Raw genomic sequence first — 201,980 nt, forward strand, 5'->3', positions numbered from 1 at the left:
TACAGTAGAGCCCGCAGAACCGCATTGTGATTCAGAATTACTGTTAAAAAACAACAAGAAACCGCAGTACTGCAAGGAGTTAACCAAAGCTCCTGCTCCCTTCTCCACCCTGGCAGGACTTGGTCCCGCTCGGAGGTGCGAGCTCAGCTGGAGGAGAGGGCTGGGGCTTAGGAAATATCAGCTTCTGCCTGCTAGGATCAGCCCAGAGCCCGTATTGTGGGAGCGAAATGTCCCTGGGGGGCCAGGCGGGTCCCCTGCCACCATCCCTCAGGAAAAGGACATCTCCAGAAGGGCAATACCAGCAGAAATACCTCGCCTGACTTCAGTTCCTGAGTTTGAAATGAAATTTCAGCCTCTCTTCAGTTCCCGTTTGTGCAAAATTAAAATAGCAATGAGATGTCCCGCTCCGTCAGTCACTTTTGGGGCCGTTGGCTCAGGCCGGCCCTGTGTGGGTCATTATTTCCCCGGCACGTCCCCGGCGCCCGGCAGGCAGCTGCAGGCTGTCCCCGCGGCTCGGAGCTGGGGACGCGCTTCCAAGCCGCTCCTGCAAACACAACTCATCAACCGCCAGGTGACAAGCGGGCGCTGCACATGGGCTTTTCAGAAGGTTTAGGTGCAAGTTTCCCCACCAAAGCCCCCGGCAGAGCGTCCCCGGTGGGCGCTGCCCGCTCACAGGGTGCCGGTAAGGGGGACAAGGCGGGGACCAAGGCCCCAAAAGTGACTGACGGAGCGGGACATCTCATTGCTATTTTAATTTTGCACAAACGGGAACTGAAGATAGGCTGAAATTTCATTTCAAACTCAGGAACTGAAGTCAGGCGAGGTATTTCTGCTGGTATTGCCCTTCTGGAGATGTCCTTTTCCTGAGGGATGGTGGCAGGGGACCCGCCTGGCCCCCCAGGGACACTTCGCTCCCACAATACGGGCTCTGGGCTGATCCTAGCAGGCAGAAGCTGATACTTCCTCCCTGGACCCCCCGAGTCGCCATGGCGAGATCCGGCTGTGCCAAACTCAACCTTGCACCTTCCCATCCTGTTTTCAGACCGAGATCACGGGCTGCGCTAATGAGCATCACTCTTTCATGTGCTCCCTAGCTGTTAATTACTCCTCTCCCGCGTTGGGCACCCCACCGTTAATTAAGGTGCTTTTTTGCAGCAGTACATCCCCGCGCTGCCTGGCCGGACCCTCCCTGCACCCGCGAGGCTCGGCCATGTCTCTTTGCGGTTTGGGGAGGACCCGGCCATGCCCAGCACCCAGCAGGATGGGTGCCCGGCCACCTTGGGAAGAGGCACTGCAGCCTGAAATGGGAATAATTACCGGCTTTGGTAAAGGAAATAAATTCCCAATCACGAGCAGAAGTCGGGAAGGGGCCCAAAGGGCTTTACTGAGGCCAACCAACCTGTTTCCCACAGTGGAAACATCCCTGGCTTTTTTACCCTTTACCCTGGAGCTACCACTAAATATTTTGGGTTGTTATTTCTTTGTTGGGAAACAAGGCAGGAAAAAAAAAAGAGAGAGAGAAATCACCAGGGTTTTTAAAAGTGATATAAAAATGGAGTTGTTAAAGCAATATTTCTTTGTTTCCACTAAACCTTTTCTTTTTTAACAAGGACATAAATGAGCCCCCCTGGGTGGCTTTAGGAGCTGGGTGGGGACAGGTGGCCCCGGGGTGGCCAGGGCTGCGGGACAGTGATGCTGAGGTCCAGAGCAGCCAAAATTAATGGGACAGAACGCTAAGGGCACAGGGGGCCCGGCTGTAGCGCTGTCCCCGCCACCCAGGGATCCCATCAGCATCGGGCTGAACAAGCCCATCTCTTGCTAAATGGAAAACCAGGAGATCTTGGATGGGAAGAGACACTTATTTATCCTTTCACTAGACGGCCTAATGAATAATTTCATGTTTGCAAAAGCTCATTTTGAAATTTGAAGACAAGAGATATATTGCCAAGACGGCTTGGGAGACTGCAACATTAATTTTGTGCTGAAAGATTTACTTAAAAATTAGATTTTACAATTTTAATGCCTCCATTCTTTTCTTTAAATAAGCTGTGAAATGCAGTTAATTAGACTTAAACCCTAGAAGCTTAGACATTTGGGCTGCAGCATAAGCTACAAAAGAAAACGATCTTTTTCACTTGCAAATTAAATCTGAATTCCTGACGTGGCTAAACCTCCCTGTGCCCTTATGGAGCCCAATAACAGCTGCCGGGGGGCTGGGAGCAGGATGGGGTGACCCCAGCAAACCCAGGGGTCCCCAGCTGCAGGCAGGGAAGGGGATGCTCCAGCAGCCCAAGCCCAGTAAAACCCATTCAGCCCAACGCAATCACATCTGCCGCCGCCGCAGCTCCCCTGGGACGTGCCGTTTGTCTGCCCAGAGCCGCTCGCTATGCCGAGGGCACTAATTAATTTTCCAGGAGATGAGGTGGTGGCAAAGCCAGCGGTAAATTCAGCGCCGGCAGCTCACGGGCAGGGGAGGCCCCGGGTCCCGAGGGGCTCACAGCTCCGCCCGCCGCGGGATCGACCCCGTTCCCATCCCTGCACCGGGACGTGTCCCCAAAGCCAGCGCCGAAGCACCGTCCTGGCTCCAGAGAGCCGCAGCTTTGTTCGCGCTGGACTGCCTCGGTGCGAGATTTTCATTTTAATCCCTCAGAAACACTTCATTATTCTGATATTTCCCATTCTTCGCTGAGACAAGATTTGTATTTTTATGTGAAAAAAATCTTCACGAACTGAAAAAAAAAAAAAATGTACCTTCATCCAAAACACCTAATATCAGCACTGTTACTGAGAAGAACCTCGGCCCATGGGGGATCCCCAGCAGCCGGTGGCACCCGCTCCCCATCCCAGCGTGGGGGGAGCCGCGCTCGCAGCCAGGCAGCCACACAATGCGCTCGCTCCTGCTTCCAGCATGTTTCTTTCCTGCAACCACGTCTGCTTTGCATCCTGTCCCACCAAAGATACATTATATATATATATATCTATCTACAGGAGAGACCCGGTGAATTCCCACCGGCACAGAGATGCAAAGGTCCTGTTAAGGAAAGGGGGTGACGGCGCCAGGGCGGTGATGCAGTGGGCGTCTTGGCAGCTTTGGCTGTTTCAGATCAGTCCTGCCCGTGTTTAACCAGGAGCCGGCTCTGGAGAGGCACAGCGGATACATTGGGAATAGCCTCAAATAAAAAAAAGGCATCTCGGGGCCCTGGGGGAAATCCATTAAAACAGAAATTATGAATGGTGTTAAACTGCAGAAGACAAAACGATGTCTGTGTTTAGATGCTGAATTTACAGTAAATACCAAGTTCTCCCTGTGGCTGCTGTTGCATGTATTCATATTATTTGAACACATCATAGCGCCTGCATTCAAAGGGGGTTCCAACAGCAGCGATAAATCTTGTCCAGGTGCCTCCAAGGAGGGGCTGCTGCAGCCGCGAGGGCTCCCAGCCCTGCCCCAAGGCTTGGGGACAGCTCCAGGCTTGGGGACAACTCTTCTCTGTGCCCTGGACAGGAGGCCCTTCGGTCCCAGCACCTCCCACCCACACAAAAGCCACATTTCTCCCTGTTTCTCCGCCTTGCCAGAGACGACAAAACCCATATTGCAATAAGCGCCTGGCTCCGAGCGTGTCCAGGCCGTGTGTCAGCATCGCTTTGCGATACCGGTGGCATAAGGATCTCAAGATAATAGGAGCCTCTTCATCTTCAATGGAGCTGGATGGGAGCAATTGAATGTCTGCGGAAGATTACGAGCAGTTATGGATATTGCTTGTCATGTTGCCATCAGCAGCCGCCGTGTTCAGTCGGCTGGGCGCCGGCACTGCCGGAATGGCTAATGCCAGAAATGTTTACTGTGGCCAGCACGGGGTGGCCGCAGCCCTGGGGACCGCGGGGCAGCTCCGTGCGGGGAGGACGATACCTGCCAGCCCAGACACCCGAAACACCGCCCCAAAACCAGCCAGGCAGCCCTGCCTCAAGGATGGGGCTGGATAAACTACCCGCGAAGCCGCCTGCGCCCGCGCAGGGACGGTTAACCAATTAATGCCCTTGGTTCCGAGCCAGGGAACAACTGGTTAATTACCGCGCTGTCCTTGCCGCAATGTTAGGAGGTAAACACAGGGTTACGCGCCATCTGGCTCCCAAACCCAAATGGTTAACCAGGAATATTCATTTTGTTCCTATTAAGTATAATTAACCACTAATTTGTAGGAGCCTTTTATTTCTATATAATTACAGGATATTTAACAAATGAGCTAGAGAAGGGTGGAAACGGTGGGGGGACGGGGCTGGGTGCTGCTGTGCAGATGGGAGAGCTGGATGGAGAGAGATGCTGGTGGCACAGGGACCCACGTCCCTACGGCAGAGCCAGGAATCACTGCACAAGGGAGCCTGTGTCCCTTGGCACAGAGCAAGGTCCCGAAGAGGAACGAGGTGGCTGTATCCCGGTGACACCAGAGAGCTGGGAGCAGAGAGTGCAAAAGGCCGGGGAACACTCAGCAGACCAGAAAACCCATACGGGTGCATTAACCACTCTGTATCGCACCTTCCTCACACCACATCTGGTGCGAACACAAAACCGAGGCTCAGCATCCCCCCCTGCTCCCCGCATGGCCCCAGGAGGAGGAAGGGGAGGAGGAGGAATGGACAAGACCCACCGTTTGTTATTCCCGGGGCTGGCTGAGAGCCCACAGAGGAACCACTTCTTGTCACGGTGTCATGACTTACACCGAGCCCAGGTGGTATCGCCCTCGCCAAGGACAAATCCCACGCCCCTCTCACGATCCTCTGTGGAGCTGTTCCCTCACCTCAGGCCATCTAAGCCTGTTAATATTTATGAAGCTCAGTTCCTGAGATTGCAAGATAATCTTTCCCTAATTTACAGCCCTGATTTCCCCCTTGAAGAGCCCAGCTATTTATTTACCTATTTATTTATCACCTCTCTCCCTCCCTTCCTTGCTGCACCAGCTGCCTGTGCTGCCGTGGGAAGGGGCCCCACTGCCTAACGCTGCAGCACGAGCAGTCAGCAAGGAGCACAACTGCACAGATAGACACGGTGTCCTGCATCCTGCACCCCAGCTCTGCCCAGCGCGGTGGGTGCAGGACCAGGACACCGCACTGTGAGCTCCGCTCAACATCGAGCAGCTGCTGCCACCCGCAAGTCCCCGGCCAGCGCCGTGGCAGAGGCGAGAGCAGCTCGCCGTCTCTTAGGAAACCGGCTGAATGAGCTTTGGAGACTTCCCGTGCAAATCCTGCTCACGCTGCGCTCCGGAGCTGACTTGGGAAACCATGTTTGACATATGTCTCGCCTGGTCACTTAAGTCATCGCTCTCTGGGCTTCATCTTTCTCCAGGGGACTGCGGCAGAGCCATGGCATCTCCCTCGATTTGTCTGGGCATCTTTGCTAAAGATGCTAAAGCTTTGGTTTACTCACTGGGCATTCACTCATCTGCCCTGTCCAGTTCCCCTGAGTAAGGGCAACCCCGCCCTGTTTCAATCACAAGTCCTGAATTATCCAAAGTAGCAAAGAATAGGTGTTTTCCATGCGTCCTCATCCCCACAGCGTCACACACAGCTCCCAGCCTTGATCTGGAGCAACACCTCAGCTGTGGGCAGAGCCACTGTCCCGCCTGCACCACGGGGAGCTGCTCGCCATACCCGCACAGCAGTTATTAAATACATAACTGAAGCACCTTTAGCCAATCAGTGTTTTAAAGGAAAAAAATCAAGGGGATAATTGCTTAATTTAAAGTGATTTATCCCACTAAGTAACTCTTTACCCTTGGCCTTTTTTAGGTGTTCAAGTGTATTTTTCATTAATGCTGCATAATAAAATAATTGCAGACATAGGGCAGAATTAGTCTATTTTTTTGTGTTTTTTTTTTTTTTCCCCCCGAACATTGTACTGCAGAAAAGCACGTGTATTGCGTGTATTTTCTGCCCTTTCTGCCACAAGGCAGCCGGGCGGCTCGGTGCAGGCAGCGGGGCAGAGGTGGGGACGGGGATGAAGATGCTGCGGGCGGGAACCAGCCCCGGTCCAGCCGCGGACCCGAGCACCCGCCCGGCGCAGCTGCGGGGGCTCCGGCGGTGCCACACGGACGGGACGGTGTCCCAGCCCGCGGGGGCTCTGCCGGTGCCGCCCCGCCGAGATCCCCGCCGCTCCGCAGCGCCGGGCGCACGGCGGGGCCCGAGCTCCCCCTCCCGGCTCCCGGGCAGGCTGCTCGGGGAGGGGCTCGGCTGGGCCCGGGGGAGCCGGGGGCCGCTGTCCCACGCTGCTCCCCCCGCCCGAGCCCTCCCGGAGCATCCCACTGCAGCAGCATCTCAGCCACCCCTCCCCGGCAGCTGGGACCACAGGACCGCGCTGCAGCAGCGTCACAACCCAAAGACACTCAGATGTATTCTGGAAATGCTCAAGCGTTCGGTGATTTGGATAATTTTTTCACCCACACCACCTTGGCCAAAGCAAATTGGCCAAAAATTCAGGCTCAACCATTTGGCAGCGCTGGCCCTTCCCAGCATCAGCAGGGAGCTAATTTGCCAGGTGTCGGGAAAAACACTCAGTCTCCTATACCTTCAGTCATCAGCTGCTTTCAAAGGTACACCTCACCCCATCCCTGCTTTCTCATAATTTATTGTGGGGAAAGCTGCCCAGCTGCATCTCCATGTGATTTTTGCAGAAGGACAGCAAGTTGCAGTTGCGCATCCCGCAGAAGAAAAAACCTGTGGCTCTGATTTTTCCAGTAAAGACAAAGAGGAGGAGCAGGCAGGTGCTCCATGGAGACAGCCTCTCCAGAGTGCTTCACGCATGCATGGAATTTAATAGAGCTGTTTGTTTTCCAGGTACAGCCTCTGCCACTGTCAGGCGGCATTTGAGGGACCGGTGTTGAGCCTGACCCAGCAAATCTCTCCTTTATTGTCAGCCCCGTATTTGTTCTCATGAACTAATTTGGGGAAAGGAGAGATCCTGGCAGAAGGGCGGGAGCGGGGAGGGATGAAGTCCCAGCAGAGCGCAGCTGGTGACAACCCGAGATGCCCCATTCCTGCCCTGGCAAACAGCAGTGCCGGCGAGGCCAAAGCCGAGATGCACTGGCATCTCAAGAAAGGAGCAACCTCCCCGCAAAACATCCCTCCTCCTCCTCACAGCCACCGCTGGGGCCTTGGAGTGCTTTAGATTTATATATTTGCCTTCCAGATTGCCCCGTCTCACCTTGAGAAGGCAACAAAAGCTTTCAGCATCAATTTCCAGGGAGCTGGCGCGGAGGGGGCAGGCACGGGGAGCCGTATTTCTCGGGGAGCAGCTCCCAGAACCATCTCTGCATACCCTTGCTGCTAAGGTCATGTTGCAGCTGTAGATGTACTCCGGAACAACAATTACTCTAGATAAGAAAAAATCTAACTGGATAAAGGGACAGCTAATCAGGAGACTACAAGCCCCCGAATTGCTCAAGGAATCCATATTGATCTGAACAAGATATCAAATGTAAAATAAAGGATTTTGCTCACTCCACAGGCTGCTCCAGCCCCTGCAGCCTGGCACGGGCCCAGCGAGCAGAGGAGCTGCCAGCCCACAGCTCCTCTCCTGCAAGATAAAGCCCCCGCTGCCCCTTCAAAGGCAGAAGCTGCTTTTTCAGCATTTGCTCACGAAAAGCGCTTCCTGATTCCCATCTCTTCATAAGTTCCTGCACAGGGCAAGAGAAACAGCCGGACTTTCCCTCTGGAAAGCGGAGCCCTGAGACCAGCAGCCCTGCTGCAGCCAGTGCCCCTGGCGTGTGCCGGTGTCCCCGGCGTGTGCCGCACCCCAGCGAAGATTCCTTCCTTCATCCCCTGCCCTCCAGCCCTGTAAATTGCAAGAATGAGTCTCCCTCTGTCTTTCTACCACCCTCCCATCTCTTCACTTATTTAAAGAGCTCTGGCAACGGATCGCCTCCCTGCTCGTTTCATGCCTGCTCTCTACCTTGAACCACGAGCGCTTTGATAGATGGATGGAGAGCTTTGGCTGGCTTCGACGACTCGCCCGTACACAGTGATGAAATACGAGGCTGTAATTCCTCCCATCACAGCAGATATACTCCCTCCAGCAAGAGCATCCATCCCCCTCACCCCAAACCAGAATATAGATGTATGAAGGGCCGGGCTGGCGCTCTGCCCCGCGCCAGCATAGATCAGGGACCAGCGTGCTGACACCAATACACAAGCACCAGCGAAGGGAACTTGGGCCTCAATAGCCACAGCTAATGCTCCATGGAGCAGAGCTGCTCTTGCCTGGCAGTTCCCCCTCTCGTCCCTGCCGGGGCCGTGCGGCAAGACACCAAATCAGCCCGGACTGTTTCCCAGGGATGCTGGGCTGGCCCAGCTGATGCTCTGTGCCCTGCACGGGCTGTGACCTTTCCATCTGTGCCCCAGTCAGCATCCCTGACAGTCCCTGCTGGTTTTGGGGAGGCTGCTCATCGCCTCCTCACTCGCAGGGGTGTGTCACTGGATCCATCCTGCTCCAGCACAGCCCCTTGGTGGGAGCACAGCCCCGGGGAGCCTCTCCCAGCCCCCCGCCGCAGCCAGCCCCTGCCCAAAGCCGGGGAGCAGCTGGGGACCCTGTTCTGGGACTGCAGAGCGGGACGGGGCTGAGGAACAAGGCTGGTGGCCTCCCCAGCCCTGCGGAGAGCAGCCCGGCAGCCCTGAGTTATGTTTCTGCACCACATCCATTCGGTATGGGAGTTGGTTTATGCTAAACAAACACTGCTTGATTATTAAAAGCATATTTATCGAGGCTTAGCAGCTCTGGTAGGAGAGCCGCGGCTGGAACTCGTGCCAGCAAGGCGAGCGCTCCTCACCGCAGAGCTGCCCGTGTCCCTCCGGAGCAGCACACGGAGCCACCAACGCCAGCAACCTGCGGCTGGAGCCAGCGCAGAAAATCCAGCGTTTCCCTCCTTCCCTGCACTGTTTGCACCCAGCAAGGAGGCAGCGAGGGACGGGGCAGCCGCTCGGAGCACCAGCACCCTTCGATGGGCACCACGGACCTGGCCGTGCAGGGAGTCACCTTTGTCTCCAACATTTCTGCTGCAAGAGAGGACTCAATGGCGGCTGGGAGCGCTCCTTCCTTCGCCACTTAAACCCAGCCTTCCCCGCCAGGCTCTGCTCGGCCTCTGCCCTCTCCTGCTTTGGGCTGGCGACCGGAGGGAGGGGGCGCGGGAAGCCCCCCGGTTGGGCGCTGCCCTCCCGGCTCCGCAGGAAAGCATCTCTCTCCCACTTGTGTTTTGACGTTGCTATGGTGATTGCCGAGCGATAAATCTTGATTATTATTGCCCGGCGCTTTCAGCCACAAAAGCAACCTTTCCCCAGCCGCCGGGGTGCCTTTGTTCCCTCTCCCTGCCCGCTCCCAGTTTTTCCGTGCCAAGCCTCCCTCGGCCAGGCACCCGCCCCAGGCATTTGGGAGCATTGTGGGGCATCGCAACCTGTGCCCCTCGCAGCACCCGCGCCTGGGAGAGGTGGTTTCCCCAGTATCGCATCATGTCCCAGCTCCGGATCAGTAAATCCACCCCAGACCCACACAAGCATCCCCAGATCACTTCTGCGCTGTTTGCCCAGCTGCAATTGAAGCCTCTCAACCAGAACACCACGAGGAGCTGGGGGACCAACGGGCAGCTATCGGCTGTCCCTTGGTACCTGTGCACAGGTGACCCCCAGCCTGTCCCCCCCCCCCCAGCCTCCAAACCGGCACCAGAGGTGTGAGCGTTGGACCCCCCGAGCGCACCCCCCCTGTTCCAGAGCGAGCTGCGCTGTCCCTCCTGGACAGATGTCATTTGCAATGTATATTCTAGGCTGCACTTTCATCTCGGTCCCTTTCGTATTTTGCCAGAATATTTCTCTGTGTAATTTCACCCAGGGGGAAACAGGCGTCTGAAATTCTGCTTTTAAAATTCCCTTTCCTCTGCATCCCCAGCTCTCTCCCATGCTGGCTCCACGCTCCGAGCCGGCACAGCCGCAACTGGCGGTAAATCTATAAGCCAGCTCCCGGCCCCTTTGAAGTGCAACCGGCGCTGCTTGGATTCCCTGACTTTTCGCTCCTTTTATCTTTCCTCCTATTTCACTTGTGGATATTCAGATCCGCAGATTACATTTGTCTTCCAAAATTGCTTTCTCAGTTGGTAGCTCCTTCCTCAGCTCGCTCTTGCAGGGTTTGTTCAGCCGCTTCTGCAAACCTGCCTGTTCCTGCTGGCTCCGTGCTGTGGTGCCAGCGAGCCCCGGGCGGTGCGGTCACCTCCCGCCCTGTCCCGCACAGCCCGGGGACCCCATCCCGCACCCCCCACGCAGGGACTGGCTCTGCCGAGCCGGAGCACCCAGGGAAGCCGCAGCGACAACCAGCCCAGCGCTCCCATCCATTTATCAAAGCTCCAGCAGTTCCTCTTTCAGGGTGAGCAAAACAATAAAACACATTGAGCATAGAAAGCGGCATCCAGAACACTGTATTAAATGCACAGAAAAAAAATAAAGTAGAGACCTGTTGGCTCATGCCACCTCTTGTTCTATATCAAATGCCTCGGTCCCAGACTAATGGTGTTATGTAGACTGTTATATTGGTTCTTTGCTTTACGGCACTGTACATCCACCCCTAATGCTGGAGATTTATTCTCCTCCACTCAGCAATTACTTGGCACATTGTCCTCAAGTGCCGCTCGCTGCATCGCACCGCTGTGCCCGCTGCCAGCCCGCCGGCTGTGCCGAGGCTCGCCGTGCCGCTGCACAGGCACCGACCGTGCCACAGCCTGCGGGAGAGGCAGGATCAGCTCCTGATCCCACCAGCTCCCCAAGGCACCCTGGGCCAGCAGCTCCCGCCTCGTCCCTCCATCCCCTGCTGCATCAAATCCTCCTTTGTGCAGCAATCGCAGCTCTGCGGGGAGAAGCACCACACAAAACCCAGGGGGTCCCTTGCCGGGGGTCCCTTGCCCGGGGTCCCAGCCCAGACCCCAGGGGGAAAACAGGGAGGGGGAATCTGCGTTTGAGAACCCACTAAAATCCAGCCCCAGAAGGAATTCGCTGCTTTTCCTGAAATGGGAATTGAAGTCTGGCACTGGCGCATCCGCCCCTGCGTCCCCCTGCGCCACGCGCTGCAGCGGAGCGGAGCCACACTGGTGCCAAAACCGGGTTTAGCATCTGCAGGATTATCAGCAGGTGTGCCAGGATGTTGTGCTACAGGATGGTAAATCGGTTCCTTCCTCAGCATCTGACTCGACCGAAGGCCTCGTTTAAACATTTATCACAGGGCACGGCGCACAATCCTCACAAACGGAGGCGTTACCGGGCTGGGGAGCTGCCACGCCGCACAGAGCACCGGGAGTGTTTTGTCACCCTGGTATTGTGTCGCACCTGTGACTGCTGTTCGCTCAGGAGGTGTAATGATCCTTTTTAAATAGCGCTACTATCGTTAAAGTTTTATATAAACCTTCCCAAAGAAGGGGAAGGGGGAGAACAGTCTTTGAAACCAGCTCACAAAGGGATGTTGGAGGGAGAAGGAGGCTTTGTGTGGCATCCCCTGCCTGCCCGGTGCGCTGCTCCAGCGGTTCTGCCTGCTCCGAAAGCGTCCCCTCAGCCCTTTAACCACGTTCCTGCTCCAAGCTCCACGCAGCTGCCAAGTGGTTTTTTTTTCTGAGCATCCTCACCAGAAGCTGTTCTTTGGGCACTCGTTTCAGCGGAGGCTGGAAACATCAGAAGCAGAAGATTAAATTGCAGATCTGCAGCGCGGTGCTGGCTGCCGCCTCGGGCAACATGTTGGGCTGCTTGGCGGGATTAGCCGAAGCTCTCGAAGCTGCAGAGCCCGAGCCAAATGCTGGGCTCTGCGTGCGGTGCGCTCGGGCGCCGTGCCGGGCTGCATGCTGGGGAGCGCTGGGGTGCGAGCTGCCCGGGGAAAGCGGGGGGCTGAACCCCACTTTGTGCAGGGAAGGGCTGCAGAGCAGGGGGAGCAGGTTTGGGCATCCCCCCGGTTTGACTGGCAGTCAGGTACGGGCAGGGTCCAGGCTGCACTGTGTCTGCGGGCAGGTCTGGGCAGAGGAGCTGCCCGTGCCACGGGGGGTGTCCCTGTCCCCCCGCGCAGACAGGGAGGGACAGCACGGAGCAGCTTGGCCCAAGCCTGGCGCGCTAGGAAGGGCTGTCAGCAGGGCTGTGGCGGGGCAGGCAGCACCTCATCCCCACAGACAGGACTGACAAACATCCCCATGGTGGCACACGCTGCTGCCCGGGCTGGAACAGAAATTACAGGCTCTTAAGTGCAGGAGGAGGGATTTACGATCCAGAGCTATTAGCATTTGGCACAAGTTCCCCGCAGCACATCACCCGGGCACCAAAGCTGGAGAGATTTACGGGAGGTCAGGGCTGGGGGGGGACACACGCGTAATCCCTAATAGCACCGCACTAATTCTCCGCAGGCAGCAAGGGCTGCAAGCAGCGCGATGGACTCGGAGATAAGCAGATTATCTTGTCCTGCCTCACAGAGGACTGCCGACCCCTGACTCGCTGAGCCCCAGATTAAGGCTGAATTACCCTCCAGCAAGGGGGTTTCGCGGTGGAGGACAGCGGGTCCTGCAAAGCAGACAGAGTTTCTCCCGCCAGCCCATTTTGGGGAGATGCATCATGCCCAGCAGCCTGAGAGAGGACAGGGACCATGCACTGATCCTCGCTGCCAGCATTCGCGTACCCCAGGAGCGAGCACATTGCAAAAATCCGGACAGACAGACGCAAAAAGACAGGGAAGTTAGAAGAACTACAAGACCTGTCCTCAAACAAAAAGAATCAGCCCGCTCAGTCAGAGGCTGCTGAATTAGGTGTGATAACACCCGCTCACTCCGGGCAGCCTGCGACTCGTTTAGGAGTGATACATCATTATCGACCCAGGGAGACAGAACCACATGAAGCGGCGAGATGAGGAGACCATGAAAACATGGCACAAGTTGCTGTTGGTTGTGGGGGCCGCGCAGCCCCGCAGCACCCCGGGAAGAGCAGCAGCAGCGAACAAACCCGAACTGGTGACGGAACACTCGAGGGGCGCCCAGACAGCCCGGGAGAGCCGGCGGAGCGGGGGCACGTGTCGCGCTGTGTGCCGAGCAGCTGCCCGTGCTACGGATCAAAGCTGCGGCAGCTCGCTCGCTTCGGGTATTTGCTCAGCACCGAATTGTGAGCAGATTCAGCCACTCCGATTGTAAAGCCTGCAACAATAAAGTTATCCTCAAAGAGCGACTTTCAACTCCCTCGGATTTTGCCTTTTTTTTTTTTTTTCCCCTTTGCTTTTTACCATTCACAAAAGATTGCAGATAACAATTGGAGGGATGAGGACTGTGTGCACCCAGCAAGGAGAAGCAGAGCTCTGACCCTGCACCCCCTGCTCCTGCGCTGGGTCCCCCCGACTCACCAAGGGCCTTTATTTCATTGAGCTCTTCCTTCTGCCCACCTGGGGCTGAGCTGGAGGAGGAAAACACCAGGCAGAGAAAAACCCAGGAGGTTTCTCAGCACTGCTGAGCACGTTAGTTGCAGAGGGAGAGATGTTTATTTATTTAAGCATGTGACAATCCAAGTCAGCCTTATCTGACCAGAACACTTTGTCGATCAGACTGAGGCAGCGGAGTCATCTCGGCGGAGCACGGGCAAGCGCCGGCGGACCCGCCGCACTGTTCAGAGACAAGGAATCACCTCGGAGTTCAAAGACTGGGGAAGGAGATAGTCACCTTGGAAACCAGAGCCGTGCCACGGCATTGCCAGCAGGCTGGCCAGTCCCGGGAGGACGCTGGTCAGTCCCGGGGGGTGACAGCCGAGCATCCCACCCAAACCGCAGGCAGGCAGAGGGAAGCGTCTCCCCAGCTCGGGGCGCCCACTTTGATCTCGGTGACGTCCCTCCTTTGTCACCATCGCGGGGAGGGAAGGAGCTCACACAGCTGGGTGGTGTCCCCAGGTACATTCCCATCGCCCTCTCCTTTTCCATTAGGCAGATCCATCACCCAGTTTCATGCACAAAGTGTCTGTTACAGGTATTTTGCTCCAGTGCCACGGGCTGACATGCCCACATGCTCAGAGATTTGAGCAATGTTATAAATGGGGTTTTGCAGCCCTCGCCTGCCTGTAATCACAGACCAGGGGGATGGTAAATGTCCAAGCCAAGCAAATGCCAGGCACACCTGTGAGCTGCATCAGAGCAACCTGGACCAGGCGAAAAATCAGCGTATCGCTGGTGAAAGCACAATTTCCCTCGGCTGCCCAATGACGTTACGCTGGGGCAACTTGGAGCCGGAACATTCAAAGTTATCTTTCTTTCCCACAGTAACAGAAAGCGCAACGCAGAGATGAAAGTATTTACAAGGCCAGAAAAACCTGCCTGTGGTGCCTTTGTAAAGCCTTGCTGGTGGCCGAGGAGGCGAGAACACGTCTCTTAAAGCCGGTGGCAATGCCACCCCTGCGGGGTGACAGCGGCCCTGGCTGGCACCGCAGGGTGACAGCCGTTCCCACAAGCCCGTCCCCTTGCTCTTCCCCAGCAAGCCGATCAAAATCGTCTGCTGGCACTGAGCCGGAATGCTGCTGCTTTTCTATATACACACACAAACACACATATATACGTATTTATAAAAATCCCAACTTGGAATTGATGGTGCCTGGTATGAAGCAGTTTGTCACCTGTGCTTTTATGATTACAGCGACTAAGGGGAAAAAGATGTCCTTTCAGATAAGCATTGAAAGGGGGGAAAAAAAGAAGATTTCAAAGGGTCTTTGTTCTCTTGAAGTGCTCTGGCTCCCCAAAGCCAGGAGATTTCTCAGAGGAGGGGGAGGAGATAGGATTTAAAAACAAAATGCGTCCTCATTTTCAAACTGTTTCATATTAGCAGTCATCAATTATGGAATTTGCCTTGATTAACGTTTCAGGCCATTATATCACCCTCGATGTTTATAATTGGATCCTAAATTAGGATTAATTCTCCAGGAAAAGGTTCTGAACTAAACAGGTGATTTCTCTCTCCGGAGCTCCAGCAATGTCCTCATTACTAAAATAATCATTGACTTTGTAGCGTTGATACGGAGAGATGAAAGGCCCCAAGGTGCCTGTCGGGGCCGGCCCAGGCCGGGATGGGACCAGGGATGCTCTGGCAGCCACTCCATCCCTGCTCCAGGTCCCCCCGCCAGGTGCCCTTCCACAACGAGACACTGAGCTATTGTTATTTATTAAACAGTCCGCGTGTTTCTTAATAGACATTTCATTAGCAACGTTAGGTATAGATAGTCAGTGGCCCAGAACCTACAAGTAATTATGTTTAATTATTATGCCTGTATGTTTGGAATAACGATAGCTCCCAAGCACCAAGATTAAGGAGCAAGAATCAATTGGAACAGGAGCTTTTTTTTTTTTGCCTTAACAGTTCCCCTCTATTCTTAATTGGTTTCCACATTTCTCAGCCATCAGTAGAAGCCAGCAAGAGCCACGGCAACACATCCCGCTGGGGCAGAGCCCCTTCCCTGGGGATTTGCCCTCTAGGCAGGGAGTTGCCGGGATGTACCCGCGCAAAGCGGCTCAGCGGCTGCTTTACTGTGTATTCAGAGTGCAGTTTGGGACCCCGGCCTAGGAGCAGGTGCCCAGAACGGGCAGGTCGCTGCATTTCCCCCCACACGCTCCTCTTGTGCCAGGGAAGGGGATGCTGAGCCCCCCAGCCCTGCAAGGGCACCCGCCTTCCCCCGCGCCTCCCCAGCTGCACCAGCCGGGAGCCTGCAGGAATGAGAGCGTTCGGGAAGGAAAACACAGCTACAGAGAGACAATGTTGAATGTAAATATCAGTTAAATATGCATTGCCATATGCTGGCACCTTCGCGGTCTGTTAGGAGGCAAGGCGAGCCAGTGAGAAGCTGCAGGAGCAAAGAGCTGGAGCTCACAAGAGCCCCCGGTTCTTCCCTGGCAGCCCCAGCCCGCGCCGGAGCCATCGCCCGGGTCACAACCGGGGCTGCCAAACTACCCGTGCAGGCGATTCCAGCCCAAAATGTCTCATTCTCACTGGAGGTTCAGAGGAGAGCAGGCAGCAAGGTGGCTCAGGGTGCAGGGATTACACAAAACGGAGAAAAGAACCCAACCCAAACCCTTCACATCGCAAACCTTCCTTCACCAACTGCCCCACACCTACAAAACCCCTCTCGAACCCACCCAGCATCCCTGAGTACGGGTCCAGACTGACAGTACCACCGGCCTTGGAACACAATTATCTGCTTGCTTAAATTCCAGCACATCTCCAAGTGCTTTGGTTAATTGGAAAAGTATTAAACGTGGGTTTATGAAAGTTAAATGTACTTAAATTCTTCGCTGGGCTGTGTGGGAGGGGTGAGGGCAGAGCCGGGAGGTGTGAGGACAGACTGACAAACAGAGCCTGTGGAGTGGATGCTTGGTGGCTGCGTTGTAAGGACGTGCCCTTATGTCCCCAGCCAAATCTCTGCCTGCAGGACCCACATCCCACCCCGCGAGCGTCCTCCGACACCACACGGCCGGACCAAAGGTGCTGCTGCCATCGGCCTCGGCGGCTCGTGTCTTTGCATTGTGAAAACACTTTATCAGGTTACACAAATAAACCTTGCCTGACTCGATCTTGAGTGAAGGGCTTTTAACAGGTGATGCTGAGCAGAGAGAGGAAAGAAAAATAATAATAGACTGCAGCAGCAGCAGCTTTACTCCTTTCTCTGTCTCCCCAGAGAGGGTCATCCTTGGAGAAGCTGTTCCAGGAAAGCAAATTGACACAGGCAATTACCGGGATGGCCAAAGAAGCCGGGTCCAGCGAGTCCCTGCAGTTCCGTAGCCAGGGGCAGACATCACAGAAATACAGACACGCATTTGCAGGGACCGTGCTCTGCTGTCCGCACTCTCAGCCCTGTCTGTCACCGCCGCGACAGCCCGGGGTCGATGGGCACCTGGAGACAAGCACTGGCCATCACACCACTCCACTCCACTCGGCTGTTCTGCAGCCCTGAGAGATGGATGGGTGCACAGGGACATCACCGCATGGAGCGCTCCCTTGCGCCACAGGGACAGTACTCCCTGTGCTCCCTGCTCCAAAAGCAGCACCAAGCGCAGGAGAGCTGTACCTGCATCTGCCAGGGCAGCAGGCGCAGCCCCGCACCCTTTGCCAGGCACCTGAACCCTCCTCGGGGGGCACAGATCCAACCACGTCCCTCGCCCGTGCTGGCACAAGGTACGTTCACACCAACGACGGCACTTCTGGCCGAGAAACGGGGCTTTTCTGGCTGCGGGGAGCTGCAGCGTTTGACCTCGCTTTGTTCTGCTTCTCTTTGCAAGTCTCTGCAGATTTTGGCCACTGTCCAGTTTCTCCAGCCATTTTTCAACCCTCCTGTTCCTGAGGAGGCTCAGGACAGCCCGGCGGCAGCTCTGCAGAAATAACCCTGGCACCGAGCTTGGGGGGACCGGCAGCAGCCCCCGGCAGGCGAGGGGCGCCCGTCCCACCCTGGTGCGTCCTCCTCGCAAATCTTTTGGCAGCAACGCGGCCAACTCTAATTGCAATTTCCATTCTGGTGGCTGCGCTCTGCAGGCAAAATAGGTTCTGTCTATACAATGAGTCACTCCTGAATATCAATCTACACAGGGTAAAATGGAGACAATAGCTGCTTACATGCACAGTGAGTTAATTATGAGCATCTGCTATTAATCTTGCTATCAGACTGCTAATTGCTCCTTCTCCTCCACAAAGGCATGCTGAGGTGAAGCGGCTCAGCCGCCCTTCCCCAAACTCAGATGGGTTCCCCGAAGGGGCTTTGGGCTGGGAAAGCGTTTGGGCAGGGGTGGATGGCACAGGGTAGAAACCACCCCGAAGGGTGCCAGAGCCACTGGGAGGGGGTGGCAGGTCCCCGAGGCAGCCGCCTCCATGGGGACCCGCCAGCCAGGGAGACGGAGCCTTTCGGGGGGGCTGGCGCGCAGGAGAGATGTCGAGTTGCACTCTCGCAGGTGAGGACTTGACATCTCGCGTGTAATGAGGAAAGAAAATGCATCAGGAGCGTTTGGGGGAGCTGACAGCAGATCAGAAGCGCCTCCTTCTCCCACAGATTTGTTTTGTCAAGCCGTCGCTGGGGAGCGGAGGGAGGCTCTGGCAGACGCGGGGGCACTGGCAGGCGGCACAGCCCGGCCCTTTGATCCGGCCGGGGCTCAGCTACCGCTTCCGACAAACCGCGGTGATTGCGGAACGGGAGAGCAGCCAGTGCACCACAATTAGCTGCCTGGCGAGGGAAGGGCCGCTGGTCATCTCATTAACGAGCTGCCTGGATTCCCCAAAGCCCAGAATAGTGCTGCTGGGGAAGGTGATGGAGCATCAGCAGACGGGGGTCACTGGCCCCCACTCTTGGGGTCCCCCACATTTGGCGGTTGGGCAGGGAGGCAGCCCAGGCCACTCTGAGCCTTGACAAGGCTTTTCTGCCAAGGAAGGGGCTGGGGAGGCTCCAACAACAGCTCTTGGAAAGGAGCACTGAGGACCTCATCAGCATGTGAATAAAAGGGAGATTAAATCTGAGTCCTGAATATATGTAGGAAATGTTTGCTGCCGTGTTCTGCAAAGCCCAAGAGGAAAAGCAAGCCCCAAACAGTTTCCTCCTGCACGTCCCCATCCCCACGGCTGCTGGATCAGTGCCCTCTGGTCCCCACGCCAGGCTGAGCCCCCGGCCCGGACCCACCTCACCATGCAGAGCTCCGCTGGAGCCAGTGGGCAGCGCCACGAAATAAGGGGAATTTAGGATATTTGAAGACACTTGGAAATCTTCCGTATCGATTTCCCCTCCTCAGTAATTAGATGTAGCGATTAGAGCCTCCTTTCCAGCGCCTCGCGCGGCTGCTTTGCAGGGAGCTCCCGGCAGCACTGACACGGGGATGCCAGCGCAGCCTCATCCACATGCACGGCAAACCGCCCAGCTGCACGACCGCAGAAACCTCCTTCCAAATCTGGCATCGGCATTGATATACATAATATATAACAAGCATGTTTATCAGACGCTAACACATCGCAGCTGCTGTTAAACCAGCGCACAAGCCTTGAACTGCATGGAAACTTCATGTATTATTTAAAGTACTTTCCCCGTGAATCCTGTCAAAGCAAAACCAGCTCCTGCGCCCACGAGGACAGCGGCCGGGGCACCGCGGTGATGCCTCTGTGATAACACCTGCTGTGATGCTGCCCTGGGCTCCATGCAAGGGGTTTTACGGGGGCCAGCAGGCGCAGGACATGGAGGCGTCCCCGGAAAGACCATCTCAAGTTGCTGCTGCCTTGTCCACTGAGTGAAAATGCAGCGCTCGCCCTCCCTCCCGCAGGCAGGACATCCCCCGCCTGCCTCCAGAAACGAGGGTTCCGCACCAGCCCCTGGGCTGCAGCAGCACCGGGCACCATTTATGCCGGCTCACACAGCAGCCAGGGCAGCCTTGCTTGCCCACAGCCAGCAGAATGTGGAGATTATGCTCTAATGAGCAGATGATGCGTGTTTCAGTACGCAGAGCAAGAAAGGCGATGGAGATTTACGGCGGGTAAGCAGGACACACAACTCCAGCCACTGGCCGGCCCCAGCTCCCCAGCGGGACAGGCTGCTGTGGGTATGAGGTCCCAGCGCTCTGTCCCATCGCCCTTTCCCTGGACACCGCACGCGCTGCTCCCCAGATCGCAGGGCTGGAGCAGCCCTGGACCCGCCAGCTCAGCAGGGGAGCAAGAGACAAATGCTTTAATATGTGCTAAGCCCAGGCTCCGGCTTCAACACTTACTTTTTTCTTCTTCCTTCTCAATATTTCATACCGCTCCAGATAAGAATGAATACGATACCATTATTAAAATCTTCCTCTATATTGTGTGCAGAGGTCGATGTGGTTTGCCCTGCTATCTGCATTTTTAAAGGTATTTCAAATACAGGGTTTCTTTTTCACAGGGAAAATAAAATAGACCCGCGTGCCAAGCGGGAATAATCCATCCTCAGCTGCAGTGAGACAGAGGCTGCTGCCAGGCCGGGCAGGAGGAGGATCGCGGGGGGGGAGGATTGCCGCTCCGGATCGCGGGGGGGGGAGGATCGCCGCTCCGGATCGCGGGGGGGGGAGGATCGCCGCTCCGGATCGCGGGGGGGGGGAGGATCGCCGCTCCGGATCGCCGCTCCGGATCGCGGGGGGGGAGGATCGCCGCTCCGGATCGCGGGGGCGGGGGGAGGATCGCCGCTCCGGATCGCGGGGGGGGGAGGATCGCCGCTCCGGACCGCGGCGGGGGGAGGATCGCCGCTCTGCCAGGCTGCAGCTCAGCCCCTCCACTTTGCTTTCCCACCCGCCGATGGGAGCGACTGCTGCTCCAGCTCCGAGCACCGTGGCTCGTTGTGCCGCTGCCCTCGGGACGGGACGCGGGCGCCCGAGCCCGGCTCCCTCCAGCCCGCCTGGCTCTTTATTTCCCATTCGGCAGACAGCCTGGGAGAAGCAGTCGAAGGACTTTTTTTTTTTATGTTTGGGAAAAGAAAAACTGCCATAAATTTATTTACTTAAAGGATTTCTCACCAGAAAACAGCCCCTCGAGACTCCCATTTTCCGAGAGTGAATCTCTCACCTAATCACAAAGTGCTGCTATTTACTGTATCTGCTATCAAGGCAGGCAGTCTCTGTCCCACCTTTCCTAACATCTATTTACCAAATCCATTTGCAAGTCTAAAATTTAATCAGCCAGGTTTCATCTTAGAGGCATTAACATTCAAATGGGACTCACTCCCAGAGACGGAGTAAACTGAGGATTCGGGGGGAGCTGGCACATTAATAACGGGCACCTGTGAGCTGGGCAGCTCTGGAGTTGGGCATGCAGCGAGTTAGTCCCAGTTTAGGCAGCGAGTTAGTCCCAGCTTAGGCAGCGAGTTACTCCCAGCTTATGCAGAGAGTTAGACCCCAGTTAACCCCAATAAACCCCCCCAAACTCCAAGGAAACACAACTCGAGGGGAATAAAGAGGAATTATTCCCAAGCACCTCGCTGCGTGGCGCACGCCTCATGGGAGGGATTCATTAGCTAATGCTCATAAAGCGTGTTTTATGGCTGCCCTTCTCAGCGAAATGGATGCGAGGTCTGCACTTGACCTCAGTGGGAACAGGAGACAGCCGATGACAGGAGCCAACAGTATTTTATACAAACCACATTAACAGGCCCTATAAAGCACCCGGGCTGCCTGTGAGACAGACAGAGGTTGTCTTAACTCAGAGAAACATACAGATAATGGGAAGCAAAAATCAGCAGCTTCATCACAACCATGAGAACCGTGTCTTTTGCAGAATTTCATGGGATTTTGGTGTACGGGCAGGTGCACCAGCGAGCATCCCTCCCCGGGGACCACAAGGACAAATAATGAGTTTCAGACTGGCCAGACTTCTCCCTTTCACACCAGTCCTCATTTTGCCAACCCCTCAGCAATCCAGGAGAGGAAGGATTGGGCCAGGATGGCCTGTGTGCCACCAGGGATCCCAGATCATGAACCTGGGTCCGCAAGCAGGGATGCTCCATCCAGCCCAGCTGGGTACCGGCTCAGCAACAGCCTCTCCTCTGGAAATAACCTTTGCTGTGCTTTATTACAAGCCATAAAGAGAAAGAAAGAGAGTGTGAGTGAAGAAAGGAGAGAGCCATTATGTGTCTCACTGTGATAGCCTGCAATGCTTTCGACTCCAATAAATAAATAACGGAAGAACTATTCCCCCGGGTCCCTCTGACATCCCTAATTGATATCGCTAGGGATCTTCCATGAAGCAAACAGGAATCTAATCTACCGCCTCGTGCAGGTAAATGGAAGCAGCGGGGTGGCTGCAGCTCCAGCTCCTCACGGGGACACAGCTAATGGGACTGGGGACCGATTATGGGCAGCCTGATACCCAAATAACCAACGGGACCAGGGGCAGAGCGAGGAGCATGCAAAGCCCCAGGAAAAGTACCATTTTCCAGAGATTCCCCAGCAGAAGGGCAGGAAGAGCTGCTCTGGAGAGGTGGGGTAAGGCACTGGACTTTTCCGGCTGTGCCCCCCAGCAAGCACGGGGCTGTGCCGCAGCTCACTCCCGTCTGGCATGCTGTCCTGCAATGAGAGCTGCCCTCAGCGGCCACCTCCCTGTTTAATTAACTCCCTCCTGGTGTAGGTAATGGAGCTCCCGAGCTCTTAAACAAAGATTTAATCAGCTTTGGCTCTGTGCTCACAGGACCCAGCTCCCATCATTAGATTGGTGTGAAATCCAGGGCACGGCCAGCCCGTGACAGCATCATCCTCCCTGTTAAGAGCTTCCAGTGTCCCCGGCCCCGGCCGGACCGGCACCTGGGCCCCCGGACTCTGCGCAGCAGAGACTCACCCGGGTCATTGATTTTTAGCATCATGCAAATGGAGGCGGCGGGGAGCTGGCAGCTCCAGTGCATTATTATTTAGGATGGATAAACTCTTAGCCCAGGTTCACAGCACCTCGCCGAGGCCAAGGGAGAGTTTCTGATTTATCGTGATTGTTTTTGGTCCTGCGGAGGAAGCACAGCAGAAAGCGGAGGGGAGGGGGAGCGGGGGAAACCGCTTCCATCAGCGGGCCCTGGCGGAGCAGGAGCCGCGTCCCCTGCTCCCCTCCAAAGGCAGGGTCTGTGACCTCCATCAGTGGCTTTGCAGGGAGCAAACACCAGCAGAGCCGGGCACAGAGGGAACGCCTGACAAATCGCCACTGCAGCACAGACAACAGCGCACAGCCCTGCAAACCCCGACCCTGCACCCAGACACCCCTCACCGAGCACCAACACCGGGCTGCAGGATGGGCAAGTCACCTCCTTGGGACAGCGAATGAGCCAGGGATCTCTGGGCAGAAAGCAGATATCCTGAGCCCCCCCAGCCCCCCGGCAGCGCCTTCCCGACCCGCAGCGAATTGCAGATAGATTGGCTCCTGGTAAACGGCAATAGCTTTGCAGAATGCCATCTTAATAAGTGCATCTCCCAGCCAGGGGTGAGAGCAGCAGCTGAAGCGCCGGCGTGGATGTCAAGTTACAAATGAGACATCCAACTGCTTCATTTATTAGAGGGAATCAATTCGACTTTTCATATTCGCCGGGAGTTTCAGGCAGGAAGGACCCCATCAGCAGCCGGCACTCAACCCTCCGCTCCAGCTCCATGCGGCGCACGGGGGGACATGAAGGGAATGAAAAATCTCTGCCTGCAGAGCATCGCTGGAAAACACTGGGGCCGTTCTCCATGGTGGGCAGGGGAACAAGGAGGAGGACACGCGAACACCCGGGCCCTATCCTCCCCATCACCCGGCTCTGCTGGGGCAACTCCAGGGAACCACAGCCAGAAGATGGGCTGTTTCCATAGAGCACCATTAGCATATGTGTCCCAGAGCAGCAAATGGCACACTGAAAACATAGTACTGAATACTGGAAAATACAAAAACCACAGAAACACCACAAATTCCTTCTCCAGCAAGCACAGCTGGCAGGCCAGCCACCGAGCCAGCGGCAGCGCAGCACCCACGTATTGCGAGGGAGCCCGTGTCTGCCTCTGCACGGCAGCAGCTCTGTCTGCCAGCGCAGGCAGCTGGTGCACGTCCTGCTTCCACAGCCTCCTTGGGCTAAACGGGAGAGGGGAGAGGGGGGAGAGGGGCGCCCGCTGCCTCTGCACCGGGGAGCTCCAGCTCTGCCCTTTACAGAAGTTAACGGGTTGTGCATGTGCACGCGGTTTAGTGCGCCAAGAGCTGTAATTGCCACTGTACAAAAATATTACAGGTCACTGGAAGCAATTTAATGATAATAAAAAAAATTTTTTAATAAAAACAGGAAATTAAGCAGCTGCCATCCTTGATTTTCAGGCTTCTTTATCATGCAAAAAAACTCCTGTTCATTTCCCCACAGACAATTAACGTATCCACAACTGCAACACCAAGCCCTCCTCATCCTCGCCCGCACCCTGGGGTTGCAGGCATGGGGACAAGGACGGCTGAGCAATGGTCCTGGGCACTGCACTGCGGTGAGGTGACAAGGAGGGACAGCTGCTCCCACTTTCTTTTTCCTTTCTCACACACATCTGTCTGTTAATTAACAAACAAATCAAGCCTGTCTTGCCAATTAAGAAAAGGTAGCGAGTGTCAGGCTCCTTGCAGGATGCCTGTCCCCGCTTCAGCACGCTGACAATGTTTGTCACCAGATGTGCAGCAGCCACCTCCATCCAGCCCAGCGCCCAGCACCCCAGGGCTGCTGGGGACAAACAGCTGGAGGGAAAACAGCAGGAAAACTGCAGAGCCCCAAAATCCCCCAGCACAGCTCGATACCCAAATGTCACCAGCACCGCAAGGGAAGGGACGCAGCCAGGGCTTGGGGGCCAGGAGCATGGCCCCATCAGTTTCTGTCACCACCGAGGCCACACCGAGTGGCACCAGGAAAGGTCCCCGTGCCAGGGAGCAGTGCCACGTCTCACCTAACACGCTGGCCATTAGGATGTGTCACATCCTCTCTGTGACACTTGTGACATGAGAGGGGAAGAAAAAACGCAGAGCTAAATTAATCCTGATGACAACGATAATAACACGATCAGGAAATGGCACAAAATGAATCTGTTCCAATGACAGCGCTGCCGGCCCCGAGGTCTTCGGGAGGCTGAAGAGCACAGTGCTGGGCACGCAGGGAGCAGCTCCGCAGCCCACGTGCTGTGGGGACAGAGGGTCCGGGTGGCAAAGACCCCTCCTGTGTCAGCCAGGGACACGTGGATTCTCGCGGACAAAGAGGGCTCGAAATCACCCGCAAAGCTGCAGCACAACCCTGGCTTTGCGCCACATTCGTGTGCCAGACCCCATTTCTCACCCCTTCCTCCAACATCCCGTGCCCAGATCGGCACAATGTGGGGTGCGGCCTGGCCCAAACGGACGCAGGGCAGGGTTTGGGGGCACCGCTGGGTTTTCCAGCCCCGCCAAGGGCAGCGGGGCCAGGTCACAAGCTGGCAGTGTGTGCAGAGCCGGGTGGGACACACACACTGGCCCCACCAGTGCTATAATACTTTCCAGACTAGTAGTCTGGCAATCTTTCACCCCTTTTCAGTCTCTTCAAACGCTAATTAATCTCCGCAACCCGTGCTTGCCCAGCTCTTTGTCTCACATGGTTTACCCGAAGTGCTTGGCCCGTCCCTTTGCCCAGCTAACTGCAGCCGGATGAGTTTTAGCGAATTGCTTTTATTCACAATTGCTCAGTGAACCTCTACGGGAACTTCTCGCTGTTCAGAGGTATTTCCTCCACTGCGGTTGCCCTTTGTTGTGCCTCACTAAGGGCCCTGGGGCTGGCTCCCCCAGACAAGCAGCTGCTGGGACAGGCAGCAGCCTCGGGGTGGGGAGGCGGCTGGAAACCCCCCCATGCCACGCATGGGAGCCAAGGGGTGACTTCTTACGGGCAGGAATAAACCTACACAAACCCCTAGAGCACAAAAATCAGCAGTCGCCGCTGCTACTAAGCAGAAATGTGGCTTGGCGCCTTATCCGTCTGCAGATGCCGATGTCCCTGGGATGGATGGAGAAGCCATGGACCGGGCAGCAGCACCTCTGGCACCGAGGGTGGCAGCACCCAAACGGGAGAGCTGGCACTGCCACCTCTGCCACAGGCCAGGGATACAGCCATGCCACCAGCAAAGCCTGCGGCAGGAACCACAGCTTTGCGCCCTCCTGCTCCAGCAGCCTGAGCAGCCTCAGCGCAGTCCCGGGGCCACGCAGGGACTGTCAGGGCTCAGCAATGGCGACACTCTTATTATACATGGCCTCAAAGCCCATTCAATGCACTGGAAGATGAATTATGTTTCATTTATATCAAAGAAGCAATCTCAGAGCCCATTTGTGATCAAATTTGCTGTCAGAGAAACTTTGCTTTATCTCATTACATCTGATATCTCTTGGCTTCTTGTCCTTGAGACTATTAAAGTTTAATGTCAAATTCGAGATGAAATGCAATCGTTGCTGTATCATCTCATCAGGACCTGGTGCACCCCGTCCATCCTCACGGTCCTGACAACTCATTACACTGGGGCAGCTGGGGGAGAGGAGGAGGATGAGGACGAGGGGAGGAAGGCTTCCTCCCACAGGCTGGAACGCGGGTGCGAAGGAGGGTCAGCCTGGCTTTGTTCTTGCTCCTCGCCAGGCTGCCCAGCTCTGCCAGGTACCCTGAGCACCTTCACAAAGCGATGGGGGCTGCGGGGCAAGGGGAATTAGCAATGGAATCGGCACAACCCATCACCCACCATGCTGGGCACCGCCGAGCTACATACCTGGGTAATCCGGTCCTGAAAACCAGCAAACGCGTCACGCTTTGGTCCTCTGGAGAGCAAACTGGGCCCCCAGCACAGCGAGGAATTTAAAATTCGGAGCCAGGCTGGGAAACTGAGCCCTCCGAGGTGAAACATTCTTTCTGGATCATTTAGTCTCCTCTCAACCCTGTTTCCTGCACAGACTAAACACCTTTGATGATGGGGTTTAGTGGGCTCCCGGGAGGCTTTCCCAGAGCTGCCCTGTGCAGCCTTCCAGATACCCTGTGCAGAAGGGTCTGCCGGGTCCAGATTAAAGCCTGAGCCACAAAAGTGTTCAAAGCTGAACGCACTGCAACTTTTCAGCTCTCCGGGAAAAGCCTCGTAGATACGGCTCTTCCCACCTCCCCAAACACGGGCAGATGGGTTTCTACCAACCCCAAGAGGAAGAGGAGGGCAGCAGAGCACGATGTTCACAAACACAGCAGAGCACGATGTTCACAAACACAGCACCCACCCTGCCTGCGAGGGGGGACGGTGCGGGGAGCGAACGGCAATTCCCCATCTCCCCCAGGGCACAGCTCCAGTTGCCCGGCAGGGCGAGGACCGGAGAAGATCCCACGTTTCCCTGGGAAATCTGCCCCTGAGAAGCGGTTATTATCCATTGCAGGAGAAAAAAGGAAAAAGTCATGAACAGAAACTTTCCGACAGAGTCGCTGGCACAATCCCTCTGCAATCTCAAAGGCCACTGCAAAGCGGGGAGAAGCGGGGAGACGTGGCGGGGCGAGTTCTCCAGATACCCTCTCGTTTGCAGGTGCCCAACCTCCGACTCTCCGGCTGGGACTTTCAAAGCAGCCGAGGGACGCGGAGGCACAATTCCTGCCTCATTGCAAAAGTCTCAAGGAGTTCAGTCTCTCCACATTAACAAAGAAAAGGTGATGGGGTGACTTGATCAAAGTCTTTAAATACCTACACAGAGAACAAAAGAAATTGATAATAGAGGGCTCTTCAGTCTAACAACAAAGGTGGAAAAAGCCCAGTGGCTGGAAGCAGAGCCAGCCAAATGCAGCCCAGACATCAGGCGTCAGCTTTGCAGCCAGGGTAATTAAACACGGGAAACTTTGCAAAAGGAGCCTCGGTGCCCGGAAAGCCAAACAAACTGGGGCGTTTGGGTAAGAAATGCCCCCGCGAAAGGAAAAGCAGGTCAGGGAGCTTCTTGTTACACAGAATGGATAAGCGGAGCAGTTGCTCCCCGGCTGTGTAATTGATGGGAAAAGCTATTCCTTGCAAGAGAAGGGAAGGCTGACTGCATCCCCTGGGTGAATAAATCTGGACATCCCTGCCCACAGATGATGGAAACCGTGCTAAAAGCCAAGGCAGCCGGGCCCAGGGGCTGCATGGCTGGAAGCGCCCCCAGGTTGTGAATCAGCCCCGATAGCCCCGCACTCCCTCGGTTTCCAGGCTTTGCAGCAGCTCCCGGCAAAGCCAGGCTTTGCCTTTCCAGAGGCAGCTTGCAGCGTGGCCTGGCTGCATTGGCGTCAGCAATTTCACAGACAGACACAAGTGATCCAGCCCATGGGAGGCAATCCCCCCAGGGACCCGCCGCAGCAGCAGCTCCATATACCGCTGCCACACCAGATTTTAAGAGCTGGATCCCCAGTAAGCCCAGTCCCACAGCAGCCCTGCTGTCCCCCGGGATTACGGCATAGCCGGCACTGGGGCAGGAGCTGCCAGGGATCAGCACAAACTCCTTTCTTCAAAGCACCAAGCGGCTTTTCCAACCTGGGCTAAACCCCTGCCATCAATAGCCGCTAAACACATCATCATCCACACTTGAAAGAATCAACAGCAGCCTTCATTAGGGCGCCCAGGCAGGGGCCGGGGCTTTGCTTTTGTGCTTTGCTGGTTTTAATGGGTTAGTTATGGCACTTTCAAAACGAATGAACTCCCAGCCCAAAACCCCCAGCTCAATTGTCAGTTATTGCTGGCAGTTTATCAGCATTAACTGATTACGCTCAGGATGATGGATTCCCCTGCCCGCCACTGGTGCGCGGCAGAGGAAAAACCTCCTTTCTGGGTTTTCTCTGTCACCAGCTGTAATTGCCGCCTCTAATTCCCCCCAGCCACTCCCCCCACCGCAACCTCCAGCAGCAGCTTTTGTTTTCATCCTCTCCCAATCACAGATAAATAATAATAATAAAATAAAATTCAAACGAGAGGGAAGCTCAGCCCCGGCAGAATTTAACTGATGATCATTACACTTCGGAATCTAAACTCTTTTAATTTCATTGTGTTTCAGGGAGATGAATTATGAAATTACGGCTGGTCAATTATAGATTGTGCCTTTGCTTTGTATGCCTTTCGGTTCCTTCCTCACCTCCAAACACCCGGCTCTTTGCTTCGAGTGGAGGGTCGGTAGAAAAGGGGAAACGCTGCCCTTTGTTTTCTCTGGAACATCTTCCGTCCATAGGGGAAAGGCAAACTCATCCCACGCACCAGCTCTGCCCCTCACTGGAAGCAAAACCTGCACCGCACACACCCTGGTGCAATTTCCGAAATAAAAACCAACCACCGACAACTGCTGCAGCACAACCGGCGTTGGAGGGGCCTTGCAGCGACCGAGCACAAAGTTATCACAAAGTACCTTCCAGGGGGCTGTTACAGAGCTGCCCTCCTCTTTGGGGCTTTTTGTGTGGTTTTTGTTTTGGTTTAGTTTGGGGTTTGGTTTGTTTCTTTCCCTAGGGCTGAATGGGAAAATAAAGCCTTTTGCAAAACATTGCTTGAAGAAAACTATGTGCCACCAGCAGAGCCTTGCCAAATAAATAAATAAGCGAAAAAGTGATAAATTCTGGCTGTCTTAAAAAGACAGGCCAGCACTGCTTATCAGCCAGGATTTGACCAGATAGCTGCTCCAGGAAACAGACACCGGTCTTTCTGTAATAAATGGAAGCAATAAAGCCCAAGTGGCTCCGCTGAGCTGAATTAAGCGCCACGAGCAGAGCTGGTGGAGCCGTTCCCCGCCAAGGGGTGTGGGGGTGCAGGGGTCCGGTGCCCCCAGCACTGCCCAGCCTCACCGCAGAGGATGCTGCTGCACAAGTGTCACCCCCAGAGCCATCGTCACCTGCCGGGGCTGCTCCTGCCACCCCGACACCTCAGCAGAGAGCAGATAAACACCCCGGGAGCGCCTTTTCCTTAAAGACCTGTCTATTTAACACAATTTCCATCACAAGCGCCTGCTTTGCATTTCTTCTGGCTTTATTAAAACTGATTTTCTATTTGCACTATACAAGCTGATCTGATTACATTTCCATTTTTCCCCTGAAGAGAAGGGTCTCGCTCTCCTCAGACAAAACGGAGCTCGGCCCCCCCGCCCCTGCTCAAGGGCCCTTGTGCCGGGGCCGGGCATGCGGACGAGCACGGCTGGGCGCTGGAGCTGCGCTCCGCAGCATCCCGCAGCCGTTTCCATGGGGACACGGAGCCAGCGGCTGCACAGACCTGATCCTGATCCTGCTCCCACCCGTGCAAATATCGGCCGGGAGCCGCCGCACTGGATTTGCCTTGCGGCACAACAGAGAGGGGGGATCTGCCCAGGAGCCTACAGCAAGCCATGGGATCCTATGATTAAAAAGCAACAAGGAGTTTTAATTTTTGATAAAGTTTTCTTTTTTTTTTTTTTTAATTAGGAAGCATCCATTAACATCCCTGCCATCTACAAGGCTTGATAATTCCTCCCTATCTTGCCCTCTCACTCCACCACCAACCTTGTGGGAAGCCATTACCAGGAAGACACTTTGAAGTACCAACTTTATTAAGATTGATTCCGCCTGCCTCCAGTTTTGACAAGTCCAAAGCAAACACACAAGGCCACGGGGAGATTTGGTAATAATTACCATCTTTAATGACTACTAAAACATCAATTGCTCTTGTTCAATTAGTATCACAGATCCAGGCATGGCAAATTTCGTAGCACAAAATAAGCTGAAAATTGATTTCTGAACGCTTAATGCGGATCCCAAATTGCTAACCTGATAAGGGGGCGACGGCAGAACGAGCTCACCGTCGGGAGGGACCGCGCGCCGATGCGATTGCTTCGGCGGAAGATTAATAACTTGGAGGCCTACGTCTTGTACATCAAGGAGGAGTTACTCGTTAGAGAGAGCGCATGTTACCAAGGACAGATGCAATTAGAGAAGAAGTGGCAGTGGAAGGCTGGCACCTGTTCGGATGCCATGGCTGGGGAGGGCAGGGGCTCCCAGCCACCCCGCCAGCCGAGCTGCTGAGAAAAGCGTGGAAAACCCTTGCAGGACGCTCAGAGCCCCGCGCCCACCATAAAGAGAGAGGGCAGAGGGTTCCAGTGAGGAAGAGGATGAGAAGGGGCCGGTTTCCTCCCCTCCACGCCGAGCTGCTGAGCTCCTAACCCGCGATGGGCAGAGGCATTTGCATAATGAGGCGTAGAAGGGACGTTTAGCTCATGTATTTTTTAGAAGGTTTACCTGTAATTTTATTTAGCTTAAGAAGGGCCTGTCACTCAGAGCTGGCTGGTCATTTATACAAACATTTCAATTGTGCCTGCACGAAGCTGTTGCCAGGACTTAAGTGGCTTCTCCCACCAGCCCCGAATACTAATGGGAACGGCACCGAGACGCGAGGGACGAGCCCGCTGTCACACGCGGGCCAGCCAGGCTCCTCGCTGCTGCTCACACTGTGATTCTGAGCAGAAAAATCCACCTTTTGAGCAGAGGTTTTCTGTCTTTAGCCTCCTGAGCACCCTCTGTACTGGGGAAATACCGAGACTAAAGCACCAACGGCCTGCGAAGCCCACGGGCTGGCAAGCGGGAGGCAATTCGCACCAGCTGGGACGCGGCACAGCATCCCTACCCAGCTGGTTGCCCTCAGCAGCAGAGCCCTGCAGCAACCCCTGGCAGAGCAGGAGCGAACAACATCTTCCCAAAAGCTGCTCGTGGCCCAGCACCACCCAGCACCCCAAAGACAGGGCTTGCTCTCTCCAAACCCTTGTGACGAGCGACAGAGGAACAACTGGAAAGACACAAAGAGGGAGCAGGTGCCTCTTTACTGGGCGCATTTCTCCTCTCTTTCATCAGCTCTTCCTTCCACCTTCCCTCCCACACGGCCTCACCTCCCACACCTGCCCGCAGCTTCAAAGGCGAAGCTCAGCGCAGGTGCTGAAAGCCAGAAATGCAGCGTGTGCTTTTGTCTGTGCCACAGGTGGCTCGAGAGACCTTTCCCGCAGCATCCTTGGTCCCACACAACACAGCCCTTCTTTTTCCTCCCTGGAAACCTCTCGAGCATCGAGCCACTGACTCCAAGGAAGTTTCTCAGCACCACACTGCTCGCCAGCATCCCCAAACCATCCGCGCACCCACGAGGCAGCGGAGACCAAACACACCAGCCAGGCAACGACTGGTGCAGGCTCACAGCACCTGAGGCTGCTCGGGCACAGACACAGCCCTGGGTATTTCTCAACCTGGAACTCACAGGGACACTTTGCAGCGCAGAGACCAGCAGCCCACGCTCAGGGCTGTGCCACCCTCACTGCCAAAACACACATTTCTATTTTGGTACCAAACCCCCGCACACCGGGATGCGACTTGCCTGGGGTTTCCTGCGGCATCTCCTCCCATCACAGCAGCTCACACCCATCCTGCAGCCTTGAATTGGAAGGGGGCCACCCCTATTTGAAGGCTCTTGATTTGCCCAATTATCCCCTGGCTGCTAATGAGCAGGGCCTGGCTCAGGTGGGCAGCTCTGACCTGCTAGCTTTGCCCTGTCTGACGGAATCACAGCACGGGCACACCAAAGTTGGGGAGAGGGCTCCAAACTAATCAGCACACGCACAGCCGCTCATTACTGTTATTACTACCGTGTTATTAATTTCCCCACCTCTCGTCTGCAGCTTTCCAGTCGCTTCATTTCAATCTGCGTTAGCACCGGGAGATGGAAATTCAACCCCAGCGTTCCCCCTGGAGTCGCGCGGCCCGTTCCCTCCTCCTCCTCCCGCTCCATCGTGCCCAGCGCCCGGTCCCGCTGCACCGCGGGCTCCCGGCAGCCCCGGCTCGGAGCGGCAGCTCTGCCTCCCCCCAGAAACCGGGGCTTTGCCGACACCCTCAGCACCCGGTGGGAGATGTCCCCGGTACAGGAACCGGCTCAGGGCAGCAGCCAAGCAGGGAAAAAGGAAACAGCGGCTGAGATGTATTTGTTGGGAGTCATTAGCTACTCTCTGCGATCAATCTATTACCATAAACTTAAGCTTCCATATTCTTTCATTTTAAATGAATTTTCACATCGTATTTCCAAATGAGCTCTGCCTCCAGTCAGCTCCCATTTATCTAATAATGCTATGCAAATATTTTGTTATATTTCAATGAAATATGTCGAAAACTATTACCCAGCGCATTATCTCGGCATCAGCAGGGAGGCTGCGTCCCCGCGGCGGGCAGGCTGTCGCTCCCCCCGGGAGGTCGCACCCCTGCCCCGGTGTGAAGGTGACCGGTGACAGGCAGCGCTGCCCGCGCGGGCGGGGGCTCCCCAAGACGCGCTGCACCCCCCGGCCTCGCACGGGACGCTGCTCGGCTGGGGGCCCAGGGGCTGCAGCCCTCCCCTTGGCTTTCCCTGCCGCAGGGAGAGCAGACGTTTAGCAGCCAGCTTCGTGGACACAAATCCATTTATCGAATCTATACCCATGTGCACTCGCTAAGATCCATCATCCCCTCCCTTCCCTGGCCACCAAAGCCCCAGGCCCCGCGCAGCAGCAGCGGGGAAGGGGGATCCCAGGCTGGGATCCTCCTCCGGCCGCGTGGCCAGCGGATCACCGCAGCGCTGGACCACGTTCCCCCTGGGAACCGCCGACCTGGGCTGGAACTGCAAGTTCTCTTTCCCTTCCCACCCCGCGGACCGATTTCTGGGAGCGGGGCAGCTTTTCAGCATCTCGCAAGGCAAAGGGCCGAGACATCTGTATAAATAACCCGCCTTTGATTTCCAGCAGGGACTGCTGTGCTGCCGGTGCGATATCGCTTCGCTTCTCCTCTCTCCCCTCAACTTGTTATTGCGAAAGGACGCGATGTGCCACCCCCCGCACGCACAGCCCCCTCTCCTGATCTCAGAACCTGCCTTTATAGATTTTTTTTTTAAAAGCACTTTTATATTTTTAATTGGTATTCTGCAAACTCACAGCCTTCCCTAAGGAGCCAGGATGTTTGTCTTCAAAAAGCCCTTTTTTTTCCCGAGAACTTTTTTCAAGTACAAATTTTCCTGGCAGGGATGAATGAGCTGCCGGGTGCCCCACACGACCCTCCCCAGAGCGATACCCCGGCCCGTGCCCCCCGCCCCAGGCAGACCTGTGGGCTCTGGGGGTCGGACCCCAGCCCTGCGCTGCCCGGCCAGCAGCCGCAGCCCCCCCTGCTCCCCCTCTGCTGCACCGCCACCAAATTAAATAACTGCAACTCCCTTTTTATTTGCCACTTGACAGTAACGTATTGCAAAAGCAGCCGGTTTTGACATCCTAATATTCAGGCTTGTATCCCTTGGGATAAACACGTCATCTGTTATCTGAGCAAATGATTTGTGCCGGGACAGGAGGGAGCAGGGAAGTGGAGCAGACAGGCAGAGCGGAGGGTGCTGCCCAGCACACGCCTGCACCCGCGGCCGTGCGCGTGGCTTTTCCTGGGCGTGCTTCTTTTTAGACCTCAAAGCCAGCTCTATTCGCTCACCATCGCTTCCCATGAAAAGGTTTGCAGGGCTTAGGCTGTACCAAAAAAATCCATTGATTATTTTGCTATATGTTTAAGGAATAAAAGCAGTGGGGCTTTCACAGCAATCCTTTGAGCAAGCGAAACGCAGCTGTGGCTCATGGCGGAGTGCAGAGCAAATGTGGGCTGTTTCCTTTCCCCAACCCCGCTCTCCTGCTCTTGCTCCACAGAGGAAACAGATTGTTGGATGTTATTTAATCAAAGGCAGGAGCTGATTCCCGACTATCCGCCCTCCCGCTGCCTCTGACAGCCCTGTCCCAGGTGGCACACCGGGGCCGGTGACGCGCTGGGACTGGTGGCACACCGGGACGTCCCCCACCGGGGTCTCGGCCTCTCGCCCTTCCCCGTCGGGCGCTGCTTTCACAGGGAGGGAATTTTACAAGCTGTTTGCTGTTAAAACCCACGAGGTCGGAAGGAAGAGGCTTGGCACCCATGAATATTCTGTAGGAGGAGACGGATTAGTGTCTAGGATGCATCTGAAGGGATTTGCCAGGGAATTATTTATGGTGGTAACAAGTAAGCACTCATTTAGCTTATATTATACATTATACAAACAAGGCATCAAGCCCTGGAAGTTGAGGCAGTAATGCCACTCTAAATTAAATTCATCAGTGCCTTAATTAAGATCTATATTTAGTTCTTAATTAAGGGGAGTGGAGCTGGGGTGAGACGCTGTGCAGGGAGCGATCCTGTGCAGCTCCGCGGGTTTGTGGAGCTGCTTCCCACCACGGCGCCGGGAACTTCGGGAGGAAAAGGCGAACTTGGCAACAAGGGGAACCCGAAAGCAGCCGAGGCCGCGGCCGCCTTCTCCTGCCGCCCCTGCACCCGCTCCGGCAGTGGCCACAGCGCAGCTTTGATCCCGGAAATCAAAACCCCCGTCTGATGGGTGGCTGGATGTTATGCTAATCCGGGTTGATTGAGCTGAGATAATTACACTTCCTCCAGGTTTCCTGGGAGTTTGGAATAAATATTGATGTGCAGCTGTCCCCCCGCTCAGGTACGCGGGGTGGAGAGCTCTGTCCCAGCTCTGGGCTTGCCTGGCGCCACCGGACGGGCAGGGACCAGGACTGGGACCAGGACTGGCGGGTGGGGGACACTGGTACCCGCTGGTGTCCCTCCTGCTGCACAAATAGAGTCCAGGGTCCCTTTTGAGGGGCGGCTGTGGCCAGGAGCCTCCGGCAAGGGGCCACCTGAGCCAACTCGGGAGCGAAAGGGATGCGAGAAAACAAGCTAATCAAATTATACATTCCTGAGAAGCATTTATAAGCTCTGTGCATTCCTTAATCTTAATTAGAAATCTTAGCGGCTCCTGCCGGCTCTGTAATCAACGTTTGAACGCAGCTGACCCCCTCCGCGCTCACCTTGAGAGTCTGGAGCAGGTATTTGATGAGGGAGCCGGGGACCGAGCCGGCTTCGCCGCGCTCCTCGTGCCGGGGAAGCCTGGGCGTGCGGAGCCGAGATCAGAGCCGAGCCACGGGGTGGTGACGAGTGTCACGGCTGAGCTCTAATTAAACAGCCTGCGCTGACAATTCCGAGAGCCCCTAATAATCTCACTCGTTTGGCTCAATAACATCCCTATTTGCAAATAAACAGGATTTCCTCACGCTCCCTGCGAGGGCAGGTGCAGGCGCTGCGTGCTCGGGGAGCAGCACAGCTTTGGGGAGATCGGCGCGGTTTTTGGCAGCGGCAGCGCAGGACACAGCGGTGCAACCAGCACACAGGCCCTCTGCAAACACCGGCACCTGCGCGGTTATTAATGAGCGCTGCCTCTTCAGCAGCGGCCAGTATCAACAGCAAAGCGTTTGCTTACTGCGGATTCCAGCTCGAGCTGAGCAAATTTGGAGAGGGATCACCAAACAGGGCGCTGGCTGCCCGGGGTGGCGAGCACAGAGGCGGCACGTCCCGCATCCCCGGCAGACACCGCGGCTGGCGTCACCGGGGGGGAAACCCGGCTCCAGGCATCAGCTGGGGGGTTGTGCTGTCACCGGGGGGGTTTGTGCTGTCACCGGGGGGGTCTGTGCTGTCGCCGGGGGGTGTTTGTGCTGTCACCGGGGGGGTCTGTGCTGTCACCGGGGGGTGTTTGTGCTGTCACCGGGGGGGTTTGTGCTGTCACCGGGGGGTTTGGATGGCTCCCAGGGCTCTGTGCTCTGCCAGCCCTCCCCACCCGCAGCCGTGTGCTTCCCAGCCCGCCCCCCACACAGCCTGTGTATGTGTACATATATCTATACGTGCAACAGGCAGCCTTTACAGTAAACATAAACAGAAAGCTGCTCTCCATTTCGTGCATGGAGGAAGCGCTTTCCGCCTGCCGGCGCCTTGCCAGATGGGGCAGGAGCACCAGCAGGGATGAGAGCAAAGCTGGGGCAGCCCAGGGGGTTACTGGTTTCACGGGGAGGTGGCGCTGGGAAGGGCTGGTCTGACTCCACAGCAGCGCTGAGGTCCGGGTGACGCTGTGCTGTGGCAGCTCAGGCCTTGGCTGCTGCCGGAATTTCCACCGTTTCTTTGAAGCCTGGGAGTAAACAAAGCCTTGGTAACAAATGAGAGAACCGCCAGCCTGGGTGCTACTTGTGTAATTTGCAGTTATTTAATAACCTCTTTGTGACTTTAAGCAAGGCAGCCAAAAATCCTTCCCTCCGAGGGGGAAACTACAGGGCACTGCAGCCCGGGCACCGCCATGCATAACCGCTAATAAGCAATAAAGGCAGAGCTGTAGCAATAATTAAAGCTCCCGACGGCGGACTCCCACGTCCGCGGCGCTAACGACTGCAGCCGCCCCGCGGCACCCGCCCCTGCCAAGCCCCCCGCTCACCCCGGCCGGCTCTCCTGTTTATTTTATTTTGCTTTATTTACCTTGGAAACAAGCCCTCGCAGTTGCAACCTGTTCCACGAATGGGATCTGTTGGAAGCTCGTGGCTCAGCCGGCGGTGGGCGAGCGGTACCCGGTGCGGTGACAGCCTCCCGGTCTCTGCAGAGTCCCCAGGGGGAGGGAAAGGCAGGATGAGTTGTTGGCATCTTTGCTTCTGGTCACGATAAAAATAAATAAATAAGGGGGGAGAAGAATCCCTGTGAACATGAGTAATGGCCCAGGAATGAGCAACGTGAGATAAAACTGAATAATAACATGTCAAAAACTACACGATGTGGGTTTTTATTCCCCAGTGGAGTTTCCTTCCTGCTAATCCATCACTGTAGAAGATGCAAGATTACTGCTTTCAGGAAAAACTCCAGGAGATAAATGTGAGTAAATTAGGGTTTATTATATTATTTAGGACAGTATTATTTCAAAAATTCCTTTATTAAATTGTTTCTGCCCTCGGCTGGGCAGCAGCCCTCCCCGCAGCATCCCCCGGTGCCAGGCGGTGAGCGCGGAGGGGACAGCAGCGGTGACAGCCCCGGCTGAGCCACCGTGTCCCGTCAGCCGGGATGGATTCACGGGGTCTGCATCGTCCTGCCCAGCTCCCAGCCGTGTCCCCGTGGGGTCACAGCCCCCGGGCACGACGCACCACCCAACCAGCTGGCGCTGCACCGAGGTGTGGGCGCTTTTCTGCGAATTGCAGCAGAGTTAGTCACATCGATGACGACAGGCTTGTCCTGCTGAGTGGAGCGGGCAGGAATACTCCATCGCGCGCATCTTGGCTGAAAGTCATCCTATGGGAACCCATGTGAGATGTCAGCACTGCAAACACCATCAGCAAAGGGCGCATGTCTTACAGGACTGCTTCACATTTATTATCCACCTCCAGCAGCTAGCACAGAAAAACGTCTCGAGATGAAAAAATAGATCTCTTTGGTTCACCTTCCCAAAGGCTGGGAAACCTCACAGCTGAAGTTTACAAACAGTTACGATTGCTTGTGATGACAAAACAAAATCATTACGTTTTGCCTTCATGTGGGTCTTCCCTAATGCGAGAACTAACATATGAAGTGCATGCCAACAGTACAGCTCAGTTCAACAAACAAACTTGACACCTTCTGTAGAGCATTTCGAGGGGTGTGACGTGAGCCCCGCGGCCCCTGGGGGTCCCTGCGCCCGGCCCTGCCCGCAGTCCCCGCCACACGCTCCCCACAGCCGCGCTCCCCCGGCACAGCCGTGCCACCAGCCTGCGCCGCCAGGGCGGCGGCCTCGCCACCCTCGTTAGCTCCCCCGCCTAACGAGGCCGGAGCTGACAGAGGAGGATTACCCGCTCCCAGGAAGCCGGCGTGATTGTATTTGCTCCCAAACCTGGGCCGATTTAGTTGTCGGTGTGCATCATTAATCTTCTTCTACAATCCCTTCCCCATCTGCTCCCACTTTTTAATGAACTGCCGCTTGCCACACTCAATAAAATCAGCGCTTCGCGAGGACCGCGGCACGAGGGGGAAGCGAGGGGCGGCGCGGGGAGGGAGGGGATGGCGGTAAAGAGATGCACTTGGCTTTGGGAAGATGCCGTCTCATCTACATGGACAAACGAGTCGCAACATCCCTCCCCGAGACGCTGTGGGCTGCCTTGCCCCCGAGCAAGTTACTAATAACCACATCAGACCGCGCCGAACGCCAGCCTTACAACGCAAAACGTCAGCCCAAGTTTGATCCCAGCTACCCTGTTTTACACAATTATTTTCAGTGCATGAATACTGCAGGCGGCACCGAGATTGTAGTTTTGCAGCTTGCCGGCAGCTCGGGGGATTCATCCGATATCAGGCTATTACCTTCTGATTACTTTCCTTGGCAGCCAACCCGTTCGGAGCTGGCAAATAAACAATAGGGATGAGTGTGATGGGGAGCTTAGCTTTCAAATTACACTTTTCAATCATTTGTCACACCAAAGGTATAATGAGTGTTTAATACAAAATTCAAAGGGCTGCGGGGCTGGGGCTGGAGGGGCTGTAGGTACGTGGAGGACGCTGAGTTTGGGCGGAACTGGGAACATTCGTGTCCATCTCTGCAGCTTTCCCTTAGTGCATGTGGGCAGCTGAACCGGGCAGGACCTGCCGCAGGAGCCCCGTGTCCGTGGGCCACGCTGGGAAGGAGCCAGAAACCCCCCCGGGCACCACCCATGCAGAAGGACATAGCGAGTACCATCCCAGGGACATCCCTGGTGATGGGAGGGCCGGTGCGGGACACAGAGCCACCCCCCGCGCTAATCCTTGAGCATTTGTTGCCTTAATGTTACTTGCTATCAGATCATCTCACATTAATGTGGATCTAATGTAGAAATCCATACGAGCTCCAGAGTCATTCGGTATTAATTAAATGCCGCTGTTATTACTGGGATTGCTTTGTGTTTATGGCTCTCTGCAATTAGCAGAGGAGTGGCTCTGCAGCTGCAGGGAGCATCCCTGAGCGGAGCATCCCCAGGCTGAGCATCCCTGAGCGGAGCATCCCCGGGCTGAGCATCCCTGAGCAGAGCATCCCCAGGCTGAGCATCCCTGAGCGGAGCATCCCCAGACTGAGCATCCCTGAGCGGAGCATCCCCGGGCTGAGCATCCCCGGGCTGAGCATCCCCGGGCTGAGCATCCCCGGGCAGCTCATTCCATGAGGGCAACAGGCGAGTGCAGCCCCAGCCCAGCCCTTCCAGCAGCCACCTCTTGCCCTGGACAAAGTTTCCTGCCGCAGGAGAAGAGGGTTTCGGAGGCAGGAGGATGCTGCTGCAGTCTCAGCATCCTCCCCCAGGATGTTTCAGGCCTGTCTTGTTCTCGAGGCTCGCAGTCCCTCTGCCCACATGTCAGGTGAGAGAGAGAAGAATGGAAATCACTCTGTAAAGTTCACAACCTGTCACTCCGGCTTTCAGAAATACAAGCAAAAATGGCAAAGCAGTAGGGGGAAAATCCATTTCTTCCGAGATGATATTTCCCTGGAACATGTCCTGTTGATTTACAGTAAGGGAAAGGCGAGTGTGTTTGTCTGAGATAGGGGAATCAGATCTGTCTAAACTCTCCTCTACTCCACACTCCCCCCTTCAAAAGAGCTTTTAGAAAAAGAAACGCCTTGAGAGAGAAATCTCTGCTGCTGGAAGCCCTTCCCCTTGTGAACGTGCCCCCTGAGGACCAGCGGGGGGGGACAGAGCCAGTGTCACCCCTGTAGTGGAGATGGGACCCGGCTCTTCCTGGGGGGGCTGTTTCGGGCAGGATGCTGTGATCCCCAAAGGCCCTGGACCATGCTCAGGACCACGGCGTCCCGCTGCAGGGCTGGGTTGGCCACTCAGGGGACAAAGAAGGAGCCTTTCTTTCCAAAGGGATGAAAGGACTTTGCAGTGGCCTCTCTTGCTCCTGCAGCTCCCAGGGGACCAACACAGCTGTGGGACATGCAGACAACCCTGCCCATGTCCTCAGTGCTCCCTGGCCCCGCTCCAGCACCCTCGCTGCAGGGAGAAGGGGCTGGGAGCCCCGCTCGCCCCCCAGCACGGCTGTGCCACCGCCTGGGCGTGGGAGATGCCACCGGTCCCGACCCACGGGAGCCAGGCCGTGATCCGAGTCCCTGCCGTGACCGCGGGGCACCGAGCAGCCCGGGGCTCTGATCAGAAACAATTAATCACGGCAGCGACCTGCCAGCTGGCCCCACAGCCCAGGGCAAGCGGCTGCGCCGGTGCAGCACTGCCATCTCCCGTCCACGCCGCCTTGGGGACAGGCCACGGTGCCCACGGCACCCCCAGCACCCCACAGCATCCCCACAGCACCCCACGGCATCCCCACAGCACCCCACAGCATCCCCACAGCATCCCCACAGCACCCCACAGCACCCCACAGCATCCCCACAGCATCCCCACAGCACCCCCAGCACCCCACAGCACCCCACAGCATCCCCACAGCATCCCCACAGCACCCCACAGCATCCCCACAGCATCCCCACAGCACCCCCAGCACCCCACAGCACCCCACAGCATCCCCACAGCATCCCCACAGCATCCCCACAGCACCCCACAGCATCCCCACAGCATCCCCACAGCATCCCACGGCATCCCCACAGCACCCCACGGCCCCTGGGCCAGGGGGTCCCCACCACCCCCTGGGTCCCCACGGAGCATCCCCATGTCCGCCCCCCCAGCAAGGCTTTGGTGGCCGGTGCTGCCCCCCCGGGCAGCCACCGCTGTCACCTGGCACAGAAAGGGGAAACGGCAACGCAGCTCTCAATTAGCAAAATAAACCAGAGAAAAATAAACTCCTCGTCAAAAAGAAAAGGGGGAAAACTGCAGAGTGTGACCTATAAACATCTGCTCATCTTCCCCTCCAGTTATTGCAGAGAGAGAAGCCAAAGATATTTCAGGCTTCTCATACATCTGCAAAGGGGTTTTGGGTCTGTGTTGTTGTTTGTTATGTTTTTTTTATTTTCTCTTCTCATCTCCGATCGCTTTTCAGGCAGTAACAACTGAAAGGCCCCATGGAAAAGATCAGAGTGTTAAATCTCCCCGTCGTTATTTCCAGGTAATGTCCCTAAGTCCTCGCCTGAAGGGGTGCACAGGTCTGGCACTGTCCCAGCACCGGCAAGTGTCACAGGGAGCGAAGTGGAGAAGAGACGTTGATGCAGGGGAGAAGGAAAAAGATGAGATGTGAAACAGCGGAGAGTGAGGCTAAAAGCTGTGACGAGGCTGCAGCGGCCTCCAGCTGCCACGCCACAGCCAGGGCTGGCTGGCTGTCTGTCTGTCCGGGGAAGTGCTGCTGCTGTTCTATCTGATAAATCCCGACTGGCACCACGGGCCATTTCCCCAGAGCAACGTCCGCAGGTCCCCCAGAACCTGCGCCGACTGCTCCTTCTCTTGCATTTCCCCACCCTGTCCCGCTCGCTTGTTGTTCTTTCCATTTGGCACAAACCCCTTTGCACAAGCCTCCAGACTCTCTCCTGCCTGGCCGCAAACCCCGTCACCTCCAGGGGCAGGCTCACCTCCAGGGGCGGCTTTGGGGACAGCCACGCATCCCCTGCCCAGCTCTGAGGGACCCCAACCACGCCAGGCTCTGCGAGGGACACCCGGGCTAATGTAGGGTATCAAGCAGCCCGCAATTAGCTCTTGATCTTAATTACACACATTACTGATGAGCTCATCAACTTAATCTAATTAGTCTGCAGAGCTCAATTGCCTGTCCCTTTTCCTTAAATAACGTGCCGTGTAAGCCTATTATTATTATCCCTTTTGGTACGACCTGCTCGCTCGCACGGTTTGTCAGCCTGGCCATGTGCACCGGGGCACAGTCACCTGCCGCTGCCTCCCCCATGTCCCCAGGGACGACGTCCCAGGTGGTGGCCGGCACAGCCGGGGTCCCGGAGCCCCTGCCGCAGCCATCGGCGCTGCCAGGAACCCGTCCTCGCCCTCTCCTGGGCAGGAATCAATGAAATCCCCTAAAAGCTCATAACTCAGAGGTAATTATAAGAAGCATCAATTACCCAGTGTTGCCAGGGCTTCATGAATTCAATTAATTTGCATAGTGATCGATTCAGGCGGGTCCTCTCCGGGTCCCTGGAGGAACTCAGGACATTGTTCTGCACGCTATTGATTTTCCAATGTAAAACCGAAGCGCGCTCTCCTCTTATTCAGAGCTGCTCATTCAGCCATATTAACTTCCAGATCATTTATTTTTGTATGTCTTTCAACTCTGTTTGTTGCTATCACACAAATGCAGAGTATTACATTGTAGAGAATAATTGAATCAATACAGTCATGGTACTCTGGGTCTCCCAGGCTGGAGGAGCGCGAGCTGGCAGGAGCCCGCGCAGCCTGAGAGGGGTTTTTTTAACCTTTCCAGTTATTAAAAAGCTCGTTTGGCTACATATTAAGTTTCTGCACCGTGTGGCTCTTATTGTTTTGCTGCACGGGAGCGGGAGACGCTGTGATAAGTACGCGGAGAGGCTGCTTGGCTCTCCCCTGCATCCTCAGGGGAGATGCTGCCGCCGGGGACGGCCGCTCTGCCAGCAGGGTGGTCCCTCAGCCTTCCTCCCGCTCCGTCCTTCCTCACCCCACCGGCCTCCAGCATCCTCCCCATCATTCTCAGTTGCAGGCAACCACAGGCAAAGAAGGGACGGTGAGAGAGGAAGAAGCCCCTTCAGCTGAAAAGCCAGTGCACAAAGAAAGCATCCTCCTTCAGCTTGCGCTGGCTCTGAAAAGAGCCGGGTTTTAATTCTGCTTCCCCTCCCACTGCGATATTAGACAGCTAAATAGCCGCGCGGCTGTTTCCTTCAGATAACCGGTTGCCAATGAGCACCCTAATTGTCCCCGGCCCCTCTCCGCCACCACATCGCGCAGGTCATTTACCGCCTGGTGCACGCGGCTGAACACAAATCCATTCTCCAAGGGAAATTTCTATTCTTATCTGGGCTCTGCAAGAGGGTCGCAAGCGGCCCCTGTTAATTGAAGCTTTGATGCTGGTTGGAGGAGGCCCCTGATCAGCTCCGCAAAGCGCTGTGACGCGGCACCGCGGCCGCACCGGGGAGGGCGCCCAAATAATGGAGCCAGGGTGCACGGAAACATGGCCTTGACCACGAAGGGTGACGAGCAGGGTGCCCCAGGCACCCAGCCCTCCCACGGGGCTGGCGGCCAGGCCAGGTGCCAACCCACAGCACCGGCGCTTCCCGAGGATAAAGGGGCTTCTAAGCGCTCTGGCTCGTCTTCTGCAATATCCTCCGGCAAACCAAGCATCCCCTTCTTGGGATGTTTTCAATCTGTTTTATGTTGATTTTAATTAAAGAATTTGAAACTGAGCAAACAGTTGGTAGCAGGTGGCCATACGAGTGTGAAATAACCAAACTGCTTTATCTGCCACAAAACTCTGCCAGTAAATTCCTCCAAATTAATCCCAGCCTCCGAAGGGCTGCCGGTTCCGGCTGAAACGCCGCGCAAGGCGGGCTCTGCCATCCTCCAAATATTTGCCTTCGTCCCAGCGCCAGGAGCAGATGTGCCGGGAGTAGGATGTGTGGCAGCTCCGGCTCCAGCTCAGCTCTGCTCACACCTCCTGCTCCTCAAGGGCACGAAGGTGGATTTCCTGCTGGGAAAAATTGCACCCCAGAGCCCAGCTGCACCCTGTAACACCACCAGCGTCAACCCTAATGGACAAGGAAGCCATCCCCATCCTCATCCTCACCCTCGTTCTGTAGCGCCGTGCATCCCGCCCAAGCATCCTTGCTCCCGTAACCTTGACGGCACCGAGGCAGCAAAGGGCCTTTCCCAGGTAACGGGCCCTGCATATTGATGGTCCCCGGGGGAGGCAGCAGTGAAGCGCAGATGCCCACAGGCTTTTCTTCTTGCAAGCTGCGCTGGAGGTAGCTGGGGGAGAAGAAAAGCCGGGAGAAGAAACGCACACACACGCGCTCCTCTTCATCTCGCCCTCCTGCCCTCTGCCAGAAACCTCATCAGCATCTTTAAGAGACCACGTTTGGCCGCCCGGGAATGCCACCGGCTGAAGGTGAGGAGGGGCTGCCGGCTCCGGGGGTGCCCCGGGCCCTGTCCCCTCCCTGGCCCTGGGGCACCGGGGGACCTGGTGCCCTCGCACCGTGCCCATGAGGTCCCAGGTGCTCTGCAATCCCCCACACTGGGACCATCACCACCGCTGACAAACAGCTCTGCTGCCGGGAAGCAGCGATTTGCACCGTGTCCCTGCTGGGCCGCAGGGGACGGGCGCAGGTGGGGACGGCTCGCCCGGCGCTGCGGGATGCAGCTCTCGCCCCATCCCAGCCATGGAGCCACCGCACAGGAGGCGATCAGCCCCTGCCCTGCTCCCTTTGGCAGGACGGCCCGTTGTCCGGCGGCTCCTTCGCTCCCCGCCGTGTTCAGAGCATGTTGAACATCCAGTTTCTCCTGCTCGCCCTCCCCAGTGACCCGGCGCTGGGAAATGGGGCCACGCTCCTGGTCAGCCAGCGCCCACACCAGCACAGCTACCCCGCTAATTACAAGATGTTCCGCTTTCCTGGGATTACCGGCGGTTTTTCTTCTCTTCCCCTCAATAAATATGGATGCGCAGCTGCTGCTAGAAAGAATCAACAACAACCAACCCGGGCAGGCTGGGAGCCCCGGCACGCGGTCCCAGCGCCGCCTCTGGCCGCGATCCCAGCAGGTTGGACCCTGGGGGTGGATCGGGAGTTTTCTCCCCAAATACCAGGCTCAGGTGTCTGTGAAAACAAAACAATACTAGCAAACACACTGGGAAGGATGTGGTATTTAACAGAAAATTAGGCAGCACACCCTCTCCTGCAGCCTCGCCCTGAAGTCTGGAAGGAGGTTTTGAGACAAAGCAGCTTCAGCACCTTCCATCAGCAGAGTTCCTCATCCTGGTGTCTCCTCCCAGCCTTTGAGGGATCTGCTCCACTCTGTATATTCATCTCCTAATCACTGAATTAATTTCCATCTCAGCTACAGCACATTCAGAGCCTATTAGTAAATCACGTCGTAGCTCCTTAGCAACTTTTGTTATAAGATTCCTGTTAGATCGCGTTTCAAACCGACGGAGATGGAGCAGCTACTATCTTAATAACTTCAAGATTCGAGGCGCTGCGGGGGGCCGGGAGTGCTCCCCGCACACCCCTCGGCACGGCCGCGGCGGGGACCCCGCGCCGGCTCCTCCAGCTCATCACCGTGAGATGCAACGTGCAGCCACAGCTGCAGGCGAGGCGGGCGCCGGCTCAGCCGGACGGGACGCTCCCGCCGCCTCCCAGAGCCCTCCCGGCGGGCAGGGGGCGGCCGGCAGCCCCCGCCCGGGGGGCCCCGGGGCCGGGCCGGGCTGCAGGGGGACGAGAAGCCCCTCGCTCCTCCCGTCTGCTCACACGAGCCACGCGAAGGGTGAGTTATGGCGTGGCTGGATGCGCCCGTATTCTGATAAGGAAGAATAATAACTTGTCAAAGATATATATGATATGTGTTTTCTTTCCAGACAGAATATATATTGGGATAATTCATCAACTCGCCTGGCACCGGCCAGAAGAGAGAGTGAAGAGAAGAAGAATCCCAATAAAAAGGAGCCAAGGAGGCAGAAAATCCCCTCGGCGCTGGGTGTCCCCTGCACGCCGTGCAGCCACCAAGTCCTCGCCACAGGCACGGGCGTGTGCCCACAGAACCGGCCACGTTCCCCTCTCCTGAGCTCGGGGATTAGAAATAAAGCTTCTCGTCAATTCATTAGTGATTGCTTTGTCTGGCAGATAAACGTGCTGGTAAACAGAAGGCATTGCGAGGCAGAGCAGCTCTGAGTGGGCACAGGGGAAAGAGGAGAAGGGCTGTCACCCACCCGCTGCTCCAGCGAGTCCTGTCCCCGCAGTGTCCCCTCCCTCGGCGCCTCTTTGCCAGCAGAGGGTCCCCAAACGCTGCTCCGAGCCAGCACCAAGTGAGCGCGAGAGCTCCAAGGAGGGGGCTGAAGGTGGCACATCCAAACCCAGGGCGCGCGGGAAGGCGCGGAAGGGCTTTCAAAAACGGTTTCTCAACAGACAAGCCAAAATGCCTTAGCAGTCGAGGACTGTGATTTACCTGCGACTTTTTAATCCTTGAGTTGTGGTTGAACAGATTAAAGTGTCAGCTTTGATCCGTGCGTTTGGATGGAAACAGAAATATCGCCGTCCGGGCTGCATCCCCAGGAGGGTGGAGGCTCCAAAGGGACGCGCTGGGCTGCGGGACGCGTGTCCCTGCGCGGGATGTGCCACCGGGACCAGAACTGCCACCCGCAGCCATGCGGGACGTCGCCGTGCGCCACCGTGATGCCAGCCAACACCGGCACCGAAACAATAACAGAGATCAACGTTCCGGGTGGTTTTATGATGCAGAAATATGCAGCGTAATTCAATTTTCAGCAAGGGAAACAAGCGAATCTCTGCTGGCTCCCCTCTCGTTTTTCCCCCCTCTTTCCCGCCCTCATTTGATATCACTCCATGTGGCAACATCAAAACGATCTTTGAATATTTTAGCTCCTGTAAAATATTTATGTTATAAGGCAAAGAAGGAAATCGGTGGCTTCCGAGCCATGTAAACATATGCTGTGCGACAGCTGGATCCCCGGCAGCGCCCGCCAGGTGAGGGATTCCAAACCCTCATTCCAAACACACCGGGAAGCGCGAGGGGAGGGCCAGGACCTGCCCCCGCCAGACCAGGCGGCGCTGCCCCCAGCCCACGGGAGATTCGTTGAGGGCCGCCGTTAAAATGTCACCCAGAAAATTAGTAAGTTAAGGTAAACCACTTCCACGCGTCGAAAGCAAAGGCAATCAGTCCCAGGCATGTCCCCCTAGGAAATTATGTGGAGTAATTAATCAAAAAGCTAATGAGAAATGTGTTTTCTCTCCCAGCCTTACACCACATCATATTCTTATTAGCCAAGGTTATTACAATAGTAATCATGCATGCTCCGAGTTCAAATTGGGTTTTTTTGCTCCACTGCCACCAATTTAGAAACCCATTAATGGGAAAGATAAACCCCGATACGCAGACGGGCCCTTTGCGTGTGAAAATCGCCGCTCACAACCTGCACCCCACCGACGTCTGTTCCCTGTCACCCCATCATGGGCCAGCTGGGCCACCGCGGGGCCACCACCGCGATGGCCACAATGGTCACCGCCGAGGCCGCCATCCCCGCGGGAATCGCTGCTCCAGCAGCACAAGCCTGGGAGCCGCGGGGCGCCCACCCTTGGCAAACCTGCCCTGTTGATGGGGATGCCGGGGTGGGATCTGGGTCTGTCCGTAGGTCCGTAGGTCTGGCTGTCCGCGGGTGATCTGCTCAGCCCACCGAGCAGCCACCCGCCAATGTTCCCAGCACTAAAGTGCACAGTCAGCAGCCCGGCGGAGGGAAAGCATCGCTGCTTGATGTTCAGCGTTAAATAATTCAGCCCCCCGCGGAGAGACCAGGGGAGAAGAATGAGTCTGACAAAAAACATAAAGATTTTCTATGCTGTGTTAAAAATGCATTGACCTGATTAGCTGGCAGGAGGGATGAGCCGCGGCGGAGCAGAGTGGGAAACGCGCAGAGCGGAGGGGACCTCGGCGGCAAGCGCTCCCGCTGCCCAGGACGCCTCCTCCACCTTTTGTGCAAATTCTGCTTTTCTCAGGGTGCGTCGGAGGCCTCGCTGCCGCCGGGGAGCCAGTGCCACCTCTCCAGGATGTTCGGCAGCTCCAGCTTTGGCGTGGGGATTAACGAGAAGCGGTGGCGCTGGAGCGGAGCGTCAGAAGCCCAAGACAGGGCCCGGGGGGCTTTGCACAGGCACCCCGGACCCGCAAACACCGACACCCCGCGGGACGCAGCGCTCGGGGTGCAGCCGGAGCCAGGAACCGGCCGCTCGGCACCTCGCTCTAGCCGCCAGATACCGCATCTAAAACATGTTTATTTCCACCCAGGCTGCCTTTTAATTTGATTATTTATCTCCCATTTAGCCTTTGACAGATCAAAGGCTCAGCGGAGGGGAAGGGGAGCCAGGCTGCGCATGGAAATGAGCCTCGATACATAATTAATTAACATAAAACAGTTTCATTAGGAGATGGTGTTATACGGCTGTTTGTCTTAAAAATGGAAGCTGTGCGGAGAGCGGAGGCAACCTGACCCGCCAGGGCGGCCGCGCTCCCTTAATGGTGCGCAAAGGCTCCTACTCTTGATTATTAATCTGGTTTTAATTCTATTAAGAGATGGCCAGGAGAAAGAGTATCAATTTTAGATTAACAAGGTTATTAGCACTTAATTATGTGAGGTGTCTTTGTAATTGAAAAGAGGAAGCACCATAAATATCCCCCACCCCTGAGCTCCTGGGGGTTCGCGGGTGGCTCTTTATTCACTGGGCTGCAGAACCATAAATATTAAATATCTTCTGAAAAAAATTACGAGGCAGAGAGAGGATGCCCTCTGGATATTCCAGCGCCGAATGTTCCTGCATTTACAAATATTCATTAACTGGGATCCGCGAAGTTATTTCCACCAAGACTCAGAGAACGAGCAAGAGAGAGAGAGAGGTTATTTAAAAAAAAATAGAGTCTAGAGTAAATATTATTAGTAATTTTTATCTCTGCATGTCCCTAATTATTCCATAATTGGGAAAGTGCACATGTGCATATACAATCACTAACCTGTCAGTCCCGGGGATGTTCGTTCCTGGCTCCGCTGCGGGACGGAGCCACCAGGTAAAGGCGCTTTGCCCCAAAACGCGACAGGGCCGCCCGTTCGGGGACCTGCTGCTCCCAGGACGGAATTCAATCACAGCTCTCGGGCTCTTTTTAATTAAAAAATAACGGGAGGTCTCAGCGGGCAAGCGGCACAGTAACACGGCGCTTGCCAGAACCCGCTTTGCTGGAGCTGTTAAAGGAACCACGAGCCAGGCGGCAGCAGGAGCCGCGTCCATCCCTGGCAGGACAGACGGACAGGACGGACGGACATGACAGACGGCGCGGCTGCCAAGTCTGGACACCCTTGGCCACTTCCCTGCGGCCGAGTGTCCCAGCCGCAGGCAGGGGCTGCGGTGTCACACACCGGGAACCAGGCTCTTCATCGCAACTACACACATTACGGTAAGCTCATCAACAAAAATCTAATTATTATGTGTGAGGCCAAGCTTAATTGCTTGTCCTTGACATGAATAATGCACCATGTAAGCCTATTAGCCAGTGTAAGCCTATTATTATTATTAGCATCGTGCTCACTGTCAAAAGTATAAAACAGTCGAACAGGGGGAAAAAATATAATGTTGTGCAATTAGCAGCAAAACGGCAGACAACCGAACTCGTTAATTGTTGGAGGGAACCAGCTCTGCCCGTCGCTGCCCAGTGCCCGTTTGGGGCTGGGGGGGGTTCCTGCCCTCGGCCGAAACTCTCGACTGCCCCCCAAACGCTGCATCCAGTGCTAATTAAATCTCGCTAATGAGAAAATCAGGATGCAGGAGGCGGCGGAGCAGCGCTGCTCCCGCGCACACGCTCCTCCCGGACTTATCGCTAGTCACAGGATGTTTACAATAATTTTTAATTTGTGCAATTATTAATCGTTTTTCTATCTGCCCAATTTGCATAATAATTACTCCGCTCGGTGTTTGAATGACAGTGTTTTAAATTAAATTAAGATTTTAATATTAATTTTTTGGGGTTAAAGCTGATCAGAGTTGCTGCTCAGTGTCAGGACTGGGCCCACTACCCCTCCAGAAACACCGATAAAGGGACACGCGTCCCAACGTCACCTGCTTTGGGGCTGTGACTCCCCATGCAAGGGGAGCTCAGGGACTGCACCGCAGTTCTTACATCTCCAGAGCTCTTGGAGAACTGGCAGCAAAAATGGGGATGTGGCAAGCGTAACTGCACTCAGCCAGGGGACAAAAATAAACCACCATAAACTCGGGACCTCAGTGACAGAGGGGGACAGTTCAACTGCAAACAGGCCCAGCTGCAGCAGATGTTCTATCCCACTCTTTGACCAGCAGCTTGTCCATTATTTACCCATCTCATCCCTGCCTTGGAAAAAACACCAGCACGCAACGTCGGGTAAAAAAGCAAGATGTTATTTACATGTGTACACAGAGGCTCCAGGGCTGGTAGAAACACAACACGGGGAACAACAAACAGACCAACCCAAAGTGAGCATGAGCACGGGGTGATGCGGGCGCTGTCACATGCGGCACCGCGGGCTGGTGTCCCGGCCTCTCACAGGACAGGGCCAGGGTGACACGGGGCAGCTGCTTGTCCAGGCAGGGTCAGGACAGCCCGAGTGTCCCCAGCGTCACTGCACGTGGGCACGAGAACGTCACAGCAGCCCTATGAGTGCACTGAGAAGGACACCAGGGGATGTGGCACCGGCCGAGATGAGTCGGCTCACATACAGGATTTGCAGGGTACAGCTGCGCTCCGGAAGAACTGAAACGGAGCAGGAACCACAACCGGGCTCTGAACTGCCAGGTGAGCTCAGCTCTGCAGCGACAGAGCACTCAGCGCACCTTCACCAGCTGGAAAAACCTGAGATTCATGACACCTGAGGACTTGTGAACCGCCCTCAGAGGACAAAGCATTTGGCATAAAACGGTGAAGCACATAGTTACTGCGGTTCGTTAGAAGACAAGTGAGCAGACTGGCAGCCACGGTCGGGGAGCGGCAGAGCGAGGCAGCGCTGCAGGCAGCGGCCCCCAGTCCCCTCCACGCTGCACCAAGCAGTGCCAAGTTCGTCCTCTCTGGCCGACAGAAGATCCTCCTTTGGCAGCTCCCCTCCAAACTCAGACTTGCCACTCAGAAAATGGTCCTGAGATGCTGCTGGTCACGGTGCCGGCAGAGCCAGCCGCTCCTCGCAGCTCTGGCAGCCTGCGGCTCCATCTCTACATGTCCTCCACGCTCCACTTGTAGGCCAGCTCCTGAACCGCCCGCTTGTTGGCCATCCTGGCAAAGCGCTGTTGCTCAAACCCGTTGGACCTGCACACAACACCGAGAACACCGTGGGCTGCTGCGCGGGAGCTTTGCAGGAGCAAGGAAGCTTTTTAGAGACACAATGGGTTTTCCGCGGCTCTTGCTGCAGCTCAGTTTCCACCTCTATTGGTGGGTGGCAGCCGTTGGCATCTCTACAGCTCCTCACAGCCTTGCTCCATTCTGTCCCAAACACGCCGGCATTCACCACACATTCATAACTCGACACATCAAACCTCACCCCGCTAGCACTCCCACTCCTCTGCTCACCGGGAACCTCACCGCTGTCTCTCACCCATTTTTACTGTTATCGTACCACATCGCCGCAGCAGAGACACGCACCTGTCCACACCGTCCCAGCGGTGCCCGGGCCAGATGTTAAATCTGTTGAGCGGAGGTGCTGGTCCATTGTACCGCGGCTTTTCTAGGAACAGAAAGAGCAACACAGTCCTTTACTACTTCATGTGGTCATCTTGGCACCAGCATGAGAGACACACAGACACACTTAAACCGGAGCCTCGTGGTTCTTCAGTCACTGGACACTGCTCTCCAGTAACAGTTACTGGTAACAAGCCAGTAACAGCAAATCCTGCGGCTACAGCGATTCCAGACGAGGAGGCCATTTGGATTAAGCTGCCCTAGCAGCCTCTGCCTCTGTACCGAACAGCAGCCGCACTGCTACGGCCCAAAACCACACACTGCGTCACCCCACAGCCAAACCTTTCTTCTCCTTGCCGGCTCGGGCCTTCCTCTTCTTGATCAACGCGGCCATGGGGTCTCCTTCGCGCTCTTGTTCCCGCAGCATCCGATCCAGATCCTGGTCGTCAATGTACCGGGCCAGCGGCTTCTGCATCTCCTTTATCGCGTCTTCCACGTTCTGCTGCTGCTGCCTCTCCTGCGCCAGCCTGAAAACACACACAAGGAGTTTCACTGCCAAGCCAAGCAACCATTTACTGTCACGTGCGGATTTGCAGGACAGATCAGAGCCCTGAGCTTCTGCTGTGCGTGCAGCACACGAGCAGATCACCAGGGAATCTGAGACACGCGGAACACAAGGGAGCGGGGAGGGCCTCACCCTTTTCCCCATCTGGCGTACTGCTCGTCTCTCTCGGACGTGGCTTCAGCTTTCTGCTGCTGCTCCAGCCACTCCCGCTCCAGGTCCCTCTTGCGCCCGGACTTGTCTCGGTAGATGGTCTTGGAGTATCGGGATTCCTCTGGAGGGGGGACACACCGCAAGTCACGCATTTTGGAACACTCTGCAGTCTCCAGGCAATTCAATAACTGTGTCTCATTTTAATGCTTTTCTCCCTTTACTTGTTCTAGCCTCTGAAAGTGCTTGTCATGCAAAAGCAGACAGGATCACAGCTCTCGCTCTGAGCTGCTGCCCCCAGCCCGCTCGTCCCAGGAGCTCTTTCAGTACCAACCTGCTTCCTCAGGCTGGCAGCTGGGGCAGCTGGAGAAAAAGCCTCTCGCCCTCCCCATGATTTCACCGGCATTGCTTTGAAATTGTCTTTTAGAAATGTCATATTTGAGGTTCAGGAACCCCATGCAAGGAACCACCAGCAGGTCTGGCTGCTGCTCCGCAGCGATGTCCTGCAGCTGTGCCCTCACATCTGACAGCGCATCGGAGAGCAGGGAAAGCTGCTGCTGCTCGGGCAGCATTTCCACCCTACCTTCCAGGAGCTTGGTACTGCTCTCCTGGCTCCGCAGCTCCTGCTGCTCCCGCTGCAGCACCTCGGCTGACACCAGCCCAGCTCTGACCGCAGAAAACGCCACATTTGCCTGCAAATCAAACCAAAATCTCATTTACTGCTAGCTGAGGGCTGTCCAGTGACCCAGAGGAACAAGGTGATGGCTTGAAGCCAAGAGAGATGTGTCAGCACAGCCAACCCCGCCACAAAGCCACTGTGCTGGCATCCCCACAAACAACTCTAGAAACAAAACTCCTCCCTCATGCCCCCTCACACCTTTTCTTATTTCAAGTGGAGGGTCTGGCACAGCTGTGTGCACGAGGTACACAAAATTCCTACTCTCCGGTTTCTAAGCCATTTTACAGTTTTCTATCAACGGGAATGAATCTTCAGCTGAAGCGGAAAGATGAACCGTTTACCTTCTTGTGAGAGCCCTGAGCATCATGCTGGCGATGAGGCGAGACGTCACGGGGGCTCCTGGAACGGTGCTGCTCCTTCCTCTGAGGCGACGGCACCTCCCGGAGCCTTTTCGTGGCTGGGGAAGCCCCTGCAGCAAAGACATGTACGAACTGAAAATCAAAGACGTCGACAGGATTGGTCCCACAGGACTAAACATGGTGCTGCACAAGGGGAACTCCTAGGAAATCAAGAGCTTAAGAGACGACGAGCTGTACAGAAGAGACAAGTATGTGACAAGAGTCTGTGAACTCTCTGCCTCTGAACGTGTCCTGCCCTGAGACAGAGTTTAAACTCCACTCTCCTTTTGGACCTGTTTAAGCCTCACTCAGCTGCCTCTTTGGTTAAGTCTAGTCCAGCCGATGAAAAAACAGGATTACAAGAACTTGTTGTACCAACAGAAACACCACTCTCTCCGCTGCCAGCCCATGCTTGCCTCTCAGTGTGCACAGCAACAGAGCACACAGCAAAGCACAGAGAGAACAAACCCTTCCGCACGCTCACCTCTGGCTCTGCTCGGCTTCTTCAGGCTGGGTGACCCACTCCTCTTCCTCCGAGGCGGTGAGAGGTCAGAGTCGGAATCGTGCCTCTTCTTCCTTGGAGGAGACAGCTCTGGCGTCACCGGACGCGTGTGTCGTGACGAGGACTTGTCGGAGAAGCCACGCCCGGGGGGAGATCGTTCCTCCTGGACTCGCCCCGAAGGGGGCTTGGCCGAGGGTCTGCAGCCCCTTCTCCCTGGCGCTGGGCTGAGTCTCCTCGGGGACAGCTCAGGGGTGTCATGACGCTGTCGCCTGGGGGGGGACGGGTCAGGGGTGTCATGACGCTGTCGTCTGGGTGGGGACAGGTCAGGAGTATCGTGACGCTGTCGCCTGGGTGGGGACAGGTCAGGAGTGTCGTGACGCTGTCGTCTGGGTGGGGACAGGTCAGGAGTGTCGTGACGCTGTCGCCTGGCGGGTGACAGATCAGGGGTGTCGTGACGCTGTCGCCTGGGGGGTGACGGGTCAGGGGTGTCGTGACGCTGTCGCCTGGGGGGTGACGGGTCAGGGGTGTCGTGACGCTGTCGCCTGGGGGGTGACGGGTCAGGGGTGTCGTGACGCTGTCGCCTGGGGGGTGACAGGTCAGGAGTATCGTGACGCTGTCGCCTGGGGGGTGACGGGTCAGGGGTGTCGTGACGCTGTCGCCTAGGGGGTGACGGGTCAGGGGTGTCGTGACGCTGTCGCCTGGGTGGTGATGGATCAGGAGTATCATGACGCTGTTGCCTGGGAGGGAAGGAGAAGGGGAAAGCAAGAGTTAGATTATTCGTTTTGCTGCCTCCAGACTGGAAACAAAACCCAAGTGGGACCTTAACACTTGTAGTAAGGGTTGAGGACGAAAAAAACCTTTCAGAATGCCAGTTCATACTTGATTCTGCACCTCCATGTAGCAAGCGCCATCACTAAGCCATAGACTTCCTAACGCAAACCCTAGAAACCCCTCGAGGCAACTGGGACGGCAGGAAAGCTGTAACGGCCAAGTCTCCAGGGACCCTCACGACACTCAGGCTACAACACCCATTTCGTGCCCTCGTATCGTCGTCTTCCCACAAGCAAATGCCCCCCGCACTCTCTCAGGGTGCCTGGACGCTGTGCAACCATGGAATGTCCCACAGATGCTTCCAGAGATGAATGTTCTGACATCACCATCCTCACCACGTTCCATCACTCACTGCCCAGCTGCAGGGCAGCTGTTGGCATACGCTGCAGATTCCAGCGCTCTCTGCCCGCTCCCCACACAGGGGTTATTCAGCTGTGGAAATCAAACCCTGGCCTGTGCCCACTCCCCACGTTTCACAGCAAAGCATTTAGGAACTGCACAGCGAGGCAGACGACGGCAGAAAACAGAGTTAACAGACAGAAGAACTCCCAGTTGGAGTCCTGTACCTCGCAGCAGGTTGGGCGGGTGCTGAAACATCCGAACTTTGGGCGTCTTCACCCTGGTCTAAAGAAAAACAATTATGAAGTCACCACCAGCAGGGTTCCCCACAGCTTGTCTCTTCAGCATTTCTTTTCTAGCTAGTGTTATTTTTAATTTGCGATGCCATTGTTCATAGCAGGTGAACGTTCAGTGAGAGGGTGGAAAGCTCTGCTCTCACCTCCCAAAAGCTTCCATTTAGCATTTCTTCGGAATTCCTCCATGAGCTTCACTGCATCGGGACGCTCATCAATAAATTCTGCCACCTGAAGACAGAAACCCGGAGTAAACCCCAGAGTAAACCCCACAGCTTTACAGAAAAGGAAACAAAGGATTTCTACCCTCTAATACACATAATTGAGTGTAATCACACTGACGGATGAGCACGGCTTAGACACGTTCCCTCGGGCAGGTGTCAAAGCACCTTCCCAAACCTTCACCCTGCACTGATCTCTTTGCCGCCCGGGTTTCCAGCCCGTGCCGCAGCGCCCGGCAGTCCCGGTCCCCTCGGCCTCGTCTCCAGCGGCTGCTTTAGAGCCGCAGGAACCGCAGTCCCGGCCCCGCCACAGGCCGGCCTGACCAGCTCACCACGGGCATGTCCCCCTCGTCCTCCTCCTCCTCGTTCTCCTGCGCGGCGGCGATGCTGCTCCAGCTCACATCGTCATCCACGATCCGCATCCTGGCGGGGCGAGAGGGGCGTCAGGAACGGCGGATTCCTGCCCGGGGAGCCCGGCGGGTGTCCGGACAGGGATGGGGTCGGGGGGGCACGGGGGTCGGGGGGGCACGGGGGTCGGGGACAGGCCCAGGCCCAGGCCCAGAGCCGCGCTCCAGGAGTGCCGGGCCCGCCGCCGAGGGCCGCGTCCGGCGCAAACCGCGTCTCCCCGCAACTCACCCGGCTCTGCCCGCGCCGCCCGGCGGTCTCTTCGTGCGGCGGCGGCGGGGCCGGGCGGGCGCGGGGCCGGGCGCGCCGCTCAGGTAGCGCCGCAGGTACTCGGCCTTGCTGAGCCCCCCCGCCGCCATGCTTCCCCGCCGGAAGTGATGCACACAGCGCCGGTGGGCGGGGCCGCCGCGGTGGGCGGGGCCGCCGCGGTGGGCGGGGCCGCCGCGGTGGGCGGGGCCGCCGCGGTGGGCGGGGCCGCCGCGGTGGGCGGGGCCGCCGCGGTGGGCGGGGCCGCCGCGGTGGGCGGGGCCGCCGCGGTGGGCGGGGCCGCCGCGGTGGGCGGGGCCGCCGCGGTGGGCGGGGCCGCCGCGGTGGGCGGGGCCGCCGCGGTGGGCGGGGCCGCCGCGGTGGGCGGGGCCGCCGCGGTGGGCGGGGCAACGCCTTGTGTGGGTGGAGCGAGGGGCGGAGTCTCGCCGGTGGACGGGGAGTTGCGTGTGGGCGGGGCGAGGGGCGGAGTCTCGCAAGTGGACGGGGAGATGTGTGTGGGCGGGGCGAGGGGCGGAGTCCCGCAGGTGGGCGGGGCCTGCAGCACACGGACACGGTGGCTCCATCACCAGCTTTATTGGGACCCGCAGCCCCGACGCCCCCGCACCCCGGGCCGGGGGGACGCAGCCCTGGTCCCACACCCGTCCTGGTCCCTGCGGCCACCAGGGGAAAGGCTCCAGCTGCTACCGGCCCCCAGCCTCTTCCTCATAGCCCTCGGTCTTCATGTCGTTGAGCCCCAGCTCGTCGTTCTGCTGGAACGTGCGCTCGTAGCGCTCCACCCGCAGCTCCGGGTCCTGCTCCGGGGCGAACACGTTCTGCGGGGACACGGAGCCCGTGTCACAGCCCTGCTCCCCGGGGCAGCACAGACCCCACAACGGGAAGGGGCTCCAGACCAGATCCACCCCCAGCTCCCCCAGAGCACCCGGGGAGCTCACGTTGCTCCCAGCCCCTTCCCACAAACAGTCTCCCCTCCCTAGGCAGACCCTGCCCACCACACAGCGCAGGGGGCTCAGCTCCGGGCACCACTGTACCTGCAGGTAGCTGTTCCCCGCAGGGTCATCCATGATGAAGTGAGCCGTCCTCTGTCCCTCGATGATCTGCACAAACAGAGCGGTCAGGCTCCTTCTGATCCCTCAGCACTCCCAGCCCCCAGACACTCGCAGCACAGTCCTTCTAACATTTTCCTGCACTGAAAACCCCGAGCGCACTTGCCTCCTGCAGCTTCCTGATGAATTCCTGCAGCTTCTCGGTTCTGCTGGGCGCAGAGCTGTCCCCTAGCGTGAAGGGGTTCCGCTCCACCTGCCAGAGCGGAGCCAATGAAGGGGGACCCAGGTGTCCGGGAGAAGGGAGCCAGGCGTCCGGAATTGGGGACCCAGGCGTCTGAAACTGGGGACCCAGGCGTCTGGAAGAAGGGGACCCAGGCATCCGGAAGAAGGGGACCCAGCCCCGCAGCGACACCTCCAAGCTCCCCCGGGCCACTCACCAGGTCCCGCACATCCTTCAGCAGCCCCTCCAGTGTGGTGAACTTGCCTCCCAGCGCTCCCATCCCCAGCTCGAACTCCAGCTCGGGGATCTCCACGCTGCACGTCTCCGACTGCAGGGACAGAAAGGCAGCCCGTGAGGGACCTGCCGGGGGAGGATGGGGCGAGTTTGAAGGTCTCTGTACCTTCAGGACGTCCCGCGTCATGTCGGACGGGTCTGTGATCCGCAGGGTGATCCTGGTGCCCTGTGGCTCAATCGCTCCTCCAGACTTCACCTGGAACAGCCGCAGTCAGCTCCCCATGCTGGGACGCTCCCATCACACCGCCCGGGCCCAGAAGCCGGGCAGCTCTTCTACGGCCGCGACACTGCCCAAAAATGCAGCGTCCCTCCCCAAAGAGCCACTCCGTGAAGCGTCTGTGAGAAACACCCACCCAGCAAAGCACAGAGCAGCACTCCCCCTCCCTGCTGCCCAGCTCACCTCGTTTGTCCTGTGCCCGCAGGACTCGCAGTTGGTGGCCATGATAATCACCTCCTTGAAGTGCGGGATCTCTGGGGCACGCGGTCAAGGAGAACCCAGCGCAAGGAAGGTCTCGAAGTGGGAGCGTGCGCCCTGTCCCCCGCCCCGGCCCTTCGCCAGGCACTGCAGGAGCTCACTGGCAATCGCTGAGCAGCGCTGGGGCAGGTTTGTACCCAGACAGGCTCTGCCAGGACTAATTTATCCATTTGTAACAGGTGCAGCAAGAGGAGACCTGGGTGTGCACAGAGCGACTCCCACCCCGCAGACCCCGCTCTGAGGATACGCACAAGCTTCATGTTGGTGTGAGCGGGTGCGTTGCACTCGGGGCAGTTGGTGTTGAACTGCAGCACCTATGTTGTGTGACAGGCACAGCGAGGATTGGGACATCCCGTCAGTCCATCCCGGCGCCGGAGCCGCCCGGGTGCCGCGGATCACCCACCTCACTGTGCAGATCATCTGCGGGCTCAGCCGGCTCCTCCAGCTCCTCTCCCTGCGAGCGGGGACGCCAGGAGCAGCATTAACCCCTGTGCCTCAATTCGGGCCTCCCAGAGGGCGAGGGGACGGAGAACATGAACAGACTCCGGCCCAGAAGCCCAGTACCTGCAGCCCCAGCGCAGCTGCCTGCTGGGGGCTCCTCCGGTAGCGGGTGACCACGAGCGCGTCGTCACGCTGCGGTGCGCGAGGGTTCTCCACAAAGCTGTTCCCTGAGGGGTCGTCGATGACCTGCAGACAGCGGGGCCTGAGCAGCCATTCCCTCCGCACACAGGGGCTGCGCTGCGGTTCTACTCACCAAGGTGAAGGGCAACTGCACTTCCTTCAGCTTCCTCAGCTTCCCGATGAACTCCTCAATTTTCCACGCCACCCCTTCATCTGTCGCCTGCGTAGAGGACATGTGTGTGACAGACAGTGCAGGCAGCCAGCGCTGAGGACTGTGCTGCCACCAGAGAGCCCGTAACACTTCCATGAGCAGCGTGCAAGGCACACGGGCAGAAGGGAACAGAATGAGCATTTGCCGAGCTGGTATCCCCAAGGAGCCGCCCCCGTCACAGCTTCTCACCCTGCGGACGGGCTGGTCCTGCTCCAGGCCCGCGATGGCTCTGTCGATTATCCCTTCGACGGTGGTGAGAACTGGGGAAGGAAAGCAAGCACTGATGGTGCCGTTAACGGCAGCGCCGCGGTACCGCCCACCCCCCAACCCTGCCAGCCCCTGAACATTGGCCTGTGGAGCAGCTTTGAGTCCCTGGACAGGCGGCCAAGTTCTCCCCACGCACCCACCCAGGGCACAGCCCTTCACCCACCTCCCCTCTGGGTGAAGGGTGGGATCTCGAAGTCCAGCTCGGGAATTGTGGCTGTGGCACAGTCAGTCTTCACTACCTGCCTGTCCATGTCCTGGCACGACATGAATTCCACATGAATTCCACACGCAGCCCCCGCCAGCGGCAGCTCCCACGGCCTCTGCGCTTGTGCAGGAGAGCGCCAGGAGCACACACACCCGGGGCTTTGGATGGTCACTACCAAACAAATAACGCTGTTTCTCAAGCAGCCCCAAAGACAAACAGTTCATTGCTCGAGCAGGTTGTGAGGGCAGAGCCGCACAGGGCAGAACTGGCACAGGGCAGAGCTGGCACAGGGCTGTCCCGCTCACCTGCCGGGAGGTGACGGCCAGCGCGTACCGCACGCCCTGCTCCTGCACCCGGCCCGCAGACTGGATCTCCGTGTTGGACCAGGAGCAGCTGTCGCAGGAGAAGGAGCTGACGATGATCTCCTTGAAGAACGGGATCCTGGTGAGCAGCAGCCGCGTCACCCCCTGCACAGCAGCGAGGGCAATGGTGGGAACCGGCTCCCCGGGCCCGGGGTGCTGCGGCGGCCCCGGGCGGGTCCGTGTCCCCCAACCACCCCCGGCGGGTCCCTCCCGGCCCCGCAGGCCCGTGCACCGGGCCCGCCCGCCCCGCCGGCGCCCCCTCACGTTTTGGAAGCAGTTCATGCACAGCGACTCGATCTCGGCCGGGCGCTGCTCCCCGTCCTCGGCGCTGAGGGGCCGGAACAGGGACTCCCGGGCCCCCCGGGCCCCCCCGGCCGCCTCCGCCGGCTCCACCGCGCCCAGCGCAGACATCTTGGGGCGGCTCCGCGCCTGCGCGGTCACGTGGCGGAGCGGTCACGTGGGGGAGTGGTCACGTGAGGCGGCGGGCCCGGGCCAACATGGCGGCGCCCGTGTGGCGGTGTCCCGGCCCGGCCCCTCAGCCGCCCCGCCCGGCCGGGCCGAGCCGCGGCTCCTCCGGCGGCGGCGGCGGCTCCTCCGGCGGCGGCGGTTCCCCCGGGAGTTTCAGCCGCATCCCCTCGGCGTCGCGGTGCAGGGCGCGGGCGAACGCCCGGACGTGGCGGAGCGTGTCCCCGCGGATCCGCTGCACGCCCCGCTGCGCCTCCCGCGCCAGCCCCGAGCCGAGCGGCCCCCGGTTGGGCGGGACAGCGGGCGAGCCGGGCGCGCAGCCGCTGCAGGCCGTGCTGGATGCGCTGCCGCAGGTCCCGGGCGCGGCGGAACCGCTGCGGGCTGTGCGGGACCGCGCTCCGCCGCAGCTCCTCCGCGCCGGGTCCCCCCGACAGCCGCTCGGCGTGGGGCTGGGAAGCGCCCTGCAGCTGCTCGGGGTGCACGGCCGGCTTGGCGGCGTGGGGAGCCGTGCAGCGCCGCGGGCCGCCCGCGCCCGCCCGCAGCGCCCCGGTGAGCGGCTGCAGCCGGGAGCGCAGCTCCTGCAGCTCCTGCCCGAGCCGCCGCTGCGCCTCGCCCGCGGAGGGGACCAGCGCGACCCGCAGGCTCTGCAGCTCCCGGCGGAGCAGCCGGCGCAGCCCGGCCGGGTCCCGCTGCAGCCGCGGCGGCAGCTGCTGCAGGAAATCCCCCACGGGGCCGGCGCCGTCCTGGGCGTTCTCCTTCGGGTTTCTGCACAAAACAGCACGTGGACTTACCGACCCCCCCAAATACCTCTAACAGACCCATAATAAAAGCCACAAGAGTCATTCCCAGGAGCGTGCCTGTCCCCGGAGGAAGGGCAATGGGCCGGTGTGTGTCGGTGCGTGCGGAGGGGCCGGGGTGGCGGCCCGGGACAGGGTTTGGACTCACACGCTGTCCCTGCCCGCCCTGCCGCCCTTGTCCCCTGTGGCCTGGCTCAGGTGCTCCCCGGAGCCGCTCCGTGCGGGCTGGGCCGGCAGCGCTTGGGGGGCGGCCACGGTGCTGCCCGCCCCGCCCTGCGCCCCCCTGCCCCAGCTCCTCCGCCCGTCACCCACCCGCCGGGGTGCCCAGGAGGGCTCTGCCCTCCCAGTAAACACGACGTGGAGATGACGGGGTGGGCGCTCCTGCCCCGCTGCCCCTTCACCTGCCCCCGCGGGGCTGCCCGGCCCCCCAGCATCGCCTGGGCTGGGAGCAGAGCGGCGGGACGGGATGGGGACAGGGACAGGGACACGGGCTGTGGCTCCTGCCGTACGGCCGTGCAGCCCAAATGGGGCTGTGGGGAGCCCGCGATGGGGCTGGGGTGCCAGCTGTGCAGATCAGAGCACAGACCCCCACGGGGGCTGCAAACTGCCCACCGGGCTGCTGAACCCCCCGTTTTGGTGTGTTCCCTCTGCAAGGTGCCTTTCCTCGGGATAAAACGTGGAACGGGCTCAGCTCAGGCCTCGCGAGCAGCACAGGCTGCTGACTCCGGGCTTTTAGCTCGGGAGAGCGCTGCAATGTTTGCCCTGACAAATGTTTGCTCGGACCCAGCAAACAGGGACCCCCTGGGACCCACATCCCCCCGGTGGGGCCGGGCTGATGGGTAGAGTCCGGGGCAGCGCAGGGTTGAAGTCTGAGCAGTCACTGGGGTGCAAAGTCTGCTCCGCTCCCTCACCCTGCAGACACATGTGGCTGCTCCAGCATACCCAGCGCCCACCCTCGGGCCCCAGCAGCGTGGGAGCCCACGGAGCAGCTCGGGGCTCTTGCTGTGCCCACAGCGCCGTCCTCTCTCCCCCCTGAGCTGGGGACACGGGGCCTCTCCCCGCCCAGTCCCAGCCCCACTGCACTGACCGCTGGTCCCAGTGCCGTGGGGATGCTGGGCCATACGTGGGGCTGTGGGCTCACTGGGCTGTGACTGCCCCTGTACCGGTGACCCCCACCCGCCACCTCTGCCCCCAGGTCCCAAATTTGGGGGCTTCGCTCTCCCCTGGGAGCAGCTGGACCTGGTGCCCCCAGTTCCTGGTGCCGGATGGCGGATGCTGGAGGGGACACAGACACAACCAGCACGTGCATCTGAAGGGACCAGTTTATTTCTGCCACGGGCAGTGGCCATGGGCGCTGGGGGACAGACGGGCACCCCGCGGCACTTGGGGACTCAGTTCTCGGGCGGCGGGGCGGTGCTGAGGAAGGCGGCCACCTTGTCCCGCACCTCCCTCTCCAGCAGTTCCAGGTGATCCTCCACGCCGGCAGTGCCCGAGTCCAGCTTGGCCCGCATCTCCTCCAGCCGCCGCACCAGCTGCTGCCCGAAGCTCTCTCCGACGGGCGCCGCACGCTGCCGGAACGCCTCCAGCGTCTGCGCCACGCTGTCCTCCAGCCGCTGGGCCAGCGGGCCGAGCCGCTGCCGCAGCCCCTCGCTGTCAGCCACCTGCTGCAGCTCCTGGGCCAGCGGGCTGAGCTGGGCACGCAGCTCCTCGGCACTGCTGGCCAGGCGGGCACGCAGCTCCTGTGCCGCCCGCTCCGTCTGCGCCGTCAGGCTCTGCAGCTGCCGCTCCAGCCCGTCCTGTGCGTCCTGCGCGTAGGGGCCGAGCCCCCGCCGCAGCTCCGCCACGCTCTGCGCCACCTGTGCCTGCAGCTCATCGGCCACGGGCGCCAGCCGCTCCTTCAGGGCCTCCACGCCGCCATCGATCTGCGCCTGCAGCCGCTCGGCCTGGGCGCGCAGCGCGGCCTGGGCGCCCTCGGCGTTGTCCTGCAGCGCGTCCCTCAGCTCGGCCGCGTAGGGCTCCAGCACCCGCCGCAGCTCCCCGGCGCTGCGGTCCACGCGCTCCCGCAGCTCCTCGGCGTAGGGGCTCATCTTGGCCTGCAGCTGGCGGATGTTGGAGCCGATCTGCTGGTGCACCTCGTCGGCGTAGGGCGCCAGCCGGGCACGCAGCTCCTGCAGCTCACGGCGGATCTGCTCCTTCAGGCGCTGCGAGTCCTGCACCAACCGCGCCTGCAGCTCCGTGGCGAAGGGCACCAGCCGCCGCTGCAGGTCCTCGGCGTAGGTGTTGACACTGCGCAGGTTGCTCTCCAGGAGGGTGCTGGGGACAGAGGGGACGTCAGAGCCCCTGCCCTGCCCATGCCGTGTCCCCAAAGCCCGCCGCCCCACTCACTTGAGCTGCTTGGTGAGCTCGCTCTGCTGCAGCTGGTCCACCGTGTCCTTGGCATTGCTGCCCAGCTCGGTGAAATACTTCCAGAGCACGCTGGCCACCTCGTCCGGGTTGACGTCAGCCCGTGCCCCTGCAAGAGGACACCGGGGTCAGCGCTGGCACGGCCGTGCGGGGGACACCAGGTCCCCATCCCTGCTGGGGACCCGCACGTCACTCACCTGAGACTGCAAGGAGCACCAGGACGAGGGCGGCCGCCTTGGGCGCCATGCTGAGCGCGGGGATGCCTGCAGAGCACAGAGAGGTTGGGAGGGAGCCCTGGGGGCTGCGTCCCCTGGAGCTGGGGGTGATGCAGCCACCTGCTGTCCCCAGCGCAGCTGCTCACCTGTGCTGCCGCTGGGTGCCGGCACCTGAAGTGCCGGGAGAGCTCGGCTGCTATTTATGCAGCCGAGCAGCCTCGGTGGATTCCACGCAAGCCTGTGACAGCAGCGCCGGGCTTGGACTTTAGCAAGGTTGCGACGTGGAAGCGCCTGACATGTGCGCAACCCTGAGATCACCCGTGTCCCTCCTGTCACCCACAGCCCTGACATCACCCGTGTCCCTACTGTCACCCACAGCCCCGGTGTCACCCACAGCCCCGGTGTCACCCGCAGCCCTGCCAGCTCCCGGCATGCTGCCAGTGGCCCAGGCAGAGTGGGGATGGGGGGACACACGGGCACCCTGGGGTGAGCCCGTCCTGCGGGCAGGGACCCTGGGGCAGAAGGGACGGTGTGGGGCAGCCCCCAGCTCCGCACCCTGTGGGATGCAACGATGGCCGCAGCAGTGTGCAGTCCCCAGGATGGGTGGTGTGGCATGGACAGGGTCTGGGGAACGCTGCGATGGGCACATGGGGACACGTCAGAGTGTGTACGTGCAGGACAGCATCGCCCCCTCCAAGAATCTCCTTCGGGAACAGCCAGGGCCCTGCAGGCAGGGGGTGCTGCACCGTCCTGGTGCCACCCGCCTGTGGTGGCCATGGGGACCCTGCGTGTCCCTGCCCAGCCCACCCGCGCCCCGTGGACCCGCTGCGGGTGACGTGTCACCGCGGGGCGAAGGGCAGGGCAGGGAGCAGCAGGCGATGCCAAGGTCCAAGAGCCCTCGCGATGCCCCATGGCCAGAGGGGACAGCCCGGCCACCCCCTTCCAGGTGGCATCGAGTCCAGTGCCACTGGATGTCCCCATCCCCTCATGCTGCCCGTGCCCACACCAGCCCTGTGCCCGCTCCCCGTCCCCCCATCACCGGGACACCCCAAAGCCAGCTTAGGCAGGCGACAAGTTCCAAATGCTTTATTCCAGCCAGGACAGTTTTGCCAAGAAAACAACTGGAAACGGAGTTTATCCAAGTTATTTAGCACTCTGACACCACGATAAAACACGGGTTCAGGTACCCGCTGAGGATATTACTGTTATTGTGTGACCACAACAGAATAAAGAGCACCCACAGCACACGTTCACTCACAAACACCAGAACAAGGGGCTGGTCCCACGCCAGGGCACCCAGCAGAAAACAGCCGCTCGCACGGGGAGGGCAAGGGCTTGCTCAGGAAATGCCCAAAGGAAAACCACTCACCGAGGTGCAGGAGAGGGCTCTCCGGCCCGGGAAGGCTCCTCGGACGGGTCCCAGTGTAACGGGGGGCTCGCTCACAGCCCCCCGCTCCCAGACCAAGGGGGTTCAGCGGGGTCCCGTTCACAGCCTGCTCGGGTCTGGCCGTGGCCATGTCGAGCTGGGCAGGAGCTTCCCAGCTCCTCTGGGCACCTCCTTGTCTATTGACTGGGGTCCTGTCCCTCCTGTCCCCCCAGCCGAGGAGCCACCGTGGGGGGGACGGGACTGTCACTGTCGCCACCTTGGCACCAACCCGGGTGTGTGTGAGGACAGGGACAGCGGTGTGGACACAAAAAAGGTGATAAAGAGCCACCAGCTGCCCCATCGGCAGCTCCAGATCTCATCGGGGGATGTGCAACTGTCTCCTCCTCCCGGTCCCCCTGTCCCCCCTGCCCAGACCCCCCCCCGCCAGCATCCACTGCAAAGACCGAGAGCTCCAATAACTTAAGTCAGGTTTATTCGACAAAAGGCAGGCAAAGCGGAGACCAACGCCGGTTCGGGGAGGGGAGGCAGCAGGAGAGCAGCAGGGGGGTCCCCAGGGAGGCCCCCCCGGGGCTGCCCTGGCCCGGAGCTCCCGCAGCTCGTCCCCAGAGCCCCCGGGGGGCTGCGGGAGGGGGCCGGGGCTGTCCCTGGCCGGCCGGCCGGCGGCTCAGGCCACGCTCTTCTGGAAGTCGTCCAGGAGGGCGATGATGCGGGTCTTGAGGCTCTCGGCGTAGGGCGCCAGGCGCTCCTTGAAGTCCTGCGCCAGCGGGGTCAGCTTCTCGCGCAGGTTGCCCAGGTGCTCCACCACCTTGGCCTGGTACTCGGCGGCCTGCGGGATGCCCTTCTCACGGATCTCCTCCAGCTTCTGGCTCAGCTTCTGGCGCAGCTCCTCGCTGTAGGGCGCCAGGTTCTTGCGCAGCTCCTCCACGTGCCCGCGCAGCCGGTCCCGCGCCTCCTCAGCCACCGGTGTCAGCCGCTCCTGCACCAGCTCCACCTTCTGCTTGGTGATGTCCTTCAGCTCCTGCGCCAGCGGCACCAGGCGCTGCCGGTACTGCTCCAGCTCCTCCGTCCACTTGGCCGAGAACTGGTCCAGGAAGGGCCGGATCTTCTCCTTCACCTCCTCCAGGTCCTTGCTCAGCTCCTGGCGCAGGCTCTCTGTGTCCTTCAGCCACATCTCCCGCACCTCCTTGTAGTAGGGGGTCACGTCCTCGCGCAGCTTGGCCACGGCGGCAGACAGCGTGTCCAGGTTGTCGGCGAGCTTCAGGCTGCGGGGAGGGCAGGGGGGTCACGCACGGCGCCCAGAACCCCCCGCTGGCCCCGCCACGCGCCCCCCCACTTACTCCAGCTGTTTGCCCACAGCAGAGGACTCGAACTGGGCGATGGCGTCCTTGCCGCTGGCCTTCACCGTCTCCAGGTACACGTCCACCATGTCCCGGAGCCGGTCCAGGGGCGCCTGGGGCTCATCTTGCTGCCAGAAGGAGCGGGCCTGGGTGCCTGCGGGGAGAGCCGGGTGCTCGGGACAGATGGACGGTGGGACAGCGCTGGGGACAGCCCCGGCTCTGCTGTCCTCCCCGGGGACCTGCCCGGCTCGGGAGGGACCCGGGAGCCGCTTGTCTGCAGCTGGACTCGCACAGCGCTTTGCAAGGCAGACGCTTCAGCAGCCGCGCATGGGGCCAGGCTGCCCCATGCCGGGGGGTTTCAGCCACTGCCGCCCCGGCCCCAACCGCAGCCCCGTTCGGACGTACCCGTCAGGCAGAGCAGGGCGAGGGCCACCACCACGGCTCTCATCTTGGCGCTGAACCTGGGGGCAGAGCGAGAGAGTTGGGTGGGGGGATGCAGAAGCAGAGCCCCCCGCCCCAGCATGAGGGGTCCCCGTGGCGCTGGAGGCTGCAGGACAGCTGCCGCCCCCCTGCCCGTGCCACCGTGTCCCGGCGGTGCTGCGGGAGCTGCTGGAGCAGCCCGGGCTCTCACCAGCTCTGTCCTGTCGCTGCCGTGCTGCTGCTCGTCCCGTCTGAGCCGCAGCGTCCCCGCCGCTGCTATTTATGCCGGAGTGGGCAGTTCCCGGTGAGATAAGCCAGCGCTGCAGCCCAAGAACCCGCTCCCCAGCGCGGCCCATGTGGTGCGGAGGGTTCAAGGATCGGGCGCGTGGGCCAGCGCGAGGCGCGGTGCTTGGCAGGCCCACGGGGCTCCCGGTGGGACACGGCTCGCAGGCCAAGGAGCCTGTTTACGCCGCCGCTGACCCAGATTCCTGCTGGCCGGGGCCCCTCGGCAGCCCCTGGGGATTGGCTGCCAGCCCAGGGACAAGGTTTATACCCACAGGGATTTGGCCCAACGTGCCCAGACCCCTCGTCCTCCGCTCACCGGCACTCTGCTGCTCCCAGCACCCCCTTTTCCCACCGCGCCCCCACATGCTCACATCAGCCGTCCCTCGAAGGCTCAGCTGGAGCAGAGCCCAGCCCGGCTCAGCACCCAAACTCTCTCAGCCCAAAGCCAAACCAAAGCGGCACCAGCCCAGGGACCTGCAGGAACCAGCACACGGGGCTGAGCCTGGTGGGTCAGGGGGGTCTCCAGCCTCACGTGTCACCCCTGGGAAAACCCGGCTTTGGGAGGACATCCTGGGTTTGATCTGCGGCACCGCAGTTCCATGCCCGCAGAGGGACGGGGAAGGCTGCGGCAGACCCAGCAGAGCTCCGGCGCCACAGCAAACCCCACGGAGCTGGCGCAAGGACACGCGGCTGCGGAGCTGCTGCACCTTGAGCTTTCAGCCCCGGCGCCACGGGGCTGCTCCGCTGGCCTTGAGCAACCAGGCAAACAGAAGGCGAGGGAAGATCAGCATCATGGTTTTATTTGTCATGATCCCACTGTCCAACTAATTGACTAGTTGCAAGTGACCCACAAAAAAATGGACTGAAGATTTACCGAAACTTTTTTTTTTAGTCCAACATAAATGAGGAAGAAAAAAATACTTCTGACATTTCCAAAAAACAGAAATAATAGCAAAGTATATTAATATACATTCAACATATACTGCGCGTATTGATTACTACAATACAAAGCCATGATAAAAAAGTGTGGTACTGCGAATGGCACAGTCAAGCGAGTCCCTGCTGTTTCAGATGCTGCTGTGGGGCGGCCGTTGACTCTCCCAGAAATACAGTGTCATGTAAACAAAAGGAAAACAAAGCGAGGGGCCGGAGCGAGAGCCTTGCCGCGCCCCCCGCGCCCCATTTCCCTCCCGCCGCTTTGGGGAGCGGCAGCATCGTCCCCCGGGGCGGGGAAGCTGGGAGGAGGCAGCGGTGAGGGTGGCAAAGTCACCTCTGCCGTGCTGGTTTCACGCGTCCTTCTGTGCAAATTCAGGAGGGCTGGGTGTGTTTTCCTTTTTTTTGTTGTTGTTTTTTATTAAAAAAAAAAAATTCCAGAAAAGTGTCAATAAGGAGAAGTGGAGCTACAGGTTGAAGTCCCAAAGGCAATGGTGAGCCCAGGTGCTCCCGAACCCTGGCGGGGGCTGCGCTCTGCCCCCCAAGGAGAGCGTGGAAAGAAGGACACGGAGGAGATCTAGAGGGCTGAACTGTATACAGGAGATACCACTGTCGCCACTGGCACGAGAGAGAAAACCAGTCACAAGTACAATGTCATTAAAAGAAATAAAATACTTTGAACAAAAGGTGCAAGTCACAATTCATATAGAACAGAATCTAGTTAAAAATTTCTCTCAAACAGAAATTCCTTTTGCCTTTTATTAATAACAATAATAATAAAACAACATTTACCAAAAAAACAATTCCTACATGATCAGAAGGAGAAGCCAAGAAAACAAAGGAAAAAAAAAAAATCTGTCTTCCCTACATGAAGCCAGGAAAAATGAACCCCAGGTGGGATGGGGGGAGGAGGGGACCCCTCTGCACAGAGAGGGGCCAGAAGCAGACAGAGATGAGACAGAAGCGTATTGCACCAGGGCGGGGGCTCCCTCGCCCCCCAGCACAGGGGGCTCAGGAGCGGGGACAGCGCGGCCTTGGCAGCGACTCCGGGTCCCCCCGCAGCCCCGGCCCCGCTCGCTCCAAACCACACGCTGCTTGGGCTCCGGGAATCCTCTGCCCACCTGCAGGACTCGGGGGCTCCGTTTATTTCGGTGGTAGCTGGACTTACAGGCAAATGTGGCAAAACCGAAAGGAACGGAAGGAACAGCACACTGGATGAACGGATGCTGAGGAAAGGGGCCATGGTATTCCAGTTAGTCAGAAATACTACGGCAATTTGGCGCAATGCTGCTAGATACTGTTGGTTTAAAATGGACCTTTTCGTTTCAAAGCTGTACAGAAAACCTGCAAGAGAGGAGAAGCGGAGGCGTTAGGAGACGCTGGGGAACGGCCGTTCTGCTTTCACAGCTCTCCACTGTGGAACGCACAAGCTGCGGCTCCAGAGGGACAGCTCAGAGCTGACAGCGTTTCCCCAGGAGCAAGGGGACAGGGACACACCAAAGTCTCTGGGTCAGCGTGGAGCAACCCTGGGCATGCAGCTGGGAAGAGAAGACACCGATACTCACTCCCTGGGGTTACACCCCGGCCTGCTCCATCCCAAAGGGCACCTCTGGGTGCTTGTAGCTCAGCAGGACGTCCGTAATACACGTGGCTGGGTAGCAGGAGGTGTTGAGATGCTGGCTGCCATCGCCGAGGTTGGGGTGCTCTTGACGTTCCAAACTCTCCCCGCACTCTGCAAGGTCACAGAACAGCATCACAGTTTGCACAGGGAGAACGTGGGAGTCACAGCTGCCACGTGGGGACCGGCCCAGCAGGGTCTAAAGGGCCCAAAGAGTCACATCGCAGGGGGAGCTGCCCCACGTTTCTACAGGAAGCCCGAATCCCCCACGCCCCGCGCCAGGTGTCGGCAGGTCCTCACCCTCGCTGTCCCTGTCGCGCAGCTGCTGGCTGGCCATGAGCGACGACTGGCTGAGGACGGCGTCGGACATCCGAGCAGAGCTCAGTGCTTTTCCTGCCATTAAACTCATTCCAGGCAAGTTATCTAACTGCACCTGCAGAGACAGCGGGACACGCATCGAGGGGAGGCTCAGGACAGGGCACCCCGCTGCTCCCCAGCAGGCAGTTGGCAGCTTCTGCAAGCCTGCAGCGAGGAGCTGAAGTACAAGGGAAAACTGTACATGAGCTACATGCAGCCAGCGTCCCCTCAGCACAGTCCGAGTCCCTTCCAGAGCTACGCTGCACTAACCAGCAAACAGCCCTTCGCTGCAGCACACAGCAGGATTTTGGCAGGACAGTTCCCCACGGCCCAAAACACAGGGGAAGCAGAGCAGCTGCTCACTGCTCTTGGTCAAGGTCTGAGCTCGTTAAAGCTCCTTTAGCAGCGCTGCAGAGCCAAAACCTGGGCTTAGTGTGTGCAAAGCCTCCCGTGGCCCAGCCAGGCCAGGGGCAGCCCCAGCTGTTTCAGCAGAAGGACCGTGCAGGAAGAAGACGAGACGCTGCAGCACAGCCCTGGGCTAAGCCTGGAGCCGAGGGGCACTCTGTGCAGGTCTCTACTAAGTGTTCTCAGTGTTACACTAACTTGATGTGCTGAGTGAAGTGTCCCCACGGCTCTTCACTGCCAGCAGCCCCACAGAGCAGGACGCTGCCGGTCTTGCGTGACACCCCGCACATCCCCCGCACACATCAAGGTTGCTCTGCGCTCCCTGCGCCCCGCCAGGCAGAGGGTCTGCAAACCTACGTAGGCATCGTCGCTGTTCTGGATGGTGTGGTGTCTCTGCAGCGTGCGGGGCCGTGGGTGCTCGCTGGAGGCGGGTCGCACAGGGTAGCCCAGCCCGTTGCGGTCAGGCACCTGCATGGCTTGGCTGGGGGAACTCCTGTCCATGCAGTTCCCTACGATGGACTCTTGAAAACCAGACAAGACAAAGGCCACATTAGTACAAGGAACCTGCAGCTCTTGGCACCATGCAGCACCGCAGAGCTGTGGGTCTGAGACGCGATGCTGCTCTGGGAAGGGACACAGCACTCAGGCAGGAGTGTCCCTCCAGCACCAACGACCCCAAAAGATCTCCGTGCCAGCTGCCTCCGGTCGTGGCTACAAAAGCAGCCTGAAAGCAGAGGGCCAGGAGCAGTGCAGCAGGGGAACCAGAGCTCTCCGACCACCTCCCTCCAGCCCCAGCTCGCCCCGCGCTGCCCACAGCGTTTCACAAGAGCGCAGGGAGCAGCCTCTCCCCAGCCTCCACCACGGGACGTTCCAGCAGGGCCCCTTGGCAATTGCAAGCAACTTAATCTTGCTGGAGGAGTTGGCCAGGATGTTCGCTTTTATCAGATGACTTCTCCCTGCCCTCCTACAATCTGGCTGTAGGAGTGCACGAGTGTTCTGCCTGGCAAAGTCCATCTGCACCGCAAGCTCTTCTGACTGGGGGTAAAGGCTACATTCCAGTGCAGCAAAACCTCCCGTCATCAAGTACACAATGTTTTGAATAAAGTCCTGAGCTATGGAGAAGCCTATCACTGGGCCCGATGCACGTCAACAGCTCGCTCCCGGCAAGTCATCCCGCAGAGCACAAACACGCAGACGTGGCCACCAGCGCTAGGGAGGTGCCCCGAGGTGACACGGCTGCAGGGACATCCCCGGGGCTTGGGGCATCAGGAAGCGACCCCCTGCTGCGCCGGGACTCTGTAGCTCCTGTGAAACGCCAGAAGGATGCTCCCCACAGAGCCCTGGCCGTAAAGTCAGCAGGATGGGAACGAGCCCCTGTCCCCGCAGCAGTCGGTCCCCAAGCAGGGCTCGCACAGCGGCCCGGCTGCCCTTCCTCCCGCAGACATGGGCAGGAGCCTCCCCCAGCTTTGCACAACCGCAGGGTTACATGCGGTTAACAGCCGCTTTCCCGGCAGCACGAGGAGGAAAACATGAGGTCAGCGGTGCCACCCACACTCTGCCGGACGCCGCTCCAGCTGGGGGAACGGTGATCAGGCCGCAGCTCCTCCAGCTCCATGCGGCTCCTGTCCTCGTCCCAAGCCTGCTCCGGCAGCAGAGCCTCTTGCCCCACATCCATGGGGACGGGGTCCCTTCTGTGGGGCGCAGCATGTGGCGCTGGCACCGCGGCAGGACACCGCCACCAGCTCGGCTCCACCAGCGCCCGGGCCAGGCCGCTTTCCCACGGGCAGCGTTCCCAGCCCCGCTTGGAGCAGAACTGGAGCAGAGCTGCTCAAAGGCGGTTTAGTCACAGCCTAGACACAGATTGGGTCCGCACTCTCACGGCCTCCAGCAGATGCTCAAGAGACGAGCCAGGACTTCTGATCAGGGCCACCGCAGTCCCTTGGAAAGCACAAATACTCCCCAGCCACTGCAAAGTTACACCCGCTCTAGGGAAAACACGTGGTGAGCTGGGGCAGAAGATGCGATGCTCCCTGTCTCAAGAGAAGCTGCTGCCTCCTGACACAGTTTCGGGCAATCCTGGGAAAGGCAGGGACGTGGCTGAGCAGGCCCAGCCACCAGTAGCACCACTGGGGCCACGCGGGGCCAGGACAGGCCACCCCTTGGCACCAGGGCAGTGGCACATATGAGCGAGACGCCAGCGCGCTCGTGGCTCGTACAGCGAGGTGTTGCAGCATTTGGTTCTGATTCCACACATTATCGCAGCCAGGAGGAAGGCAGTGTAAGCAGTTTACTACCTGAGGCCCCCAAACAGCCCTGTCAGAGGGCTTACGCAATACTATTTGTAAACATTTACTTGTTTTTACTCGTTTACGAAGTCTTGTGGTCTAAAGTCCTTTTCCCTTGTGTAACCGGTTCTAGCAGCACCAGTACAGGGTCAGAAATTTGTCTTCTGACTTCGTCAGATCCTGTTGTTCACCTAACAGTCTATGATATTAAGACGCAAACTCTCGTTTTGGTGCAAAACGCACCGCCAGAGTTTCCAAACTCTGCCTAAGCTGAGGCCATTCTTCCCTTTTGTGCTTCAAGCAAGGCAATGAAATGGAGGTCTGACGGCAAACGCATCAGTAACCAACGTCTAAGAGCAGCTGGGAGAAGCCGTGCCCTGTCCCTCCCCTGTTCTGGGGGCACGGCTTAGCCAAGGAGCCCATTCCAAGCCGGTCCTTTCCCAACAAAGCCGCTGTGTCCCCAGACAAAGCCGTGCTGGGACACCGCTCCTCTGCACCAGGGCCAAGCTGGTGGCTCCAGAGCAGCAGAACGCGGTGCTGCCGTGAATACTGATGCGCTCAGCTCAGTCTGGGCAGCCTCTCTTCAAACCCTCCTTGCGAGGGGCTAGGACGGTGTTTTTCCTCCTGTAAAGCCTGTAATTACAGCTCAGGCAGGAATTTCCCTCTCCTGCAGCGCAGCGCTGCCCACGCAGCCACTGAGGAGCAAAGGCGCAACTGCTTCCAAGCAGCAGGAAAGGTCTGCAGAGGCTCATGGCAAGTTTAAACTCGGTGTCCTCAGAACCAGCCCCTCCCAGCTGAAACTGGGTCTTGCTGCTGCTTCCCAAAGCGCCAGAGGAGCTGCTGCAAGGTGACCTTAGCCACAAAACATTTGCCACTGCTCACACTGTGCCTGTTTGTGGAAGCTTCAGCAACACCTGGACTTCAGGGTCTGTTTTTAATAGAAGGAACACACTGCTGCAGATAGAGGTATGGCAGAACCCCACTGTGGCTAGCCCGTTGTTTACAGGGGAGGGGGAACATCACAAGAATAAACACAAGAGCAGCACTCGGCGCCGGCAGCACGCTGGCCCTGGGCTTCACCTGCCTGCACAAGTAGGTCAGGCTCCAAAGAGAAGCAGCCAGTCGGGCTCCCTTCTTATTTAACGCTGTTTATTAGCCAGACTCTGCCTGCAATTTCCTCAAAGCCACAAAAGCCCAGAAGAATCCAGGTAATCCATGCTATGCGAAACACGTCAGGGAACCCTGGCGGTGCCGGACAGCGTCCTGCGCGGGAGGGCAGGGGCCGGCAGCCGGCACGGGGAGCAGCGGCGACGCGGGCAGAGCAGCCTTACCTCTGCTGGGCACCTTATTCCTGCTGAATCCAGCAGCGGGCTGATGTCTGTACTGCTGCGGCCCCAGCTCCTGCACGGGATTAGCAGTTCCTAGCAAGGAGGAGTCGGGGTCCCCGTGCCCTCCTGCGCTGACGAGCAGAGGGGAGTCGTGGCCACCTTTGGTCAACATGTTTGAGCTCTTAGTGTCTGGAAAGCTGTCCCTGGCCCCCTCGCAGGCGCAGTCCTCCTCCATGCTCTCCGAGTGGAACAGGGCCGGCTGGTGCGCATAGCCGTGCGGCGCCACGGGCGCAGGGACCTGCTGCAGACATTCCTGCACCCGCATTTTTAAGAGGTGCTGGGGGCTGTTCTGTGGGTGGTAGGCGTCAGCACTCTGATAAGGCAAAGACAAGGACTGGCGCTCCGAAAGGTTCTGGCCCACGCTGGTGCCCATGTTCCCAGCATCCCCTTGACTCATGTGCCTGAACAACTCTTGGAATTCTTGCTGCTGCTGCCGCCGTTTGATGAGCTGTGCAAATTCTGCCTGGGGCAGCCGCATGTCCGTGTGCCCTGTGAGCGAGTGCCGGGGGGAGAGCAGTCCTTGGAGGATGTGCGGTACCTGCTGGTGTCGGCTGTACTCGGGGGGTGTTGGGGACAACAGTGCTTGCTGTAGTGCCGATGCGGTGTAGTGCTGCTGCTGCTGATGTGCGTTCTGCGGGAAGCTGGGATACTGGTCGAGCTGCGGGACTTTGAGAGCTTGCTGAGCCGGAGGGAACGCGACTCCTCCTGACGGGCTGTAGTTGCTGGGGGAAACGCGAGGCTGCTCTGGGAATAGGTGGGGGTGTAAGTGCACCTGGTCGTAGTTGGCGGGGGGATACCTGTTCACGTTCAGACTGTGAAGAACAGGAAAGAACAAGTGAGTGTGCCATGGCGGCTCAGCGCGCCGGGCTGCCTTCTCCACTCCGGAGGTGAGCAGAGCTGCTCCTGGGCAGGAGCCGCCCCCAGCCTGGTGAAGAACACAGCTCCCGGCCGCTCCACCATCCCAGCTGCGGGGCCTCACCTGTGCGACTCAGCACTGTCGGCGCTGAGCTGCTTGGACAGCTGGCGGTGGCCGTAGCTGAGCGAGGCCATGAGGCTGGCGCGGTGCTGCAGCTGGAGCTGGCCGGCGCCGGGGCTGAGCGGCACGGCCCGCGCGTGCGAGGACAGGCCCTGCGTGGCCCCCGGCAGCAGGCTGCCGCTCACCATGTCGCCGGGCTCCTGCACCTGGATGGTGACCTGCTGGGGCTGCGGCTGCTGCTGCAGGGCCAGGCACGTCAGCCCCATGGCCGGGGGCGGGGAGCAGTTACCAGACTGCGGGAAGATGGTGCTGTGGGACGGCATCCCTTGGAACTGGGACTGGGAGGTGGCACCTACGAGCAACAAAGACTCTCAGCACCCGCGCCAGGGCCCGGGAGCGAGATCTGCCCCCCTGCTGGGCCATACTGGGAGTCCCAGTATGGGTGTGCGGGTGGCTAGGAGAGCTCCTCCCGACCGCTCCATCACGCTGTGCCAGCGTGCAAAGGTCACGGCTGCAGCCCCTCGCACAGAAACAGAAAGCTGAGTTGACAGTGATCTGCAAAAGCCTGAGAATATCAGCCCTTCCTCCCCACCCCCGGGAGTGATAAGTAAGGATCTCATGACAAGAAACCCAACAGCACATTCCAGCTGGCAGCTCCTCGCGAGCTCTCGGTAACACCAGCCCTTGCTGCCAGATGGAGAATCCTGCACATCAGCAGCAAACCGCACGAGGACCAGGCCATGGCGGGGGAACTGGAGCCCCAGCACCCCCCCGCTGGTTTCCCAAGGTCTTACCATGGGGCTGGAGCACGCTGCTGCTCACGGGGGGCGGGCTGCTGTTGGGCTGCCTGAACAGATGGTTATTGGGGTGGTTCGGGGGCGGGCTGGACGGCTGGATCCGTAACCTGCACCAGGAAACATGCACCTTCTCGTCACGCCCACTCCTCATTCAGATGCCCTTTCAGCTGTGAGAGCTGACGCCAAACGCTGTGTTTCTCTTGTTTTAAGTAAAGGCCCACAGAGCCCTTGTTTGGGATCCCCAGCTTTCCACAGCCTGGCTTCTCTTCCAAGAGCCACCTGATTGCCCAAGTCACACAGGTTCTGAGCACAAACGGGTGGTTACACCAGACACGTGGGACAGGGACAGCGCAGGCTCAGCTCCTGCCTGCCTCTGGCCACCAAGAAACCTCCCTTTGTCCTGCCAGAACTCAGCTGCCTCATGTGGCAGTCAGGCTGCTGCAGCCCAGGACCGTCACCCAACCAGAGCCTGGAAAGGCGCGAGAAGTCCAGCAGCAACCCCGAGTACAAAGCCGGAGAGAAACTGGCTACCAAAGGCAATGCATTTTCAAGGCGGTCAGAAGACAGAACTGTCACTCGTGTTCAAAGCGGATTTGTGCCTTTGAATGGTGTTTCTCTGCTTCTGAAAGACCTTCAGACAGAAGGCAGCTAAAAGGACCACGCACGTTCACCTGAGAACTGGCTGTGCCCATTTTAACTCCACTTCAAACCCAGCCCCGGACTCCCCAGAGTGTGTTAGCTCATCCCTGGGCTCGACTAAGCGTAAAACCCATTCCCCAGAGCTCTCCTGCAGCAGTTTCTGTACCTCTGAAGCTGGTGAGTGAGCAGAGCCGGCTGGTTTTCACATGGAGCTTGCAAGGGTGGAGAAGGCTGGGGTGGCCGGATACAGTCCTGAACCAGGCACCGGAAAACAACAAGTGTTTGCAATCAGTAACATCTCAGCTGGGAACTTTAGAAAACATTGATTAGTGAAGGAGGATGTATCCAGATTCACCCAAGGGTCAGGCCCTGCCACAGCTCTGCAAACATCACTGCTCACGTCCTTCAGGCTCGCTTCTCCCTGCAGCAACCCCAGCAACCCGCCCACCCTCCTCGATCCCTGGGGCCCGCGCAGCAGCTGCATGCAGCGGAGAAAACATGGCTGCGGCTTCCAGTACCTGAATCTGCTGATGAAGAATCTGGTGGTGTTGCTCCTGCTGGTACAACATGTGCTGCTGCTGCGTCTTCTCCAGCGTTCTCTCATCCATGTGCCCACCATACATCTTCTGAAGCTGCTCGCACTCCTGCAATGAGTCCAGCGCACCCTCTGAGTGACCTTTTCCTGCATGGCACAGCTGCTGTACGAAAAGGCAGCCTAGCCAGCCAGTCAAGAAAGCCTCATCCATTTCATTTGACAGAATCAGGTGTGGAATAACATGGCTAGCCCAAGCCTTGGACAACAGAACAGAAACAGGTGCACACGACACCAAGATGGTACCATCACGTTCCCTTAAAAATGCAAGCGCAGAGCCCTAGTAAGGAAAGGAGCATCTTGTGTATCTACCGTGCTGCGAGGTGAAGCTCCCCCCTCCTAGGGCTGAATCCTACTAAAGCCATTGCTAAGACATGTGCTGGCTGTGCAGGGAATAGCATACAGTGTACCGCAAACTGCAGGGGGAGGGCTCAGCACATGGCGGCTCCCCAGAAAAGGGGGGACCCCCCAGGTGAACAGCACATGTGTTTATGGCACGCTCAGCAGGGCTGCTGCAGACACTGAGTGGAACAGCTGCCGGGCTGGACCATCATTGAGTGTCCTCAGCCATTACCAGTAAAGATTTGGCCTTTTGCTTCCTGCAGCACAAGGCTGAGACGCTAAAGAGCCCTTACAGAGGCTGTGCTGGGGCTCCCAGCGCTGTCCTTTACCTGCTGGAGCTGTTTGATGCTGCTGTTATTGCCCATCTTCTCCAGGTGGGCTTTGAAAGCCTGAATGCTGGCAGCACCATCAGAGAAGCGCCGGACCGGGGAGAAGCGTTCGGTGGGGAGATGCAGCGTGTTGGAGTCCTTGTAAATAGAACTGAACACATGAGGAAGTGGGTTAGTGATGCTAAAAACCAAACTCCAGTACAGAGACATGTAATTTACAGCAGCCATGCCAAGTTCTACCTGCCCACTCACCCAGAATAAACCATATTTCAGGTCAAGAAATAAAGTGCCATAACCACCGTGAACTGGAACCAGGATTACCAAGTATCCTGGGTGCCTGGGCAGATAAGTGTGTTTTCAGGTTGGAGAGGACTCAGCCACAAACCAGATTCCAAATGGGAGCAACCCATTGTCCATCCATGCAGAGGCACCTATCCCTCAGATGGGAAAGGTTTACAGAAACCATCCAGCACCTTAAAAATCTAAACTACACCTCTTCAGTAGCCACTTCTGAGCCCTCTGGCTCCCCAGGGCCCCCAGCTACAGCTGATGCCTGTGGAAAACCAGAGGGGCACATGGAGACAGGAGCTGACATGTTCTGCAGCCCCTGAGGAGGAAGCGGGGGCAGCATCCATGCTAGGGGATGCACTGAATTAAAAAGAGGGCAGAAACCTAAGTGTGCAGAGTCAGGGAAAGCTTTCTAATGCAGGAACCAAGCTGCCACTTCACACCCAGTCTCCCAGTTGCCTGGATGCTTGGCGCTGGGCAACCGAATGGCTACATTTGAAAAGCAGCCGCAGCCAGTATCACAGCAACTGCGCCCAAGGGGCCGCGAGCACTTTCCCTGCACAATGAGGTTTCTTCTTCACCATCAGAGGGAGCCAGATTTTTTGTCAGGAGCTGTTTTCTCCCAAAGCTGGGTCTCCCCATTATCCAAGGCAAGCACTATGCTCCTGCCCAACCATGAGATGCCTCGTGTACCATCACGAGAAATCTGGTTTCTCTGAGCGCCCAAAGGTTCTTGTGGAAACACAGCCCCTAGAAGCCGGGACACAGCATTCAATGGTGCAGGCTGTAGCTGTGGGCCTGGCGACACCGCCGCCGCGCTGGCCCCGACCCCAGGAGGAGCCCGTCTGGCTGCACGCTGCAGTGGCGCTGAACCGCGGCACTGCCAGTGGCTGCTCCCAACTCTGTGCCAAAGCCTGTTCCGTGAGGCCAAACAACTTCTAGGGAGGCTCTGCCTCAGAAAGTGCGTGACACTGGGCTGTTCCCAGCACGCTGGGTTCAGTTCTTGTCACTGCATCTGCCTTAGCAGGATGTACTTCAGTTTGTATAGATCTCACACAACTTTCGTCCAAGACAGAGTTGCGCCCCTGCCTTGCCATGCCATCCCATCCATTATCCTGACCCATTGGATCTCCTGCCATATTGATGGAAAACAGGAGCTACTGATAAAATTACGCTGAGGCTCCCAAACCCGTGTGGCCAGGGCAGAACAACTGTCCTGCCTTGTACAGTTGTACTTCAATTCTGCTTTGAGATGTTAAGTTGTCGTGACCAAAACCAGGTGCTACGTAGGAAGGTGGCTTAAAATATGTGAACTGCTAAAATAAACCCTCATGCCCTTCAATAACTGAGGTCTCTTTATGTGGTGACACAAGACTGCTGATGGTTTCTGTGCTATATGTGCCTTGGACACACCACAGACAACCTGTTTAGGCTACAGTCAGATGAAGTTTCTGTGATTTTGCAGTTAAAACATGGAAGGAGCAGATACTGCCCTGTTCAGGATGCAACAAAACAGGCTCAGGATGCCAAAGCCAAGAGGCAGAGGTGACACCAATGATTTACAGGGCGTGTTTTAACAATCTCGGACAAAAGCTGTTCCTGCAGTGCGAGTGACAAAATCTGTTCCTGCAGTGCAAGTGCCCCGGCTTACCTTTCCATTTGAAGCAATCCTTAAAGCGGGACACAGCACATTCTGGTGGTTTTGCAAGCTGCGCTCCTCCTCCCATCCAGCTTTTCTGTGACCCTAGAAATCTTTCCCCTGCTTGTCCCACCCCCAAGCACCTCGGGAGGGAGTAACCTGAGGGCAGAGAGGTGCTTATCGGGCTTGCTTGCCGCAGTTCCAGCGTGGCACTAGCACCAGCTCTCTGCTCAGAGTTCACCTGTCTCTGCTGATTACATCAGTGCTCAGCTCAGCAGGTATCTGGCCACAATAAAAAGCGATTTTTCAGGCTTGCCAGTGCGAGCTGGCTGAGCGTCCAGCCTGGCAGGCGAGCGCCTCCTCTGCAGCTGAGCCCCGAACTCCCCAGTTTGCAGCTGGTTTGCACCCTCAGCTCCGAGAGCTTCAGAGCACAGGTTTTAAGCTCCCTCTGTGGCATTAGCGTCTCCGGTTTGCTGCTGGGCCAAGGACTCCGTGTCAAATTAACACTTCTCGCCATCAGGAGTGCCCACCCGCACATTTTGAGAGTGTTTAGATCCAATCTGCATCAGTTCCCTCCTTCCCAGACACAGATTCTCTTCCCAGCCCAGCTTCCTTTGTCCATGGCATTCCCATCAGGGGGTCAGATCAGAAATGAAATGACTCTTGAGGAGCTTTGCAAAGAGACTTTGCAGTCAAAACACACAACTCTGGTGCAGAACAGTGAGGTTTTGAAGCTCTGGTGTAGAAGACTCTGGGTGCAGCCTTTTGCTTGCATCTGCCCCCAACAATGTTATGCAGAAAATCTGCTACCTACCACTAGCTTGACACCTACCATCACAACGGAGAAAAGCTTTTCTCTAGAATGAATCGCTTATTCCCACCCAGCCACTCTGACAAGTCACCTCCAGGCACAGCAAGGGGCCCGGAGGGGCCGAGCCAGCCAGTTCCTGCCCCGCGGTGCCCGTGTTTGTAGGCAGGGAGCCCGCGCCAGCGCAGAGCTCCCGTATCCCGGACCCTGCGGGTCTGCTGTGTCCCGCTGCCTCCTCCTCGCCCCTCTCTGCCAAGCGGGATGTCCTCAGTGCTCTGTTCCAGGCGGCACCTGAGCAGGTTTCCTGGCGCCAAGCTGCCCGAAAGGCCGGTGCCATTACTCACCGGTGCTGATCGGGTACCAGGTGTGGAGCCCAAGCCCGGGGTCGGAAGGACTGCTGTCCTAGCTGCCTCTGCAAGTCTGGAGGGATTTCAGCTGTAGGGTTGGTCATTGCCAGAGTGTGCCTTTTTGACCTATTTGCCAAGTATCTGCAACAAGCAGGAGCACATTTTATAAGAGACTGATGGGAGTACTCCAGAAACATGGAGCATTAAGCTAATCCCTAGCAAACGGGAAGGAAGAACGCCTGCTGCAGTGCTCAGAACCAGCCGGAGAGAAGCACGCCACGGACACGCTGCCCGTGCCTGTCACATCACTGGCTCCACAGCGCCCAGGGGACAAGGACGGTGTCAGCTGCTTGTGTGCCACCGCCAGCCTCCCAAGGGAAGAGGAGCCACTTGCTCTTCCCAATCAGAAAGCCCCATTTCATGGCAAACGCTGGTATATCCCTTGGGGAACACCCGGGTGAGTTCCTGCCCTCAGCATGGGTTCACTCCTCTCCAGTAGCTCTGCCTCCCTCTGCCACGGCCCCACGGGCCAGTCTACTGCCTGCATGGGGCCAAGAGACGGGACACAGATAACCCCGGCGAGAGCGGGGCAGAAACGGGCGCAGGGCAGCGCTGCCGCTCAGCTGCAGCCTCCAGGATGCCCTTTGTACCCAGTGCTACCCGGGAACGTCCCAGCTCCAGCCGTGAGCAGCTTGTCACAGCAGGGCAGGGAGTGCCAGGGCCACCCTGGCAGCAATGAGGGGTGGGCAGAGCCTCCGGCTGCCCACAGAGCGGGAGGAAGAGCGTGAGGAAGGGCGCTGGACTGCGCAGGGCCGTGCGAGCCCGGTCCCAGTGCGCCATCTAGTCCCTGCTCCACGGGGAGCCAGAGATGCGATGGCGAAACCAGCAAGGGAAACAGCCAGAGGGTCCTTCCTCTGGAGCCAGAGCCAGCAGCTCAGACTAAAGCAGCCTCTGCTCTGCAACTAGGAGGCTGCAGTTCTGCTGCAAACCCTCTCAAGACTCGGGGAGCGCGCAGGGGGGCAGAACTGGGAGCCCCTGCTTCAGCAAGGATGTGAGGACGGGCCGCGCAGCTCTGAGAGCCGCTGCCCTGAACAGGCCATTCCTGTGCAGCAGAGCAGCTGGGGACCAGGGCCAGAGCAGATAAGGAGCCCAGCACCAAGCCAGGACGGCTGGGCTGGCACTGGATCGGCTCAAGGCCAGGCAGCATGAATGCCCGCTGGCAAACTCAACCGCTGCTGCCCTGTGAACCAGCAGCGAGGAGGCAGCTGTGGTAACTGTGACAAAGATCACCCAGCCAGCAACACCAGGGCTCCTAGCGGGGAACTCTCAGTGTCCCCCTTCTCCCTGCAGCTGGTGACACAGAGAAGAGCAGCAAGCAATGCAGTCCTTGCCTTCTCCAAAGCCAGCCTCCCTCTGCCACCTGCGGAAGCCACCTAAGCAGAAGAGAGCAAGTTAACAGAAGGAAGAGCGCTCAGTATCGTGGTAACTTGCCAAAGTCAGTGCCATTAGCTGTTTAAGAAGCATTTGGTGAGAGCAGGGAAAGCTTCCCAAAGAGCTTTACAGCTGTGGTTTGCTAACATCATTTTATTTCAGACCTCCAGGGAACAATCCAATCATGAGCTCTAACAGTGTTTCAGGTGGAAGAAAGTTCCCCAAAGCTCAGAGGAGATGTGACTGTTCCCTGGAGCAGAGCAAAGACTATGCACTGTTTCCAAGGTCAGATTAAGAAGGGCAGAAAGTGCTCGCTGGTGGCTGCATACAGCATGTTCGGAGCAGTGTTCTCAGAAGCTAAATATTTACATCTGTCCCTGATGTTAGTGCTATTTACCCTTCTCCTCTGGTGACTACTGACATGTTGCAACATAAGGGGGTGGAGAGCAACACACCACCTGGATGGGGCTTTTTCTGGGCCATGCGCTGGAAGAACAACACGTGGTATGAAAGGACCAAGGGCAGCGCTGTAGAGAGCAGTGGAGCGACCTGCAGTGAAGAACTAGGCAGAAAACACAAGATGTGCTCTGCACCAGCTCTGGCAGGGCTGGGAGCAGCTTGGGCTTTCTGCTGAGCTCAGGCAGGCAAGAGGAGCCTGAGCGCACACGCTGCACAGTCTGTCACTGCACACACCCACCGTTCAAATCCCCCTCTCCAGAGTGCGGAGAGGAGAGCTGGCCAGGGAGGACAACCTGCCCCAGCATCCATCCTCCTCCCAAACCCCTGGGGAAACGCTGCCTTACCCAACGTACACACTGGGGGAATCCAGACAGCTTTGCAAGTCTGAGGTGTAAGGAGGAGCACTCCATAACCAAACCCACCATGTGTAGTGCACCAGCTGGTTAGCAGAGAAGAAACTACACAAAAGCTACTAAGAAAGTGTTAGCAAGGACACGGTTAGTGTTTTCCATGGACTGAGAAAGTACAAGCATATTCTACCCACTTTCCAGAACATGTTTGGAGCAAAGAGGACAGAAGTTTCCAGCCTGATATCTAACGATTCTTCCCTTATTGGAGCAGATTATCGTAAGGCCTCCTGCTAAAATTAGAAGCTAAAGACACCCCTATTCCCAGCAATCTCACTTTAAGGCATCAGAGTTGGATGTTTACTGCACGTCTTGATATAAAAGCTGCATCGACACCCAAGGCCACAGACGAGATCTTCCTACCCCATCGCCCAGCAGGGAGGGTGAATCACTTAGCACTCAGTCTGCAGGTTAGTGTGGGTTGCATGCTGGTGCACACTAAGCAAAGGAATTTAGCAGTTTCAGAGTTTCTGGAGAAGCTGCTGCTCAAACAGCTAACCATGTCAGCTCTGTAAGCACCCGGTAGCATCAGAGGAGTAATTGCCGACAGTAATCAACACCCACAAGAGCAGCAATGTGCCTTCACTGTAATCAATGCTGACGTTGCTCGCGTTTTAGTTCGGCCGTGGAACACCACAGAATGAGCCTCTTGCAGGGTAACAAGGGCAAACATGAACAGACTGGGGGTTACCTCTGCACAGCCTCCTGATCCGGCTCCCCGTCCGAGCTCTCCTCATCCACAGGGGTGACGGCCGGGACAGCCTGCAGAGAGGGGGGACGCGTGGGTTCGGAAGGCAGTCAGCATGGCCCATCTGCACCGGACACCCCACCTTCCCAAACAGGGACACCCGCCAGCCCTGCAGCCCCAGGGACCCCGGCCCACACGCCTCCCTCAAACACGACGGCCTGAACAAGGTTGCTGCTCCTTTGAGTGCTACCAGGAAAATTCACTGATACAGATGCATCAGGGAAGGCAGAATGCATGTGACTACTGAAGATGGACATTTTAGTTTTCTCTATTAGATCAAAGGAGAAGAAAAGCAACCATTTAACAAGAGTTCTCCGCCACGTGGTCAGTTCCAGAGACGAACACCATCTCAGCTGCCAGCTCCAGGACACAGCGACTCTCCCACAAGTGGACAGAGCAGCAGCCGCTGCTCCAGCACGGAGGAACCTTGGAAAGCAAGCGGGCACACTCCCCGCAGCGCTCCCAGAGCGCAACACTGAGCCCACAGCACCCGCTGCCACCCGGGGCAGCCGCCTCTGCCTGCGGGAGGAGATATTTATAAGCGCAGCACCAACTCTCCTCTTGCCTTTTGCTACTTACTGGCGTCATGGTGACGAGTGGCGAGGGCCCCCGAGGCCGCTTGAGCAGCTGCTGTGCATGCAGCTGGATGTTGGCTCCGCCGTCCGACGCCCTGCGGCCCAGCGGGCCCATGCCGTTCAGCAGCTGCAGCGTGGGGGGCTGCAGCAGGGACTGCTCCTGGAACACACAGCCCTGTCACCAACCCGCACACCAGCACGAGGTGTAGAAGCCGCCTGGGCTTCAGGAGAGATGAGGGATGAACCGCCAGCCACGGTGGGGCACAGAGAGGCAGTGTCAGGGATAAATGCGGGTTTAACTCCATTTTCCTGCACCTGGGTTTAGCTGCCAGGCAGGCTGCGACCTGAAGCTCCAACGCCAGGCAGCACAGCCCTGTTTCTCCCCAGCCAGATAATTAATTTCACATTGCAGTTTTCCTTCATTCATCAGCTTTTCAAGCGACCAACCAGAATCACACCCAAGAGGGACAGCAAGAGGGTAAACCTTGAAGCTTATGGAGTCCGGGAAAGTGGCAAATGGAGCAAGCGAGTGTGAGCACACACCCCACATGTGCTGTGGGGCACGGCCCACAGCGGGGACACAGCCACCGCTCCGTACCTTGTACTCCAGCTGCCCCGTGGGCTGCAGGTTCTGCCTCGGCAGCACATTCTGCATGAAGTTCACATTCGGGGTCACCTGCAGGAATGGAGCCTGAGGAGTGACACGGGGGAAGCCGGGCAGGAGCTTCTGCAGGTCTTCCATGACTTCCGTCCTGTGCAATCACATTGATATAAACAGGTTAATTAGTGATGTTGTGACAAGAACCACCCATGGGCCCAGTGCACTCAGCTTCCCTTCACAAAAAGGCTTCTATTGCTCTGGAAAATGGTCACAGCGAAGCAGAATCCAACACTAACCGTGGGTCAGCTACTCCAACCGTGTGCCTTCTCATTGAGAGGTAACGGACCAGAGCTTCAGGTGATGGCTCTTCCCCTTCATCACTGTCCAAGTTCATCGTTCCGTCAGTCTGGGCAGGCAAAACATTGGAGATGTGGAAATACCATGTGAGGATCAAGCACAAGGCTCCATTGTGAGCCTGTGAAAGGAACTGGTGGGGTTCATCACAGGGACTGCCTCACCTCCACAATTTGGTTTTCAGGGTTGATGAGCTGGACTTGTGGCACGTTGATGCTCATGGTATTGCCCGTCTGTTCTGTCTGCTGAGCAGAGAGATCCAGATCAGCAGACATGAAGGCAGCATCTCTTACAGCCCCTCTACCCTAACAGCAGCATGCAGAACTGACCACCTGGGAATCGGGAGGTCATCCTGGAACCAGTGGAGATCTGCTTATTCTGAATTCTCAAGGGGCTGTTTCATTTCCCTTCCCCCCTTACTGAGCAGGCAGAGTCAGCATCTCTTCTGCTTCCTTTGTGACCCAGCCTGTCTTCAAGCAAACATTCATTTTTTGCACAGCAGCACGAATTGAGGAAGCAGCATCACGCAGCAGTCCCTGTATGTGAACTCCCGCTCTCCAGCAGTAACCTTCACAGTAAATTCTACTCTGTCACTAGGCTAACGCAAGACTTCATCTGAAGGGGATTTGCCAAACCACAGCCAGTTAAACTGTTCCTAATTCTGGCAGCCTAAATACACGTGAAGTTCTCAGATAAGGAATTTTTTTACACCCCTGCCAGGAGGAGGACACCCACAAGCAAGGACTGGCCAAACACTGCGCAAGCAGGACGGACCTGGATGTTAGTGGAGGCGGGGAAGGTCATGGTCCGGGGTACGCTTGGCGACGCTGCAATGCGCAGGTTCTTGTGTCTCTTCAGACGCTCGCAGAGCAGGCTGTAGATTGCACTGTAGTGATCGTAAGCATCGGCTCTTAACGACTGCGAGAGAAAAAGGGAGAAGCGGTCAGTTCCTTTTGCCAAGCACTAAAACACAGTGCTACCAGAGGCCACGAGCAAACACAGCCACGTGTTCTGCACCACGAGGCAGGACACGAGTGTCAGCCCTGTGTCCCACCTGAATTGTGCGCTCCTTGTCCAGCCCCATATCCGCCATGGCCAGCAGCACATCCTCGTTCAGCGGCTCCATCTGCCTCTCGCTCTTCAGGTGCTGACACTCTGCTATCAGCTGGAGGAGCAGGCACAGACTCAGCGCTGCTGTTCCCAAAGGAACGCACGAGTCACAGCGCTCCAAAGAACCAAAGCACCAGGCTCTGGCTGCGCACTGCTGCGAGCTCTGAAGGCTGACAGCACACCAATTCAAAACCTAGTGCTTGGGCCCTCAGCAGCAAGGGACAGACACAGAAACAGTTGAAGATGAGGGGCACGGCAGAAAGCAATGCCAGGAGACACAGGAAGCAGAAAGGCAGCACATCAGCACTTGGAATGAGAGCTCTCGAACAGGCAAAACAAGCGTGGCAGCGCTACGTGCCCGGAGCCTGAGTGTGGCAGGCACCAAGCAGCCCCCCCAGCCCAGCTCCCTCCTGCTCACCCTGTCGAACTCCGCGTCTGCCTCCCCCAGCTTCATCCACTTGTGCTTGCAGATCTGCTCCATGGAGAGACGCTTGCTGGGGTCCAGGACCAGCATGTGCCGGATCAGATGTTCACACTCTGCAAGGGAAAAGCGAGCTGAGCAACTCGCAGGGAGGGACCCGCTGCCACCCAAGCCAGCCTCGCACTGCCATGTGCTTCTCAGCCAAAACATTGCTTCTCCCTCTGCGCTTCACAACCATTCAGTCCCCGCTGTGCCGCACAAGTTTGGTGTCCCCAGGCTAGAAGGAAGGGAGCCACCCAGGCCTCGGTGCCGTTTAGCAGAGCCCCTGGGTGGCACGCTGTCATCCTGTCCCTCCCACCCTGCTGCTAACAGCCGGGGGACACAACTTTGGGGGGCTGAAAGGAAAAGCATGCTCTCAACACTCGCCACTCAGTTACAGCTCGTTGTGAAGGACTTGTTCAGTGTATCACACGTGTGCTGTCACCACGGGGGCTCCCCCCTGCTGGGCTGGGATCTGCGCTCGCTGCGAAGCACCACACGATTTTAATGAGCGTTTTCTGCAGCACAGAGCCTGTGCCGCAAGCGAGGCGGCGGGCAAGGAGGCTGGCAGCAGGGAAACTGCGCCAGCCCAAGGAAATCAGTCCTTCAGAGCAGGCACCCAAGAATCTACACGTGACTTCTTCTTAGGTGAAGTTGGTTTTATTTGAGAATTCATCACACCTCTCAAAACCAAGATTTGTTACTCAAGTATTCAGAAGCGTTTTTGCAGAAACAGAAGACCTCATCTCTGATGGGGCTATTGCTGGAAATCCATGCACCACAACGCTGTAAAAAGCTTCTTGTCTAACGGAAGTTCAGTGAAAGCCTCTATATTCCTCAATTGCTATGCCATTTTTAGCTTTCACATTTCCTAAAATTTAAAACCAGTATGTTTGCTGACATTTTGCTGTAGTTCGCATAGTTATATACATGAAAGCTGAAAATTTGAGTAAGAGTATTATGGTTTCTAAATTCTAGATTCAGGTCTCATTTTAGCTTACATTACAAAGCACCATCCAGCAGATAAGCTCCCTGGCACACAAACCAGCTGCTAGGCTGTAATTTCAGCGCTGCAGAGGGTCTGTGAGCATAGGGGCACCCAGCACCCGCCCAGGGCCCGCCTTACCTGTGGACATGAAGAAGGGAATGCGGAACTTCCCGCTGAGCACCCGCGCGCGCAGATTCTGCAGCGTGCTCCCGTCGAAGGGCAGGGCGCCGCACACCAGCACGTACAGCACCACGCCGAGGCTCTGCGGCAAACACACGCATCAGCAGCCGCGCCGCCACTGCGGCACACGCTTTTAAATGGAATAAAACAAAGCAGGCAACGCAAACCCCATGGGAACGGACCTTGGAGGGGACTGTCCCCAGTCCCTGCACCAATGTTCTCCCTGCAAAACTCTCAGTGACCAAACCTGCGTTTCCTCTTCCAGCCCTGCCAGATCAAGTACTCTGCCATTCCACAGCAGTGAACTGAACCGTGATTTCAGGAAACTAAATTAAAACACATCTCTGGGCAATAGAATAATATTTTTGGCACCATGCCTCCCAATAAAGAAAACATGTGACATAGTAACCAGACTAAAAGTTTATAAGCATCTCTTCAAAAAACATTTTGTGCCGTATCAGAGGCTTTTCTCCGAGACACATACTAAGTATTCAGGAAGCAAAGCCAAAGAAACAGACCAAAAATGAGATACAAGCGAGATAGAAAGAGGTTCATCGCATACCCAAATATCAACCTTGGGCCCATCGTACTCCTTTCCTTCAAAGAGCTCTGGAGCAGCATAGGGAGGACTCCCACACCACGTTTTCAGCAGCTGACCAGGCGTGAAGATGTTACTGAACCCAAAATCTGAAAGAACAAAGAATTGATTAGAGGAACACAAAATTTTGATTTTCCAGAAAGCCCTATGTGAGCTGGAGACTTTAGTTACAGTGGGCAGCTCTACAAACCAAGTCAAATCATCTGCCCACAGCAAATAATAAATCCTGAAAGAGAAGTTAAAAGAAAGGTCTTGACCTCACAGGCAGTCAACCATCAGCTTACGTGGGCACTAATGGCATTCTGTGCTAATTAACCTGCCAGCCCAGCACACAGCTGGGGCTCGTGCTGGAAGGAGCGAAGAAACCCCTTTGCAGGGGCAAAATCCTCTGTGCGGAGACGGGTTATGCTGGGGAGGAGCAGCCGGTGCTGGAGCACAGCCCACGCTGCTCGGAGCCGAGCTCCACGCAGAGCACAGAGGTGCGAGTGCTCTGCAGCAGCATCACAGGAACAAAACAAGGCACTTTAACACCCTTTGGGTTCTTACTCTTGGAAATGAAGTATCTAAACTTCCCAAACACAGCACAGTCAGCCTTTGGAGGGCTGTTTCAGGGAAACAGCACACAGCTGCACCGTTGTCTTTTCCACCTCTGTAAGCTTTTGAGCTGTTCTGTCTCACATTTGAAGTGGGATGTTTAACAGGTGCCTCAATTACGGCTACCAGACCAAGCAAGAACTACAGCACTAAGTGTATTTCCATCTCCTACCAACAAAGCATTTGTAGTCAAGTTTAGATGCAAACTCAGACTGTACCAGAACACACCCAGTCCAAGGAGACATATAAATCCAAATCCCCTGGGAGCAACCAGGTCTTGTTCCACAAGCAGATGCAGAGGGAAAAGGGCATGTTTGAAGAGCAAAGCAAAAGTTGTGATGATGTGATACAGGGAAAATCTCTAAAAGCAACATCTCTGTGCTACAAACAAGTGGCCCCAGAGCAGAGCTGCACGGAGAAGGTGCGAGAGCCAGCAGCTCCTGCAAGCAAAGCAGCCCATGGATGGGATTCCTCTTGGAAACCAGGGCCCAGGAATGCCCGGGTATCCAGCAATTATCTCAACTCCTGGCTGAACCCTCGCACTGGGGGCACAAGTGAACACAGTGCCAGAAGCTACTGACTCAGCCTTTGAGAAGGTACACGAGGGAAAAGCATCCATGGGAAAAACGAGAGCTGAGGCCACAGCGTTTGTATCTTACCCTTTATGGAAAAATAGTGTAGGTGCCATCAATCCAAAAAACTCCAAAGAGCAGGCTTGTGGTCACCATGGAGTACGAACAGCAGCAGTAACCCCCCAGACGGAGGCACTGCCATGCCAGGTTTGAAGTACATAACTAATGCTGAGTACAGGATGCAAAGCTGCAAACGGAGGTCAGCAGCAACGCGCTAGAAAATCTGCCTGGTCAGAGTCAGGAAAACTCCAAAAGCAGATAAAAACCCACAAGATCGACCAAGCAGAGCCTTCAGAAGACAGCGGGGATGGATCTGGAGCAGAGGTTTGCACAGGACACGGTTCAGGGCTTTGGCAGCGCAGGGTTAGCTGAGCTCCCCGTGTGGCTTTGAGCATTTCTATAGGACTGACTCTGGGAGGGCTGCTGTGAAAGGGACCAGTCACTATCACTGCTTTTGTTGCTCTTGAAACAATGGAAGAACTGGTGTCAAGTTGTAATTTATAAGTTACAGGGACAAAAGTTAATACTTGGAAAATCCTATACCATAAATCAGCTTTTCCAGGCTACTTTTCAAATCACCACTACATATCCCTGCCAAGGAAAACACCGCCCGCACCGGGTGGGAACTATCTGCGACAGTCCATTCTGGGAGCAGAGATTGGGAAGGAAAATACTTTCCAGCTCTCTTAGATTAAAAAAAAAAGTTTCCACAGTTTTCAGACATTCACCAAGCTTGTCAGCATGCTCATGTGGGCATTTTTGTAGGAAATCCAGCTGTATTGCAGCTTTTACCTGGGTCAGTTTTTAACTTTCTGTTCGGCACCCTGCAGCCCTACACACCCACACTGGGTTTTAGCCCGTGAACACCAGATGGCCTCAAATCATTAGTGAGTCTGTTTGCATCAGACAGACACCAGAACGTGCTGCTCACAAAGAGCTCCCAACAGCCTCTCTGGACGGGCCTGGCTGAACACGAGCCCCCCACACCCCGTCACTGCTTCAAACTGCTCCGTGTCTGGAGGAACTTTCAAAAGGCCCTTCGCTCCCTTCTGTTCCTTCCCCATTCCCTCCTCAAAGTGAGGATGACAGAAACCTAAGAAATTACCCATTGTTTTACTACAAATCAAACATTAAACTCTAACACCTACAGATGGTACATGGAGAATAGTAACATCAGGAACAGGACTGATTCCTCTCTCCAAGGGGGTATCAAGCTAGAAGAGTATTCCCCAACTCCCAGTATTAACATTGCTCACAGACTGAAAACCTTCATAGCCCTAAGCACTTTTTCTTACATCAAGTTACAAACCCTTGTAAAAGCTGACGAGCTCTCCAAGGAAGTCTGTTAAGAGAAGGGGCAAAGTGCCTTCCAGAACCACTGTGCTATACAGCATGCTTGAGCAGAATTAAACGGTAAGTATGAACTCTTCCAATTCAAAAGCCCATGAAATGAGATGACCAGGGTGGTGTTAAATCCTCTTGTTTCAATCGGCTGCTACATAATCCCTCACAGCTAAATAAAGTCCAGCCTAGCGGGTGCAGCACCAAGCTCAGCAGCCAAGGCTCAGCCTCGTGTACCAGAGGGTCACAGACATGCAGGTGCAAGGAAGGACAGTTATTAGCAAAACCCCCACTGCCCAGCAAAACACCGTGACCAGACCGCAAGGGCCTGTTTATTGAGTAACCTGGGCTCCTGACCCTGCAGGGAATGAAATACCCAGCACTCCGGGGCTACTCCTGCTCAGTCAAGCCGCAGTGAACGATTCTAGCAGTGCCGCTTCCCTCCACTGCTCTGCCGTCAACCCTGGCAGCCTCATTCTCCCTTCTTTCTCTCTCATCTACTCTGACCTGCTTCCAACAAGTCCTAAACTGGCGGCAGGACTCAAACAAGGCCAATCTTTAACGTGAAGTCTCATCCATTATCTAGTGCACTGGAACACTGCAGTGTGTATAGCTCCATAGCTGCCTACAAAGCCAAACCAGCTTTTTTTATTTTGCACTACTTGCAGGGAGATCTAAGTCTCCTGGCTACAAGCTGGCAGTTGCAGCTCTGGGCAGCAGGCCACCCAGAGATCCAGAGATCCAAGGCTTCCTCTAGCTGCACGGTGCTTCCTTCCCTCTGAAGGCCGGGAAGCAGCCGGTGCCTGCGGTTATTGACTCGAGCAGCCGCCTTCCCTTCCTCCCACCCGCGCTCAGCTCACCTGCGATTTTGATGTTGAGGTTGGCATCCAGCAGGAGGTTTTCTGCCTTCAGATCTCTGTGGACTATATTCCGGCAGTGACAAAAGTTGACGGCAGCTACTATTTGCTTGAACTTTCTGCGGGCTTCCTTCTCGGCCATACGCCCGTGGGCCACCAAGTGATCTGCGAGGGACGAAGCGAAGGACAAAGCGGTTATTGGCACAGAGAGCACGAGCCACACGGGCTTCTCGCCGTGGTGCTGACCTTCAAAGAGTGCCGGGCAAAAAGAGAAAAAAGTGGCTCATTTCACTCCATAAGCTCTTTTAAACCAGCTAGCTTGACAGAGGTATCTGTTCTTGAAAATCATACAAATAAATCACTTCTGAAGGTTTCTCATCAGGTGGTTGTATTTTTCCCAGTCACCCATTAATTAAAATACCTGTGACATAATTGACTTGCAGTAAATACTAATTACTAAGATCCATCAAAGCCGTTCTGCTGGCTTCTGACTGCACAGCAACCTACTTCTGCGTCTGACTACTCATGTTGTGCAACAGAGCAAGTTGTTTTTCCGAGAACTTGTCAATTAAGTTTTATTCATCGGATAAACTTAATTCCATGAGCAAAACGGAACCAGACCAGAGAAGAAAACCCATCGCCAAATCCAATATGACCCTTAATTGACTTACTAGGAAAAGCACAATTTACTCTCTCCAACAGCCCCGTTACCTCTCATTAAGTCATTTGCATGGTCATAAATTTGTGAGTGTACGGAGCAGGGACCGTGCGGAGCAGAGTGAAGCGAGGGCCTGCTCCGTGTCAGCATTGCACGGATGGACAGACGGCAGCTCCGCTCCCACACAGCTCAAGGTCACTCACGTCTTTTGTTCCGCCTGAACGCAGGAGTGCGGCCGCCCCAGCCAGTGCTCTTAAAGCACAAGGCTCCCATCTCCCAACCGTTCTGAAAAATATCTTCAAGATTCTCCTGCGGGCAGGAAATCCAATCCAGCTACAGCAGCAGGTGTATTTCTGCCAGGCTCTCCTAGGTACATCTGCCCAAACCTGCTGCCCCTTTTATTAGTCCATCCTGCTCAGGCTGTGAAAAAGAAACCTCTTTACATTAGGCGTGAAATTTCCCTTTTCATGAAGAAATGTGCGCGGAGGCCGGTCCCCGAACCCTGCATGTAGGCACGGCGCTCAGAGCCACTGACATTTCTGTGTGAGCTCCAGAGGAAGGAGAGAAACAATGAAGCTACAGAATACTTCACATACCACCAAGGGCAACTGTGTGCCAAAATTAACCATCGCGAGCTTAGTCCATGTGAACCTCTTGTGCGAGGGGTCTGTGCACTGACCCCAGGCTGGGCTGTGAACCTCTCGTGCGAGGGGTCTGTGCACCGACCCCAGGCTGGGCTGTGAACCCCTCGTGCGAGAGGAGCTGGGGAGGCGGGCAGTGTTGATCTTTTGAGTTATTTCCAGATGAAGGAATGCACGATTTCATTTCACAGTCCCTAAAAACATCAGTCACTGTTCTCTGTGCTTATATGAAGCACCTGGTGCTGCTCTCTGCATTAAAAAGTAGAGAAATCCTACACCAAAGAAAAAGCATCCTCAGCATCCTCTTGTTCAGAGACAGGACTGAGGCACAAGTTTCCACTCTTTGCCTCTAGACAGGCTCCTTGCGCTTTTAAAGTGCTTTCTGCCTGGAAAGCAAACACTGCCCAAGCTTCACGTCTCTTCCATGTGGCAGACTGAGTCCAGCTTCAGCATTTTGGTGATTTTGCGATCTGAGCAGCAGCCAGGCCGCCTGCAGACTGGTACCAGAACGCTCAGGACACGCCAGCAGGAGATGGGGAGACAGGGCAGAGACAGCAGACGAGCCAACCACATTAACCAGATGAGAACTTCGTCAAGTTTTCTGAGAATTTTTGTTAATCAACCAAGTACCCATGTTCTTGTCAACAAGGACTGCAGATTATTTACAGTATTCATAGTAAACAGCTGAAATCAAAACAGACTTTTAGCCTATATTCTGTTTGACGTCAAAAAAGGACACTTGAGAAGCCTGGACCAAAGAGCGCCCTGTGTCTAAAAGGAGACATCATTTGTTCGTCATGTCGAACCAGCAACCCAAGCACATGCAAATCACGCATGGGAACAAAACCAACAATTTACATTTCACTGCTTAAGCCCACGGCAAGAGTGAATCTCCCCCACGATCCCCACACGCTGCTCCACAAACACGGAGTTATGGGATGCTCCCAGCACCAGGAACTGAGGACACTCAATTCCAGCCCATTCCTGGCGGCACCGATAAGCGGGTGTAAAGCTGAGCCGGTGAGCCCAGGACAAGAGGAGCATCCGCCGCTGAGCCACCGAAACTGCGTCCATTTACACAAACCCACGTTCTTCCAACCAAACTTCCATCTGATGTCACTGCCTGGGTGATATTTACAAGTCGTATGGTACAGTTCAAACCTCTGAAAGTCTTTTTAAAGCACTGAAGGAAACAGATTTACTTCTAACAAAACTGCACTTCACAGGGGTGTGATGCTGTGACTCGGATTATGTGGGGCACTCAGCTTCACACCAAGTGTTTGGCATCCAGCAAACCATGGTTACCGGCCCCCATCCCTTTCACATGAAAACCTGGGTCATGCAGATGTTGAGGCAATTGAGAAAGAGATAAAAGACTCAGCAGGAGCGTGTTGAATGCCCAGCACCAGACACGGTGACGGCCCTGCCCCACGCACCCAGCACCAACCCTGCAGCAAGGGCAGTGATCCCCAACGAGCCTCCCAGAATGGGGCTGGACAGACGGACACACAGACAAAGTTGCACCCTTAGGAACGGGTAAGCAAAGCCAACCTGCGCTGCGGGACTGGCTCTCAACAGCACGAGGACAGGAGATGCTAACGACGCAAGGAAACCTTCCCAAATGGGTTGCTGCTTCCTCCCCGAAAATTGCTTCCGCTGTTAGAACAAAGTCTTAATGGCTCCTCAGGAAACTCTAATGACAAAAAAGCTGAGAGTCGTGTTTCCCCCTCTGCTCTAATGCTGTGGGTGCGCGGGGCCTCACTGCAGCACCTGAAAACACCCAGAACAGGCGAGCAGGGATGCAGCTTGGGTCTCAAAAATGGCAGGGCTATGGCAGAGCTGGCTGCTCCCAGCCATGAGGAGGGTGAAACGCCGGGCAGCGTCATGGAAATTAGCCATGCTAATGAGCTGAAGTCACTACAGCACAAAACATTTCAGACAGCAATTAGATTTGCACTTCCACGCATGTAGAAGGCTATTTTTGTAACCAAGAGAATTCATTCCAAGTTTGTATATAAGCTTGCGCATAGTTCTGGATTTAAAAAAAAAAAAAGATGAGCCCATCTCTGCCAAATTCAACAGAAGAGGCGGAAAAAGTAAAAAGTGATTTATACTTCTCTGCAGCCAGCCACACACAAGCAAACTACCACACACTCAAGTGATTCTGCTGCAGTTGCAGCTCACTGCATGAGGCAGGATGAACCCCGCAGGCCTGCGGAGCGGGCGGTGACTCGTGTTGGGGACACAAGGGGAAGGCTCGGCTGGAGGAGCCCAGGTTTGGCAGCAGGTGACCCACAGTAGCAAACACCAGCAACTGGCGCTTCCTGCAGCCGGCACCTCCTGCAGCCACCTCCTCAGAGAATCCAGCGGCAGGGACCATGCAGAGCAGGAGGCGTCACAACCAGCTACGAAGGTACTGAGGAGCTGCTATGAGATGAGATTCACTGGAAACCCTCATTTCTCAGCTGAAGTTGCCTTATTTTCCTTTCCTTCCTTCACTAAAAGCCTTACCTTTTATTACAACTCCGCCTCAATTCCAGCAGTGACTGGCTCTGACAGCAACAGTCAATGTTCTGCAATGGCTTGATGGGACAAAAAGGAGAGCATTTCCATTTTCCTGGCAGGCTGCATGCAACTGTCCTCACAAGGTGCTGCCTCAAGAGGATTTCAGCCAACTCACTCCCAGCATGAAGGATTTTGCCCCTTTTCTGATGTTTGTGTTGGCCAAGCTACTAAAGACCAGTCCTGCGAAATTCTGACTCCATCATCTGGCACAAAATTCCAGTGTGTAAGTAAATCTCTATTTCTACAAGCTTTCTTATTGGTCATGGCAATAAAACAAACAAATTAATAAATCAGTCAACAGTTCTTGCAATTGTGCACAGAAGCTTTTTTTTTCCTTTAAAGAATAGCGTATGTGGTCAAGAAAGCTCAGCCAAAACATTGTTAGCAGACAATGGAGTTTAACATGGATGTAAATCACACATGCTAAGACGACAGCAGATATCAAGGAGATAAGAATGTACACGGGTTTTGAGAACCACAGGACTGCCTGTTTCTTTGAAAGCCACTAACAAACACCAACATTTCCGCTATCGTCAACAAGTTTCACGTCACTTGCTGGGAAGCAAAATATTCAGCACCACTTTAAAATGCAACTGGATGACTATTGCCGGCATCTTTAATCCCAAAGGCAGCATAAAAGAGGAGCAGCACCGCCTGTCAGTGAAACTGAAGGAACACAGAGGTTATGAAAGTGATTTTTCCATCAAGTTGGTATCCTTTATTTCTTTACCCTGCTTGTCAATGGAAAGTTTTCAGGCTGAAGGGCATCTCTCAGCTGAAACGGGAGAGCGCGGCAGCTATTTTCAGTTTACTGTAGTTGACAAAGTGCATTATCTGATTAAAGAAGGCAATAAATGTACTCACCAAATATTTCCCCTCCACTGGCGTACTCTGTCACGAGATAAATCATTCTCTCCGTCTCCATAACCTGCACACAAGGACAGCAAAGTGACAGATAAGGAGACTGCCATGTGCAAAAAGAAATTAACTACAAAAACATTCCTCCTGTAGCACGCAGAAGTGCTTTCATCAAACCCAAACCATGACTTCCCCATGTCTTATGGAGCTGTGCGAAGGAATGGAGAATCCAACAGGCAGCGTTAGCCTGAGCACAGCACGCACTGCCCCTCGTTGCCCTGCCCTTCAGGGTTTGCTCCCCGATCAGCTCTTGTTCCAGCAGCCTGGGAGACGTTCCAGGCTGCTGCAACCCAACCGGTTCACCTTTCGAATCAGCCGGGCACTGAAAGAACCAAGACGACTTTGCCAAGGGAGCTGAATCAATAACTGACTGGCCAATGACTCAAGATGTACCAGAAATAAAGCAGAGCTTGGGCTTCGCTTTGGGGACGCCACACGTTCCAGCCAGGTTAGAGCCCATTTTTAGCAGCTCAACACACATTTTTAGGAGAAGAAAAGCATAGGCAAGGTGCTGGATGCTAAAGAGCAGCCTCAGCTGCACTGTTAATGCTGAGTAGTGGGTGGGTGATGATGAACAATCGCACCGAGCAGACAAAACCCAGGCAATGAAGCCGGCAGGTCTGGTAAGGGTGGCTCCGAGAGCTGTTTTGGGACTGGGGGATGGTTTCTGACCCACCCTCAGGTAAGGAGACACTTGGGGCGCTCCCCAAACTTGGTGCTGTGGATTGACCAGGCTCCCCAGCTCTGCCGATGGAAACGCAGCCGTGTTGGCTCCCAGGCCAGGGTTTGGAAATACCCTGCAAACACATGGACTTGACTTTTGTTTTGGCTTTTCTGTTTCAAAGACATGTGAAAGTTGATGTTTTGACACGAAATGGACAAATTTCTCAACATAGATGCCAGGTACCCAGAGCCTGCCATTGCTTGTTCTTACTCAGACTTAGGACTCAAACATGTAGACTTCATATTTTTAAAAAACACGTGCCTGATCCATACAATGCAGCTGCTTAAGCAGATGGATTGCTATGATTCTGAGTGTTAAGCCAGGAATATAACAAAGATGAACCTCGGTTCTGCTCAGTCGTCACAGGGCAAGATCCACAGCTGCCCCTTCACGTGACACTACAGAGTCAGAAAACCCTCAGGACATTTCTAGGTGCATTTATGTTTCCAGATAGAATCTCTTACATTATAAAGCATTATCAAGATAGATGCTTTCTCCTTTTTCATTTACACATCTAAGTTTTGTAAGCTCAAGGAAACATGATTTTTAAACTCAGATTTCTGATGAAAAGCTCTGAATTTCCAGCTCTAGGTTTCAGTAGTTTTTTTATCTAAAAATAAATGCCACTGAAAGTACCCAGAGAGAATGGGCAGGTGAGACACGCTCCACAGTTGGTACTCTTTTCTCACCTTAGCAAAGCCAAGCCACAAGTGTCACCTTCTCAGTATCATATCAAAAGCTTTAGATGGAATACAACAGGTTGAAAAACAGGTTTTTGGCTCAAAAAAACCCCAAGCTTTAAGGAGTCAGTTTGTAAAGAAGCGTTCCCAAAGCACCTTAATAAAAATGCCGCAATTCTGCCATGTCTGCTGTGAGCATCTCACACTTGGCGGTTTGGCCGGAATAGCTAAACGTTAACCTCCGTCACTTGGAGTCGGTTTTAACTCCTTGTAGTCCAACTAATTATGCATCTGTATCGAGCACGGATGAGAAGCAGACTGGGCTTGAACCGGCACGAGCTGGTTCTGGGGAACAGCAACTTTGTGGAGGGTTCCTGCAACTTCTCCCTTAAAACGCACTCATGAACATTGCGGTACAAATGAAACAACCCCAGCATATTTCCCCAGCATTTCAACTTTTTAACATTGCTGCCACCCGAGTCTGGCAGCTGCAAACAGGAGATCACACCCCCAAATTATCTGTTCTATGTGGTGGTGCAGTCAGAGGGGCACCACCCGATACGTGTGCAAAAGGCAACAGCCGTGGATTCAATTCAAAAATTCAAAGCCGTGGCTTTGTTTGTACAGTAAAAACGACAAAGCCCAAAAATAACGTTTAGAAGCAGGTCTGCCGCTGCTATCAATCAGCTCCCAGGCAAGCAGAGCACGAGAACCTGAAGAAGTAGTATTACTGTGCAGTGTGAAGCTGCAGTGCGCAGGGACAGAAAAGCCACTGCAGAGTTCCTACCTGGTACAACCTGATGATGTGTGGGTGGCAAAGCATCTTCATGATCTGAACTTCTCTAAATATCTTCTTCAGGTTCTCTTCATCCAGCTGCGTCTTATCAATTATCTTTATAGCAACCTAGGAGAAGGGGAAAACAAAACACAGGTTATCGAACCAATTCCATATTAGGAAAAGCATTTCTTAAAATGAATACTGTACATAAGACCCTGCTGTGCTGAACAGTGCAGACACGGATCTCAGCACCCAGCTTTGTGGTGTCCTGTCAAACAGGGATAGAAATGCAGAGGGTTCAACCGTCTAGCAGTTGAGGTATTTATTTATCTGTTTTACAAGAGAAGTGGCCTCTAACGCTACACTTAGTTGAAACAAGTCTAAGTGATCCAGTCGGTCGCTCCCCAGCCTCGACAGCTTCCTCGCTTCTCTTCCCTCCGCCTTCCCCAGCAGCTCTTTAGGGCACAGACAGTAGAGCCAGCAGATTCCAAACGGGGAGACATTTCTGTGCTAACAAGTACCTCCCCTCACGTCCACTGTAATAAAGGAATTTGTTTCATCTGCACACAGATAGTAAGGAAAGGAACTTTTCCCAGGTTTAGCAGGGGAGAGGAGGCAACCATGCATGTGATACCCTGCCACACAAAGAGCTGAGCAGAACGGCTGCTCCTCCTGGCAGAGGAACACTCGCACTGCTGCCTCCAGCTGCAGCGAGCGAACACCTCCCCGCGCACGCCAGGGCAGCCGGCGTGGGACAGGGGCTCGGTCAACAGCCACCGCAGGTTTTGTGGCTCAGGGACACCCTCTCCCCAGGGAAAGAACCGCTCTGACAAAGCTCCTGGTTGCCTCGCTCAAGCGCAGTTTACACAGGTTGTGTCTGGGCAGACTGCAGAAGCAAAGGCAGGGAAGGGCACGCAAAGCAGCAGTGCGGTAAGAACGCCAACCACGCACAACCGGAAAGATTTGACGGGGGAGCCCAGAGCCCAATTACACAAATGCTTGTAACAGACACCAGCGCTCACTGGGGACGAGGACAAGTGCTCCGCACAGAGACGTGCCATGTCCACGGACAAAACCACAGCGGCACGCCACACGTCCTCTTCCAGTGCCAAACCCCATGTGTGATGCTGAACGCTGCTCGAACAGAGCGCTGCTGCTCAGGGAAAACAAACCAACACACAAAGGATCTTCAGGAACTTGAAGGGAACAATCTGAAGCGCATGAAAATTAAGCTTCGTGTTCTATGATAAAATCCTTGCCAGGGGAATAAGTGCCCTGCACGTCAGCAGAACACAGCAGAGCCCCAAGAAGGCACCAAGTACAAGAAGCTGTTTCTTTCATTGGAAACCTTTAACTCAGGGTTCAGGAACACCGCCAGACTGCTCAGTCACCGAGCGCGGCACTGCCAGGCACCGGCACCGCCAGACTGCCCAGTCACTGAGCACGGCACTGCCAGGCACCGGCACCGCCAGACTGCCCAGTCACCGAGCGCGGCACTGCCAGGCACCGGCACCGCCAGACTACCCAGTCACCGAGCGCAGCACCGCCAGGCACCGGCACCGCCAGGCACCGGCACCACGGGCTGCAGCAGGAGAGCGACCCGGTGGAACGGCAGGAGGGACACAAAGGATCTCCCCTGCAAGAATGAGCTTTGGTAACGCTTAAATCAAAATATATAAAAAAACTAAGAGAAGCTTCCTCAAAGAGCGAAGCCAAGATGTCTACCAAGAGACATGAGTCATTTTCAGGCACAAATATGTAAATGAAAATCCACAGATCTGGAGTATTCCTGAGCTCCTTACCTCCCAGCTCTATATTCGCTCTAAGGAAATCTCATTTCCCAGCTTCGTTATACGGCTTGAGTTGACGATCTTGGCCGAGTTCAAGGTACATAGAGCAGTTGATTGAATACAGCTCGGCCAGCAGGGCCAGACAGAACGGAACTGAATTGCTCTTTTTTTGTGGATGGCGTGGGCAGGGTGAAGCGGGCAGCCGTCCCTCCTGCCCCACACTTGTCGCCCTGTCACCTGTCACCTTGCTGCGCCGCGTGCTCGACATGTGGACCCCCAAACCTCCCCCAGGAGACACAGTTCTTTCCCAGAGGGCAGGAGCATTTAAAGCCTTTCCAGAGAGCCTGACCGGGTTTCTCCACCCCTGCGTTTCCCAGCTGGCTCATGTTCTCCCTTCCCTTGAAAAGATGATTCAAGGTTTCAGCAGGAAAAAAGGCTGAAGTGCTCTGGTCACAGCAGCCAGGCTGCAAAAAAGAATCACTTGCAGGTAGTGAAACACTAAAAAAAAAAAAAAAGTCCAGACCCAAAATGAAGTGCATTCCCTCATGTTTAGAAACATCACAAAATAGAGAGGAGGGAGCAAGACTAAGTCTCATTAAATAAAGCACAAATTCAGCTACAAGTAGAAGTGGAAGAAAACCATGATCTAACTTCTAAAACAATGAAATAGTATAAAAAAAGGAGTCTGAAAAATTAACCGTTCTTTTATTAAAAGTTAATGAAGCTTACAGGCAGTAGAATATACACCAAGCCTGGAGCACACATGCTGCTACCAATTAGCAAAATGTTCCCTCCATTTCTAATAATTTCATTTTTTGCTTCTTGGATCCAAGCAAAACTTGTAGTAATTTGAGGAAGAAGTAGTTATTTGGAAGAGAAGTGAGGCTGGCGATGAACTGCGGGGTGCACAGGCCGGCAGGGACGGACGGGACGGGACAGGCACCCTGCTCGGGAGAATCACACAGGGCAAAGGTGGGAGCGAGGGTCTGTCTGCAGCGGGGAGGAGGCACAAACACTCAACATTTCCTTTTTCTGCTCTGCAGTGAACAAAGGGAAAGGTAAAGTCCCTGTCCTGCGCTAACATCTATTACTTCATGCCGCACATTCGCTTGGATCTAAATATAACTATAATTAAACTACAATTAAGGCTTCCTGCACAGATGATCATTCTGTAAAGCAACAACTTCTTCCATTTCAGTTCCGCTGTTTCTCTAGCTGCCCAAGGTAAAGATAAGGAAACCCCACACTTTTGGGATGTGACCTTGGGATCAGTCTCATCAGCAATGTTATAAAAGTGGAATTATGCCAGTAAGCGTTCCCTTAAGTCAGCAACTGATCTCCTCAATGGAACAAAAGCCAACAGATGGCACCAATAAATCGACCACATTGAAAACAAAATCAACATGTTTATTTAGGAGAAACACATTTCCTAGAATTGTTCAAGAGGAGTCCTCTTGCTCTCATTCCTGGTGGAAAACCCTCCGTAACCACGGCTGTGTGGATTAAGCACAGCCAGCGGGGTCCAAACCACTCCCGTAAGCACATACTGATGCTGCACGGCACCTTCAGGAGAGCTCCGGTAGCAGAGACCACAATTGGGACAGGGAAAAAAAATGAAATAAAGCAGGGCAGGCTCAGCCCAGGTTGAGCGCACAACACAGCCCAGGGTACGGTCACCCGTGGTGTTGGACACCACGTACGTGCAGAGGACACACGGACCAGCTGCCTCAAAGGCACTTCGCTGCCACACAGACCCGTCCGCGACAAAACCAAACGGTGAAGACCCGGCTGCTGTGGTGGAGGTTGTGTCAGTTTGACAGGTGTCACTCGGCAGTGACGCTGTTTCTGGATGGACAGTCAGACGGCAGAGGTGTGTGTTTGCCAGGCAAGCTGTCATCATCACCAGTCTGCCTGGGGGTTTAGGGGCACTAAAAGTGATCTCTCTTGATTAAGTAGGCAAGTGTACGGCTTTTAGTCATAAGAAAATGCTTGACAAAAAAGAGGCACTAAGTGACATTCTAGATACCCAGACAATCGCTTGTTAGTGAACCAGCGAGACTCCTGCTGACAAGCTCAGAGGCTTCTCCTCAGAGTTAACCAGCAGAATTCACCTGACTAAACATGATGTAGCAGATAAAACCAGGCCCTTTGGCGGCAAGATTGGCAGCTTTTGGAGGGGGCACTAATGCAAACGTTGGCAGGCACTAAGGGCAGGAAACCGTGGACCAAGATGCACATGAAAAAGCTGCATTTGCTCAGGAAGGAAGTTCTCACCTCGTCCACATCCATCTTCAGAATCAATGCAGCGACTGTTTCTTGCACAAGGTGAACAAAATACCAATGGTGTTTTGAGAAAAGTCAATAGGTGCAGGTCCTCTTGGCCTGCTGCACTGTTAATACGGTGCCTGTGTGAACGCTGCACCCTGCTCTGAGCTCTCCTTGTTCCCTGGGGAGCAGAACTGGGATTTCAATGACAGAAGCACAGAAACCGCATTCACGCCTACAGCTCTGCACACCAGGTAAAGCCCGTTAAGGAAGGGGCATTTCAGTGCAGGTCCAAGAGCTGACAGACATGTTGAAGGCGCTGCAGCCCCGCGCACCCCGGGCTCTCGGTGCCTTTGCCCGCGCTGCCCCCACAACACCCACTGCTCCTTTTCCAGCCTCTTGCCAACACCACCCTGGCAGCTGCAGCTTCTCTTTCCAAAAGAAACTCTCAAACGCACACGAGGTGAACGTCCCTGCCTGGAACATGCTGCCTCACAGCACAAGCCTCCAAGGGCTACTTCATCCCCAGTGCAAATCTCCTTTTTCCTGCTCCAAGAGATGCACAGGGGGACAGGTACACTCCCGCGTGTTTGGCCACAGCACATGAGAAGTGACGTTCTGCAAGCAGCAAGCCAGCTTGAGCACGTTCCTAAGACTGGCTTCCAGGAATTGTGTTGTCCTCCACTTGCCACAGTTACCCCGCCACACAGCTCACAGCGGTGCAGCCCTGCAGAGCTTCTCCTAATTCTTTCATCACCTAGGGTAACAGCAGGAAACAATACAGCAAAGAGAACTTGAGTCTCCGGCTGCCGCACACACTAGTTCAGCTGCACCACCAGCTGCAGAACAGCATTAGGGCTGCAGAGAAAGGCAAAGGAAACGCAGCTGGAGACACCAAGCAGATAAACAAACCAGTTCAGCACGCGAAGAGCCTGCTTTTGCAAACTGGAGGTGCTGCAATTCTTCAGCTGGCAGTGGGGATGCAGCATCGTCCCCGACTGCAGACACACACTGGGGAGACGGGCCGCGGCGCTTTGCGCTGGCTGGCTGCAGGAGCTCCCTGCGCTGGACAGGATCACCGCAGCACACCCAGACCGGCGGCTGCTGGGGGGCACAAGGCTCAGCACCTCCCCAGGGCTCGGCCATCCGCAGCTTACCACAGGAATCCCTTCAGTCGTGGCACATCCACCTCAGGTTTTATCCTTCTTACAGGCCGATTGCCAGAAGCTTTTCTAAGTCCTGGTCAGATGCTGGATCTCCCAGTCCCAGGCACTACGGCCTCTTCTTCCTCAGCGAGGGGATGACAACACTGGATTGAACCAAAGGCAGAGCAGAGCCTAGCAAGGCACAGCAAACCAATTTGAACAAGAGCTATATTCACACAATTCCTGTCTCTTCTAAATTCCACCAGGCTGACATTGTCCCATGTTTGCATTACAGCTGACCTCTTCATCCCTTTATTTAGCGCCCAGTTACAAGAGGAGAAAAACCCTCCAGCTCCATGGCTTCAACTGACATTTGTGCCATTAATTTGTTTTTAGTTCAGAAGCCTTATAAAATGACTATGATGCTTAACAATGCAAGTTGAACTTCGCAAGAGGCAGAACCGTGACTTGGAGGCGGTATGGAGAGTTACCTATTTCCCCAGTCAAGGAAAAACAGCCAACCAGACCCACAAATGCCAGTGTACAGCGATGGCCGGGACTACTACACTGAAACATGTCCACACATTCATCCACAGACAGGAGGCATGAAAAACTGAATGCCTGGTTATGTGGTTTAACTGAACTCCTTCATACCTTGACGGTAAGTGCAGAATATCAAAGAACACGAATGAAAAGTTAGCTTAAGCCTAAGAGAAAAAGCCCCTCCTAGCTCTGTCAGACCCCAGTGCCAGCTCTTCGGTGACATCTTTACATCTTGTTTCTGCCTCAGGACCTTTGATCTAATGAGACTCCTTCCACTGCAGAGATCGAGGTTTCCCGAAGCGCTGCACGCTTTAATACTCTCACAAAACCCAAGCTGCAAATTAGGCCACTATCTGGTCAAATCTAACTTGAGCTGCAGGTGTAAAACACATTATACATACAGACACTTGATGGGAAAGCAGCTGCTGCTTGTCTCATTAGCAGTGGCCCTGCGTTAATTATAGGGGATCTATCCAGGCAATGCAAATGCTGTGTGGGTTCGGGGGGTGAAGGAAGGAAAACGCAGCAAGGAACATGGTTGTGTTCAGCCCTGCGAGCTGCTGACACTCGGCCGTGCCACCTCCACGGGTTCTATGCAAATCAAAAGCAAGCTTGACACCTAACTGCACAAAGCCTGCACTTGCTACTTAAAACCGGTTTTTGAATGAGCTCAGTTAGACTAGTGCAGAACCTTATGGAGGTACACGTAAATGGATGTAAACGGGTTAAGGAGCAATGTGAAGAAGCAGACCCTGGTCACATAATATAATGCGTTGTGTAGAGGAGGCTCAGATCCCATCACCCCGGTCAGCGGATGCGGGCACAGCGTTTCTGCCCAGGCCTGACCAGACACAGGATTACGCTCTGGCTTGCTCGGCGGGCAGCCAACAAGTGGATCGAAACCTGGGAGGACGCACGCCCATCTGGGTTCCCTTTCACTACAGCTTACCCGCCATCCCGGGCACTGCCTTCATGGCATTTTCTTAATCACCCTCCACCCAGAACGTAATGAAGCAGCTGAATATTTGTCTAAAAGCACATAACAGCAAGGTCAGGCCATGAGGACACAACACTGACCTCATTCTAAATCAAGGGGAATGGAGGAAAGGTCGCGGAAGATCAGATGACAGAGGATGCTCTCGCCTTTGTCCGTCATGAATTCATTCATGGTACCAGCCTGACATGTCAGACACCTGCAGTGATCCCGACATACTGCAGCAGGCCACAACAATACCGGGGAATTACAACACTTCTGAGAAAAGCTGCTTGATACCAATGTCTCTGAAAAGCCCAGGGAAGGAATAAGAAAGTCAAATCCATCCGGAGAGGTGTGTTGGATCACCTTCAGCTAAAGCCACCGCTGTTCTGTGGGTGCTCCCACCCATGCACACCAGCCGGTTCCCTCTGCACCCCACAGCCCCTCCAGCGCAGGGGAGCACGGAGCCCAGCACCGCAGCCCACGCGTTCAACACAAACCAGATTCGGCTTACCAACACCTTTCACACCCGTCTGTCAATACTGTGACAGGAGACCTTAGTTGTGCTTGGCCACCGGTCACACATTGGGCTCCTGACATCTCAAGATTGCCATTTTCAGATCTGAAGTGGCTGTCAAAGAGCAAGTGTTGTGAAAACAAAACGGCCCATCAGTGTCTGATCAAAGCTTTATCAACACACATCACACCCAAGTGAGAGCATCTCGCAACAGCCCAGCGCAAACTCTTCAGTTGCCATGGATTTCTTGCTGCTTTGCACAGAACCAAGCGATGGCTGAAGCAGCACACACGCTGACTGATACATGCAGCTCTTGCTTTTGCACTACCACCTGCGTGTACCCCAGCGAGCCCATTTTCACACTGCTAATGGTCCTGCCCACAGCCCGCGGAGCTGGAGATCGCACGAGGCTGTTACCGGCTCTGCCGTGGAGCAGCCAGACTCCCGCACCAAGTTGCTTAGCAGCAGCTCGGAGTTTTGGAAATGTAGTGGCAGGCAGGAAGCAATCTGTCACAGCACGCTACACATCCATAGTGCCGTACGCAGCAAACTGCAGTGCGCGCTGCAACGCAGACACCGTGAGAGGGGACAAGCAGCGAGAGGCACCGTCTGCTGCCAGGGCTGTCGGGAAACACCCGGCTCAAGTGTCAACAAGAGGCTTCACAAAACCGCAAGGATATTGGGATGCGCAGAGCCGCAGGGAGCCCCTGCACCGCCTTCTGACGCGTTTCCCCAGGCTCCTGAAGGGTTAAAGCACAGGACTTCTGGAAGATATTAAGCAGCGATGTCTTGGCTTCCCTTCTGCAACCAGCACTAACCTCCAGAGGAATCCGTCACCCCGTCTGACAACCCCTTTCACTGCGCCTCGCCACAGCGGCCCCGTGCTGGGCCGTGACACCGTGTTGTACCGTGACACCGCGTTGTGCCGCGTTCCGGGGAGGCTGCGCAGCAACCGGCACACACGGCACTTCTCGCAGTCGTGTTGTGCGCGGTCACGGCCAGGAGCGCAAGAGCTCCTGCTTCAAGAAGGCGGCTGTAAAAACATTAAATATCACATTGGGATCAGAGGAAATCTAAAGTGACAGCTAAGATGGAACCAACCACTATTACACCACACATGCCATCAAGTCCATTTGGGAATATGGCGTTCTGGGCTTCGAAACATGAACTCACACAGATATCTTCCTAAGCCTGTCAGGAAAGCGCAGGATAAAGCGACATGCCCGATGTCGATGATGCATTCAGCAGCAGCATCTCTCCATGTGCCAGGATCAGATGGCAGTTTCTATGGGAACAAACAAGCCGTGGCCCCGTCACCAGGTGTCTCGGCTGTGGCACTCGGAGGGCTGAGCATGACTGGCACCATGTGCTGGGCACAGCCGTGGGTCCTGGTGTGCTTGTGAGGAATATCCACTGCTCCGCAGGGCTGCACCAGCCAGCAGGACCGATGTGTTCTCTACAGCAGAATTTCCATTGTGGTGCTAAGAATACGGAAGAAAGCACTTTCCTTCTTAAAACCGTTGCCTCTACCGACCATCTTCACTCTCTTCAGTTAATTAAAAACCCCTCAATTAGCTGATTTAGGGAGGGGTGATGTTATTGTCAGGAAGATGTGCTCCGTGCTCCCCTGGGCATGAAAAGCACCATGGCCACCTCCGTTCCCCCGGTTACGCCAGAGAACATTTTCAGGCTGAAAGGTTCAGAGTATCACCAGCCCTCACTCCAAAACTGCTATGAAATGGAAATTCTTTGGAAGAGAAGCCAAAAGTGAAGCTGTAAGGAATGTAGCCTCCAACACATTAACCCTCAACAGCCAAGATAAAAAATCCCAAGCAGGGACAGCCCCTTGGTCACCCCAATCCTGCACACTCTGCAGCAGAACCAAACCAAACCCTGCCAGTGCTTGTACCACAAACTTCGGGGAAGACATTTACTAGATAGATTAAAACTAGAGAGCCTAAAACCTCAGTCCAGTCACAGCAGCATCTCTGCCTGCAAGAGAACAGGGAGCTTGCTTCTCCCCCCCAAAATATAAAGAGATTAACTAAAGATTTCAATTTGTTTCATAACAAAGCAAGCTTAACAGAAGACCTTTCCACAGCACTAACTCCTTGGACCAACTTATTGAAGCATCACCTTTCGCTTTGGTGTAGAACTGAATTACAACACTAGAGAAGCCTACAAGCCACTTCCAACAATAGTATCTGATTTCCCTTATCAGTAGAAATGGCTTAAACCCACAGATAACACACTCAGGAGCTGCAGACCTGCTTCAAAGCCGAACAGCGAGACAGCAACAGCCTCTGGGGGCAGCAAGGGCCAGCAGGGCCCCAGCAAGAGGGCCCGCGGGCTGGGGACAGCACGCGCCTGAGGGACAGAGCCACCCGCAGCGCCGGCTGTCACGGCCTCGTCACTGCCGCTCCACCCGTGCACAAACTCCTTTGTCCGTCCCACCCTCACAGCTTTGGGGCAAAGGGGACACCGGCAGCACCCATGGCTCAGCTGGCTGGACAGTTTTGAGGGCAGTTTTGCCCCCAGCACCAACGGAGTCCTCTGGCTGTTTGTCACGCACCTTCGCTGTACCCCAGCTCTACAACTGGAGTATTTCTGGAGAAGAGACACTGCTATTTTGAACGCAGACTGCAGCCCTGGAGTACCACAATTCTAATTGTGGCTGCTACTTTGCTTCGCCACCATAAATCCTGTTCCGAGGGAGTGAGACAGCAGCCAATACATGAGCGTAGGCATTGCACAACTGGGCTTCTACAGGCACTTGGTGTGAAGAATAATGTTGTTAAAAGATTTAACTTCTAGGGAATGTTTAAATACTGGAGAGTAAATACTGAGTCAGAGCCCTGCACTAAATACAGGTAAATGCAGCAGGGGCACGTGGAAGCAAAGCCGCAGCCTGGAATTCGCTCAATGCCTCTCCTGTGCACGGGAAATTCGGAGCCCGACAGAGGACAAAGCCTCTTTTCTATGTGCAGAAACTGCAAGAAAACAAAACCCAAACAAATAAAGCCAGCCTACAGATCCGTTTGGGGGTCTTACAGCAAGTCTGCAACACACAGCTTGGTGTGTCTGAGTCTTTGAGCTTTTCTTTCCCTGTAAAGCCAGGCAGTGATCACAGCTGGGGGTCACCGAGCAAACAGGGACACCGAGGGGAGGTGGGTCAGAGCTCCCACAGCTGCCAGGGACCCGCTGGGCACCTCTGGGGAGGCCACGCTGCACAGTCTGCATCGCTCCCTTCCACATCTTACGCTTCACAATCTCAAAATAGGGCGGTTTTCCCATTTCACAGTATTTCCTATTTCTTACAGCAAACAGGTCAGGAGTAATGGCACCAGGAATTCAACACCACATTTTGATTTTTCTTTGAACGACAAACTATTTACTATCAAGAACAAACCATTGCATTGTTTTACCTAACCTAGATCTCAAAGCACAGCAAAATGCATGCAAAAGCAGAAGAACCGTATGTTAAGGTAAGCGTCCAGTTCAAACAGCCACAAAACGCAGAGGCGAGTGGATTTTCTACAAGCTCTTGCTGGCCGTACACCCCCCGGATAACAGGTTCTGCACAAACTTGGCAGAGCACGTGGGAACCGATGCGGCCGGGGTGGGCACGCCGGAGTCAGGAGGACAGTTTTGGCTCCTGAACTAGAAGCCTGAAAAATTGGAAGTGGCACTCCATTTGTTTAAATTACCTTCTGAAACCATGCTCCAGATGTGGGAATAAACAGTCGCTCTGGTAGCCCTAAACACAACCAGGAGTAAATTGTTCCAAGATGCACATCTGCATTTACCCAAGATTACACACACAGGCTGCCAAGTCAGGGTTGCATTTTCCTTACAAGACTTCTTTTTTTTAAGAACTCTTAATTGGAAATGGCAGCACAGAAAGGTACTAAATATGGAACAGGAGCAGATCGCCATGGCCCCTACCTCAAGAGGACAGATGCAAGCCCTGAGGCGATTCTTTTCTCGTAAGGATGACCGGAGGCCATGCTGGAGGGCAGGGTCTCCACTCCAGAGCGAGACCCCCCCATCCTCTCCAGAAATGCTGCCAGCAGCCTGACAGCTTTTCACATGCTACCTGGCCCTGGAGCACCAATGCTTTCCAGCTCTCCTCTCCTGGCACGGTGCGGTCAGGGGGGATTTCAGCAAGGCGCTTGTACTGTACCGAGATCAAATGACACGTCCAGTAAAACAAGCCGCCTGATTCTAAACCTGGAGAATCACAGGACCAGGATGCAAATGTCAAGAGCAGCAGCAGGCGCTTGCCGGTCGACATCAGGACAGGGTGCCCATCCGGACACGCGCGTTGCTCAAGGCATTTCCCAACGGCATCGCTGTTTCTGAAATGCATGATCAAAAAAGGTAGGAAGCTGATTGAACAAGCAATTTCCCAGTCTTGGGCACGACGCTGATGGCAGCCGTACAAGAAGAAAAAGTGTAGCAATCCAAACACAGCATGTTGCTTATTCACACTTGATATCCACATTTTACCCAAATATTGACTGCGCGGCCTTAGGTAGCTAATTTATAAGTTAACCGCATTCCTCCGCTCTTTAACATTTCTAACCTACCACGCACTACAAGTCTGAGAGGCCCGAAACAGCTGTAATGCCAGAGAAAATGGTGATACCGAAGGCAAAAAGAAGCCTAGAGCTGCGTGAAGGTTCCATAATCAGTGCTGCAGAGCTGCAGATGAGCGCTCTGGAGCTCTGCTGAGCGCACTCTGAGCAAACCACCCAGCAGCCTCCCAGCCCCACACAACCTCGGGAGCCATTGCAGAGATCCTTACGTAAGGCACCGACGTAAACCCAGCCTCCCTCCACACACCGAGGGTGCAAGACGAGCCAGCCTGCAGGAATTGCACATCACATTGCCCATCTCCCTTACTCATTCATTTGTACCATTTGTGATGACCTTGCACTCCAGGGACACATATTACCAGAAGCAGATAAATGAGATTTCTATTAACTTTGACTGCAGCAGCAAGAAAATAAAGACACTGTCTTGCAAGGCTGATTATTTTTTCCCTCTTTAAATGCAGATGAAAAAAATCTTATTTACCACCTGCAAGACTGGTAACACTAACAATCGCTGCTGCGCTCAATGCTGGAAATGAGACAACCCAGTGAGTTCGTATTTCAGCTGCAATATCTCTTTTTGGAAAGAGAGAACATCACGAGAACCATCCAGGCTAGTGAAGAAGCCTCCAAGAAAGCAAACATACCATTCCTTCCCTCCAACGCTCTCCTCTGCCCCCACCTCCACAAATCCCTACCCATGTATTTCCATGCAGACTACTTCACCTCTTCTCATATCCACACATCCAAATCCTAACCAGTCGAGAGCAGAGGATAGTGCCAACATAGACCCAAGGCTGAGTTCCAGCCCGGCACCAGTCAGCACGATCAGCCACCCCAAGTGGGAGAACACCCTCTGTGCCCAAATCTTCCTTTTTCCCTGGTTTGAGTGCACACGATGGGAACACGGAGGCCAGGAAGCTGCGCGGCTCCCGCAGCCTCCTCTGTGCGTGCAGACACGCAGAGTCCTGCTCCTGCCACCGTGGGTGCCGTCGCCTTTCCAGGAATTCTCTTGCGACATGGGCGTCGTTCCCAAGCGTCTGCCCCGTGGACGGAGAGTGTGCAGAGCTCCAGCGCATTTCCAACCCTGATATCCAGCAGAAATGCAACTCCCCTTCCTCACCAAGTCAATCACACTTTGTTCTCCCCCGAAGTGCCCAGGTTTAGCAGCTCAGTTGCGTGGGGTTCCTTGCCCTCTGAAGAGGGCTAAGAGTGCGAGAAGGGACACAGACATGTGTGGTGCAGAACGTGGGCTCCGGCTCTCCACAGGTCAGCTTCACTTGCTGTGATTCAGGTACAAAATGAAAACAAGTTTCTATTACAGCATGTACTAAAAATTCCTTAAATGCAACCATTACCTCAGGGAAAACGAGAACTTTTGCCTGATCATGGAATGTGGTAGAGTCCTGGAGAACACATAACGGTGACAGATAACTAACAAACTAAGGCCAGTACACACACCTTCTAAAGAAGCCACAAGCCTGCTGGGGAGTAAGTCACTCCAGTCAGCAAGGCTGTACCAAAACTTGTTTCTTACAAGCTACAGCTTCCACTCGGTACGTGTCACATTCTTCCTCTCCTGCCCAGACACAAGCGTCAGGCTCGGAGGTCAAACAATAAAGCCTGACTATAAAATAATCAGCTGCAGCACCGTATCGCAGAAATGGCCTGTGTATCCCAGGGAGTTGTGAAAGACAGACCTGTCGTTCCAGCAGGATTAAAAACTTGGAATATGATTTGAAATTTTAAACATTTAAGAGGAATTAAAGTTTAAATAATACAGTTTCACACTCCAACAGGTGAATATGGCTTCAGGGTCAGCTCTTGGGAGCTACGTAGCCAGAGAGCGTTCAACTGCGGCAGCCAGCAGCCACGGCAGGGACCGGAGCCAAGGGAGATAACGGTATCAAATGTCATCAGCAGAGCTGTTTCACAAACAAGAAAAACACACGCTAACAAGACTTCAAGAGCAGCCTGGAATCACCTTCCTGCAAAGCTTCCATCTATCACGATGACGCCGCTGCCACACGGGCTCCCGTGCCGCAAGATGCGCTGTGTGTGCCGGCACGGGCCGTGCCGCGGTGCCAGGCAGCATTTCTGCCAGAACAGCTGCCGAAGGTGAGATCACGCAGCAGCGCTGCTGCTGGCCCCTGGCTGCGCTCTCCTCCATCCAGCTGTGCTCCAGCACTCCTGCTGGAGTCCCAGGGGAGCCGGCCAGCTGAGCGCAAACGGCTCTGCCAGGGCCCTCAGGGAAAAGAGAAAAAGAGCCTTCCAGCGTCACCCAAATGGAATGTGAGGGAACTAATGCATGGGGTAGGGGGGGAGGACGGACAGGCTCACGCTCCAACCTGTTTGTGCACAGCACTCGGCTGCGGAACGCACAAAGAGCGTTCAACAACGCATCTGCATTGTGCTTTGGATCCCTCTTGCTCTGAGGGTCTGAAGAGATATTCTGGTTCATGGAAAAGTTATGCTAATCAAATGAATCATTTGATAGGAATGTACAGTCATCCCAATGCAATGGAAAATCTAGAGATTAAAATGCTCAATCTACGCATCCAGCATAAAAGGTTAGAGCAACTCTTCTTTAAAAAGCATTACTCATCCTTGCTTCAACTGTACATCACTGCAGAGGTGTGGGGAAAGGAGGATGAACAGCATCAATAACTTAGCGGCTGCAGCACAAAACAAGCAGGTCAGTGAGGAAGCAGCATCGAGTGAGCCCTCCAGCACCTGAACACACAGACCACACGGCGGGGCAGCTCCCAGGGCCCGGAGCTCGGAACAGACGACATTTGAGGCGGGTTTTCGCCCCGTCCCACTCCTACTGCACCCAGGACCTGCACATCATGGCAGAAGACTCGCACGGTTCTGCAAGCATCACAAGAACTTCTCTCTCAAAGAGCTGACAGAGGGCTGTACCTATTTACCTAAGGAGAAAAAACCCACAATGCAAGTCCGTGTTGAAAATAGCATGAACTCTGCATTACACACATGCTTTCCTACGCTTCCAATGCTCTGATCAAGAAGAGCAGATATACGGTTACGGATTGGAGTTTTTGCAGTGGCTGTTTAAGGAAATTAATTTACAAAGATTAAGCACGACAGAAATCCTACATACAGCCTGTTCTCTACCAGAGGTTCCAAAGGAGTTTAGCTCCCCATTCCGACTTGGTTCCACGATCCCATAGACTCCACGATCTCGAGCGTACAAGCACACACGGCCCAGCTGCCATGGACCTGGCTCTGGGGGAGCCTGGGGGGCAGCGGGAGAGCCCGTGGCAGCCTCGCTCCAGGCACAGCCTGCACCTCGAGGCGATCCCCAACAACGCCCGAGCGGCACAGCTCACGTGCCGCAGCCCGAACGCGTGTTCCTGTGCTGGGGCCACGCGTCGTGCTGTGCCTTGGCAGAGCTTCACCGAGGAACCCAGCGCTGCCGGGTAACTGCAGGTTACTGCTCCCTGTTCTGGGGATCTTTTATCTAAACAAACTGTTACAGGACTGGGCTTGTTTTACGCAACAACGCCCTTGAAGCTTCTGCCCCTGATAGCGAGCAAGCACCAGTTCTGTACATCTCACTGAGTGATTGACTGCCTTACCTTTCGCCACCTTTTACAAAGCAATGCCTGAAAATATTAAAATAGATCCTGCCTTCTGACCTGTGCCTCCCCTTTTTGGATGCCTTACTTATTAATAAGTACATGGCAGGGTTCACCCCCTCCTACCCCCAAAATTCTCATAAATCCCTTGTAGTTTAAGCTTTCCTGGAAACCATGCTTCCTACCTTGCTAGTTCTTCATATTACTCTCTCATTAAGCAATTTAGATACTGAAGTAGTAAGTTAAAGTGAAAGGAAGGTTCTTAATCATGAGATCTAAACAAAACTGTCCTTCGTCAGCTCATAGCTCCTGACAACTACCTCATCTTCTGGTGAAGTTCCCCAGCACACCGCGTTATCTTCACAGCTTGGGTTGTGTGAAGGGGTCAAACACACGGCCCTTCCCTTGCAGAGGCCGGTAATGCTCCTGCGCTTGGTCAATACTCACAGTTGAGATGTATTAATTAACCAAGCTGCAGGAACTCAGCAGCTTGCAGTCACCTGTAAATACCCAAGGTCCCTCTCCTAAAACCAAGTCTAAAGAGACAAGTCAAGTGCAGGAAGGCACAATGGCGGTGAAGTACAGTTGGCCATCCCAGCACAATCCAGTTATTCCCCAGAAACTCACTGGCTTCTCGGTGAGACTGCAGCTCTGGATGTGCTCTATCCAGCAATTCTCAAAACAAAATACATAAACAGTCCCTGGAGCACAGATGGAAACCGATGCCTATCCCCTCCCAGGGGAGTTCCCTCATCACTAGGCTACAAAATCATGTTCCCTCTTGCCTGCAGCCTTTGATGATACCAATCTTACGTTCCTTCCTACACAGCACTCCGGTTTCACCATGAGAGGCCGAGCATCCCCTCCCTTCTTAGCCCATGGCTCAGTGATCAGGGCACTCTCAGGAGCTGGAGCCACAGCTTCCCCAGGGCCCACAGAGCCGGCTCATCTCATCTCCAGTGTAGCACCAAATGCCCCTTCCCGTCTCCGGCTCTGAGGGGAGCACACTCCTCTGCCTACAGATCCACCCTTCCCACAAGAGCAGGACCTCCCAGTTCAGGCCCTTGGGAAAGGCAGGGGAAGAGCGAGGGGCAGGTGTGCCTGCAGAATTCCAAATGACCACCCTGACCCTCCCTGGCCCCACCGCACAGCTCTGTCCGCTGTCCTGTGAACAAGGGCAGCTCCAGGCAGGCACCGAGTGTGCACAGTTCACGAGCCCCAGGTTACAGAAGCAGCAGATCTAGTAGCCTGAATTATTACTTTAAAAAAAAATCAAATTGAAATTCAAGCTCTATCCTGGCCTCGTGCTGCAACTTCATGTACTCTCTCAGCCACTTGTTCTCTCCAGGGAAGACAGACAGGTTGCCAACCAAGAAGTGTGCTGTGGGATTAGCCAATGTTTACGGAGCGCTTTAAAGATTAGAAGTGTCACCTATGTGCTAAATATCTCCCCAGCACTATCAGCCTGAACAGCAACTGAGGATCATGTATCTACTCCTGCCAATTGCCAACCTGACTTCCAACCACTGCATTCGGCATCAATTCTAGGGCTGTTTTCAGACACATCGCAGGGCAGAATCAGGGAACTACTCACAGTGTAGCTTCTAAAAACTACCAGTAATGACAGTAGTTATCACCAGAAGAGGCTTAAGGACTTATTTTTTAAAACATTCTCATACGTGTACAAGAGGGTGGAATACTATGAAATGAAGGCCAACTGAGCAGAGAGGCCCTCACCATCCTTCAGCAGGCAGAACTGCCTTGCCATTGGTATGAGAAGGTATTTGTGCACACCTGCCTGAGAGCACCTAGATGGGTCCCAAAGTCCTTCATTCCCCAAAAAGCTTTTTGCAATGCTCTGCCAGCCCCTGAAGTAGGAAACCTCAGTGTGAGCTCAATCATGCAGGACAGCAGCACGACATTGCTCACAGCCTTCGTGCCACACAGTCTGCAAACAGCGAGGATATACTGATTTGTGTTCTCTTCTTCCTCTTGTTCCCACCTCACCTAAATTTCTCATCCAGCTCGAACACAAGCAGAGCCTGTCTGCATCAAGACCTTCCCACTACGGCCGGCATCACACACAGAGCCAACCTGTCCGGCTTGAGATCTCAGTGCTTCCCATTCACTCACCTTTCGTCACCCATATTCCATCCATCCTCAGAGGACTTACACCATGCCTAGATTTAGAAACGTCCAAAACACACAGAGCTCGCTCTTCCCTTGGGGCCATGTTTTTGAACCAACAGCAACAGAATCCAACAAGTATTATCAAGCAGTCAGAAAGTGAGAAATTCAGTTCCAAGACTTTACTCTGCACTGGAGAGGGAAGAAAAACAGAGCTGGAAATCCCTTGCTTTATAAACAACAGCTCCTCTCCACTGTCAGTAGGAAGTTGTTGCACTAAACTGTGTACACATTTGGCTCACAATGTGCCAACACCGAGGAAAATTAACTCCATAGAAGGATTCCCATAACGTGAGCTCAGTGCCGGAACTGGAGAGGTCTCCCCACAGATTCCATGGGGAACGCCACCTGAAACGGGGGCTGCGGTGCAGAGGGGTGGTCTGTACTGCGGTGTCCCAGCCTGTGCCCAGGTGCACCCGCTCCAACGGTGAAGCAGCACGGGTCTCAGCCAAACACACAACTTTGCTCATGGGTTGCAAGAACCTGGACCCAAGGGTGCTGAGGGGTCACCAACAGCCAGGCTGTGCTGCCAGGGCAGCCAGACCTCACCAGGAACACTTTATTCACAGCTTTGCCTGCAAGCAGGGCAGAATTCTCCTCCCAGCCCCTCACTAGCTGTGCCACACGCAGCCCACTACACCCTGAGCTTCTGAAGAGGTCCTGGGCAGACCCAACGCAGTCCAGGCTGCACCTGCCCCGGTGCTGCATCTGCCCCAGCACCACCAGAGCGAGCACTGCGACAGCCAGGGACGCAAACACACGGAGCCCAAGGACAGACAGCACATCACAAGGGGCAACACCACCCCAAGCCAAAACAGCAGCACCACAATGCCTTCTACTCGGCAGCAGAGCCAGCGGACAGGCTTGTTAACACTCGCTCACAGAAACAACAGCATGAGACCCAAACAAGCAGGGGATGGCAGGCTCTGCAGCCTAGATGGGCTTTTTGAGGAAGAATCCTGCAAAAGGAGGCAGGGTAAGAGCATGGCAGGAAGCAGAGCTCAGCTGGGATGACAGTGCTGCTCCCATACAGCTTTTGAACAGTTTCCCACACGACAGAACCCCAAAGATGGGTGGCTGGCTCAGGATGGCCGCAGCCGGGCATGCAGGGGCTGGACACGTGCAGCCAGTGGGCCAGCAGCTGCTCCACTCACTGGAGTCACACATCATAAACTGCTCTTACTCGAGCCACAAATTAGTAGTGCAGGCTTTTAAGATTCTGAAAACTCCAAACTAAAGAAGCCTGCTAACACTCTGTTCCACTCCTACACAGCCACTTGCACCCTTGCCCATGCAAAGACAACAGAAACCAAAGGATCAAAACAAACTGAAGACTAGAATTGCTGTTCAGGATCTCAAAACACATTTAACAGAAGGAAAAAAAAAAGCCTAGTAAAAAATAAGAAGCAATCTTAATCACCATTTTAACAGAGAGTTGATATTCCTATTCTAACAAACACTTGGAGCGTTCTGGGCCCTGAATTTCCCCTCTCACAGCTCAGACGCACAGCTGAGGTTTCCACCTGCAAGGAGGCGGCACTGGGGAGGCTGTGAGGAGCAGCCTTTGTTCTGGGACCAGCATGAAAACACATCCCAGCCCAGATCGCCTTTCCCTGCACACCGATAGGATCTGGGTCGGGAGGACAGGAAGCAAGCTTTGTTCCAGCCAGCAAGAAACGCTCTTATCACACAGACTCACGCAGAAGGTTTTCGACTTTGGAGACCTACATGTGGTAAAACAAAGAGCGTTTTGCTATTTACCTCAGAGCCACGATACTGGCTTTACAAGAGCCTGCTCGGGTGCCCCCGCCGCGCTCCTCGTGTTTGGACAAGCACGTTGGCGCTGGCGACGGTGTGAACGGTGACTCACACGAACAAGCCGGGGCACCACGCAAACCCCGAGCTGCTGACTTAGGGCTTGGGATGCAAATGGGGCAGGAAGCGGCGCTTCCCCGAGGGCCCAGACACCAGAGCCGGTCACTGTGCTGGTCGCAGCGGGACGTGTCCCGACGGCCGGGGTGCTCCGGGCACGGCACACAGCAGCGCTGCACACACAGAGCGGCCTTCATCAAGTGTGTGTGTGCACATCCATCAAACAGGACTGCAATTCACAACTGGGGAAAGACTGGGATCTACAGCAAGCCAGTTCTAATGCTAGGAGCCCAAAGAGTAGAAAAGGTAAAGCTGTGCAAAACTGACACCCCAGCTGCACCTTGGTTGCTTGCCCTCCAGTGGGCCGGTGGCACAGGATGGCCGGCCCAGCACCGTGTCCCCACCAGCCGGTGGCACAGGACGGCCAGCCCAGCACCGTGTCCCCGCCAGCCGGTGGCACAGGACGGCCGGCCCAGCACCATGTCCCCGCCAGCCGGTGGCACTCCTCCAGCCACTGCCACTTCTGTCTCCCCGAGCATGTGAGAGTCACAACCCGTGACGAGCCCGGCAGTAATTGCAGTATCAATTTCAACGCTCCTTCGGCCAGAGCAATGCCTGTAACTGTAAACCATAAAGCTTTTAATATCCCACTTGATGATGAAGACAACTTGCGAGCAGCAGCATCCTTTGGAGCAGGGAGAGCTGTGCTGAGCCGCTGTCGGGGGACAGAGCAGGGATAGCTCTTCTGCGTCACTGACGATGGCCGTACTGCTCAAGCCTTTTCTTGCTGACCTCGCTGAAGGGGTCAAACTGCTGGAACGCATGGAATGAGAAGACAGCCAAACAAACCCATGGCCTGCGATGAGAACATGACTGGGTGGCAGCACAACCCAGGGACTCTTAGACGTCCCAGAGAAAGAGCTGAAGAATGAGCCGCTAAACGGGGCACTACAGGGCAGTGTTACACACACTCCCTGATTTACAACCAATTAGCAAGGAAAGGCAAACACCCCGAGTGTGTGCTGGAGCCCCGCTCTGTTTTGCGGAAAGTGGTCGGGCCGCCCGGGATCTCCGGCCCATCTCTGCCCCGAGCGTAGCTCAGCTCCCCCCGCACATGCAGGCAAGCGCGGGGCTATTTTTAAGCACGACGTGTCAGTTCCACTGGGTGTGGGAGTTTGTTTGTGTGGGTTAGTGTGATTCGACTACTTTGAAACTTGGCTGAAGCCACATAATTCCCTTTTGATGGAACCCCTTTGATGGCCATTTAACAGAGAGGGTGAGGTTTAGCCTCAACTATAGAGACTTGGGGCCAGTTACTAGAAAGAGAGACATAATGACTAATAATGAATCAGCCTTCAGTGGTTTCTTCATTTAAGTGTTAATGTAGCATATGAAACCCCTGGACTGGGATCAGCAGAAAGGCCCTGTCTGTAATAATGAGCACAATGGCTTAACTAGAGGACTTCCAAATTGCTCTACTCAAACCTGAGCAAGCTCCGAAGGGAGACACTTGAGTCAGTTTAACCCTTGCATGAGTATATGCAGCTGAAGGCGGCGCCGTGCAGACGACGGCGGGACCGACAGACAACAGCACCCATCATACAAGAGAAGTCACAGTTCACACCAGAATCTTCAGATGGGGAAAACTTCCACTACAAGCTGTGACTTCTACTCTGCTGGCAGCACCGGAGCAGGTTCTGAACGCATTATTTCCTGGGGAGAGCGCATGGTCGGTACAATCACCTTGACAAGGGTGAGCTGCTGGGGCCAGTGGATTCCCACAGCAATTGCTCGAGGCTGATACACAACGTGAGGAAAAGGAGTTTAGCTGCTGCTTCTCTGTGAAAACACCCGATATCTGAGGAGCCCAGTCTCCCAGCAACACGCTGCCATTTCCTTATTTCCTTCAAACACAATTCCTCCTTCAAACACAGATGAGAACACGGGCTCTAGAAACGCTAATTAGGCCTCCACAGCATTCACCAAACCTTTGCGAGACACCTACCAAGCAAAGAGACAGCGATCCCCGTTGGTGTCACCCTTATTCCTCTTCCCACTCCTGTCAGCAGCGGCTTCTCCTCCTCGCAGGGGCCATTTCTGTCTCTGCCCAAAGGTGCCAGCAGTGCCAGCCCCTGCTGCCCGCCGTTCACCGTGCTGCCACAGCAGCCCCAAAGCTCCAGCACAGCAAACGCCTGGATGGACACCGGGAGGCAGCCAGGTGGAAGAAATACAACAGATGGACCCATGTCAGTCCCAACGAACTAAGAGCCACACAGCTGAGAAGCAGGTACGATCTACCTTGGCTGTTCCAGAGCAGTGCCCCTGCCCAGAGGGGCTGCAGGGGCAGAGGAGCCCCAGGCCCCCCATTCCTGCCCTGCAGGAACCGCCATGGCCACCGGCTCTCCTGGCCCCGACGCTACATCAACCAGAAGCAGCCTGGTCTCAAATTTAATCGCACTCTTGCATTCATCTCTTGGTAATCCTATGTTATCTCCTACAGCAAGGAAGATGTAATGAAACGTATAATGCCGGTACTTCCGCCTGCAGTTGGCACAGTTCATGCCTCTGTGAGGTTTAAGAAATATTCCCTCTTATCCCCATTGTGGCAACTATGCTTAGCCAAAGTCTTTTTCTAGCTTTTAGGCTTTTACTAAATGTCCCCTCCAAATGAGAGCTAAAATACAAGTCTTGTGCAGCACACGAGTGATGAGCACAAAGCCATATGAGCAGCAGGAGAATAGACAAATTAGGGATCCACAACTATCAGCCTTTCTATGGCCACGAGAAATAAGCAGCAGGGACCCATCTACCAATGAAATGCTCAATACGTGCAGTGCAACGGTTTAAACTCACAGGATAAGGAAAGTTTAACATTTGCAGTCAGGAAAAAACATGGCGTTAAAAAACAACTCCAGTGTCCAAACAGAGCTGGAATTCTAATGAAGTCACTTGGATGACTTATAAATGCAAATTGTGTGGAAAACAATCCATTCAGTAGGTCACTTGGAAGATTTGTAGAACAGAAACAAGCAAGGGTTTCTGGTGAAAGACGAGAAGAGACAAAGGCAAGGGGAGAGGAGAGATGCAGCAAGATAGCCTGCAGGTGCCCAGTTCATCCCAGTCAGAGAAGCAGCTCCAGTTCCTGTCCAGCCACCAGAACATCTCACAGAGCACAGGATTCCAGCTCTGCATGACCAGGGACTGCACATGAACTGCTGGCTTGGTTAATACAGAATTTGCCAACTGTTCTATTTCATCTGTTCCAGCACAGACAATTATGAATACAGGCCTCCTGCCCTTTAGGGTGATTAACATTCCCCTTCGTTAGTGTCCCCAACACGGCTGACCCACATTCAACTCGTGAAATTCAGTTCCATGTGAACGGCAGCGTTCTGTGTCAGCAATACGTGCCAGGCACACACAGCACACGCTCTCCTCTGTAAATAAATGTAGCCCTCGATTTCCACATGGCCAGAAAATCCCAGTCCTTCAGTCTGAGAACAGGCACCAAGATACTCTCTGCTTTTCTTTTTTAGGGAAAAGGGGACGCAAGGCAGGAATGCTCAAGCTGTTATCTTCAGATGTCATGTCAAAGCCCGCTTGACCTGGGAAACGTCCATAGGAATGGAAAACAGACTCCAATATCTCATCAATAGACTACGTCTAAACTCCAGAGCAGCAAAGAACACAAGCCTTCGTAGTTATTAACCGTGCTTTCTGGAAAAGGCCTCAAAAGACAGAGTACAATGGATTTCAAAGCTTACACAGATGCTGGTGCTGGAACGTGCTCTGAGCCCTCGGCCGAGCGCGGTTCCCAGGGAGAGGCGGTGATGAGCAGCACAGCTTTTCTGGCAGGGGACGTGCAAGGGCTCAGGTATGAGCAGGGGTTCAGGGCTGTGTTTGAAGGCTGCCCGCTCCTCTGCACAGCTCCTACGGGAACACATCACTGCAAGGGCTGCCCGCGCACCCGGACAGTGTGCTACACGTATGCTTTGGGATCAAACAATTCCTTCACATCACTAAATGGGGTCATTTCGCCACAGCTTTACTTGTTTCTAAGTCGTTCCCATAAGTCAAACTTTTAAAAGTACTACCCTGATGAAAACAAGCTTTCAGTAGCATTATTTTGTATTGCCATTCAAAAAAACCTTTCCCTACAGATTCGCCCTTTCCAAGGCATTTGACATCAGCACCTCCCGAGTCCCAGAGCTGGAACCACAGAGCTCCCCTCTCCTTCCCCAGCGCCATCCCAGAGTCAGCAAAGGAGGAGCACTGAAACAACAATGCACAGGGTTCACAAGCAACAGCCAACCCATCTGCTCACACTGCTCTCCGTGGGCTGGGGTTTGGACGGGAACCTGAGCTCGGCGGTAAGAAAGCTCCCAGGCGGAGTCCCGGTGCCGCGCTCCCCCAGGCCAGCACCGCGAGCAGGCGGCGGCTGCACCAGCACAGGTACGAGCACGCGGAGCTCCGAGGGATCACATCCCGCCAGGAAAGAGCTGCCCGAAGCCAGCGAAACACCCTCACTCACTGCACAGCACTGGAAGTGAGGGGAAAGCGCTACTCAGCAAAGTGCGAGTCTTTCAGTCTTGGCATCCTCTTCCATCACCTGGAAACAACACGTAGAATCCAGCCTCAGCCCTGTCAATATTGAACAGGATTTCCAGCCAAAATCTGTGTGCGTTTTGCCCTTTTTCAGAAAAACCAACTATTCCCACACAAAAGAGGCTCCACTTTGGCAAACTTTGGAGTCAGCACTGCTCAAAAGAAGCCTTGACTCAGCGAGGGAGGCTGAAAACAGGAACACAACTTGTAGCTATAGGAGCGACTGATCTCTACTCAAGAGGATCAGTCTCCTGCAGGTGAAGCATCTGAACTTCTCACCCCTGCTTCTGTCAGCAAAGCTCAGCTTTAGAACGGGGACAACAACGGCCAAAGCCTGCGCAACGCAGCAGCTGCCAAAGCACAGGTGAGAGGCAACAGCCAGCACTGGAAGGCACCAAAACTGCCATCAGCAAGTGCAAAGTGACCCGGTTCTGAGGAGGAGACAGGGACAGGATTTGGAAATAGCCCCGAAACTGACTCGCTTAGTTCCACGGGCAAAAACGCGGAGTTCCCACAAACCAAAGGAACTGGGCATTTATACCACTGTTGCCATATAATGTCACTCTTGACACAAGCCACCCAAAGCTCCTCGCTGGCCCCGCGTGCGGCACGTCCAGGCGGCGCCACGGCAGCCCAGGGCCAGCGGGGTTTCCTCACGGCCCATCCGCTCCCAGCGCCCTCCCGGCCGTGGTTCCGCTGCCACGGCAGCTCCAGGCTCGGCCGCTCCGGGAGACACCGCGGTGCCGCCAGCACCGGCACATGCCATGACACGGGCCGCTCAGCGCAGACAGCACGGCCGCTGTCAGCGCCATCCTGCCGCGTTCCGCGGCCCCGAGCAGCCGTGGCCCTGCCCCGCGATGCAGCCCGTGCCGGGGACCCCGGAGCCGCTGCCAGCCCGGCCGGGTCCCCGCGCTCCGCCCTGCAGAGCTCCAGGCCCCATGCGGAGCGCTGCTCCCGCGGGCTGGCGGCGCTGCCTCCCGCTCACCGAGGCCCGGCTGCCCACCGCCAGAGCCGCGATGACACCAGCACAGCCCGGGCACCGCGGACCCCGGCAGAGGAGCGCTCCGGAGGGCCGGGGGCCGCCCGGTGCCGGGCCCGGCCCCGCTGACACCGCCCGGCTCTGCCCCGCTCACCCCCGCGGCTCCCGGCCCGGCTGCAGCCCCGCAGGCCGCGGGCAGCCCGGCGGGCCCGGTGCGCTCCCCCGCGGGCCCGGGGCCGGCGCGGCGCGGCGGGCGGGGTCGCTCCCAGTCCGCGGCGCGGCGGCGGGGGACCAGGCCCGCGGGCCGGCCCTCACCTTGGCGCGGGTCACCAGGTGCGTGGCCAGCTTGACGACGGCGAAGTTGCCCTTGCCGATGGTCCGCTCGATCTCGTAGTAGCCGATGCGCGCGGGCCCGGGCGGGCGCGGGGGCGGCGGGGCCGGGGGCAGGCGCGGGGCCGGGGGGGGCGCCGCTCCGCTCGCCGCCGCTGCAGCCGCCGCCGCCATCTTGTCGCGAGGAGCAACCCCCCCGCGGGGCTGCGGCACCGCGTGAGCTCAGCGCGGGGGGCGGGCGGCTGCCATGGCAACCCCGGGGGGCGGGGCCGTGACGCCAGCGCTCCGTGACGCAGCCGCGGGGGGGGGGGGGGGCCGGGGAGGGCGCCCCCGCGTGGCGGGAGGGAGGCGCGAAACCGCCGGGAGCACCCGACCCGGGCGCCATGGAGCGCCCCGGTGCGCCGGTCACCGCCGCCGTGACGTCACGCCTTGCCCCGACGTCTTTCCGGGAGTCGCCCACCCCGGCCGCCTCGGCCCCCGCCCCCCCCGCACCCCGAGGTTTGCGGAGGGCCGGACAGCCCCCCCCCCCGCCCCAGCCCAGGCCCCGGTACGCCTCACCTCGCCTCGCCGACGGGAGAATGACGTCACGGCCGGGAGAATGACGTCATCGTGCGCTCACCGCGGCCGGGCGCCGCCTAGGGGCCAGCCCGGCCGGTGCGCTGGGCGGGACTTCCGGCAGCGCGGCCGGAAGTGGCGCGGAGGGCGAGCGGCGGTTGGCGGGCGGCGGCGCCGGAAGCGGAAGCTGTGGCGGCGCAGGCGCGGTGGGAGCCGGGCCGAGGGAGGGAGGTGCCCGCCATGGAGTCGCGGGTGGAACCGCAGCCGCCGTGAGTGCGCGGGGCCGGGGGCCGAGCGCCGCCGGGCCGAGGGGCCGCGCTGCCCGCGGCCGCTGCCCCGCGGAGGAGCTGCCGCAGGGCCCCGCGGGAGGGGCAGCGGGACCCCGCCCGAAGCGGCGCGCCCGGAGCAGCCGGTGCTTATGAGCGCGGCCCCGCCCTGATCGCCGCCCCGGCGCAGCTGCCGCTTCCGGCGGGGCCGGGGCGGGGGGCCCGGCTGTCACCGCTGTCCCGGGCAGCTGTGCGGGGGCGGGCCGGTCCCCGAGCCCGCGTCCGGGGCTCTGCCCGCTCCGATCCCTGCGGATCGAGGCTGCGCAGTCCCTGCAGCCGGATCATCCCGGCCCGCGGGGCTCAGGAGCCGTGAGCGGATCTCGCTGCGCTAATAGCGGCTGATCCCCATTCTGCGGGCGCCGATCACGGTGTTAGCAGAGCCCGGCGTGGCCGAGGGGCTTCTGCGTGGCATCCCTGAAACGAACCGGTCCTTGCATCCTGTCATTTGTTGTCCCTGGACGCTCCGGCAGCGGCGGCTGCAGGACCCGCTGCACAGTCGGTCTGGCCATCCTGCGGGGCATAAAATGTGTTTAGTTGTGAGGCAGAAGGCAGCACGCACCGGAACAGGCGTGCATGGCCCCTGTGAACGTCGGGCAGCGCAGTGGGTTCCACTGGCAGCCTTTTCCCCCGTGCTGAAAGCAGCTTCTCTGGAACGTTGTTTCCGCAGGAACAGGATGAGCCAGGGAGACTCCAACCCCGCCGCGGTTCCCCACGCCGCCGAGGACGTGCAGGGGGACGGCAGGTGGATGTCGCAGGTGAGGCCAGGAGGGCGCACGGGCTGGTTCCTGTGCTGGGAGCTGTCGGGAGGGAGCCGCACGGCTCCTGTCTGCCCACGGTGCCTGTTCCCAGGGGCTCTGCTGCCCCAAAGTTGTCGGGTTATCTGCCCGTGGCTGCCTTGTCGCGCTGAAGCGAGGCAGAAATCCGTGCCCCGGGAGCTGCCCTCGGAAACCATCTCGGAGAATGCCCCAGTTGGCCTGTCAGCCAGCAGCAGCTGCCAGCACCTTTGTTAAACACAGCGCAAAGCTCCCCGGCACGTGTCCCTTTCTGTCCCAGCAGAGGGACCCGCGAGGACTGTCGGGCTCACCTTGCTGCTTGCCTTTCACAGCACAACAGGTTTGTCTCGGACTGCAAAGACAAGGAGCCCGATGTGCTGTTCGTGGGCGACTCCATGGTGCAGCTGCTGCAGCAGTACGAGGTACGGCAGGAGAGCAGGGGGCGGGCAGAGCCATCGGGCTGGTTCTTTAATCCAGTAACTGATGGTCGTGTGTAGTACTGCCACTTTCTTCCCTTCTGATTTTTGGGCTGTCCCTTTTGTTGTCCTTGACCTCACTTGTCTGCGTAGGATCTTTCTTGCACAATCAGGACACTGCCGTGAAATAGTGACTTGATTTCTGATTGCAGATCTGGCGAGAGCTCTTCTCACCGCTTCACGCGTTGAATTTTGGGATCGATGGGGACACCACAGGACACGTTCTATGGAGACTGAAGAATGGGGAACTGGAGAACATTAAACCGAAGGTATAAGCAGAAAAACAAACCAGGCAGCCCTGTGCTGACTTAAGAGACTCAAGTGCCCAAGTGGTGCAGAACTGAGTGAACTTAACAACTTACAGTCTTTTGAAAGTAGAAAGTGGAGCTGTCTGGTTGTCCCTGCCCCTGGGGCGCTCACACTGTACTGTGTAGATATACGTTACCCTGTGTGATGAGTGTCGGCTCCTGCGGGTGTGTGGCCGGGGATTCAGCACCAGGCTGGGGTCAGACGTCCCCAGGCTGGCCGAAAAGCTGCAGCAGCCCCAGTTCTCCATCTGTGCTGGGGGCCAGCACAGAAGCATGGAAGATGCTGTTCAGAGGTGGGCATAACTGGCAGCTGAAGGCCTCTTCCAGTCTGAGTTTAGCGTTAAGCCCGGCTCTTCCTGCAGCTCGCTGGCCGCAGATGGTGTTTGTACAGGGTTTTCAGGGTCAGCAATGCTATTGCAGCTCATCCTGAAAAAGCCACAAACATTTTTTCTCCTTGTAGGTCATCGTTGTTTGGGTTGGAACAAATAATCACGGAAACACAGCAGAAGAAGTGGCAGGTGGAATCGAGGCTATCGTGCGCCTGATAAACACCCAGCAGCCACAGGCCAAAGTGATTGTGCTGGTACGTCCCTGGGAGCACCAGGAAAACAAGCTGCTCGGGGAGCCCCGTGTTCTCTGTGAGACAGGGAGGGACGGTCGTTCCGGGGGAGGGCGGTCACTTATCTGTCTGTTGGGAAGCCGGGCGGTGGAATTCAGGTTGCTGCTGAAAGCTCCTCCAAAGAGCACAACCAAAAAACAACAAAAAAATGGAAAAGAGAGCAGGTCTGTGCCACTTGTGCTGGTGGCTCATCTGGCTCTTTCGGCTGCATTTCAAATTGGGTCTGACTGGACAAAGCCTGATTCACAGGATGAGTTCCTCTTGTCACCGCTGCCTTGCTGAAAGGCACCATTGTTGTGCCAGCAAAGTCACCTGAAGGTCTTTTTTGCCTCCTTCTTGTGCCAGGGCCTGCTACCTCGTGGAGAGAAGCCCAACCCGCTGCGGCAGAAGAACGCCAAGGTGAACCACCTGCTCAAAGCCTCGCTCCCCAGACTGCCCAACGTGCAGCTGCTGGACGTGGACGCCGGCTTCGTGCACTCCGACGGCACCATCTCGTACCACGACATGTTTGATTTCCTGCACCTGACGGGCGGGGGCTACGCCAAGATCTGCAAACCGCTCCACGAACTGATCATGCAGCTGCTGGAGGAGACCCCCGAGGAGAAGCGAGCTGCCCTGGCCTGAGCCGCCCGTGCCCGCGGGAGCAGCAGCGTCCAGCCCATCCGATCAGTTCTGTCACTGGCACTACAGAATCCTTCTTTCTTAAAGCACTTTCCATTGTAGAATGTTGCCGGATGTTCATACCTAGTGTTTTGAGGGGGAAGGCTCACGTTTAACTGGTCTTGTACCTGCGGGGGCCGGCTTGGTTGGTTTTATTGCAGGAGGAAACTAGCTGAAGAAGAGTTTTACTTTTAAACCATTCCTCATTTAAAGCGAGAACAGGACTGTCACCCTGTGCCCCTCTCGTTGCTCTGTGGTTGTCTAGAACCCCGTAGCCATCCCCGCCAGCCCCGCACGGCTCCGGGCGCCGGTCCCGGCCGGGGGGTTGTGCTCTGTGTATTAGCCTGTCAACATGAATCACATTCCACTCGCAAAAGCCAGAACGGATGCATTTTTCCAAACTCGGTCCCACCTTTTAAAGTTTTTGTTTCATTTTGTTTGTTCTTTTGGTTTTGTTTTTCTTGTTTCTGGGGGGTTTTAAGTGATACCTGTTCCTTTCTCACTCCTTTCTGAAGCAGCATGAAACTGAAGTTCAGAAATGTAAAGAACCAAACGGTCAACCCGACTCGTGTGACACTCCCAGGTGCTCGTTCTCATGCTTTTTTCACCGTCCCTCCCATGTAGCGTCCCAGGGTGGTCTCGGTGCGGTGCTGCTGCCCGGCCTGTTCTCTGCTCCTTTCTGTGTGTTGTGTTGCTGGCTTTTAACAGTTGCTCCGGTTAGGATTTTAATGATCCGGTGGACGCTGCCCAAGGCAGTGACACCCTCGCTGCTCTGGAACAGACATGTGTCCCCTCCCAGGTACCAGGGGCTCTGCGCAGAGCTGTTCCTTCTTCTGGTTTGGTTTATTTGGTTTTTTAAGTATGACTGTTACACCCTTGTTTTCTAAAGGAAGCCCATATGAATAGCCCCTGTCTGCAAGGCCTCAGTCAGTCTGAAGCTTTACAGATTCCAAGCTGTATATTTCTTTGTCGCTTCTCTTTTACTTGTATAAACATTTTATTTGAGCAGCTACAGCCTCTTACAGTAGAAAGTGAAGTCAGGGTGCAGCTTTTCCCCTGCTCCTCGGCTGTAGGCAGCGGAGCCGGAGGGGCAGGCGCCCTCCTCCGCGGCTGCGACTAGGGGGGATTTTGGTTTGGCGTTTTGTTCTGAGGGCTGGTTGGAGTCTAGTAACGATCATATGAGAACAGCCGTTCGTTTAGAAGTGACAGGCTTTCTTTTTCAGAAAGAAACCGGTTTGGACCTGAAAGGCAGAGCCCTAGATGGTGACTGTGCTTGCAAATAGAACACTTTTAAGCAAAGTCGGTTCCTCTTGGCTTACCTGCCGGAGTGGGAGCTCGGCGGCACCGTGGCAGGTCCCGGCAGGTAAATCGGAGAGGAACGGGCAGCCCATTAGTGGGACGTCGTCCCGAGTTCCGGAGGGTGCTGAGGTGTCCAGGTTCTTGCAGCAGCGTGGTCCAAGGTGCTGTATGTAGTGTTTGCCCTTTCTGGAACAGAGGGTGTTGGTGTTTCGCGCAGTCCGTGCCCTGGCGTGGAGGATGTTCCTGTCCCCGCTGCATCCCCCTTCCCGTAGACGTGATCGTAGCAGGATTTCTGCCTGGCTTGCATGCGTAGTGTGTGTTTTGTGTCCCGTGTACGTGATCCACACACAGATGAAGGACGTGGGAGGCTCTGGAGTGCTGCAGTAGAGTAGGGAGCATCGTCCTGCCCACGGCTCGCTTGGCTGCAGAGCTGCGGGATGGCTGTGAGGGCACGTTGCTCAAACATCCGATAAGATGCTGGACAGCTTGGGGCAAGGGAGAGTGGAAAATCAAATGTTAAAAATTTGCTGCAGTGGAGCATTCCCAGGGAAAGGACTTTCCCCCCCAACACACCCTTTCTGCTCCCTGGGAGCTTGGCAGGTTTGTAGGCTGGTGTGCTGGTTAATCTACGCATCCCTGCTTCCCTCCCTGCGGCATTTGGCTCCAGAGATGCTCACCAGGAGCACGCTGTGCGGTAAAAGCTCTGATGTCCCCGGTCAGCCCCGCGCAGCCAGGGTTTGCTCCGCAGCAAGGCCGCCCCGAGCGGCAGGGGAGGTTTGGCGGGTTCCCGAGCCAGGGGCCACGCTCGGTGCTCGGTTTGGTGCTCACAGCCCTTTTCTGCTCTCAAAACTGTCCCCAAGGCTGCCAGCGCTGCAGAGAGACAGCAGGGACAGGTTCCTCTCTGCTCACGCTTTGGCTCTGCTTGTCACTAGTAAGAACCTGTCCCACTCACACCGCGAGGCTGACCGACTACCAAAGACCAAGCGCCTGGCTGCAAGACGTGGAGAAAAGCGTCGGTGCAGGTCTGGGTGAGCCATGTCCCTTGGGGCTGGGCCAGTGGGAGCCGTGTCACCGCTCAGCGCTGCTCTCCCCTGCTCCACAACCCGCCTGCATTTCACAGCTCCCTGCCAGTTTCTCTCTAGTGCAGCACAGAGGAAAACAAAAGATATGAAAGGACAACAAGAGGCTTGTCACTTGCCGGGGACAGGAGGTGACCACAAGAAAGCTGCATGAGAGGCAGCCTCCCCGCGCTGCCCACCCGGCCTGCACACTGCCCGGGACACACAAATGTCATCCTGCTTTGGCAAAAATGCATCGGCTGGTAGAGCTCGCTCTGTTAGTGCGTGTTTCGATATAAATGTCAGTGTTTCACCCACCGTGTTGCAGCGTGTGTGTGTGTGTGTGCGCCCAGGCGCCCGTGTCCCCCCGCCCTCCTGCTCTCCCTGACTCTGTGTTTTGTTTCTGGAACCACCCACGCAGGTGCGTTCCCTCGGGGGGTGTTCACAGCCGCGCTCAGCCGCATCCTGCTCCTCGTGTAGTTCTGTTCCTGCCCCTCTCTGTGGGGGGTTTGGTCGGTTTTCCTCTCCTTTCAGCACACAGAGGTCAGTCCTGTACCCAGAGCTGCCAGCTCGGTGCTGCGGGTGGAGGGAGCTGCGGCTGCGGCCCTCGGCAGGACCACGGCCTGGAGGTGACTGGTTGCTCAGTGATTTGACCCAAACGGGGAATGCACGTCAGCACACAGTCCCGCTCACGGCCCGGCAGGCAATCCTCACGTTCCAGATGCAGTTCTGCTTCCAGCTCCTGCATGGGCGTCTGTCTGTCCCCCAGCAAGTCGTCCCATCTGCTGTCAGCGTCACCACCCGCAGTGCAAACCATGTGCAGACTGAGAAGAGCTTTGGGCTCCTCGCTCAGAGGACCTGTAGAAATAAAGTGCACAATAGCAGCAGCACTCCTGTCTCCGTACATTTGTCCCGCAGAGAGCAGGGGAAAGTGGGGGGGCAGAGGTTTGGGTGCCAGTTCAAGCCCAGAAAATGCCTTTCTATGATGTAGGGCCGAGCTGTTTTGGCACGGCGTTTAACCCCAAAAACCCAATCACAGACACACCAAATGTGATGTAATGGCCACAAAGCCCTCAGACTGAGGACTGTCAGTGGGAGGCTGGTTGGCAGCTGGGCCTATTTGCAGGAGGTGGACCCTAAAATGCCACGCAGCATCATGCCCGCGCCCCAACGAACCAACCCCTGGAAAAACTTCTCATTCCTTCCAATTACTTCAGCCCGTGGCAATGCAGGGTGCTGTGAGCAGGAGCAGAGGCTGCGGGGGCCCCATGCAGATACGCGGATGGGAGAGAGGGAAAGGGAAGGAGAAAGGGAAGGGAAAAGGGAAAGGGAAAGCAGGGGCTCCCGTGTGGGACAGGGGCTCCCCTTATGGGGTCCTGAATCGGGCAGGGGGTCCCCTATGGGATGGAGCTTCGCCTGGGGGTCCCCGGTGGGGCAGGGGCTCCCCCTCCGGGCTGCCCCCGGGGCCGGTGCCCCACGGAGCGCGGTTCCCGGCGGGCCGGGCCAGCCCAGGGCCGGTTCCCCCGGGCAGGAGCCGCCCGGTCCCCGCCCGCCGCCGCGTCACTTCCCCGGGCTGGCCCTTTAACGTGTGACGGGCGTGACGTCACCGCCGGTCCATGTTTACAGCCGCCCGCGGACCGGGGACATAGAAAGTAGCGACACCGGGCACCGGGATCCGGGCGGCGGCAGCGGCACCGGTACCGCCCGCGGCCACCGGCCCCGCAGCGCCCGCCCGATCGGCAGCGCGACCAGCGGCGGCGGCAGCGGCGGCGGGAGCGGCAGCGGCGGCAGCGCGGCTGCCATGGGGCGGGCAGCCCGGGCGCGCCCCGGCTGAGCGCCCCGTCCGTCCGTCCGTCCGCCCGCCCCGCCCTGCGGACCTTGGCCGGCGCGGAGTGAGCGGCGGGCGCGGCCGGGGATGCTGGCGGGATGCCGGGCAGCGGGGCGGCCGCGCTGGCCTGGGCGCTGCTGGCCCTGCCGCCCGCCCTGTCGCTGGCCCTGCCCCGGGAGGGGCGGCAGGTGAAGGAGAAGGAGGCTCTCTTCAACACCACCTACACCGACTGGGTGGACGCCGACCTGCTCAACATCTACGCCTTCAACCACAGCGTCCGGAGGAACAGGGTGAGCCTGCGGGGCGGCCAGAGCAGCCGGTGCCCGCGTCCCTGCGGGGTCCCCTGCCCGGGGTCCCCCGGAGCCGGGGCTTTGGGGTGCGAGGAGGGAACGGTGTCACCATGCAGTGACACGCATCGTCTGCCACGAGGGCCGAGCAAAGTCCAGGCGCTGGGGACGAGCCCGCAGCAGCGGGTCCTGCTCGGCCAATGCCTCGTCTTCCCGCTGTCCCGCAGACAGAGGGGGTGCGTGTGTCCGTGAACGTCCTCTCCGACCACAAGGACCTGCCCGTCCTCTTCGTGGTGCGGCAGAAGGAGGCGGTGGTCTCCTTCCAGGTGCCGCTCATCCTCCGGGGTCTGTGAGTACCGGCGGTGGCTGCCGCCCCCTGCCCGCCGAGCTGCGGGGAGCGGCACGTGGGGGTCCCGGGGGCAGCAGGCACAGCGCAGCTCTGCCCGCCCAGGTACCAGCGCAAGTACGCGTACCAGGAGGTGAGCCGCACGCTGTGCCAGCCCCAGACCAAGGCGGAGGTGGAGACCCAGCACTTCTACGTGGACGTCTCCACGCTGTCCCAAAATACCTCCTACCAGCTGCGAGTCACCCGCGTGGAGAACTTCGTGCTGCGGTGAGGGCCGCCCCGCGCCCCGGCCCCCAGCCCTGCCCGCTGCCCACGGGGCTGCCCTCACCGCTGCCGTCCTTCCCTGTGCTCTCCGCAGGACGGACGAAAGGTTCAGCTTCAATGCCACGGCCGCGCAGCCGCAGGTGAGCAGGGGCTGGCGTGGGAGAGGTTCTGCGCCAGGGGCCAGCCCCGGGAGGACAGCATGGCCACCACGGCAGTGACGGGCCTTTCCCTCCCAGTATTTCAAGTACGAGTTCCCTGAGGGAGTGGACTCGGTGATCGTGAAGGTGACATCGGCCATGGCCTTCCCATGCTCCGTCATCTCCATCCAGGACATCCTGGTAGGTTTGGGTGGCGGGGTCTCCTGCCCGGGGGACCCGCGGTGCCTGCTGGGGCTGACGGCCCCTCGTCCCCACAGTGCCCTGTCTACGACTTGGACAACAACGTGGCCTTCATCGGGATGTACCAGACCATGACGAAGAAGGCAGCCATCACGGTGCAGGTGGGCGCAGGCTGTGCCGTGGGGCTGTGCCATGGGGCCGTGCGGTGGGGCTGTGCCATGGGGCCGTGCCACTGCCGAGACCCCCGGCTGGGCTGTGCTCACGCCCGTCTCTCTCCTGTCCGGACGGGCCCCGCAGAAGAAGGATTTCCCCAGCAACAGCTTCTACGTGGTGGTGGTGGTGAAGACAGAGGACGAGGCATGTGGGGGGGCTCTGCCCTACTACCCCCTCGCCAAAAATGCCTCCCCAGGTATGCCCAGGGGGTCGGGGAATGCACCCACCCATGAGTGTGTCCCTGCCGCCGTGGGTTGTGTGCTGGGGACGGGGCGAGGAGTGGCACCCATAGAGGGCTGAGCCCCCCCCACCTCCTTGCAGATGAACCCGTGGATCAGCACAACCGGCAGAAGATGCTGGAGGTGATGGTGTCACCCGCCATAACCTGTAAGCCTGGGAGGGGCCCTTGGGGGCTGGGGGGCGCCTGGCTGCGCAAGGGACCCTGTGGCAGGTCCCCGGGGCTGCCACCCCTCTGAGGGCTCATCCTGGTTCTGTGCAGCGGATGCCTACGTGAGCAGCATGCTCTTCTGCCTCGGCATCTTCCTCTCCTTCTACGTCCTCACGCTGGTCATCGCCTGCTGGGAGAGCTGCCGGTGAGCGGCCGGGTGTCACCGCCGGGCCAGCCTGTCCCCTGCGGGCGCTGAGCCACGGGTGCCATCCCGTCCCGTCCCCCGCGCTGCTCACGGCTGCTTCCCTCGGCAGGCACAAGAAGAGGAAGGGGCTCCTGGCAGCCATGGACTCGCCCAGCCTGGACACGGGTGAGGGGGCGGCAGCTGCGGACAGCGGCACTCGGGGGGCTCTGCCTGGGGGGTTCCCAGTCATTTTTGCCCTCTCAAGCCTGTGGCTTGGTTCTGCGGGAGTTCCTCACTGTCCTCCTGAGCCCCGCTTGTGCCCAGCTCCCTGGGGACAAACCCCTCTGTCAGGGGACAGGGACACCCCAGGGCTCGGGTGTCACCGCTCTGGGGTGCACGGGGGCTTGGCCGTTTCACCAGCTCTGTCTCTCTCTCTCCACGCCTTTCCGGGGACTCCCAGCATCTCTCCTGGGTAGGTGTCGGTGTCTGCTCTGTCCCTGGCTGCGATCCCGCTGCCGTGCCAGGGCCGGGGCACGGGCGCTGCTCTGTGCCGAGCAGCCGTGCAGCCCCGAGCCGGGGGTGCCACAGGACGAGGGGACCCTCCTGTCTTGCAGGGCATGCGCGCAGCATCCCTGACGCCTTCCTGGGCCACTCTCCCTATGACAGCTATGGCTACGGCTCCTTCGGTGAGTGCCACATCCCATTCCTTGCGCCCTGGCCCTGGGCGGGCGGCTGTGCCCACCACGCCTGCCCGTCCTTGCAGGGAACGGCTCCTCCAGCAGCGCCGAGGGCGTCACAGACAGTGTGGGCTCGGCCGATGTCCCCTACGGCTACGCGGGTGAGTCGTGGGGCAGCGGCGCAGTCGCCGGCGCAGCCACAGCCCCGTGGAGCCGGCAAACCTGGGCAGTGCCGGGCTGTCCCGATGGCACCGCGCTACCAGCACCATCGTGGCTCCATCCCCTCCATCTCCTGGCACCCTGGGGTGCCAGCGCCCCATGCACGCACAGCGGGGTGCCCATCGGCACCGCCGGGACAGCCACACGCCGGGACCCCCAGCGCTGGCGCTGGCCCCGCTGTGGTGACTCTGGCTTTCCTCTGAAGGGCAGGAGCAGTTCAAGCGGCGCACGCCCTCCACCCCGCCGAGGCCGCTCAGCATCGCCATGGGTAGATGCCGCTACCGGGCGGGGACGGGCCAATCAAGCCAAAATCTGCCCTGCCCCGCGCTTGCGCCTGGGTGCTGAGCGCCTCTGCTCCCTCCTGCCCCGCGCAGCCGGGGCAGCCCCGCCACGGGCAGGACATCGTCCTCCTGGCCCCCTCACTGTCCCCAGCCAGGCAGGACAATGGGGGACAAGAGCGCGGGGCAGTGGTCCCTGTGTGGGCGCATGTCCCCGGAGCAGGGCTCTGCATGGAGCTGGCAAGGAGGCAGCCGAGTGGTTAATTGGGGTGATTGGGGTCCCACGGGGTGGGGAGCTCGGCGGGGGGCTCTGCTGACCCCCCGGCTCGGGCGCAGGGGAGCGGTCGCTGGAGAACGTGGCCGGGCGGCCGCGCCTGGACTCGCTCAGCTCCGTCGAGGAGGACGACTACGACACGCTGGCCGACATCGACTATGACAAGAACGTCATCCGCACCAAGGTGTGTCCCTCCCCGCACCCCTGGCCCCCCGGCTGCTCCCGCTGGCCGGGCCAGCCCCAAACCCGCCTCTCCTTCCTGCAGAAATACCTCTGCGTGGCCGACCTGGCCCGCAAGGACAAGCGGGTGCTGCGGAAGAAGTACCAGATCTACTTCTGGTAAGTGGGGGGTGGTGGGGAGGGGGATGCAGGGCGGTGTCCCACCCCGGGGACCCCTGACACCCCCTGCCTGTCGCAGGAACATCGCCACCATCGCCGTCTTCTACGCCCTCCCCGTCATCCAGCTTGTCATCACCTACCAGACGGTAAGTGGCAGCAGGGGGGCTCCCGGGATGAGCCAGCCATTGTGGGGACACGCCAGCACCCCAGGTGTCCCCCTGTGCCCCCACATCCCCATCTCCTGCTCTCCCCGTGCCTGTGCGCACAGGTGGTGAACGTCACCGGTAACCAGGACATCTGCTACTATAACTTTCTGTGCGCCCACCCGCTGGGAAACCTCAGGTTAGTACAGGGGGGCCGGCGGGCACCTGGGGGTACCCTGGGGAGGGAGAGGGGTCCACAACACCCACCGCTCGGCCTGCCCCCCCGCAGCGCCTTCAACAACATCCTCAGCAACCTGGGCTATGTCCTGCTGGGCTTGCTCTTCCTCCTCATCATCCTCCAGCGGGAGATCAACTACAACCGGGCGCTCATGCGCAACGACACCCGCGCCCTGGTAAGGGACGGGCGGCCGCGGGGCTGCGCCCGAGGGGGAGCAGGGCCGCCCAGGACCCCCATTTCCCCACTTTGTCCCCCGCAGGAGTGCGGCATCCCCAAGCACTTCGGGCTGTTCTACGCCATGGGCACGGCGCTGATGATGGAGGGGCTGCTCAGCGCCTGCTACCACGTCTGCCCCAACTACACCAACTTCCAGTTCGGTGAGTGGCCCCCAGCGCCCCCAGCCCACACCGCGGCCGCCCCTGCCGCACTCACCGCCTCCCCCCGCAGACACCTCCTTCATGTACATGATCGCGGGGCTCTGCATGCTGAAGCTCTACCAGAAGCGTCACCCGGACATCAACGCCAGCGCCTACAGTGCCTACGCCTGCCTGGCCCTTGTCATCTTCTTCTCGGTGGTCGGCGTGGTGAGTGCGGTGGTGCCGATGGAGGGGGTTGGCTGGCAGCCCCCACAGCCCGCTGCCCGCCACCCCGCTCGCCCCGCAGGTCTTCGGCAAGGGGAACACGGCTTTCTGGATCGTCTTCTCCGTCATCCACATCGTGGCCACGCTGCTGCTGAGCACCCAGCTCTACTACATGGGCCGCTGGAAGCTGGGTGAGTGGGGACGCCGCTGGGGGGGGACAGGGCGGTGGCCCCCTCGGTGTGACCACCGCTGTCCCCGCAGACTCGGGCATCCTGCGGCGCATCCTGCACGTGCTGTACACGGACTGCGTGCGGCAGTGCAGCGGGCCCATGTACGTGGTGAGTGCTGGCGCTGCGGAGACCCCCCAAGCAGCGCTGCGCCCCCCCAGCCCCTCACAGCCCCCCTCTCCTGTGCAGGATCGAATGGTGCTCCTGGTCATGGGGAACATCATCAACTGGTCGCTGTAAGTGCCAAGCCGGACCCCACGCTGCCCCCCAGCCCAGTGCTCCTGTCCCTGCTGTCGCCCCCCCGCAGCACGACCCCCTTCGGGGGGCTGAGCATGACAGGTCTCCAGCTGTGGCCGCCCCAGCATCCCCATGTGCTGCCTGATCTCCCGGCATGTCTGGGGACAGTGGGGAGTGTGGGGACAGTCCCCCAGGCTGCGCTGACCCCGCTGCCTGTCCCTGCCCCCCCAGCGCTGCCTACGGCCTCATTGTCCGCCCCAATGACTTCGCTTCCTACCTGCTGGCCATTGGCATCTGCAACCTGCTCCTCTACTTCGCCTTCTACATCATCATGAAGGTGCGAGCTGAGACCCCCCGACTGGCCGTGCGGGTGCTGGATGCCCGGCGGGGAGGGCAGGGACAAGGACGGGACAGAGACAGGGACAGGGACAGAGACAGGGACAGAGACAGCCCTGCCAGTCCTGCCCACACGCTGCCCCTGCTCTGTCCAACAGCTCCGCAGCGGCGAGCGCATCCAGCTCATCCCCTTGCTCTGCATCATCAGCACCTCGGTGGTTTGGGGCTTTGCCCTCTTCTTCTTCTTCCAGGGGCTCAGCACCTGGCAGGTGAGCGGGAGGGCAGCATGGGGGGGTTCAGGGGTGACCGCCAGCCAGCGCAGTGACAGCTGCTCCTGTCCTGACAGAAAACGCCGGCTGAGTCCCGGGAGCACAACCGCGACTGCATCTTGCTCGACTTCTTTGACGACCACGACATCTGGCACTTCCTCTCCTCCATCGCCATGTTCGGCTCCTTCCTGGTGGGTGCCGCTGGGCCTGGCTCCCCGCAGCCCCCGCTCCCCACAGCCCCCCTCACCGCAGCCCCCCTCCCTGGCTCCGCAGGTGCTGCTGACACTGGACGATGACCTGGACTGTGTCCAGCGGGACAAGATCTATGTGTTCTAAGAACCCACAGCTGCCCACTGCCCTGGGACTGTGCCAAACTGCTGCAGCCCCTGCGAGGGAGAGGGGACCCGCCGGGGCAGCGTGTGCCCCTGGGGAGGGATGCTCGTGCTGGGGGTCCTGCCGGCCACTCCGTCCCCCTTCCCCTGGCCAAGTCTCTCCCCGGTGCTGCGTGCCCATCCCCGAGCTCATTGTAGCGCAGAATGGGACTGGGGAGCTGCCAGGGAACCCGTCCTCGGTGGCAAGTGACACTGGAAAAGGTGCTGCTGCTGCTCCATGTGCCCGCGGTGTGGGGGGCCAGGGCGAGCTCCGTGCCAACAGCCCCGCGGTCCCCCCAGCCCACGGGTGCGGGTCTCTCTTCAGTGCCTGAGTCATGCCAGCAGGCGGGGGGTGCGCAGGGTGGCGGTGGCGATGGTGCCAGAGGTCTGCGGGTGTCACGGGAGGGTGTCCCAGCGAGGCCACCGCCTGCTCCCCGCGGGTCAGCCGGGAAGGGACTCGCATTAAAGTGTCTGCACTTTGCCCTCGCCTGCCGCCTCCTGCCTGGGCAGCGGGAGCGGGGGGCACCGGGGGTCCCTAGGGGTCCCTGGGGTGGTGGGCTCTGCCCTGCCGTGGGTCTCAGCCGTGCTCTGCTGCGGAACCGGCTTCTCCTGCCCCGGGACCCCACCAGAGCAAAGGTGCGGTGGGGACCGGGAGCGCAGCTGCCGGCCCTGGGGCTGCTGGGGGGTCTGTGGGGCTGGCAGCCCCGGGGGGGACAGGGATGCCCGGGGAGGTCCCACTTCACGGGCAGCAGAGGGGCCGGGGCTCCCCGGGGCTCAGCCGGGTGCCGGGGCTGCTGCGAGCGGGGCAGAGGGGCCCCGGGGTGGCCGCGGGGCCCCGGGCGCGGGGCCCGCAGGGTGCCCGCCGCCCCAGCAGTGAGCGCACGGGGAAACCAGCCATGAAGTCAGGGCACAAACCCTCGGCGGTGGCCGCGGCCGGGCGAGCGCTTGGCTATAAAAGGACTTCAGCGCCGCGGCCCCCGGCCCCGCTTCCTCCCCGGCGCGGCCCCGCGGGGCGCAGGCACGCGGGGAATGCTCGGGCACGGGCCGGACCCGCCGATTTTCGGAGTCTTTCCCCAAATATGGTGCCTGGGCCGCGGTCCCGGCGCGCGGCGGGGCTGGCGGGGCCCCGGGGGAGGGCTGGGGGTGGCGGCCCCGGCCGCGCTGACATCACTGTCCCAGCGCCGGCCTTTTAGCGCAGGGGCGGCCCCCAAAGTGTGCAGTGTGAGTGAATCCCGCTCCGAGCATCGCCCCGCGCCTCCCGAGCAGCCGCTGTGAGTTCCGCTGCGGGGGGGGGGGCACCGCTGGGAACAGCTGCGGGATGGGGACACTGGACCTGGGATGGGGACACTGGACCTGGGATGCGGATGCTGCTCCGGGATGTGCTCCCTGGCTGGGGATGCTGCTCCCGGGGCTGCGGCGGGTCGGGACACCGCCCGGGCTGCCGCGCCGCTCCGGCCGCTCGGGACCGCGTTGTCGCCGGGGCTGCGGGTGGGCGGCTGCGGCTCATCCCCGCGGGGACCGGGACTCGGTGCGGGGCTCGGGGCTGTGCGGGGGCTCCAGCCTGTGCTGGACCCTTCTGCCCTGTGCCTTGGCGGGGACAGGACACAGGTACGGGGCTGGCGGCTCCGGGGGCAGCTGGTGGCCAGCGGGCATGACCTGTGGCCAAGGGAGCTGTGACCAGTGAGGCTGGGGGCTGCGCGTGTCCCCCTGTGCCACAGCAGGCCAGGGCACGGGGCACGAGTTGGCCGGGGCATTGCTGGACATGCCTGGCGGTGCTGGGGACCTGGTGTGGGCTGCCCGTGCGGCTCAGGGGTGCCCATGCGTGAACCATGGGGCTTGGGGGTGCCCCTGCATCACCGGCAGCAAGCAGGGTGAGCGTGCCCTGCTGCTCTGAGCTGTGCCACGTCTCAGGGCCCACTCAGCAGATGCCAGGCACACCTGCCCGGCTGTAGATTTGGGGACCAGGCACACGGGTCCCGGATGGCACAGCCTTGCTGGCTCTGAGGGCTGCCTGCCGGCTCCCACCACCTCCCCCTCCTGCCATCCTCCTGCCATCTTCCTGGCATCCTCCTGCCATCTTCCTGGCATCCTCCTGGCATCCTCTGGCACTGCCCGCAGCCAGCACCTGCCATCGCTGCCTGCAGAATGCCCGTACAAGGGCACGGGCATGGCTCCCGGCACTGTCCTGCCTCGCCTGCGCTCCTCCCCAGCACCAGGACCTGCCACACTCCTCCCCGGCACCACGGCCACCCTGCTGTGCCATGACCACTGTGCCACAGCCACCCAGCCCTGCCGCTCCACAGCCCTGTGGGGCAGCACAGCTGCTCCAGCCACATGGCACGGCCACACTGGGGACGTTTGTGGCAGCCAGGAGCTGGCAGGTGGCTGAGCTGGCAGGGCATGGGCTGAGGCTGCTCCCGGCACAGCCTGACCCGGGAGTGGGGACAAGGCACCTCTGCCAGTACGGGAGCCGTCTGTCCGGGCAGGCTGTGGGTATCACGACCATGCACTCACCTCCAAACGTGCCTGGCCGGGGCTGCAGGGCCATTGTGTGGCACGGGAAGAGCCAGGAGGAGGGCGCGTCCCCGCTGCACTGAGGCACGAGGCCGATGCCGCAGGGACCCTGTGCAGGAGGACAGCGTCTCCCAGCCCGACAGTCCCTGTCCCCCACCCAGGTCTCCCAGCCACTGCAAACATGGCGAACAAGGGCCCAGCATATGGCATGAGCAGGGATGTCCAGTCCAAGATCGAGAAGAAGTATGATGATGAGCTGGAGGACCGGCTGGTGGAGTGGATCGTGGCACAGTGCGGCTCTGAAGTCGGCCGTCCTGACCGGGGCCGCCTGGGCTTCCAGGTCTGGCTGAAGAACGGCATCGTAAGTGGGGGCCGGGGCCGGGGGGCAGGCGGGGGGTCTGCACAGCGCGTGGGTGAGCTCAGCGTCTCTCCGCTCAGGTTCTCAGCCACCTGGTGAACAGCCTCTACCCCAGCGGCTCCAAGCCTGTCAAGATCCCGGACTCGCCGCCCACCATGGTGTTCAAGCAGATGGAGCAGATCTCCCAGTTCCTCAAGGCGGCTGAGGACTACGGCGTGGTCAAGACCGACATCTTCCAGACCGTCGACCTCTTTGAAGGTGTGGGCGGGGGGCAGCTGGGGTTTGGGGGGCTGGGGGTGCCACGCTGTGCCCGTCCTCATGCCCCTCCATCCCTTGGCAGCCAAGGACATGGCGGCGGTGCAGAGGACACTGATGGCCCTGGGGAGCCTGGCGGTCACCAAGAACGACGGCAACTACCATGGGGACCCCAACTGGTTCATGAAGTAAGTGGGGGAGTGTGGCCCCAGCCATGGGGACCCCCAGCCCTCCCCCCTGGGGTCTCCTGGGCGCAGTGGGGATGGGGACGAGGGTGCGGTGATGTGGGGGGTGCGGGTGCCCCACGGCCTGACCTCCACCCGCAGGAAAGCGCAGGAGCACAAGCGGGAGTTCACCGACAGCCAGCTGAAGGAGGGCAAGAACATCATTGGCCTACAGATGGGGACCAACAAGGGGGCGTCACAGGCGGGGATGAGCTACGGCCGGCCCCGGCAGATCATCAGCTAGGCAGCCCCCCCGCCGCCCCGAGAGCAGCCCCAGCTGGGACCCTCCATCTTCGCCGCCCCCGGCCCCGCGCGCCGCAGCCCCCGCAGCCCCGGCGGCCGCCGCCGCCGCCCCTCACCGATTGGTATTTATTGGCAAGAAAGCGCCAGCTGGCCCAAAGCACCCTCCAGCGCAACGCAGCCAGCCTCGGGGTGCCGGGGGGCCCCGCTGCGCTCCCCCTGCCCCGGCTGCCGCTCCCCCCTGGCCCTGCACACCCCGCCGCACTGCCAGCCCCGCCGCCAGCCGGTCCTGCCCCCGCCGCGCTCGCCGGCACCCCGGGGCGCCCTGCTGCCCTCCCCGGGAGGGGCAGCCCCCGCAACAGCCCCACGCCACCGCCGCAGGGATCCTTGCCAACGGGCAGAAAAGAAAATTGGCCTTGGTTTTGTACTTCATTTTTCTCAAAATTAAAAGGTTCTTCATCCAGCGCAGCCTGACGAGGTTTCCTCCCACCCTGACCTGTTATCCCGGCTCCGGGGACCCCCCAGACCCCGCACGCTGTCCCCAGGGTCCCCAGGGCTGGGAGGGGCCGGGTGACGCATGTTCCCACAGCCAGGATCTGCTGGGAGGGAAGAGGAGTGACAGATGTGGGAGAGGAGGGTTTTTAAGACTTTATTTGGAAAGCTACACAAAAGGGCTTTGCTGATTAAAAAACAAACCCCCACTTAAAAAAATAAATCGACGAACCCAAAGAGACGTGAACAAGCCAACCCTGCGTGCAGATGAGCCACTGCCAGCGCAACTCAACCTCCCCTTCCAGGCTCACAAGGGGCATCGCCCGCGGCCTCGTCCCTCAGGGCACAAAGCGAGGCCCCCACCAGCAGCGGGGAGGCCACAGGGAAGCGCCGCAGGGAGCTCCTGCTGCCACCACACCTGCTGCCACCTGCCGTGGAGTCCCTGCTGCGTTTCCTAGGCTCACCCTGCAGAAACTGGGGACACAGCGACGCTCCTTCCCTGTGCGGAGAGGCCGCAGGAGCCGTGGCGTGCAGGGGACTCCCTGTGTGGCTCTGCCATGGCCACCACGGTGGCACCAGCGTGGTGCCCCAGCGCAGAGGGACGCCCCGAGCGCCGCTACTGGGCAGGCTCCCTTTGGAAGGGGTTTAAGGCTTACTCCATTCTCCAGAGCGAGGGGAAGGGCAGCTCCCCTTCCGCTGCCAGCACTTTCTCCGTGGTTCTGAGCCACTTTCCACACTGCCTTCTGCAGGCCACGACGGCAACGGTGGCTCAGGATGTCCCCGCTGCCCGCGCTCGGGAAGGATGTCCCGGGCCGGGGGGGACGCAGGCCAGGCCCCGGCCCTGCTAGCACGGCTGGTGCTCCCTGTCCTCCAAGAGCAGCTCAGTCGGCGCCTCGTGGCCCCGGTGCCCCGCACTGACCGGGGCTGCCTCGGGGAAGCTTGCGGCTCTGCCGCTGAGTTCAGGGTGGGTGGGGGTCCAGGACCCCTCCTCCTCCCCCTCGTCCTGCTGAGTGGGCTGCGGGTGCTCACACTCCATCTCCACGTCATCCGCGTCCTTCTCGCGGTAGAGTGGCACCGATTCCATCTCCAGGCCGCTCTCCAGGGCTCGGTGCTTCCCTCCCTGCTGGTACCACTTGCAGGCGGCAGAGCCGGTGCAGCTCAGGTCCAGCCCCACGTTGTTCCTGCTCAGACAAACTTCCAGCATGTAGTAGAACGTCCAGAACACGGCAAAGCAGCCCAGCAGCAGGAGGGTCTGCGGAGGAGGAAAGCCCTTCAGAAACAGAGCCCTGGAGCAGCCCACAGCCCCGCCGGCGCCCAGCACAGCACTGGCAGGACTTGGGGGCAGGTTCCTGCTCCCCCAGCCCCCCACAGAGGACGGGGAGTCCCCCTTGGGGCTCTCACCTTGAGGGTGTTGGCTGTGATGGTGTAGCGCTGCTCCTCGGGGATCTGCAGCCCCGGTGGGCAGGGCAGTGAGAAGTCGCTGCTCAGGTACCGTCCGCTCATGGCTTCCTCCAGCAGCCTGGGGGACAGAGGCACCCGTGGGGGTCCCGCTGCACCAGGGAGGCTCCCGAATGCCACCAAGGGTCTGCAGTGCCACTCCCACCACAGAGGGTGGCCCTCTGGGGTCAGACCCAGCCGGCGGAGCTGTTTTCTGCAGCCCACAGCTCCCTGTGCGGGTGCGGAGGGCACCCCAGCGCCCTGGGGGACTTCTGGTTGTGTCCCTTAGCCCTCCACCGTCCGTCTCCCCACCGAGATGGGCCACGGTGTCCTACCTCTGCCGCTCCTTCATCTCCGCTGGGGACCAGGAGGAGCCGTACAGGGTCAGCTGCCACTGCTTCAGGGTCCCAGGCCTGAGGCTCTCGTCTCCTGGGGAGGAAACTGGTTGGACCAGCGGGAACTCTCCCAGCCAGCCGGGTGACAGCACACGGAGCAACGCCGCAGCTGTGCAGGGGCTGAGCTGGCAGCTCCCCGGGACACGGCACGGAGGGCAAGCAGGACTCACCGATGTCCCTGATGACCAGTCTGTACGTGCCCTGCGCTTCCTCGCCCCAGCACCGCACCGTGGAGAAAGTCCAGTCAGCGAAGCCATTGGGGTCCCTGCCAAAGGGTTGAGGAGAAACAACCCATGAGAGGGTCATGGAGCTGAGCCGCGAGGCTGGACATGGGTGTCCCCTCTGCAGCGAGGGCCACCGCACCCGTCCCCCCGGGCTTACGAGTCCATGCTCCTGGCGGTCCCTATCAGGGACATCACGCCGCTGGGGCAGAAGAGCCTGATCTCCAGGTTGCCGCGGCGGGGATGGGTTATGGTGACAGTGACCGCCACGTGCTCCAGCGTCCTCATGCCGGAGAGCTGCAGGTCAGCGGCGCTGACTGGGAAAGGGAAGGCAGGGTTTGCCGTGCTGGTGGGGACAGAGATCCCACTTCCAGCCAGCCCTGAGGGGACATCCCCTCGCCTCTGCATCCTCCCAGTTGCCCCTGCCTGAGCCGAGCCCTCCCCCACACGTCCCCCGCACAGGGAGCCGTGTCCTGGCCCCACCGGCCAGGGGTGCCAGCCTGCCGGGCTCCCTGCATCCTGGGGAACAGCCCTGCAAACCCCCCGCGGCTCTGCCAGGAGCGGGCAGCGAGGGGCGCAGGGCCTGGGACGGCATCTTTGGTGGGCCAGGGAGCCGGGCCCTGCCGGGTCCGGAAAGGGCCTGTGGCTGAGCTCTGCTCCGTGCTGGTTGCAGCGCCGTGTTTCTGTGGCCAGCGACCGGCCAAGTCGGGAGCTGGAGCGTTACCTAAAATGGTCAAAGGCAGAGGAGCAGGTCTGGCCGCTGCCCAGCCTGGCCCAGCTCGCTCATGCCTGTCTGGCTGCTCCGAGACATCAATCTGGGGCTGGAGTTATCACGGAGGGGACCACAGCAGAGGCAGCTCCCCTGGGGAAGGGCAGCGGGAAGGGAGAGGAAAAACCTCGGGCAGCCCAGCACTTAACCCCTTCGTGGCCTCACACAGCCCAGCCAGGCCGCCTGCGCTCCATGCCAGCGGGAATGGCCGGAGCCCGGCCTTGGCGTGCCCGCGCATGTGCTCCGGCGTGGCACACCTGCTCTTACCATTCCAGGCCACCTCCAGCTCCCGTGGGAGCAGCGGGATGCTCCTGCCCGCCCGCAGCGCCGGGCTCACGTAGGAGGCGAGGTACGGGACGGACTCCCAGATCTGCCAGGGAAAGGCGAGAGGACTCAGCGCAAGGCCGTGCCCTTCCCGCACACCCCTCGCCTTTCCCCCACGCTCACAAGCATGGAACCTGGCAGCACCGGGGCCGCAGCCAGCGCTGTGGGGCTGCCATGGAGGAAGACCCCGCTGGGAGGAGGCTGCGGGTTGGAGGGGCTGACAGACGCTCAGGACTCCCCGGCTCTAGGTTTGCCGCCTCCAGCACCTGAGTGGCTTTGAGTGGTTACTGGAAGCCGCTCTGTTCCAAGCCCAGCGCAGTGGGGCAGGAGATGTGGCAGAACCCAGAGGCTGCAGGGAGAGAGAGCAGCCTGGGAACCCCTGTGAGGGAGGGGACATTGCTGGCACAGCTGAGGGAGGACCAAGTGCCAAAGGGAGGTGTCCCAGTACCCGTGACTGCAGGCGCGGGGAGGACGGGGATGCCGCTGCCCACTCTGAGCACACCGCTCCCCCGGCAGCCCCCAGGACACGCGGCCCACAGCCAGCAGCTGAGAGCGCAGTGTTTCCTGGGGCATGATATCCTCCTTACAGCCCGCTGCGTGGAGAGAAGGTGCTGGGGCTGCTGACGAAGCTCCCTGGCCATGAATCAGAGCTGTCGTCCCACCGGCCCAGGCTCTCCATGGCTATATATAGTGCTGGGAGCGCGGGAGCCCGGGGGAAGGTTTCAGGCGTTGCCGAAAGCCTCATGACTTCATACCAAAAGCAGCCTCGTAGCAAGGGCTGGCAGGATGACGGCCAAAGCACTGGCCCTGAGCGGCAACGGTGTCACCCTGTGGTGACAGCCCCGTCCCTGCCATCCGGCTGGGTTGCTCTGCGTGACCATGGAACAGGGGAGTTACCTTGGCCGCGTTCACCAGCCTCCAGGCGTTCAGCAAGCCGAAGCCATGCTGGTGGCTGTGGCTGAAGCCAGCCTGGTTGGTGTCCCACTTGGCGTGACGATCCTCATACTGAAAAGAAACGCAGGGCACGCTTGTCACCTTAGAGAACACCTTGGGGGACACCCCGCAAGCCTGGAGCAATGGGAACCTGACCCAAAAGCAAAGAGGGTCAGAAATATCCCGCAGCAGTGGCAGGGCAGCAAACCCTCATGGCCTTATTAGAAAGAAACAGGTTGGCCATTGTTTGAAACAAGTCCTGGGACAAACAGGCTTCCCAGCTCCTCAGAAAGGAAATCCAGCAGCACAAAAGGGCACAAATACCTCTGCTCTGAAACATCCCAGCTGCCGCCTGCCTCCTGCCCGAGCCACAGCCCAGCAGTGGCAGAAAGCTTGGGGAGAAGGAACCAAGTCCTTTAAATCAACAAGGGCCGGGGCAGGACAGTTCTGGGTCCCATCACTTATCAGCTTGCAGCGTTCTGGCAACGCGGGCTGGCAGCTGTGGAAAATGCTGCCCCGAGCCAGAGCGAGTGCGGCGCTGGCTGGACAGGGGCCGTGGCTCCCGAGGGCTGCAGGAGCGGCCCTGTCCCCAAGTTGAGCTCCAGCTCCAGCTCCAGCCAGTGCCCAGCCCTGCTCTCCGCAGAGAGAGGATGGGCTGTGTTTGCTGCTGAGCTCTTCTGCTTCCAAGAGCCCGACTCCGCAGAGCCTGAGGAAGGGGCAGAGCGGGGCAGAGCTCCTGGCTGTCACCGTGCGGAGGAGGCATGGTGAGCCCCCGAAGAGCCGTGCACTGGCAGACGGAGGCATTCCTGGAGCAAATACCCCATTTATTATCGTGACAGGGGAAAATGCCTCAGCTGCGTTCCTGAGTGGAACAACGGGTGAGGGGGAAATCCAATCCTTTTGCTGGGCGCCAGACAACAAGAGATTTATAGAGGGGCGGGCAGACATCAACAGAAATGTGCAGAGCGTGGCCGTCCCGCAGCATCCAGAGGGAGGGAGGGCGGCCACTCACCTTGGTGGCAGTGAAGACGATGATGTGCTGGACGTCTCTCCAGGTGAGACACGGCCGCACCTGCAGCATCAGCGCGATCATGCCCGCTGCAAGGGGGGCGGCGGCCGATGTCCCGGTGTGGCCCTCTGTGCAGCCCGTGCCCTTCTGCAGGTCCCAGTCTGTTGTCACCTGCCAGGAAAGAGCAGAGATGCCGCCGGTCAGGCCGCTGAGGCCCTGCTGCGGTGGTGACGCGGGGGCTTTGTGCAGCCAGTGCTACCTTTTCCCGCTCTGCCAGGCCTAAAACCCCTGCCCATGTGAGTCACATCTGTCTCCCAGCCCTCTCTTCTGCACGGGCAGCTTTTCCCCAGGCCGGAGGTAGGAATTTGCAGCGCACAAGCTTGCTTTCTCTCTGTGATCGCAGAGATCAGGCTGGGAGACGGGAGCCAGAGATCCCTCAGCCACGAGCAGAACAACACCAAGAGCAGGGCAGCAGCAGGGGGAGAGGGTCCAGGATCAGTGGCTGAAAAGCCTGGAAGCATTTCTCAGACAGCTCCTGGCCAGGACATGGGTGCCAGCAAAAACCAGTACAAGGTGGGAAGGACAACACCACAGCTCCCCAGCCCAGAGAACTGGGCCTGAACTAAGCAACTTGGGGGGAAACTCAAGGCACTTATGGCTTGGGACCTTCCTCACCCTCACTGCTGGCCACAGCTCCCTGCAGCACAACGGGGCCTCTGCAGAGGGACCCACAGGACTGTGCAGGGCACATGGAGCCTCCAAAGAGCCATCGGGAGGTTCCCAAATTACGTCCTCTCACTGCAGACCGACCGTGCCCACAGGGAGACAGCCTGCGCTGCCAAAAGCTGTGGCTTTGGTTGCCTTGCACGCCTGACTCCACGGCGTTCTGCCAGCCGGTAACAGCTCCAGCCTGCGCTTGGACACTGCACGGCCCACCAAGAACACGCTGAGCAGCGTAAACTTTTGGTCGGAAATGCAGCCAGTGCCAGCAGCTGTATTAAATTCTTCCCATTAAGGAAAACACACCAAGTTTACAGCCTGGTAACAGAAAAAAGCCCCACAGATGGCTGCTGTGCCATTAACTCTGACAGCGCTGCAGCACAGCTGAAGGGCATTTCGGAGCAGTCTCCAACAGAATGAGGGCTGTGACACTGTGACCGTTGCACGGGCACGCTGGAGGAGCTGGCGCGGCATGGCAGAGCACCAAGACGGCCCTGGCACACGCCGTGCCCAGGCTACGCGTGGCACCTCACCCCGGCTCCTCGCAGGAACACCACCTCCTGTCTCACAGCCCGTAAGGCCAATATCTGAGACCCTGAGCACGCTCTCAGCAGCAGCCAGCTGGGGGAAGCTGAACACGAACCCAAAGCTCTGGAACTCCCGATCAAAGTGCAGCAGAGCCCTTGCTTGGCTGCTGGTTCCCATTTTCCTTGTGCCACTGCTTCCCAAACCAGCTCGGGACAACAGAAATTATTTCTGAAAATAGCTCTGTTCTGGGTTTTACTTTCCCTGCCACGTGAGGAGAGCCAGGGTGCTCTAGCGAGGTGCGGATTCCTGCCCTGGCTCAGGACCGAACAAAGAGCTTCCCGAGTGCCAGCCCAGGCTCTCCCTGCTCCCCCAGTTTACCCAGCACGTGGGGAAGCCTGTTTGACGAGACTGGATCCAGCTCCTCTCCGGCAGGCACAGAGCCACAGCCACGCGTCCCTGCTCGCAGGACACCGTCCCTCGTCCGTCAGGACAGGAACAGGTCACAGCTACATGGGCTGCGGAGCCCGACAGCCACCGAGGGAGGAACACGCTGGGTCAGGCCTGGGGAAAACAGGCCTGGCTGCTTGGCTCGGGCAAAAAGGACATTTTGTTGACAAGAAGTCATTTTTTGGCAAAAAAAAAGGAAAAGCTGATAAAAATATTCTGAAAAGTTCAGCTGGGAGAGGCACATGTGCCAGAAGAGGGAAGGGGCTGGTGCCAAGCAGTTCAAAGAGCCCGAGGCTGCTCCCAGCCCTCCGTGCTCGGCTGTGCTCCTGCATCCCCTCAGCGCAGTCCCTGTCCCTTGCGGTCTGACTGTGCCTGTGCCTGAGGGGACAAGCACGGGACAGCTGGGATCTGCACTTGGGGCCAGGAACACCCTGTGCCCGCGAACACTGCGGTAGAGAGAGGGTCACCACGCTGCGGATCACAGCCCAACAGGCAGTGACCACATGGGGAACAGCGACACACAGGAACCTCCCTCTGAGCATGATTTACGTAGGACACGGATAAAAAGCACAAGCATTCCCTGCGTCACAGAGGAACCGACTGCCAGCCTAGGGCAGCCACAGGGCCACCAGAAGGGACAGAGCTGTCCCAGCCCCACAGTGCCAGGGAAGCCATGTGCACGGTGTGTACTCACGATGCTCCTCATCATCTTGTCCCCACCGCTGAAGGTCACGGCCAACATGGAGGCGCACTCCTCGGCATAGAATGGCATGGAGCCCGTCTCGTCCACCGCGCCTGCAAACAGTGAAAGGCATTGACCGTGTGAAGCCAGTTCCACGTTACCTGTGGGACTTGCGAGGTGCCGAGCCCCTGAGGACCCGTCGTGCTCGCTGGGCCTTTCACAGGCTGGCAGCTGCGCTGGGAAACCGGATCCACACCTGTGTTCTGCACGGCTGAAGATCTACAGGAAAGGCAGCTCCAACAAATAACCTCTTGCTGTGCTTAATGCTGCACAGATCTTCTACCCCTTGTGTAGCTTCTGCCCTCAAGAAGGTGGATTACAGGTTTCTTTTCTAACACACATGACGGGAATGCCCACAGATTCCCACTTCCACCCACACAGGTTTTGTGCTTTTCCGTTAATCTCCTTTTTCCACACTGGGGAGGAAGGAGCCAGACGACAGGCACACTCACCTATGGTGACTGTGTAGATGGAGTTGGCGTAACCATCGTAGTTGCAGTTGTCGTTGTGCTGCCCGCCGTTGCCACTGGCCACCACGAAAATGCTGCCAAAGCCCCTGCGCCCCGCTATGACACCGTGCTGCAGGGCGGCCTGCGGACAAGGGACCGGCACCACTCAGGACACGGCAGCAGGAGGGTCCTGTCTGTCCCCCTCCTCGCTGAGCCCCCCCAGCGAGCATGTTACAAAGGCAGCAATGCAGCCATCCTACAGCTCACTAGGATTTTAAGTGGATTCTGCATTAAAAATGAAAAAAGAAGGCAAAGGAGCCTTCCAGGCAAGCGCAGCACAAAGCATTTGTGCTGCAGAGGAAAGGCAGCAGGCCCAGCCCACCCCGCCTCTGCGGGCTTGCTCTGGAGCTTCTCTGCAGCATCAGGGCTTTCCTGCCAGTAGACACGACCCACGCGCGGCCACAGCCCTTCTGCGAGGCCCCAGCCCCACAGGCATTACGCTTCGCCTTCGCCGGAAAACACAACCACTCCAGCCCGCTCAGGAAGCACATTTCCAGGTGACACCCTGCACAGGGGCCATTCCCACCTAGAAAAACAACATGTCGATGGGCAAGCAAGAGAGCAACCCAGCTGGAAACACCGTGGCAGCAGGAGGCATGTCCTGCATTGGCTCTGCATGGCAAAGCTTTGCTTGGCTCTGTGTCCCAGAGCCGGTTACGGCTGCCTCCGCACGAAGGAAGAGAATAAATTAACTTGCAGGACTGGAAGCCGTTTGTCATCATGAACGGACGGCTGAGCTGTCAGCGTTGCTCCGAGCAGCAGCGTAACTGCTGTCTTGCGGTTAGAAAAGGGCAGGACAAGGCTGCCGAGCACACGGGCAGCACCACAATGCTTGATGGCCCGGGAAGGAGCAGCCTCAGCTCAGACGCTTCCCCACCAAGAGTGACCGCAGCCATCGCCCCGGCCCCTTATTTCCTCCCAGCATTCGAAGGCATGTTCCCACCCCCAGCACTGGGAACGCTCCATCTCCTGAGCAGAGAGCCTCCCTTGGGTTGCAAAAGCTGTCAGAATAACACAGCCAGTTGCGAAAGAGCATTTTCCTGCTGGAATCAGCCCATGCGTGGAAAGCTCACCCCAGACTGCCTGCACGCTGCCCTCCCGCAGCAACAACAGCTCTCGTAATGCGCAACACCTCCGCTGGCAACCACGGCAGCGAACAAACGTGCGCTGTGCCGTGGCAACACCCTCCTCGCCTGTTTAGGCAAGAAAGGCCAAGCGCCGGAGGGCGAGGGCCAGCCCGGGCGAGCCATGCTGCCAGGACTGCGACGGCATTTTACCTTTCCCAGTTGGTGAGGACCATCTACGGTTTTCCCATCGTCATCAGGACCCCAGCTGCAAAGAGAGATACCATAAGGGACAGCCCGGGGGTCACAGACAGCAGCTGCGCCTCCTGGTACAGCGAGCTCCCAGCAGCCGCCAGCTGCTCCCAGTAGCAGGACTGGGAGCGGAGCATGCTGCCCTTTCCCACCCGCCAGGCCAGCCCCTCGCTGCTGGGATGTTGCTGTTGCCTTTGCCCTGTGCCCCTGGGTCAGATTCCAGTAGACGAAATGTTTGACTTGTACTGAACAGGCAGCTCCTCACATATTCCAGCCCCGTCGCATGGCTGAGCCGGCCGCAGCAGGGAGCACAGAGCCTGCAGGTGCCGTACGCAGCCCGGGCCAGCTCTGCGGTGGCAGAAACCTGCTGCGTCCCTTCCCAGAGGTGACAGAATCGCCTCGCGCACCTGGTTGGCTGGCACAGAGTCCCTGGGCTCACCTGCAGCTGTAGATGTCATTGATCTGATAGTGCTTGTTGAAGGCGACGGCCTCCATGCTGTCAGTGAGTGGCCCATCCAGCACGCGGATGCCTGCAGGACAGGGACACAGAGATGTGACCCAGGTGGGTCCCAGCAAGCTGTGCAAACAGTGCAGACACGTTCCTTGGCAGGGTCACAGCAGGGACACTCGCTGTCCCAGCCTGACCGAACTGGAGCTGCGGGACACCCCAGCCGCTGTGCTGGGACGGGGGTGACAGGGCCGCCTCTGCCACAAAACCAGCAACAGCTCAGCGCTGAGTCTCCAGTGTCACAAACCGCTGATAATTGGTTTTGCATCACAGTGCAGGCTGGCAGAGGACGTTATGAATGGAAAGCAGGCGCACATCACAATTAAGCCTATTTATAAACAGCGCAACAGCCCACCCGTCCCAGCCTGGCCTGCCATGACACATGTGGCTCTTCCGCGCTGCAGCCGAGCGGAGCAGCCAGGGCCGTGCTGGCTCCCCCCACCCTGGCTGCCCCCACTCCAGTCCCGGCTCTGCAGCGCTGCTGGACGCGGACAGGGGGTGCTCAGGGAGCACCCGGCGGGGTGAGCGCTGGGCTGGGCTGCAGAGCTGCCCTGGGGTGCACTCCCGGCACCCTGCAGCACTCCGGGCACCCCAGTCCCCTGTCACAGCCGGGGAAAGTGGCACCATCTGCTGAGGACGCAGAGAATCACGTCCTGGGCAGTGACACAGTGGCAGCGTCCTCTGCTCCGTGTCCCGCCTGGCACAGAGCTCTCACCTCCTGCCGTGACACAGCTCAGGCAGACGCCGGTTCTTCCCTCAACAGAGCAGCCGGCCTGAGCACAGCAGTGGGTGACTCGGAGCTGCTCCCGGGGAGCCAGGAGGACACGGCTGGGCTGCCACAGCATGCCTGTACCTGCGATGCGGCTCCCGTAGGCAACTCCCACCGTGCAGAAGCTGTTGTTGGGCACGGCAGCGATCTCTCCGGCGCAGCGGGTCCCGTGGTGGTTGCCATTCTCCTCGTCAGGGTGAGGCATGGGGTCGGGGTCGTTGGAGTTCAAGTCGTAGCTGCCTTCTGGGCTCTGAAAACACACCCACAGCTCAGGGCTCTGCTCTCCTCTCTTTGGGAAAAGCAGGACCTAAAACATGCCATGTGGGCTGAAACAGCCTAGAAGTCAGGGGAACACAGAGGCTGGTTCCATGTAGGGCTGCAGCCGAATGCTGCTGCGGGACACGGACCAACAGCGGCCCCAGTTCCCCCTCGCACCCTCCTGCCACGCAGCCGGCGCTGGACTCACGTAGTTTGGCTGTATGTCCTTGATGGTGTGCTCCACACCGTCGTCCACCACCACCACTGTCACACCGCGCCCCGTCACGTTCCGCTCCCAGACGCCCGTGACGTTGATGTCCTTCCCGGGGCTCTTGCGGTTGTTCTAAGCACCAGAAAGGACGGTGAGCGGAGAGGAAAAGCGGGTCAGCACTGAGGAAAGGCGCTCCCAGAGCTGTCGGGCTGGGCCCAGGCTGGGAGCACAGGGAGGAGTCACGGGACAGTCAGGGGAGATTTGTTTGATGCAGCATCCCCCAGCAGAAACCCCTCTGCCCAACCCGGTGCCACCAGTGTCCTTCCGCTATCACGGTGGGCAGGGCGAGCTCCCTGTGCATCTCCCTCTGGCTACAAGGACAGAAAGTGACCGTTTGGCTGCCAGGTGACAGCTCGCCTGTGGCCACGCAAACAGCCCGAGCATGCTGGCACGGCCAGAGCCGGAAAATCGCTCACCAGGTGCCACTGCTGGGGGTACTTGGGGTCGTTGAAGCGCAGGCTGCGTTTGGAGCGTTTCAGCAGCTTCTGTTCCGAGTGCCACCGCACGCTGTCGTGCTGTGCAAATAAAGTGTCCACCGACCTCCGTATTGCTTCGGGTGCGCGGCCGTCGGGCCGGGAGGCGAAAAGGTAATGGCCCCTGAGCTCCCCGACGCGGCCCATGTTCAGCAGCCCTGCGCTGCGGGCCAGCTCCTCCGCCCGTTGCTCCAGCTGCTCCTCGGGCGCGTCCAGGCTGACAGCCCAGCTGAGCACGCCGTGCCGGGGCTCAGTGTTGTACTGGGGCTCAGCGCCGCGCTCTGCCAAGGCCGGGGGCACCCAGGCAGCACCGAGCCAGAGGCACGTGTGGATGCAGAGTGCGGCCTCCATGCCCGCACTCCATCGCGGCGCCCGCCGCTCCCACGGCGGCATCAGACAGGCGGGCTGCGAACGGCAGAACGGGGCAGCGGTGAGAAGCTCTCATGGGCACGGGCGGCGCTTCCTGGCACCAAGAGCAACGTGGCGAGGTGCCCACGGCAAAGGGCCGGTTCCTCTTTCGGGGAGCCCCACCAAACCTGTTCCTCCCCTGCGGGGCAGCCGGAGGAAGCTCCTGCCAGCCAGAAACCGGCCCCGAGCCCGGTTCAGCCCCACCAGCCCCAGCACCACGCGGGAACAGCTCCGGAGCTCCCGCTCCGTTTCCTGCACCCACGGAGGCGCCCGGAGCCCCCGGCCCCGGCACTTCCCCATGACCGACCCCCGGCCCTTCCCCACCTCCAGCGCCTCCGATCCCACCGTGCCGGACACCGAGCTCCAGACTTCCTTCCCTACACGCAGCTGCCACCGCTGCCTCGGCAGCGCAGAGCCCGGCAGCTCCCGAGGGGAACGCACCCGGGACGGACCGGGACGGACGGAGCCGCGGACGCCAAAGCGAGCCCGGGAGGTCAAAGCTCAGGGACGAGCCGGGGCGGCCGCCCCCCGCGCCTTGGCCGCACAGGCCGCCTCAGTCCGGCCGGGCCCCGGGACGCCGAGGCCGTGACCGCCGGACCGGTGACCCCGCCCGAGCGAGGCCCGGCGGGCCCTGGGGGCCGCGGGACTGCCGGCCGCCCCGTCCCGTGTCCCGTATCCCCCGCCGCGCCCCGTGTCCCGCCCGACTTCCCGCCCCGTCCCGCCGCGCTCACCGGGCATGGGCCGGCGCCGCTGCCGGAAGCCCGCGGCCGCTGACAGCTGCGTCACATCCGGCCGCGCCGGCGCGGCCTCCCCGCCGCTAGGGCGGCGCTGCTGCGCGCCGCCGCTGTGCGCCGGAAGGGGCGGGGCCGGGCCGTGCCGCTCCGCTCCGGCCGCGCCGCTCCGGCCCCGCCGAGCCGGGCCGGGCCCCGCCGCGCCGCCCATGGCGCTGGAGCAGGCGCAGGCCGACGGCCCCGCCGCCGCCCCGGGCCCGCCCCCGCCGCGCCTCTGCCAGCCCGGCCCCGCCGCGCCGCCCGCCAGGTAGGTGCTCCCGGCGGGCCGGGCCGGGCCGGGCCCGGGGCCCGGCGGAGCCGTGACCGAGCTGTTTGTTCCGCACAGCGGGAGCGCCCTCGCCGCCCCGGACGGCCCCGGCGAGGCGGCGCCGGCACACACGGAGCCCGCCGCGCACACGGAGCCCGCGGCCGACCCCGGCCCGGCCCCGGCGCCCGGCGGAGACGGGGAGCCCGGGCCCGGGGGGCGGGCCGGGCCGGCGGGGGAGCCCGACCCGGAGGCGGCCCCGGCCCGGCCCTCGCAGAACATCGCGGTGCAGGTGGGTTCGGAGTCCGCGGGCCGGGGCGGTGCTGGGATCTGGGCTTCTGCGGGCTCTGGGGTGCGCAAGGGGCTGCCCGGGGGGCCCGTTTGGGACCCCGCTGCAGCCGGGGAGGGGAGCGCGGGGCACGGCTGCGGATGAGCGGTGAGGGTGGCCGGGCCCGGGGCCGTCAGCTGCTGCCTCGCCTTGGGAGTGATCTGTGAGTACGGGGACGATCCGCGGGCTGGTGGGAGCCGCTGTGGGGGTCTGACAGCGTCCCCGGGGTCTGACAGCGTCCCCGGGGGTCTGACAGCGTCCCCGGGGGTCTGACAGCGTCCCTGGGGTCTGACAGCGTCCCGGGAGTCTGACAATGTCCCACGGGTCTGACAGCGTCCCCGGGGTCTGACAGCGTCCCCGGGGTCTGACAGCGTCCCTGGGGGTCTGACAGCGTCCCTGGGGGTCTGACAGCATCCCCGGGGTCTGACAGTGTCCCACGGGTCTGACAGTGTCCCCTCCTCTGCAGACCGACTTCAAGACGGCTGACACGGACGCGAACACCGATCAGGACATTGAGAAGAACCTGGTGGGTATCGTGGCCCCGCGGTCGGTTCCTCTTTGGGGGATGCGGCAGCTGCAGGCACTGCCTCCTTCACCTGTTCTGCTCCAGAGAGCCCGAGCTGTGGCAGTGAAGCCGTTTAACTGTGGGTTTGGAGAGTGGCACCACCTGGGCTCTTATTGCTGAGCTTTTCTGCCCCTGGCCGTGCCCTCTTTAGCAGCAGGGAAGGTTCTCCCTAAAGTTCTGCTCTCCGCTGCAGGACAAAATGATGTCTGAACGGGCATTGCTGAAGGAGCGTTACCAGGAGGTGCTGGACAAGCAGCGGCAAGTGGAGAATCAGCTGCAGGTGCAGCTTAAGCAGCTCCAGCAGCGGAGGGAAGAGGAGATGAAGAACCACCAGGTATTTGGCCAAGTCCCCTTTGTGTCAGCCTGCCCGCTGGCATGGCTGCTGACACTTTAAAACAGAACTGTCGTTGGGAACTTTGCTCTCTGATTGTGTCATGCTTTTTTTGCTGTAGGAGATCCTGAAGGCAATTCAGGATGTTACGATCAAGCGAGAAGAGACGAAGAAGAAGATGGAGAAAGAAAAGAAAGAATTCTTGCAGAAAGAGCAGGACCTGAAAGCAGAAATTGAGAAACTCTGTGAGAAAGGCCGAAGGTATTAGCATGAAACAGAAAGTGTTGCTTTTTGGGGAGAAAAGGTATCGCTTACCCAAAGTAGAACTGGTTAAGCAAAAGAGGATCACACGCTACACTGTTTGGAAGCAGTGAGTGTTTTGGTGAGCGCAAAGAGTGTCACTCCATTCGGGGTCTAACACGAGCAAGGCGCAAGTTGTTTGTGACGGTCTGACGGTTTATTGAATGCTGACCTTGCACTTTGACAGAGCCATTCTGTTATGTTGGAGGGCTCTGATTTCTGTTTTATTCTTTATTGTTTGAGATAAAACTCCTTCAGTGGCGGTTCCAGGCGCTCAGCCCGTCTCGCGCCATGCAAATGGTAGCAAAGCTGCTGCTGTCGGAGTGGTGCAGCTCCCTGCACTGGCTGCTGGTTCTGTGCCACGCTCCTTGTGCAGTGTCATGATACAGCAAAATCTTGCTCGGGAGCCTGTCAGCAGCAGCTTCCCAACGTCTATGGAGCGTGGGATTGCGTCGGGCGCCTGGCTGGGCCAAGATGCTGTTTGAACCCGGGACCTGTGGCATCCATGGCTGCAGGAGATGAGTCCGTCTGTCCTTCTCTCGTGCAGGCTGCTGAAGGAGCAGGAGGAGAAGGAGAACAAGATCGCCTCGCTGATCGCAGAGCAGTCTGATGAAAAGTGAGGCTCTTACCTGTTGTTGTTTTCCTTCCAGTCATTTTGCCTGGGGGGGAATGTGGCTCTCCTGATGGGGTGGGCTGGGTGGTGGGTCTGATGGTGCTGTACGGTGACGGGCTGCGCAGGTTTTATCTCTGCCAGCAGCCTGGTGCCCCCAGCCTCTGCAGTCAATCCTCTTGAAGCTGGGCACAAGCAGCTCCTAGATACTCCTGCCGTAAAGGCCCGAGCGCCCTTCCCCGCTGGGTTTTGTGGGAGTCGCCGCTCTCCTGTTTGGTGCCATTGTGGTGCCTGAGCCTGCACCAACACGCCCTGTGTCTGTCTGCAGGCAGCTCTGGGAGATGGAGCTGGACAAGCTGAAGAACCAGCACAATGAGATCAACAGGAACATCCTCGAGGAGACAGAGCGGGCCTGGAAAGCAGAGGTTAGTGGTGACTTCTTACCCGCAAAGCAGTTGTCGAAGAGAGTATTTTGAAGATTCCAGGTCATAGTGAATGACTGTGTGACATTTGGAGCAGTTGGGATGAGGCCGAGTCCCCCTCTCCATGGGACAAGAGAAGAAGGGATAAGAAAACACCAGCGCAGTAAATGTCAGTTGGGACTAACTAATGAAGCTTGGTGCTTAGCAAGGAGGTCACAGTCACAGTCTGGCAGTGCAAACCAAGGGAATACAAAAGCTGCTCTTCACGTGGGGCCTCTCTCTGCAGATCCTGTCCCTGGAGAGCCGGAAGGAGCTGCTGGTCTTGAAACTAGAAGAAGCAGAAAAAGAAGCAGAGCTGCACCTCACCTACCTCAAGTGAGTCTGGGCAGTCTCAGAAACAGCGGGGTAACCTGAGTGTCCCTCCGTACCCACCTCTCTGCTTACATGGGAGGCTGGACAGTGGTGGTTCAAGGTTGGGGGACAGCAGGAGGGTGCAGGGGGTAGTTGGTTGCTCCTGCTTTGCTGCCAGTGAGAGCACAGTTGCAAGAGGGAAAGTGTAGTTGTGCTTGCAGGTCTGCACCACCCACGCTGGAGACGATGAGGCCGAAGCAGGAGTGGGAGATGAGACTGAACAGGATACGGATGACCAAGGAAAGCGTCCGAGTAAGTTCCTGCTGGACGGCTCCCAGCCTAGAAACGAGCAGTTCTTGCACTTCACCAGGCAGAGGCTTTGCTAAATGCATCTCTTCTTTCCTCCCTGCTAGGACCAGTTCAACGACCACATTCAGATGGTGAGGAACGGCACCAAGCTGAGCAGCCTCCCCCAGATCCCCACGCCGACGCTGCCGCCCCCGCCCTCAGAAGTGAGTGTCCCTCCGGCTGAAGGCGGCCATCACTGCGGGGACGCGCTGCCGGGCCTGGGGACAGCAGCCGGTACTGGCACTGCCTGTGTGCGCGTGGGGCCGCGTTTTCCGGTGTCCCTGCATGTCCCCTGTCTGTGCAGGCTGACCTGTCCCCAGACGGGAGGGGAAGGGTCTCTCTGTTGCCGTGAGGGGTGTAACCAGTGGTGCCTGTGCTTCTGGCTGAGGAGAAAGGTGCCACCCTCTGCTTTCAGACAGACTTATTCTAACCAGCCTCCGCTTCTGCCCCCGTTTCTCTTTCTCAGACAGATTTCATGCTGACGGCATTCCAGCCCAACCCGCCCCTTCCTCCCAGGCTCCCGTTCCCCATCGGGCCGGTCCCCGTCCCCATGGTCATGCCCAGCGCGGACCCCCGGGCGCTGTCGTTCCCGCTGCTGACCCCCGCCATGTCCCGGCCCGCACAGCCCTCCCCGCCGCTGCCCGCCTCCCAGGGCCGCAGCAGCCCCGGCGTGGCCTCGCTGATGGGCACGCACAGCCCGCACGTGGCCCCTGCCGCCGCCATCCCCCCTCCGCCTGGCCTGGGGGCCGTTAACGTCACTCCGGAGTTCCACAGGCTGCAGCCAGCCGATAAGCTGGAAAAGCTGCTAGAGAAGCTGTTGGCTCGGTTTCCGCAGTGCAACAAGTGAGTGTTTGGCGTTGTCCTGCCCGCAGAGTGAGGATTTGCGGGTAGGACGGGGTGGGGGGGGTTTCTCTGGGTGCTTGTGGGGTTAGGGGGAGGCGAGGGAAGGCAGAGGATGAGGAGCAAAAGCTGGTGGGAGCGCCCGCTCCTTGCTGTGATCCGGGCTTCCCCCAGGGCTGAGCTGGCTGGCTTGCCTGGAGCGGTGCTGGAGCCTTTGGGGGTTTCCTTGCTCGTGGGGGGCTCACTGTGGGGCTCAGCAGGCTGCTGTCCCGCAGGGCCCAGCTCACCAACATCCTGCAGCAGATCAAGACGGCTCGCAGGACCATGGCGGGGCTGACCATGGAGGAGCTGACCCAGCTGGTGGCTGCCAGGCTGGCGGAGCAGCAGGAGCGCGTGGCGGCCGGGGCGCAGGTGGGCGAGCGGCGGGGGCTGCGGGGAGAGGCTGCGGCTGCTCCCGGGACAGTGCAGAGCTCGGGCTGCGCAGCCGGCATGTCCCTGGGCTCCCCTTTCTGCTGACTGCAGCGCGGCTCTCAGGAGTGGTTTTCCCTGCGGTGACTCGGGTAACTTGGCTGTTCTTTTCCCCTGGGCTTTGCTGACGTGCCACGTTTGCCTCGCTGCAGCCGCTCGGTCGCATCAGGGCCCCCATGTTCTCTGCTGCGCTGCCTCAGATCAGCACGCCCATGTTCCTGCCCCCGGCGCAGGTGGCGTACCCCGGAACGGCCTCGCACGTAAGGGATTTTGAGGTTCTGGAGCGCTCTGCTGGCCCCAGGGAAAGTGGAGGGAGGGGAGGAGCGAGCCCTTGGAGAGGTGGCTGAAAGGATGAGCCAGGGGAGCTGGGGCCTCTCTCCTCACGCAGCCACTCTAGGGTTTGGGACGCGATCTGCGTTTTGGGAGAGGGGACTGGCCACAAGAGGGGTGCCAGGGGCTCTGACACCGTGTGACGGCTGCGGGCAGAGGGATGAACGGCTCAAACCGCAGCCTGTGGTGGGATGAGTAGCTGGAATATGGAACACGTGATGTGACTTGATGCCTGTGTCCCTTGTGTCCCCTCGCTGCTGGCCCCAGAGCCCGGCTGCCTGCAAGCTGTGTCTCATGTGCCAGAAGCTGGTGCAGCCCGGGGACCTGCACCCCATGGCCTGCTCGCACGTGCTGCACAAGGAGGTGAGTGTCCTGCTCCTGTCGCCCCGTCCTCGCTCTTGGCTGGGCCAGCCTTTGGTGGCGGCTTTAGAAAAGGGCTGTCCTTGTTCCTGCTGCGAGCCCACGCTCATTGCCGTGAGGGTCAGATCCTGTCCTGTGGCCCCTGAGTTGTGCCTGTGGCTCTTGACTAATTCTCTCTCTTCCAGTGCATCAAATTCTGGGCACAAACCAACACGAATGACACCTGTCCCTTTTGCCCAAGTCTCAAATGAGGCTGCTCGAACAAAGCTGTCCCACAGGAGGAGTTGCTGTGAATAGACAGGATCGGTTCTAAAATTTCTACAGTTCTATATTTATACGACCATGTATACACATGTACATTTTTATTATATAGGTAATGTGTGTATAGAAAGTCTGTATACATACAAATTCATAAATAAAGTGTGTATATTATGCAGTGACTTGGTGCTGCTCCTTATTTCGTAGTTTGCAGCCTTGCTGCCTCCTCTTCAAATGCGTGTTTGAGCATCACCTGTCTGCCGGGACACTCGTGGCTGCTCTCGCTCCACTCCCAGCAGCTCCCTACAAACAGTTCCCTGGGGTGGGACACCTCACTGCCCTGTGCCCTGGTGCGCCGCTCCCCCGCCACTTCCATCACCCTTCGAGCAATCAACAGGTTGCAGACGAAGAACACTTTTTTGTGGTCTTTTTTTAATGTAATAATAATTTACCGTGTTAACATTCATTGTTCTTACACAGACAGTAGGTTACAGAGTACGGGAGGCTCCGGCGCCAGCCCGCGGTCCCCGTCCCCGCACACGCCTGTTCTGGCCGTGACTCAGGGCGCTGGGGAGGGAGCGCACGGATCCGGCTGCGCGGCAGCTCCGGGTAACGCCACCCAACCTGCGGCAGCTCCTCCTTTCTCCTCTCCTGCACTTCCCAAGCCCAGGCTGAGGCACCGACCCTTTCTCCACGGGTTTTGGTGGGATCACAAGGTGGTCGGCACCACTTCAAACCTTGCACTTATTCTGTGGACTTTTCTTCCCCGATTTGCAGGCTGTGGCACACGCTTGGTGCTGCTCGCGGCAGCCGTGCCTCGGGGTCGCTCTGTGCGAGTGCTGCCGGGCGCAGCACCCGCGAGTTGGGCCGCAGTCTCGGCTCCTGCGCCACGCACACACCTGCCAGTGCGGTTTAAGGCAGCGGCCACCGCAGAGTCCGGGATGCGGGGGGTCCCGGGCAGGCACGAGTGTGCGGAGGGCTGCGCATGCTCACTGCCCTCTCATGGGGGAGCGGAATCACCAGGTGCCCGCGGCTCCGGAGCGAGGTTTGGGTGCTGGGCACCGCTCGCAAGCATGCCAGCAGCGCCGCGGGACAGTTCTGGCGTGCGGGTGCTGGGCTGTCGTGGCGATGCCCGGCACGAGGGCTGGTTGGCCTCTCCTGCACTGTGCGTTCCCTCCTGCCGGCTCCCTCGCTGCTTTGCCACAGAAATACGGAACTGCAGGACTGAGTTAACGAGCTTTACGCGCGGGGATGCTGCAGAGCTGCGCTGCTCCTGCCCGTCCCCCCTCAGTTGTCGTGTGTCCCTGCGCGGGGCGGCTGCCAGCTCAGCCCCGTGCTCGTGGAGGAGCGTTGCTTTAATTAGTGAACCTCATTATTTAAAACAAAGCACTTTCCTGTCCAGGTTGGAGGCAGAGGAGGAAGCGCAGCACGATGAACATCCTGCACGCTGCAGGGCGTCTGCCTGGGGACGCTCGTCCTCACGCACCAGAACATCCGCCCTCCGCAGTACGAACAGACGAGGACAGGACTGTCCCTCGGGCCGGGGCGGCCGGCTCTGCGCGCTGCTCTGCGCTCAGCACCTCCTGAGCCCCCAGCGCTCGGGTCCGGAAGGCGCTTCCAGCCGAGCACGCGCGGCCGAGCGAGCCTTGGCCAAGGCCCCGGGATTGAGCAAAGGGCTAAAAAGACTAAAAAAACCCAGAACAAAACAGGACCAACCCCCCTAATGTTGGGTTTGGAACAGTGGCTTTCAGCACTAGAATTAAAAATAGAGATATATGTCTATATTGTACAGGTGAGAAGCAGCCGTTGTTTGTACACCCGTGTGTGCTGCGGGACCTGCTATTTACATGCCGGGATTCTGCACAGCTGCACTACCAGTGACTCGTGTTATTAAAAAAAAAATGAAATAAATACAACCTTGTGTTTAAAAACTAAGAAACGCTGCAGTCCCCGGAGCCAGCGCCTGTCGCCCAAGCCGGGGTTGTCCCTCACCCACAGCAGGAGCCGGGACGCCGGGACGTGGGCAGCGAGCCGGAGCAGCCGCGGTGCCGGTGTCACGGGCTGTGCCGGGGCGAGGCGGGGGCTGCGGGGGCAGCCCGGCACCAGCTCCCCTATGGCTTTTGGTCGGGTGGGTGGGCTGGGGAGCAGCCGGGCTTGGGGGTGTCGCTCTGTCCTGGTTCTGGTGCTCGTGGGGATGGCCCGTGCGGGCAGCGGCGACCGGCTGCTCCGGGCAGGTGCCGTTGGTGTTGAAGAGACATGCAGATTCCCATCCCCAGAGGGGTTTGATGAGCCAAAGGGGACAGGTGGCTGCTCCTGCTCATCCCGGGAGGGCAGGGCGGGCACAGGGAGTCCTGGGGCCAGTGGCGGGGGAAGGACAGTTTGGGAGGGAGGGGGAAACACCACAGGAGGTGTTGGAATGGGCGGTGTACGGAGCAGCAGGATGGGAGCCCTGTCCTGGGCAGCCCGGGGCTGTCCCTGAGAAGCCCGGTGCCTGGGATAGAACCCCCAGGGATGGAAATGCCGGAGCCCGGCTCAGGCAGCTGGGGGATGGAGGGAGGCAGGGGACAGGCAGGGGACAGGCAGGGACAGCTCCATCACGCCTGGCAGGGCTGGGCAGAGCCGGGGACAGCTCACCCTGGTGCCGGAGCAGAGCGGCTGCCCCAGCCCCGGCCGTGGCTGCTGAGCTCTCCCCCTCGGCTGCCGCGCTCCTTCTGCAGGTCCCCGATGCTCCCGCGCCCGCTCCCGGCTCGCCGGCCCCGAGTCCCCGGGGCCCCCCCACGTACAGAGAGCGGGCTCAGCCCCGCAGAAAGGACCCGCGTGTGCCGGCCCCGCGCCCCCTGCGCTCACTTCAGCAAGGATATGTCATCGGCAAAGTCGTCGTGGTGGCGGCGCAGGCAGCGGAAGCAGCGCCACTGGAACACCATGAGGCAAAGCGGCAGCATGAACAGGGCGCAGATTGCCGCCATGACGTAGGCGATGGTCATCAGCGTGGACTCGTCCGTCTGCGGGATGTTGTAGCCGCAGTCCTCCATGTCGCCGTGCAGGTAGGGCCCCTCCACCGCGGCCGTGCGGAACTCGTCGTGCACTGTGGTGGGAGAGGGCAGAGCCGCGGTCACTGCACCGTCACCGCGTGTCCGCGTCCCCCGCGCCGCTCCCCCTTCCAGCACGGCCCTCACCATGGCAGGCGCTGACCGCGAAGCCGATGCGCTTGCGGGCGCGGTCAAACACCACGTAGAAACCCTCCATGATGACAGCGCCCATGACGGTGCCCGTGGAGGACTGGGAGATGGCGAACTTGTAGCAGTCGTCCTGAGAGGTGGCCACGTCCTCCACCGGCCGCAGGTATTGCTGCAGGGACAGAGGTGCCACCAGGGCCGGGGCCGGGCAGCGGTGCCCACCCAGCACGGTCTTGGCAGCAGGCAGGGTCCGGCGGGGCCAGCGCTCACCTGGGGCAGGATGGTGATCCGGAACGACTGGTTGGTGGCCTCCCCCATCAGGTAGAGCGACAGCACCGGGAAGATGTGCCAAGGGGTGGTGCCGACCTGCCAGCAAACCAGCTGCTCCCCCAGCCAGAAGCCATCGGGGAACTTCTCGGTCTGCCCGGGAGAAAGGGGAGGTGAGGGGGCCGTGCCGGGCGGCAGGGACGCTCGGGCTGGTGACAGGTGGCTGCACGGCCGCAGCCCCGCGCTGGCCCTGGGGACGTGCCCACGGCGGGAGGGACGGGTTTCACTGACCGAGGAAGCTGTTTTGATGGATTTCACGGCAGCCTCAAACACCTTCTTTGGCAGCCTGAGGTTGGTGGTCCCGCTGTCCACGATGCTCTTGTCATAGTTGTACTGGGGGCGGAAGGGCAGGAGTGATCCAGGTGAAGCCCCCGCTCCCCTCCCGATCCCCGCGGACGGCAGGTGGGCAGCTCCAGCGGCAGCGCCGCCGCCGTGTCCCATGGGGCAGGTCCCCTGCTGCCCCCTCACCTCTTTGCAGTCCATGTTCAGGTCCTGCCCGTTGACCTCCAGCTTGACGATGATGACCTCGTAGTACCACTCCTTGCGGATGGGGGTGTACCAGATGTCCCCCACGTACAGCGAGCGGTCGATGCCGCCGACGATCTGCAGGACAGAGCAACAGGCGTTGTCGCCGCGTGCCCCCCGCTCCGGCCGGCGTGTCCTGTCCCGTCCCGCGCGGGCAGCCCTGGCTGCTCACCATGCTGCCGCCCACCGACGCCAGCGCCTCCGTCTCGTTGGGTGAGAAGCCGGCCCCGCAGAGCTGCAGGGAGAAGATGTTGGGCACCCGCGTCTGCTTCACCAGTGAGTCAAAGAAGGGCTCCAGGCTGTCGTCGGGCTGGCGGGAGGAAAAGCAGGGGCAGGGCAGGGACGTGTCAGTGCTGTCTGTTCTCCAGGGGCTCTCCCCTGATGGGAATGCTGAGCTCAAGGGGCCGAGTGGAGCTAAGGACACAGGGAACCCGAACCCTGCTGCGACAGGGTGCCCGCGCCTGCTGCCAGCGCCAGGCAGAGCCAGGACTCACCCGGGCGATCTCGGCGTACGCCAGCCCCAGGATCCCTTCCCAGTTGGAGCCGTTGATGAAGAACTTGTCCGACTCCGTGATGGCAGCAATGTTGGCCCTGACGGTGACGTTGGGGCCGTGCGGGATGGTGACAAGGTCGGTGCCCAGCTCCCCTTCCCACTTGCCCTGGGTGTAGGGCACGTACACCCCCTTGCGCAGGTCGCGGTAGGTGCTGGACCTGCAACGGCACAGCGAGGCAGAGTCACAGCGGTGCGGAGGAAGAAGCCCAGCAAGGGACAGTGTGTGTCCGTGCAGCTGGGGCTGTGTCAGGGGCACGCGGAGCGGTGGCTGCGCTCTCCGTGTCCCCCCAGCATACTCACAGCTGCCGCTGGTAGTATCTGCGGAGGAAGGGGTGAGGCGCAGCTCCCACCGCAAAGTTGCTGCTCCCTGTGTCCACCAGGATGTTCAGCTGGAGGAAGAGAGAAGGGAGGCTTGTGATGGCGGTGGGACCTTGCCATACCCGCCGCCCAGCTCTGTCCCCGTCCCTGCGCCTGGCACGCAGTGGCCGCTGTGCTGAGCAAGGGCCGTGCTCGGGGACAGCGCAGAGGCTGCGCGAGGACACGGCGGTGGAGCGGGAGTCAGCGACACACAAAGCAAACATTGGCACTAGGCAAACAGCGCGTGAGCTCCCAGCACAGCCCGGTGCCTGACCCCGCAGGCAGGAGCACCCGGCAGGGCCGCATGGGGCTGCAGGGAGCGTCGCAGGACGGGGTACACAGGCTCCTCTTGCCAGGAAACCTCGTGTGCTCGCAGATCTGCTGGGAAGGGCTGACGGTACACAATCGCATACGGCTGGAGCCGCTAATCGGCCGTCCATATGCTGAGCTCTGCTCCCGCACATTCCTGCCCGCGCCCGGGATTACCAGCGCACAGGCAGGCTTTGGCAAACCGCCCACCGGGCTGGGAGCGCGCTGGCTGGATCCTGGCCCCGCTGAACCCTCACTGCAGCCCCCAGCCTGCGAGGAGCAGGGCGGGCGCTGGAAGGGAGCGGGCTGTGCAGGGCCGGGCAGCGGAGCTGCGGGGCGAGCTCTGAGCCCCAGCCCAGCCAGCAGCATACCGGGGCTTTGGCCCTTAATCCGTGCGGTCAGAGGGGAGAGGAAGGAGGCCAATGCGCTTGTGCTGATGGCAGAAGCGCTGGGCTGCAGCTGCCGGAGCTCTCTCCGTGGCTGGCTGCAGGCACCACGTCCCAGGCACCGCTGCCCATGACTGTGCTGCACTGAGGGACAGGTCTCCCTAACCTCAGGCTGACTTCTTGCCTAGGGGAACGTTTCAGGCCTTGGCTAAGGATCTGAGCGTCACGTTCAGCCCGGCAATAACCCCCTGGGGTGAGCACCGAGAGCTGCAGGGCCAGCTCAGCGCCCACTGTGCAGCCCGACCATCCCCTGGCAACGGGCCCTTCCCCGGGCGGCTCGGTCCCATCCATCACCAGGGCCACCTGCTCCGCACAGCTCATCTGCGCCGCTCCCCGAGGTCCCCAGGGGACGCGTTTCCCTGGAGAAAATCCTGTGGAGCTGATGCCGCAGGGAGGGGACGCAGGCGGTGGAGAGGACGCTGCGCTCCTGCCCTCTTCCCGGTGGATTTATGAATCAGACGGTGTGGGGAGCCCAGCGTGCGCACACAGAGCAACAAACCTGCTCAGGGACACAGACTGTACGAGCAATTAACTGCTGAGGCTGATTTTGCAGGGCGGCACAGCTCAGAACCAAAATTGAAGTGTGACAGAACAAAGAAACTTGCTTGCCAGCACCGGAAAGGAGAGAGGAAAGGTGAGGAGGGAGATGGACCAGCGTGGGGTGCCCGGACTGCACGTGTGCCTTTGAGGACACACATCCCCACGGACAAACACCCTCCCTGCTCCCCGATCTCCTGCGTGTGCACAGCCAGGCTCTTTCATGTGAATCTTTTAATTCCATTACAACGCCTGGAGGGATTTTGCTCCAGCACACACACCACGTTCACATTTGGATGGAGTCCAAGGCTGGAAGGAGCTGCCCAAAAGGGTGACTGGCTCAGAAACGCACGAGTGCCTGGAAAGAGGTGGTTCGCGCAGAAATTATCTGGCAGCTGTGACACGTGGCAGCTCTCAGGCAAAAGATGATGAAATCACATCTAAAACTAGATTTTAGAAATAATCTCCTCCCGCTTTCCCTAAACATCCCCTGCCAGAACAGAGGATAAATTGCGGGTGCTCAGGGACGATGCGGAACCACTGAGGGACCTGGTTTCTGCGGCGCTGGTGTTGCTCCCCCGTGCGCGGTTCACGTCTCGCTGCGTCGCTCCCTGCCGCCGCGTGTGCGGAGCTGCACCGGGCACCGCGGACGGAACCAGCTCGTGGGGAAGAGCCAGCCCTTATCTCACTGCCTGCGTGGGCGCCGGGCGCTTTGGCAGCGGCAGCCCAGGTGCAGGAGGGAACACGGGCCCTCGAGCACCGAGCCCCCGTGGCGCTGCGGGCCAGAGCTGCCGCTGAGGGCGGTAGGTAGGGCTGTGTGAATGGGTTTGGCAGCAGAAATCCCCGCAAGCTCACCCATAACGAGAGGAGGAGCTGGCCCGGCACCCGGCCCTCAGCACCCACCCTGTCCCCAGCGCACGGGCAGGCGGTGCCACACGCGTGACCCCGGCAGCGCAGCTCCCAGGACCCGAGGGACACTGACAAAGCGAGGGAGCAGGAGCAGAGCCCAGTGACGCACCGGCTCCTGCTCTGTGCAGAGACGACTGGCCCGAGAGCCCCAGGGCGAGCTCTGGGAACGTCCCCGGGCCAGGAGCGGCACAGGGAGCCAGGCGGGCGGCAGCTGCGCCGGGCGCTGTGCCGGGAGGAACGTGCCCAGCGCGGCCCGGCGGCTGCTCCCCCGGTGCGTGCATGTGCCGCAGGGCCGGGAGCGCTCCCGCAGGCGGGCACGGCTCAGCCCCGGCGCCGCACACCGCGCAGCCCCCGCCGGGGCATCCTGCGCCTCGGGAGGACGCGGGGATGCGGCCCGGGCTGCCCCGCACGGCACGGAGGGACAAGGGCAGCATCCCGGGTGGCGGCAGCTGCTCCCCCAGATCCCCGGGGCACGGCAGCCCCCGAGTACCGCAGCACCCGGGGGCAGCGGGAGCGACACCACGCTCGGCCGCGGTGCGTCCGCAGGGCCTCAGCTCCGCAAGGCACAGCCCCGGGAGCCCGAGCGAAGCGGCGGGGCGCCCGAGCGGGAGCGCAGCCCCGCGGGAGCCCGCTGCAGGCCGAGCCCGGCGGCCCCTACCTTCTGCGGGGGACTGCCCACCGTCATCTCCACGTAGTAGCCCTGCCCGGACTTGCCGCGCAGGTTGTCGATCATGTCCACGAAGCTGCCGGGCCGCTCGGCGTCCTCCGGCGCCCGGCGCGCCCGGGGGCCCGGCGGCAGGGCCGCGCCGCCCCGCAGCGGCAGGCGGATGCGCGGCGGGGCCGGGCGGGCGCGCAGGGCGGCCGCCCACAGCCACAGCAGCAGCCAGGGCCAGGCTGCAGCCATGGCCGCGGCGCTCCGCCCCGCAAAGGCCTCCTCCCCGCGGCGGACGGCGCTATCGGGCCCGCAGCGCCCCGCGCCTCGGCCGGGCGGCCGCGCCGGGGCGGGCAGGCGGCGCGGCGGGGCCGAGCGCGGCGGCGGGCATGGCGGCGCGGCGCTCCCCGCCCCGGAAAGCCCGCCCGCCGCGCCGCCCGCCCGCACCCCCGCCCGCCGGCGGAAGCGCTTGCGGCCGCGGTCCGGCCCAGCTCGGCGCGGCTCCCCGCTCCCCGGGGGCGGCCCGGCCCGATGAGCGCCCCGGTCCCGCCGCTCCCCGCCACCGGGCCGGGCCGGGCCGCCGGCCCAGCCCACGCGTCGCTATGGCAACGCGTGGCGGACCCCGCCCCGCCAGGACTACAGCCCCCGGCAGGCGCCGCCGCGCCGTGACGTCACACAGACCCGCCCCCTCGCCGGCCAATCCGACGCCGAGCCGCTCCGCACCGCCCAATGGTATTTAAGCGGCCGTTGCTCGTGCCGTTGCTACGGCAGCTGGAACCCGGAAGCAGTGGCGGCGAGCGCGGGCAACGCGCGGGTGTCCATGGAAGCGGCGGGCGGGCGGCGACTCCTCCCGCGGCCCCGCTGAGCGGCCCCGGCGCCGAGCATGGTGAGCTGCGGAGAGCTGCCCCGTCCCGCGTCATCTCGTCCTCCCTTCTCTCTCCCGGAGCCGTTAGTGCCGGCGGGAGCAGCCGCCGCGAGGCCGGGAGCGGTGCGGGGGCTGCAGGCCGTGTGTTTGTCGTGCACATGCAGTCGCGACATGGGTGAAAAGAGCTTTTTTAAAAAGTTTTATGTCCTGTTAAAGAAAACTCTGTCTCTCCCTTGCAAGCCTGGTGTGTGCCGGGGCTCTGGGCTGGTTCCCCAGCGCCCTCCTTCCCTGCGCAAGTCCCCTTGGCATGTGCGGGTGTGGGGAGGTGGCGTCTCAAAGAGAAGAATTAGTGCATAATTGTTCTCCCTGCCGTGACTTCAGGATGAGGAAAGGGGCTGAGATAGTGCTGTGCTGGAGGAAAACAAGAGCAGAAGATCTGGAGCGTGTTGCCCACATCCCAGTGCTTCAGTTGGGCACGTTTGGGAAAGGGACTGGTGCGAGTTCCATGGGGCTGTTTTGGTTTAGTGCGTGCCAAGGATATCTTTGCCTGGGAACTGCCAGGATTAATTGCGGCTTCTGAGACTGGCTTTACATAAGAGTTATAAATACAGAGCGGGCTGAGGACAAGGGAAGGCGAAGGGGCAGCTGAGGCTCAGTTACAGGTGGGTGTGGTGATCTTGCTCCAGATGATTTGTCCTCTGGGAGAGCTGCTCACTGTGACTTTGTGTTGCTTCCTTTGCTCTGGCAGGCGTGGGGAGCCATGGCGGGAGTGATGACGCGCATCGGGGACCAGCTCATCCTGGAAGAAAACTACGATGAGATGTATGTTCCCAGCGAGCAAGGTAATGATGTTTGTCCTCTCAGGAGCTGCAATATGGGATTTAAGCATGCAAGTCACTTCTAGGTGTATTAAGAAGACAGGAACTGGGAGGGCATGGGTGGAGAGGGTAGAATAAATGGGATTTTATAGAATGCAGAGCTTTTTGGTTGCAACGACAAGGGCCATTTTACGGTCCAACTCCCTGCTTTACCAGCCTGGTGGGATGTATTAGACTTGCTGACACAGGGCTGCGTTGACAGCTTTGAGCAGCTTCATTTCAGGATCAGGATTTCCCTTGTGCCTTTTGCTTTAGCTGAGCAGGTTGATGTGGTTGTGTCATGCTGGGTAGAGGCCATCTCCACAGACTCCTCTTGTGTTCTTCTAGAAATCCAGGACTATGCACGGGAGATTGGGATTGACCCTGAGAAGGAGCCAGAGCTGATGTGGCTGGCCAGGGAGGGCATCGTGGCCCCGTTGCCCCCTGAGTGGAAGCCCTGGTGAGGTTCTCGCAGATCCCTGCCCTGTGCTGCCCACGTGGGTGGCAGAGCAGGGGGTGATGCCACAACCCACCCACTCCCTGTGGGCGGGAAGTCCTGATTTCCCTCTTGGTGCTGTTCCTGCCCTGCAGCCAGCATGTCACTGGTGACATCTACTACTTCAACTTTGCCAACGGCGAGTCCGTGTGGGACCACCCCTGTGATGAGCACTACAAAAAGCTCGTCATTCAGGAGCGGGAGAAGCTGCTGGCATGTGGCAGCTTGAAGAAGAAGAAAGAAAAGAAGAAGAAGAAAGAAAAGAAAGAGAAGAAAGACAAGAAGGAGAAGCGACCCACCGTGAGTAGGCTCTGCTGTTTGCAGTGCTGCTGGGCGGCGGGTGAGTGAGTGGCTGTGAGCTAAGGGTGATCCTGTGCTGCTGCTGCTTTGGGATCGGAACAGCAATCCCCTGACAAGGGATCCTGTCCAGCAGGGTTGTGAGTTGAATGAAAATCCAACAGAAGTGGGGTCGCAGACCCACCAAAGTTGAGGAGCTTTGGTTTAGAAGGATGCACTGTGAGTGGGGGGCGCCCCAGCCCTGTGGTGCTGTTACTGAGGAGGATGTGGCACCAGCCAAGGATGCTGGTGCTGTTCTTAGCAGATATTGGGAGCACTGTGAGGATTTCCTTCCTTGGAGAGGACAGACGGTGTTTATGCAGTGTGCGGGTGTGTTGTTATATACAGGCAGTGAACATGGGTTCAGGCGTGTGAGGTCAGTCTGCTTTGCTGTTGGCATCTGCAAGTGTAACCAAGTTCCCTTTATATCCCAGGTGACAGAAAATCATTCCCTCCTCCATTTTCTCTTCTATGTATACGTGTAATGCCAAGTGCTCAAAAACTTACACACTTGTTAATATATAAACTGTGCATTAAAGAGGTATATACCTGTACTTTAGATAGAATACATGGTGTTATGTTGTAGTTATTTGTGGATATTTATCTACTTAGGAAATGTAGCCAGGCATTCTCCCTTCAGCACCCTCTAGCCCGATGCCCTCAGCCCCTCTGCTCCCCAGCAGGAGAGTCCCCAGCCTGATCCTGATAGCCAGGGTGGAGAGGAAGGCCAAGGGACACCAGCAGACATTGGTGATGCAGGGAGACTGTTTGCAGGCACATGGCCCAACGAACCACCTCCTCTGCTTGTTCCAAAGTTCAGCAGACCGTGCCAGACCTTACCTGATGCGGAGGAAGCTTCAGAAGAAGGCCTCTCTTCTAGCAGCTCAGATGTAGACATGCAGCGGGACCAAGAGACGCCTTTAGAAGTGCAAGGAAAGCTCTGTCTTGAGTCCTCCCACACAGAGTCTGATGATTTGAGGGTTAGACAGCCAGTGCAACCTCTGCGTGTGTCAAAGAAATCCTGTTTACAAGGCTCTAAGAATGTCAAAACTCTATTAGAGGTCCTTGAAGACCAAGCCTCACTCTCTGAGGATGAAGAGCTGAATGAAAAGTGGAATGTGGAAGACATGATGGGTGAGTGTGTGCATAATACTGATCATCACTTCTCAGCCAGAGAGAGCTGCACAGGACCAGATAAAGACGCAGAAAGAAGAGCAGACACATCGCGAGCCAGAGAGAAAGAAAGCCTTTACTGCAGGAACAATGAAATGGCTCTTTCTGATGCCAGTCTTGCAGATGACTCGAGTTTGCAGGAGATGACCGATGGTTCATATGCCCAGGAAGAGCTGAGAGCCCCCAGCAAGGTATCCGAGAGCAGCAGTGAGAGAGAAGTGCGAGATGAGGCTTTGGGTCAAGCCATCGGTGTGTACAGCAGCGATGAGATCACTGGCAGAGTGGAGAGAAAGGACTTAAAACTGGTGGCAGTAGGAGCAGATGCAGAGGGAGACACTCGCAGTGTTGTGCTAGAGACCCACTCTGCAGCCCCTCCAGAGATCACAGATACACTACCCCGCTGCCAAGGTGCTGCTGAAGGAGCGGGTGGGACTGAGGTAGGAGTGAGTCCTTTGTGATGGCCCTTCCATTGTAAGCACTTCTGGAGAAGTGATAGGTGGAACTTTCCTTCTAAGCTAATCTTCAGGAGAAAATGGGGAAGAAACATCCCATTGTAGGTCACATAAGCAGATGTGGCAGTCCAGTATCTTGAGAAATGGACTCTCTTCCCTCTGAAATGAAAGAGAAACAGGAAAAAGTTTGAATGCCTTGGCATATTCCCCCTGGTTCCAGCCCCTGGTTTTGCAGGCAGGCGCAGTACTGACTTGTCTGAGCGCAGTTTAGTCCCTGGACTGGGGCTGCTGTGCTCTTAGGATAGCAAGGTAGCTCACAGCTGTGAGGGGCCCATCCAGAAGTGTCCCTTTCCCCTTCTTCTGTGAATAGCTCGACCATTTTTCTTTGGTTTGCCCCAAATTTTCCCTCTGCCTATAGCAGGATCTTGCCCTTCACTGGGAAGAATGTTCCAGGTTGGTTTGTCTCTGTCGAAGTAGTGGCTTCAATCAAGTAAGAACTTACCAAATCTCTGGTTCTAAAGAACGAAAAATAACAGAAGGGCCACCATGTAATGTTAATGAATAGCTTTGCTCTGCTGCTGGTACCCAGCTGAGGCTCCACCAAACTGCGAGCTCAGGTTTCCAAGTACCAGCATGTGGTAGTGCTCAGTTAGCTGATAAGAACTGTGCCTATAAATATCAGATAAACTGCAGATTAGCCTGAAAGTTTTAATTAGCCTGAGGGAAGCGAGTTTATCTTTGCTGAAGGACAGCTAACATCCTCTCTGCTGTATGTGTAGTTAATGGCCATCTGTAGAAAATAATTAGTGAAGCCCAGAATGTGTGATTTATTCCGTTAGTGTTGCTGTGGCAGGGACTTGCTGGAAGAAGGATCAGTGCATATTCATCTCCCTCTCCCCATCCCTCAGTGTGCGAGTGGATTAACTGCTTTCAGTCTGTAATATTGCATAGACACGGAGTACAGGAGCGGTGATTTGTGAATACACACGTGCTGTGCTGCAGCAGCACGTGGCTCTACCAGCACGCTATGGACAAAATCCTGGTGTGGTTCGCTGCTGGCTTAACCTGTGCAGCGGTCGCAGGGTGGGCGATTCCATGAGGTCAGGTGGAATGGTCACATCTCTGGGTGAGGACAACTGGATGTGTTGAGTGTGTGTTGCTCAGAGGGGAGGATGCTGGATGGCGCTCGCTGTGCTTTGGGAGGGACAGGCGTGTTCAGGAGCTCTGTACAGATGTGGTGCTTGCTTTCTGCCTGTCACTCTTCCCCTGGTGTGAGGTGAGGAAGCAGCCTTTGGTCTAAAGAGAGCTGGTAATTGCTGCGTGTGGAGAGGAGGAGGCTCGTTGCCATCAGATTGGTTCCTACTCACTTGTTTCACAGAGTAGCAGGGCGGACAGGTGGAGGTGTCCTGGTTGTCTCGGGCGTGCGGTGCTGGTAAGAGCCTCTCCCGGGGGTGTTGCGTGTCAGTGCGTGAGCTCGTGGGGCTGCTGCTGTTCTCTCACCTTGGTTTTGGACAAATGCACACTGATTTTTCTGAATCACCTCGCTGCTGGAAAGTTAATCAGTGTATTCAGATGGGTATTTGGAAGATAAAATGTGCGAGGAAATCACTCCGCTGTTCCTGACCTATCCCGTGGGAGGGAGGCTGCTGGGTGGGGGGTCCCACAAGCAGGTTTTGGGTGGCGGTGGGTTCAGCATGGGCAAGGAGCGCTGTGTCCCTTGTCCCATTGTCCATCATGTCCCCGACATGAGCGCGTCCCCTCTGCTCCAGCCCTCAGGCTCGCTGCCGTCACCCGTCCCGGCGCCCCTGGGGACCCTGGCTCCGCTGCGTGGGCTGGCGGCTCCGGCTGGCGTCCTGCGTGGGTCACCGGGCTGGGAGCTGGGCAGCCCGCGGGGCTGCGCTGCGGCCGCAGGGACACAGGTGAGGCTGCGGAAACCCCGCTGCGGGGCACGGGGGGGCCGGAAGGCTTCGGTGTCAGCATTCCTGACCGCTCCTTGCTTCTGGTATACTCTTGTCAGTTAAAAGGCGCTTCTGTTCTGCCTTTCACTATATTTATTCTCTTTTGCTGTTTCTAGGGGGCTCAGTGCTAAATTCGTGGTGAGCTTTCTTCTATGTTTAGCAGATTTAAAGAATTGTTTTAGTTGCTGTTGGGGGGTAAAAGTCTGTTAGGTTCATTTTAATAGAACTTTGATTTGTGTCCAAACAAAGCATGACATACAGTACAGCTAATGTAATCTAATAAATATTTTCACTCAAGCATTTGAGAATAAAAAAAACCCAGAACATATTTTTTTGAATGAATGTAAGATTTGCAATCCCACTGAATGATTTATAGAATGTGACCTTTGGGTCAACAAAACAAACATGTTGAGTGGTAACAAAGTGATCTTTTAAAGGAAAACAAAACAATGTGTGCAAAACATTGTAGAAACCAACACCTTCTTCGAGGGTTTTCTTCTTGCCCAGTGAAGTCTCGCCATGGTGATTTCAAGGGCTGGTTTGTGGCGGTCTGGATGAAGGGGTGTTGCAGGCACAGGTCTCTCGGCTGTGCTCTCACTTCTCTCTCTCTGCAGCCAGCACAGACCTGGGAGCCCCCCAGCCAGAGCAAGAGGCTGCCGGGCTTGGGCTGCCCCGAGCAGAGCTCCTCAAACCCAGCGGCTGCAGACCGAGCGAGGAAGGAGGAGGAGAGCGACAATGAGGTATCGGTGTGCCTTGCCTCCTAACGCCTGTCGGTAACCGTAATGCGCGAAGCCTCAAGGAGTGAACAACTGATGCTCCCTCGTAGAGCTGAGCGACCAGGTCTGCTCCGTTTGACTCTGGGCCTTAATTTGTGCTGTATTTCCTCTGTGTTTGGTCACCAAGAAGTATCTAATCCAGTTTTCTCCTTGTGTACTCCCCATAAATTGATGTCTGCCACAGTTTCCAAAATGAGTTGGCTGTAGGCGTGTTGCCTTGGTGTGTTGCTGTGGCTCTGCCTCATTTCATTGATTAGGAGCCCCCAGTTCCTCCTGTGTGGTCTGTGGGATTGCAGAGGTCACAACTCAGTGTTGCCCATCTTTTTTTTTAATTCCTTTAGAGCCTCCACGGGACAGCAAGACTGTTGAAAAACCTGCACGTGGACATCAGCGCCTTGGGAGGCAGCTTTGACTCGGAGGTGAGACGGCGGGTGACGAGACGGACAGGAGAGGAGCTGGGGGATCAGGAGAGGAGCTGGGGGATCAGGAGAGGGGCCCGAGGGACGAGAGGCCAGGTGGGGTCTGCAGGGACAGCAGAAGAAATAACGCTCATTCTCAGCAAAGTTGTGATGGGAGGGGAGGGGGATATACCCTGCAAACGCCATTCTTGCACTTCACTCAGTTCCACAAGAGTTGTAGAAGCTTCCGTGTGGCCACTTTTCTGTACCAACCTAAAACCTGTTTTTCTTCTTGCACTGCTGAGAAACTCTGTGGCTCAGACAGAGCATCAGCAAAGAGCTCAGTACACACATAGCCTTACGCAGACATTTTCCTTTCCCTGCGGGTGTGCATTTTGTCTGCGCTTTCTTAGCAGTGATCAGGCTTAAGATGACAAGGGCACAAAGGGAAGCGCATTGCAAGCAGCTCTGGTGATTTGGCCTGACTGCTTGCGCTGACATTAATCCTTTGTCACTGCTTTGAAAATTCTGTTCCAGTATCTGAAAGGCAAATTAATTTCTTTTAAAGTGTTTTACAGTATTTCCCTTATCCTTTTCAGAGCATACAAAAATTAAGCTGTAAAGTGCTTTGCTGGAGAACCTGTTCACAATGCTGGGCAGAAACAGCAAGGGCTTATGCTAAAGTGGATGTCAAAAAGAAAGGCCTGACTCTCATTTCCAAACAACAAGCAGCCTGTCGGGGCCCAATTTGTCACCAAAATGTTAATGTGTCCAGGAACAAAGGGCTGTCTTGGCATTTCAGTGCTGCGCCAGGGCTTCAGGAATCTATTATAAAATAGCAATCGCGGCCAACAGCCAGGCTGTGTTGACTCAGATGGGTGATATTGTAGTCCTGGTAAGATATTAGTGCCCTTGCTGGAAAATATAATTCAGTTGTAGTTCCATGAGATGGCAGTAGAAAGGCATTCCTATGAATGAGCCTGAGCCACTCTCCAGCTTCATACAAAATGGAGAGAAGGAAAGGATTTGTATAACAAGCCCTACAACTTGTGGAGAGATTTCTGTTGGACATGAGGGGAAACTCTTCACAATGAGTGCGGTAGAACAGCAAGTTCACTGAGCTGCCGGCAGGAGCAGCCTCAGTAAAGCCTGCAGAGCAGCAATGGGTTGATGTTTGGGGATCTGGAGAGCTCTCTGCTCCGAGTGCGTGCGGTGGGTGACCTGTCGCAGGTGGGTGACCAGCTCAGGACGGTGTCGCGGCTCTTGCTAGCGGCTGCGTTACCCCCAGCAGGAGAAGAGCCAAGCGGAGGGAAGCCGTGGCACACGGTTAGCTGACGTCGCTGCAGCCTGTGTCCAGCAGCAGAGGGGTCCCGCAGAGGAGCCTGCCAGCCTGGCAGAGGTGATCGGTGCCGCTTCGACATCACGGGCCTGCTTGCGTGGTGTCACCGGAGCTTTGCATGCCCTAGGCAGCTTCTAGTGTTGTGGTGTGGATAGTTGCTTGGTTTGTTTAATTTGCTGGTATTGCATGCATGGAGAGAGGTGTAAACTTAAAAACCAAGGGCAAATGCTACCCAGGTGAGGTCTGGCATAAAGGTGAGGTCTGGAATAGAGATATTACCGAGGGCTGTGCAGAGCCTTGTGTGGCTGGCTGGTGATTCAGTGATGTGTTGTGAACCTCTGCTAACCAGGCACAGAGCTGGAAATGGGCCATAAACTTTCATTTATTACTCAGAGAATTGCAGGTGAGGCTCTGAAGCGTGGTTTTTAGGAAAGTACCCAGCGATTTGGTTTCTCTGTCCTCATCCCCAGTTTGATGGATGGCTCTCTCAGCCCTGAGAAGGTCTTTCAGACAAACGATGTGCTAGAGGATGTTCTTTCAGTTTGCTGCAGCTCCAGGTTTAAAGCTGACAGCATTCCAGTTGCACTTTGATAAAAATACATCGTTAAAATATGCGGTATGTGTATGGTACATGCTGTACACAGGATGCAGCTAACATTTGCCAAGACACCCCAGCATTAATAAAACAGCGAGAAAGTGGGACCTGCGAGCAGTTTTGTTTGCATACTGATGAGGGAACCTTTTCCTGCTCCTCCTGGCTATTGCGCTTTTTATTGTGAGTTTTGTGGCCTCCCCACTGCTGGGGGAGGCAGTCGAACCTTTGAGTGACTCAGCTTTAATCTGGGAATGTTTTTTTTTCCACCCAAGGCCCATGGGTTCTGCCATTTCTTGGTCTAGCATGTTAGCTAGGCCTGGCTCTGAGCTCGGCAGTGGCTTCAATCAGTGCCTGCCCTCAAGTTTGTCCCCCCTGGAAGGCGAGATGATTGCTTCCAGCCTGCTCTTCTCTGCTTATCATTTCAGGCAGAAGTTAAATGTCCGGTAATAGTCTCTTGCAGACTTCCATCTCTCACAAAACTGACTTGATATGGAAGCATCGATGGCTCTACTCTTATCTGCTGAGACCCTATGAATAAAAAAGCAGCAGAGTAAAAAAACATCTGAGCCTAGGAGGTGAATGTGTTTATCTTCTTGAAGTTCCTTGTCTTTGAAAGGGACTGCATGAAATCAAACTGCTCTTGAAGTCACCCAAAGCGTTGCAGCTTTGCTTCTGGCTGTAGGAGAACCCATGCTGTTTCTGACCCCTGCATCCTCCCAGGGAGGGGTCAGGCATGTTGTAGCTATAACCGTGTTTGACTTGCTGCCTAGAGGGACTCTTTAAAATCAAGATACGCTGAAGAGGAGCGAGAGTCTTCCTTGGATTCTGATGCTGCCTGCCCTCCGACTCCCGGTCCTGTCCTTCCCGGCGATGCTGGCAGTGGCCTGTCCAGCCCGGACGAGGAGGCCGATGGGGAGCTGGCAGGGGGTGAAGCTCTGGGCGAGCAGGGTGCAGAGGAGGAAGGTGACGTCTCTGCAGCCGCTGAGGTGCCGCGGTCTCTGGGGGAACGTGATGTGGCAGGGATGGACGTGCCCAGCGCCCCTGGGCTCCCTGCGCGGGCATCTCCAGCGGCCGAGGCGGATCGGCTGGCGAGCCCGGCTGCTGCTGCCCACACCGTGTCCGGGGGAGAGGAGATGGCGCATGAGACAAGGGGAGAGGCAGCAGCTGATCTGCAAACAGGCAGCAGGCGGGATGCTGGCCAAGTAAGAGACCTGCCTGCCTGGACTGGGTTTGTGTGGAAGCGGCTGTTCCCCTTGCTCTGCAAGGCCCTGGTTCAGGAAGGCTCTTTGAGCGCTTATTTTCTGTTCAGCAGGGTGCTCCTGGGGGGTCACAAGTGCCCTGACTTCCCAGGTCTGGTATCTTTAGTATCAAGCTAGGAAATTGTTCTCTTACACAGACCCTGAGTGCTGTCCAAGGCACACGACAGGCAAAACCCCTGAACCGTCATGCACGTTTTGAGTCTTGGAGGAGAAATAAGTCTCAGCTTCCCGTGCTGCCATCTGTACTGAGCAAGCGGGTTTTGCAATGAAGCTCACACCGAGCCCAGCTGTCCGTGCTGCTTTGTTTCTCTCCTTCTGTTGTTTCTCTCAGCTTATGCAGAAATGGGGCACAAGCGCTGAGAGAGCTGCCAGCTGCGATATGGGCGGCTCTGTGGAGGATGTGACGGGGAGGTGGGAGGGGGGAAGGACGGCTGTACCTCCAGTCCAGCGAGCACAGACCCTCCCAGTCTGCCCAGTGCCTTTCCAGCACTCCGGGAGGAGAGTGGGCAGGCGGTTGGACCACGGTGTCTCTGGCAGGAGAACAACCATCAAATGTTGTCATGGTTTAACCCCAGTGAGCACTATAACCAGGATAGCCACTTGCTCCCTCCGCCTCCTACCCACAGCTAGGGGAGAGAACTAAAACAGAAGAGAGAAACTTGTGTGTTGAGGAAAAACGGTTTAATAAAATAACACAATACCACTAATATACTGCTACTAATAAATGGAAACAAAATATAAAAGAAAAAATACTCAATGCAGTTCCTCACAAATTCCATCCGCACCCAGCAGCCTGTCCCAGGGTGCAGCACCTGATCATGAACCGAGACAAAAAAAGGCGGAAAGGCCCTGAGGCTTCTGCAAAACAGCAGGAGGGCGAAAGGCTGAGGTAAAGAAACTCCTGAACAGGTCTCCATCCCAACTCAGAAAAAACCCAACAACAACAAACCACACCAAGAGTTAGCCAGAAGATCTCAACTGTCCTTAAATACAAAGCATGATGCCAGTGGCATGGAATATTGTTATTGATCAGTCTGGATGTCAGTCAAGGTCTGCCCCATCCGTGTCCCCTTCCCAGCTGCTCCACACCTGGCACAGAGAGCTCAGAAAAAGTCCTTGGCAGACAGAAACAATTAAAAACATTAACTGTGTCCTGGGGTGTTGTCTTCTTGCTTTCAAACTGAATCCAAACAATGACGGTGCCAGCTATAAAAAAGAGAGGTTTCTAGCTGCATGAAGGAAAATGAACACATTTCAGTGAAACAAGCACAAGTGTCAGAAGTGCAGACGGTTCATGGCCTGGTCCCTGTGACTGGGCTGCCAGGCAGACACACACTGTCCACTCTTGGTCAGTGGGACCGTGTGCTCCCGCGGGACAGGGACGCGCTGCGTCGCGACCCTGGCAGCACAACAGTCCGCACTGCCAGTAGGAAAGCTGGACTGTTAGAATCCGCTTGAGATCAAGGTTCTGCGTGGCTTTACCCGTTAGTGTGGTGGGCTGGGGAGTTCTCGGAGCTGCAGGGATCCTTGCAGAAGGAACAAGACAGTGACCAAGTGCCCTTTGTGTTGGATATTTGAAGAGCACTTCTCTGCCCTCCCCAGTCCCATCTCCTCCCCCTGCTCTCCTTCCCCAGTCCTTTATCTCTGTGACGTGGTGTTTTGTGCTTGTTTCGTGGGTCACACTCTTCCTGTCTTTCCCGAGATGCTCAGTCACCTGTTTTCCCCTGTGTTATAGAGAGGCTGGATTTGTCTTCCCAGTGTCAGTTGTGATCTGGTTGGACATGGTGCAGCCGCAGGTGTAAGACATGGACGGGCTGTAACACATCTCTCCTCTCAGCTTTCCAAGGCATCCGAGACCAGTGACTGTGAGGAGGACTTACCAGTCTCCAGCCGCTCAGACCGCAAGCCCATTCAGCCTCTGGTGAGTCACTAAAAGCTCCTTGTCCCCTGGGTGTGGGCGTCACGTTCCCCAGTTGATGCTGGGCTCACCTCTTGTGGTCCAGCTGCCCAAGTCCTTATCTGCTAAGCAACAACCAGCGATGTCATCCTGCGCGTAGCAGGTCCTGTCTGTGCGTGAGGTAACATCTCCGCAAAAGTAGGTCACTTGGAGCTGGGACTGCGCTCAGATAATTGCAAAAAAGGAAAAGAATAAGTAATCTAGAAATTGCGCTTTGAGGGGCTAAGCAGCGTTTCCAAAGGGCTGTGTGTGGCTGGGAGACCTGGAGGTCCCCAAGGCAGAGCACACGGGAGGGTCGCCCTGAGATGGGGAGATGCCCATCAGCATCTCTTGTCTTTGCAGGAAGCTGCCGCTGCCATCTGCCAGTGGGAGCAGGGGCAGCACAGCCAGCACACGGCTCAGAATGTCACTATTTATCGGTGCGAGGACGGGGCGGTGTTGGCAAGGGGCTGCTGCCTCCAACAATGCCTTTGCAGTGCTGGCTCACGGGCAGGTGTACGCACACGCTCTGCGTGCGGCCGAGTGCGGGGACCACAGAGACTCTGCCAGGAGGCGAATGGCTTGTGGGCCACTGGCAGGAGCTGACTGTAGGAAAAACCTCAGCAAATCTGCAGGAATATTGGAAATGAGAGCAGGAGAGGCTGGGGGAGGCTCCGCTGCATGCTTTGGAGGTGCCCTGTGCCACCGCCACAGAAAACCCAGCTGCATGCTGGTCAAGCCGCTAATGGAGCTGTCTGTCTGTCTGTCTGTCTGCAGTGCAGATATTGCCTGCGCTTGGATGCAGGCCTGAGATTGGTATAGCCATCTCCTGCGTCCTTTCTAGATGTTAAAATATCTAGTGCTACGAATGACTTGCTGTCAGTGGGATGCCAAGGTGGATTCTAAGCTGCGTTAGGATTTTGGTCTGGTCTCTCAGGATCTCTAGCAAAACCTGTGCTTGCTTATCGGACACTGATACTTTTCTGCTTTCCTCTGCAGGACCTGGGCTTCCAGCATCGGCTTTCTGAGCAGGTTCTGGATGTGGAGGTCCTGTCTCCTGCCTTGGACAGCCCCACGTGCAAGGTGAGTGTGATCAGAGAGCGACCCATGAACAGTCAGGTAAAATACCATATTGTGGTGCACTAATCACAGGGTTGGTCGGCATAGAGGCTTTGCGGAGGCAAACAGAAGCGATGTGTAAGCATCAGGGGTCAGAGCAGCGCTAGTAGTGCGTTGTCTTTCCTGCAGAGATGAGCTGCAGGTAGCTGCACAAAACACAAACTTTGAGCAGAGGTGGGAAGCTGCGCTTCACTCAGCCTTGCTGTCATTGTAAGCGAGTTGATCGGCCGCGCTGGAGGAGACCGTGGGTGGCAAACTCACCACCTGCCCAGCAGAAAGGAGCAATCCGGTTTGTAAGGTTGTGTCTGGAGAATACACCTGTCCTCTCATGCCTCGTAATGAGCGTAATCAGATGTGAAGGGAAAACAAAACATACGCCTGCTGTGTTCTGCCTCTCGCTGCAGCGCAGTCCCTGTGCATACGAATGTGTCGCTGGAGCAGCCAGGTCTGGAGTTTCTCACAGCCCCGTCTCAAGGAGAGAGGTGCATTTGAGACGGGGCTCCCCGCAGAACCGCAGCTGCTCTTTTGTGTCATAGACGCAGGCTGGTCTGAAGTGAGACTCTGTAGGAATGTCTTCTATGTGTAGTGAGCTTGCCTTGCTTGGGGGACACTGGCAAAATATTCTGTTTTAAGAAAAGAGCACCTCTGTCAGCTCCAGGAGCACAGGGAGGGACTGTCCTGGGCAGGCGCGTTGGGCAGGGGCACAGCAGCGGCCCCGTTACCCTGTGGCGGGTGATGGCTGTTCCCAGGAAGGTCTCATTCTCTGTTTTCTGGCTTGTCTTCTTTCACAGGCGGCAGTGACAGAGCCCGTTTGGAGCCAGGAAACATTTGCTGAGCCCCTCGGTGCTCGGGAACTGAAGTCATTATTTACAGCGGGCAGGAGGGAGGCTGGGCGAGCTGCATGGGGGGCTCTGACCGGGCTGATGTGATGGAAGGTGACAGCACTTGCAGGGAATCCTTCTGCTGTTTGCTCTGCTGAACATTTGCATAAATTACTGCCGTTTTAATTCCGTGTAATTTTGGCCGTGCTCCACAGTGCGCTCCTGCATGGCGAGGCCTGAGCTCACCTGCTGTTTCTGTGGTCCCTGAGAATTTATGAATGGGCTGTTCTTCTGCAGGGCGGCTGAGCCCTTACTGGTTTCTTGTGTGGGGCTGACAGGTGAACTGTGCAGCGCCTGTTTGTGCTATTGCAGGGACACACTTCTGTGTCTCTCACATTCCTCTTTTAGGAGATTTTTGCCCTGCACTTTTCAGGGAGTTTAGTGTTACCTGGACGTGCAAGATGACCTTCAGGGAAACACCAAACCTGTGCCCGAAGTGCTGAGTGCTGGCAGGGAGCTCATGCTCGGCACTGGAAAAGTGACCTCCAGAGCGTAACCCAGCGCAGCCTGGGGAGCTGGGCTCCTGCGCCTCTGCTGTGCCGCAGGAACCGCGCCTGCCGGGGTGACGCTTGGGGTTCCTGGCATGGTTTGGGACCCTGGGTTACGCGTGGCAGAGGAGCTGGCAGGTTCCCGTGGATGCTGTTGGGTCCCTGGGCTCAGCGCTGATGCGCTGGACCAGAGCTGCCCCTCAGCAGAGCCGCTGTAAGGTCCTGAGAGGCTTTTTTTGGCGAAGGAGCCAGCAAACCCCACGCTGTTTGCTTTTACCTGCAGGCCCAGGAGCTGGGAGCAGAGGAAAAAGAGCAGAGCAAAGCCAGTATAGAGGAGGAGCAAAGCAAAAGAACGAAAGCTGCTGAGAGGTACAGTACAAACAGAGCACTGAGGAGCTGTGGACACCTCTGGCTCCAGATGACGTTCCTGTCTTGTCTCCCCCTGCTCTGGTCACTGTAACTGTGTGGGCATCCCCTGGAGAACACGTCAAGATGCTGCACCTTCTCTCAGGCTCTTTCCCACTAAACCTTTCACTTCTCCTGTCACCTCCTTAGTCCTGTTGCAGAAGATTTAAGGTTTGTTTCACCTTCTGGCTGGGTGGAGAGCAAAACTGCCTGTCTTTGATTTCCCTGAGACTGCCCCAGATGTGGAGCTGGCTTCTCTTTCCCTTACAGCTCTGTGACTTTGCTCCAAGGCTCCCAAAATCATGTTTTCGCTCGTGCAGAGGTGGCCTGCAGCAAGTCACTGACCAGCTGTGAGCATTATCCTGTTTTATATCCTGGTACATGCATCACTGACTCAAGCGCACCAGTTGTTACTCCAAGAGCAGTGCTCGTTTCCAGACCCTTCATTACTAGGAGAACTAGATTGTCTGGGGGAGCTATTTTCAGCCTGTTTGTAGGCACTTGTTTAAAACAGTTAAGTATTGTGCTGAGCAGTAAGCTCTGTGCTCTCTTGAGCCCCTTCCCTCCCCCTTTGAGAGCTGCAGCGTTTGGCACTTAGAGATGAATGGTGTCAAAACTCTGGGGCACTGGGAACCAAGAAGCTGTTGCCTGTGCCAGGAAAACTTGTGAACAGAAGCTGCAGCCCATCTAAATGACTGGCTGCATGCACTTGGGGTTTGCAGCCTTGTTCTCAGAGGAGCTGCTCACATGAAGGACCTTGAGAACGTGTTCTGCCCGCAGGAATTGTCTCCTTATCACTTGCTGCCTGCTTCCCAGCTGCGCATCCCCTCTTTCTCCCTGCCTGTACAGCTCCTGTTCGCTTTGTCTCTCTTCTCTGTGCTTCCGAGATGAAGTGGGACTGTAGATGTAAGCGTGCCTGCCAATATTTCTGTCTGTAATTTGGACAACGGTGTGAGTGTTGCTAATAGGGCTTGGAAAGAGAGTGGGATAATCCAGGGAAGGGATTCAGTATTTTGCGACAGACCCCCATAAAATCCTGAGCACCTGTTGGGCTGGCAGGGTCTGAGGTGGGGGGCACGGTTTGGAGCGTTGCTGTGCCCTGTGTGCTCTCTGTAGAATCTGCTGGGATCTAGCCTGTGCTAATCTGCTCTTCTGTTACCTTTCTTGTGCTGCAAAGTGATGGGGACCCAAGTGCCTGTGAAACACCACAGGAGAAGCGTTTTGCTTTGGAGGATCCGGCTGGGGAGGTGGCGGTGGCCCCGGCACCGGAGGAGGGGTGGCTGGACGGCGCAGTCCATGGGGCAGAGCGTGCCATCCCGCAGAAAGCGTAAGAGCTTCACTCGAGTGCCCAGTGTTGCCAGCACAACAGCTTTTGTCCTCGTGTCCCCCTGTGCGGTGTCTGAAGTTGGTGCATGTGGTCAGCACGCCGGGAGATGTGGTTTGGTGGGCGCAGAGCTCGAGCGGCTCCGGACGGGAATCCGAGCAGCTGTTCTGCTGGCGGAGGTGCCCAGAGTCCGCACGGGGGGAGAACAGCAGCTCAGCCCTGCATCTGTGCCACGGGACTTGGGTGGAAGAAGAGCCGTTTGCTTTGTACGTGGGAAAACCTCCTTCTTACCAGGGTCGCTAACAAGGCTCTAAGCGTTCACACACTTAGGCTGGCATTTTTGGAGCATGATGAGACGCTGCTGCTCCTGCTTTCACTAGCAAAGAAGAAGAGTTTTGTTCCTAGACTAATCTTAATTTTCTCCTCCTTCCTCTTCAGCCTCTCTCAGACCTTATAATTTTGCTGTTCTCTGTCTGAAAAAAACTAATTAGAAACAGATTGGGTTTGAATTTTTGGAGCGCTTAGGGCTTTCTGTTGCCTGGAGCTGGCAAACTCCCAGCACAGTTTAGATTGCAATTGCAGAAAAATACCTGATCCATGAGAAGCGCACTGCCGGTCCCTGGGCTGAGAACAGGTACTGATTGCAGCTGCTTTCATTGTGCCTGGCAGCCCTCGCCAGGGTTTCATAGCTACTAGATCCTAGATGAAGTGAGGCCATGTTGCCCTCACCGAGTGAGCTGTAGTGGGCCAAAACTCAAGTTATTTGGGACGCCAGTGCTGCTAGGGCTGTCTTTAATAACGTGTCGCTGAGGGATCCTGGCAGCGGTGCGCGGGGGCACCCCCAGGCTGGTACCTGGGATAACGTGCTGCTCGGAACACAGCGTGTGCTGCCATCCCCAGCAGCCCTGCACAGCGTGTTCCTGCTGCAAGCTTGGCTCTGAGGTGTTTGCCTTGGAGTCAATACCTTTTGGGGGGATGCTGCTCTTCCTTTCCTGTTACTTATTCTCCTGTCACCCTTTTGCCAAAGGAGTGTTCTTTTTTTGGTAGGCAACCTGAGAAGGAAATAAAATGTGAGCAGTTCTTGAACCAGCCTAATGAGGAATCCCTGGAGGCAATAGCCAAGGAGTTGGAGACAGAGCTTGAGCAAGAGAAAATGCATTTATTGCAAGCAAAGAAGGAGAAAATTCAGCAGTTCCAGGAGGAGATGAGGCAGCAGGAGGATGAGGAAGCTCAGAAGCTTCATCAGCAAAAAGAAAAATCCCTCAGGTACTTTCCTTTTTTAGTCCATCTCCCCCCCGTTTCTCCTGGGAGCCTTTCCCAGCTGTGCGCTCATTGCTGGGGCTGTTGTTAGCCACCGCCTCAGCAGCGGTGCCGCGTTGCTGTGGGTGAAGCAGATGGTTGATGCTCAGGGCTGCATCTCCTGCCCCAGCAGCCACGTTCTGGAGGTGCAGAGCAGAATTAACGTGCTGGAGCCGGGGAATGCATCACTTGGGCAGGCACGGCTACTGGGAGCTCATCTGTAGGGCTCAGGGAGGCGATTTGAAGTTATTAAAGACTCCTGAAACCTTTTTCTTTTTTCTGGCTGCTCATCTCTCAGGGCTCTGAAAGAAGACTTGGCAAAGGTTTCTGAGGAGGAAGAGTCGCGTGTCAGAAAGGAAGAAACTGAGAGACTCTCGAAGCTGCGAGCCAAAATCATCTCGGAGACTGAGGCAGAAAAGGAGAAGATAAGGTGCAAAGTTTTGGTGGCATCCCGGGGCACGTAACCTCAGCGCTGCACGTGCAGGGGAGCTGCGTGGCGACAGAGGGGCAGACTGACGAGCTTGAGGGGAACAGCTCGGCCGCCCTGCGGCTGAGGAAATTCAGCTAAATAGATGGGTGGTCCAGGAGTGTCCTGAAGGGAGGTGTTGCTGTTGTGTTGGCCCACACATGGCTCTGGGGCGTGTAAAGGCAAGAGACGGCATTTTCAGGGGCAGCTGCACTTGCTGTGTAGCTTGGGTTGGGTCAGGGTCTGTCTGATGGTTCCTGTGAGAACAGCTGCAGGAGACAGAGGAGACACAGACTGAAAAACTTACATTGTGTTACAGCTTTTTTAATGAGCTGGCAGATCGGTCTCCGTGTGACTGCTTTGCTGTTTGTTTCCGAGGCCTTACTTGCTGCACTTGTGAATCTGTATGCTCTGGTTCTGGGTTTCTCCTGCCTTGCGTGTCCTACCCTATGGCGGCGTCTTCTCTCAGCAACGGTTCCTAAATGGAGTCCAGCGGTAAAGTACTGAATTCTGACTCGCTTCTGTCTGTGTTCTTGTCGCAAACCCACCAGGGCAGAGCAAGAGGTCGCACTGCAGAAACTGCGAGAAGAGTGGGAGTCCCAGCAGGTGACGGAGAAGGAGAACCTGGAGAGGAAGCAGCAGCTTGCGCTGGAGAAGATGAAGCTGGAGGTGGAGGAGGCTCAGCAGAAAGAGATGACCAAGCTGAAACAAGAAAAGGAGCAATTTCTGCGTGAGCTCAAGGAGAGGTTAGACAGGGACAAGAAGAAGGTGAGATCTTTATTGCGAGCTGGGGTCAGACACGCACGGCTCAGTCTGACCTGGCTCGCATTGCAGTGCTAGTGTTGAGACTAAATAACACCTCTATGTGCTTTAATAACGACTGCCGTAAAACAGAAAGGAAAGTTGCTAGGCGCGCTCTTAGGGCATGGTCAAGGTGGGGAGGAGTACTCCTCCAATTTCTATGACACTGATGATCAAATAATGATTATTTACGTGGCCACGTTGCATCTGAAGGAAAGAGACAGATCCCTGTGTGTCTCTGCCAAGGTAAATCAGACACTTGATGAGATCAGAATACCTCTTTGGCTGCTGCTTTGGTCCTCCAGAGAGCCAGGGGTTCTGGAATGGAGGCAGCTTGTCCTTCCGCACAGCAGGACCGAGATCCCTTGAGATCTCCTGGGAGGGAAAGCACATAGAGAGTAAAGGCACCTTGTACGTAACGCGGGTTGGAAGGGGTTCGCCACTGTGCTTTTTTGATGCTTGTGGATAGACGTTAATTGCAAATGCACCTTGTACAGCACGTCCCCACACATAGAGGTTTTCCAGCAGACTGTCTTGCTCATGTTCCTGTAGGCAGTGGAAGAGCTGGAGAAACAGTTTGCGACTGAACTCCAGCAGCTGAAATCTGCAGCGGAAGAGAAGCATCAGAAGGTAAAAGAAGGTGTCCTTAGAACATAAACAGTGTTGTGGGTTTGGTTTTTTTTCCCCACACTGTCAGCAAAGGTGGCCAGGGAGGGTGGCATTATTTTTTTCAACTTCCTAAATGTGGTTTGGGTCTGGCTCAGCCTTTGGACATGCTCCAAGCAGGGGGCGGTGAGACCGCACACGCTGGCCTTTGCCACGCTGCCTGCTCTCTGTGGGAGGGCACAAAATGGAGCTTGTCACAAAGGTGACAATCTCTGGGGGTGGCTTTCACGGCAGGTCATTTCCAGCCTGCAAGCCCAGATAGCAGAGGCACAGAGGAGCGAGGAGGCTCAGCTGCGTGACAGCTTGCAGAGAGCGGAGCAGAAAGTGCAGCAGAAAGCGTTCCAAGTGCTGGAATACGAACGCGAGGCAAGTGTTCCCCTGGGGCTGCTGGGGGAGCCTCAGCCTCGCTCCCTGGCTGCGCGGGGACCTCAGAGGCCACGTCCCCTGCCCAGGGGTGACACTGGCGCCTTGGGGGAAGGGACACCCCTGCAGCACCATATCTTTCCATGTCACCCCTGCAGCTCAGTGAGCTGATGAGAGAGAAGCGGCAGGAAGTGGAAAAAGACCATGAGAGGAAGATGGAGAGGATGAAGGAGGAGCACCAGGAGGCCCTGGCACAGCTTCGGGATCAGTGTGAGGAGGAGGTACCGCTGGGGACAGCAGTGGATTTGGGAGGTGACTGCAGTGGCTCGGGCTGTGCCTGGGCCGGCACTGCCGCTGGCCTGACCTGCCTGTGTCAGCCGCTCCTGGAACTGGGAATCTCCTCTCTTCTGGGAGAACTGGGCATTGTTGCCATGACGGAAAGTGAATTTAGGCTGCGGCTGTAGGGTTAAGCTGTTAAAATATTCTCTGTGCAGACACCTTCCACATGCATTTGTGGATTTCTGTACAAGAGAAGATGGTTTGCATTTTTGCAGGCTCTGGAGAACCCTATGCTTCACTCGGCCGCTTTTCTGGTTTGTGTTTTGCACCAAACAGGAGAGAAAGCAGAGAGCGGAGCTGTTGGAAGGCCTGCGAAGCGAGAAGCGGCGGCTGCAGCAGGTTCACGAGGTGGAGGTGAAAGCTGTGCAGGCGGAGCTGGAGGGGCGGCTGGCAGCCCTGCAGGTCCGGCACAGGGAGAAGGTGAGCGCAACGCCTGCCCGGCGCCTCCTGGGGCTCGGCTGCTGGGGGCCAGGCTGCGTGCCGGGCACCTCGGTGCGCCTGTCACCCTCCACAGCCCAGGGTGACAAGTGGCAGCCGCGCTCGCCCCGTTTCTGTCCTGCCTGGGGAGTGAGGAACTTGTGCCATTCTCTCTTTAACTCAGCATCTCTGTGCAGGAAAGACAACTCCAGGATTCAGAAAATGAGCTTGAAATGCGCATGAAGAACGTCAAAGCCAGGTCGGTGCAGCTTCTCAGCCAGGTGAGTCGGGCCTGTTGGGCCGGCAGAGCTTTCCTGCCCTGTTCTGCTCCCTCGGGGGGACTCCAGAGATGCTCAGCCAGGGCTTCTACAGGTAAAACTTTTATCACGAGACAGAGCAGGGCCAAGCGTTCCTAGTGGGACGGCATCATGGCCGATGTCTGCAGTGAAAGTTGCTGCTCAGGGTTTGCTCAGCGCTTTGGGAGACAGTAAGCGGCTGTAAGAGTCACAGAGGGACCACAGAATCCTTTCAGGGCAGCATGTCCTGCTCGGCATCGCTTCAGGTTTTAGTCAGTCCCTGGTTTACCTCCTCTTCTACCTGCTGCTGTGAAAGGAAGAGAGTGTTTCAGGATCCTGGGCGGCAGAGTGGGAGAGGGAAGCGCTTCAAATGCTCCTGTGGAGCTGCCAGAAATCACTGGCTGATGCGCTCGCCTGCCAGATCTCCCAAGTCCCGGCCTGTGCCAAGGGCTGTGGACAACCCCGCTTCTGTCAGCCCTTCCTTGCCAAGCAGCACTGGCGTGAGGAAGTGAAAAAGTGGAGAAAAGAGGCGAGCAGAGGCTTTGCAAAAACGAGATCCTGCAGGAATGGCCGCGTGCTGAGCAGGAAGGGCAGTTCTCTGCAGGAATGCAAATATTCCCCATTCTCACTTGAAGCCAAACAAAAGGAGGGGAACTTGAGTGTGCATGGGGGGGCATAAAGCAAAACTGGCACCAATCCTCAGGTGGAAAATGGTCTCGAGACTTAGGGCTGGGCTCTGTGTGCAGGTGCTGCTCAGCAGCAGCAGTGTCATCGCTCAGACACTCACCTGCTTTCTCCTCTGTCTACAGGAGGAGTCGCTGAGAAAGAAGCGGCAGCAGCTGCTGGACGAGGCCAGACAGACTGAGCTGGAGAGAGACGTACGTAAGGCTGGGCCAGGCAGAGGGCTGTGCTGCTGCTGGGCTGAGGGCAGCGCACTGGAACTACAGTTTTTAAAAAGCAAACTGTTGCTTCTAAACTACCCTGCTCTGGGCTGTTTCCCACAAAGACGGCAGTCCTGTTCTGCCAGAACTGGTGTGCGCGTTCGTGGCTCTGGGACCTGCTGTGCACTGCGCAGGTCGCCAGTCTCTCCTGCGTTGTGCGCTTTCCCTGCGCTGCTGGGGAAATGGCTGTGAGGGTGGTTTGTTTTTCCTCTAGGAAGCTGCTTTAGCTTCCCAGCTGCGCCTGGAGGAGAGCAGGAAGGAGCACGCCAGCCTCCTCGAGTCCGTGCGGCAGCTGCGTCGCTCTCTGGAGGAGCTGCAGGACCAGAAAGCAGAGCTGGAGGCCCAGGTCGAGCTGTTACAGACCCGAAGCCAGAGGCTGCAGAAACGCATCAGGTCTGTGAATGAGAGTCTTCTTTAGTGCAAAAAGTCTGCGCTATGCCCATAGCCAGAACCTCTCTAGCCTAAGCTGGACCTCTCCCTTACCTTTGAGCCTCTGGTGTTGGGCCGTGTTCCTTCAGAATCCTAACGGTGGTTTTGCTGCATGTTGAGGGCACGGAGGTCCTGAGTTTTGTTTCCAAATCTATTCATAACTTGCTGTGAAAACCTGTCGTTGGCCTCTGCTTGTCAGGTTCACTTGTTTGCCTTCTCCACATCTGTCTGGTGAGGTTAATAAGATGCTTTGAGGGGGACAGGAAAATACAAAAAAAAGATTTTTCTACCATAGCTGAGCTCTGGGTAACGTGTTCAACACGGGTGTGAAGCCCCGTTTCCCTGCCCAGCCAGGGGTTACGTTTAACATCATAACACACACCTGATACTGGTGTTGTCTGGACACGTGTCCCTTTCCCTCCTGGAACCTGGAGGCCACTTGGGACACTGTTGGAGATGGATTGCTGGGTGGTGGACCTGCAGTCCATCAAGGGCTGGCACCGTTGCCTTTTCTCGTGGCAGTGAGCTGGAGGCAGCCGTCAGGAGCAAACAGGAGGCTCTGAAAGAGCTGGAGGCAGAAGAAAGCGTGGACTCTCCGAGAAGGAAAGCTGAGCTCCATGTGGAGGATCTGAGAGAAACTCTTCAAGCTGTGAGTAAAGCAGGCTGTAAAAGTGTTTGCCTTCTGCGATCTGAGCCTGTAACTGCCTTGAAAATCCCAGCTTTGGCTCCTTCTGTGTGAAGCCATTTGAGACACATTTTTCTTTGCCAGAGGAGATCGATATGTTTTGTGATCTTTGATTTCTGTTTATTATTACTGGGAGAAAGCAGTGTGGGAAACCTGAGTCCCCTTGGAGTCAAAAGCAGGGCTTGAGTCAGGGGTAGAGACGTCCTCTGCTTTTCAGAAGGTCTCGTACAGAACATCCTCGGCGCTGCTCTTGGATCTGGGCAGTACCGTGATGATGTCCTTCTGAGTTTTTGCTCCTAATTGAATTCTTATGGGGTCCCGAGGTTCTGTTTCCCATCCATATCTCTTAATTTTTGAAACGTTTCAACTCCTCAGCAGTCACCTAGAGAGCCTGCTTCCCCACCCTCTCAAAGCCACGAGGACAGTGACCTCCAGTTTGATCAGTGAGTACCCGTGTGCCAGCCACTTCTGGAAAATGATCTTACTTTGGTTTTACAAGCAAATGTCTTTGGGTTTCCACGCATTGCGCTGACAGTGGGGTTTTGGGGAGGGTGCTGCAGGAGGCTGCAGGGCGGCACAGCCAGCACCAAGCCAGCAGCACGCCCGTCTCTCCCGTGCAGCGTCAGGAGCTTCATATCTGCCGAGGGGATCTCCATCAGGAACGCCAAGGAGTTCCTGGTGCGCCAGACGCGCTCCATGCGGAGGAGGCACACGGCCCTGCGCGCGGCCCGGCAGCGCTGGCAGCGGGAGCTGCGCGACGCGCAGGAGGCGGCGCGGGATCCCCACAGCTCCCAGCTGCTGGAGGGCGTGCGCCGGAGCCTGGAGGAGGTGAGCCCGGCCGGACCGTGGGTGTCGGGGCTGCACAGGGAACCCGCGGCCCTGGGACCGATTCCTGGCTCTGCAGCCGCAGAGACGGGCAGCTGCGGGTGTTCAGTCCTCCTGGAAACCAGATCTTGCCTGTCTTTTGTGGCACATAGGCAGTGTTTTCCCTGCGTAGGCCTTCCTCATCGTAACACAAGGCTCTGACCTTTGAAATGGAGAAAGCATTTGGTAGGGGACGTGCAAGTCCCAGAGCACCTTCTCATAGCGAAAGAAGGGACAGGTGTCCATCCGTCAGTAGGTACGAGTTGATAGTTGTAGCTCTGCAGTGATTTTACTCTTGCTTGGGAAGGGGTTCTCGAGCACTTGCCAGCTCTGCTGATGTACCAGCCAAAGGCAAGGAAGGTCAGAATTTCCTTCACTGACGGCAGAGAATATTCATGTGTGCAGAACCAAAGCTGTTCACCCTGTTTGGTGTAGGGTTTGGAAGTGAAACCTCCTTTTTCTTGGGGTGAACTTGCTTTGACACATGTGCTCTACCCTCTGTATGCTCCACTTCCCATGTTCTTCACGACTTGGGAGCAGTTTTACTCCAGCAGTATGGTTTCCTGTGCTGAGTAGAAGTGAGATAATGCAAGTCAGCGTGACCACGGAAGTAGATTATTTCTCATCATTCTTGTTTGATTTTCCTCCTTGGCTTTGTTGGTCCCTGCAGGAAGCCAAGCAGTTGGACAAGATGAAGTCGGCCATGCGGAAAGGACAGGTGCTGCTGAAGAAGAAGGAGGAGAAGCTGAGCCAGCTGGAGTCCTCGCTGCTGGAGGAGGTAAGCGCCGGCATGGCTGCTGCTTGGGCCTGCCCGGCTCGGTCGGGATGGCAAATACCACGTCTTCCCTCTGCCGGCGACATCTGGGCTCGCTGTTCAGTGTGCGGCTGCAGAGCGGACACAGAGCAGCTGGGAAAAGCTGCAGGATTTGAGCCTGGAGGAAAGGAGGGCAGGTCAGCTCGTGTGAGCGGGATGGAGCCTGCGCTGCTGACCCAGGCAGCCCCGGAACCTGCCCAGCTCTGCCTGCGACCCCGCGGCCTCGGGCAGCGCGGCAGCAGATGCGAGTGCACGAGGCCTTTGCTCAAGCGCTTGTCCCTGGCGCAACGAGAGCACCCAGCCTGTGCAAGACTTGTGAGGCTTATTTAAAGCATAAAAGGCTTTTGACTTCTGCCTAGAAGGGCCCACCCACACGGCTGTTAGACTTGGCCTCTGGCACACACGCTGCCTTCCTCCGGACACCAAGCTTTCTCTTGGCTTCCAGACGTTGCTGCTGAGGATGAGTCTGCCTTCAGCTGGCGCTGCCCGACGGCAGCCCAGCCTGTACAGACCAGTGCAGGCGCTATTCCAGTGCCTTTTGTGTTTCAAGGACAGAAGAGTGGGTTTGATTTGCGTTGTTTTCCTCTTTTTGACCAGCTTTCAGACGAAGACACACTGAAGAGCGCTGCGTGGAAGAAAGCAGTGACTTTTGATCTTAGCAGCTCTGAGGACACAAACAGCTCATCCAGTGTAAATCTACGTCAACCTAAAAGTAAGTGCCTGACTGTCTTGATATGCCATGTCCAACATCTCATGCTTCAGACGTGGCTCTGGCTTTCCCTCTCGCCTCTCTGATGTACCTTCTGTTCTTGCTTGTGTTCATTAGCATCGGGGCAGGTCTGCTTTTCATGACTGGGTCTGCTCTGTGTGTAACATTTGGTTTGAAAAACTTATTTCCTGCCTGCAATGGCAGATGAACCGGGTGGAATCTGTGCATGAACTTGCCTCTTAAATCTACCTTTGTTTATAGCGTGGATTAGGAAGTCCCGCTTCAGCTCCTCACTCGCTGCTGTTGCAGAGCTGCATTGCTCTTCTGCAGGTGTCTGGGTTTCCTCCTCCCCACATCTCGGGAGAGGCTGCTGCAGTTCCCTGCCTGCTGCTTGTGCTTTTTCTTTGCCTTTGGTTGCCAGTTACTGGAGCTGTGCAGGTGGGAGGGAGGGGTCCCTGTGAACAGCCCAGAAGGGAAGGCAGGAGGGTTGTGCTGCTTGCAGAATGGCTGGCAAGGCTGAGGCCTAAAGGGTACAGCCCTGGGAAGGGTTTGCTGTTTGCAATAGGATCACTGCACGGTACAGGGTACAGCAGAACTCGGAGAGATGGAGCAGGGAGCTGAACACATGTACATAATGTGTATCCAGGCTTGTCCTGCAGGCCCTGGTTTTGCAGCCTTGGAGGGTCTTGTCCTTGTTATCTTGTTTCTCCTCCACTTTGTGCCCAGGCAGCCTCCAAGGCACAAATCCTCGTTGTCAGCCTATATCTGCGCCATTGGCTGCAAAGCCAGGTTTTTGCCTCTATCCCACTTGGCACAGACTGATCACACTTGGCTCGGAGCACAGCTCACCGTGGAAGGCGAGGCTCCTGCCAGGAGGCAGCGTCTCCCTCGCCTTCCCACCGATCCCTCTTTTTTTCCCCTCTCTTCTGCCAGTTGACTTGAGAAGCGATTTGCAGCCTGCGCCCCAGCCAGACAAGATCCAGTACCTGTCAGACTCTCTGCGGCGCATCACTGGTGAACTGAACGGTGTCCTCGGCCTCTTGGACTCCCTGAGCACCGGGCAGCCTCCGCTCGTCCCCTCCGCGCCCTGCAGCAGCGTCCCTCTCTCTACGTACGTGTCCCTGGCCGGGCCGCAGGCGGGGGGCTCCCCGCTGCCCCACACCGGGGTGCCGCTGCCAGACCCGTGGGCCCGGGGCTCTGCGCTGGGCTCTGCTCACGCCTTGGCAGCCAGGCAGTCGGTGGACAGCATGCTGGCAGAGAAATGGCACAAGTATTTCCCAGGTACGGCTCCTCTCCTTCATCCATCTGCTCGCTTGCCTGGCACTTCTGATTTCCCAGCCCGGCAAGTTCTGACCATCCAATGCACCCAGATGTATAGACTATGGATATTTGCAAGGCCTGTATTTAACCTCTGTTTTCCAGATGGATTCCCGTGGCACAGCGGAAGTTCCAAGCCTCTGGAGAACAAGCTGGGATACGTACCTGCAGAGTAAGGGTCTGGTTCCTTCAGCTGTTGTTGCATTGTGGGGCTCCTATTTCTCTGGAATGACTTATAGGTCACATATCGTATAACAAGTAGGTAACAAAATCATATTAATAAACCTCCATATTAAGTAGAGAAGTGAGATGCTGTTAGTGATTCACTGCCACCTGCTCACCCTCGTAGCTTCGGCAGTGAAGCCGCCATCGTGGCTGAGCTGATAGTGTTCACCCCAGAAGCAGGGCCGAGGGTGCTGGCGCTGGCCCTGCCGGGACAGGCGGTGCTGTCACCCAAACGTTTTGGGTGCCACACAGATGAAAAGGAGGACGGCAGCCTGGCAGTGGGTGGCTGCTGCAGCGTTTCTCTGTGATGTGGTTGGGCAGAGGACTTTGGGCTAAGAGAAGGTTGCTTTTTGTTAACTGTGGCTCTTTCTGTAGCAGCCCATCACCTTCTCTCTCATCTCTGGGATTGTTCCTCCGTAGACTCTTTTGTTCCAACTTGTGCTGTCTCTTTCTCTCCTGTGCGCAACAGCGAGCAGATACGGCTGTTCCAGCACTCCCAGCTCCAGAGCTGTGAGCCAGACAAGATGAGTATCCAAGGAATGATTGAGACCAACAAGAAATGGCTCAAAGACCTCAAGAGGGATTCCACAGTGTATCCTTTGCCTGAGTCTGGTCTTCCATTGCACTTTAGCTTCCTGCAGCAGGAGGTGAGTGAATCAGGAGCACTACAGCATTCAACAGCAATTTCAAAGCCGTAACCTCTAGTTTAGTGTCCAGTTCTGCAAAGGAACATGGTGTTTAGCAGTCAGAGCACGAGCGACCTGTTTGCTCTTCTTTGAGCTGTACTTGACCAAGAAAGTCTCTTGAATGAACGAGACCTCTCGGTGCGGGGCTGTTTCCAGGCTTGTGCTGTAGCAGCGTTACACGGGGCTGTCAGCATCTCCTCTGAGCACACACTGATAGAGCAGCAAATCCCTCGGGCTGTCCTGGGCACGGCGCTGCTCTGAGTTCCCTAATCCCCCTCTAATTCCACTTGACTTGGACACGGCAGGGCAAACACAGCACGTGTGCGCGGGGCTGGCTGCTGCCCCTCCGTACCTGTCTGCTGGCTGCGCTCATGGCGCTAATCCCTGCTGCAAGCCGGGCTTTTCCTTCACCCAGCTGCCAGACCTCTCTTCCCGGGTGCACAGAAGGCTCCTGCCAGCAGCCCCAGCCTCCTTCAACTCGGACTGGATGAAAACAGACAAATTAAAGTGTATCGTTACTAAAAGGTGGGACTTGGCTCTGGAGAGAAGGTTGCAGAGGCCTGTGCAGGGTTTCAGCCATCTCTGCTGCATCTTTGTGCTGTGCCCTTGAAATAAATTCTCTCTACAAGAGAGTGGAGGGAGGAGGAATTGAACTTCCCAGGCGGATTCTTCTAATCCTGTAAGGTGTCCAAATATACTTTATAGACTGTTTAATCCAGTGGTGAAATATCAGGGCTTCCATAAATCAACAGTTCTCTCATTAGTATTCCTGCAGTTGCGAGCCAGAGCTGTGAATCGTGGAGGGCTTTGAGTCAGGGGGGAGATGTGAATCTGGCCAAGACGTTGCTGGAGGAAACGTGTCAGGAGATGAGCCCACGGGATGCCCAGCACGTGCTGAATTGCAGGTGGGCCACGTCGTGTGGCCCCTGGCACGTGTGTGAGCTGGGAGAAGGAACAGCGGGTGGCCGCGCGGTCTGGGGACAGAGCCGGGGAATGGCACATTCCGACTCCTGGGAAATGGTCCTCTTCTTTGGGGCAGAAGTAACAGCAACTAAGCCAGGGGTGGCTTTTCGTGGCAGATCTTTTGGAGGAGCACTCCCTGCTTCCTCCTGTCGCTGTGGCCAGGGCTGTGCGGCAGAGCTGCGCTCTGGGAGCTCCTCCCGCGCTACAAATGTGCCGGCGGTGTGGCGGGGAGAGCTGGTGCAGGCGCTGTTCGGGAGCGCAGCCTGGTGTGAACGTGCAGACGAAGCCGCAGCTGCGTCCTGCGCTGCCTGGGGCGTGGGGTCCGAGCTCCGCTCCGCAGCTGGGCACGGGATCGGCTTTCCTAGTGCTGAGTGGGAAATGTGGTATGTGGTTGTCGCTGTTAGCGCTTCCTCCAAGCTGACTTCAAAATTTTACACTCTAAAGAAATGCCGAGCCACTTGCCACTTTGTCTGATGAAGAAGTCTGCGTTTTCAGGGATCCCATCTGTGGGAAATTGCCTTCGAAGCTGTTCTCCTCGAAATGGCTGGTGCAGGGGGTGGTGGAGCTGCTGCTCGGCACCGCTCGGGCTGCCTGTGCTCCTCGTGCGGTGGGGTGAAGAGGAAACCCCCCACTTTGCTTCCCAGGTGTTGTGCACTGGCAGGGGAGTGTTTACATGCAAATAGAAATCTATTTTTGATGAACACCGTTTAAAAACTCTTAACGAATCTATTTTTTTGCTGATTTTCTTAGGATTTTTTTAATTACTTGGCCAGGCTTTGCCCGAGGACGGCTCAGTCCTCTGGTCAGGTCTGTGTTCTCCCACTGCCCGCTTGCTGATGAAGCGCAGGTTCTGAGGACATCCCGCTGGTGTCCTTGCTGAGGAAATCCCGGTCCTGCTGGCTGGGTGATTTAGAAAGGACCACGCAGCTCTGGCTTTGTGTCTGCAGGGAGGCTGTCAGCCTGGGCGATGCTGTGTGAGTCCAGCCCGTGTGTTCGGAGAAGCGCCTATTAGTAGTGTGGAGAAATGCCTGTATCCTTAGCAATAACTTGGTTTGGAACACGTTCGTTTTTCCTGTAAAAACCTCTGTTAACGACTGTATCTGTTTTTTGTACAGCAATTAAATCAACACGAGTCTGTTTTGTATGATGGTGATGTTTGTAGCTCTGTTTTTCTCCTTCTCGAGATGTTCTGTTGTAGCCCTGGATATCCAGCTTGTACGTACCTTTCACATCTTCCCCTCGCTTGTCTCTGGGCTGTTTCGTGTTTTGTCTTGTCAAGGTCACTTCTGGCAATTTCCGAGACCACTTCCACTCGCGGTGGCTTTATTGCCATTATTCTGTGTCTGGCCAAGGTTGCAACCGCAGGGGCACACAGAAAGCTAAAACCCAAACCAACCAAAGCAATTCTTGCTGGGGCTTTCAGCCAGCAGGACGGCTCTTCAGGGGCTGGCGTGCTGCCCTTTTTGGAAAGCTGCGACCCAGCCTCGTTAGATGGCTGTCTCACCGAGCTTGGTGTGGAGCTTGGCGCGGGGTGCGGGAGCGGTCCAGGGCCGGCTGTGTTCAACTGGCTACGTCTGCAGAGTGGCTGGTGCTGCTGATCTCCCCACTTCCCTTGGAGCAGCTGTGGATTTTCCCCAGGCAGAGTTCTGGGTGCTTGCTGCAGTTCTGCTGCAGCCCTTCCCAGCGGCATAGCTTTGCCCCTTTGGGGTTTTTCCCTTGGATAGTCTCTCGCAAAGACTCGGCTCATCCTGTGTCTCCAAGCACCGCAGCACAGGCTGCCTCAGTCCCAGCGGGACACTCACCGTGTGTCCTGGCTGGGGACTCTCCCGTGCCGACACTCTGGAAATGTGTAACGCAGCAATGCTGGGGAGAGGGGAGGCTCAACGCCTGCCCTGATTTTCACAGCTCTGATTCCTCTGCCCAGCGCCCTGCTCGCTGCCAATCCAGGGTTCAGATGTGGGGGTGCTGGGGGAGCGCACCAGTTGAGCAAAGCCCAGTGTGGTCGGAGGGTGCGTGAGGGCGCGTGGAGGCACAGGGGCTGGGACGCTGCTGCCCGGTGGTGCTGCCTGCGCGGGGCGGGCTGAAAGGACCGAGCGCGACGGCTGGATGTGCCAGGCACAGAGCAGAGCTGCGAGAACCAGGGGCGTGATGAGGCACAGGAAGAACAGCACGAGGATCAGCTGGCTGCGCAGAAATGGAGGTGGTAGTTAGAGGCACATCCTTAAAACACAAACCACCTTGAATCACCCCAGTTGTTGCTGAGTGCGATCTGCACCTGTGTGTCTGCCCCTGGAGAGCTGTGGGGAGAGCTGCGGGAGGCCCCTGGTGGTGACACGCGTGCCCAGGTGGGCACTTTTGGGGACAGGTCCCCTATCCCGCTGCTGCGGCAGCCGCTGTGCAAAGAGCGCAGGGCAGCTCTGAGAAACCCAAAGTCCGTCTGAACTGGAGGTACCTCTGTGCACAGAAGGCTTTGCTGTAATCCCGCGGAGAAGCGCTCCCGAGCAGAGATGTGTGCAGGCGTGTCTGCCTGCGTGCGCACAGAAGAGGATTTGCTTTTCCTGGAATGCCAGGCCCGTACACGCTGGAGAAACTTGGCGATTAGAAGAGCAAAAGGACAGCGCACGATTACTGTGCCGAGATAAGCGCGAGCCGTAAGCTCGTTAAGCGGCTTGGGCTCTGCCCGCGGGAGCTGGGCGCTGCAGTCCCTGGCTGTCCGGCACCCGCTGCGCATCGCTCCCGGCGCACAGGGAGCCTCGGGACCCCCAGCCATGCTGGGCACCCTGATGACCGCGCTGTTCTTCGTGGTGAGGGCATTCGGACAGGTGAGTCTGCGCTGGCCGGGCAGCAGGTAGGATCTGATGCTTTTCATTCCCAAAAGCATGTGGTTACCTGTTGGAGAAGGTGCTGAGCGGTGGGGAATGTGGCTTTGGCCGTTCTGGGGGCTGGGGATGCCGTGGCCGTGCCGTGGCCACTTCTGCAACACGCAGACCCTCGCGCTCTGCAGCTCTTTCCCGGGGGTCCTACAGCACCGTGCGCTGTTGCTTTTCCGCTCCCGTCCTCTCACCTGCTGCAAACCCTGTGTGTCCAGTTGGGGAGCAGCCTGTTCCATGAGGAGCCGCTGCCGTACCTCGTGTACCAGCCCCTGCCCTGGCAGATCCAGTGCGTGACCCAGAGCCGCCGCACCAGCCGGGACAGCGAGGTGAGGGCTGTGGAGGGGGCTCAGGGCTGCGGAGGGGGCACGGAGCAGGGGAGGGGGCACAGGGCAGTGGTTGGGGCACGGGGCAGCACCTGATAACCAAACAGGCTGCTCGGAACAGAAGGCTTGGGCAAGAGGGAGAGATTTGTGCTTTTCCCTTGTAAGACTGAAAATAGGGTGATGTCAGGAGGCAGAACAAACTGAAAAACGTAGGAAAGGTATTTGTAGACAAATTCATACTTATTTTTTGGAGTGAAAATATCTCTTAGCACACCTGAGCTCCCAGGTGCTGCAGCGTCACAGCGGGGGCTGGAGCTGAGGAAATAAAGCAGCAAGGCTGGGTCCGTGCTGGTTTGAAATGCGATCTGGTGAGCCTAAGCCTGTGCTGATTGTACATCCTAAGATGGTACAGATCTGATGTCGCAGATCTGATTTTTGATACAAAGCGCTCTTCTGCTTTGCCTTGGAGGACTTCTCACAACTGCAAATAAATTAATCAATGCTCTGTAGTGGTCTTTAAGGGAACAACA

General features: G+C 57.6%; 12 protein-coding genes across 19 annotated transcripts; 5 read left to right on the forward strand and 7 right to left on the reverse strand.

Moving 5' to 3' along the window:
• Positions 1-50,369: 50,369 nt before the first annotated feature.
• BUD13 (BUD13 homolog) lies at positions 50,370-56,389 on the reverse strand. 2 transcript variants are annotated; one of them, XM_065652020.1, is made up of 12 exons: positions 56,262-56,389; positions 55,958-56,048; positions 55,551-55,635; positions 55,339-55,396; positions 54,406-54,678; positions 53,924-54,210; positions 53,383-53,510; positions 52,946-53,054; positions 52,348-52,486; positions 51,993-52,177; positions 51,615-51,696; positions 50,370-51,281 (listed from the first exon to the last, which is right to left on the reverse strand). In XM_065652020.1, exons 1-12 carry the CDS (start codon positions 56,387-56,389, stop codon positions 51,188-51,190), a joined length of 1,659 nt encoding a protein of 552 aa, XP_065508092.1. In that variant the 3' UTR covers positions 50,370-51,187. The 2 variants fall into 2 exon arrangements, with proteins under 2 accessions (XP_065508092.1, XP_065508091.1); XM_065652019.1 differs by having other exon boundaries at positions 53,924-54,678.
• A 466-nt stretch (positions 56,390-56,855) lies between these two features.
• Positions 56,856-60,421, reverse strand: ZPR1 (ZPR1 zinc finger). Its single transcript, XM_065652027.1, has 14 exons — positions 60,260-60,421; positions 59,939-60,100; positions 59,592-59,682; positions 59,351-59,421; positions 59,084-59,170; positions 58,894-59,016; positions 58,733-58,783; positions 58,577-58,643; positions 58,255-58,325; positions 57,961-58,050; positions 57,778-57,888; positions 57,507-57,593; positions 57,326-57,391; positions 56,856-57,109 (listed from the first exon to the last, which is right to left on the reverse strand). Exons 1-14 carry the CDS (start codon positions 60,404-60,406, stop codon positions 56,978-56,980), a joined length of 1,356 nt encoding a protein of 451 aa, XP_065508099.1. The 5' UTR covers positions 60,407-60,421; the 3' UTR covers positions 56,856-56,977.
• A 2,227-nt stretch (positions 60,422-62,648) lies between these two features.
• Positions 62,649-64,250, reverse strand: LOC135998896 (apolipoprotein A-IV-like). The gene is made up of 4 exons (XM_065652193.1): positions 64,022-64,250; positions 63,858-63,923; positions 63,643-63,769; positions 62,649-63,570 (listed from the first exon to the last, which is right to left on the reverse strand). Exons 1-4 carry the CDS (start codon positions 64,224-64,226, stop codon positions 62,649-62,651), a joined length of 1,320 nt encoding a protein of 439 aa, XP_065508265.1. The 5' UTR covers positions 64,227-64,250.
• A 1,467-nt stretch (positions 64,251-65,717) lies between these two features.
• On the reverse strand, positions 65,718-67,303 carry APOA1 (apolipoprotein A1). The gene is made up of 4 exons (XM_065652176.1): positions 67,231-67,303; positions 67,005-67,060; positions 66,600-66,753; positions 65,718-66,524 (listed from the first exon to the last, which is right to left on the reverse strand). Exons 2-4 carry the CDS (start codon positions 67,045-67,047, stop codon positions 65,927-65,929), a joined length of 795 nt encoding a protein of 264 aa, XP_065508248.1. The 5' UTR covers positions 67,048-67,060; positions 67,231-67,303; the 3' UTR covers positions 65,718-65,926.
• Positions 67,304-68,811: 1,508 nt separating this feature from the next.
• Positions 68,812-124,886, reverse strand: SIK3 (SIK family kinase 3). 2 transcript variants are annotated; one of them, XM_065652049.1, is made up of 25 exons: positions 124,735-124,886; positions 99,356-99,472; positions 97,111-97,174; positions 92,386-92,547; positions 88,923-89,047; positions 88,319-88,442; positions 87,151-87,269; positions 86,677-86,787; positions 86,397-86,540; positions 85,787-85,867; positions 85,565-85,674; positions 85,266-85,419; positions 84,672-84,827; positions 84,036-84,106; positions 81,045-81,188; positions 77,966-78,116; positions 77,221-77,346; positions 76,869-76,954; positions 76,061-76,170; positions 75,270-75,618; positions 74,234-75,102; positions 70,975-71,138; positions 70,156-70,288; positions 69,803-69,969; positions 68,812-69,581 (listed from the first exon to the last, which is right to left on the reverse strand). In XM_065652049.1, the coding sequence occupies exons 2-24, from the start codon at positions 99,395-99,397 to the stop codon at positions 69,812-69,814; spliced, it is 3,753 nt and encodes a 1,250-aa protein (XP_065508121.1). In that variant the 5' UTR covers positions 99,398-99,472; positions 124,735-124,886; the 3' UTR covers positions 68,812-69,581; positions 69,803-69,811. The 2 variants fall into 2 exon arrangements, with proteins under 2 accessions (XP_065508121.1, XP_065508122.1); XM_065652050.1 differs by having other exon boundaries at positions 85,787-85,864; positions 124,735-124,868.
• Positions 124,887-125,505: 619 nt separating this feature from the next.
• On the forward strand, positions 125,506-128,906 carry PAFAH1B2 (platelet activating factor acetylhydrolase 1b catalytic subunit 2). The gene is made up of 6 exons (XM_065652216.1): positions 125,506-125,573; positions 126,298-126,385; positions 126,736-126,825; positions 127,032-127,148; positions 127,648-127,770; positions 128,152-128,906. The coding sequence occupies exons 1-6, from the start codon at positions 125,545-125,547 to the stop codon at positions 128,428-128,430; spliced, it is 726 nt and encodes a 241-aa protein (XP_065508288.1). The 5' UTR covers positions 125,506-125,544; the 3' UTR covers positions 128,431-128,906.
• Positions 128,907-132,429: 3,523 nt separating this feature from the next.
• Positions 132,430-139,341, forward strand: SIDT2 (SID1 transmembrane family member 2). 3 transcript variants are annotated; one of them, XM_065652213.1, is made up of 27 exons: positions 132,430-132,941; positions 133,166-133,287; positions 133,390-133,551; positions 133,643-133,688; positions 133,785-133,886; positions 133,964-134,047; positions 134,184-134,295; positions 134,421-134,486; positions 134,599-134,692; positions 134,802-134,857; positions 135,132-135,143; positions 135,286-135,357; positions 135,435-135,509; positions 136,182-136,303; positions 136,385-136,458; positions 136,538-136,604; positions 136,727-136,800; positions 136,891-137,014; positions 137,099-137,216; positions 137,287-137,423; positions 137,503-137,611; positions 137,682-137,758; positions 137,837-137,883; positions 138,116-138,221; positions 138,379-138,489; positions 138,567-138,680; positions 138,763-139,341. In XM_065652213.1, the coding sequence occupies exons 1-27, from the start codon at positions 132,750-132,752 to the stop codon at positions 138,823-138,825; spliced, it is 2,538 nt and encodes an 845-aa protein (XP_065508285.1). In that variant the 5' UTR covers positions 132,430-132,749; the 3' UTR covers positions 138,826-139,341. The 3 variants fall into 3 exon arrangements, with proteins under 3 accessions (XP_065508285.1, XP_065508287.1, XP_065508286.1); XM_065652215.1 differs by lacking the exon at positions 138,116-138,221; XM_065652214.1 differs by lacking the exon at positions 135,132-135,143.
• A 700-nt stretch (positions 139,342-140,041) lies between these two features.
• TAGLN (transgelin) lies at positions 140,042-142,914 on the forward strand. The gene is made up of 5 exons (XM_065652105.1): positions 140,042-140,131; positions 141,536-141,735; positions 141,813-141,990; positions 142,073-142,175; positions 142,314-142,914. The coding sequence occupies exons 2-5, from the start codon at positions 141,556-141,558 to the stop codon at positions 142,453-142,455; spliced, it is 603 nt and encodes a 200-aa protein (XP_065508177.1). The 5' UTR covers positions 140,042-140,131; positions 141,536-141,555; the 3' UTR covers positions 142,456-142,914.
• A 179-nt stretch (positions 142,915-143,093) lies between these two features.
• PCSK7 (proprotein convertase subtilisin/kexin type 7) lies at positions 143,094-155,761 on the reverse strand. Of its 4 annotated transcripts, XR_010607656.1 has the most exons (17): positions 155,305-155,351; positions 154,516-154,977; positions 154,037-154,171; positions 153,655-153,820; positions 152,733-152,823; positions 152,255-152,309; positions 150,921-151,059; positions 150,421-150,521; positions 148,035-148,202; positions 146,987-147,094; positions 146,033-146,135; positions 145,157-145,313; positions 144,946-145,040; positions 144,716-144,809; positions 144,345-144,462; positions 143,600-144,195; positions 143,094-143,442 (listed from the first exon to the last, which is right to left on the reverse strand). XR_010607656.1 is itself a non-coding variant. In XM_065652101.1 (16 exons), the coding sequence occupies exons 2-16, from the start codon at positions 154,963-154,965 to the stop codon at positions 143,788-143,790; spliced, it is 2,388 nt and encodes a 795-aa protein (XP_065508173.1). In that variant the 5' UTR covers positions 154,966-154,977; positions 155,712-155,761; the 3' UTR covers positions 143,094-143,787. The 4 variants fall into 4 exon arrangements, 3 of the variants coding, with proteins under 3 accessions (XP_065508173.1, XP_065508172.1, XP_065508174.1); XM_065652101.1 differs by lacking the exon at positions 155,305-155,351 and adding an exon at positions 155,712-155,761 and having other exon boundaries at positions 143,094-144,195; XM_065652100.1 differs by having other exon boundaries at positions 143,094-144,195.
• Positions 155,762-155,840: 79 nt separating this feature from the next.
• Positions 155,841-161,702, forward strand: RNF214 (ring finger protein 214). Its single transcript, XM_065652106.1, has 15 exons — positions 155,841-156,018; positions 156,097-156,307; positions 156,810-156,869; positions 157,102-157,242; positions 157,361-157,500; positions 158,087-158,155; positions 158,478-158,574; positions 158,858-158,946; positions 159,132-159,234; positions 159,336-159,434; positions 159,737-160,113; positions 160,386-160,521; positions 160,731-160,838; positions 161,176-161,271; positions 161,454-161,702. Exons 1-15 carry the CDS (start codon positions 155,921-155,923, stop codon positions 161,517-161,519), a joined length of 1,890 nt encoding a protein of 629 aa, XP_065508178.1. The 5' UTR covers positions 155,841-155,920; the 3' UTR covers positions 161,520-161,702.
• Positions 161,703-163,419: 1,717 nt separating this feature from the next.
• On the reverse strand, positions 163,420-169,592 carry BACE1 (beta-secretase 1). The gene is made up of 9 exons (XM_065652104.1): positions 169,324-169,592; positions 166,408-166,496; positions 166,049-166,265; positions 165,727-165,864; positions 165,498-165,632; positions 165,261-165,362; positions 164,973-165,122; positions 164,703-164,874; positions 163,420-164,611 (listed from the first exon to the last, which is right to left on the reverse strand). Exons 1-9 carry the CDS (start codon positions 169,567-169,569, stop codon positions 164,370-164,372), a joined length of 1,491 nt encoding a protein of 496 aa, XP_065508176.1. The 5' UTR covers positions 169,570-169,592; the 3' UTR covers positions 163,420-164,369.
• Positions 169,593-170,113: 521 nt separating this feature from the next.
• Positions 170,114-199,267, forward strand: CEP164 (centrosomal protein 164). The gene is made up of 33 exons (XM_065652007.1): positions 170,114-170,203; positions 170,931-171,024; positions 171,388-171,499; positions 171,631-171,835; positions 172,555-173,481; positions 175,266-175,415; positions 176,069-176,194; positions 176,572-176,649; positions 177,917-178,027; positions 179,333-179,764; positions 181,659-181,742; positions 182,757-182,840; positions 184,529-184,614; positions 185,828-185,977; positions 187,022-187,240; positions 187,572-187,703; positions 188,291-188,507; positions 189,093-189,170; positions 189,441-189,572; positions 189,728-189,850; positions 190,185-190,328; positions 190,523-190,606; positions 191,431-191,499; positions 191,777-191,955; positions 192,514-192,640; positions 193,052-193,119; positions 193,297-193,504; positions 194,211-194,318; positions 194,952-195,066; positions 195,997-196,344; positions 196,486-196,552; positions 197,075-197,197; positions 197,714-199,267. The coding sequence occupies exons 1-33, from the start codon at positions 170,201-170,203 to the stop codon at positions 197,811-197,813; spliced, it is 5,283 nt and encodes a 1,760-aa protein (XP_065508079.1). The 5' UTR covers positions 170,114-170,200; the 3' UTR covers positions 197,814-199,267.
• The last annotated feature ends 2,713 nt before the right edge of the window (positions 199,268-201,980 follow it).

This window comes from Caloenas nicobarica, chromosome 26 (assembly GCF_036013445.1).
Source record: "Caloenas nicobarica isolate bCalNic1 chromosome 26, bCalNic1.hap1, whole genome shotgun sequence".
In the NCBI taxonomy this organism is placed as follows: domain Eukaryota; kingdom Metazoa; phylum Chordata; class Aves; order Columbiformes; family Columbidae; genus Caloenas; species Caloenas nicobarica.

What these genes read in the sequence shown, in the direction of transcription:
- SIK3 (XM_065652049.1), bottom strand. Translation starts at nt 99,397, where the DNA reads ATGAAGATGCTTTGCCACCCACACATCATCAGGTTGTACCAG. An exon ending in CAGTGGAGGGGAAATATTTG is followed by an intron (nt 92,548 to 97,110) that starts GTGAGTACATTT and finishes CGTCCCTCGCAG; the next exon opens with ATCACTTGGTGGCCCACGGG. An exon ending in CTCACTCACCAGCTTCAGAG is followed by an intron (nt 76,171 to 76,868) that starts GTACAGAAACTG and finishes TTCCTGGTGCAG; the next exon opens with GTTACGGATCCAGCCGTCCA.
- SIDT2 (XM_065652213.1), top strand. Translation starts at nt 132,750, where the DNA reads ATGCCGGGCAGCGGGGCGGCCGCGCTGGCCTGGGCGCTGCTGGCCCTG. An exon ending in AAGTACCAGATCTACTTCTG is followed by an intron (nt 136,459 to 136,537) that starts GTAAGTGGGGGG and finishes TGCCTGTCGCAG; the next exon opens with GAACATCGCCACCATCGCCG. An exon ending in CTACACCAACTTCCAGTTCG is followed by an intron (nt 137,217 to 137,286) that starts GTGAGTGGCCCC and finishes CTCCCCCCGCAG; the next exon opens with ACACCTCCTTCATGTACATG.
- PCSK7 (XM_065652101.1), bottom strand. Translation starts at nt 154,965, where the DNA reads ATGCCGCCGTGGGAGCGGCGGGCGCCGCGATGGAGTGCGGGCATGGAG. An exon ending in AGGACATACAGCCAAACTAC is followed by an intron (nt 153,821 to 154,036) that starts GTGAGTCCAGCG and finishes GTGTGTTTTCAG; the next exon opens with AGCCCAGAAGGCAGCTACGA. An exon ending in AATGACATCTACAGCTGCAG is followed by an intron (nt 152,310 to 152,732) that starts GTGAGCCCAGGG and finishes CTCTCTTTGCAG; the next exon opens with CTGGGGTCCTGATGACGATG.
- ZPR1 (XM_065652027.1), bottom strand. Translation starts at nt 60,406, where the DNA reads ATGTCTGCGCTGGGCGCGGTGGAGCCGGCGGAGGCGGCCGGGGGGGCC. An exon ending in GCATGAACTGCTTCCAAAAC is followed by an intron (nt 60,101 to 60,259) that starts GTGAGGGGGCGC and finishes GCTGCTGTGCAG; the next exon opens with GGGGTGACGCGGCTGCTGCT. An exon ending in CAGATGATCTGCACAGTGAG is followed by an intron (nt 58,644 to 58,732) that starts GTGGGTGATCCG and finishes CACACAACATAG; the next exon opens with GTGCTGCAGTTCAACACCAA.
- LOC135998896 (XM_065652193.1), bottom strand. Translation starts at nt 64,226, where the DNA reads ATGTCAGGGCTGTGGGTGACAGGAGGGACACGGGTGATCTCAGGGTTG. An exon ending in GGCACCCAGCGGCAGCACAG is followed by an intron (nt 63,924 to 64,021) that starts GTGAGCAGCTGC and finishes TGTGCTCTGCAG; the next exon opens with GCATCCCCGCGCTCAGCATG. An exon ending in GGTGCTCCTTGCAGTCTCAG is followed by an intron (nt 63,770 to 63,857) that starts GTGAGTGACGTG and finishes GTCCTCTTGCAG; the next exon opens with GGGCACGGGCTGACGTCAAC.
- BACE1 (XM_065652104.1), bottom strand. Translation starts at nt 169,569, where the DNA reads ATGGCTGCAGCCTGGCCCTGGCTGCTGCTGTGGCTGTGGGCGGCCGCC. An exon ending in CGTACGCCGAGATCGCCCGG is followed by an intron (nt 165,865 to 166,048) that starts GTGAGTCCTGGC and finishes TCCTCCCGCCAG; the next exon opens with CCCGACGACAGCCTGGAGCC. An exon ending in CCATCAAAACAGCTTCCTCG is followed by an intron (nt 165,123 to 165,260) that starts GTCAGTGAAACC and finishes TCTCCCGGGCAG; the next exon opens with ACCGAGAAGTTCCCCGATGG.
- BUD13 (XM_065652019.1), bottom strand. Translation starts at nt 56,389, where the DNA reads ATGGCGGCGGGGGGGCTCAGCAAGGCCGAGTACCTGCGGCGCTACCTG. An exon ending in GGCGGCGCGGGCAGAGCCGG is followed by an intron (nt 56,049 to 56,261) that starts GTGAGTTGCGGG and finishes TCGCCCCGCCAG; the next exon opens with GATGCGGATCGTGGATGACG. An exon ending in TAAATGGAAGCTTTTGGGAG is followed by an intron (nt 55,397 to 55,550) that starts GTGAGAGCAGAG and finishes GTTTTTCTTTAG; the next exon opens with ACCAGGGTGAAGACGCCCAA.
- RNF214 (XM_065652106.1), top strand. Translation starts at nt 155,921, where the DNA reads ATGGCGCTGGAGCAGGCGCAGGCCGACGGCCCCGCCGCCGCCCCGGGC. An exon ending in CTCTGTGAGAAAGGCCGAAG is followed by an intron (nt 157,501 to 158,086) that starts GTATTAGCATGA and finishes TCTCTCGTGCAG; the next exon opens with GCTGCTGAAGGAGCAGGAGG. An exon ending in TGACCAAGGAAAGCGTCCGA is followed by an intron (nt 159,235 to 159,335) that starts GTAAGTTCCTGC and finishes CCTCCCTGCTAG; the next exon opens with GACCAGTTCAACGACCACAT.
- APOA1 (XM_065652176.1), bottom strand. Translation starts at nt 67,047, where the DNA reads ATGAGAGCCGTGGTGGTGGCCCTCGCCCTGCTCTGCCTGACGG. An exon ending in CGCCCTGCTCTGCCTGACGG is followed by an intron (nt 66,754 to 67,004) that starts GTACGTCCGAAC and finishes CTCTCCCCGCAG; the next exon opens with GCACCCAGGCCCGCTCCTTC. An exon ending in GCTGTGGGCAAACAGCTGGA is followed by an intron (nt 66,525 to 66,599) that starts GTAAGTGGGGGG and finishes CCCTCCCCGCAG; the next exon opens with CCTGAAGCTCGCCGACAACC.
- CEP164 (XM_065652007.1), top strand. An exon ending in TGGACAGCCCCACGTGCAAG is followed by an intron (nt 182,841 to 184,528) that starts GTGAGTGTGATC and finishes TTTTACCTGCAG; the next exon opens with GCCCAGGAGCTGGGAGCAGA. An exon ending in AGTCCTCGCTGCTGGAGGAG is followed by an intron (nt 194,319 to 194,951) that starts GTAAGCGCCGGC and finishes CTTTTTGACCAG; the next exon opens with CTTTCAGACGAAGACACACT.
- TAGLN (XM_065652105.1), top strand. Translation starts at nt 141,556, where the DNA reads ATGGCGAACAAGGGCCCAGCATATGGCATGAGCAGGGATGTCCAGTCC. An exon ending in TCTGGCTGAAGAACGGCATC is followed by an intron (nt 141,736 to 141,812) that starts GTAAGTGGGGGC and finishes CTCTCCGCTCAG; the next exon opens with GTTCTCAGCCACCTGGTGAA. An exon ending in GACCGTCGACCTCTTTGAAG is followed by an intron (nt 141,991 to 142,072) that starts GTGTGGGCGGGG and finishes ATCCCTTGGCAG; the next exon opens with CCAAGGACATGGCGGCGGTG.
- PAFAH1B2 (XM_065652216.1), top strand. Translation starts at nt 125,545, where the DNA reads ATGGAGTCGCGGGTGGAACCGCAGCCGCC. An exon ending in CGGGTGGAACCGCAGCCGCC is followed by an intron (nt 125,574 to 126,297) that starts GTGAGTGCGCGG and finishes TTGTTTCCGCAG; the next exon opens with GAACAGGATGAGCCAGGGAG. An exon ending in ACGGCAGGTGGATGTCGCAG is followed by an intron (nt 126,386 to 126,735) that starts GTGAGGCCAGGA and finishes TGCCTTTCACAG; the next exon opens with CACAACAGGTTTGTCTCGGA.